General features: G+C 54.5%; 5 protein-coding genes and 2 long non-coding RNA genes across 14 annotated transcripts; 2 read left to right on the top strand and 5 right to left on the bottom strand.

The window, feature by feature from the left end:
• Positions 1-15,335: 15,335 nt before the first annotated feature.
• EPPK1 (epiplakin 1) lies at positions 15,336-67,142 on the bottom strand. Its single transcript, XM_087960101.1, is given in 24 exon segments — positions 15,336-18,116; positions 43,435-44,628; positions 44,631-45,682; positions 45,685-45,717; positions 45,720-45,774; positions 45,776-45,915; positions 45,918-45,993; positions 45,995-46,686; positions 46,689-47,099; positions 47,102-49,435; positions 49,438-49,500; positions 49,503-49,769; positions 49,772-51,835; positions 51,838-51,900; positions 51,903-52,913; positions 52,916-53,014; positions 53,017-54,357; positions 54,360-54,569; positions 54,572-55,312; positions 55,315-58,744; positions 59,309-59,364; positions 59,367-60,077; positions 60,080-60,112; positions 60,115-67,142. Coding segments are annotated over 24 exon segments (25,767 nt in total). The 5' UTR covers positions 67,076-67,142; the 3' UTR covers positions 15,336-15,386.
• A 42,168-nt stretch (positions 67,143-109,310) lies between these two features.
• On the bottom strand, positions 109,311-216,950 carry PLEC (plectin). Its single transcript, XM_087960099.1, is given in 69 exon segments — positions 109,311-109,702; positions 110,105-110,283; positions 110,378-110,495; positions 111,650-111,804; positions 111,980-112,142; positions 112,486-112,655; positions 113,105-113,222; positions 113,632-113,820; positions 113,980-114,123; positions 114,244-114,372; positions 114,931-115,090; positions 115,773-115,900; positions 116,383-116,574; positions 116,833-116,988; positions 117,072-117,242; positions 117,646-117,774; positions 117,972-118,409; positions 118,561-118,678; positions 118,810-118,940; positions 119,049-119,150; positions 119,528-119,629; positions 119,810-119,932; positions 120,502-120,731; positions 121,146-121,365; positions 121,582-121,785; positions 121,875-122,096; positions 122,204-122,333; positions 124,410-124,650; positions 125,710-125,761; positions 130,300-130,545; positions 131,311-131,751; positions 140,402-140,599; positions 141,728-148,057; positions 149,330-152,710; positions 153,756-153,854; positions 154,139-154,243; positions 154,348-154,431; positions 154,988-155,344; positions 155,456-155,594; positions 157,203-157,381; positions 157,639-157,796; positions 157,972-158,155; positions 158,978-159,104; positions 159,286-159,325; positions 159,328-159,351; positions 159,354-159,438; positions 159,529-159,681; positions 159,781-159,906; positions 160,077-160,172; positions 160,346-160,450; positions 160,542-160,703; positions 160,889-160,966; positions 161,099-161,399; positions 161,739-161,893; positions 162,006-162,099; positions 162,467-162,594; positions 162,731-162,826; positions 163,046-163,165; positions 163,263-163,369; positions 163,465-163,580; positions 164,486-164,652; positions 165,430-165,522; positions 165,618-165,695; positions 167,179-167,268; positions 168,156-168,217; positions 212,362-212,560; positions 215,225-215,320; positions 215,687-215,727; positions 216,781-216,950. Coding segments are annotated over 69 exon segments (19,857 nt in total). The 5' UTR covers positions 216,929-216,950; the 3' UTR covers positions 109,311-109,447.
• LOC148131598 (microtubule-actin cross-linking factor 1, isoforms 6/7-like) lies at positions 126,777-131,463 on the bottom strand. 2 transcript variants are annotated; one of them, XM_087962311.1, is made up of 6 exons: positions 131,037-131,463; positions 129,987-130,715; positions 128,786-128,944; positions 127,894-128,054; positions 127,267-127,426; positions 126,777-127,174 (listed from the first exon to the last, which is right to left on the bottom strand). In XM_087962311.1, the coding sequence occupies exons 2-6, from the start codon at positions 130,287-130,289 to the stop codon at positions 127,082-127,084; spliced, it is 876 nt and encodes a 291-aa protein (XP_087818437.1). In that variant the 5' UTR covers positions 130,290-130,715; positions 131,037-131,463; the 3' UTR covers positions 126,777-127,081. The 2 variants fall into 2 exon arrangements, with proteins under 2 accessions (XP_087818437.1, XP_087818436.1); XM_087962310.1 differs by lacking the exon at positions 131,037-131,463 and having other exon boundaries at positions 129,987-130,846.
• A 1,487-nt stretch (positions 216,951-218,437) lies between the features above and the next one.
• Positions 218,438-220,884, bottom strand: LOC148131597 (uncharacterized). The gene is made up of 2 exons (XR_015749079.1): positions 220,699-220,884; positions 218,438-219,005 (listed from the first exon to the last, which is right to left on the bottom strand). It is a non-coding gene; the product is annotated as an uncharacterized LOC148131597 (long non-coding RNA).
• A 3,643-nt stretch (positions 220,885-224,527) lies between these two features.
• Positions 224,528-228,282, top strand: LOC148131596 (uncharacterized). Its single transcript, XR_015749078.1, has 3 exons — positions 224,528-224,668; positions 226,751-226,844; positions 228,143-228,282. It is a non-coding gene; the product is annotated as an uncharacterized LOC148131596 (long non-coding RNA).
• Positions 228,283-228,569: 287 nt separating this feature from the next.
• On the bottom strand, positions 228,570-236,762 carry PARP10 (poly(ADP-ribose) polymerase family member 10). The gene is made up of 10 exons (XM_026687130.2): positions 236,445-236,762; positions 235,648-235,893; positions 234,826-235,062; positions 233,892-234,736; positions 233,428-233,640; positions 233,212-233,311; positions 232,132-233,049; positions 231,853-231,986; positions 230,831-231,005; positions 228,570-230,060 (listed from the first exon to the last, which is right to left on the bottom strand). The coding sequence occupies exons 1-10, from the start codon at positions 236,614-236,616 to the stop codon at positions 229,741-229,743; spliced, it is 3,360 nt and encodes a 1,119-aa protein (XP_026542915.2). The 5' UTR covers positions 236,617-236,762; the 3' UTR covers positions 228,570-229,740.
• A 2,093-nt stretch (positions 236,763-238,855) lies between these two features.
• On the top strand, positions 238,856-257,870 carry GRINA (glutamate ionotropic receptor NMDA type subunit associated protein 1). Of its 7 annotated transcripts, XM_087962307.1 has the most exons (8): positions 250,757-251,055; positions 251,103-251,136; positions 254,528-254,833; positions 255,125-255,237; positions 255,836-256,036; positions 256,191-256,319; positions 256,751-256,894; positions 257,019-257,870. In XM_087962307.1, the coding sequence occupies exons 3-8, from the start codon at positions 254,545-254,547 to the stop codon at positions 257,166-257,168; spliced, it is 1,026 nt and encodes a 341-aa protein (XP_087818433.1). In that variant the 5' UTR covers positions 250,757-251,055; positions 251,103-251,136; positions 254,528-254,544; the 3' UTR covers positions 257,169-257,870. The 7 variants fall into 7 exon arrangements, with proteins under 7 accessions (XP_026542901.1, XP_087818434.1, XP_087818432.1 ...); XM_026687116.2 differs by lacking the exons at positions 250,757-251,055; positions 251,103-251,136 and adding an exon at positions 238,856-239,274; XM_087962308.1 differs by lacking the exons at positions 250,757-251,055; positions 251,103-251,136 and adding an exon at positions 243,989-244,108.
• The last annotated feature ends 1,040 nt before the right edge of the window (positions 257,871-258,910 follow it).

Genomic DNA, 258,910 nt, shown 5'->3' with positions numbered 1-258,910 from the left:
TCAGCGTAGTGTCCAGAGCATGGAGGCACTACCAGGAGACAGGCCAGTACACCAGGAGATGTGGAGGAGGCCGTAGGAGGGCAACAACCCAGCATCAAGACCGCTACCTCCGCCTTTGCGCAAGGAGGGACAGGAGGAGCACTGCCAGAGCCCTGCAAAATGACCTCCAGCGGGCCACAAATGTGCATGTGTCTGCTCAAATGGTCAGAAACAGACTCCATGAGGGTGGTATGAGGGCCCGACGTCCACAGGTGGGGGTTGTACTTACAGCCCAACACCGTGCAGGACGTTTGGCATTTGCCAGAGACCACCAAGATTGGCAAATTCGCCACTGGCGCCCTGTGCTCTTCACAGACAAAAGCAGGTTCACACTGAGCACATGTGATAGACGTGACAGGGTCTGGAAACGCCATGGAGAACGTTCTGCTGCCTGCAACATCCTCCAGCATGACCTGTTTGGCAGTGGGTCAGTAATGGTGTGGGGTGGCATTTCTTTAGGGGGCTGCACAGCCCTCCATGTGCTCGCCAGAGGTAGCCTGACTGCCATTAGGTTCCGAGATGAGATCCTCCGACCCCTTGTGAGACCATATGCTGGTGTGTCGCGTCGAGCGACCGGTCCGTTGATTCGATTTTCCAGTCTGTTGCTGAATTCCCTTCAAGAATTAATTTAGCGGAGCCCTCGCAAGGGTGAGTGCCAAAGCACAAAGAAAAAGACACAAAACAAATAGTTTCTTTAGGTGAGGAAACACATCGCGCCTGGGGCAGATGGAATTGTCCCGGCGGCCCCGATTGCTTTGCGCTGTCCTCTTTTATTGTACTGATTTAAAGACGGGGGTGCGGGGTGAATGCAGGAAACAATGAAGTTACAGAGTTAATCATTACAACCAAGATACGTGACACAAGGAGCAAACTACATGACTGATAGTTTTCAGGTAGACATGTCTTAATACCAAATACACAGTTTCTAGCTGACACAGACTTTTGGAGTTAATCCTGTCAGTTTCAGTCCTGTCAGTGGAATTTGCCCTGAGAGGTGTACGTGCTAGGCAAGATTTGTTCTATGGCAAAATAGCTAAAGCAGGATAGCCACAATTCCTCCTTTTCTTTATTTTTGTGCTCATGATTCTAGGTAGAGTCCTTTCTCCTCCCGAGTAGTCCCATAAGGTGGCAACAAACCCTTCGGTTTGTTGATGCCTTGCAGAACCAACTCATACGAGGAAAAGTCCTCATCCCCCGAATCGTGGCTGGGCAGAGTTAACAAAACTTCTTTGGGAGAAAAGGAGTTAATAGTGTCTATTTCCTCCTCTGACTCTAGGTCAGAGGACCATTCCAGCAAAGGTTTTTTGACAAGATCCTTTGTGAGAAAGCTAACCGTTTTTTGAGTATTGTTAACTTCATTATCAAGGGTATTCAAACGATCCCTCAAAAAGGTAACTAAACGTCCTAATACACATGGACCAATAGTACAAGCAAGAAGCAATAGCACAAGAGGACCTATTAGAGCAGACAATAGAGTGGTTAACCAGGGAGAAAAATTAAACATGCCTTGATACCATGGCTGACCTTGTTGTCGTTCATTCTCTCTATCCTTCAAACGTTTACGTAATTCAGCCATAGAATCTTTGACAACTCCTGAATGATCAGCATAAAAACAACATTCTTCCTTTATTGCTACACATAATCCCCCTTTGTTTAAAAATAACAAATCTAGACCTCTTCTGTTCTGAAGAGTCACTTCAGCTAGAGATGAGAGAGAAGTTTGGAGAGCAGAAATTGAAGTCTCTATGCGTTTGAGATCTTCATCTATTTGTAAACTGAGGGTTGCTAAGTGTTGATGACCAACTGCTAGAGCCGCTACCCCAGTGGCTGCACCTGCGGCTCCAAGACCCAGCAATACAGATAGTGTTACAGTTGTTATGACTTCTCTTTTCTGACGAAGGGGGAATTGTGGAGGTTCAAGTTCATTAACAAGTTCCGACCCTGGATAAAAAGTGATCTTTGGGAGTAATTTTACCTGAATGCAAAAGGATCCCTGAGCAATAAGAACATCACCATGAGCACAGGCGGTGGCTCCAGTGGAGCAGGCCCATACAGAATTATTACCTGGGATAAAGAATTGTCCCTTGAGGCGAGCCTTGATATTGCCATTAGAGGTGGTATATAGAGGACCGTAGCCTCCAATGTTAAGGTTTGATCTTTCTTTTGGTAGATATACATTACAGTGATACCCAGATGAAACATTCTGACAATATTGGGAGTAATTAGCAGGTATGTGTCCTAGGCCACATCCTTGACCTACTATGTCAGTGATAGTGATGGAGGAAGTGTTCCATCGGCATTGTGTGTCACTGGTGGAGTTACTAATGGGTTCATTGGAAGCTACTGCATCGTAGAATGGTGGCAAATCAGATAAGCAAAGCCAACATTGATCAGTTTTGGATGAATCATTAAGTGTAGTTGCTAGCAATGTGAAAGAAGAATTGACCAACTGTACTAATGGATTCACCTGGATATTGGGTTTTTGTAGAAAGTTTGATTTCAAATTGGGATTGGGACCAACATCGTAAGTGGACATGGATATCGAGAGACGAATTGTAAAAACATTCCCTTCATCTCCTTGACCATCCCACTGACGCCCTCCCCAAGTAAACCCAACCATCCATTGTTTTTTTGCAAGTGTCTTTCCTTGTGCAGTAAAGGTGATTATGAGTGGATTCATTCTTTGTCCACAACAAGGCCATGAAGAGCAGGAATGCTGTGCTTGGGCACGGGTAATATGAATATAGTCATTTTTGGTAGGTGCTTCCCACCAGATATGACCTGTGGACACACAACTCCATTTTTACAATATCTGTCAACTACCCCACCGCAGGCAGAACGAGAAGTGCCAGTACTGTGGGCAGGGCAAAAATATAGTCTATAGTTGTCAGCAGGTGCTGGAGAGCAGGAGCCTTGCTTGTCCCATGTATCAGCTTGCAATTTTTTGTCTGCGAATTTTTTCGACTCCTGTTCCCATTTCAGCAAAATCCATGAAAAGCTGAGGAAACCATGGCCATCGAGTATAGTTAGTGGTGGTATTTAAAATTTTTCCTTGAAAGTCAAGGATAGTCCAGGTATAAGTTTGAGGTTGATGTTCATTTGTAGAGGATGGTTGTATGCTTCGAGGAGTGGGACGATAGCCAAATCGTGGAATAGCATGAGACGCAGGCTGCTTAGAGATGGAGCTGTCACCGATGAAGGCAGGATACCGAAGATGGCGAGCTCGAATGAGAGCCGTAGTCTTGCGATGGGTGTCGTCCATAGATGAGGTGGCGTCGTCGCACAACAGGTGGTTTGTAGCGATCAGGAACCCAGGAAGATGAATGATGCCATATGCAGTTGGTGACATCACAAGGTGGAAAGCAGCAACGAAGATGCCATCATAGTTTGTCTCCAGGAAAAGGTAGCTCAGAATTAGCTAGAGAGGGCAATGTAAGGAAAACGGAGGATAGTGGAGGAGATGCCACTGAAGGAGTGGAAAGCAATAGAACAGTGTGATTGAAATAGGTGTGATTGTGGAAAACCCCAAGCAAGAATAGGAACCTATAGTAAGCGAAGTGACATGTATAGTTAAAAAGATTAAACAAGGAGAATAGTAATAGTGAACAGTTATGTCAGAAGTAGGAGGAAGGAAACGACCGTTGTGTTGGAAAACATAATTACATGCAGGAAGGAGATTATCTTTAAAAACAAAGGTAACAGTGTCAGCAAGGAAAGCAAAAATAGCATCAGGAGATGCCCTAAATTGAGAAAAGACAGGAAGTATCGATATCAGAAGAAAGATTAGGATCAGAGTCAGGTTTGCCATGGTAAGGTCTGACACAGCGAGCAGGAACCCAAAGCACTCGATCAGGAAGTTGGACAGCAGCGTAACCCTTTCCCCAGGTGATGAGCTGTGCAGGACCTTTCCACGCAGGATCTGGAAGCTGTCTGAAATAGACAAGAGGACGGGAAGAGGGAACTACTGGCTTGGTGAAGTGGCGGGAAGCCGCCGTGGCAGGAGGAGAGCCAGTAAGATTGAGAAAGTTAAGAGTATAAAGACAAACATTTAAGATATTTTGCAACGTTGGGAGGTTCGGGGGCCTGAGCCTTTTTTCCCAAGTGCCGATCAAGGGCCTGTTTCAAAGTTTGGTGCGATCTCTCCACAATCGCTTGACCTTGGCTGTTGAAGGGCAAGCCAAACTTATGGATGATGGCCCATTTATGACAAAACTCAGCAAAGGGAGAACTGACATAAGCAGGACCATTATCTGTTTTGAGAATTTTTGGACATCCCAACGTTACGAATAGATCGAATACAGTGATTAATAACATTTTTGGTAGCCTCTCCTCTTTGCAATGTTGCTATAATAAACCCTGAATAAGTATCTACTGATACATGAATGTATTTCCAGGGAGCAAAGGGAGGATAATGAGTGATGTCCATTTGCCACGTATCACAGGCTTGAGTACCCCTAGGATTAACGCCTTCAGGGATACCTTTGGCCTGCAAGCTACATGTTGGACATTGTTGAATTATTGCCGTGGCTTCTTGATATGTAATTCCAAATTGTCGCACTAGGGCTTTCCTGTTTTGATGAAAATAATCATGACTCTCCCCAGGTGAAGGCTGTTGGAGAAGGGGAGAGGAGGCCATAATTTTACAAGCCTCGTCTGCCATATGATTGCCTTCTGCTAGGAATCCAGGCAATTGCTGATGACTTCTGATATGGGCTACAAATAAGGGTTTCCCTCGTTTTTTCAACAGGGTCTGAAGCTGCAAAAAAAAGTGTCATGAGAGAGGGAGGGGTAACAGGGGAGATATATGCATCGAAAATATGAGCAACCATCTGGGTAACATACATGCTATCAGATATTATATTTAAAGGTTGTTGTGAAAAAAGAGACAACGCCAATAGGAAGGCAGCTAATTCAGCTTGTTGTGCTGATGTTTGTGAAGTAGTTAAACGTTTATGCCATTGAGCATTTTCGTACCATGTACATGCTCCAATATTTTTTGAACCATCAGTAAATACAGTGAAGCCTTCCTTCAATGGCTGTTGGACAAAAGGTGATTGTAAAACAAAAGGAACTGTCCGCAACACCTGCAGTCGTGAATCAGAGGGAAGGTGGCACGACACTTGGCCACACCAATCTTCCAACGGCGTCCTGCAGTGTTGTGGAAGTCTGAAAAAGAGGTTCCCATTGAGTGATCTTAAAAGGAATATACAATGTAAAAATATCCATTCCCATCAGGGCTTTGGTTCTCTTACGCCCTTTTTCTATAAGAGAAGCCATTTGCGCTGCTCTAGTAAAAATAGATGTTTTTGGAGTGTGTGGTAGGTGTAGCCATTCCAAAATATGAAGATTTCTTGCATCTGATATTTGGACAATTATTGCAGTCAGTAGTTGATGAGTGGAAAGGATAGCAAGAGAAGGTGGTGTGTCTGTGAGTGCACGGTTTACCCATCGGGTGGCTAGGGCTGTGTTTACTTGTTTTAAAGCTTCTAGATGCTGATCTGAAAGATAGACCTTATCTGCAGGATTTTTCAATCCTACTAGTGCTTGAAGGAGTGGTGATAGCATCTGTGTGGTTAGAGCAAGATATGGTCGAGCCCAGTTAATAACCCCCAAGCACTGCTGTAATTGAACCAGCGTGGTTGGCTGGGGAAGTGTGAGTGAAGGAATATATGGAGATGCTGTGGAAGCTAAAACCTTGTGGCCTAAATATTGCATTGGGTAGTGAGACTGGATTTTTTCAGGTGCTATATGTAACCCTGCTTTTGCTAATGTGGTCAAGAGGATCGGGAAGGTTTTTTGGACCGTCCCCTTTGGCCCATCGGCAGCGATTAAGATATCATCCATGTAATGATATACAAGAAAACTAGGAAATTGAGATCTATAAGGCCGCAGAGCCTCATTGACAAAAAATTGACACATAGTTGGTGAATTTAGCATACCTTGTGGAAGAACTTTCCATTGATACCTAGAGGTGGGTTTAGAGTTGTTAAGCTCTGGTACTGTAAAGGCAAAGATGATCCTATCTTTTTGTGCCAGAGGTATGGAAAAGAAACAGTCCTTTAAATCTATTATTATGAGATCAAATCCAGCTGGGATCAAATTAGGATTAGGCAGGCCACACTGCAGTGGTCCCATGGGTTGAATAATTAAATTAATGGCTCAAAGATCATTAAGGAGGCGCCATTTGCCAGATTTCTTTTTAATTACAAAGACAGGGGTGTTGTAAGGACTGGTGGATGGTTCAATATGTCCTTCTATTAACTGTTGATGGACAAGAAGATGTAAAGCCTCCAATTTTTCTTTGGTGAGAGGCCATTGATCCACCCAAACAGGAAGAGAGGTTTTAAGAGTAAGGGATAAAGGAGAAATAGACATTTAGATAGAAAAACTATGGCAGCTGAATATAAGCCTGAAATTGAGAGAGTAAATCACGTCCCCAGAGGTTACAATGTAGAGGAAGGATATAGGGTTTAAGATAAGCAGTTAAGGTAGAATGCTTAGTAGAAGCAGAGAGCCAATGAGAGCTGACCTTAGCAGCTTGGGCCCCACCTACGCCCTGCACTGAAGAAGCTTCTGTGAGAGACCAAGAAGAGGGCCATTCAGAAGAACGAATAACAGAAACGTCTGCACCGGTGTCAATCAGACCATCAAAAATGCGACCATTGAGTGTGACAGAAAGAGTGGGTTTTGAAGCTTGGACAGGCTGCTGTAATGCAAACAAGGAGAGAGGTTCAAAAAGAGGCAAAATTATAAGCGTAGCCACTACTGTCCCTTTTTTAAAGAAAAGCAACGATCCCCTATTGCAGCCAAAGCAAGATTATTAAGAGCAGAAGAATCATATAAGTAAGGAGCAGCAACCACACCCTCTATGGTAAGGGAAGAATTGGGAATAAGTAAGACAGGTGTGGAGGGAGGCAGAGGTTTGAAAAGCGTTGTAGTTAAAGGAAGAGTAAAAACAGCACCAGGACCATCATACACAAGATCCTCTAACAGCACCACAGGAAATGTTGTGGCAGGTAATTCAGCCTTTGTGGCGGGGCTAGCTGAAGACCCCTCAATTAGTTTCCCGAAGGCTGAGAGAGAGAAGGATTAGAACGACATTGTGAAGCCCAATGATAGCCTTTCCGGCAGCGAGGACAGATGGTTTGTGGCTTAGATGAGGGAGGTGGACCTCTAGTTTGGCCACGAAGAACGGCCCCACCCCCTGGCATGCGACATTGATTTTTAAAATGTCCGGGCTTGCCACAGTTAAAACAATTGCCATTGCATGTTACAGCGAAAGCATCGGGAGGAGAAGTGGATGCGGAATTAGGATCCGATAATGAAGCAGTGATAGCAGTAGCAAGCATATTCATTTTATGAGTGGTTGTTCCTACAATTCTACAGAGTTGTAAAAACTCAGCCAATGTCACGCCTGGCTTATTAGCGACTGGCTGTAGAATTTTTTGACAGACCTGATTTGCGTTGGAAAAAGCCAATTTTATAAGTAACTCTAGTTTGGCAGTAGAATTATCTATCTGTCGATCTAGGGCTGTCTGAAGGCGACTGATGAATGAAGCATATGGCTCATCAGGATTTTGCATAATTTTCAAAAATGTTTGGGTGGACTGCGAATCTGAATCATCCACTCGCTTTAAAGCATTCATAGCACACATATGAATAATGGCAAAACTGCGACGGGGGAATTTTGTTGTTGTGCTAGAGTAGAGGATTGACCTTTTCCCATTAAATGATCTACAGTTACTCCAGCAGGCAAACCCCTACGAATTTCAGCCTCAACACCTTTTTCATATTCAGATTGCCACACAACATATTGCGCTGGAGTCATAAGCATAGAGAAAAGCATTTTCCAGTCATAAAGTAACATAACAGTATTAGCAGTGACCAAAGAATCAAGTATTCCCGAGTAAAAGGAGAGTGTAATCCATAAGTTGTAACTGCATCTTTTATATTTTTTAAAACTTTAAACTCAATGTTGCTGTGAACATTGCCTCCCGCTGCACCAGGGATAATAGTCATAGGATAAGCAGAAGGATCTTCTGTTTCTAAAGGCAGAGGTGATGACAGAAGATTAGTTATAATACCTCCCACAGGTTTTATCGAGAAAGAGTCAGAAAGAGAAGATGGAGCGGAAGGAGGAGGGAAAGAAATGTCAGGATACGGAGGTGGTAAGGAAGAAATTGTATCAAGATGAGCCGCAAGAGGCTTAGTAGTTTTTGAATGAGAAGAAGGGGAATCAGAGGAAACAGGGGAAAAAGAGGTTTCAGGAAGACTAGAAGGTGGATAAACAGTAGTTATAGCAGCCATTATCGCTCTCCAAGAAATGAGTATATCCATGGGAGCTCTAGGAATTTCGGTGTAGATATTTCCCTAATTTTTCCCATAGAGAATGGCTGAGAGTTCCAGCAGATGGATAGGCTGGACAATGTGCCTCAATGTAAATTATAAATTTATTTAAAGATTTCTTAGAAATAGGGTACACAGTGGTACCATTGATTTTTGAAAGGAATTAGCCTTCTTCACCAAATCGTAAAGTTCGTCCCTATATCCTGACGAAACCTTGGAAAGTGAGGAGCCCATTACTTACGTTCGTACGGAGCCTATGCCAGGTGCGTAGAAATGGGAGTGAAGGCGATGCACCCCTAGACAGAAGTCACACTGTGAAACCAGAAAATCGAAGGGATCCCGGACGAATCGAGAGATCCCGGACGAGCCCCCAGCTGTCGCGTCGAGCGACCGGTCCGTTGATTCGATTTTCCAGTCTGTTGCTGAATTCCCTTCAAGAATTAATTTAGCGGAGCCCTCGCAAGGGTGAGTGCCAAAGCACAAAGAAAAAGACACAAAACAAATAGTTTCTTTAGGTGAGGAAACACATCGCGCCTGGGGCAGATGGAATTGTCCCGGCGGCCCCGATTGCTTTGCGCTGTCCTCTTTATTGTGCTGATTTAAAGACGGGGGTGCGGGGTGAATGCAGGAAACAATGAAGTTACAGAGTTAATCATTACAACCAAGATACGTGACACAAGGAGCAAACTACATGACTGATAGTTTTCAGGTAGACATGTCTTAATACCAAATACACAGTTTCTAACTGACACAGACTTTTGGAGTTAATCCTGTCAGTTTCAGTCCTGTCAGTGGAATTTGCCCTGAGAGGTGTACGTGCTAGGCAAGATTTGTTCTATGGCAAAATAGCTAAAGCAGGATAGCCACACTGGTGCAGTTGGCCCTGAGTTCCTCCTAATGCAAGACAATGCTAGACCTCATGTGGCTGGAGTGTGTCAGCAGTTCCTGCAAGACGAAGGCATTGATGCTATGGACTGGCCCGCCCGTTCCCCAGACCTGAATCCAATTGAGCACATCTGGGACATCATGTCTCGCTCCATCCACCAACGCCACGTTGCACCACAGACTGTCCAGGAGTTGGGGGATGCTTTAGTCCAGGTGTGGGAGGAGATCCTTCAGGAGACCATCCACCACCTCATCAGGAGCATGGCCAGGCATTGTAGGAGGTCATAAAGGCACGTGGAGGCCACACACACTACTGAGCCTCATTTTGACTTGTTTTCAGGACATTACATCAAAGTTGGATCAGCCTGTAGTGTTTTTTTCCACTTTAATTTTGAGTGTAACTCCAAATCCAGACCTCCATGGGTTGCTAAATTTGATTTCCATTGATAATTTTTGTGTGATTTTGTTGTCAGCACATTCAACTATGTAATGAACAAAGTATTTAATAAGAATATTTCATTCATTCAGATCTAGGATGTTTTATTTTTGTGTTCCCTTTATTTTTTTGAGCAGTGTACTATAAAGCAGTAGTCTTAACATGGATTAAAGAATGAGCCAATCTGAGAAATAAAAGAATTTTAACCCTAGAAGGGCATCTAGAGGAGGGGTGGCATGCCTTCATGTGGAACCCCGGAAATAAGAGATATACACACTTTAATAGACATGTAATTCGAAGCGCATTATTAGAAGTGTGGAGAGAGATCAAACATACACATTATATGAAGAGTGCAGAATGGGTTTCCATCATGGAGGCATTGATCCACCCCAATGGCTTAGAAACTGGAAGAAAGATTAGGTATTATGATGTCCTAAATTCCCAAGGAGAATTAAAGATGAACCAAGAACTCAGTGAACAAGGGATGAAAATAGAGTGGGGGCCATATTTACAACTCGAGATATAAAAAAGATATAGAAGAATTTGGAATTGAGGTAAAACCGAACCAATTAGATAAAATATTACAAGGGATAGATGAAAAATTAATTTCTAAAATGTATAATTATCTATTAGAATTTGAAAAGGTGGAAGAAATAGTTAAAGACCCAATGATCGCATGGGCAAGGAATGTAGGGCACAACATTAATTTGGAAGATTGGGAAAAAGTCTGGAAACAAAATTATAAAATAACAAAATTGGTTGTTTATAAAGAAAACCAATACAAAATGTGTTATCGGTGGTATCTGGCACCTTCAAAGTTAGCAAATATGTACCCAAACTTAAATCCGACTTGTTGGAAATGTAAGCAAACGAGGGGCACCTTCTTTCACGCTTGGTGGCTTTGCCCAAAAAGTAAAAAGTACTGGAAAAAAATAGAATTTGGATAAAAGAAATTGCAAGTATACAAGTAGAATTTAAGGCCGAAATATTTTTGTTGGGAATGTTAAAAGAGGACTATGCAAAAGAAATGAAATACTTAATTCTCCATATAATCACGGCAGCAAGAATTGTGTTGACACAATGCTGGAAGGGTGACCAAATGCCAACAAATAATTTGATAATTCAGGGTTAGGGTTCTTGACTGCGCTGAAATGGACCTACTTACACAAAAACTTAGGGATAAAGTAGACTCAAAATATACTACAGCTTGGGGAAAATGGCACAATTGGATGAAGGAGAAGAACCAGGATATTAAAAGATAAGGATTTGAAAAATGAAGTAGTTAAACTAAGAGCATATACCAAAAATAGAAAATGAATATTAGTAAAATTGTTTTCAATAAATGATCACACGGTCTTAGCTGATAAGAAATCTGTACGTTTTATGTCAATATTTGTATATTGGTTTCATTTGTAACAAAATGTGGTATTTTATACACTGTATATATATATATTTTTTAATCTTTAATAAAGTTTATCTTTAAAAAAAAAGCCACTAGCAGGTGGGGGCCTTTCAGATCCCTGCGGTGGGGACCTCATTCCGGAGAAGAGGCAATGGGTTCAGTGAGTGAACAGGTTTTTTTGGGGGGGTGGGGGGTGGGGGGAGCAAAGGCTCAGGGTGGAAATTTAGGCAGTGGAAACCCAGCTCCCTCTGAGGCTAAATGCCTGGGAGCAGGGCCCTGGGGAGGGGGGAGTCAGCTGACCAGAGAAATCCAAGCTATTTGGATAGGTGTTGCTGCTTTCGGGCTGACCAAGATGGAGGATTGGCCAAGAGGACTGAGGAGGCTGCCTGGCTGCTGTGTGGTCAAGTATAGCAGGTGCCCTGAGCTGTCCAGGTGGTCCATCTGGGCCCAGGGCCGCTGAAGATGACGACCTATTTCTTGATCTTCTACTCGGGAGCTGAAAGAGGCGGTTCCCTACCTCCACCACAGGCTGAGTTTCTGTGGCTGAGGACAGAGTTGAACCCAGGTCTCCCTGGGCCCAGCCCTGCCCTCCAATACCTTTCTGGATAATGGATTAATCTGGTGGCTAAAACCCAAAAGGAGTTTGGTAGCTCCTTTTTGGACTCTCCCGTTTTATTTGGAATTGGCCTTCTCAAACAGCAGCCAAAAAATCCAATGCAATCCTAAGTTGCATTAACAGAGGGATACAGTCAAGGTCAAGTGAGGTACTAAGACCACTCTATAAAGCCTTAGTAAGGCCACACCTAGAGTCCTGCATCCAGTTTTGGTCACCACCCTATAAAAAAGGCGTTGGGACTCTAAGAGGAGTACAGAGAAGAGCAACCAGGATGATGAGGGAACGGGAGGCTAAAAGATACAATGAACGGTTGCAGGAACTGGGCCTGGCTGGTCTAGGGAAGAGAAGGACCAGGGGAGACAGGATAGCAGTCTTGCAATATTTGAGGGGCTGCCACGGAGAGGAGGAAGGGGTCAAGCTATTTTCCAAGGCACCCGAAGGCCAGACAAGGAACAATGGAAGGAAACTGAACAAGGAGAGATTCAACCTGGAAATAAGGAGGAACTTTCTGACAGTGAGAACAATCAACTGATGGAACAGAAGTTGCCCTCAGAAGTTGTGGGAGCTTCATCCCTGGAGGCTTTCAAGAAGAGACTGGACTGCCACCTGTCAGAAATGGTGTAGGGTCCCCTGCTTGGGCGGGGCGGGGTTGGACTAGATGACCTACAAGATCCCTTCCAACTCTGTTAATCTGTTACCTGTTCCTTGCTCTCCTCCTGCAGTCATTGGAAAAGATTCCCCTGGGATCCTCCTGAGGGAGGGGGAGGCCCCCTAATTGGATTGAGACAGGAGACCCAGAGGAATGGAAAAAACAGGTCAGTCCATAAGACGAGGGAGGGCGACGGGAGGCCTCTGCTCCCTGACCACCGTCTGGCACATTGGCATGGCTGCATGGCGGGCAGCACCCAGGCTGGGGCTGGTAGCAGTCACCTCCCCAACCCCTTACCAGGCTGCCTTCTGGGGGGGGGGAACCTTAGACAACACCAGGCAGAAAAACGTTTTCTCTGCAGTGGTGAGTGAAAACGTGTAAGGGTCTGAAGTGCTTCTGTTGGTCTTTAGACACCCGCCCCCCACCCCCACCCCTTTTGATCCTCCCCCAAAGCAGGCTCCCTTCCTAGTCTGCTTTTCCATGGAAGCCCTCCCTCCCTCATGCTTTCTTCCCTCCCCTTTCCTTCCACCCTCCCTCCCTCCTTCATATTTTCCTTCTTCCTTCCTTCCTTCCTTCCTTCCTTCCTTCCTTCTTCCTTCCTTCCTTCCTTCCCCTTCCTTCCTTCCTTCCTTCCTCCTCCTCTCCTCCCTCCCTCCTTCCTTCCTCCCTCCTCTAGCCTTCCTCTATCCTTCCTTCCATCCTCCCTCCCTCCCTCCTCTCCTCCCTCCCTCCCTCCCTCCTCCCTTCCCCATTCCAGCTCCCTTCTGCTGGAATGAGCTCACTTTGGTGGCAGGCAAAGAACAAGTCAACAAGCAATATTAAGGGGTGCTGCACCTGCAGAATAGTTGCTCTCTGGGTGTGCCACTTTTCTGGAAATATCACCTCTGCCCTGCCTGCTCCGGGGCCTTTGATGTGGGCCAGCCCCACCTGGTTCCCCATTTCCTTGTTTTGCTGCCCTAATTGCAGCTGGGTGGGGGGAATTCCTGGGCTGTGGCTGGGAAGCATCCAGGAAGCCACTGTGGCCCCCGAGCTGCAGGGAGGAGGTCACCCTCACCTGGGACATTCCGGTCCTCCTCGGCCTTCAGCAGCCAGACTGGCTTCCTGGCTGGGCTGGGCAGCGTTTGGGGCTGCTGGTCAGCTTCTCGCTGTGCCGTTCTTGAGGCTGACCTTCCAACACACACACACACACGCACACACACGCACACACACACACCATGAACCCCAAACATTTCTGGGGTGGTTCCCCCCTCAACTCCCAGCCCCTCCCCTTTCCTCTGCGTTGGGGATTTTCAGCTTAGGAGAAAAGGTAGAAACAGGCAGGAAGACGGTTAAGGTGGGTGGACTGCACGGCCCCCTCCAAGATACAACAGGTGAAGTGCCCCCCCCGCCCCATGGGGCACCCTGCAGGGAAGCCTCTTCTTGCATCAGAGGGGGAGGGGGCTTCTCAGAAGGGGAGTCAGGGAGCAGCTGCTGCCAGCCGGGGATGGCATCCAGGGTGATGGGCTCAAGGGGCGCCTCTCCCTGGGCCTCACTGGGTGAGTTGAGAGTGGCTGGAGCCCCCTCCCCCCAGGAAGATTTAGCTGAGCTCTGGGTGGCCCAGGCACATTTCCCAGGAGGGGGGTCAAAGGCTGGAGGGTGAGAGGCAGGAAGAGGCAAGCAGCCCCAGTGGAGGGGAGCTCCCCCTGCCTCCCTCCGCCTGAGAGAGACCGCCCCTCCACTCCCAGGCGGGGGGCGGGGGGGGCGGCCAGCATGCCAGATTCTTGGAAAGAGGAAGCAGCAAATCATTTATTCACATCCACTGTTTATTGGCAGAGAGCAAAACTAAACAGACGGTTTCACAAGGCAACAAGCACCTGACTCCCCCCCACCCCTGTCCCCGTCCCTGCACCTCAAGTCACAACCCCACCGCAGCGCCTGTGCTCCTCCCACCCTGGCTGCAGCTCCCCGCACCCCCCACCCCGCGCCCACTCTGGGCCGAGGTCCAAGGACTGAGCCCCTGGTCCCTGCGTGGCTTTGTCCCCAGACAGGTAGGACATAGAGCTGACCTAAGCGTGCCCCCCCACCACACGGGGCTTGGTAGGATTTTGGGCGAGTCGCCCAGAGGTTGGTTTCATTCTGGTTGCATGATTGGAAATGCCCAAAGCCCTTGCAAGTCCAGCCAATGGCCCACCCTCATTGCTCCCCCCCCCACCCCCCTCTCTGGCCAAGGGCTGTATTGTGCTTGGCAGGGCAAGTGAGCCCTGGCCATAGCTGGACGGAGAGACCGGGCGCCTCTCCACAGAGGGTGTGGCAGAAGCCCAGACTGGCCCAGGGGGTGGGGGGGCTTGCCCAGTCCCCAAAGCAGGCAGAGAAGCAGCAAGTGATGAGAGTGGGCAAAAGGTGCTGGCTGGGTGCAGGATAGGGACCTCTATTGCCCACTCCCAGCCTGCCTGTGCCGCAGTTCCTGGCCCCCAGCCACTGGCAGGACCCTCCCCATGGCATGGGACAGCAGTGCCCCCAACAGGAGCAGCCTAAGGCCTCCCCTGTCCCTTGCAGCCCCTGGCCAGAGAGTTAGCAGATGGGCAAAGATATCGGGCCCACCACCACCAGACCAGCCCCCACCTGGCCAGGCTCTTCCCCCAAACAGGTCTAGGGACAGAGAGGCACCGCACGAGGTCAGCCCAGGTCACTAATGTGTGCCTGCGTTCCCACAATGGGTGATGCCCAAACAAACACCATGGTGGCTTAACGTGATGCGCCAAGATGACGCCCCTCTTCCCTGCAGATGGGTGACCCAGCCCCTCTCAGCCTAGCTGAGGACAGGGCACCAAGCAGCCTATGGCTCAGCCTCCCCCTGGATCAGTTGCCCCTCTCTGACCCAAGAAGACCCCCCTCCCTCCCCCTCCCTCCCTCCCTCCCTCATGACCAGCAGTCCCTCCCCTCCAGGGCTGCTTGCCAGCGTCCTGCCCCACCTTCCTCCCCCCTCCCCCCAGCACTGGAAGTAAACCTCGGTGCTGCGGGATCTGCCCAGGGCTTATTCTGGCTTTGGCTCGGCCCCTTGAACCACGGTGGTGGTCATGGTCACCTCGCTGTAGGTCACCTTTCCGCTGTTCTGGGCCTCTTGTTCCTGAGGGCCCAGGAGGTCTTGCATGGAAGCCCTGGGGGCCCCAAACATCATGTACGAAGCCGCCTCCCGGGGCAGCAGGGGGAAGAGGGGCGGGATGCCCAGCATGTTCCTCTGGCTGTGGGCCTCCGTGATGAGGGCAGTGAGGGCAGCCAGCAGGTCCTGGTTGTTCAGCACTCCTGTGGTGTACTTGGTCAGGAGCTCCTGCCTCTTGGCCTCCGTGACGTAGCTGGAGAAGAGCAGGTCCCACACGGTCACCCTCCGGCCTTGGAACTCCCCAACGGGAAACTCGAAGGTCAGACTATCCACGGTTCTCTCCCTGATCCTCTCGACGGAGACCTCCGCCTCCCCGGCTTCTTTCAGGCTGTGGCGAGGAGGGCCGCTTCCGTGCCGGTGGTCCTTAGCCTTTTCTTCACAAAGTTTGGTTACGACCGCCGTGACAATGGTTTCTATTTGGTCAGCCGAGAGAATTCCGATCCTGTACAGCTTCAGGACTTCCTTCCTCTTCTTCTCTGGAAAGTACTTGGAGTGGAGCAATTTCCAGAGAGAGACCTTCTGCCCAGCGAATTCCCCCACAGGGACCTCCACCATTCTCGATTTCAAGACCTTGTCCTTCTTCTTCTGGTCCTCGTCACCACTGTCCTCATCATCATCGTCTTCCCCCTCCTCCTCCTCCTCCTCTTCCTCGTCCTCCTCTTCCTCCTCCCCTTCCCCCTCAAACGATATGGTGGGCGGGCCAAGCGAGCCCTCGGCTGAAGCTTTTGCGCCAGTTCTGGGAGCTGTTTTCTCCAGAGTAGAGAAGAGGTCATGCAGTGAAGCCAGGATGGTGAGCATGGAGGCCATCTCCTGCACGGTGAAGGTGCCTTCCCTGTACTTCCTCAGCAGCTCCTCCCCTTTGTCTCTCGTGATGTAATGAGAGGAGAGAAGGTCCCACACAGACATCTGCTGCCCCCGGAACTCTCCTGCAGGGATGGTGACCATCTTGGCCTTCAGCAAGTCATCGGCCTGCTGGGAGGCAGAAGAGCTAGAAGCTGCCGCAGCCGGCTTGCTCCCCGAGGCTTCCTGGCTCCGACACTTAATCCTTACCATGAACTTCTTCCTACTGGCCTCTACTTTCTCCAGGGTGCCCCTCACAGCTTCCACCATCTGCTTGGGGCTCAGCACCCCTGACCCGTAGAGCTCCAGCAGCTCCTGCCTCTTCTCACGGGAAAAATATTTGGAGAAGAGAAGATCCAGCACAGACATGTTTTGTCCTTTGAATTGGCCAGCGGTTACTGGGATCTGGATCAGCTTTAAGGATTGCTGCACTTGGGTGTCCTGGGACTCACCCTCACCCTTGTCCTCCTGGCCCACACCCAACATTTTGGCCTTCTCTTCCTCCACTTTGGCCACAATGGCAGTAACCACCACTTCCACCTGGTCAACTGTGAGGATGCCAGTTGCGAACAGCTTCAGGAGTTCCTTCTTCTTCCCTTTAGGGATGTACTTGGAATGGAGGAGATCCCATACGGAGATCTTGTGTCCAGAGAACTCCCCAGCCGGCATCATGACCACCCTGGACTTCAGGATCTTTTCTATGATCTCCCTCTCGGAGCTGCCCCGGCTTCGGTCTCTCTCACGCAAAAGCATGGTTTGGATGGGCTTTGACTTGCTTTTTGTCTCTGCATCATCAATGGTGGAGGTGAGCACCTGCGTCATCTCTTGAAGGGTTATGGAGCCAGATTTGAATTGCTTCAGTAGCTCCTTCCGCTTATTCTGAAGGATGTACCTGGAGAAGAGAAGGTCCCACAAAGAGACTTCCTGGCCTTGGAAAATCCCAACCTGGACCTTCACGGTGGCAGACTTTAAGGACTTTCGGGCATTCTCATCCAGGTGGACGCAGCCCTTATCCATCACCTGAAACATCAGCAGCCCAGTGTCCGAGTCAAGGATGCAGCGGGGCAGGAGCTGCAGGTAGGTGAGGTTCTCACGGGCATTGGGGTCAAAGCACCTCTTGGTGTGGTTGGCGGGGTTGGCGATCAGGTGGAAAATCTCAGCATCCAGGTACCCCCACTTGTAGGCCACTTCCACGGGGAGGCGGTGGCTGTGCATGGGGTGGATGAGTCCCCCCGTGGCCACCTGGGCTTCCAGCAGGCGGATGCCGTGGTCCTTGATCAGGAGGCCTTTCCTCATGGCCTGGAAGAGGGAGATCTTGTTCCCCGAGAAGGGATCCGTGTAGCCTGTCACGGCTTTCTCGGCAATCAGGAGCGTGTTGAAGTGGTCCCGGTCCAGCAGCCCCGCGTTCTTGGCATCTCTCACTGAGAGCAGCCGGTTCTTGGCACAGTCCACGATGTAGCCAGAGGCGGCCTGGTGCTCCAGCAGGGCCAGGCCTGTCCCGTGCGTGAGGAGGCCCCTGTGCATGGCCTGCCGGATGCTCAGCTTCTCCCGGCCAGGCTCCTTCAGGATGCCCGCAATGACCTGATCCTCCCTGGGATCCATCAGGTTAGGAAAGGGCCAGTGGGCTTCTTCACGGACTTGCACAATGGGAGCTCCCTCTGGACACCCCGTGGCAGAACGCTTGTCTCCTGGCATCACTTGGACCTGGATGCAGATGTCACGCTGTCTCTGGGGACGGGCGAGGGCAGGCGGTGGCAGGGGGCTCTGTAGGGAGAGAAAAGGCCAATGGGCTTGGTCAAAGGCAGGCCAAAGGCAGCTCAGCTCAGCCCCCTCCCCCACCGGGCCCCTGGGCAGCCTCACCAGACCGGACCGGCCGCCAGTGGGCACATCCTTCACCCAGAAGGTCAGCCAAAAGGTAATCACCCACCTGGCAGGGATTCTGGCCACATTTTTCCCCCACCACCCTTTTGTGCCCCATGTCACAAAGCCAAGGGCTCCTGGGAGCCTGGGTAGCAGGCGCAGGGCCACTCCTGGAGCATGGCCAAACAAGGCAACCCCTGGACCTGGGCAGCCACCGTGGAAATGTGCCCCCTCCCAGGCGTAATGCCTCACTCCAGCCCTTCGCTGGCTGGGCTTTCCCAGCCCCCCCCCCGCCCCGTTTGGGGGGCTCTGTGGGGTGACCCTGCCTGCCCCGCATACCTCAGCCATAGTAGGAGGATGGTACTCAGCTGCTCCTCTGTGGCAGGTTCTCCAGCAACTGGCCAACTGGGCAAAGGGCCCCTTGGCAAGAGGGCTCAGCCCAGGCGGGCAGGAAGCTGAGTGGGTGGTCAGGCATCCACCATCCCTTTTGCTCCCAGCGGGGAAGCTGTTTCCGCTGGGAGCTGTTTGTGCCGTGGCTGGCAGGGCCAGATGCTGCCAGCTCATCCCTTCTTGTCATTGCTCTAATTGCTGCCTTGTGGGCCATGACTTGCCCCATTTGGCTCCCATGGCGCTCAAATTGGCAACGGGCTGCTTTCCTTCTGAGCTCACTTCTCAAGGCAGTTAATTGGGATCCCAGCAGAGGAACAGCTGCCCTGAAAGCACTGCAGGCTACAGAGGGCCCCATAGAGGCCATTCCCAACAACTGAACTCTGCACTTGCTTGCCTGTAAGCACACACACACACACACACACACACACACAAAAGCCAAGGCTAGCACCACCAGCAAGCAGCAGCAGCAGTCCTGTGTGCTTTCTCTTCGGGGGGCATTTCCTCAGCCTTCCCCTCAACTTTTGCAGGGCCACTGAGCCTCCCTATTAGGGAGTGAAGCCCCAACGGAGGGCCCCAACTCTGCCTCTGTGGAAAGGGCACTGCCCACGGGTGGGGTGGGGGGCAACACAAGAGGGTTACAGCTACCCGGTGCTGAGGGGGAGAAGGGGGGCTCCTGGACCAGCTGCCTCGGAAGGCGAAACTGGCCCATCCAGCAGTCTGTTTTGGGCGGCCCTTGATCCATGTTCCGGGGAGGTGCGAGCTCTCCAGCCTCAGGCTGGTTCCTCCACCTGGCAACCGGCCACGAGAGGAAGGCTGAACCTCAGCCCTGTAATGACGCGGAGCGCTTCCCTGCTGGCGGCGACGGTTGTTGTGGCTGAACCCCGGACAATTATATTGGGGAAGCAAGCCGAGGAGCTGGATACTCCGGAGGGCAGTGAGGCACCCGGATTCCAGGCTGCAGCCCTAATTGCCACTCGGGGAGGGAGGCCGGCCGGGCAGGGTGCCGAGTCCCGAGGCAGAGGCGGCCTGACCCGATTGTGGGGTGGGGTGGGAGGGCTGCTGCTGCTGCAGAGGAAGTGACACAGCGGGAGTGCAGCGGGGCACAGTTCAGGTGCTTCTTGACCCCTAATTGTCGAGTGGGAGGCGGGGAGCAGGGGCTGCCGGTGCCTTCCTTCCAAGGAGACCGGGGCAGTCCCTGCAGAGCTGTCAGGAGGGGCCGGCCAGCCTGGCCGTGACTCCCCCCATGTGAAGAATCTGAAGAGACCCGGGCTCTCTCCGGCCACGGGACCTTCTCTTTGGAGCGCCGCCGCCGCCGCCGCCCGTACTTCGGAAAAGCAAGGCGCCCTCCGTGGTGCGCGTTACACTCCGTGCAGAGAGGTCCCAAGCCCGGCAAGGCGGCGTCCGGGTCTGGCCTCTGGCGGGAAGGCAACCGGGGATCATGTCCCCAACACCTCGATCTCGAGCGGCATCTCCTCTCTCGCCCCAATCGGGCCCTTCCCGTGGGGGCAGCAAGCGCGACCCCGGTAGCCGGAGCGCCTTTGCTGGCCGGGGCCGGCACTAGACAAGGGGAAGGCGGAGGTTCCCGAGCGAGCGAGCGCGCCCCCCGCCCCCAGCCTTACTTGCAAACGCTGCTACGAGGCTCCGGACGGCTGGTCTCTGCGCTGCTCCTGCTCTGCTCCTGCTCCGACGGCGGCTCGACGGCTCCCTGCCCGGCCGGCCCGGCCTCACTTTAAAAGCGCGCCCCATCCCAGCCCTGGGGTGATGCAGCGCCGGTCCGGCGGTCACGTGCCAAACCCTCCTCCCACGTTCCTCCCTCCTCGCTGGGGAGAGCGGGGTGTCGGCCCGGCCGAGGTCCGCGGCTGCTGGGAAGCTGGGAGCTTCTGGACCCGGGCTGGCAGCCCGCGAGGTCCAGGCGACCCGGAGCTCATCCCGGCCTGCCTCCCTCCCTCCGCGGGGCGAGGGGGGACGCCGCAAAGGGTCCAACCCAGCGCCTTCGGAGCGATCTGCCACAGAAAGGAGGAACGGCGGGATGCGGACGGGGTGGTGGTGGTCAGCTGTCCCCTCCGGCCAGATCTGTAAAGCCTTTGATTCAGTGGTACACGACAAACTACTCCTAAAACTAAAATCTTATGGTATCTCTGGACAACTGAATAACTGGATAGAAGCATTCCTGTCAAACAGACAACAAATGGTCAAAATCGGGAGCGTCCTATCAAATCCAGTACCTGTCAATAGTGGTGTTCCCCAAGGCAGTGTTCTAGGACCAACTCTCTTCATACTCTACATAAACGACCTCTGTGATCATATTAAGAGCAATTGCGTTCTCTTCGCTGATGATGTAAAGCTGTTCAATACCACAGACAATACTGCTACCCTACAAAAAGATCTTGACTATGTATCAGAGTGGTCAAACAAATGGCAACTTCAAATCTCAACAAATAAATGCTCTGTCCTACATATTGGCAAAAAAAATCAGAAAATAAAATACAAGATCTTGAATAGTCAAGATCTTGTTGATGACCCAAGCTCTGTAAAGGACCTTGGAATACTCACCTCTAATGATCTAAGTGCTAGAGCCCACTGCAACTACATAGCCAAAAAGGCATTAAGAGTTGTTAACCTAATCCTACGTAGCTTTTTCTCTGGTAATATCACACTACTAACCAGAGCATACAAAACATTTGCTAGACCAATACTCGAATACAGTTCATCAGTCTGGAACCCACACTACGTATCTGATATTAGCACAATTGAGAAAGTCCAGAAATATTTCACAAGAAGAGTTCTCCACTCCTCTACTCGTTGTAGAATACCTTATGCCACCAGACTTGAAATTCTAGAACTAGAAAACCTTGAATTACGCCGTCTTCGGTCTGACTTAAGCATGGTATATAAAATCATACATTGCAATGTCCTACCTGTCAGTGAATACTTCAGCTTCAACCATAACAACACAAGAGCACACAATAGATACAAACTCAAAGTAAACCGCACCAAACTTGATTGCAGGAAATACGACTTCAGCAATAGAGTGGTCAATGTCTGGAATACTCTACCCGACTCTGTAGTTTCTTCCCCAAACCCCAAAAACTTTAACCTTAGACTGTCTACTATTGACCTCACCCCTTTCCTAAGAGGCCTGTAGGGGGCGTGCATAAGCGCACCAACGTGCCTACCGTCCCTGTCCTATTGTTTCTCTTATTCTTTTATTTTTCTTATATGTACCCATTTCATGTATTCACAACTATGTATACATTTATACTTATTATCTTGTAAACAATTGGCAAATCAAATAAATAAATAAATAAATAAATAAATAAATCTCTAGACACCTGCACTACTGGATAGAAGCATTCCTGTCAAACAGACAACAAATGGTCAAAATTGGGAGCGAGCGAGCGTCCTATCAAATTCTGTACCTGTCAACAGTGGTGTCCCCCAAGGCAGTGTTCTAGGACCAACTCTCTTCATACTCTACATAAATGACCTCTGTGATCATATCAAGAGCAACTCTGTTCTGTTCGCTGATGATGTAAAGCTATTCAACACCACAGACAATACTGCCACCCTTCAAAAAGATCTTGACTGTGTATCAAAATGGTCAAACAAATGGCAACTTCAAATCTCAACAAATAAATGCTCTGTCTTACATATTGGCAAAAAAAATAAGAAAATAAAATACAGGCTGAATAGTCAAGACCTTGTTGATGATCCAAACTCTGTCAAGGATCTTGGAGTGCTCATCTCAAATGACCTAAGTGCTAGAGCCCACTGTAACTACATAGCCAAAAGGGCATTAAGAGTTGTTAACCTAATCTTACTGTAGCTTTTTCTCTGGTAATATTCCACTACTAACTAGAGCATACAAAACATTTGCTAGACCAATACTCGAATACAGCTCATCAGTCTGGAACCCGCATTACGTATCTGATAGTAACACAGTTGAGAAAGTCCAGAAATATTTCACAAGAAGAGTTCTCCACTCCTCTACTCGTTGCAGAATACCTTATGCCACCAGACTCAAAATTCTAGACATAGGAAAACTAGAATTACACCACCTTCAGTCCAATCTAAGTATAGTATATAAAATAATACATTGCGATGTCCTACCTGTCAATGAATACTTCAGGTTCAATACAAGAGCAAACAATAGATACAAACTCAAGGTAAACAGCACCAAACTTGATTGCAGGAAATACGACTTCAGCAACAGAGTGGTCAATGTCTGGAATACTCTACCTGATTCTGTGGTTTCTTCCCCAAACCCGAAAAACTTTAACCTTAGACTGTCTACTATTGACCTCACCCCTTTCCTAAGAGATCTGTAGGGAGCACGCATAAGCGCACCAATGTGCCTACCGTCCCTGTCCTATTGTTTCTTTTATTTTTTATTTTTCTTATATGTATCCATGTATTCATAACTATGTTTTTACTTATACCTATTATCTTGTAAACAATTGACAAATAAAAATAAATTTCAAATAAAAAAAAAAACTAAGCTGCGCCTTCCTCTTCGCCTCGCTGCTCCCCCGGGTGGGGGGTGGGGAGAGAAAGTAGTGGGGGGGGGGTTGGCCAATAAGCCAGGTGGTTTTTTGGATGTTCAGTCTGGGATGCCCCCAGGTACACAGATCCAAGTGCCCCCTTGATTGGGGGGGTTGTTTTTGTAGTCAGTGGGCTCCTCTCCCTCCGCCTTCCGTTCTCAAGCCAGAGGAGATGTGTGAGGGTTTGGTCTTCTTGGGAAGGTGGGGGTCAGCTCCAGATGCCCAAAGCCAGGGAGCAAAGGGAGCAGCTGGTCCTTCCTACCAACACAATCCCCCCGCCAAGTCTACCAGGCAGAGCCTAAGGGAGGGGGGTTTAGCCGTACAGGAAGGGAGCCTGCTGGCTGGAAGCCAAAAGCAGGCAGAAGCAGCATTAAAACGGGGAGGGGAGGCTGGTGTAGGTCTCCCACCACCACAAACGCTCTCTTGAGGAAAGGTCACTCATCCCCTTCCTTGGCTTAAGGCGGAGCAACACTTTCCTTTCTTAAGCTTCATTTTATATAGAATTATCAGGTGGCAATTTTATTTTATTTTGTTTTACTTGGTGTGCAGTATGCCGACTGCAGAATCCCTGGATTCGTTCTTGTTTTCATGTGACATAAACATCAGGTTTATTACTACTTTTTATTTCTGCTCTTCAGTTCTGTGGGTCTTGGCCTCGTGGTGCCATTTTATGTATCTGACACTGCCAGACTTTCTCACTCTTCTTCCGATTGAACCCCAAGATCCTCCAGCCTGCCCTGCTAAGATGCTTCCTCATGTCCCCCCACCCTCCTTGCACCCTCCTCTGAATCTGAACAGACCCTGAATCTCTCAGTGTCTTGTGGGGGATGAGAGCCGCAAGGATTTCTCTGCCTTGTTGCACTCCGAAATGGCGGCCCAGGGACCCCGTTTTTGGAGGACTGAGTTTCTCCTTGAGTTAGGAGAGATGAGGAGAAGACCCACAGGCTCTCGGGCACGTGATGCACAGCATCTCTCAGGTGAAGCCACTCACCTTGACTTCAGCTGTGCTGGGCTGTGGAGGTCCCTGGAGTGGGTCTCGCCCAATCACCTGGGCTGAATTTGAACAGGTTTCTCCTGAGGAAGCGGACAGGCTGACTGAGTGACCGTTTTCTGCCAATTCTCTGTTAGACCTTTGTCCCTCCTGCTGGTCAAGGTCTCCAGGGAGGTAGCATGTAGCCAGTTTGGGGGGGGGGGCTGCTTTTTTGTGGGGGAGGATGGTTCTGCCTGCCTTGAAGGAGATGGTGGTCCCCCCCCCCAAAAAAGAGGTCATCACTGCATCTGGCAGCGTTGGGTAATTTTGTGCAGTCCCCAAACTTCCTGGGGGGGGGGGGGCATTGGGAAGATGGTATTTCTTCAATCTTGAGTAACTCTGGGGAAAGGGCATTGTCTTGAACTTCAGGCCCAGATGTTGTACTAAGAGGGCACCGGCTGCCCTCGTGGAGGCAGGCCTGGGATGGGAAAGGACGCCCCCCCCCCCCAGCCCATCTCCTTGCCTTTCCACGCCAGGGCTTGTGGCATCCTTCTGGGCTGGCAGGGGTGTGTGAAGGCTCTTCTTTTGTGGTCCTACTCCTTCCTCAAGGGTCTGCTCTGGGGACAGAGGGGGGGGAGGTCCACCCTAGGTCCTTGCTGCCTGCTCCTCTCCGTCCATCCTGCAACCATCTCTGGGCCCTGGAAAAACACCCCAGCAGCAACGCTTGGTCAATGGGGGCCCAATCTATCATGGGCATATGAATGATCCTGGATCCGGGTCAGAGACTTCGTGGACATGTTGAGGAGGAGGGGTGAACCAGCTCCAGCCACAGGACACTTTCCTCTCCATGGTCCGTTGCGAAGGACACCGTGATCAGTGGTGTAAAAAGCCCTTGTGAACCTCACCCAGAGGTGGGATTCAGCAGGTTCTGACCAGTTCTGGAGAACTGGGAGCGGAAATTTTGAGTAGTTCAGAGAACTGGCAAATACCACCCCTAACTGGCCCCACCAACCCCATCTATCCTCTGCCTCCCATTGAGTCCCAGCTGATTGTCTGGGTCTCCTTTGGTTGCCTTGCACAGGAGAACGGAGCTGGAAAGCAGGTTAGTGGGGTGGGGAGGGAAGAGGGATGTTACAATATCTTTCCCCTGCCACGCCCACCAAGCCACGCCCACAGAACTGGATTTTTTTTTTAAAAAAATACAATTTTATTTTTAGACAAACATACACAAACACAACATAAAAACATCAAGCCATCTTCCAGTTACGTACATTTGTTTATATTGTTATTAACACCTTATCACTTTAATTATAAATTCACATCATTATTTTTGAGCAAATCTCAAATATTACATGACCTAATACTTAATAATATTCGTTTCATTATAATCAGTTATGACATATCTTTACCTTATCTTGTCATTACTATTATATTTATATTATATTTTATTTCCTTATTTTCTTATCTAGCCATTGATAAAATATATCCCAGATTTTATAATATTCTTTATCTTCTTGCCCTCTAATTGCTAATGTCAATTTACTCATTTTTGTACATTCCATTATTTTCTTAATCACCTCCTTTTCTATTGGAATTTTTTTCACTTTTCTAATTTTTGGCAAATACAATTCTAGCTGCTGTTAAAACATTTGCAAACAAATATATCAATTCTTTACTGTATCTTTCAGGTAAGATACCCCATAAAAATTATCTCTGGTTTCAAGTCTATATGCTATTTTGTCATTTTTTCTAGCCATGTATGAATTTTAGTCCAGGTATCTGATGACACTTCCAACATTTCTCCGATTTGTTCTTAAATATCCTTGCTCTTCTTGCTGGGGGAAGATGTCACCTATAAAACATCTTATACAAATTTTCTTTATATGTTGTTGACATTGTTATTTTATAGTTTCAAGACCATAGTTTCTGCCATCTTTCTAAATCTATCCCATATCCAAAAATTTTCCCCCAGGAAATCATTGTTTTTAATGCTTTGTTGTTCTTCTAATTTTACTCCAAGTAAATATCCATATAATTTTTTAATCACCTTCTCATCAGTACCTGTCAAAATTCCATCTAATTCAGTTAGTTCATTATAAAATCCTTCTGTTCTACGACCTTTATCGTATCTAGAATGTATTTGCACATATGAATACCAATTCATCTCTATTCCTTGTTCCTCTAGTTCTTGCTTAGATTGAGTTCGCCCTTTTCATTTAATATGTCGCCATATCTTGCTGTTTGTTCCATTTTATAAACAACTGGATATGCAAATGCCCCTATGGTTGAGAACCAGACTGGTATTTTCATGTAATGTTGTTTCCTTACCTTCTCCCATACTAATAATAGAGCATCATGAATATAATGTCTCCTAAAATACCCATGCATTTTACTTTCCTTATACCATAAAAAGTGTGCCATCCCAATAATAGCTCATGACCTTCTAATGTTAACAATCTAGTATTCCTTAAGACTATCCATTCTTTCACCCACATTAGTATTATCATCTGGTAATTCCCAAGTGGGAAGACCAAAACCTCCTCTTGATCTAGCATCTTGTAATAATTTTAATTCTTGCCTTCTTTCCCTGCCCTATACTTCAGTATTATTTTATTTAAATCCTTGAAATATTTTTCCCTAGTTTAAGGTGAATTATCTGAAACAAATATAAAATCCTTGATAATATATTCATCTTAATTGTAGATATTCTCCCTATTAGAGATAATTGTAGATTTCCCCATTTTTTCAAATCTGCCGCAATCTGTTGTTTGAGTTTATAATAATCATCTTTTTTTAAATAAGTTTTTTTATTTTTTTAAACAAACACAGACAAAACAATACATAAAAACATAAAACCATCTTTCAATTACATACAGTGTGTTGACTGGTTGCAATTCTTTTGTGCTACGTGTCCATAGTCCTCCTTCACAAGTCATATAAATTCTCATATTTTCCACTTTATCTATCTATCATCTATCTATCTATCTATCTATCTATCTATCTATCTATCTATCTATCTATCTATCTATCTATCATCTATCTCATATTTATTAATATCTATCTATCTATCTATCTATCTATCTATCTATCTATCTATCTATCTATCTATCTATCTATCTATCTATCTGTATTATTATCATTGTGGTTCTTTCATTTGACAATAACTATTTTTCCCCCCACTCCATATAAGATATCCAACATTTTAAACCAATATGTAATGTAACTTCCATTGCCACATAAATTCTCATATTTTCCATTTTATCTATCTATCTATATAAGTATTATTATCATTGTGGTTATCTATAAAATATATCATTTCCACACTTTTTTTCTAACCATTGATAAAATAAATCCCATATCTTATAATATTGTTTTTCTTCTTGTTCTCTAATTTCAAATGTCAATTTACTCATTTCAGCACATTCCACTATTTTCTTAATAACTTCCTCCTGTGTTGGTATTTTCTCATTTTTCCAATTCTTTGCAAATACATTTCTAGCTGCTGTTAGTACATTTACAATCAAATATATCAGTTCTCTACTGTATATCTCTGGTACAATACCCAATAAAAATATCTCTGGTTTGAGATCAATATAACTTTTTGTCATTTTTTCCAACCATGTGTGGATTGTAGTCCAATATTTTTTCGCCTCTGCGCATGTCCACCACATATAGTAAAATGAGCCAGGCATCTGATGACATTTCCAACATTTTTCAGATTTGTTCTTGAACATTCTTGCTATTCTCGTTGGGGGAAGATGCCACCTGTAAAACATCTTACACAAATTTTCTTTATATGCAGTTGACATTGTCATTTTATAACTTTGAGACCATAGTTTTTGCCATCTCTCTAGGTCAATCCCGTATCCAAAATTTCCCCCCCATGCAATCATTGTTTCTTTAACTTGTTCTTCTTCTAATTTAACCTCTAATAAATATCCGTATAATTTCTTAATCACCTTTTCATCAGTACCTGTTAACATTCTATCTAAGGCAGTCAATTTATTATAAAAACCTTCTTTTTTTAGATCTTTATCATATCTAGAATGTATTTGCGCATATGAAAACCAATCAATCCTTATACCTCGTTGCTCCAGTTCTTGCATAGATTTAAGTTCACCCTTTTCGTTCATAATTTTGCCATACCTGTTTGTTCCATTTTATATATCACTGGATATGAAAACGCTTCTATAGTTGAAAGCCAGACTGGAATTTTCAAATAGTGTTGCCTTTTAATCTTCTCCCAATTGAATAATAAAGCCTCTCATATATAGTGTCTTCTAAAATATCCGTGTGTTTTAGTTCCCTTGTACCATAGGAAAGCATGCCAACCCAACAACAAATCATGTCCTTCAAGTGTCAATAATCTAGTATTTCTCGATGTAATCCATTCCTTGACCCACATCAGAGTTGTCGCTTGATAATATAACTCACAATTTGGCAGACCGAACCCACCTCTTATTCTAGCATCTTGTAATAACTTTAATTTTATTCTTGCTTTTTTCCCCTGCCAGATATATTTCAGCACTATTTTATTCAACTCATCAAAATATTCTTTCCCTACTCTAATTGGAATTGTCTGGAACAAATATAAAATTCTTGGTAAAATATTCATTTTAATTGTTGATATTCTCCCTATTAATGATAATTGTAAGTTTTCCCATTTTGCCAAGTCTGTCACAATCTGTTGCTTGAGTTTATTATAATTATTCTCTTTAAGTGTGCCACATCTTGCTGTCAAATGTATTCCCACCCCCAACCTTATTTGTGACCTGGATTTCCAAGACTTCTGCCAATTCTTCCCTCTGTTTTACTAGCATATTCTTTGTCAGAATCTTTGTTTTATCTTTATTTATTTTTAAACCAGCTACCACTCCATATTCCTCTATCTTTTCTATCAACCTAGTCGCTGTTGCCAGTGGGTCTTCTAATATAAAAACCAGATCATCTGCAAATGCTTGCAATTTGTATTCTTCTTTCTTAATTTTCATTCCTTTTATTTCTTTCGCTTCTCTTATATCTCTAGTTAGCACTTCTAATGTTAACACAAGCAACAGAGGTGACAGCGGGCAACCTTGTCTTGTACCTTTCTTTATAGCAATAGAATCTGTTAATTCCCCATTAATCATTACCTTTGCTGTTTGATCATGATATATAGCTTCTATGGCTTGAACAAATTTCTTACCAAAGCCCATCTGTTCCAATTGTAATAACATAAATCGCCAATTTACATTATCAAAGGCTTTCTGTGCATCTAAGAATATCAAGGCCATTTGTTTTTCAGGATGTGCCTCGTAGTATTCCAATGTGTCCAGGATAGTTCTCGTAGTGTCTTTAATATGTCTCTTTGGTAGAAATCCATTTTGATCGAGGTGAATAAAATTATTTAAATATCATTTGAGTCCTCCTGCCATTATTGAAGCAAAAATTTTATAGTCTGAGTTCAATAAGGAAATGCGTCGATAGTTCTTAATTAGTTGCGGGTCTGCTTCCTCCTTTGGCACAAGTGTAATATATGCTTCTGACCATGATTTATGTGTCCTCTTTTTAAACATAACTTCATTCATAATTTCCAGAAGCAAAAGGTTCAACTGCTCCTGGAATGTCTTATAAAATTCAGCTGGCAATCCATCCGGGGCCGGTGCTTTTCCATTATTTTGTTGTTTAATTGCTTCCGTTAGTTCCATCATCGTTATGTTTCCTTCTAACATCATTTCAATATCTTTTGGTATCTGGGGCAAATTCGCTTTCTGTAGATAATGTTTAATCTTCCCTTCCTCTATTATCTCTTGTTCATATAACTTCCGATAAAAGTCCTGTACAATTTTTTTCTTCTCTGTGTTTCCATAGCAGGCTTGCCCTTGGTCATCTATCAATTGAGCTATTTTTCTTGATTCTTTCTCCTTTTTCAGTTTATATGCTAACCATCTGCCTGGTTTATTTGCATCTTCAAAATAGTTTTGCTTAGCATTTCTAATTTTCTGTGCTAGTTCCACTTTTTCCATTAGTCCCATTTTGTGTTTAACTATGTCCATTTCTATTTTCACATCTTTTTTTAATGGTGATTTTTGTAATTCTTTCTCAAGTCTCTTGTAATCATCCTCTAACATTTTCAACATTTGTCTTTTCTTTTTGTTTCTTATCTTTGTATAGTCTATTATCAAACCCGTAGAGTAAGCCTTCATTGTATCCCACAAGTTTTGTATTGATGTATCTTCCGTTCTATTCTCCTTGAAAAAGAAATCCAATTCTTTCTCCATTTTCTGTGTAAAGTCCTTTTTTTTATAATAAAGTATTATTTAAAGTCCATCTAGATCTTTTTCTTTGTCCTTTCCACTTAATTGTCATTGGATTGTGGTCTGCCCAGGTACCAGTTTCTATCTCAATTTCCTGTATGTTGGTAATCAATTCCGCTGACATCCATATCATATCTATTCTGGACCATGATGAGTGTCTCTTTGAATAAAAAGTATATTGTCTATTTTTAATATTTCTTTCTCTCCAAGCGTCCTTTAGGTTTAGTTCATCTGTCACTTTAAAAAAAGATTTTGGCAAGATCTTTCTGTTTTGTTTTATTGTTTTCTGTGTTTTATAGTTCATCTTCTCGTTAATTATTCCATTAAAGTCCCCCAACATACATATATTGTCATATTCTAAATCAATTCTTGTCCTGTGTAATTTTTTATAAAATCCTTCTTGATTGTCATTTGGAGCATAAATTGCAATTATAAGTAATTTCACATTATCGTCTGTTATCTCCACCATCAAGACTCTTCCATCATTGTCTGTGTAAATTTGTTTTGCTGGAATTGTATCTTTAATGTGTAAGACTACTCCTCTTTTCTTAACTCGTGTCAATGAAGTAAATATTTTCCCTAATTTTGGCTGCACCAGTAGTTGTTCGTATTGTTTTTTAATGTGCATTTCTTGGAGGCAAGTTATATCAAATTTCAATTTTTCTAATTTATGAAATATTTTCCTTTTTTTAATAGCAGAATTGAGTCCATTTATATTAATTGTAATCAATTTTTTCTCTTCCATGTTTTATACTTTATAGGAGGGGTTAACAGCTCTGGTTGATCTCACCTCTCGTTGTTCTTTAGGTTCCCCATTGCCTCCTACAGCTCCTTGTTCTTGTTGACTACCTCTTGTAGTTTGAGTATTGCTTCTTGTCTTTCCCTCTCATCTTCCTTGTCTCTGAAATATTCTGCATAAAATAATTCTGCTTTCTCAATGGAATCAATTCTATGTCTTTGCTCTTGCCATGTAAACTGAAGGCCTTCTGGTATCAGCCATCTGTAGTTCACACCTTTCTTCAAAAGAATTTTAGTCAGGAATTGATATTCTCTTCTCATCTCTCTTATTTTTCTAGGTACTTGTTTCAAGACCACAGTCTCCTTGCCTTTATATTTCAGTGTTTTCTCTCTTGCTATCTGTAATATTTGCATTTTAATGGCCCTCTTCATAAATCTTATATGAACTTCTCTCGGTAGTTTATTTCTCACTGCATATCTTGTAAAGACTCAAAAAAATCCATCCATCATTTTCTCTTTAGTTATTTCCAGTGCTTCTGCCAGAATTTCTATCATTATTTCTGCCAAGTTTTCTCCCTTTTCTTCCTCTATATTTTGAAATCTAAGACAGAATTCAGATCTATCTATTTCCCATCTCAGCATACTCTTGTCCTGTTCAATCACGTTCAATCTGTTATCAATATCGCCAATCTTCTTATCTCTTTGTTCCTCTCTTTCTTCAATTTTTTGCATTCTTTCTTCATACTTCATCATCATCTGGTGGATATTCTCAACTTTATCATCTGTTTTTTCTGTTCTTAACTTTATATCTTGAACTCCTTGCCAAATCATCTGTAAGGTCACCTCTTTCTCTTTTTCCTGCTGTGGCATCGCTGTTGTTGATTGTTGTCCTCCAGATGTCGAAGAAGCTGCAGTTAGTATTGAAGAACCAGTAATTGATGGTCTTCTACTCATTTTTACAAGGCAGAAGCAAAGAGAAAGAAGTGAAAGTCCCCAACACTTTTGAATGGACTTTTCCTGACAATCCTCTCCAGGCTGTGGTTATCCCTGCTGTTTGTGCACTTTTTTCTTCCACACTTTTCCCTTCCACATAACTTTCTATTAATGTGCTTTGATACAGCACTTTGGGAACATCCAACTTCTTTTGCAATTACCTTTTGAGGCTTTGCCTCCTTATGGAGGGTGTCAATGATGGTTTTCTGCACAACTGTCAGGTGAGCAGTCTTTCCCATGATTGTGATTCCTACTGAACCAGATTGAGAGACCATTTAAAGGCTCACGAACACTTTGCAGGTGTTATGGTTTAATTATCTGATTAGAGTGGGACACTAAATGCCTAGAATATTGAACCTTTTCACAATATTCTAATTTTCTGAGATTGTGGATTTGGGGTTTTCATGGGCTGTAAGCCATAATCATCTCAGTTATGACAAATCATGGCTTGGACTATCTTGCTTTGCATGTAATGAGTCTATCTCATATATTAGTTTCACCTTTTAAGTTGCGTTACTGAAATAAATGAACTTTTGCATGATATTCTAATTTTTCAAGTTTCACCTGTAACTGTTTGTTCCTTTTTATATGTTATAGGATAAGAAAATGCTTCAATAGTCAATAACCAGCCAGGAATTTTCAAATAACATTGCTTTTTAGTCTTATCCCACTTTAGTAACAAAGCCTCACCTATATAATGTCTTCTAAATACCCATGTTTTAGTTCCCTTGTACCATAGGAAGGCATGCCACCCCAACAACAAATCATGTCAACAATCTAGTATTTCTTAGTGTTATCCATTTCTTAACCCACATCAGGTTTGTAGCTTGATAGTATAACTCCCAATTAGGCAGGCCAAATCCTCCTCTTATTCTAACTTCTTGCAACAATTTTAATTTTATTCTCACTTTCTTTCCCTGCCATATATACTTCAACACTATTTTATTTAAATCTTCAAAGTAGTCTTTCCCTAGCCTAATTGGAATTGTTTGAAACAGATATAAAATTCTAGGTAATATATTCATCTTAATTGTTGATATTCTCCCTATTAATGATAATTGTAAATTTTCTCATTTTGCCAGATCTGTCGTAATCTGTTGTTTGAGTTTAATATAGTTATTCTCTTTGAGTGTGCTACATCTCGCTGTCAAATGTATCCCCAAGTACTTAACCTTATTTGTGACCTGGATTTTCAAAACATCCGCCAATTCTTCCTTTTGTCTTACTAACATATTCTTTGTCAAGATCTTCATTTTATCTTTGTTTATTTTCAGACCAGCTACTTTTCCATATGCCTCTATCTTTTCTATCAGTTTAAATGCTGTTTCTAATGGATCCTCTAAAATGAAAACCAGGTCATCTGCAAATGCTTGCAGTTTAAATTCTTCCTTTTTAATTTTCATCCCTTTTATATCTTTTTCTTCTCTAATATTTCTATTTAACACTTCTGTTAGGATATGTGCAGAGTAACCCTTGTATAAAAAGGATATGCACACAGAAAACGGTTTATGAGAACAGTTATGAAGAAATATACAGCTACACAGAGTTGAACAAGGTGTATTAATGTTTACTTGAAGAAATAGCACAGTCCAATAAACAGTCCATGTCATATACGTTTTTAACAGTCCAGAAATATCCAGTTATAAAGTCTTCTTACCGGTTCCATGTCTTTTACAGCAGACAAATATCAAACCATAATACAACAAATAACCTTCGATATCAACAGAATATCAAAATAAACAGGGTTAGTCAGTATCAGTCCGTAGTCAGTAAGTGTCAGTATTAAAAGAGATCATCAGTGGGGAAAAAAAAAGAGAAAAAGAATTAAACCATGATCTATAGCTCCCTCTTATGGCAACTTGTAACATAATTAACTAACCAGAATACAGTATAATACATTATAGTATTTTTCCTTAAAGCTACAAACATATATATTTGTAGTTTATATATTGTCAACCCAACTATGTTATTTACATATACATAACATTCTCTCCTTTGGGTTGGTCAATATATAATACATTACGTCTTTAATTCATATTTTTTTCACAATTAATAACTCATACAATTTCATAGAGATTAGAAGATTCTTTATCTAACTCTACATACAATGCTTGTTTGAACTCTGTTATATTTACGTCTCTAATTGACCTTCTAGAAAACTCAGTACATGTTGTTTGTTTATTTTCTTCCTCTACCTCCCCTATCAAATCTTTTGCAGTTATAGATAGTTCATCTTTTACTGATTCATCAATGTTCCTATCATTTTTATGATCAGTGAACAATGGAGTTTTTACAATAATACTATGTTTTTTGTTATTATATTCCCCTGACTTATACTTATACTTCCCCTGACGATCGTGGACAGAGACCGCCCTAGCCTCCTGGGATTGCAGTGGTTTGCGCCGCTCAGAATCGAAGTAACGGGCATCGACCACATCGCCGAGGTAGACTGGGAGGAACAACTCGCGAGGGACTTCCAGGAGGTTTTCGACGGCAGCCTAGGCAAGTACCGAGGGCCCCCTATTTCCTTCAGCTTAGACCCCAGCATCCCCCCGATCCGCCTTAAACCGCGACGAGTGCCTTTCGCACTCAGACCCAAGATCGACGAGCAGATAGATAAGCTCATCAAACAGGGAGTACTAGAGCCAACTGATCACGCCAGGTGGGAAACCCCTATAGTCACCCCAGTCAAGCCCGATGGGTCGGTGAGAATCTGTGGGGACTATAAGGCTACCCTCAACTGCGCCCTACAGCAAAGCGCTTACCCCGTCCCAGTAGTACAGCACCTTCTGCACTCACTGGGGGGAGGCAAGGTTTTTGCGAAGCTCGACCTGGCGCAAGCCTACCAACAACTGCCAGTCGACGCAGAAACCGCTGAAGCGCAAACCATAGTAACCCACCGGGGGGCGTTCCGCTGCAAGAGACTCCAGTTCGGAGTCAGCGTAGCGCCAGGGGTTTTCCAGAGCCTAATGGAGAGGCTCCTCCAAGGAATCAAGGGGGTAGTACCCTATTTCGATGACGTACTGGTGTCAGCGGCCAATCAAAAACAACTGGAAGGCCGCCTGAGGGAGGTACTACAAAAATTCAAAGACTCGGGGCTAAAAGTCAAAAAAGAAAAATGCCAACTATATACCGAGAGGGTCGAATTCCTAGGGTACCTCCTAGACCAACACGGGATCCACCCAATGGAAAAAAAAATCAGGGCCATCAAGGAAGCCCCCAGGCCAAGAAATAAAACAGAACTGCAGGCATTTCTGGGACTGATTAACTTCTATAATGTTTTTCTGCCTCAAAAGGCGACCTTGGTGGAACCGTTGCATAGGCTGTTGGACAAAACAGCCACCTGGAACTGGGAGAGGCGAGAGGAAATCGCATTCAACTGAACCAAGGACCTTCTCACATCGAACGCCGTCCTCATCCAATACAACGAGACCCTCCCGCTAACAGTAACGTGCGACGCATCACCTTTCGGTGTCGGGGCTATCCTCAGCCACACACTCCCGAACGGAAACGAAGCACCCATCGCCTTTTATTCAAGAACCCTATCAAAACCGGAAAGGAACTACAGTCAGCTAGACAAGGAAGCCCTTGCAATCATCGCTGCCGTAAAGAGGTTCCACGAGTACCTCTACGGCAGAACATTCACCATCATCACTGACCACAAACTGCTGTTGGGCATCCTGGCAGGGAACAAGGCCACCCCGAACATATTATCCCCAAGAATGACAAGGTGGTCCGAATTCCTTGCCGCCTACAGCTACCTGCTGACCCATCGACCCGGTAAGGAAATCGCACACGCAGACGCCTTGAGCCGCACCTCGCTACCCGACCTGGACACCGACCCGGCACCCACAATGTCCACCCTGAGCATAGAGGCCTTACCCAACCTCCCCCTAACCGCGTCAGACATTGCCTGCGAAACCAATAAAGACAAACGTCTGGCGCGGGTCCTAAATTGGGCGGAGAAAGGGTGGCCGGAAAAAGACGACGACGAGCAATTCAGGACTTTTCGAACCCGACAAACATAACTTTTTACTCAAAAAGGGTGTTTACTGTGGGGGGACAGGGTTGTTATCCCAGAAAAATTACAAAAAAGGGTTTTGGAATTATTACATGAGGGGCACCCGGGCATCGTCAGGACAAAAGCCCTGGCCAGGAGCTACACCTGGTGGCCAGGGATGGACAAGCAAATCGAAGCCTGGGTGGCAACCTGTAGACAATGCCAAGAATCCAGGCCGAGCCCTCCCGCCGCCCAAATCCTGGAATGGGAAACCCCTAGAGGGCCATGGTCCAGGATACACACAGACTTTGCTGGGCCCACGAAGGGACACACGTTCCTCATAACGGTAGATGCTTACTCCAACTGGCTGGAGGTAAGCGACATGAGAACTACCACCACAGAGGCCGTTATCAAAGAACTCAACAAACTATTCTCAACCCACGGTCTGCCAGATGTAATTGTATCAGATAATGGCCCACAGTTCACCGCGCTGGAATTCGAGAAATTCCTAGCAGAACGGGGAATACGGCATGCCCTGACAGCGCTGGCACATCCGGCGGCGAACGGGAGGGCGGAACGAATGGTCCAGTTCACCAAAAAACAATTCAAAAAATCAAAACCGGGGAAATGCAAGAAAAAATAAATAAAATGCTATTTATCCAACACATAACGCCAAACACAATGACCAACAAAAGCCCGGCAGAACTGTTAATGGGGAGAAAATTGAGATCCCCACTAGACAGGCTGCACCCCACATACAACCCCGAAAACCCCCCTGATTCATCAAGTAAGCACCGAACGTTCACACCAGGAGACGCAGTATATGCAAAAAACCTTAGAGGGGACCCACTCTGGGTACCAGCAACGATAACCCAGGTAACCGGTCCCCGCTCATACCGGCTACAAACAAACGATGGACGAGCATGGAAACGACACATCAATCAGTTAAGATCGAGAACAGCCACGGGAAATACAACCGACACGCAAGCACACAGAAACATAAACCCAGGAAGGGAGGGGGAGCACCCAAACACCAGCCAAGAGGGGAGGGAAAACCCCGAAAATCAAAACAGGCAACCCCAACAGGAAAGAAACCAAGAATACTCACCAGCCGAAGCACGGATAGACGACCAGCTCGAAGCCTCGCCTGGAGGAAGCAGCCAAGCCACCTCAATCAGCCCGGAAAGACCGGGCGGGAGCAGCAGAGCCAGCAGCTTGACCAGCCCAGGTAGACCGGGAGGGAGCTACGGCGAAAGGCCCGGCTCACCCTTCCAGGCGGTTCCATCGATGAGGCAGAGAGCTACACAGAACCCGACCGAACCGCTCGAAGACCAGGCACCAACTAACTTGCGCAGGTCCAGTAGACAGATACGGAGCCCCGCCTACTTACGGGACTACGTTATGTAGGACCATACCAAGAGGGGAGGGGTGTTCTGTATTGCACATTAGCATTCTTGTAAAACCCCGTCCTGATTGGCCAGGACGCACGGCACTCGGATTGGCTGAGCCAGCCACACGGATTGGCCCGTTGTGAATCTTCCGCGATTGGAGAAACCGATCGCGGGAGATTCGAAGCGGTGTCATTGGCCGTGGCTGGCGAGGCAAGTTCAATATAAACTGCCACCGATCCGAGGAAGCCGAGCCGATCTCGGAATGAAATAAAAAGAGCTAAAAAGTCACTAGGTCTCGCGTCTCCTTCACGATCAGCATACTTAACAGTGTTAATGTGATATGCAATGTGGGTTCCAGACAGATGAGCTGTATTCCAGAATCGGTCTAGCAAATGTTTTGTATGCTCTAGTTCAGTGATCCCCAACCTTTTTTATGCCGCGGCCCGGTACCGGCATCAGCTGGGCGCCGCGGCCCGGTACCGGCATCAGCTGGGTGCCGCCATCTTTTTTTGATGAAAAAGTGCTTCCGGTGACTTCACCGGAAGCACTTTTTCATCAAAAAGATGGCGGCTAGCGCTTCCGGTGAGCTTTTCCTCATTTCTACCCGAAAAAGCTCACGGAGCGCTGCGCCGCCATCTTTTTGATGAAAAGTGCTTCCGGTGAGCTTTCTACCCGGAAAAGCTCACCGGAAGTGCTTTTTCATCAAAAAAAGATGGCGGCGCCCAGCAAACCAGCGGCCTGGTAGGACTTGTTCCACGGACCGGTACCGGTCCGCGGACCGGTGGTTGGGGACCCCTGCTCTAGTTAGTAGTACAATATTACCGAAGAAAAAGCTACGCAGGATTAGGTTAACAACTCTTAATGCCTTTTTGGCTATGTTGTTACAGTGGGCTCTAGCACTTAGATCATTACTCCAAGGTCCTTGACCTGGCGAGAGTCGTCTACAAGATCATGTCCATTCAGCTGGTATTTTATTTTCTGATTGATTTATTTTTTTGCCAATATGTAAGACAGAGCATTTGTTTGTTGAGATTTGAAGTTGCCACTTGTCAACTTGCCTCATCCCTCAGGTGTCTGCCTCGTTCCTCTCTCAGTCGTTCTCTCGCTCCTCCACCAGCCCAGGAAGAAACTGCTTCAAAGAAGCCGGCAGGGTGGCTTCCTGTCGGCGCAGCTCCTCCGAGGCGCCCGTTCACCCCCACACAGCTGCCCGTGGTTCAATCCAGTGCTCTGTTCTGCCTGCCTGCCTGCCTGCCTTCGTTTCTGGTTGTTTCGGAGCAGCTTCGGCTGAGAAAAAGAGGCGAATAGTTATTATTCTCAGCCGAAGCTGCTCCGAAACAACCAGAAACGAAGACAGGCAGGCAGGCAGAACGGAGCACTGGATTAAACCGCGGGCGGCTGGGTGGGGGTGAACGGGCGCTTCAGAGGAGCTGCGCCGACAGGAAGCCATCCTGCTGGCTTCTTTGAAGCAGTTTCTTCCTGGGCTGGTGGAGGAGCGAGAGAGTGACTGAGAGAGGAACGAGGTGGGAGGAAACTGAAGCTGCTGAGCCGGAGAGCAGGATAGGCTTCGGTCCTCCCCTTCTCTCCTTTGTGTTCTTGATCCCTGATCCCAGCAGCATTCACCGAAGGCAAAGAAAGCCGCCATTTTTATTTTATTTTTTATTTTTATTTCTTTGCGGCCCGGTACAAAGTGATCCACGGACCGGTACCAGTCCGGGGCCCGTTGGTTGGGGACCCCTGGACTAGAGGACCCGAAGGTCCCTTCAGAACCCTGTTATTCCCCAGGGCAATGCCAAAGGGGGCTGGCATTTGTGTCAGAGGGGCTGACCGAGCCCCAGTAGCCCCGCCTCCTTCCCTGGAAGGCTGAGCTGAGCAGAGGGGTGGCTGGGATCCCCCAGCTGAGCTAAGAGAGCAGCCTGCTGGGGGCTGCCATCTCTGGTCCAGGGGAGGCTTCACCTCTGCAGCCCAGGGTGGGTGAGGGTAGCTGTGACTTCCCAGGCCTCAGTTTCCCTGGATGCAAGCAGGGCTTTAATTAGGGGACTGTGGGATCTCCTCCCTCTGCTTCCTCCCAGCCTGGTTTAATTATTTTAAGTGATTAATTAATAGGCCTGCTACAATACGGACTTTTAAAGATTTTTATACTCATTAAAGGTTATTATTATATTATTTAAAGATTATTATATACTCATGTAAAGAGTAAGTATTGCACCTTCTGCAAATAAATTTAATATTAACAGCAGTATTGGATTTGCTTGGCCAAATGTATTGGATTTGACAAAATAAGGACCGTATCCTTTGCAAATGAAGAAATACAGAGCTCCTCTGTGAAGGTGACTATTTGTCTATCCCAATATTTTTATTTTTATTTATTTCATTTATTTTGTCAAGTGATTATAAGATAACAGGTATAAGTATAAGCATGGCTATGAATACTTGAAATGGATACATATAAGAAAAATAAAAGAAACAATAGGACAGGGACTGTAGGCATGTTGGTGCACTTATGCACACCCCCTACAGACCTCTTAGGAAGGGGGTGAGGTCAATAGTAGACAGTTTAAGGTTAAAAGTTTTTGGGGTTTGGGGAAGAAACCACAGAGTCAGGTAGAGTATTCCAGACATTGACCACTCTGTTGCTGAAGTTGTATTTCCTGCAATCAAGTTTGGTGCTGTTTACCTTGAGTGTGTATCTATTGTGTGCTCTTGTGTTGTTATGGTTGAAGCTGAAGTATTCATTGACAGGTAGGACATTGCAATGTATGATTTTATATACTATACTTAGATCGGACCAAAGGTGGCGTAGTTCTAGGTTTTCTAGGTCTAGAATTTCAAGTCTGGTGGCATAAGGTATTCTGCAACGAGTAGAGGAGTGGAGAACTCTTCTTGTGAAATATTTCTGGACTTTCTCAACTGTGTTTATGTTTCATGGTTATGAATACATGAAATGGATACATATAAGAAAAATAAAAAGAAACAATAGGACAGGGACGGTAGGCACGTTGGTGCGCTTATGCAGGCCCCCTACAGGCCTCTTAGGAAAGGGGGGAGGTCAATAGTAGACAGTCTAAGGTAGGGGTAGTCAACCTTTTTATACCTACCGCCCACTTTTGTATCTCTGTTAGTAGTAAAGTTTTCTTTAACCGCCCACCAGTTCCACAGTAATGGTGATTTATAAAGTAGGTGACAAACCCCCTACCGCCCACCATGAAAGCTGGAACGCCCACTAGTGGACGGTAGGGACCAGGTTGACTACCACTGGTCTAAGGTTAAAGCTTTTGGAGTTGTAGCGTTGCTATTGCTGGTGCAAGCAGTCTTATAGATCTATACAGCAAAATATTTCAGGCGTATCACTTGAGCGGCTGGTATTCAGAGAATCTGGCTTACAACTCTCATTCCTCCAAAATCCCTTCGGTCCCACATGTGCCGAAGGGAAGAGAAAATGGCCCTTTTGAGTGTTTTGCCTCTCTGCCCAAAGTGCCCCATGGTCTTCCTGTCATCCACGTGCCCCTCCCCCAACCCATTTGGACAGGAGGTGAACTTTGGTGAGTTCCCAGGGGATTCTGTGGTGGGTTGTTAGCCAAAGGGCCCCCCCCCCGCTGCCCCTCCCACTAAACCAGGTGCTTTGTTAATGCTCAGCCTGACCCGGCTTCTGTAGTTGGGTTCCACTTGATTGCACATTGCAAATGCAAAACCTATGGTAACAAAGCAAACAAAAAATAGGAAAAGACATGCAAAACAAACAGCAAAGTCCAATCGCTCCCTCCATTCCTCCCTTCCCCTCTTTCTTAACAAACTCCCCAGCTGTTGCCTCTCCAGGGGGGTTGATAGGTTGTGTTCATTCTCTCTGCCTGGACCTTGCATTGGCTCAGAAAAAAAACCCTCTCCTCGTGCCTTAATCCTGGTGGATTGTTTTGAGAGGGATTCAGCGCATCCCTTCTTTGTAAAGAGCTTTGGGAGTTCTGATCCTGCCTTAAACCCTCAAGCCGGCTGGGTGACTTTGGCCCAGTCCCTCCCCGCCCCTCAGAGGGTTGTTGTGGTGGGGAAAGTAGAGGGGAGAAGGAGGATTTACTACATTCACCAGCTTGAGTTATTTATAAAAATAATAACAGCAGGATATAAACAGACAAACAAACGCATAGAAGGGCTTGGCTAAAATCTTGACCAAAGCCACTTATCTCCTCTGGCTGATGTAGAGCAAAAATTTCTCCAAAGCATCTCGGAGAAGGTGGGCTCCACTCGGTGGGTGGTAAACCTTTGAAGAAGCTGGGTGTAGCTCAGAGGAGGAAGAGGAAGAGGAGGAGGAGGAGGAGATGCCTGTAGCTCAGGGGAGAGCAAACTTTGCATGTAGGTCAGAACAATTTGCTAAAGAACTCACGGAGACCCCAGAGAGAGGGGCTGCTGGCATGGGAAGACATGGCCAAGCTGCTCCGTCCTTATTAAATATGCTGTGGGCGGAGTTTAACCACTGGGGGTGTTAGAAATAAGAAAATTCAAAAATAAAATGTAGGTGAAGAGAATAGTATATTATAGCATTCAGAAGACAGTTGCTCTATAGACATTTGCTATCCTGATTTAATCCTGCTGTAAATATATTTTCTAATGCATTTACAAACATTGCCCTAACTTTCTTTAATCAATTGAAGTTAGATTTTGTTCTTCAAAGCATCTGCTTAAATTTACAAGACCTTTACTTTGCATAGGTGAATATGTTAGAGATGCATATAATCTTTATGTTGTTCTAAGAAGATGTGCTGGATGTAACATTAATATGTAACAAGCGTGGTGTTAGGAATAGATATTTCTTTGTTCTCAGACCATTAGAAAGAGGCCCTGCTGAAGGGACATTCCTTAATGCCAAGAAAGATAAGAAAAAGCCATGTTCACAAAATGTGTGATGGGAGGTCATTGGGAGGTGTTGAAGGAGACGATGTGGTCTCCATAAGGCGTTTTGGATTAGCTGTGCTCGGTCACTGGGTTGATGTAGGAGGGGTGGGGGTGGGGGGTTGTCAGGATAGAAAAACTATAAAATGTAACGTATTGAAATCTTGAGGTGTGGTTCTTGGCTCAAACTTTATGTTGAGATCAGCTGAGATCCTACCGCTCTTTGCAAACAGCTTAACAAATAAAATCTCTGTGTTTTCACCAATCCAAGTTTTGTTATTTGGATTCATTTCCAACGGTGGGGGGGCTCCATTTTGTAGTCTAAGTTAGGGTTTAGGCTTTGTGTTTTAGGAGGCTGGGACTTCATGCGCCCCAGAGGCAACGATCCACCACTGAAATGCATCAACCAGATAGAAAATACCCCCATACCTCCGCTTGTCCCCCCATTTAGCCAGTCTAGGGAACCAGCCTGGATCTGGCACAAATTCCAAGGCAGTCAAAGCAACTTTAACACATTTTCTTTCTTTTTATTGCCAATAGAAACAGACCACTTCCACTAACCGAGTTTCATGTAGCTAGCCAGTTGCAGCAGAATTAGAGTCATAGCCAGATAAGCCCCCCCTTTGCCCCTCCCCAGTCCTCTACTGGAGGATAGGATCCACCCCGAACCCTCCCATCTCTGGGGCTGCCCAAGTGGTTCCCCAGCCCTGTCAGCAGTTCCGAGCAGGGGTGATCATTTTGTTCTCCTGCGCTTTCAAAGGTATCTAGGTTCTAGAAAACCAAAGTCCCAGGAACTCTCTCTCTCTGTGTGTGTGTGTGTGTGTGTGTGTGTGTGTGTGTGTGTGTGTGTGTGTGCAATGAGAGGGCTGAACAGCATTCCCTGGCAACCTCAGGAAGAAATCCCACTGCCCACCCAGGCAGATGCAGCAGCAGAGGAGGGAGAGGCCAAAGGGATGGCAGCCAGAGAGGCTGCGCTTGGCAGGGGGGGGGGGCAGAGGAGCCTAGGCTGATGCCCCCCTTGCTTACAGGTCACCCCCTGGGTCCTGCCTCTCTTTTCGGCGCCCAGTCCTTTTCTGGGTCTCTCGCTTCTCCTGCTGGCTTTCCGCCTCTTCCAGCAGGCCAGTGATTGTGCTTATCATGTCCTCGAGGGGTAAAGTCCCTGCCCGGTACAGTTCAAGGAGCTCCTGCCTGTTATCCTGAGGGACGTACTTAGAGAAGAGGAGATCCAGGACACACAGGCGCTGCCCCTTATATTCTCCCACCGTCACGGGGACCAGAGTGGTCCTCAAAGTCTTCTTCAATTGCAGATGCCGAGCCTGGGATGCACCGTCTTCTGCCACTGTGGAATCAGGGCTGCTGCTGGCTGACCAGTCCCCACTGGGACTCTCTTCCCCCCCCTCTCCTGGGTGCATGATGTGGGTCACCGCAGATGCCATCTGATCAAGGGTGAGATCACCCAACCGATAGAGGTGCAGCAGCTCCTTCCTTTTCTCCTCGGAAATGTACTGAGAATGCAGCAGATCCCACAATGAAGCTTCTCTTCCATGGAACTCAGCAAAGGGGACATTGACCAACCGAGACTTTAAAGCACTCTGTGAGGGAAATGGGCTTCCTGCCAAAGGCTCCTCCGAGGCTGAGGGAAACGAAATGCATCCCTGGGAAGACTCGCAGAAGGGAGAAGCCCCATCACTTGAGGTCCCCGTTGGTGTAAGCACAGGAGACACGACACAGGCAACCCCTGGGACCCTACCTGTCGCTCCTCGAGATTCGGGGAGACTCATTTCCTCACTGATCTTAGAGACACACCTGGAAAAGAAAGGATCCCAGACAGAGGTTTTCCGGTCCAGGATATCACGGACAATGTCATTGATATTCTCCAACTCCAAGGCGTACTGAAAAAGGTCATATTGTGAAGGATGTTGATTTACTGATTTCATTTCCTCTGTCTTATTGACAATGGCGGAGACGACGGTCTCCATCTGGTCAATGGTGAGGATGCCCGATTGGTACAGTTGTAGAAGCTCCTTCCTTTTCTCCTCAGGGATGTACTTGGAATGAAGCACGTCCCACACCGACACTTTACGCCCGTCAAACGCCGCAGCGGTGACCTCCACCATCCGGGACTTCAGAGCCTCCTCTTTGTCTCCCAGGTCGCCAGCATCATTTCCCCCCTCTTCTTTGGCCTCTTTGGCCTCGGTGCTTGAGCTGGGTGTGTGGAAGTCCATGGGAAGATGACGTTTGCTGCTTGTGGTCCTGGGAAGGCGGTCGGAGAGAATCTTTGTGAGCTCCTTAAGGGGAGGCTGCCCCTCCTGTATCTGCCCAGAAGCTCTTCCCGTTCATGCTCTGCGAAGCGCTCGGAGAACAGGATGTCCCAAGCGGAGGACTGTTGGTCAGCGGAAGGTGCTGGGAGGAGCTGAGAGCGCAGGGCGCTTTCCCAGTTTGCCGGGTCTAAGGAAGAATCCCTCAGAGGCTGGTGTTCTGCCGCCGCTGCCACCACCGCCACCGCCTGTTGATCTGGACTCCTCACCTTCACATTGAGCTTCCTGCCAGTGGCTTCCTTTTTGGCAACCAGTGTGTGGAGGATGCTGCTGAGCCGCTCCGTTGACAGGAGCCCACTTTTGTACAAGTCCAGTAACTCTGTCCTCTTTTCCTCAGGGATGTTGTTTGAGAAGAGCAGGTCCCACAGAGTGACCCTCTGCCCTTGGCAGTTGCCTGCAGGCATATCCACAGTCGTGGCCTCGAGGGTCTTCATCCAGGGCTCTCTGAGGCTTGGTTGATCTGTGCCAGCATCTGCTGTCGTGGCTGGTTGGCTGGGAGCTTCTTTGTGACCGATGGGCCTGACGCTCTTTTCCTCTGCCTCGGTGACGATGGCGATGAGGACTTGGGTGAGGCGCTCAAGTGTCATGGTGCCTGCTTTGTGCTGCCTCAGCAAGTCCTGCCTCTTGGACGGAAGGATGTATCTGGAGAAGAGGAGGTCCCACACAGAAACCTCTTGGTCCTGGAAGAGCCCTACGCTGATCTTGCTCTTGGCCGCCTGCAAAGCCTTCCTGATGTTCTCGTTGAGGTAAGAGGAGGACCAGCCCTTGTCCATGACGTGGAGCAGCAGCAAACCAGTCTCTGGATCGGGCAGGCACCGCTGCAGAAGCTGCAGGTAAGTGAGGTTTTCGTGTGTGTTTGGGTCAAAGAAGCCCTTGGTGTCGTCTGTGGGATCAGAGAGGATCCGGTTCATTTCCTCATCAAAGTAGCCCCGCTTGTACGCTACTTCCACGGGAGGCGGTGACTGTGCACAGGATCGATGATGCCCCCGTGGCAATCTGGGCTTCCAGCAGGCGGATCCCATGCTCTTTAAGATTGAGATTCTTTTGTCATTGCTTGGAAGAGGGAAATTTTTCCTGTGTTTGGATCCTTGTAACCTGTCACGGCTTTCTCTGCACAAAGTAGTTTTTCTGTATTTCCCCCTACTAGTTCAGCTTCTACTGCCTGACTTACAGAGAGCCTCTCATTTTCAGTGGGTTAATGACAAAGCCCGTGGCAGCCTGTGCCTCCAGCAACACCAGGGCCGTGCCTGGCCTCAGAATGCCTTTCCCACATGGCCTGGTAGATGGTCATCTTCTCTGACTTGGAAGGGTCTGTCCTGGAGGGCACCAGCACGCCAGCGATGCAGCTGTTGCCTTCCAGGTACCTCTTCACTGAATCCATTTCCGTGACCTCTTCCACCGTCTTGGTGCCTTGTGCGAGCTCGGAGAGTGTGGCCTGGTTGATGATGTGGGAGTCGAACAGTTCTGAGGCCGACACCTGCTTCCTGAGCCCCGAGAACTTCAGCTGGTTGCCCTTCTCTTCCATCTCTTCAATCAGGGTGGTGAGAATCTGGACCAGCTCGCCTGGGGCCACAGACCTCTCTTGGTACTTCAGCAGCAGCTCCTGGCGCTTGGCTGCAGTCACGTACTTGGAGAAGAGGAGCTCCCACGCGGATCGCCTGGAGCCTTGAAACTCACCCACAGGCACGTCTATGGTCACCTGTCGCAAGGTGCGTTCCAGTTCATTGTGCTGGGAGGGAAGAGTGGTTTCCTCTCCTGGGGAAGAAGTCCTGTCCTTGGCGTGAAGTGAGGTCAGGATGGTGATCATTTCCTGAATGGTCAAGGATCCCAATCGGTATTTCATCAGCAGCTCCTCTCTTTGGCCTTCTGGAATGCTTTGGGAGAAGAGGAGTTCCCAGACGGAGATCCTCTGTCCTTGAAACTCGCCAACTTGCAGGGTCATGGTCTGGTTACGCAAGGACCTTCCCAGGAGCCAGAAGGCAAGGGAGCGTGGGACGGTTCTTTCTTTTTCATTTCCTCTGTCTTATTGACAATGGCGGAGACCACGGTCTCCATCTGGTCAATGGTGAGGATGCCCGATTGGTACAGTTGTAGAAGCTCCTTCCTTTTCTCCTCAGGGATGTACTTGGAATGAAGCACGTCCCACACCGACACTTTACGCCCGTCAAACGCCGCAGCGGTGACCTCCACCATCCGGGACTTCAGAGCCTCCTCTTTGTCTCCCAGGTCGCCAGCATCATTTCCCGCCTCTTCTTTGGCCTCTTTGGCCTCGGTGCTTGAGCTGGGTGTGTGGAAGTCCATGGGAAGATGACGTTTGCTGCTTGTGGTCCTGGGAAGGCGGTCGGAGAGAATCTTTGTGAGCTCCTTAAGGGGAGGCTGCCCCTCCTGTATCTGCCCAGAAGCTCTTCCCGCTCATGCTCTGCGAAGCGCTCGGAGAACAGGATGTCCCAAGCGGAGGACTGTTGGTCAGCGGAAGGTGCTGGGAGGAGCTGAGAGCGCAGGGCGCTTTCCCAGTTTGCCGGGTCTAAGGAAGAATCCCTCAGAGGCTGGTGTTCTGCCGCCGCTGCCACCACCGCCACCGCCTGTTGATCTGGACTCCTCACCTTCACATTGAGCTTCCTGCCAGTGGCTTCCTTTTTGGCAACCAGTGTGTGGAGGATGCTGCTGAGCCGCTCCGTTGACAGGAGCCCACTTTTGTACAAGTCCAGTAACTCTGTCCTCTTTTCCTCAGGGATGTTGTTTGAGAAGAGCAGGTCCCACAGAGTGACCCTCTGCCCTTGGCAGTTGCCTGCAGGCATATCCACAGTCGTGGCCTCGAGGGTCTTCATCCAGGGCTCTCTGAGGCTTGGTTGATCTGTGCCAGCATCTGCTGTCGTGGCTGGTTGGCTGGGAGCTTCTTTGTGACCGATGGGCCTGACGCTCTTTTCCTCTGCCTCGGTGACGATGGCGATGAGGACTTGGGTGAGGCGCTCAAGTGTCATGGTGCCTGCTTTGTGCTGCCTCAGCAAGTCCTGCCTCTTGGACGGAAGGATGTATCTGGAGAAGAGGAGGTCCCACACAGAAACCTCTTGGTCCTGGAAGAGCCCTACGCTGATCTTGCTCTTGGCCGCCTGCAAAGCCTTCCTGATGTTCTCGTTGAGGTAAGAGGAGGACCAGCCCTTGTCCATGACGTGGAGCAGCAGCAAACCAGTCTCTGGATCGGGCAGGCACCGCTGCAGAAGCTGCAGGTAAGTGAGGTTTTCGTGTGTGTTTGGGTCAAAGAAGCCCTTGGTGTCGTCTGTGGGATCAGAGAGGATCCGGTTCATTTCCTCATCAAAGTAGCCCCGCTTGTACGCTACTTCCACGGGGAGGCGGTGACTGTGCACAGGATCGATGATGCCCCCTGTGGCAATCTGGGCTTCCAGCAGGCGGATCCCATGCTCTTTTAAGATTAATTCTTTTGTCATTGCTTGGAAGAGGGAAATACTTTTTCCTGTGTTTGGATCCGTGTAACCTGTTACGGCTTTCTCTGCACAAAGTAGTTTTTTCTGTATTTCTTCCCCTACTACACCAGCTTCTACTGCCTGACTTACAGAGAGCCTCTCATTTTTCAGTGGGTTAATGACAAAGCCCGTGGCAGCCTGTGCCTCCAGCAACACCAGGGCCGTGCCTGGCCTCAGAATGCCTTTCCGCATGGCCTGGTAGATGGTCATCTTCTCTGACTTGGAAGGGTCTGTCCTGGAGGGCACCAGCACGCCAGCGATGCAGCTGTTGCCTTCCAGGTACCTCTTCACCGAATCCATTTCCGTGACCTCTTCCACCGTCTTGGTGCCTTGTGCGAGCTCGGAGAGTGTGGCCTGGTTGATGATGTGGGAGTCGAACAGTTCTGAGGCCGACACCTGCTTCCTGAGCCCCGAGAACTTCAGCTGGTTGCCCTTCTCTTCCATCTCTTCAATCAGGGTGGTGAGAATCTGGACCAGCTCGCCTGGGGCCACAGACCTCTCTTGGTACTTCAGCAGCAGCTCCTGGCGCTTGGCTGCAGTCACGTACTTGGAGAAGAGGAGCTCCCACGCGGATCGCCTGGAGCCTTGAAACTCACCCACAGGCACGTCTATGGTCACCTGTCGCAAGGTGCGTTCCAGTTCATTGTGCTGGGAGGGAAGAGTGGTTTCCTCTCCTGGGGAAGAAGTCCTGTCCTTGGCGTGAAGTGAGGTCAGGATGGTGATCATTTCCTGAATGGTCAAGGATCCCAATCGGTATTTCATCAGCAGCTCCTCTCTTTGGCCTTCTGGAATGCTTTGGGAGAAGAGGAATTCCCAGACGGAGATCCTCTGTCCTTGAAACTCGCCAACTTGCAGGGTCATGGTCTGGTTACGCAAGGGACCTTCCCAGGAGCCAGAAGGCAAGGGAGCGTGGGACGGTTCTTTCTTTTTCATTTCCTCTGTCTTATTGACAATGGCGGAGACCACGGTCTCCATCTGGTCAATGGTGAGGATGCCCGATTGGTACAGTTGTAGAAGCTCCTTCCTTTTCTCCTCAGGGATGTACTTGGAATGAAGCACGTCCCACACCGACACTTTACGCCCGTCAAACGCCGCAGCGGTGACCTCCACCATCCGGGACTTCAGAGCCTCCTCTTTGTCTCCCAGGTCGCCAGCATCATTTTCCCCTCTTCTTTGGCCTCTTTGGCCTCGGTGCTTGAGCTGGGTGTGTGGAAGTCCATGGGAAGATGACGTTTGCTGCTTGTGGTCCTGGGAAGGCGGTCGGAGAGAATCTTTGTGAGCTCCTTAAGGGGAGGCTGCCCCTCCTGTATCTGCCCAGAAGCTCTTCCCGTTCATGCTCTGCGAAGCGCTCGGAGAACAGGATGTCCCAAGCGGAGGACTGTTGGTCAGCGGAAGGTGCTGGGAGGAGCTGAGAGCGCAGGGCGCTTTCCCAGTTTGCCGGGTCTAAGGAAGAATCCCTCAGAGGCTGGTGTTCTGCCGCCGCTGCCACCACCGCCACCGCCTGTTGATCTGGACTCCTCACCTTCACATTGAGCTTCCTGCCAGTGGCTTCCTTTTGGCAACCAGTGTGTGGAGGATGCTGCTGAGCCGCTCCGTTGACAGGAGCCCACTTTTGTACAAGTCCAGTAACTCTGTCCTCTTTTCCTCAGGGATGTTGTTTGAGAAGAGCAGGTCCCACAGAGTGACCCTCTGCCCTTGGCAGTTGCCTGCAGGCATATCCACAGTCGTGGCCTCGAGGGTCTTCATCCAGGGCTCTCTGAGGCTTGGTTGATCTGTGCCAGCATCTGCTGTCGTGGCTGGTTGGCTGGGAGCTTCTTTGTGACCGATGGGCCTGACGCTCTTTTCCTCTGCCTCGGTGACGATGGCGATGAGGACTTGGGTGAGGCGCTCAAGTGTCATGGTGCCTGCTTTGTGCTGCCTCAGCAAGTCCTGCCTCTTGGACGGAAGGATGTATCTGGAGAAGAGGAGGTCCCACACAGAAACCTCTTGGTCCTGGAAGAGCCCTACGCTGATCTTGCTCTTGGCCGCCTGCAAAGCCTTCCTGATGTTCTCGTTGAGGTAAGAGGAGGACCAGCCCTTGTCCATGACGTGGAGCAGCAGCAAACCAGTCTCTGGATCGGGCAGGCACCGCTGCAGAAGCTGCAGGTAAGTGAGGTTTTCGTGTGTGTTTGGGTCAAAGAAGCCCTTGGTGTCGTCTGTGGGATCAGAGAGGATCCGGTTCATTTCCTCATCAAAGTAGCCCCGCTTGTACGCTACTTCCACGGGGAGGCGGTGACTGTGCACAGGATCGATGATGCCCCCCGTGGCAATCTGGGCTTCCAGCAGGCGGATCCCATGCTCTTTGACTATGAGACCTTTCTTCATGGCCTGGAAGAGGGAGAGCTTGTTCCCCGTGTAGGGGTCCTTATAGCCAGTCACAGCCCTCTCTGCAGAGAGAAGCTTCTCCCGCAGCTCGGCCCCCACCAGTTCAACGGAGACGGCGTCATCGACGGAGAGTTTCTTATTGCCCAGGGGGTCGGTGACGAAGCCCGTGGCAGCCTGTGCCTCCAGCAACACCAGGGCCGTGCCTGGCCTCAGAATGCCTTTCCACATGGCCTGGTAGATGGTCATCTTCTCTGACTTGGAAGGGTCGGTCCTGGAGGGCACCAGCACGCCAGCGATGCAGCTGTTGCCTTCCAGGTACCTCTTCACTGAATCCATTTCCGTGACCTCTTCCACCGTCTTGGTGCCTTGTGCGAGCTCGGAGAGTGTGGCCTGGTTGATGATGTGGGAGTCGAACAGTTCTGAGGCCGACACCTGCTTCCTGAGCCCCGAGAACTTCATCTGGTTGCCCTTCTCTTCCATCTCTTCAATCAGGGTGGTGAGAATCTGGACCAGCTCGCCTGGGGCCACAGACCTCTCTTGGTACTTCAGCAGCAGCTCCTGGCGCTTGGCTGCAGTCACGTACTTGGAGAAGAGGAGCTCCCACGCGGATCGCCTGGAGCCTTGAAACTCACCCACAGGCACGTCTATGGTCACCTGTCGCAAGGTGCGTTCCAGTTCATTGTGCTGGGAGGGAAGAGTGGTTTCCTCTCCTGGGGAAGAAGTCCTGTCCTTGGCGTGAAGTGAGGTCAGGATGGTGATCATTTCCTGAATGGTCAAGGATCCCAATCGGTATTTCATCAGCAGCTCCTCTCTTTGGCCTTCTGGAATGCTTTGGGAGAAGAGGAGTTCCCAGACGGAGATCCTCTGTCCTTGAAACTCGCCAACTTGCAGGGTCATGGTCTGGTTACGCAAGGGACCTTCCCAGGAGCCAGAAGGCAAGGGAGCGTGGGACGGTTCTTTCTTTTTCATTTCCTCTGTCTTATTGACAATGGCGGAGACCACGGTCTCCATCTGGTCAATGGTGAGGATGCCCGATTGGTACAGTTGTAGAAGCTCCTTCCTTTTCTCCTCAGGGATGTACTTGGAATGAAGCACGTCCCACACCGACACTTTACGCCCGTCAAACGCCGCAGCGGTGACCTCCACCATCCGGGACTTCAGAGCCTCCTCTTTGTCTCCCAGGTCGCCAGCATCATTTTCCCCTCTTCTTTGGCCTCTTTGGCCTCGGTGCTTGAGCTGGGTGTGTGGAAGTCCATGGGAAGATGACGTTTGCTGCTTGTGGTCCTGGGAAGGCGGTCGGAGAGAATCTTTGTGAGCTCCTTAAGGGGAGGCTGCCCCTCCTGTATCTGCCCAGAAGCTCTTCCCGTTCATGCTCTGCGAAGCGCTCGGAGAACAGGATGTCCCAAGCGGAGGACTGTTGGTCAGCGGAAGGTGCTGGGAGGAGCTGAGAGCGCAGGGCGCTTTCCCAGTTTGCCGGGTCTAAGGAAGAATCCCTCAGAGGCTGGTGTTCTGCCGCCGCTGCCACCACCGCCACCGCCTGTTGATCTGGACTCCTCACCTTCACATTGAGCTTCCTGCCAGTGGCTTCCTTTTTGGCAACCAGTGTGTGGAGGATGCTGCTGAGCCGCTCCGTTGACAGGAGCCCACTTTTGTACAAGTCCAGTAACTCTGTCCTCTTTTCCTCAGGGATGTTGTTTGAGAAGAGCAGGTCCCACAGAGTGACCCTCTGCCCTTGGCAGTTGCCTGCAGGCATATCCACAGTCGTGGCCTCGAGGGTCTTCATCCAGGGCTCTCTGAGGCTTGGTTGATCTGTGCCAGCATCTGCTGTCGTGGCTGGTTGGCTGGGAGCTTCTTTGTGACCGATGGGCCTGACGCTCTTTTCCTCTGCCTCGGTGACGATGGCGATGAGGACTTGGGTGAGGCGCTCAAGTGTCATGGTGCCTGCTTTGTGCTGCCTCAGCAAGTCCTGCCTCTTGGACGGAAGGATGTATCTGGAGAAGAGGAGGTCCCACACAGAAACCTCTTGGTCCTGGAAGAGCCCTACGCTGATCTTGCTCTTGGCCGCCTGCAAAGCCTTCCTGATGTTCTCGTTGAGGTAAGAGGAGGACCAGCCCTTGTCCATGACGTGGAGCAGCAGCAAACCAGTCTCTGGATCGGGCAGGCACCGCTGCAGAAGCTGCAGGTAAGTGAGGTTTTCGTGTGTGTTTGGGTCAAAGAAGCCCTTGGTGTCGTCTGTGGGATCAGAGAGGATCCGGTTCATTTCCTCATCAAAGTAGCCCCGCTTGTACGCTACTTCCACGGGGAGGCGGTGACTGTGCACAGGATCGATGATGCCCCCGTGGCAATCTGGGCTTCCAGCAGGCGGATCCCATGCTCTTTTAAGATTAATTCTTTTGTCATTGCTTGGAAGAGGGAAATACTTTTTCCTGTGTTTGGATCCTGTAACCTGTTACGGCTTTCTCTGCACAAAGTAGTTTTTTCTGTATTTCTTCCCCTACTACACCAGCTTCTACTGCCTGACTTACAGAGAGCCTCTCATTTTTCAGTGGGTTAATGACAAAGCCCGTGGCAGCCTGTGCCTCCAGCAACACCAGGGCCGTGCCTGGCCTCAGAATGCCTTTCCGCATGGCCTGGTAGATGGTCATCTTCTCTGACTTGGAAGGGTCTGTCCTGGAGGGCACCAGCACGCCAGCGATGCAGCTGTTGCCTTCCAGGTACCTCTTCACCGAATCCATTTCCGTGACCTCTTCCACCGTCTTGGTGCCTTGTGCGAGCTCGGAGAGTGTGGCCTGGTTGATGATGTGGGAGTCGAACAGTTCTGAGGCCGACACCTGCTTCCTGAGCCCCGAGAACTTCAGCTGGTTGCCCTTCTCTTCCATCTCTTCAATCAGGGTGGTGAGAATCTGGACCAGCTCGCCTGGGGCCACAGACCTCTCTTGGTACTTCAGCAGCAGCTCCTGGCGCTTGGCTGCAGTCACGTACTTGGAGAAGAGGAGCTCCCACGCGGATCGCCTGGAGCCTTGAAACTCACCCACAGGCACGTCTATGGTCACCTGTCGCAAGGTGCGTTCCAGTTCATTGTGCTGGGAGGGAAGAGTGGTTTCCTCTCCTGGGGAAGAAGGCCTGTCCTTGGCGTGAAGTGAGGTCAGGATGGTGATCATTTCCTGAATGGTCAAGGATCCCAATCGGTATTTCATCAGCAGCTCCTCTCTTTGGCCTTCTGGAATGCTTTGGGAGAAGAGGAGTTCCCAGACGGAGATCCTCTGTCCTTGAAACTCGCCAACTTGCAGGGTCATGGTCTGGTTACGCAAGGGACCTTCCCAGGAGCCAGAAGGCAAGGGAGCGTGGGACGGTTCTTTCTTTTTCATTTCCTCTGTCTTATTGACAATGGCGGAGACCACGGTCTCCATCTGGTCAATGGTGAGGATGCCCGATTGGTACAGTTGTAGAAGCTCCTTCCTTTTCTCCTCAGGGATGTACTTGGAATGAAGCACGTCCCACACCGACACTTTACGCCCGTCAAACGCCGCAGCGGTGACCTCCACCATCCGGGACTTCAGAGCCTCCTCTTTGTCTCCCAGGTCGCCAGCATCATTTTCCCCCTCTTCTTTGGCCTCTTTGGCCTCGGTGCTTGAGCTGGGTGTGTGGAAGTCCATGGGAAGATGACGTTTGCTGCTTGTGGTCCTGGGAAGGCGGTCGGAGAGAATCTTTGTGAGCTCCTTAAGGGGGAGGCTGCCCCTCCTGTATCTGCCCAGAAGCTCTTCCCGTTCATGCTCTGCGAGCGCTCGGAGAACAGGATGTCCCAAGCGGAGGACTGTTGGTCAGCGGAAGGTGCTGGGAGGAGCTGAGAGCGCAGGGCGCTTTCCCAGTTTGCCGGGTCTAAGGAAGAATCCCTCAGAGGCTGGTGTTCTGCCGCCGCTGCCACCACCGCCACCGCCTGTTGATCTGGACTCCTCACCTTCACATTGAGCTTCCTGCCAGTGGCTTCCTTTTGGCAACCAGTGTGTGGAGGATGCTGCTGAGCCGCTCCGTTGACAGGAGCCCACTTTTGTACAAGTCCAGTAACTCTGTCCTCTTTTCCTCAGGGATGTTGTTTGAGAAGAGCAGGTCCCACAGAGTGACCCTCTGCCCTTGGCAGTTGCCTGCAGGCATATCCACAGTCGTGGCCTCGAGGGTCTTCATCCAGGGCTCTCTGAGGCTTGGTTGATCTGTGCCAGCATCTGCTGTCGTGGCTGGTTGGCTGGGAGCTTCTTTGTGACCGATGGGCCTGACGCTCTTTTCCTCTGCCTCGGTGACGATGGCGATGAGGACTTGGGTGAGGCGCTCAAGTGTCATGGTGCCTGCTTTGTGCTGCCTCAGCAAGTCCTGCCTCTTGGACGGAAGGATGTATCTGGAGAAGAGGAGGTCCCACACAGAAACCTCTTGGTCCTGGAAGAGCCCTACGCTGATCTTGCTCTTGGCCGCCTGCAAAGCCTTCCTGATGTTCTCGTTGAGGTAAGAGGAGGACCAGCCCTTGTCCATGACGTGGAGCAGCAGCAAACCAGTCTCTGGATCGGGCAGGCACCGCTGCAGAAGCTGCAGGTAAGTGAGGTTTTCGTGTGTGTTTGGGTCAAAGAAGCCCTTGGTGTCGTCTGTGGGATCAGAGAGGATCCGGTTCATTTCCTCATCAAAGTAGCCCCGCTTGTACGCTACTTCCACGGGGAGGCGGTGACTGTGCACAGGATCGATGATGCCCCCGTGGCAATCTGGGCTTCCAGCAGGCGGATCCCATGCTCTTTTAAGATTAATTCTTTTGTCATTGCTTGGAAGAGGGAAATACTTTTTCCTGTGTTTGGATCCGTGTAACCTGTTACGGCTCTCTGCACAAAGTAGTTTTTCTGTATTTCTTCCCCTACTACACCAGCTTCTACTGCCTGACTTACAGAGAGCCTCTCATTTTTCAGTGGGTTAATGACAAAGCCCGTGGCAGCCTGTGCCTCCAGCAACACCAGGGCCGTGCCTGGCCTCAGAATGCCTTTCCGCATGGCCTGGTAGATGGTCATCTTCTCTGACTTGGAAGGGTCTGTCCTGGAGGGCACCAGCACGCCAGCGATGCAGCTGTTGCCTTCCAGGTACCTCTTCACCGAATCCATTTCCGTGACCTCTTCCACCGTCTTGGTGCCTTGTGCGAGCTCGGAGAGTGTGGCCTGGTTGATGATGTGGGAGTCGAACAGTTCTGAGGCCGACACCTGCTTCCTGAGCCCCGAGAACTTCAGCTGGTTGCCCTTCTCTTCCATCTCTTCAATCAGGGTGGTGAGAATCTGGACCAGCTCGCCTGGGGCCACAGACCTCTCTTGGTACTTCAGCAGCAGCTCCTGGCGCTTGGCTGCAGTCACGTACTTGGAGAAGAGGAGCTCCCACGCGGATCGCCTGGAGCCTTGAAACTCACCCACAGGCACGTCTATGGTCACCTGTCGCAAGGTGCGTTCCAGTTCATTGTGCTGGGAGGGAAGAGTGGTTTCCTCTCCTGGGGAAGAAGGCCTGTCCTTGGCGTGAAGTGAGGTCAGGATGGTGATCATTTCCTGAATGGTCAAGGATCCCAATCGGTATTTCATCAGCAGCTCCTCTCTTTGGCCTTCTGGAATGCTTTGGGAGAAGAGGAGTTCCCAGACGGAGATCCTCTGTCCTTGAAACTCGCCAACTTGCAGGGTCATGGTCTGGTTACGCAAGGGACCTTCCCAGGAGCCAGAAGGCAAGGGAGCGTGGGACGGTTCTTTCTTTTTCATTTCCTCTGTCTTATTGACAATGGCGGAGACCACGGTCTCCATCTGGTCAATGGTGAGGATGCCCGATTGGTACAGTTGTAGAAGCTCCTTCCTTTTCTCCTCAGGGATGTACTTGGAATGAAGCACGTCCCACACCGACACTTTACGCCCGTCAAACGCCGCAGCGGTGACCTCCACCATCCGGGACTTCAGAGCCTCCTCTTTGTCTCCCAGGTCGCCAGCATCATTTTCCCCCTCTTCTTTGGCCTCTTTGGCCTCGGTGCTTGAGCTGGGTGTGTGGAAGTCCATGGGAAGATGACGTTTGCTGCTTGTGGTCCTGGGAAGGCGGTCGGAGAGAATCTTTGTGAGCTCCTTAAGGGGGAGGCTGCCCCTCCTGTATCTGCCCAGAAGCTCTTCCCGTTCATGCTCTGCGAAGCGCTCGGAGAACAGGATGTCCCAAGCGGAGGACTGTTGGTCAGCGGAAGGTGCTGGGAGGAGCTGAGAGCGCAGGGCGCTTTCCCAGTTTGCCGGGTCTAAGGAAGAATCCCTCAGAGGCTGGTGTTCTGCCGCCGCTGCCACCACCGCCACCGCCTGTTGATCTGGACTCCTCACCTTCACATTGAGCTTCCTGCCAGTGGCTTCCTTTTTGACAACCAGTGTGTGGAGGATGCTGCTGAGCCGCTCCGTTGACAGGAGCCCACTTTTGTACAAGTCCAGTAACTCTGTCCTCTTTTCCTCAGGGATGTTGTTTGAGAAGAGCAGGTCCCACAGAGTGACCCTCTGCCCTTGGCAGTTGCCTGCAGGCATATCCACAGTCGTGGCCTCGAGGGTCTTCATCCAGGGCTCTCTGAGGCTTGGTTGATCTGTGCCAGCATCTGCTGTCGTGGCTGGTTGGCTGGGAGCTTCTTTGTGACCGATGGGCCTGACGCTCTTTTCCTCTGCCTCGGTGACGATGGCGATGAGGACTTGGGTGAGGCGCTCAAGTGTCATGGTGCCTGCTTTGTGCTGCCTCAGCAAGTCCTGCCTCTTGGACGGAAGGATGTATCTGGAGAAGAGGAGGTCCCACACAGAAACCTCTTGGTCCTGGAAGAGCCCTACGCTGATCTTGCTCTTGGCCGCCTGCAAAGCCTTCCTGATGTTCTCGTTGAGGTAAGAGGAGGACCAGCCCTTGTCCATGACGTGGAGCAGCAGCAAACCAGTCTCTGGATCGGGCAGGCACCGCTGCAGAAGCTGCAGGTAAGTGAGGTTTTCGTGTGTGTTTGGGTCAAAGAAGCCCTTGGTGTCGTCTGTGGGATCAGAGAGGATCCGGTTCATTTCCTCATCAAAGTAGCCCCGCTTGTACGCTACTTCCACGGGGAGGCGGTGACTGTGCACAGGATCGATGATGCCCCCCGTGGCAATCTGGGCTTCCAGCAGGCGGATCCCATGCTCTTTTAAGATTAATTCTTTTGTCATTGCTTGGAAGAGGGAAATACTTTTTCCTGTGTTTGGATCCGTGTAACCTGTTACGGCTTTCTCTGCACAAAGTAGTTTTTTCTGTATTTCTTCCCCTACTACACCAGCTTCTACTGCCTGACTTACAGAGAGCCTCTCATTTTTCAGTGGGTTAATGACAAAGCCCGTGGCAGCCTGTGCCTCCAGCAACACCAGGGCCGTGCCTGGCCTCAGAATGCCTTTCCGCATGGCCTGGTAGATGGTCATCTTCTCTGACTTGGAAGGGTCTGTCCTGGAGGGCACCAGCACGCCAGCGATGCAGCTGTTGCCTTCCAGGTACCTCTTCACCGAATCCATTTCCGTGACCTCTTCCACCGTCTTGGTGCCTTGTGCGAGCTCGGAGAGTGTGGCCTGGTTGATGATGTGGGAGTCGAACAGTTCTGAGGCCGACACCTGCTTCCTGAGCCCCGAGAACTTCAGCTGGTTGCCCTTCTCTTCCATCTCTTCAATCAGGGTGGTGAGAATCTGGACCAGCTCGCCTGGGGCCACAGACCTCTCTTGGTACTTCAGCAGCAGCTCCTGGCGCTTGGCTGCAGTCACGCACTTGGAGAAGAGGAGCTCCCACGCGGATCGCCTGGAGCCTTGAAACTCACCCACAGGCACGTCTATGGTCACCTGTCGCAAGGTGCGTTCCAGTTCATTGTGCTGGGAGGGAAGAGTGGTTTCCTCTCCTGGGGAAGAAGTCCTGTCCTTGGCGTGAAGTGAGGTCAGGATGGTGATCATTTCCTGAATGGTCAAGGATCCCAATCGGTATTTCATCAGCAGCTCCTCTCTTTGGCCTTCTGGAATGCTTTGGGAGAAGAGGAGTTCCCAGACGGAGATCCTCTGTCCTTGAAACTCGCCAACTTGCAGGGTCATGGTCTGGTTACGCAAGGGACCTTCCCAGGAGCCAGAAGGCAAGGGAGCGTGGGACGGTTCTTTCTTTTTCATTTCCTCTGTCTTATTGACAATGGCGGAGACCACGGTCTCCATCTGGTCAATGGTGAGGATGCCCGATTGGTACAGTTGTAGAAGCTCCTTCCTTTTCTCCTCAGGGATGTACTTGGAATGAAGCACGTCCCACACCGACACTTTACGCCCGTCAAACGCCGCAGCGGTGACCTCCACCATCCGGGACTTCAGAGCCTCCTCTTTGTCTCCCAGGTCGCCAGCATCATTTTCCCCCTCTTCTTTGGCCTCTTTGGCCTCGGTGCTTGAGCTGGGTGTGTGGAAGTCCATGGGAAGATGACGTTTGCTGCTTGTGGTCCTGGGAAGGCGGTCGGAGAGAATCTTTGTGAGCTCCTTAAGGGGAGGCTGCCCCTCCTGTATCTGCCCAGAAGCTCTTCCCGTTCATGCTCTGCGAGCGCGCTCGGAGAACAGGATGTCCCAAGCGGAGGACTGTTGGTCAGCGGAAGGTGCTGGGAGGAGCTGAGAGCGCAGGGCGCTTTCCCAGTTTGCCGGGTCTAAGGAAGAATCCCTCAGAGGCTGGTGTTCTGCCGCCGCTGCCACCACCGCCACCGCCTGTTGATCTGGACTCCTCACCTTCACATTGAGCTTCCTGCCAGTGGCTTCCTTTTGACAACCAGTGTGTGGAGGATGCTGCTGAGCCGCTCCGTTGACAGGAGCCCACTTTTGTACAAGTCCAGTAACTCTGTCCTCTTTTCCTCAGGGATGTTGTTTGAGAAGAGCAGGTCCCACAGAGTGACCCTCTGCCCTTGGCAGTTGCCTGCAGGCATATCCACAGTCGTGGCCTCGAGGGTCTTCATCCAGGGCTCTCTGAGGCTTGGTTGATCTGTGCCAGCATCTGCTGTCGTGGCTGGTTGGCTGGGAGCTTCTTTGTGACCGATGGGCCTGACGCTCTTTTCCTCTGCCTCGGTGACGATGGCGATGAGGACTTGGGTGAGGCGCTCAAGTGTCATGGTGCCTGCTTTGTGCTGCCTCAGCAAGTCCTGCCTCTTGGACGGAAGGATGTATCTGGAGAAGAGGAGGTCCCACACAGAAACCTCTTGGTCCTGGAAGAGCCCTACGCTGATCTTGCTCTTGGCCGCCTGCAAAGCCTTCCTGATGTTCTCGTTGAGGTAAGAGGAGGACCAGCCCTTGTCCATGACGTGGAGCAGCAGCAAACCAGTCTCTGGATCGGGCAGGCACCGCTGCAGAAGCTGCAGGTAAGTGAGGTTTTCGTGTGTGTTTGGGTCAAAGAAGCCCTTGGTGTCGTCTGTGGGATCAGAGAGGATCCGGTTCATTTCCTCATCAAAGTAGCCCCGCTTGTACGCTACTTCCACGGGAGGCGGTGACTGTGCACAGGATCGATGATGCCCCCGTGGCAATCTGGGCTTCCAGCAGGCGGATCCCATGCTCTTTTAAGATTAATTCTTTTGTCATTGCTTGGAAGAGGGAAATACTTTTTCCTGTGTTTGGATCCGTGTAACCTGTTACGGCTTTCTCTGCACAAAGTAGTTTTTTCTGTATTTCTTCCCCTACTACACCAGCTTCTACTGCCTGACTTACAGAGAGCCTCTCATTTTTCAGTGGGTTAATGACAAAGCCCGTGGCAGCCTGTGCCTCCAGCAACACCAGGGCCGTGCCTGGCCTCAGAATGCCTTTCCGCATGGCCTGGTAGATGGTCATCTTCTCTGACTTGGAAGGGTCTGTCCTGGAGGGCACCAGCACGCCAGCGATGCAGCTATTGCCTTCCAGGTACCTCTTCACCAAATCCCTCTTTGCTACATCTTGTGCTTTCTCTGTTCCTGCTTCCAAATTGTGCATAACTTCTTCATTAATGATGTCTGCCTTTAGTAGCTCAGAAGCTGTGACTTGCCTCCGTAGTCCTTGGAACCAAATGTCTTTTCTGTGGTCTTCTCTTTCCTCTATGATCTTCCGTATTTGCCTTGTGATACTCTGCAGAACTGCCCAGTTCCCCTCCTTATACTTTTTTATCATTTCTTTCTGCTTCTCTTCTGTAACATAGTCTGAAGAAAGAAGTTCCCAAAGGGAAATGGGCTGTCCCCTGTATTTCCCAAGGCCTACTTTTATTTTGCAAGATGAGAGGACATGCTTAGTTTGTTCATCCACAAAGATATATTCCCTCTTCTCTCGTAACGGCAGCAGGTATGCACCTGTCTTTGCATCTTTGGTGCACCTGAGCAGGAGCTGAGTGTAGGTAATCCTTTCCTGTGTATTGGGATCTATAAATCCTTTGGGAAGAAGCCCCTCATCAGATAGTAGGAGGCAAGTTTCTTCATCCAAGTAGCCCCGTCTGCAAGCCACCTCCACAGGGAGGCGGTGTCTGTGTATAGGGTCAATGATTCCACCTGTGGCCACCTGTGCCTCCAGCAGCCGGAGGGCATAGTGTTTCTCTACCAGGTTTCTTTTCATGGCTTGGAAAAGGGAGAGTTTGTCTCCTGTGGAGGGGTCAGTATATCCAGTAATGGCTTTCTCAGCAAGGAGGAGTGCCTTGTGAAACTCTTCCCCAACCAGCCCAAGGGAGATGGCCTGGTCAACTGAGGAGGGCTTCTTCTCCAGCAGATCAGTGAGGAGGCCTGTGGCAGCCTGGGCCTCTAGGAGTAGCAGAGTATGTTCTGGGGAGAGAAAGCCTCTCTTCATGGCCTCATAGGCAAGCAGCTTCAACCCCTGTCCGGCTACCAAGACACCTGCAATGCAGCCTGTCCCCTCCAGGTAGCGCTTCACGGCGTCCCTCTGGGCAAGCTGCTGCAGAGGAAGGGTCTTCTGGTGCAGTCTGTCCAAAGTTGCCTTGTCAATGATTTCTGCATTGAAGAGCTCTGCGGCAGACACCTCTTGCCCCCTCAGCCCCTTCAGCTTGAGCTTCTGGGCTGCCTGTTCTGTTTCCTCCACAATGGCGGTGATGGTTTTGCAGAGCTGTGGCAAAGTGACCTTCTCACCCTTATACTGCCTGACCAGATCTTTCCTCTTCTGTTCATGGATATATGGGGAGCAGAGGAGGCCCCACAGAGAGACTGCCTGGCCTTTATACCGGCCTACCTGTACCTGCATAGTCTGTGCTTTCAAAAATTCTTTTGTTGCCTCGTCAATGTAGAAATAGGTTTCCCCTCTTCTGACAACCTGCAGCATGTACAGCCCAGTTTCTGAATCTTGGGTGCAGCGTTCCAGAAGCTGAAGATAAGTGAGGTTCTCATGCGTATTGGGGTCAAAAAAGCCTTTGGTATCATCTGTGGGGTCCAGAAGGATGCGGTTCAGGTCTTCATCAAAGTAGCCTCGCTTATAAGCAACCTCCACGGGGATGCGGTGGCTGTGCACAGGGTCGATGATGCCCCCTGTGGCAATTTGTGCCTCCATCAGGCGGATGCCATGGCTCCTCACAATCAGCTCCTGATTCATGGCCTCAAAGAGAGAGATCTGCCCTTTGGTGTAGGGATCTGTGTATCCAGTGACGGCTTTTTCTGCACTCAGCAGCTTCTCATAAATTTCTTTTCCAATCAGCCCTGATGCCATTGCTTCATCCACAGAGAGCTTCTTGTTCTTTACTGGGTCAATGAGGTACCCTGTAGCTGCCTGGGCCTCCAGCAAGACCAGAGCTGCCCCTGGTCTCACCAGACCTTGCCTCATGGCTTGGTAGAGGCTCATTTTTTCATGATCTGGTTCTATGAGGACCCCTGCAATGAAGTTGCACCCCTCCAGAAAGTGCTTGACGGAATCCATCTCACTGACTTCCTGGACAGTTGTCTTCCCCTGCTGGAGTTCGTCCAGGGTCATCTTGTCTATGAGCTGGGACTGGAAGAGGTCGCTGGCTGACACCTTCTTCCTTAGGCCTTTGAAAGTGAACCTCTGGCCTTGCTGCTCTGTCTCTTTGATGATCTTCTTGATGGATGATGCCATTTCATGAAGGAACTCCTCATGCGCGTCTTTGTATCTCAGCACCAGCTCCCTCCGCTTGGCCTCCGGGATGTACTCCGAGTGGAGCAAGTCCCAGAGAGAAACCTCTTGTCCTTTAAACCTCCCGATGCTGATCGAGACGGAGAAAGAGTTTAGCACTTCCACGGCTTGCTGGTCTCCATAAAAAGCTGCCTCTTCGGTCAGTGGGAGAAGCCAGAGCCCCGACTCAGGGTCCTGGATGCACCTGTCTTTCAGCTGCTGGTAGGTCAGGCTCTCCTGGGTATTCGGGTCAAAGAAAACCTGGCTCTCCTTGCTGTCCTGAGAAAGAGCCCTCTGCATTTCTTCATCAATCAAGCCATGCTTGAAGGCCACTTGGAGGGGCAGGTGATGGCAATGAACAGGGTCGATGATTCCTCCAGTGGCCAGCTGAGCCTCGAGCATGGGGATGCCCACCCTGGCAGGGAGTAATTCCTTCCTGATAGCCTGGCACACCGAGATTGGTTTCCCTGAGTAGGGGTCAGGGAAGCCGGTCACCGCCCTCTCGGCTTGCAGCAGCTCTTCCATCAGCTCTTCTCCCACAATGCCACTTTTGATGGCATCCTCAACACCAAACCGCCGATTAGACACTGGGTCCATGATGGAGCCGGTGGCTGCCTGGGTTCTGAGCAGCTGTGCTGCCATCCCTGGCAAGAGGAGCCTTTCCTGCATAGCTTGGTAAATGCCCATTTTTTCCTTGGAGGACTGAACGAAAACTCCAGCAATGCTCCCTGTGCCCTGCAAGTACAGCTTGACGCTTTCCATCTCAGACACTTCGCTGGGTGATCTTTTGCCCTGGGCTAGCTCAGTAAACACCTCTTCTGAAAGGATGCCTGCATCCAGGAGCCAGACGGCTGGCACTGCTCCTCTCAGACCTTGGAAAGTGACCTGCGTCTTAGCTTTCATTTCTATGTCATTCATAAGCTGCTGGACAAGGCTGACCAGCTGGTGAAGGGAGACTGCTCCAGAGCTGTGCTTATCCAAAAAGTCTGACTTCTGCTCCTCAGTGAAGTAGCCGGAACTCAGCAGGTCCCAGAGAGAGACCCCCTTGTCCTCAATGAAGGTCTCCTTCAAGCACTGCTGGACTTGCTCTTCAGTGGAGCAAGCAGAAGCTGTTTGTGCCAGAGGCAAGAGCCGAATGCCCGAATGTGCCTCCTTCTGACACCGGTCCATCAACTGCCCATAGCTGACCCTCTCTTTCCTGTCCAGGGTGCTGAAAGCCTTGGAATCACTACTCGGGTTGGAAAGGGTTTTCCCAAACTCCTCATCCAGGTAGCCACTTTTCTGGGCAAATTCTATGGGGACATAGTGGCCGCTGTGTGGATCAATGACCCCCCCAGTAGCCAGCTGGGCATCCATCAACTGCCTGGCTTTCCTGTCTGCCAAAAGGCCTTTCTTCATTGCTTGGAAGAGGGAGATTATCTTGCCGGTGAAGGGGTCCCTGTAGCCAGTGACAGCTTCTTCAGCCTGCTGCAACACCTCATAAAGCTCAGGGCCAACCAGGCCTTTCTTCACTGCATCATCCAGGGAAAGTCTTTGGCTGCTCACTGGATCCACAAGGAACCCAGTAGCTGCTTGGGCCTCCAGCAAGGGCAGGGCAACTCCAGGCACCACCATGTTCCTTTTCATAGCTTCATAGAGGCTCAGTTTCTCATTGGAGGGTTGCAGCAGAATTCCCCCTATGCTTCCCATGCCATAGAGGTACCTTCGGACTGAATCCAGGCGCAGCACGTCCTCTGGGCTCACCACTCCATCTAGGATCTCCTCAAAGAGCGTCCGGTCAATGATGCCTCTCTCCAGCAGGTGGTAAGCGCTGACCTTCCCTCTGAGAGCTGGGAACTGGATGCAAGCCCACTTCTTCATTTCCTCTTCAAGAGAGAGGCAGATCTGCTCCAGGGTGACCTTCTGAAGTCTGTAGTGGTTGAAGACTTCCTTTCTCTTTCCCTCACTGAAATACTCTGAGTTCAGCAGATCCCACAAGGAGACTCTCTGTCCTTGGAAGCGCCCGTGTTTGACAAAGAGCCAGGAGCTCCTGAAGGCCTGCTTGGTGGCATCATCCAGGGGTTGGTGCTTCCTGCTGTTGAGTGGCAGGAGGCAGAGGCCTGTGGTGAGCTCCACAATGCACTTCTCCTTTAACTGTAGGTAAGTTAGGTTCTCATGGGTGTTTGGATCAAAGAAGCCTTTGGTGTCATCCCTGGGATCTGACAGGATCAGGCTCATTTTCTTCTCAAAATAGCCCCGTTTGTAGGCCACTTCCACTGGGAGGCGGTGGCTATTGACAGGATCAATGATGCCTCCAGTGGCGATCTGGGCCTCCAGAAGGCGAATGGCATGTTCTGTCACGATGAGGTCTTTTTTCATTGCCTGGAAAAGGGAGATCTTGCTCCCAGTATAAGGATCCTTATAGCCAGTCACTGCTTTCTCAGCCACCAGCAACTTGCTATACACATCTGGACCTATGATGTTGCCACGCAAGGCCTCGTCCACAGAATATCTCTCATTCGCCACGGGGTCAATGATGTGTCCTGTGGCCGCCTGAGCCTCCAAGAGGATAAGTGCCGTCCCCGGGCGGAGGAAGCCCTTCCTCTTGGCTTCATAGATGCTCATTCTCTCCTGGGAGTCAGGCAGGAGCAGCCCACCAATGCTGCCAGTCCCTTCCAAGTACTTCTTCACTGTGGCCATGTTAATCACGTCTTTGACCAGGGTCTCTCCCTGCGTTAACTTCTCAAATAAGTCTCTGTTGATGATTTCAGAGCTCAGGAGCTGGGCAGGTGTCACCTTTTCCCTCAGGCCTTCAAAGGTGACCCGGGAGTCAGCAACGGTTTGTTCCACCATGAGACGGATTTTGTCAGCCAGCTGCTGAGGAGAAAGGAACCTGCAGGAGAATTGCTGCATAAGAGTTCTCCTCTGCTCTCCTGTCAGGTATTCTGAGAAGAGGAGCTTCCAGAGGGATATGGGCCTTCCCTTGAACCTACTGGAGGCCACCGACACCGTGGTGTTTTCCAGGGCCAGCTTTGTATTGTGGTCAATGAAGGTATGACTCCCCTCATGATCTCCAGCAAGAGGCAAGAGGCAGAGCCCGGTATCTGAATCAGAGACGCCCCGCAAGAGCAGCTCCCCATAGGACAACTTCTCCTTTGAGTTGGGCTCAAAGAATCCACGGGCCTCGTCCGTAGGGTTGCACAGCAGCTTGTACGTCTCTTCATCCAAGTGGCCCCTCTGCAGGGCCATCTCTGTCGGAAGTCGGTGATAGGCGTGTGGGTCAATGATGCCTCCCGTGGCGAGCTGGGCATCTAGCAGGAAAAGGCCTGGGTTCCTGGGCACCAGGTGTTTCTGCATGGCTTGAAACAAAGAGATGGTCTCCCCTGTGTAGGGGTCTTTGTATCCTGTGACTGCTCTCTCAGCTGAAGTCAATTTCCCAAACAGCTCCGGCCCAACAACTCCTGCCTGGATGGCCTCAGCCACAGTTAATTTTGTGTTCTTTACAGGGTCGATTAAATAGCCTGAGGCCACCTGAGCCTGCAGCAGAATTTCAGCTGTGCCAGGAGGGAGGAGGTGCTCTACTAATGCTTGGTAAAGGCTCTTGCGTTCATTCGTTGGCAGGATGGCTACTCCAGCAATGCTGGTGATCTCCGACGTGGACTGTTGCACTGAGTCCATCTCTGCCACTTCCTGCACTGTCATCTCCCCCTTCTGGAGGGCTTCAAATGTGGTGGAGTCAATGATTCCAGAATCCAGCAGCTCCCGGCTACACACAGCCCCTCTCAGTCCAGGGAAAGAGATCTTGAGAGGCAGCAAGAGCAGGCCTCTGGCTGGGTCTGCAACACATCTTCTCATCAGTTCTGTGTAGGTGACCCTCTGGTCAGTATTGGGATCCCTGAAGCCCTTGGCCTCCTCGTTCCCTGGATCAGAGAGGGAGTCGCTCACGTCCTCGTCCAAATAGCCCCGTGCACAGGCCTCTTGCTGAGGGATGCGATGGCCAGAAACAGGCTCAATGACCCCTCCGGTGGCTATCTGGGCTTCCAGGAGATGCAAGCCCAGCTTTCTTCCAATCAGCTCTTTTTGGATGGCTTGGTAGAGGGAGATCTTCTCCCCTGTGTAGGGGTCAGGGAAACCTGTCACTGCCCGCTCTGCGCACAGCAGCTTCTCCTTCATTTCCAGCCCTGCCAATCCCACTGCCAGGGCCTCCGCCACAGGGAGGAGACGCTCACCCTTGGGGTCAATGATGCCACCTGTGGCTGCCTGGGCTTCCAGCAGGGCCAGGGCAACATCCGGTTGGATCAGGTGGTCCTGGAGAGCTTGTGCCAGGCTCGTGGTCTTGCCAGAAGCCCCCACAAAGACTCCTGAGATGCTTCTGATGTTGGGGGTCGTTGAGCCACTTGGCTGTGAGGCTTCCATTACTGCCGCTGCCACTGCTGCCGCCAAGCCTCCTGCAATGGTCAGAGAGATCCTGCAGAGAGAGGAAAGGGAAGGCACCATGAGGGGAAACAAAGTCTCGGAGCTGTAGGCACAGTGCAAACATAGAAGGTGTGTACACTAGTTGGGACAGCCTTGCTTTTCAGGGTGCTTTCTCAAAACTTCTTCTTATTAAGACAATCTTTCTTGATAATATTAAGAGTAGAAAGCTGGGAAAGTAACTTGAGGTTTTCTGAGTATGAATATTCATTCTTACATCCTCTATCACCTATGCATATCTATGACTGTGACTTTCTCCTCCTTTCCTGGAATGTATGACTACGAGGACAATCCTTCTGCCTGAAGGAGCCTCTCTCATTATGTTCTAGAGGGAATTCCTTCAGGGCACAGTTAATTAAATACATACTGCGTTGAGCTATGATGATTAGTTTTTGGGGTCCTGCATTGGATTCCACAGAAACTGGTTTCAGAGGTGGGACTCACAGTCTTTGAGCTGTGACCAGGGACAACAGCTGGGGCGCTCATAGGGTGAGTGTGGTGAGATGGATCCCCTGCCCACTTCCACGGAAGGGCACCGCTTAGGACTGTGTGTAAGGCCACAGCCTGTTTTGTCCAGGGGGGCTTGTTGAATGCAAGTGGTCCCTTTCCAGGCTAATTCTCAGCTGCCCAGGCCCTGCTGCAAACTTGGCTGAACAATGACCTGTCCAGAAAGCAAGGGACAACTCAGCTTGGGAGGGGCGAGTTTGAGCTTTCTGTGCTGAAAAATGGAGACTGAAGAACAGAGGCTCTCTTCAAACTCCCTTTTTCCTATTGTCTCAATGAGTGACGTTGCCTAAACTGACCCTGGGCAGGAAGGGAAGAGGATGACAGGGTTCAGGCAGACTCTGATTGGTGAATGTATGTTTCCCAAATGAATAAATAAATCTGCTGTGGCCCAAGGCTGTGAGTGGGTCTGCTGCCCTGCAAAAAAGGGAGCACATGAAATTGAAAAGGATCATAAACAGCTGTTCCACCCAGGAGAGAAGAGAAACAGTCCCAGATGTGAATCCACAACAGTTGGTGCTCAGCTCTAGGCTCCAGGTAGAGACACCCATAACTGAGCAGAACTGTGGGAGATGGAGACCTGTCTCAGAGTGGTGCTTTCCCCCACCCCCCACCGGCCCCCAGGCTTTTCCCACCCTCCCTGGAACAGATCCCTCCCTGCCTCGGTGGCTGCTGCTGGAGAGGGGAGCCATGTGGCAAAGGGCCAGTTGCTTCTCTGGCCAGGCTAGCACATGGAGAGAAGGACCTGTACATTGACTACCATGCTGACTGCATCAAAAGTAAGACACGCAACCCAATACCCAACTTTTACCCTCAACCACTACCCTACCTCAACCACCTACCACCACCCACCATCACCCAAAACTACCCACCACCCACCATCACCCAAGACTAGGCACGCACGCCCCAACTACCTCAATCCCAACTGCTGCCGGACTTAAATGCAAACTACTCAATGCAAGAAGCCTCGTGAATAAAATACCTGAATTTCTCATCCTCTTAAATATGGCTAACTTTGACATTATATTTGTCTGTGAAACATGGCTCAATGCATCTCTCCCCGACTCCATTACCACAGTAAGAGACTATCATGTTTACCGATCAGATCGTGAAAATCGTCGAGGAGGTGGTGTTGCTATATTCTACAAAAATCCTTACATCTAAAAATATCCAAGTTACCCAGGAGCTTGCCCTTCCTGAAACCATCATCTGTGAACTATCCTTAAATATCACAATTCGATTCTTACTATGTTACAGAGCACCTGATTATGACATCGAACATATAAACAAGCTAAATACACTACTAACATGGGCTACATCCTGCCCATACCCTTTTATCTTTCTTGGAGATTTCAATCTACCTCATATTGACTGGACCCTAAATAATTGTACAACTGAAATCATACACACAACCTTCTTCAATGCTATTACAAATCTAGGTCTTGAACAACTAGTAACCAACAACACTAGACTGAACAACTGCCTCGATCTCATCTTCTGCAATAGTTTGAATTTAATTTACCGAATACAAACCAAAGAACCCTTTTCCAGTAGTGATCACAATATGATTGACTTTTGCCTCAACATACGTCCACGCAAAAATCACCACAACGATGTCATCCCTAGTTGTAACTTCAAAAAAGGCAATTATGATCTTATAGATAACGATCTCTCATCCCTCGATTGGCAATCTCTATTCACTGGATGCAATACTGTTGAAGATCATTACAACATATTTTTACTTGAAGTCAAAAGAGTCATCAAACTATATGTTCCAACAACAACTCCAAAAACAAAACAAAAAAGCAGATTACCCATATCAATAAGGAAACTTCAATCCAAAAAGAGATCACTCTGGCGGAAAAACAAATCTGGTCACGTTGCTAATTTCAAAAACCGATATAAAAATTTATGCCACCAGATAAAGACCGAATGCACCAATTACCACATTAAACAAGAGGAAAACCTTCTAAGCACCAATTCCACCCGTGCTTTTTACAATTTTGTAAACAACAAACTAAAAGACTCAAGGTCCATCCCTCCCTTGATAGGACCTGATGGTAAAGACTGCAGCGACGACACCATTAAAGCCAACATCTTTAACACATTCTTGGCTCAGTGTTTGTAAACAGTAATGGATCATGCCCAATGTTTCCTAGCCGTACCACAGACAACAATAATGATCTAATACATATCGATTTTACAGTAGACAACGTTGAAAAAGCACTACGCAACCTAAAACCATCTCTATCTATTGGACCGGATGGAATATGTGCCTACTTCTTAAGAAAACTATCCGCTGCCATAGCCAAACCTCTAAGCATAATCTTTGAAAGATCTTTCAGAACCAGCTCCTTGCCCAACCTATGGTTACAAGCCACAGTCATTCCCATCTTCAAAAAGGGAGACCCAAGCCTAGTTGAAAATTACAGACCAATCTCCTTATGCTGCGTCACCTGTAAAGTCATGGAATCAATTATTAACCAATCCATCATCCTCCATTTAGAGACAAACAACCTACTCTCCAATAAACAATTTGGTTTCAGAAAAACTATCCTGTAATCTGCAACTCTTACACTGCAAAAACATATGGACTACTCAACTCGACCAGGGCAAAGCAATAGACGCAATCTACATAGACTTCTGCAAAGCCTTTGATTCAGTGGTACACGACAAACTACTCCTAAAAATAAAATCTTATGGTATCTCTGGACAACTGAATAACTGGATAGAAGCATTCCTGTCAAACAGACAACAAATGGTCAAAATTGGGAACGCCCTATCAAATCCAGTACCAGTCAATAGTGGTGTTCCCCAAGGCAGTGTTCTAGGACCAACTCTCTTCATAATCTACATAAACGACCTTTGTGATCATATCAAGAGCAATTGCGTTCTCTTCGCTGATGATGTAAAGCTGTTCAATACCACAGACAATACTACTACCCTTCAAAAAGATCTAGACTATGTATCTGAATGGTCTAACATATGGCAACTCCAAATCTCAACAAATAAATGCTCTGTCTTACATATTGGTAAAAAAATCAGAAAATAAAATACAAGCTGAATAGTCAAGATCTTGTTGATGACCCAAGCTCTGTAAAGGACCTGGGAATACTCACCTCTAATGATCTAAGTGCTAGAGCTCACTGCAACTACATAGCCAAAAAGGCATTAAGAGTTGTTAACCTAATCCTACGTTGCTTTTCTCTGGTAATATCTCACTACTAACCAGAGCATACAAAACATTTGCTAGACCAATACTCGAATACAGTTCATCAGTCTGGAATCCTTATCACGTATGTGATATTAACACAATTGAGAAAGTCCAGAAGTATTTCACAAGAAGAGTTCTCCACTCTTCTACCCGTTATAGAATACCTTACGCCACCAGACTCGAAATTCTAAAACTAGAAAACCTCGAATTACGCCGTCTTCGGTCCGACTTAAGCATGGTATATAAAATCATACATTGCAATGTCCTACCTGTCAATGAATACTTCAGCTTTAACCATAACAACACAAGAGCACACAACAGATACAAACTCAAAGTAAACCGCACCAAACTTGATTGCAGGAAATACGACTTCAGCAATAGAGTGGTCAATGTCTGGAATACTCTACCCGACTCTGTAGTTTCTTCCCCAAACCCCAAAAACTTTAACCTTAGACTGTCTACTATTGACCTCACCCCTTTCCTAAGAGGTCTGTAGGGGCGTGCATAAGCGCACCAACGTGCCTACCGTCCCTGTCCTATTGTTTCTCTTATTCTTTTATTTTTCTTATATGTACCCATTCCATATATTCACAACTATGTATACACTTGTACTTATTATCTTGTAAACAATTGACAAATCAAATAAATAAATAAATAAAATAAATAAATAAATAAATAACTCCAGGGAACATCCGGGGCCAGCCGGTGATCAGCTCTCTAGGTTTCTTGCTCTGCTTCACACACAATCGTAAGGCTGGAAGGGACTGTGGAAGTCCTCTAGTCCAACCCTCTGCCCAAGGCAGGAGTGCAAAGGTTGTTCTGAGGTCTCAGCCTATTTCTCTGGGCTCTTTAGGAAATGCCAGTCTGGCAGAGGCCTTGGAGATATCCAAAGAGAAAATGATAGTTTTTACAAGATACACAAAGAGAAACAAAGTACCTAGAGAAGTCCATGTAAGACTTACTAAGAAAGCAATTAAAACACAAATACTGCAAAGTGCAAGAGATGAACCACTGAAATACAAAGGCAAGGAGATTATGATCCTAAAACAAGGAGCAAGAAAAGCGAGAGAAATGAGAAGAGAGTATCAATTCCTGACAAAAAATTTAATTAAAAAGGGAGTGAACTATAGATGGTTGTTTCCTGATGGTCTTATATTTACCTGGCAAGAGCAAAGACATAGATTAGATTCAATACAGAAAGCAGAATTATTCTACGGAGAATACTTCAGAGGAAATTTTCTGTCTTCTGCACAGTAGTGGATTTTTAAGCTGTGCAGATGCAGATAGATAAACTCAAGAAGACATCCATAACAAAGTGCATTTATTGGTTCATCAGGTATCCTCATAACTCACATTTGTGATGAAGTTCTTCTTTAATGACCCATCCTTTGCATATCTGCCTAGTAGTATAAGATGGTTATCTCCTAACCCAACTCGTAGTAATAGAAAGCAACTGCCATGAGTTAGGGAGTTCAGGCAAAAGTGAGGAAAAACTCCCCCAACCCATCAAGGGTCAATTTAGTGACCAATCAGGACTACAGATGTGGTCACATGAAATGGACTACATTTCTCAGGATACCTTAACTACATTTACCCTTAAGGGGACAGCTCACAATTGCTACCTAACTATCCAATTTCCATACACTGGCTGGACAGCACACTCCCTGCCTGGAATTGTAAATTCCACTATTAAAAGAAGGGGGAAAAAACTATAAACTAAGATAAGCAGTAAACAGTAATACTATGAATAGCAGATAACAATATAACTAATATAGCTATACTTTCTTTTTCAAGGATAATAGAATGGAAGATACATCAATACAAAACTTGTGGGATACAATGAAGGCTTACTCTAGGGGTTTGATAATAGACTATACAAAGATAAGAAACAAAAAGAAAAGACAAGTGTTGAAAATGTTAGAGGATGATTACAAGAGACTTGAGAAAGAATTACAAAAATCACCATTAAAAAAAGATGTGAAAATACAAATGGACATAGTTAAACACAAAATGGGACTAATGGAAAAAGAGGAACTAGCACAGAAAATTAGAAATGCTAAGCAAAACTATGTTGAAGATGCAAATAAACCAGGCAGATGGTTAGCGTATAAACTGAAAAAGGAGAAAGAATCAAGAAAAATAGCTCAATTGATAGATGACCAAGGGCAAGCCTACTATGGAAACACAGAGAAGAAAAAAATTGTATAGGACTTTTATCGGAAGTTATATGAACAAGAGATAATAGAGGAAGGGAAGATTAAACATTATCTATAGAAAGCGAATTTGCCCCAGATACCAAAAGATATTGAAATGATGTTAAAGGAAACATAACGATGATGGAACTAACGGAAGCAATTAAAAAACAAAATAATGGAAAAGCACCGGGCCCGGATGGATTGCCAGCTGAATTTTATAAGACATTCCAGGAGCAGTTGAACCTTTTGCTTCTGGAAGTTATGAATGAAGTTATGTTTAAAAAGAGGACACATAAATCATGGTCAGAAGCGTATATTACACTTGTGCCAAAGGAGGAAGCGGACCCGCAACTAATTAAGAACTATCGACCCATTTCCTTATTGAACTCAGACTATAAAATTTTTGCTTCAATAATGGCAGGAGGACTCAAATGATATTTAAATAATTTTATTCACCTCGATCAAAATGGATTTCTACCAAAGAGACATATTTAAGACAATACGAGAACTATCCTGGACACATTGGAATACTACGAGGCACATCCTGAAAAACAAATGGCCTTGATATTCTTAGATGCACAGAAAGCCTTTGATAATGTAAATTGGCAATTTATGTTATTACAATTGGAACAGATGGTCTTTGGTAAGAAATTTGTTCAAGCCATAGAAGCTATATATCATGATCAAACAGCAAAGGTAATGATTAATGGGGAATTAACAGATTCTATTGCTATAAAGAAAGGTACAAGACAAGGTTGCCCGCTGTCACCTCTGTTGCTTGTGTTAACATTAGAAGTGCTAACTAGAGATATAAGAGAAGTGAAAGAAATAAAAGGAATGAAAATTAAGAAAGAAGAATACAAATTGCAAGCATTTGCAGATGATCTGGTTTTTATATTAGAAGACCCACTGGCAACAGCGACTAGGTTGATAGAAAAGATAGAGGAATATGGAGTGGTAGCTGGTTTAAAAATAAATAAAAATAAAACAAAGATTCTGACAAAGAATATGCTAGTAAAACAGAGGGAAGAATTGGCAGAAGTCTTGGAAATCCAGGTCACAAATAAGGTTGGGGGTGGGGAATACATTTGACAGCAAGATGTGGCACACTTAAAGAGAATAATTATAATAAACTCAAGCAACAGATTGTGACAGACTTGGCAAAATGGGAAAACTTACAATTATCATTAATAGGGAGAATATCAACAATTAAAATGAATATTTTACCAAGAATTTTATATTTGTTCCAGACAATTCCAATTAGAGTAGGGAAAGAATATTTTGATGAGTTGAATAAAATAGTGCTGAAATATATCTGGCAGGGGAAAAAAGCAAGAATAAAATTAAAGTTATTACAAGATGCTAGAATAAGAGGTGGGTTCGGTCTGCCAAATTGTGAGTTATATTATCAAGCGACAACTCTGATGTGGGTCAAGGAATGAATTACATCGAGAAATACTAGATTATTGACACTTGAAGGACATGATTTGTTGTTGGGTTGGCATGCTTTCCTATGGTACAAGGGAACTAAAACACATGGATATTTTAGAAGACACTATATATGAGAGGCTTTATTATTCAATTGGGAGAAGATTAAAAGGAAACACTATTTGAAAATTCCAGTCTGGCTTTCAACTATAGAAGCGTTTTCATATCCAGTGATATATAAAATGGAACAAACAGGTATGGCAAAATTATGAACGAAAAGGGTGAACTTAAATCTATGCAAGAACTGGAGCAACGAGGTATAAGGATTGATTGGTTTTCATATGCGCAAATACATTCTAGATATGATAAAGATCTAAAAACAGAAGGTTTTTATGATAAATTGACTGCCTTAGATAGAATGTTAACAGGTACCGATGAAAAGGTGATTAAGAAATTATACGGATATTTATTAGAGGTTAAATTAGAAGAAGAACAAGTTAAAGAAACAATGATTGCATGGGGGAAAAATTTTGGATACGGGATTGACCTAGAGAGATGGCAAAAACTATGGTCTCAAAGTTATAAAATGACAATGTCAACTGCATATAAAGAAAATTTGTGTAAGATGTTTTACAGGTGGCATCTTCCCCCAACGAGAATAGCAAGAATGTTCAAGAACAAATCTGAAAAATGTTGGAAATGTCATCAGATACCTGGCTCATTTTACCATATGTGGTGGACATGCGCAGAGGCAAAAAAATATTGGACTACAATCCACACATGGTTGGAAAAAAATGACAAAAAGTCATATTGATCTTAAACCAGAGATATTTTTATTGGGTATTGTACTAGAGATATACAGTAGAGAACTGATATATTTGATTGTGAATGTACTAACAGCAGCTAGAAATGTATTTGCAAAGAATTGGAAAAATGAGAAAATACCAACACAGGAGGAAGTTATTAAGAAAATAGTGGAATGTGCTGAAATCAGTAAATTGACATTTGAAATTAGAGAACAAGAAGAAAAACAATATTATAAGATATGGGATTTATTTTATCAGTGGTTAGAAAAAAAGTGTGGAAATGATATATTTTATAGATAACTTTACAATATAAAAATAATAGAATTTAAGAGAAAATGATATAAGAATGTATTTTTTATTAGATGAAGTGGCAATGGAAGTTACATTACATATTGGTTTAAAATGTTGGATATCTTATATGAAGTGGTGGAACAAATAGTTATTGTCAAATGAAAGAACCACAATGATAATAATATAGATAGATAGATAGATAGATAGATAGATAGATAGATAGATAGATAGATAGATAGAGATAGATAGATAGATAGAGAGATAGAGAGATAGATAGATAGATAGATAGATAGATAGATAGATAGATAGATAGATAAATAAAGTGGAAAATATGAGAATTTATGTGACTTGTGAAGGAGGACTATGGACACGTAGCACAAAAGAATTGCAACCAGTCAACACACTGTATGTAATTGAAAGATGGTTTTATGTTTTTATGTATTGTTTTGTCTGTGTTTGTTTAAAAAAATAAAAAAACTTATTTAAAAAAAGATGATTATTATAAACTCAAACAACAGATTGCGGCAGATTTGAAAAAAATGGGGAAATCTACAATTATCTCTAATAGGGAGAATATCTACAATTAAGATGAATATATTATCAAGGATTTTATATTTGTTTCAGATAATTCACCTTAAACTAGGGAAAGAATATTTCAAGGATTTAAATAAAATAATACTGAAGTGTTGTGATTCCGGCATCTGCTACAGGTTTTTTGAATGACAGCTCCAGCGAGGAGGACTTATATGAATCAGCAAGTTCTAACGATGAGGAGGAGATGAATGCATTTGATTTGCAAGATCGGCTTGAACCTTCAAACTCCTCCACCCTTCAATTAGGTGGTCAGCCGGGAACGGGTGATAATGAGGAACAAATGTTATCTTCAGGTGAAGAAGATGATAATTTGGATGATTGCTGGGTAGATGTCAGGACAAGACGTCTCCTGACAAGGAGGAACCAACGAGGATACAGTAGGAGAGCAGACCAGCAATTAGACTAATTAGTTACTCTATAAAGGGAGAGATATGACTTTGCACTTTGTCCGGAACAAAGTGTCTATTTGCAAGAGAGAACTGAAGAGCACAGTTTGGAGGATTTTGATCTGAAATATCTTGTTGGGATTTGGATTTAATTCGTTGGAACTTCTACTTATTGGAATTATTTTGTGAAGGATTTTGATCTGAAGAATCTTGTTGAGTCTTGGATTTAGTTCGTTGGAACTTTTACTTATTGGAGCTATCTGTGAAAATTCCTGTTTGCTGCCTTTCTTTACAAGGACTGTTGCTTTCAGCCTTATCTGTTTACTTTAAAAGGTGGGACATAACATTTTCCTGTTTGCTGCCTTTCTTTACAAGGACTGCTGCTTTCAGCCTTAACTGTTTATTTTAGAAGGTGGGACATAACACTGAAGTATAGGGCAGGGAAAGAAGGCAAGAATTAAAATTATTACAAGATGCTAGATCAAGAGGAGGTTTTGGTCTTCCCACTTGGGAATTACCAGATGATAATACTAATGTGGGTGAAAGAATGGATAGTCTTAAGGAATACTAGATTGTTAACATTAGAAGGTCATGAGCTATTATTGGGATGGCACGCTTTTTTATGGTATAAGGAAAGTAAAATGCATGGGTATTTTAGGAGAAATTATATTCATGATGCTCTATTATTAGTTTGGGAGAAGGTAAGGAAACAACATTACATGAAAATACCAGTCTGGTTCTCAACCATAGGGGCATTTGCATATCCAGTTGTTTATAAAATGGAACAAACAGTAAGATATGGCGAAATATTAAATGAAAAGGGTGAACTCAAATCTAAGCAAGAACTAGAGGAACAAGGAATAGAGATGAATTGGTATTCATATGTGCAAATACATTCTAGATACGATAAAGATCGTAGGACAGAAGGATTTTATAATGAACTAACTGAATTAGATGGAATTTTGACAGGTACTGATGAGAAGGTTGTTAAGCCTGAATTCCCCAACGAGTGTTAAGGAAAACAAACTAAACAGAATGTGTAGCGTAGTCAGATAGGCAGACAGGTAAATGTGTGAGATAAGTTTGTATTTTAGTTAACACGCAGTAAAAAGCAGATACGCTTGTGCTATCAAAAATATAGTTTATTCCATTAGGAATTATAGCATAGTCAAAATAAACGGTCCATTAGTCATGTATCATTTCAGTCAGTCCAGTCAGGAATATTCAATTTGCAAAGTCCGTGTTGAATAGCCAATGTCAGTTCACTTACAATAAATCAGTCCGTATTATCTCTTCTCTCTGTTGAGAAATCAACACTCCTTTCTCTCCTCCGTTCCAGTAAGAAAAAACGCAGTCATCAATCCATCCAGTAATTAGGGATCATTAAGCCAGAGAGAGAGAGCTGCAATTGACTTGCTTCTTTTATGATGCTTTTACAACCACACCCTTAATTACATTCTTGTAGTTAAAGTTACACACACTTTAACCAACAAACCATGATAACTTATTTATTATTTTTTACCCAAACCAGTTAGGGTAAACAATGTTATCCCTAACATTCTCCCCTTTTGGGTAATAATAATAATATAATAATAATATAACCATTTACACCTTTAAATCATAATTGTTACAACTCTCTTTAAATTTTACTACACCTTGAGCTTTTGTAAACTGGTCTGCTATGTTTTCTTCCATCATGCAGTACTCTAGTTTAATTAGACCATTTTTCACAGATTCTCTAACATTTAAGTATCTTAAATCAGTATGCTTTGATCTAGTCTTTACAGCAATATTTGTAGCTAACTGTATGGCTGCCTGGTTGTCCTCGTACACAATAATGGAATCTTTAACAGTTATACCCATGTCTAATAATAACTGTTTGTACAGAATTAATTCAGTGCATAGTAATGACAGACATGAAAATTCTGCTTCCATCGTGGACAAGCTGATATGCTGTTGTCTGATTGACCTCCACCCTATTAGTGTCTTACCAAATAATATAGCCATCCCAGATGTTGATTTTCTAGTGTTTATATCAGTTGCAAAACTTGCATCTGCATAGGCACTAAGAATCAAATCACCTTTCGGCTCTAGATACAATGCATGGTGCATTGTTCCTTTAAGATATCTTAAAATTCTCTTTAATGCTTGCCAATGACATTGATGTGGATCATTATTAAATCGTGCCAGCTGATTAACACTATAAGCAATATCTGGCCTTGACCAATTGCTTATATATGATAAGCTACCAATCAAAGATTGATAGATGGTCTTATCGAATTTGGGACTTTGAGCATCAGTTTGGCAAACTTCCTGACTCATTGAAGTCTTTGCCGGCTTGCAAAGTTCCATTTTATACATTTTAATTAATTGGCAAATTTTATCTTCTTGAGATATCTTAAATCCATTTGTGGTTTTGTTAATTGTCAATCCTAGATACTTTTTAATTTCACCTAAATGCGTTAATTTTATATTTTTGGCTAATAATGAAATAATCTCTGTAGCTTCATTATTGGTCTTAGTAATCAAAGCAATATCATCTGTAAATAATAACAATAATGACACTGTTCCATTATTTTCTCTTTTAAACATACATGGATCTGCTAAACCAGATTTAAACCCTATATTGTTTAATTCTTTCACAATATATTGGTTCCATTCATAGCCAGATTGTTTCAATCCATATAGACTCTTTTTGAGTTTCCAACAATCATTGCTATTTGCTTTATTATCATTTATACCAACTAGTTTTTTCAAATATATTGTATGCTGCAATGGTGCATGTAGATAGGCAGTTTCTACGTCTAAATGGTTAACTATATAAGTCTTCTTAGCTGCCCACACTAAAGCTGCTCTTAAAGTTATAGCCTTTAAATTTGGTGCAAATACCTCATCATAATCAAATGCATTTTGATTAAATCCTTGAGCTACTAACCTAGCCTTATAAGTAACTGTCCCATTATTTCCAGTCTTTACTTTGAATATCCATTTGCACCCAATGGATTTTTCTCCTGGAGGTAATTTGGTATCTTCATATACTTTCATTTCCTTTAATGAATTTAACTCTTTTTCCATTGCCTTTTGCCAATTCTCCTGATCCTTTACAGCAGGGGTCCCCAACCACCGGTCCGCGGACCGGTACCGGTCCGCGGAACAACTCCTACCGGTCCGCGGCTTGCTGGGCACCGCCATCTTTTTCATGAAAAAGTGCTTCTGGTGAGCTTTTCCGGGTAGAAAGCTCACCGGAAGCACGTTTTCATCAAAAAAGATGGTGGCGCCAGCGCTTCGTGAGCTTTTCGTGAGCTCCGAAGCCGTTTCATGAGCTTTTTCCAGGTAGAAAGCCATTTCTACCCGGAAAAGCTCACGAGCGCTGCGCGCCATCTTTTTGATGAAAACGCGCCCGTGAGGTCACCGGAAGCACTTTTTCATCAAAAAGATGGCGGCGCCCAGATGATGCCAGTACTGGGCCGCGGCGCCCAGCTGATGCCGGTACTGGGCGCGCGTCAAAAAGGTTGGGGATCACTGCTTTACAGGATACATCCTAAGTTCATCTATATTAGTAGGAACTTTATTTACTTGGCAAATTATACTTGCCTGATACCTTTCAGGTGGTCTGGTTATACGTGTTGTGCGTCTAGGTATTACAGCAGTGATCCCCAACCTTTTTTATGCCGCGGCCCGGTACCGGCATCAGCTGGGCGCCACGGCCCGGTACCAGCATCAACTGGGCGCTGCCATCTTTTTTTGATGAAAAAGTGCTTCCGGTGAGCTTTCTACCCGGAAAAGCTCACCGGAAGCACTTTTTCATCAAAAAAAGATGGCGGCGCCCAGCAAACCAGCGGCCCGGTAGGACTTGTTCCACGGACCGGTACCGGTCCGCGGACCGGTGGTTGGGGACCCCTGCTCTAGTTAGTAGTACAATATTACCGAAGAAAAAGCTACGCAGGATTAGGTTAACAACTCTTAATGCCTTTTTGGCTATGTTGTTACAGTGGGCTCTAGCACTTAGATCATTACTCCAAGGTCCTTGACCTGGCGAGAGTCGTCTACAAGATCATGTCCATTCAGCTGGTATTTTATTTTCTGATTGATTTATTTTTTTGCCAATATGTAAGACAGAGCATTTGTTTGTTGAGATTTGAAGTTGCCACTTGTCAACTTGCCTCATCCCTCAGGTGTCTGCCTCGTTCCTCTCTCAGTCGTTCTCTCGCTCCTCCACCAGCCCAGGAAGAAACTGCTTCAAAGAAGCCGGCAGGGTGGCTTCCTGTCGGCGCAGCTCCTCCGAGGCGCCCGTTCACCCCCACACAGCTGCCCGCGGTTCAATCCAGTGCTCCGTTCTGCCTGCCTGCCTGCCTGCCTTCGTTTCTGGTTGTTTGGAGCAGCTTCGGCTGAGAAAAAGAGGCGAATAGTTATTATTCTCAGCCGAAGCTGCTCTGAAACAACCAGAAACGAAGGCAGGCAGGCAGGCAGAACGGAGCACTGGATTAAACCATGGGCAGCTGGGCGGGGGTGAATGGGCGCTTCGGAGGAGCTGCGCCGACAGGAAGCCACCCTGCCGACTTCTTTGAAGCAGTTTCTTCCTGGGCTGGTGGAGGAGCGAGAGAGTGACTGAGAGAGGAACGAGGTGGGAGGAAACTGAAGCCGCTGAGCCGGAGAGCAGGATAGGCTTCGGTCCTCCCCTTCTCTCCTTTGTGTTCTTGATCCCTGATCCCAGCAGCATTCACCGAAGGCAAAGAAAGCCGCCATTTTTATTTTATTTTTTATTTTTATTTCTTTGCGGCCCGGTACAAAGTGATCCACGGACCGGTACCGGTCCGGGGCCCGTTGGTTGGGGACCCCTGTATTACAGGACTTACAGGTGGACTTTCCTTTATTTCCTGTTCTTGATTATCTATCTCTTCTTGATCAATTATTTCCTCTTCTTCTGGTTCTATTTGCTCTTCGTGGACTTCTTCTTTAATTGGACTTTTCTTATAACTAGTCTTTTCTTTCTGCTTCTTGTAGGGTTCTATAATTACATCATTATCTGAATCTTGCTCTAATCTATTCCATCCTATATGTTCTAGGAATTGTGCACTAGCACTGCAGTATACTCTAGATGTACCTGGTTCCCAGAATCTATAAGATCTATGGTTTGATTGATATCCAACAAAAAATAATCTTTTAGCTCTATGCTGTCCTTTGTTTCTGATTTGTGTAGGGATATGCACCCATGCTGGTGCACCAAATGTGTGAATGTAACTTAAATCAGGTTTCCTACCATGCCACAGTGTGAATGGTAATTCACCTGTTGTTGAATTAACAACATTATTTAATATGTGATTACCACACATTATAGCTTCTCCCCACAAATTGTCAGGTAATCCTGAATCAGACAACATAGTCCGTCCCATTGATTGCAGTGTTTGGCCTCGTCTCTCTATAAAGGCATTATGTTGAGGCCTATATGGTGCAGACTTTTTATGTTGAATACCTGCCATCCTAAGTCTACTCTGGAATTTATTATTTGTAAATTCCGCACCATTATCTATTATAAGAGTTACTAATTTCTTTTTAGTTTTCCTCTCTGCAAATTTTAACCAATTAAAGAAATTTAGATACATTTCAGTTTTTCTCTTCATTAGAAAACAGAAACCATACCTAGAATAGTGGTCCATTATGCTTAATATGTATCTAACACCACCTACACTTGGTTTTTTAGGACCTATTATATCGGCAAATACTACCTCTAAAGGCTCTTTGGTAGTAAATCCATCAACTCTATTTGCCGGTATGACTTTGCTTTTGCTTTGATTGCAAGCAGAACATTGCAAATACTTATTACAAGGTTTCAAACTTATTCCTTTAGATAGTTGAACAGTTCTCTTAATCATTTTAAAATTTAAATGACCTAGCCGTCGGTGTAACAAGTGAATACATTCATCATGAGGTTTCTTATTATCATAAACCGTGTTAGCCACCTCTAAACCATTATCATTTAACACATACAATTCACCTCTTAAAGATGCAGTAATTTTCTTACCTTCTTTTTCAATTAAGCAAGTATCTCCCTTAAAGGTAACTACGTATCCTAATCTAACCAACATTCTAACTGAAAGCAAATTAAATTTAAGTTGAGGTACATATAACATTTTTACGTTCTCATTTATATAAGAGCAATGTGCAATACCTTCACCTTTTGCTTTTATTTTCCAGCCGTTTGCCAATGAGATTTGCTGTGAACTCATGGACATTTTTACAAGTTTTTAATTATCATTTGTTATACAGTGGGATGCTCCACTGTCAACCACCCATAAATTATTTTTTACAACTCCATTACTATACATGGCTAACTCAAAATTTATATTTTTTCTTAGATGACTTCCAGTATTCTGACTTGCATTCTGGCACTTTGCTTTCTTACAAAATCTTGCCAAATGTCCTCTTCCTCCACAATTAAAACACTTTTTAATTGCGTATGCTGTAGGTTCATTATCTTCCTTTTGAGGTTGCTCCCTCCTTAACTGATCTCTTTCAAGCCTTCTTCTGGCCTCTTCAATCAATCTGCCAGTGATATCAGTTAAAGTTAGGCTTTCTTTAGGTAAAATTTCAAGGGAAGTTACGTAGTCATCAAAACTTTCGTCTAATGAAGATAGAATTATGTAGACCTGGTGTAGTTCAGAGAAAATAAGCTCCTTCTCGTGCAGTTCTTGAAAAATTCTTTTCATAGTATTCAAATGACTCAGCATATCACCATTCTTTTGGAGATGCGTCCGGAAAAACTTCCGTGTTAGATTTATGTGAGCACCAACGTTATCTCGGACATAAATCCTCTTCAGTTTTTGCCAACACCCAACAGCTGTTTTCTCTCCGCGTATATGAATAAGTTGCTGATCAGATAGTGTTAGTCCTATGATGCAAAGAGCTTGTTCATTTTTCTGTTTAAAGTCTTCTATCTTTTGACTATCTTCCTCATTTTCAGGATCCCATTCCTCTACGTTTGGTGGGTTTTCAATTATATTCCACAGACCTTCTCTGCATAGAAGTAGACTACATTTCATAGACCATGAAACATAGTTTGTTCCATCCAGCTTGGATATAAGGGACAAACTTTGTAGACTGACTTGTGCCATGTTTCAATATATGGATATAAAACTATAATTAATAAAAACACAGCTGTGTGTTTACTGTAACGTGTAACAACACAAAATCTCACTTTTTACATAAACCTGTTTTTTATCCTAGTTAAACTGACTTTGCAGTCTCTGGGCCCATAACCAGTGTTAAGCCTGAATTCCCCAACGAGTGTTAAGGAAAACAAACTAAACAGAATGTGTAGCGTAGTCAGATAGGCAGACAGGTAAATGTGTGAGATAAGTTTGTATTTTAGTTAACACGCAGTAAAAAACAGATACGCTTGTGCTATCAAAAATATAGTTTATTCCATTAGGAATTATAGCATAGTCAAAATAAACGGTCCATTAGTCATGTATCATTTCAGTCAGTCCAGTCGGGAATACTCAATTTGCAAAGTCCGTGTTGAATAGCCAATGTCAGTTCACTTACAATAAATCAGTCCGTATTATCTCTTCTCTCCATTGAGAAATCAACACTCCTTTCTCTCCTCCGTTCCAGTAAGAAAAAACGCAGTCATCAATCCATCCAGTAATTAGGGATCATTAAGCCAGAGAGAGAGAGCTGCAATTGACTTGCTTCTTTTATGGTGCTTTTACAACCACACCCTTAATTACATTCTTGTAGTTAAAGTTACACACACTTTAACCAACAAACCATGATAACTTATTTATTATTTTTTACCCAAACCAGTTAGGGTAAACAATGTTATCCCTAACAAAGGTGATTAAAAAATTATATGGATATTTACTTGGAGTAAAATTAGAACAACAACAAAGTAAAAAAAAACCAATGATTTCCTGGGGGAAAAATTTTGGATATGGGATAGATTTAGAAAGATGGCAGAAACTATGGTCTTGAAACTATAAAATAACAATGTCAACAACATATAAAGAAAATTTGTATAAGATGTTTTATAGGTGACATCTTCCCCCAGCAAGAAGAGCAAGGATATTTAAGAACAAATCGGAGAAATGTTGGAAGTGTCATCAGATACCTGGACTAAAATTCATACATGGCTAGAAAAAATGACAAAATAGCATATAGACTTGAAACCAGAGATAATTTTTATGGGGTATCTTACCTGAAAGATACATTAAAGAATTGATATATTTGTTTGCAAATGTTTTAACAGCAGCTAGAATTGTATTTGCCAAAAATTAGAAAAGTGAAAAAAATTCCAATAGAAAAGGAGGTGATTAAGAAAATAATGGAATGTACGGAAATGAGTAAATTGACATTAGCAATTAGAGGGCAAGAAGATAAAGAATATTATAAAATCTGGGATATATTTTATCAATGGCTAGATAAGAAAATAAGGAAATAAAATATAATATAAATATAATAGTAATGACAAGATAAGGTAAAGATATGTCATAATTGATTATAATGAAACGAATATTATTAAGTATTAGGTCATGTAATATTTGAGATTTTCTCAAAAATAATGATGTGAATTTATAATTAAAGTGATAAGGTGTTAATAACAATATAATAGAAGGGGGAGGGGCTGAGGTCACGATGATACAGACGTGCGATCTTGAAGCTCCAAGATTGTTGTTGATATCTCTGCTGCTGGACAGTCCTTTTGGACTAAACCATCCCATAGAGATGGTGAGAGAGAAGGCCACATCCTTTCAATCCCAGGGACATTGCAAAGTCCCTGGTAGATCCAGGAGAAGCCCTTTTTTCCAGCGGCAGAGAGGCAGCCATTTCATGCTGAAATTGGGACAGGTCCGGAATGGAAGAAGAAAGCAGGAGATAAAAATGTCGGTTTGATGAGATACTCTTTAAATTCTATTATTTGAGAGAACACCCTAAGGGGGTAAAAGAAAAAGTTAAAATCGAAGACAGAAGAGGATAAGCTATGAGATTAAGCCTCAAATCAACTTTAGTGTCTTTTTATTTTTTTTATTGCTGGATTTTTGACAAACGCCTTTCAATTTTAAACTGGACTGGTTTTTTTTTCTTCTTTTTATATTTACTTAATAATCCTTTTCAGGTGATAGATTTTCTTCCATTTTCTTTTTAGTGTTTTATTGTATAGTTTCCAATTAATTTTATTATTTAAAGTACTTCTCAATTTTTTTTATTTTGATTTGGATACAAGGAGGGAAGTGAAAGTAGAGGATAATTAACACTGCCATGTATAGAAGAAGGTATGTACACTGCCATGTATAGAAGAAGGTATGTATCTATACACTGCCATGTATAGAAGAAGGAACCTGAAGAATTTTATTGTTGTTTTTTATTGTGACTGATCTGTCAAATTTTTCCTAACTAATTAGAATTAATTAATAGATCTTGACTATGTATCTGAATGGTCAAACAAATGGCAACTTCAAATCTCAACAAATAAATGCTCTGTCTTACATATTGGCAAAAAAAATCAGAAAATAAAATACAAGCTGAATAGTCAAGAACTTGTTGATGACTCAAGCTCTGTAAAGGACCTTGGAATACTCACCTCTAATGATCTAAGTGCTAGAGCCCACTGCAACTACATAGCCAAAAAGGCATTAAGAGTTGTTAACCTAATCCTACGTAGCTTTTTCTCTGGTAATATCACACTACTAACCAGAGCATACAAAACATTTGCTAGACCAATACTCGAATACAGTTCATCAGTCTGGAACCCTCACTACGTATCTGATATTAGCACAATTGAGAAAGTCCAGAAATATTTCACAAGAAGAGTTCTCCACTCTTCTACTCGTTATAGAATACCTTATACCACCAGACTTGAAATTCTTGAACTAGAAAACCTTGAATTACGCCGTCTTCGGTCTGACTTAAGCATGGTATATAAAATCATACATTGCAATGTCCTACCCGTCAATGAATACTTCAGCTTCAACCATAACAACACAAGAGCACACAATAGATACAAACTCAAAGTAAACCGCACCAAACTTGATTGCAGGAAATACGACTTCAGCAATAGAGTGGTCAATGTCTGGAATACTCTACCCGACTCTGTAGTCTCTTCCCCAAACCCCAAAAACTTTAACCTTAGACTGTCTACTATTGACCTCACCCCTTTCCTAAGAGGTCTGTAGAGGGGGGCGTGCATAAGCGCACCAACGTGCCTACCGTCCCTGTCCTATTGTTTCTCTTATTCTTTTATTTTTCTTATATGTACCCATTTCATGTATCCACAACTATGTATACACTTATACTTACTATCTTGTAAACAATTGGCAAATCAAATAAATAAATAAATAAAATAAAATAATTGGATTAAGGTGTACAAGAACCTGAAGAGGTTTTTTTTTTACTCCAATTTGGGGTTATATTTGGCCTTTATATAAGTGTATTAAGGTGTAGAAGAACCTGAAGACCTTGTACCTCTCAGCTATCATATAGTTTATCAATTGTTTGGAAATGAGTAGAAAGATAATGGCCGCTGGCTCTTCCTCTTCTTCACCATCTGGAGACAATGATCAATACAGATGATGTTGCAGCAGGAAAAGGAACATGAGAAAGAAAAAGAAGTGACATTGTAGATGATTATGCAAGGAATTCAAAAAATAGAAGTGAGAACAGAGAATATTGAAAAGAGAACATAGAATATTGAACAAAGAACAGAAAAAACAGATGAAAAAATTGAGAACTACCACCAAATGATGATGAAATATGCGGACAGATTTCAAAAAAATTGAAGAAAAAGATGAACAAAGAGATAAGAAAATTGGAGATATTGACAACAGATTGAGCGTGGTTGAACAAGACAAGAGTGGAATGTTGAGATGGGAGATTGATAGATCAGAATTTTATCTCAGATTTCAAAATATAAAAAAAGAAAAGGGAGAAAATTTGGCAGAAATAATGATATAAAACCTGGCAGAAGCATTGGAGATAACCAAAGAAAAGATGATGGATGGAATAGATGAAGTGTTTCGAGTTTTTACAAGATATGCAGAGAGAAATAAGCTAACTAGAGAAGTCCATATAAGATGTACCAAGAAAGCAATTAAAATGCAAATACTACAGATGGCAAGAGAGAAAACATTGAAATGTAAAGACGAGATTGTGGTCCTGAAACAAGCATCAAGAAGAGTGAGAGAAATGAGAAGAGAAAATCAATTCTTGACTAAAATACTACTTTAAAAAGGTGTTAATTACAGGTGGCTGATACCAGAAGGTCTCATGTTTACATGGCAAGAACAAAGGCACAGAATAGACTCAACTGAGAAAGCAGAATTATTCTATGCAAAATATTTCAGAGGCAAAGAGGAAGAGGTAGGAAGAGGAGATGTATTAATTAGATTCCAAGAGGAAGAAGTGACTGAAAAAGAGGAAGGTGCAGTAGGAGGCAGAGTGGAACCCAGAGAACAACGAGAACCAAGATCTACCAGAGCAATAAATCCTTCTTATAAACTATAAACATGGAAGAGAAAAAACTGATTACAATCAACATAAATGGACTTAACTCTGCTGTTAAAAGAAGGAAAACATTTCATAAACTAGAGAAATTAAAATTTGATATAATCTGCCTACAAGAAGTACATATTAAAAAGCAACATGAACAAATACTGGTACAGCCAAAACTAGGGAAAATATTTACTTCATTGACACGATGCAAGAAAAGAGGAGTAGTTTTTTTTTTAAAAAAAAATTTATTGGTTTTTAAGACAAACATAGACAAACAAAACATAAAAACATCAAGCCATCTTCCATATATATATACATACAGTGTGTTGGTTGGTTTACAAATTGTTTTGTGCTTCCATTTCATAGTCTTCAATTACAATTACATTGTATATATTCTCATGTTTTCAATCAAATATTAAATACATTAATATCATTATTAATCATTTGACCATACTTTTATTCATTCATGTTTTATGAAATAATTCATATTTTACTTAATTTGTTTTATGATAGTTCATATTATCATCTCAAGTCTATCCTACAATCATTTTGTAGATATAATAAGAAAAAAATACATCTTTATATATTTATTATTTTCTAAGAATCTACATATTTCATTACCATGTTTTATTGTCTAACCATTGATAGAATAGATCCCAAATTTTATAAAATTGTTTATCATCTTGTTCTCTGATTTCAAATGTCAATCTACTCATTTCAGCACATTCCAATATTTTCTTAATGATTTCCTCCTGCAATGGTATTTTCTCATTTTTCCAGTTTTTGGCAAATACAATCCTAGCCGCTGTTAATACATTTACAATCAGATATTTCAATTCTTTACCATATATTTCAGGTAGAATTCCCAATACAAATATCTCTGGTTTCAAGTCTATATGTTTTTTTGTCATTTTTTCCAACCACGTGTGGATTTTAGTCCAATATTTTTTGGCATCCGCACAAGTCCATCACATATGGTAATATGAGCCAGGTATCTGATGACATTTCCAACATTTTTCAGATTTGTTCTTGAACATTCTTGCTATTCTTGCTAACCTGAATTTTCAATACATCCGCCAGTTCTTCCTTTTGTCTTGACAGCATATTCTGTGTCAAAATCTTTGTTTTATCTTTATTTATTTTCAAACCAGGCACCTTTCCATATACCTCTATCTTTTCTATCAATTTTGGTGCTGTTTCTAGTGGGTCTTCTAACATGAAAACCAGATCATCTGCGAATGCTTGCAACTTAAATTCTTCCTTTTTAATTTTCATCCCTTTTATATCCTTTTCTTCTCTAATATTTCTGTTTAACACTTCCAAGGTTAACACAAACAACAAAGGTGATAATGGGCACCCTTGTCTTGTTCCTTTTCTTATATCAATAGAGTCTGTCAGTTCTCCCTCTATCATTACCTTTGCCATTTGGTTATGATATATAGCTTCTATTGCTTGAATAAATTTTTTACCAAAGCCCATCTGTTCCAGCTGTAATAACATGAATCGCCAATTCACATTATCAAATGCCTTCTGTGTATCTAAAAATATCAAAGCCATTTGTTTTTCAGGCTGTGCCTCGTAGTATTCCAAAGTGTCCAAGATTACTCTCATATTGTCTTTAATTTGTCTCTTTGACAGAAATCCATTTTGATCAGGATGAATAAAATTATTTAAGTATTTTTTAAGTCTTTCTGCCAATATTGAAGCAAAAATTTTATAATCTGCATTTAGTAAGGAAATAGGTCTATAGTTCTTGATTTGTAATGGATCGGCCTCCTCTTTTGGAACAAGTGTAATATAAGCTTCTGACAATGATTTGGGTATCTTCTTCTTTGACATAACTTCATTCATAACTTCTAGCAATGGAAGGTTCAACGATTCTTGTAGTGTTTTATAAAATTCTGCTGGAAGTCCATCTGGGCCTGGTGCCTTTCCATTGTTTTGCTTCTTAAGTGCTTCAGTTAACTCCATCATTGTTATATTGCTTTCTAACATTGTTTCAATCTCTTTAGGTATCTGGAGTAGATTAGCATTCTGTAAGTACTGTTTAACTCTTTCCTCATCAATATTCTCTTGTGTGTATAGTTTCCCATAATAGTTTCGTATAATTTTCTTCCTCTCTTTACTATCATAGCAAACTTGGCCTTGGTCATCTATTAATTGCAATATTTTCCTTGATTCTTTCTCCTTTCTCAATTTATATGCTAACCATCTACCTGGTTTATTTGCATCTTCAAAATAGTTCTGTTTCGCATCTCTGATTTTCTGTGCTAGTTCTTCTTTTTCCATTAGTCCCATTTTATGTTTAATTATATCCTTTTTTAACTTAATGTCCTTTTTCTGTGGCATTTTCTGTAGCTCTTTTTCAAGTATACTCATCCTCTAATGCCTTAGAGCAGTGATCCCCAACCTTTTTTATGCCGCGGCTCAGTATCCCCAACCTTTTTTATGGCGCGGCCCGGTACCAGCATCAGCTGGGCGCTGCCATCTTGTTTTGATGAAAAAGTGCTTCCGGTGAGCTTTCTACCCGGAAAAGCTCACCGGAAGCACTTTTTCATCAAAACAAGATGGCGGCACCCAGCAAACCAGCGGCCCGGTAGGACTTGTTCCACGGACCGGTACCGGTCCGCGGACCGGTGGTTGGGGACCCCTGCCTTAGAGGCTAGTCTTTTCATGGTATTTCTTTTCCTTGTATAGTCTATTATCAAGCCTCTGGCATATGCCTTCATTGTATACCATATGTTCTGCATTGATGTATCTTCTTTTTTATTTTCTCTAAAGAAGGAAGCCAGTTCTTTCTCCATCCTCTGTATGGTCTTTTCCCTTTAATGTAGTATTATTTAACGTCCATCTAGATCTTCTTCTTTGTCCTTTCCATTTAATTGTCATTGGATTGTGATCTGCCCAAGTATTGTTTCAATATTTATTTCTTGAATATTAGCTAACAATTCTGTTGTCATCCATATCATATCTATTCTGGACCATGATAAATGTCTGTTTGAATAGAAGGTGTATTGTTTAGTCTTAGCATTTCTTTCTCTCTATTTATCTTTTAAATTTATTTCATCTATCATTTTAAAAAAAGATTAAGGGAGAGTCTTTCTGTTTTGCTTTGTTGTTTTCTGTATTGTATAGTCCAATTTATTGTCTACAATTCCATTAAAGTCTCCCATCATAACTATATTAGCATAATCGAGTTCAATTATTTTCATATGTAATTTCCTATAAAATTCTTCTTGATTGTCATTCGGGGCATAGATTGCAATCAGGAGTGTTTTCATATTATTATCCATTATTTCCACCATTAGTAATCTTCCATTGTCATCGGTATAGATCAATTTCGCTGGGATAATATCTTTAATGTATAACACCACTCCTCTTTTCTTGCATTGTGTCAAAGAAGTAAATATTTTCCCTAATTTTGGCTGTATCAGCAATTGTTCATGTTGCTTTTTAATATGTACTTCTTGTAGGCAGATTATATCAAATTTTAATTTCTCTAATTTATGGAAAGTTTTCCTTCTTTTAACAGCTTAATTAATTATTAATTGTAATCAGTTTTTTCTCTTCCATGGTTATATTTTGTGGTTAGGTTTAGCAGCTCTCGTAGATCTTGGTTCATGTTGTTCTTTGACTTCCACCTTTCTGCCTACTGCACCTTCTTTTTCAGTCACTATTTGGCAGTCCTCTTGGAATTCAATTAGTGACATTTCTTTTTCTGCCTCCTCCTCTTTCCCTCCAAAATATTCTGTATAAAATAATTCAGCTTTCTCAATTGAGTCAATTCTATGTCTCTGTTCTGGCCGTGTGAACATTAAACCTTCTGGAATCAGCCATCTACAATTCATCTCTTTTTAAAGTAGAATTTTAGTCAGAAATTGGTATTCTCTTCTCCTCTCTCTCACTCTTCTGGGTACTTGTTTCAGGACCACAATCTCCTTGTCTTTATATTTCAATGTTTTCTCTCTTGCCACTTGCAATATTTGCGTTTTAATGGCTTTCTTTGTAAATCTGATGTTAACTTCTCTTGGTAGGCTATTTCTCATTGCATATCTTGTGAAGACTCGATAAACCTTGTCTATTCCATCCATCATCTTCTCTTTAGTTATTTCCAGAGCTTCAGCCAAAATTTCTATCATTATCTCAGCTAGGTTTTGTCCCTTTTCTTCCTCTATGTTTTGGAATCTGAGATAAAATTCTGATCTGTCCATCTCCCATCTCAGCATCCCACTTTTATCTTGTTCAACCACAGTTAATCTACTATCAATATCTCCAATCTTCTTATCTCTTTGTTTATCTTCTTCTTCAATTTTTTGGAATCTCTCATCATACTTCATCATCATTTGTTCAATGTTCTCCACCTTTTCATCAGTTTTTCCTGTTCTTTGTTCAATGGTCTCTGTTATCCTTTTGATATTCTCTGTTCTTATTTGTATATTTTGAATTCCTTGCATAATCATCTGCAGCATCACTTTTTCCTGTTCTTTTTCTTGCTGTAACATCGTCTGTATTGAGCGTTGTCCTCCAGATGGTGAAGAGGAAGAAGTAGAAGTTGAGGAACCAGGGGCTGTTAGTTTCCTACTCATTTCAGACAATTCAAAATCTTCAGGTTCTTCTAGGCCTTAATCCACTTGTGAAATAACCAACTGTAATTCCAAGTAAAAATAGTGGGGGAAAAGAAGCCAAATAACAACAATAATAATAATACCGTGTTTCTCACATAATAAGGCTGGGCCTTATTTTTTTTTGAGCCCCGAAAAAATGGCTAGGCCGTCTTTTCGGGGGGTGACTTAATTCCCCCCCTTGCATCCTCACCAACAGCCGCTCCTAACGGGTGATCATGGCGAAGCACAGAGAGCTCCCTACTCCCACCTTTGCTGCAGACACCTTTGGCACCCGCCGCTGTTGCTTTCCCTTCTGCCCATTCCGCCACCACGTTTGGAGCTGGCGCTTCCGTGTTTGGAGTGCCGCCGCCATTTGGAGCTCCAAACGCAGAAGTGGCAGCTCCAAACATGACGGCGGGCGATCTTTTATTTTGGTCCGCGAAGTTCAGAGCGAGCAAGAGAGGGAGACTGCGATGCCTCCATCTGAGATGGCAACCTCACTAGTGGATCACAACGTGGCTGGAAGCCCGAATCGGTGGGATACGATGACAATCTTTTGGAGCAAGAGGAAAGGGAGAAGAGTTGCGAGGCGTAATTTGCAGGAGGAAGTGGGTGTACCCCACGGCAGGGAGCCCAAGGAAGAAGGGCCAGTAGGCAACGGAGAGCGTCCCGTAGCTCCGGAAGCAGCCTAGAGACACGCCCAGGAAGAGGCGCAGATGCTGCCTTGTAGTCCCCAAACCAACTGTGTGCGCCGCCTTTAGTTATGTGCGCTCCGCTCTCTGGGCATCTCCGTGTGATCGTGACCCTGTCCTTTCCACCTGGCGCCCTTGCTGCTTTCTGGCTCTTTAGCGACCGGCTTCGCGTTTGGAACACGTTCGCGTTTGGAGTTGGTTTGGGGACTACAAGGCAGCATCTGCGCCTCTTCCCGGGCGCGTCTCTAGGCTGCTTCCGGAGCTACGGGACGCTCTCCGTTGCCTACCAGCCCTTCTTCCTTGGGCTCCCTGCCGTGGGGTACACCCACTTCCTCCTGCAAATTACGCCTCGCAACTCTTCTCTCCCTTTCCTCTCGCTCCAAAAAGATTGTCATCGTATCCCGCCGATTCGGGCTTCCAGCCACGTTGTGATCCACTAGTGAGGTTGCCATCTCGGATGGAGGCATCACAGTCTCCCTCTCTTGCTCGCTCTGAACTTCGCGTGGACCAAAATAAAAAGATCGCCAGCCGTCATGTTTGGAGCTGCCACTTCTGCGTTTGGAGCTCCAAATGGCGGCGGCACTCCAAACACGGAAGCACCAGCTCCAAACGTGGCGGCGGAATGGGCAGAAGGGAAAGCAACAGCGGCGGGTGCCAAAGGTGTCTGCAGCAAAGGTGTTTGGTGGGAGTAGGGAGCTCCCCGCGCTTCGCCATGATCGCCCGTTAGGAGCAGCTGGTGGCGAGGAATTCCTGCTCGCCGGGCGCTCCTAACGGCAAGTCTCCTGCCCTTCCCCCTTATTTTGCATATTTTAAGATAGGCCTAAATTTGGGGGGAGGGGCTTAATTAGATTTTATGCCCCAAAAACATGCTGGGCCTTCCTATTGGTGGAGGCCGTATTGTTGGAGAAACATGTTAATAATAATAATAATAATAACAACAACAACAACAACAACAACAACAACAACAACAACAAATTCTTCAGGTTCTTGTGTACCTTAATCCAATCGATTGGTTAGATAGCAGTAAAAACTCAAAAATGGAAGAAAAGACCATAAACACACACAAAAAAGAAAGAATTGTTAAATCCTGGAGAAGGTGGAAAAATAGAAAATAAAAACTAAAGAAGAGAAAAGAAAGGTTCTTCAGGTTCTTCAACACCTTAATCCAATTTAAAAGTCTCAAGTATAAAAGGGTGCATAAAAAAAAGAAAGCTACAAAAAAAAAAAACCAATATGGAAGGCAAATAGAAAAAAAAATACAAGGGAGGGAGAGAGAAAAAAGAAAAGATACTACTCCCTTAGAAAAAAAGGAAAAAAGAAGGAAATCATTAATACTAAAATGTTCCCTTTAAAATAAAATGTAAACGTAAAAATTAGACTTCAAAAACAAAAAGAAAGACAAAAACAAGTTCCAAAAGGCCAAAGATCCAAATAGCTATTACAAAAAGTAAGCTAGTAAGGAGGGGGTTTGTTAAAGTAAGAAATAGCCCAGCTTAAAAAAAGTAAAAAAAGCACACTGCACCTTGTTTGGTTATCCAAGGCTTTTGTTAAAATTTATAACTCTCTTCTCCAGAGTCTTATCACCTTTCTATAAACTTCAGCACCAGACTCCATCTATTGATAGAAACCCAGAAGAGCACTTGCAATAATACTCTCCCATGCTCTTCCCTCTATCTTATCAAACAGGCTCAAAGTCCTTGAAAAGAAGTCTCAGTTCTTTCTCAGCTTTGCCTGGTCAAGAAAAAAAAAAAGATAGAATATTTCCAAGCCTCTAGTTGGCAGTGTTACAAAGTTTCTTCTGCTTTCACTTTCCCCCTCCTTTTCCAAACAAGATATAATAAAAATTAATTAAAAAGGGAGAAGGATATTAAAAAAGATGACTAGAAGGGAGTCTCTAGCCTAAAATATTATAAAGTCAAAAAGGAGAGAAAGAATAGGTGGAGAAAAAAACAACCAGTCCAGTTTCAAAATATAAAATCATGTATAGAAAATCCAGCAATGAGAAAAAAAAATAAAAAAATATTACTTTGACTTCCTGTTTAAAATCACCGCTTAATCACTTCTGTCAAAACTTTTACAGATTCTTTCTTTTCCTTAGGGTGTCCTTTCAAATCTTAAAGTAAAGACAAAATTCTCACCAAACCAGCACACTTTCTCTTTCCGTTCTCTTTCATTTCGGAGCTGTCCCAACTTCAGCAGCTTTTTGCCGCTGGCAAAAAGAGCTTCTCCTGGATCTACCAGGGACTTTGCGGTATCCCTGGGATTGACAGGATGCGCTCTTTACATTCACCGTCTCTTCGGGATGGTTTAAATCCGTTTGGACCGTCCAGTAGTAAAGATATTGGCAGCGATCTCAGACCTCCAAGATCGCATGCCGTATCGTCGCGACACCAGCTCCACCCTCCAAAAGAGGAGTAGTTTTATATATTAGAGATACAATTACTGTGGAACAAATTTATGCAGATGATAATGGAAGAATCTTGATGGTGAAAATAATGGACAATAATGTGAAAGTACTACTAATAGCAATTTATGCTCCAAATGACAATAAACCATAATTTTATAGAAAAATACACAGAAAAATATTTGAATTAGAATATGATAATTATGCACAATGGGAAACTTCAATGGAATAGAAAATAAGAAATTGGACTATAAAACTCAGAAAACAATAAAGCAAAGTCGAAAGACTCTTCCAAAATCCTTCTTTAAAATAACAGATGAAATAAATTTAAAAGACACCTGGAGAGAAAGAAATGCTAAAAATAGGCAATATACTTTTTATTCAAATAGACACTGGTCTAGAATAGATATGATATGGATGTCAACGGAATTGATTTCTAATATACAGGAAATGGATATAGAAACAAGTACTTGGGCAGACCACAATCCAATGACAATTAAATGGAAAGGACAAAGGAGAAGATCTAGATGGACTTTAAATAATACTATATTAAAAGAAAAAGAATTTGTACAGAAAATGGAGAAAGAATTAGCTTTTTTCTTTAAAGAAAACAGAACAGAGGACATATCAATACAGAATCTTTGGGACACAATGAAGGCTTATGCCAGAGGTTTGATAATATATTATACAAGGAAAAGAAGAAAAGACAAGCTTTAAAAACATTAGAGGATGATTATAAAAGACTTGAAAAAGAGTTACAGAAACTTCCACAAAAAAGGACATTAAAATAAAAATGGACACAATTAAACATAAAATGGGGCTAATGGAAAAGGAGGAATTAGCACAAAAAATTAGAGGTGCTAAACAGAATTACTTTGAAGATGCAAATAAACCAGGTAGATGGTTAGCATATAAATTGAAAAAAGAGAGAGAATCAAGAAAAATAATGCAATTGATAGATGATCAAGGGCAAATTTGCCATGGAAATAGAGAGAAGAAGAAAATTATACAGGATTATTATGGAAAATTGTATGAACAAGAGAATATAGAGGAGGAAAGAATTAAACAATACCTTGAAAAAGCGAATTTACCCCAGATATCTAAAGACACTGGAATGATGCTAGAAAGGAATATAACGATGATGGAGTTAACCGAAGCATTAAAAAACAACAACAAAATAATGAAAAGGCACCAGGCCTGGATGGATTGCCAGCGGAATTTTATAAGACACTACAGGAATCATTGAATCTTCCATTGCTAGAAGTTATGAATGAAATTATGCTAAAAATGAGGACCCCTAAATCGTGGTGAGAAGCATATATTACACTTGTGCCAAAGGAGGATGCTGATCCACAACAAATTAAGAACTATTGACCTAGCTCCCTGCTAAATTCAGACTATAAAATCTTTGCTTCAATAATGGCAGAAAGACTTAAAAGATATTTGAATAACTTTATTCATTCTGATCAAAATGGGTTTCTGCCAAAGAGACAAATCAAAGACAACATGAGAATAATCCTGGACACTTTGGAATATTACGAGGCACATCTTGAAAAACAAATGGCTTTGATATTTTTAGATGCTCAGAAAGCCTTTGATAATGTGAATTGGTGATTTATGTTATTATAGTTGAAGCAGATGGGCTTTGGTAAGAAATTTATTTATGCCATAGAAGCTATACATCATAAATGGGGAATTGACAGATTGTATCGATATAAAGAAAGAGACAAGACAAGGCTGCCTGCTGTCACCTCTGTTGTTTGTGTTAACATTAGAAGTACTAAATAGAAATATTAGAGAAGAAAAAGATATAAAAGGAATGAAAATTAAAAAAGAAGAATAAGCATTTGCAGATGACCTGGTTTTTATCTTAGAGGATCCATTAGAAACAGTACCTAAATTGATAGAAAAGATAGAGGAATATGGAAAGGTAGCAGGTTTGAAAATAAAGATAAAATGAAGATTTTGACAAAGAATATGTTAGCAAAATGAAAGGAAGAATTGGCGGAAGTTTTGAATTATTATAAACTCAAACAAAAGATTGTGACAGATTTGGCAAAACCCTAACCCTAACCCATTACACAAGCCTGATGATGGCAGATGAGATTCTGCTGAAACGTCGCTACAACTTTAAAAGCACAACTATAAAGATGTGGGGAAATACCCGAACAAAGCTGAATACCATACATATAAATACACACCCACCCACACCCACACGATGGACATGAGAATTTACACAAATTATAAGTGAGGACTATGGAGATGAAGCACAAAAGACTTGTAACCAACCGACCCACTGTATGTAACTGGAAGATGGTTTTATGTTTTGTTTGTGTATGTTTGTTTAAAAATAAAAATTCTTTATAAAAAACAATATAATATAATAGACATAGTTCATATAATATGAATTATAATTTAAATGTAGAAGGGAAAGACTGTTGATATTTTGCACAGAAGATACGTACCAACCAACACACTGTACAATGGAAAGATGGTTTTATTTGTTGTTTTATGTTTGTGTTTGTTTATGTTTGTTGTTTAAAAATAAAAGATTTTTTTTGGGGGGGTGGGAATGCCAGTCTGGGTGCTCAGAGGTGTCCCTGGAAGGGATGGTGCCTCCTTCTTCCCTTTTGCTGGCAGAGCAGAGCCGGTGGGATCTGCACTGGGAAGCCACTCGGAGCCCCCTCCTTGTTTCCCAGCTCCTCCAGCAGAGGAAAGCAACTGGGGCCCCACAGCTGCCAAGGGCTTCGACCTTGCCTAGAGCTGTCCTCCCCCCCTCCCCCCCAGCTTCCTGAGACTCTTGCCTGCTGGGCGGCAGCATCAGCAAGGGCTTTTTCCTAGGTTTCATCCTATCCTGTTGGGGCCAACCTGACCGGCTGCTGCCCACCCACAAAGTCCTCCTGGAAAAGGGCAACCCCTCCCCAGAAATTCAGGAGAAGCAGGTGCAGCCCAGGTGGGGAGAGGTAGGGCTGGGCAGTCGGATGGGGACACTGGGGCTGCTTCCTAGTGTTTCCCAGCCTGGTTGGGGGCTGAAGGCAAGTAACACCCCCTCCGTCCCCTTGCTGTTTCTCCCCACATGGCTCTCCGCCCCCCCCCGCCCCCGTCCTTCTAGAAACAAAGGCGGGCAGGCAACTTTTCTGGGCTCACACAACAGAAAGCCTAGCCAAGCAAACCGCTGGGGTTCTCTGGCAACACCTGGAAACTCTGCAGGGTTGACATTCAGCCGGTTGTCTGAAGAGAGCCCAAAGGCCGGAGCTCGTCTGGGGCCGGAGCAACCCATCCGTGCTGCAACGCCGGTTTTCAGCTCTCCGCACCACGTCGTGGTTTCATGACCACTTGGCCCTAAAATGGGGTTTCAGCTCCGGCCTCCCCCTCCCGCTACCGGGCATCCAGGCCGGCGGAGACCTCGCCTCCCCTTAGGTGGTCACCAAAGCCGCGAGCCGGACGGGGACGAGCGCCCGTGGGAAAGAGCCTGGGCGGGCGGGCGGAGCGGCGCGCTCTTCCTAGAGCCCGAAGCGGCGCGACCTGTTGGGAGAAGCGCGAGGGCGCGTCCGCTCCGCCCGTCTCCTTGGTCGGCCACCCCCGCCGCGAAGGCAGCAGATGCTCCGGCCCCCCACACCGCCCTCCCGCCCTCGCTCGGCGTATCCGAGAGGGAGCCGCGAAGGCTCTCCAGGACCGGACCGGGTTCCCCAGCCCCTCACGCTGCTCCGCTTCTTTCAGTGCCGTTGTAACTTCGAACTTTCGAACTAAGTTCGAAGGTCACTAAGTGTGCTGTTTTAAGTCAAGGACTACCTGTGCCAGACGAACCTTTCCTCCTTGCCTGCCTGCCTGCCTGCCCTCCCTAACGGGCCATCGGGAGGCTGTACGGGGTGGGGGTGGGTGGGGGGGGGGCTGGGGTCGGAAAAGGGAAATGGTGGCCTGGATGAATCTCGGTGGGTATTCCAGCCACCACAGCTCCTTCCACAACCCGAGGCAGGCGGTGCTCAGCGGTGCTTCCTCATCCAGTCGGAGAGGGGCGCCAAATGGGGAGGCTGGAGGTTCAGGGCGGTGTCCGCCGGTCTTCGGGACTTGATTAAGGGCTGCGGAAACCGGTAAGGAGAACCGGCAGATTGCAGGACAAGACGGGGTGGCTAATACTCTAGAAGAGAGACACAACGCTCAAAACCACCTGGATAGACGTGCATAAGCGTACCAACGTGCCTACCGTCCCTGTCCTGTTGTTTCTTTTATTTTTCTTATATGTACCCACTTCATGTATTCATAACTATGTATATACTTATACTTATTATCTTGTAAGCAATTGACAAATCAAATAAATAAATAAATAAAATAGATAGCGGTGGATCCGGATGGGGGGAGTGGGGCTGAAGCTAGCAAAATTTTGCTACGCAGCTCCGGTGGCCTAGAGGTGGAGCTCTCGCCTCACAGAATCGAGAGGCTGTGAATTCAATCCTAGGTAGATCTGCTCGAGCAGAGGGTTGGACTAGATGACCTCCAAGATCCCTTCCAACTCTGTTATTCTATGATTCTAAAAAATATTCAAAAATAAATCAAATCGAGGGCAGACCAGGGTCTACGGAACAAAACTCAAACCCGTTTGGGGGCTGGGCGAGAAACCCCTTTTGATTCAGAAGAAACCATCCTCCGGATGGGAGCGGAGAGCGAGGCAGCAAGCAGCGGGACGCGGCTGCAAACGAGTTTAGACTGCAGAAGCCCCGTTTACAAGACGTGACTGACCCACGGATGTGTTTTGGCCCCTCGCACCTTGGGGGGCTGCGTCCAATCCTAGGCACGATCCTTAAGGACTCGGGGAAACTGTGAAAAGTCCCAGGAAGGCCAGGCTGGTGGTCAGGAAGAAGAAGAAGAAGAAGAAGAAAGACGAAGGGAACTGAGCTTGTTTGGCTTGCACCAAATCAGCCCCGCTTTCTGCAACCCTCCCCCACCCCGCCCCAGCCCCAGCCCCATCACGCCTGCCAAGAAACAGATCTCGCCCTGCCCAAAGAGGCGAGGCTCAGGTGGAGCGGGAAGCTTTCCCGGCGACGGGGTGGAGGTGGCGGAGACCGGGCGCGGAGTTGGGCGCGAGTAGACCGGAGGCCTGGATCCAGCTTGTACCGGGCAGGAAGAAAGTATCCAGATGGGAGGGAAGGGACCGGCCTTCGGGACTGCTTGCAGCCCAGTCCCAGCCCTCTGCCAGCGCTCGGAGCGGCTGCGCCGAAGGCAACCCGGAGCTGCTCCCAGCCAGGTGGGTTTGCCTGACCCCGGCATGAGCCAGATCGGGGCGAGGAGCAGCCGCCTCTGCCAAGGGCGCCAAAGCCCAGCACTCCTCCCTCCCTCCCCTCTGCCCCGGCTTACCTGAAGACCTTCAGCCAGGCAGGTGTGTCGCTGCGCCGCCGCCGCTCCAGCAAAGTGTCCCGAGAGAAGCTGCTTTTTCTCCTCCCTCTCTTGTCCCCGCCCCCTCACTTCTCCCCCCCATGACACACCGGCCCATCCCTGGCTGCGGGGAGGGGGGACGGGGGACAGCGGCTCTGACAGGTACCTGCCCAGGGTGTGCAAACCCTCCTACGCAGGGGCTTGGTACTGATGGGGGGGAGGATTCAAAGACTTCCAGGAGACAGCTCTTCCCCTCCACCCTATGCGTGGGTGTGTCCCAAAGGGCCCCTGTTCAATTGGCCCAAAGCAGTCCCAGGGGCCCAGCAGCATCCCTGCCTTCCCCTGGAGCTGAGGCCGGAGAACTCCCCTCTCCCCCAAATGGCCTGATCCCCGCTGCCTCCCACCTGCTCCCCCTTGGTCCACAGGAGTCGTGGCACATCCTGGTGGGCAAAGCGGGCTGGAGGGCAGCTTGGAGGAACTTGTGGGCCTTTCCCTCCTTATGGAAGCGAATCCTTTCTCTTCGCCAGCTGCTCCGTTTCCCCCACTGGGGGGACTGTGGGCATTCAAAGGGGGTCCCTTGAAGCTTTAAGTCAAGACGGTAAAAGGGCAGAGATGATCTCAAGGGGGCCTCTGGCTGGGTGGGGGAGGCTGCCCTGGAGCAAAGGGTCCAAAGGGAAGAGGCAGCCCAGGAGCCCAGCAGGCCAGGGAGTTTGGGTCTGTCCTGGGAGGGCATGCAAGGAGGAGGGGCGGGGTCGAGCAGCAGAGAGCCTCAGGAAAGGCGGAGGGGGACCTCCCTAGGAGCCCAGGTGGGTCCCTCAAGAGCCAGGCCACTTAACCAGGTTCCCTTCTTGCCTCGGGGGTGATGAGGGGATGCTGAGGGTGGGGTGGACCTTGAATTGAGTCGGTCAGCTTTTGCGCTGCTCTGCTGGATGAGACAGGCACAAGGACGTTGGGGGTACGTTGGTCTGGGGCACCTGGAATGGGTTAAACAGTTGTTGCGTGGAAAGCTTATTCATCAACAGTTTTGCAGCGGGTTTGGAATAAAATATTGAGGTTGGGGTTAACATATCTGTATGAGTAGCCTAGTCAATGGAAGAAAAGGGGAGGATTTCAAATTGACCAGTTGACCAAGAAAGAAGATTGGCTGACCCTAGTGGACCAAAATCACGGGTCAAAATTATTTTATCTGAGTTACATGTTGGAGCAAATCCAGCAGATGCGTCAGATCCTGGATCTGGGAAGGAAGAATCAGACCCAAAGGGTGGTCCAGGGAGACTGGAGACCCCCAGCTGGACCTGAGCAAAGCCTGGGGTGCAGAAGGGGCAAGTCAGCCTGGAGGGGGGTCTGCTTTAGAAAAACGCGGCTCTGGCGAGGAGCTCAATCGCTTCTGCTCGGCTTTGGCTAGAGCCCACCTCCAGCACGAAGGCCGGCAGGTCACCGAGGAGTTTGGGGAACAAGGAGAATAAGGAGCGCTTGGAAAGGAAGGAATGCAGAGAGAAGCGGTGGAGCAGGGGAGGGCAGGGGGGAAGAGCCGGGCCCCAGTGGGCCTCTTGGTGGCTGGGCCAGGGAAGATCTGCCCTTGGCTGAGGCTGTTGGGTCCCAAGCGCAGAAGAGCCACCCAGGCTGATTCGGCCCGCGCTGTCCCTCCACTCAGAGCTGGGAAGGGAGGGAGCTGCCTGCCTAGAATGGGCTGGGTTGCCCCTTGCAGGAGGGTTTCAAGATGGGGGGGGTCCCTCTCTGGGATGGTTTCATGGATTCCTGCACTGGGCAGAGGTCGGACTAGCTGGCCTCTTAAGATCCCACCTAACTCCTGAATCCAAAGGGTTCTCTGGAAAGAAGGCTCTGTCTTTGAATGCTGGGGGTATCTGGGGAGGCCAAGCCGGGAAGGGAAGTGCTTTTCCGCTGAGTCAGCCTGGACTGTGGACCCGGCGGCTCTCCTGGCTTGGTTTGTGTGAGGTGTAAGCCCCAGAGAGGGCCAGGCTGGCCCTGGGCAGGATGGACAGCTGGCTCTCTGGGAAGCTGAAAATCCAGAGTGGGGCTGGGCAGAGCAGGCAACAGCGGAGGAAGGGAGCCCTTCCTGGTCCCAGCTGAACCTGGCCAAGCCCCCCTCGTGGCCTTCAGACAATGCTGGGGAAAGCAACGGCTGGGCTTTTCTTGGGCCAATCGAAGGGCTGACCTTTGCGCCCACTTATGTTGCCACATCCAGCCTTGTAGCGACTTACCCACCACCGATCAGCTCTTGCAGGTGGGACCCCATGCACAAAGTGCATGAAGGGAGGCTCAGCCAATCTCATTGCACACATGTTGTACTCTGACAATAAAGGCAAGGATAATGCCAACCTCCCGGCCCCTGCGGCAGAGCAGAGATTCCCTGCATCCATCCCTGCACAGAGGACGGTCCTGGCCTGCTAATTTCACTGCTAACCTTCCCCGCCTCCCCGGTGATTCTTCCTCTTAGCACGGATCGGGGTGGGGGGTGGGGGTGGGGGGTTGTGGCTTTCTGAAACCATGCAGCCTTTGCAGAAGCAGGGATCCTCCCCTGGGCGGCCTTCAGGCCCTGCAGCTGGTAGGCAGAGAGGCCTGGGTGGTCCCAGGGCCAGGTAGGGGCCCCAGCAGGAAGGCCCCGGGCAATCCACAGGAGAGAAGGCTGCCCCAACACCCAATGCCCCGGGAGGCCAGCACTTGTGGATGTCTCAGGGGGACCTTCCCTGTCGCTTTGCCCTTCCAGGACACGAGACATGCAGCCGGTCTGGCCCCTTGAGAAGGATGCCGGACATCTGGCCTCATGCGAAGAGAGGTGTCAGTCAGTGTGGCATGTGCAATTGCACTTACTCACTTCTTCAAAGTATTTGCCACCTGCCTTAGTCTGCAATGCAACTCTGGGTGGCCTACAATTAAAAATATTAATATTAAAACCTTGCGTACAAAGACAAGGAAGGAAAGGCAAGATTGGTATGCAGGCAGCATCTTCCCTCAAAGTCTACCAGCATCCTCTGCCAGAGAGAGCCCCCCCCCCCCCCATGACCCCAGGCCAACCAGCAGAACCAGGCTAAGGCCCTTCCGGAAAGAGTCAAAGGCTGGGGGCACCAGAGGTTCCAAAGAGCTGGGGGGCAAGGGCAGAAAGGATTCTCCTTCCAGATCCTCCTGGCCCGGTGCTGCCCGGCTCCCATCCCAGACAGGAGTTGGCTGCCCGGACGGCGGGGGCGGGTGGCGGGGGCGCGTTGGCTTTCCCTCCCCCGGGCCTTGCGTGCCAGCCAAACCGGCTGTGCTCCTGCCTCCGAGTGGGCTCTCCAGAGCCGGCGCACGCCGCCGAAGGAATGAGGAGTGGTTGCGGGAAGGAATGTTGCAGCAGGCATGTCTGGCCCGCCTTCCTCGGGAGTCCCTGGGCCAGCACGGTTTTGTTCTCGCCCCCGCCCGCGCAACGCCGCATCCGGCTTTGGCAGCCGAGTCCGGCTTCCCTCCGGAGCAGCCTCTTCCCCGCCTCTGGCCGCCCCTTCGAGCCCCGCCGCTGAAGCTCGGGAGGGTGGAGCAGGTCCGCCGGCTGCCCTCCTCCCAGGCGCTGCAGCCGAGGGCCCCGGGGAAGCCTCCAGGGAGCCGGCTCGGCACCGCAGAATCGCACCTGGCCGTGAGAACAGGGGAGGCGCAGCCGGGGCTCCAGGCGAGGGTGCGGCCCGTGCATAGAGGCCGCGCTGGTTCGACAGGCTGGGAGTCGCTCCGGCGGCGGCGGCGGCGGCTCCGGCTCCCCTTGCAGCGCTCTCCCCTCTGCCCCAGAGCCACCTCCCCAAGGAGCAGCCGGGAAGGCCCTGAGCCGCCGGCCGAGCAACCCGACGCACGGCACGGGGAGCGTCCCTCCACGGTTGGGGTCGAGCTGGGGGAAGTGGGTGGGGGGATTTCCCTGGACTCCTTCCTGCCTCGGTGCTGGCGAAATCCCTCAGAGGAGGCCGGGAGAGAAGGGCGGGGGGGAGGCCAAGCGGGCCTGGCTCCACTTTCTTGTACTGGCCGCGATCCGTTCGAGTTTGCAGGAGGCAGTTTGGATCGAGGTCCTCCAGGCAGAGTCAGAAAGTTGGCATCGCGCAGCCTTATAAGCCCAACAGGCACAAGGTGCTATTTTGGGCAGGAAAACTCAGAGGCAGGATTCCACAGTGGAAGCCTCTCCAGGGAACTTGCTTGGCAACCAAAACTTGGACCATCAACTCCATGGGTCACCGCTGTGGTCACTAAGTAGGAAATAACCCGACAGGCTCACAATGTGTCTTCCCATTTGACCCTTCAAAGAGGCCTGGGCCTTCTTGCTTCCACCTTCTCCTTAACTCTGCTGGCAAGAAGCCGGCTGGCAAGCAGGCAAATAATGGCCGCATGACTCCAAATGATCCCTAAACAAGGCTGTCGGGAAGTGAGGACTTCTGCACTGAAGGGCAGAGGGAAACTGGTAATAATGAAACGGGGCTGTCTTGATGCGTCACCTGATCCAGCAGGGTGATCCCTGCTGGCGGCACCCACAGAAGTCAAGTCATCACTGCGCTCCATTCTCTATTCTGGGCAGCACAACTCAGGAGCTTACAGCCCCCCCCCCGCCCAATAAAGACTGTGAGGAACGGCTGGGGATGATGGGTTGGGTAACCTGGAGGAAAGGAGAACACAGGCAGGGGGCCCTGATCGAGACTCCTAGGCCCTGCAGAGTGGCACAGAGGAGGTGGGCGGGATTGTCCCAGGAGACAAGACAAGAACCGACAGGTTTAAGCAGAGAGGAAATAGACTCCAGGTGTCACCCAGAATGTTTTAATGCTGACAAGTTTGCTGGAGGTGCCTGAAGAGAGGCTGTCGGACACTCCTAAACTGGGCACGAGTTGGGCTAGATGACCTCCAAAGTCCTGGGAAACCCTTCCCTTTGGCCGTCCAGGCAGGAGAAGTGGGGAGGCTGGGCTCCTCTGCATCCCAACTTTGAGCCATGGGCTGCAGATCAAGAGTTCACACACACCCGCCCCCCCCTTCTGATGCAATGGGGTCAGCGGCAGCATCAGCTTGAGAGGGGAGCAGTGGGAGGGGGGCTGCGGAGGAAGGTTCCAGGCTAACTGCCCCAGCCAAAGGCCTGCTCCCATTCCTGGCACAGGGGACAGGGGGGTGTGCGGGGTGTGTACTGGCCAGCCTCCTGCTTCCAATGGCTGGAGGGCTATGAGGAGTTTTGGCCCCTTTCCCCCCTGGACAGACCAACTCCCCAAAGCGGGGCTTATTTAAAGCTCAGGCGTCTCCAGGCTGAGGTGGGAGGGGCTCTGAAGCAGGCCAGGCCACGCAGGAGCCCCTTCGGCTCTCTGCCCAGGCCCCAAAGCCCAACCCTTCCAGAGCTCTAACCCTTCGGAAGTCCGCTTGCAGCAGCGGGCAAAGGCACCCACTGCCCCACCTGCCCTCACACTGCCCCAGGCCCTCCACCTGCTGCAGGCGCCCGCCCTCCTCCCAGACACCTCCGCTGCCGTCTTTGGCCCCAGGGACCCCTCCCCCCTCCCAGGTAGCTGGCAGCCAGCCCAGAGCAGGCTCTCTTGGGACAGAGGCCAGACCATGGGTGCGCTGCCTGCAAGCGTGGAAGTTGGCCAACGGCTCGGCTGCTTCAGCCTCCTGCTACCACTCCTCTGGGCTCGATCCTTCCGTGGGCCTTTCCAGCTGTCGGGAAGAGCTGGGCTCGGTTGACCCTTCAGGACAGCTGCAGGAAGCCCAGGGGGGCAGTCTGGAAGGGGGCTGGGCGTGCAGAGGAGCTGAGGAAGAGGATTGGGGCCAGAGCAGACCGCTGCAAGCTGGGCATCCCGAGTCGCTTCTCCCTCTTCTAGGGTGCCAGTCGCCCCCCTCCATCCTGCACAGTCAGCACCCTGGAAGAGAAGAGTCCGCCTTGGCAAGGCTGCCCCCACCACGTGAATGGAGTTTGCGGGAAAAGCCTTGGCAAAGCCCAGAGGAGCAGCACGAAGGAAGGGCCAGCAAAGGGGGGAGGGGTCAGCTGGGGCCCCAAGAGGCCAGAAGGCAGAGGAGCTCTGCGGCAGCACCAGTGGAGTGCTCAACCCCAGCCCACCCCACCCAGCAGCAGCAGCAACTCGACCAGGTCTTGGGGACAATGAGTGGATAGCTCTGGGTGGACGAGGGGAAGCCGAGGGTTTGTGATTGAAAATTACAAAATCTCCCTGCCAGGATCTGTCCGGGTGATGTTCTTGGCCAATAAAAGAGGCCCCTCAATCAGTGGAGGTTATCGGGCATCAACTGAGCCCCATTTAGGGTGCCCAGGAGAAGAAGCTGGAGGCCCCAAGTGACGGCAGATGAATGGCACATGACAAAGTGCTGGCAGAGGCGCCAGGCCATGCCAGAGTTAGGAACTCCTCCAACTGCTGCCCTCTGCGCTTCCCAGGGAAAGACGCCAGCTGGGGCATATATTGCAAAGTCTGAGCAATGGAAAGCCAGCCCCTCCCTGAATCAGCCCCTCCCTTTGCTCCCAGCAAGATAAGCAGAAAAGGGGATGCAATGCATGTAAACTGAGGTGAGGTTGAACTGCAAGACCTCTGCCCAGGGGCCCTCTGTCTTTTGGGGTGGGGGAGTTTTTCCTCTGAAGTGGCCCTGCACTGCCCCGGTCAGGGGGTGGCCCAGTCTGGCCTGGGCTCTGCGGATTCCTGGCAGTGTCCCATCCAAGCGCTGACCCCCTGCTTAGCCCTTGGAGGGTGGTTGCAGCCGCCTTCTCCATGGCAACCTAGAGACCGACAAACTCAGACGAAACCAGCTGAGGTTCTGCCACCAAAGGCCGGGCTCCAAACATGTCGGCCGTTGCTCCTCCAGGCTCCCGACCTCCCTTTAGCAAGCAAACGAGGATGGGGAGCCTGCAGCCCATAAGATCCTTTCCAAGCAAGACCCCTTTCTGCAACCCCGCCCCCCCGCCCCCAAAGCCTGCTGACTGAAATCCATTCTGCCTTGAGCCGGGCAGCTGTGGTGTTTACAGTGGAACTGAAAGCGATTTAAACCTTTCCTGAAGTCCAACATACCCATTTGACCCCCCCGCCCTGCCTTGCCAAGAGGCCCAAAGGCTGGGCTTGCAAGGGCCTCTGCTTCCAACGCCTTGCCTGGGATCGGCCTTCCAGCCCTCCCGGCCAAGTGCCTCGTCCCGCCGGCCATGGGACGCAGCAGCAGCTGCTGAACAGGCGAAGACAATCCTGGGCTCCGTTCCCTCCTGCAGCAGCAAAGCCTGCCGCTCACAGGGAGGGACTGGACCCTCCAATCCACCTGGTCAGACTCCACACACACACCCCCGGCCAAGTTCTGGCCCCGGACTCAGAAAGGGCAGTGACACATCGACACGGACTCCGAGGAATGCCCTCGAGGCTCTGGACACCAGGACGTCCCTGCCAAGGCAGTGCCCACCTCCAGGGAGCCCAGGAGCTGATGAGGCGCCTTCTCCTGCCCTGCCCATCGCCCTGGGGCGGCTGCTGTCCTCTCTCCAGGCCAGGCGGGCAGCCCCCTCTCCCAATGGACCGCTCTGATGCGGGGGGAGGGGGGGCTACACTGGCTTGACAGCCAACCTCCTGGCTCTCCTGCCCACCCAGCATTTTGGGTTTTGCCCTGCAGGCTGGACCTCCTCTTGGCTCACCCCTAAGTTTCCAGGGCCCTCAACGGCCGAGCGGTCTTCCAGCCAGTTCTCTGCCGCTGCCTCCCCCCCCCCCCCCCCTGTCCAGAGCATGGAGGAAGGGGCTGAAAGGGTTTCTCCCTCCCAGCACCGCTCTCCTGGGCCCCCTCCCACACCTCTGCCCAGAGGTTCCCCAGCCGGACTCCTTTAGAAGGGAGGGGCTCCCCTTGGCCAGAGGCTCCCCCATCTCCCCTGGGAGTGAGCCCCCCTTGGGCTTCCTGAGAAAGGCGGGGCTGAGGGCCGGCCCATCTTCTGCCAGGAGCTCCCTGGCTTCCCTCCACGCTTCCCCCTCCCATTTCCCTGCCTGAATTTCCGCTTCCAGTGGCCTGAAGCCCGTTTGCTGCACACCCCATGCCCTCCCTACGTCACCTGGAGGAATTCATTGGGGGAGCGGAAACAGTGACCACCCCAGCCAGCCGCAGAGAAGGCTGAGCCCAGGAGGCCCCCCTGAGCAGTCTGAGGAGGGCAGCCGAGTGTGGCCGCTGGCTGCCTCTGTTAACGCAGCAGCGTCCCTGGGCTCCCTGCACACATGCACACACACAGAGGCAGTGAGGGTTGTAGGCAGCCTGGTCTTTATTGGTCCTGGTGCTGCGTCAGGCCCAGGATTCTCCCTGGCTGCTGCCTGCAGAGGGAGGGTGCTCAGCCAGGGCAAGAGGCCACTCATTCCAAAAACTGTCCCAGGTGCACCAGAGCTACACCTGAGCCGCTGGCTGGTGGGAGCACCAAAGGTGCCCCCCTGAAGGGTGGTCCTGCTCCAAGAGAAGCTCAGCCGCGTTGCTAGGGAGGGCTGCGGAGGGTGGCTGTGGGGGGCAGGGAGCGGGATGCTCATGGGGAAAAGGTGGGGCAGCCTGCTTAGCCTCCCAGGGTCTCTCCGCTGCTGCTCGCGGGGTGCTCCAGCGGTCAGGGTGCAGGGACATCCCTGGGAACAGCTTCTCTTCTGGGGTGACCTTGGCAGAAGCAGAGAGAACATCCCACAAAACAGGCCCAGGCCTTCAGGGGGCAACCATGGTCGAGCAGCCCGCCCGAGCAGGCTGCCAGGCTGCCAGTGCCACAGACGGTGCAAGGGCTGGCCTGCCTCTCCGCTGGGATGCCTGCAGCCCCTCTGGCCACAGAGCCCGGTCCCACCCTCTCTCTCACCTGGGGGCTCAGCGCCAGGCCCAGCTGCTCCAGCGGCAAAGGCCACCCCAGCCGCCCCAGCAGGATGGCAGGAGGGGAGGCACCGATCCCCTGAGTGTGTCCGGCGCAACACAGCCTGGAAGGAGAGGCCAGATGCAGGGTGGCCAGAGCCGCTTGGGGCCCATGTGCTGAACCAGGACTCTGCCCACCTGCTCTTCCCCCAACCGGCTCACCTTCCTCGGGACGGGGCTGCTGGGCGCAGAGGCGCTGCTGTACAGGCAGAGGCTGGAGGTGGAGCAGCTGGGGGAGAGCATCTTGGAGGCGGGGGCAGATTGGCTGCCTGTCCCCTTCCGCCCCAGAGGCCCCGGGGAGAGGTATCTTTCATTGATCTTCAGGTTGGTCCTTCCCTTGACTGCAGGAGAGAAGGCCACCGAGGTGGGGAGGCAGTCGGGTACCCCCCCTGCTTGGCCTGCCTCTGGGGTTCTGGCCCCTGCCCGGCCTCTCACCTCTGCAGGGGTCGTTCTTCACCAGGAACTCATCCAGAGCCGTCCAGCCACCTCCGACTCGCACCATCAGGGTACTTCGCAGAATTCGGACCACGCGCAGCTGCTGGCACTCCCCAAACTGGACAAGCAGCAGGAGGGGGGCATTTGACAGAGGCCATTCTTGGGGTTCCCGTATGGGGAGAAGGCTCCCTCTCAGTCCCACCATCCTCAAGGCAGAGGCAGAGCCCCGTGGCATGGCTGCCCCACTCATGGGCCCCGAGGGCAGAGCTGGTGTGAGAAATGAGCGCCGGGAGAGGCCCGGGCAGGGTAGGCCAGGCCCTCTTCTGCCCCTTGGCCACCCGGGCTCCCCTGCCAGCGTAGAGCACTCTGGTCCTGGAAGCCGAAGTAGGTCCCTGGCTAAGCAGGAAGGGCCAAGAGACACCGGGTGCAGAGGGGATAGGGGGCGGGGGCCACAGGCTCACTCTGTAACGGGTGGCGCCAATTTGCTCCACTTGGAAACACTTCACACAGTTGCACTCGGCCACTTGTCGCTTCACCTGGGTCACAAAAGAGAGGCCGGGGGAAGGAGCGCCCCCAATTTCTCCTACACATGCATGCGTTGGCTGGGGCCTAGACTCCAGCCCAGGCTGCCAGCCTCTCTTTCCGCTCCAGGGAAATTCAATTGCCACAAGCCTGGAGGCCTTGCCTGCTCTCCCTCAGCAACCGCTGGAATTCAGCCAGTGCTGAGCAGGTGCTGCTGCTGCTGCTGCTGCTGCTGCTGCTGCTGCTGAGCGGCCCTCAAGAGCCTCCCAGTGGGGCACCTGGTGGCCACTGAACTGCTGGCCTCCAATGAGAGAATCCAGCCAGGAGGCCAGCAGGAAGTAGCAAAAGGCGACCGTCTGAAGGTTCCCCAGCCACAGCCGTGCCAGAAGTGCCCTCGTGAAGAAGCGTGAGCTCTGGCTTTATGGCTGCACCCCCTTGGGCGATGGAAACCCCAGGCCCAGAGGCCCTTTCCACCTGGGACCTCCCTGCATCCCTCCCGCCATTAGTCCTCGTTCCTGGGCACCCCCCCTTCCCTCCTGCTTCTCCCCTGGCGCTCAGCTGCCTCTCCAAAGGGGTTGGCCCCAGACTCCCCCAGGGGGGCTGAAGAGCTCCAGTTCCCGTGCAGAGATCTGTGACTGCAGCCTCCTTGGGACAGAACTGGGGAGACTCTGAACCGGCAGCTTGGGGGTCAAACTGCACAAGTGTGTGTGTGTGTGCGTGTGTGTGTTGGGGGCACCCTGGTTCCCCTACCTCCTCTTGGATGTGATCCACATTGGCTGCCCTTTGCAGGACGTCCCGGCTGGGGTGCAGAGCGCGGATAAATTCATAATAATCAACGAAACCATCCCTGTTCACGTCAAAGATTTTGGCCACTGCTTTCATCTCCGGCAGGCTGGTGGGGAATTCTGGAGAGGAAAGAAAGGAGTGGAGGAGACCACCCCACCACCCTGCATCCCCAGCAGAGGCAGAGGCAGGGGGTGGCCCTTGCAAGGGGCTCGGGCAGGAAACCTGAGCCTCTTGGCCTGTCCCAGCTCACATCTGTGGCACCCTGCAGGAAGGCAGCCCCGGAGCAGCACTCACTGGAGGCCAGGACACGCCCAATAAACTCCTGCTGGGTGAGGCGCCCATCTTGGCCCCGGTCAATGCTGTGAAAGATGTCCAGGACCCGGGACTTCCTGCGCCCGATCCACTGCAGGTACCGCTTGCGCCAGGCAGCAAAGTCGAAGCTGGCCCTTTCCTCCAGCTGTGGGTGAAACAGAGAGGGCACACCCGCAGCCTCGGGGGCCAGGCGCCAGGACCCCACGAGGGCACCCGAGGAAAGGCCACAAGCAAGGCAAGAAGCCCACGCCCTCCCTTGCTCCTCATCCTCCTGGCAGGCAGAGAGCAGAGGGAGCTGTCCCAGGAGGGGACTGGCACTGTCCCACTGGAGGTAGCCAAAGGCAGCCCAGGCCTCCTGCCAGGCATCTGCGATGGTGGCACCCTGGCCTCTCAGGGCTGCCAGGGGACGCACACGGGGACTGTCCCTCCCTGCAGCTGCCCCACCACTCCAGGGCCGCTCTTCGCCCCCTGCACTTGGCCCTCCTCACCTCCTGATGGCGTTGCTGGGAACGCTGGAGCCGATGCTGCCGGTCCTGAGCTGCCAGCCAGAGGCACTGCCAGCGGTGCACCAGTTGGGCTAGGAGTGGGTTCTGGGGCTCCAGGTCTTCCAGGGGCACGAGGGGGGGCTGGGACAAAGCTCTGCTGGTGCCATGCCATCCTGCAAGGGGGCGAGGGAGGGTCCCACCTAAAACCTGGCGCTATTCAACAGCTGGCTGCCACACGTGAGGAACCAGAGCATTGCCCCCCAGGGGCCTGATTAGGGCATCCCGACCGGGGAGGGCTGCAGATGTAAGGGGAGCTGTGAGCACAGGGCTGGCCTGGCCCCACCTTTTGGGTTGTATTCGGTTTATCTTTAATTCTACCATTTGATAAAACTCTAAAGTCTTCACCCTCTTAGGCCGAGGAGGTTTTTGGAGGGTTTTGGCAGCTTAATTGCCCAAATAACGAGGTGTCAACAGGAAGCCTCCAGCCCCCCCCCTCTTTTCCTGAGCCTCCAGGTGGGACTTGCAAAGTGGCTCAGGATGACGCTGTGGCCAGTCGCCCTGAATGCCCCACTTCCAGCTCAGAGCAAGGGCTGCGGGTGAACCAGGGATTGGTGGCACTGACCAGAAGACCACTGGCAGGAAGAAGCCGTCGCCCCCAGTGGTGCCGCCCTTTCCTGCCTGCCGTTCTTGGCCGCCTTCTCCACCTCGGCCTGTTTGCGGCTCAACTCCTGCATGAAGACCTGGGGGGGGGGAGGGGGTCCCCTTCAGCCACTCAGAGCTCGGCAACCAGCGGCCGTTGCTGCAGGGCCAAGACCCCTGTTCAAGGCCACCCCCCATGCAGGCACCCACAGGCCCTGGGGCACACTCCCAGGGCCTTCCACCTTGGCTGAAATGCGCCACCAGGGCTGCAGCAATCTGGTCGCCAGGGGCTCCCTCGACTGCGTGGCACAGGGCACTGCCCAGCAAGGAGCGAAGGGGGTGGCCGCTGCAGAGGGTCAGAGGGCCAGGGACAAGCAGGGGTCACTCACGCCTCAGCCAACCCCCTGCTAAGAGGCAGGAGAGGCAGGGGGCTGGAGCCCCAGCTCCCACTGGAGGCTACGACTGGCTGGGGCTGGCACGAAGGGAAAGGGGGCAGCCTGGTCATCTTACCATGTGCTGACAATGGAGCTCCTCCAGCTGCCTGGCATCCTCCGGGAGGGGCTCCTGATCCCGCAGGCTCAAGGCCTCTTCGGCAGCTGTGATCCAGTCGCTGAGCCTCTCCAGCACCTTCCCGTCCACAGCCAGGGAGGCCGCCTGGGCCTGCAGCCGCTGCTCCTGCCGCTGGACCCGGCTGCAGAGCTGTGGGAGGAGGAGGAAGAGGGCAACGTTGGGGAGGAGAGGGGCACAGATGGTGAGGGAAGAGAAGCCCTTCCTCCCCACCCCACTGACCCAGTGGCCCCACTGGAGGCCGCCCACACAAAGCCCAGAGTGTCCACACACACCCTCCCCTCTGCTCACCTGCTGGAAGCGGCTCTTGGCAAGGTCGACCCAGGAGTGGACGGTGCCCACTGCATCAGGGTGGCAGGCGCTCAGGATCTCCTCGCCCAGAGAGCTGATGCAGTCCAGCTCCAGCTGCTGGCATTGCACCCTCTGCTGCAGCTCCTGTTGGCAGTGGGCAAAGCCATCAGCACCCCCGTGGGGCCAGCCCCCCACTCCACGGAAGGCTCTGGCATGAGAGTCTGCGAGAGGAGAGCACCAGGGTCTCCCCACCCACCCCCTGACCTCGAGCTGGCTCTGGCCCTCGGCCAGGGCCTCCTCCTCCTCCTCCAGGGGTGCCCCATCCAGGACCGACTTCTCCAGGCCAGACAGGCGGCTCAGGAAGGTGCACAGCAGGCGGTGGAACTCCTCTGCCTGCAGGAGAGAAGGACGCCTGCATCACGGGGCTGCCATTCTGGGGGGCAGAATGTGGGTCCTCTTGGCACCCAGAAACTTCAGGAGGGGACCCAGGCGAGCCTCCTGCCCGTCCCGTGTCCCAGCGCAGGTCCTGTCCTCCTCCCACCGCTGCCCTCTGGCCTGTCCACATGCCTGCCTCAGGGCCCCCTCCAGCCGGTTCTGCTGGGAGACGGAGAGCCGGCCGATGAGTTCCCAGCGCTCTTCTAGCTCCTCCATCTGGGTCTGCAGCCACCGGGTGTCCACGCTGCTCCCACCTTGTGCCAACTCCTGTGCAGAGCACCTCAGCGTCCTGACAGACACCGCCCGCTGGCCCAGCTCTGCCTGGAAGGCCTGCTGGGGCCGAGAGGAGGCCTCACTGCTGGGCACCCAGGCAGTGCAGCCGTCCCGCCCCTTCCTCTCCACCAGGGGCTTCTGTGGGCACGCCAAGCCCACCTCACCCGGACCCTCCACCAGTGGCGTTGCCAACAGCTCCTCCTGGCCCCGCCTCCTGGCTCAGGCAGTGGCGCTCTCCCCCACCTTGTGCTGCTCCATCAGCGTGCCCACCAGGTCTCTGTCCCCAGCCACAGGGGTCTCCTCGGCCAGCTGGGGCTCGACCCAACAGAGCCAGTCCAGGAGGCTCTGAAGGGCATCGCTGAAGCAGCCAGAGGACAGCAGGAGCTCCTCCAGCTTCTGTTGCCTGAAAAGGGTTGGCAGCAGTGAGGGGTTGACGAGGCCTCTGTGCCCCCTTCTCTAGGGTGAAGTGCCAGGCCCACCCCGAGTGGAAGCTCCTTGCAGCAGCCGCCACTCAGGGCGAGCGCCTGCCGGCCTGCGCCCAATTCAGCAGCAGCCGAATCCAGGCGGGAGCGGGAAGTCCGGGCCCTTCTGAGCAACTGTTCCACGGGGCGTGGATGTGGGTCCAGAGACACTTGAAGCCCAGATGGTCCCATGAGTGACCCCATCAATTACCCTCCCTGGTCCTTGCTTGCAAGATTGGGTGAGGGTGGGAGGCATCGGGGATGGACCACCGGCCCCAGGGAGCAGGTCACTCAGTCTCCCAGCATCACTCCAGAGAGGCCCAGGCCCACCCTGGCTCCTCAGCCAACCCTCTTCCCTCTGCCCCAAGCGGCCGGGCCAATGGTGGGCACCTCCCGGCTGCACTTGGCATCCTCCTCTCAGTAGCACTGCAGTGAGGCCACAAGGAAGTGGGGCTCCAACCCCGAGAACCTCCTTCACACACACACACACACACACACCCGCAAGGCCAGATCTGGCTTCCCTGGAGGGCAAGAGCGGCTTGGGCAGTCAGTGCAGACCCGGCGGGGCCCAGAGCCTGCAGAGGACAGGCAAGCAGCCCCCCCAGGGCCCTCTCTGTCCCCTACCTCTCAGCCGCCCAACTCCACAGGGCCCCCCAGCGCTCCTTCAGCTCCCTCTGCATCGCGTCCAGCTCCTGGCCGTCAGCAGGGAGGAGGGCCCTGCCGCGTAGGAGACCCCCTGCTGCAGGGCGGCCTCAAAGATGGGACGCTTGGCCCGCAGGCGCCTCTGGAATCCCTGCAGGGACAGTTGGAGAAACGGCTTTTCCTCCCCCCTCACCCATCTGCGAGGGAAGCTGTCTCCTTGATGGGGAGTTCCAAGGGGGTCCTCCAAATTCAGCTGCTGACATCCCGGGACAGAGCAACACCCCCGGACTCAGGATATAGTGCAGGAGAAGGGAGAAGCTTCCACAGACGCAGTGGGCATGACGCAGTGGGTTCCCCCCCGGCTCACCTTGTGCTGTCCCAGAAGGGCCTTGAGGTCCTCTGGCTTCACAGGGGGGCACCCGCGGGGGCTGGGCAGGCTGATTCCGCCCCATCCATCCATTTGAGGAGCAGCTGCCAGGACTCTCGGAAGTGTAAGGCCAGAGCAGCACTGCACTAAACCTCCCTGGGCACGCCTGCCCTGCCCCATCTCCCATTGCCCTTGGGTGTGTGTGTGTGTGAGAGAGAGAGATACCTGCTTGGCCTGCTGGTGGGCCTCTTCCAGCACCTCCCCCCTCTCGGTCACTTGCTGCGGGACCTTGGCCAGCCGCTCCTTGGCACTGCCCACCAGGCTGCGAGGACCTCCGTTGTCCTGGGTCAGGCAGGCAGCCCCCACCGCCAACCCTGCCAGCTTCTTGCTCTGGGCTTCCACCTCCTGTGCCAAAGCCTGCAGGGACAAACCAGGCAGAGGATGCCAGGACCAGCTCTCCTCCTCCCAGGGCCCATGCCACCCAGCCTCTCAGCGGAAGACCGGAGAGGGGCACTTGACGGGGCCCCACAAAGAGGGCTCAGCCACCCTTGCGACCCGGCCAGTCTGCCCTGGGCCAAGTGGGAATGGCAGGCAGAGCTTTCTTCCCAAATGATGCCAAGGGCACCCACGCCACCCAGGGGGCTCCCCTTCCTTTGCCAGCCGCCTGTGGCTGACCTGCTGCTGCCACCTCTGTTTGCTGACTGTGTCCAGGGTGTAGCTGGGAGGAGGCAGGGCTGCCAAGGCCTCCTCGGTCTGCTTGACCCACTTAAGGAGCTTCTGGAGGGTGGCATGGCACCTGGCGGCCGTATTCGGGCTTTGGAGGAGCTGCTCCTAGGAGAAGGACAGAGCACCGTGGGCTGACCCCATGCAGGAGGAGAGGCCCGCCCTCCGCAGCCCCCCTCCTGCCCACCCACCTTCTGCCCTTGCAGGCAGCTGGTGAGGCTGGCCCACTTCTGCTCCAAGGCCCTCAGGCTGCGCTCGGCCGTAGAAGCCCCGTTTGGGTGGCAGGAGGCCAGCAGGGGCCGGAGCTTCTCTTGGACTCGCTGGTACGTTTGCCCCTTGGATTCCATCTCTTCGCACAGTTCCTGCCCAACCACCAGACCCACCCAGGTGAGGTTCCCCAGCCACGGCCCAGGCGGAAGAGCAGCGTTTGGGAACCGGCAGGAGATCAGATCCTGCCCACCGTGCAGCCTGCTTGCTTGTTCCGCTTTAGCCCAGGGGAGAAGCTTCCTCCCACAGGCCTGGGATCAAAGCCCCCCAGCCCCTGGCCCCGGCCTAGAGGCCTTCCATGGCAGGGATCCTGCATCTGCCCCAGAGGCAGCCCCACACGGAGGGACATCTCGACCCAGGAGCCCCCCAAGCCCTCGCCCTGGGCTTTCCAACCCTTTTGGGTGGTGGTGGAGGCCCCGGACGGCTCCCATCATGCATTGCGGTGCCTCTTATCGCTGTGTCCCTGGCATGCAGTGAGCTGCTTGGGGAGGAACTCACCAAGAGTGCGGCCAGCTTGTCCCTGGTGGCTTCAGAGGGGTCCCGGGTGGGCTTGGAAGAGAAGAGCTGCAACTCCACCTGGTCCAACCACTGCACCAGCCCAGCTACCTCCAGGGAAACCTCCCGCACCTTTGGGAGCACCAGGCGGAGACAGCGGGCAGAGTGAAAAGGGTGTGGAGGACAAAAACCCCGGCTGCAGAAGACCCCCCACCCCCGGGCCTTGAGCAAAGGCCATCCAGCCGTCCCCAGGCCCAAGAGGTGCCTCCTGGCTGCTGGCCCTCCAGCCCTGGAAACGCCTGGCCGTAAGGCCTCCCGCTCGGCCTCACCTGGCTCAGCTTGTGCTCCAGGGCCAGCTGGCGGTGCTCCGTCTTGGCCAGGACCTGGCTCCACCGGTGGCTCAGCTGCCGGAGGCTGCCCTGCAGGCCCTCCGTACGGGCCCCACTGCCATCACTGGGCGGCTGCAGACGCCAGCCAGCCTCCTGCACGGCCTGCACCGTCATTGAGTGAGACAGGACGTCCTTCTGCAGCACCTGCCAAGAGACGGCGTCAGTCTTGCCAACTGCCCACCAGAGAGCAACCCTCTGCCAGGGAAGGGGGCGCCAGACCACCTGGTGCTTGGCCAGCTCGATCTCCCAACTCTGCAGGTCCAGGGAGAGCGGGAGGGGGTTCTGGAGCTGCTCCTCGGTGCTCAGCAGCCACTGCAGCAGCCAGTCCAGCTGGCTCTGGAACTGGCCCAGGCGCAGGACAGCGGCCTCCAGCCGGTGCTGCAAGGGAAGCCCAGAGGCTGTGGGGTTCTGGAGGTGGGGGAGGCAAGCGGCAGGCCTTGCAGGGGGCAGAAGGCGGGGAGAGGCTGCCCGCCAAGCTCCCCTTAAGGGCCTTACCCTCCCTACCCCCCCCCGGTCCAAGCGCCCTCACCTGCCGGGTCAGCAGCTCTTCCTCCAGCCGGGTCCAATGCTCCCGGGAAGCCCTGAAAGCGAGGGGGATCCTCCTGGTGCCAAAGTCTCTGGCGCTGGTACAGCTCTCGCTTGAAGGCCTGCCCGGGGAGTCAGGGAGGCGATGGCACAGGCCCTCCACAGGGCACCACACTTCTTTCCGCAGAGAGCCTGGCAGAGCCCCTCCCGTTGCTCCCCGGGGACTGCGCGGGACTGGCGGTCCCAGGGCCACCCTGAGCCGTGGGGCTGCGCCTGCTCAACTGTGCCGGCACCAGCACAGACCAGACCCTGCTCGGGGAAGGACTGGATGCCATTCCTCCAGAGGGTGCCACAGACCCTCTGCTGCTGGACCATGCTGGGGCCCTGCCCACATGGCAGCAGCCCCCGCTGACCTCAGCCAGGCTCTTGGGCACAGGCATCCCCCCGCTCTCCTCGGGAAGCCAAGCCTGCCGGCCCACAGCCATTCCTCACCTTCCGCTCTGAGAGCTCCTGCTCCACCCGGACCGGGTCCCCCTCACCCAGGACCTCCTGCGTCCCCCGCCGCTCGGCCTCTGCCTGCCAGGCCAAGAGCCTCTGGGGAGAAGGGAGAAGAAACCGGAGGGAAGTAGGGGGAGGGTCCGGGGGAGGCAGGACTGAGTCTGGGGAGGCTTCCTAGGGTTGCTCTTTAGATCTGAAAGGAAGAGTGGCAGATGCTCTGGGGGGACCATCAGCTGGGAAAAGGGGGGGGCTCGCAGGGGCCACCCTGGTGGGAAAGTCACCTGAATGGGGCATCTGAAGGACACAGCACTTCTGTCTGCCCCGCCTCTTCTGGGGGTCCCTGGCAAGTTTGCTGGTTGGTCACTTGATCCCCCTGCCCAGAGCAGGAGACGGCAGAAGCCCCTTCCCTTGTGCCCACAATGCGCTTCTTCCTGGCCACGTCTCCTTGTCCCCAGACGGGAAGCTCTCCTCACCTGCATTGTCGCTTGGTCGGTGACCGGGGCCTGCAGCTGGTCCTCCAGGTGCTTCTGCTGCTCTGCCCACATCCTGTTCAGGCTGTGCCAAGATGAGTACAGCTGGGGGGAGACAGAGGAGTCAGTGGGAGCTGCTGGGCGGGGGCACAATGAGGCTTCCGGGACTCCAGTCTCTGCACCCTGGTTGCTCCAGCACCGGGAGAAGGAAACGGGGAAGGTTCCCGGAGGACGCTCTGGGTGCCAGGCTGCTGCCTCCCCCACCCCTGCTCGGGCGGTGCTCACGTCGTCCAGGCTCTTGGTGACGGTGGGCTTCTCCGGGTCTCCGCACAACGACATCAGCTCCATGCCGCAAGCCCCCAAGGAGTCCAGCTCGCTCTGCAGAGCGTCCAGCTTGTCACGCAGGGCCTGCAGGGTGAAAGGCCACGGGTGCCACTAGCCGAGCCCTCCACCCCCCCAAGTAGCCATCCCCAGGGAGCCTGAACCCCGTGAGCTGTTGGAGAGTTGGAGGGGCAACCCAAAATGACAGGGAAGGCCGGGGCCTGGGCCTGTCAAACAGCAGAGGGAGAATGGGAGAACTCACCCCGGCCATCTTGCCAAGAGACAGCTGGCTGTGGGACAATTGGGCGAGGAGGCGGACGTGACAAATGTGGTCCACCACCATTTCTCCAACCTTGTTTCCATGGACAAAAATGGAAGATGGCGAGTCGTCTTAGACCCACGGCAGGCAAGGCCAAGGTGAGTGGTGAGGCTGCACTGATGGAGACAGCCCAAAGGCAGCGTGCTGTCCCACCCCATGGAACCCCCAAGGCCACCGGCACCGGCCTCCTGGGTCTTCTCTCCTCCATATTGACCAAAAAGAGGGGCCTGGCCACTGACATCTGGCTCTCCTTGGAAGACCTGGGGGTGGCAGCTGCACTACAAGGGGGGCTTCTCCTGGGGGAAAGTCCTGAAGAGTCTGGTGGTCCAGCCTGTACCTGCATGGCTGCCAGCTTGGCCGGGATATCCTTCGGATCAGAGGCCGTGGTGTCTTCCAGGTCCAGCACCGTTCGCTGGGTGTTGCCGAGAGCCCCGGCCAGCTTGACCAGGCCAGGCCAAAACTGCCTGGCCAGGGCCAGGAGTTCCTGCAGGGAGGCCTCGCGCTCTTTCTCCAGCTCCCCCAGCAGCTGCCATTGACTCCACAGGTCCTGCATGCGCTCCTGGACGGCTGCAGCAGCAGGAAGAGGGGCTGAGGCCAGGGAGTGCAGGGACCCCACTTCCGCCAACTGGGTCCACCAAGAGGCCATTGGGCCTCAAACCAGCTGGGACCAACCACGCAAGACATGCAGCCCGGAAAGCTGTGTTCCCACAACACTCTGAGTCCCAAGTAGGCCAGTTCCGTCTCAGCCTAATGTGCGGTGTTGTAAGAATCTAGCCCAGGTTTGAGCCTTGGGCCCCCTAAGAAGATGGTGGCCCAGGAACACAGCCCCTTCCTTCCTTCCTTCCTTCCCCGAGGCTATGCGCAGAGCGTTACTGGGGGCTCTCCGGGCACCAAGGCCCAGAGGAAACTGCCCTCAGGCCACAGACTGGGTGTCCTCTGGGAGTGGGAGCCCCCCCCGAAGGGGACTGGCTGGGAGGGTACCTGGGTGTGCAGTGCTCTGCAGGGTGGCTTCAAGCTCCGCCCCCTGCCCATGGAGGGTCTCAAGGGCCACGCCCAGCTTTTCCAGCTCCACCAGCCGCAGGCTGTTCTCCCAGAGCTGCTCCTGGAGCCAGACGGGCTCTCCCCGCAGAGCAAGTGGGTGCCGCGTGTGGTCCTGCATCCATGCCAGACTCCCGGCCACCAGCTCCAGCCCCTCGGATAGCTGCCAGGAGGACAGGAAGGCCAGGGTCACCCTAGGGGCTTTTCTGCAGGCAGGAGGCAAGGAGAGGGCCACACCAAGGCGGGGAGGGTGTGTGCCCTGAAGGCAGCGGTCAGAAGCCAGCTGCTCTCGAGCAAGGAGGGAGCCCCATCGTTGCCCCAACCGTGGGCCTTTGCACAGGTGGGGCACAGCCACTGGAGGGTAATGGTCCTGGCTTACCTGGCTGTATCGTGGGAGGGCCTCTTCCAGCATGGCAGTGGCCTGTTGGGCCTGCTCTCGGAGACTGCCATCCCGATCCTCGGCCACCTGCAGCCTCTGCCAGAGCGGTGTTGCCTCCCGCGGACATAGCTCGGCCAGCCACGCGGCGATGCGCTGCAGCTTCCCCATCTGCGGCTTGTGCTCGGCAACGGCCTCCCGCAGACCCTGCGCAGGGCGGCAGAGGCGGGAGCAGCTGTGGGTCATGCAGGGGTCCTTAACTCCCCCCCCCCGGTTGCCCCCGCCACTGCTCTCACCTCCAGTGCCTCCTGCTGCTCCTGGAAGGCATTGCAGCCGATGCTGCTGCCGGGCAAAAAGGCCGCCACCGCCTGCTGGGCCTCCTCCAGCCACTGGCTGAGCTCTGCCTGGACCTCGGCATGCTCAGCCAGGAGCAGCTGCCCTTGTGCCAGCTGCAGGGTGCAGGCTGGGCTCTGGCGGCCGAGGGACTCCGTGTCCTCCTGCAGGGCCGCCACCAGGGGCTGCGAGGACACAAGGGACAAAGCGGGAGGGTGAGCCACGTGCCATAAGGTGAAGTGGGCCACGTCCTGCCCCCAAGGGTGACCGCACAGCACCCGAGAGGCAGAACAGAGAAGCTGGGCAGGTCGCAGCGAATGGCACCCATGGCCGGCTGGTCTTTGCAAGTGCTGTTTAGTCTCAAAAAGGACCCCAGGGGAGGGGGGCACCAGGAGGGCCACAGCACGGAGCAAGCGAGGCAGCTGCCAGAGGGCAAGGGGGGGAAAGCTTCCTAGCGGTAACAGTTTGAAAGTGGAAATAATAACCTGAACTGGGGGGGTCCGGAGGCGTGAGGGCTGGGCTGGGAGGCCTTCAGGATTCACTCTGGCCAGGGGTTCTGAACTTGGGGCTGCCTGCTCCAAGCTGTAGCCAGAGGCCCCATTTCACTCCTGTTGCCCCCAAACTGGCTGCAAGCAACGTGGCCTCTTCCAATCGTGCTTGGGGGCATTCTGCATGTGCCTGGACTTCGCTGGACGCATTCCCCCATCCCACCAGATTTATCTCCCCCCCCCCCAGGTCAAATGGCTTGTAGGGATGTCCTGGGCTTTCCCGGCCCACTGAGGCCGGAGCAGCAGGCCCGGGGGTGGGGCTGGAGGAGACCCTTTCTCGCACTTGGGGGAGGGGCTGGGGAAGGTAACACTGTGACAGAAGCCTTGAAGGAGGAAGGGCACCCACAGGAAGCCCACAAGGGGCTCAGAAAGGGGCCCGGAGCAGAGGGAGGGCTGACCAAAAGCAACACAAGGACACCGAAGGCCTGCGATGATGAGAAAAGGAAAACCTCCTCGTCTGCCTGGCGCCACTCTTCCTCCTCCTCCCCCCCCCTTTGCCCCCACTTCACCCCATCCACCCCTTCCCAGCCGGGCTTTCCTTTTTTTTGGGGGGGGGGTCCTTCCCTGCTGCCTCTTGACTTCCTTCTCAGCCTCTTCTTCCCTCTTAGCCCCTCGTGCTGCTCGGCTGCCTGACCCCCCCTTTTCTCCCCCCTCCCCTCCCACGGAGCCCCAGTCGCTTGGCCTTCCCCCAAGCAGGCCCCTTTCCCACCTCCACCTCAATAAGCAGGGGGAGCCCACCCCGACTCCCCACCTTCACCTCCCTGCTCTACCCAAAGCGTTTGCTCCCACCAGCACCAGCCGTTGGGGCCCATCTCGGCCAGGACACTACAAGCGCCACCCAAGCCGGGCTCCTCCTCCCCCATGCCCTGCCGAAGGGGGCATTTCTGCAAGGGCCGCCTTGCAAACGTCTGGATGACCCCTGCACAGAACGGTCCCCTCAATGGCCCCCAAGGTAAAGACCGAGGACTGCAGCACCCACGGCCAAGCCGGGAGCAGCTTTGGACAGGGTGCTCTGCCAGCAGGGCAAGGCCACCTGGGCATCCTCCGCCCAGCCCAGCCCCCCCCTCTGTCTCCCTCCTCTGCAGCCCCTCCTGGAGGTCTGTGGGGCAGAGGCCGAGCAGTGGGTCGGCTGGCCCCTGGCCTTTCTAGTGAGCCCGGATGGCGAAGGGTCTCTGCCGAGGGGCACTGGGGACGCAGGGAAGCCGCAGAGGGAGAGGGAGGCCCAGGGATCCCCCTGCCCTCTTTTGGCACAGGCTGCGCGGGGATGCTCGTTCTGGGGGTGGGGCAGGCAAAGACCAGCCACCACCTGGGGATCCTCTTTTGCTCTGGCACCTTCCTGGCTGTTCTCCCTGGTGGTGCCTGACTGGCCAGTCCCTGGATTGTGGGATCTGGGCAGAGGCGTTGCCTTCTGCCTCAGCCCTCCCTGCCCTCCAAGCCCGGCCCAGCCGAGGGAGCCCAGTCGCAGCAGCAGCTGCTCTTCCTCCGCCAAACATCTCCCTCCTTTGGGGAGGCCCGGGATGCCTCTCCTGCCACCCTGGGCTGACTGAAGGGCATCTGCTCCACCCTCTGGGAGGTCACGCTCCCTCCCCAGCCTTCTGCTCTGGGCTCAGCTGAGGCCTCAACCTCTCCTCTCCAGCTGGGATGGGAGGCAGAAGACCCCACTCATCAGCCTCCCCCCGAAGGGGCCACGGGCTCCCCAGGCAGCCACTATGGAGGCGGGGAAGCCCCTGGTGCTAGGCTGGCACCCCTTAGGCCGGACCGCAAGGGGGGCGTTGGCAGAAGCAGCAGCAGCCGCTAGCCTCAGCTTTCCTGCCCTTGCCAGCCTTTGCCCCAGGAAGCAATCCTTGCTCTCCCTCAGGTGGGGTAGGGATCGGGCACACTTGGCCCTGCGCTGCCCAAAGCCTCCCCTGGGCCGGGGGGCTGAAAGGGGTGGGTTCCCCCCTGCCCTACCTTCTCTCTGCCTGCAGGGGCCAGGGGGCCAGGCCCGTCCCCTGCCTGGCCGCCTGGCAAGCGCTGCTCCGTCTCCGGGGCTGCAGCCCGAGGGCCGGGTCTTCCTGGGCCAGGCCCAGGCAGGGAGAGGCCTCCAAGGTCTGCTCCATCCGCTGCAGGGCGTCGCTGCTCCTCTGGTCCACCAGCAACAGCCTCAGTCGTAGGGAGTCCACCTTGCCCTGGACCAGCTGCCCTTCTTCCCCTGCAAGAGCAGAGCCCCACCTCAGCCCAGCAAGGGGGGGCGGGTCAAGAGACAGCGGCTGCCAGAGTCCAGCACCCACCCCAGGGGTCTCCCAGCTCCACCGGCTGCTAATGCTGAGCAGCTACTTGTAGCAGGTCAACCTGCACAGGAGGGGGCTCTCAGGACCAGAGCCCCCCTTTGCCCCCCCAGCCTGGAGGCTCAGGGCACAAGGAGGAGGGATGCAGGACATCTTTTGTTGAGAACGGGGCAGGGACAAGGGGCACCGAATGAACCTTTCTATTTGAGCTTTTGGGCTTCCTGTGAAGACAGCTGATCGCTACCCTCTTGCTGCCAATGGGTATTGTGCTGGAAACTGAGGGCTGTGGCTGCTTGGGTAGAGCTGTGGAACCACTGAAGCCCCCCCTGGAGTCAATTTAACCAAGGAAATCAGCATAAACCCTAAGGAGCTTTTCTCACACCTGCCCAGCCCCTCCCCCTCCCCCTTCCAAACCTTGGTAGCCAAAGTCAAGGCTGCAAAGGGGTGCTTAGGCCAGCCTCCCCTAACTCTTCCTTGCCTTCTTCAACTCAGCGATCAGCAGCTGGGCACCAGAGGCATCTGACCTTAAGAAAAGTTCTGTTTCCTTTGTATCTTGTGAGATTGCTTTAACTCCCCCAAAGGGTGAGCGATTAAATGAAGCTGTTTTTTTCCTAGCCACCTGCTCCTGCTTCAGTTGCTTTCCAAATATCTAAACTGAATTAAAGCAAAACAACAAAAACCCAAGAATCCCTTCTTATAGCATTTTACTACCCTATTATTATACATAATTAGAGGACAGGCCGGTCCAGCTATTTGAAGAGGGGCTGTTTATTATTTTTGCTTTGTATTATTTAATGAGACTATTTCATTCTTACTCGGAGCACAAAAGAGGGTCCTTGCTGAGAAATCCCGGCTGTGGATGACCTTATCCTGAGCTACTCTGGGGACGGTTGGGCTCCATGAAGCTTCCCAAGGACAGCTCCCCACAAAGTCCCGTCACGAGGGGACCAGGACATGAGCCCCTACTCCGGAAAGGGTCTCACGTGACACAGGAGACCTGACCGGCCCTCCTCCCCATGGCTCCACCCGGCCGGCCTAGAAGCAGGAGCCAGGAGTCCGGTGGATTAGCTCCCTTCAGGTTTGGTGCAGGAGGCCCAGCAGGTGCACCCTCCCGAAAACGGGGAGACAGCAGTAACTCCCCAACCGCTCACCAAGGCAGAAGGCGGCAGAGTTAGGGTGCAGTCTGAGGGCTCGGCTTTGCCTCTCTGGCTGCTCCACGGCAGCTTTTGTGACCAGGCCCACGGAGGCCAGAGCACGAATGGAGAAGGCTGGGGGGGGGGGGCAGGGAGGGAGCCTGAGGACTGACCGGCCTCATCCCTCTTGGCCCTCTGGGTTAAGCTCTCCCTGGCCCAGGGGCGGAGCAACTTTCAACAGCTGCATATAGTGTTTTTGGGTGGCGAAGAGTCACCGTCAGCTGGACAGAGGGGCATCAGCTGGGTCCATGGCAATGCCACCTCTCTGGGCCCCGACTTCCAGCACCTGGACCTTCCGAGGACGCGTCTGGGGCTCTTCTGCCTCAGAAGGATGGAAACTGCTGCTGGCCTGGGGCAGCCGTCCTCAGGGAAGGCCCTGGAGAAGCCCAAGGCCCCCACCGCTGTGCTAGCTGGTCTGCCAAGCGAGGGCGACGCAAAGACCTACAGAGAGCAACTCGAGGGAGGCGTGGTGCCCCTCTGCTGCCTGGATCTCGCTCAGCGCAGGCTCCGGGGTCTTTCTTGGGGGGCTTGCGTGATGCGCCCAGGGTGGGCTACACTGGGGGAATGTAAACCATGGGTCAATCAGACCCTTTCTGGAAGTGAGAAGGCCGCCAAGGCAGCTGCAGGCTTGGCAGGGAGAGGGCAAGAGGGAAGAAACGGCTCTGCCAATAAGGGCATCCTCCCCTCCTTGCCCACACAATGCTCTGGCTAAAGACGACTGAACTCTCCATGAAGGGAGAGACGAGACCCACCGCCTCCACCCGCAACACCGGTGACGCTGGGCCTCCTGCAGGCTGACTCCCACCAACACAAACGCACCGCCTCTTGGGGGGCAAGTGGGATGGGAGGGGCTCCGCCCTTCCATGGCTCTGCACTGGATGGAGCCCAACTTGGGTCACAGGCAGCAGCCCTGGGGTCCCTCAGCTCTGCAGCTCCAAGAACCGATCGCGGGAGAGCCCGAGGCCCTGGGGAAACGGATCGGGTCTCGCACCTTGGAGAGCGTGTGGCAAGGACCTTCTGGATGGGGAATGGCTCTGGACCCCGGAAGGGGCTCGGCTGCAGGGAGGCGGCTGCAACTCTCCGCCCCTCCCTCATGCTGCCAAGCCACTCCAGGTCCCCGCCCGGAAGGCTGAACTCAACCTCTTGCAGGCACCTGGCGCTCTCACTTGCCTGGCACCATCTGCAAGAGCCGCCATCCACGTTCCAGGGCCTCTTCCAGTTCTGCCGGCTTCAACTGAACTTCCTCGCGCAGATCCTGGAGGAAAGCAGGCACCCAGGTGACTCCAGGGGGCCTCGTGGCCCCTCCCCTCCCCTTTGGGCCTCCTTGAAGCTTTCCCTGCACCGTGCCTGGATCTGTTGGTGGGCATCTTGGCTTGGTGCCAGGCTCCCCGGGGCTCCCCAGAGTTGGGCCAGCTTCTGCTCCGTCAAGCTCAGCCAGTCTTGGAAAGCGTCAATCGACTCCTGGAAGACGCTGGCAGCAGGGACGATCTGCTGCAGGCAGTGGTGCCTGTGGAGGGGGAGAGGGAGATGGGGAGCAGGCAGCCCAGCAAGGAAAGCCTCCCTCCTGCCCTCCAGGACACTCGGAGCCATCCGGAGGGACACCCGTAGCAGCGACGCCCCACAAGACGTGGGCTGGTCCGAATGTTCTGGGTTTTTGTCCAGGTGGAGCAAAACGGGCCTCCTGCTCTTTGGCTTTCCAGGGCTGGGAAATGACCCTGGATGCTGGTGCTGAGTGCAGAATGGGGCAACCGGAAACGAGGGTGGGCAAAAAGGCCCCCTTGCAGGCCCTCTGCACACGCCCCACTGGATGAAAGGCCCACAGTTGGGTTTGCAGGACATCCAGTTGCTGCCTGAGGCAGAAAGAGGCCCAGCAGGTGAAGGTGTTTTGCCAGGGTGGACACAAAGACCAGCATTGGGGGCAAAGGAGCTCCTTCTTTCCCTCCCCTCCCTCCAGACAGGCTTGGCTCTCTCTACCTGGCTTCGGCCTCCTGCACCAGGGTTGCCCACGTCTCCCGAAGGCTGGCGAGGCCCCTGGGCTGCTCCTGTCCCTCGGCAGCACTGGCAGGCTCAGCAGAGAGCGGCTGGCCAAGGCGGCCGATGTGGGGGGTGCGTTCCTCCAGCAGACGTAGCAAAAGCTGGGGGGAGCAGAGCGGCTGGTGGGCCTCCCCTCTTGCAGCAGAGCCCCCTCAAGAACCGGCCACTCGGTCTTGGACTCAACGGGAGCCTCTCGGGCTCTTCAGGCGGCTTCCCAGCCTTGCCCCAACGTGGACAGCCTCCCCCTTTATCACTGCCCCCCCCAGCCCCCTTGCCAGGCCCTTCCCTCGCACGCAGGCGAGGGGCTCAGCAGTTGCAACCCAACCCCAGCCATCGGTCACTGCGTTGGAGGCCGGGACTGCCTGAGGTTGGGTCCTCCTGGGCAGCCCTGGGGCATGCGCCGAGAGCACCGGACCGCCCAGCAGTCAAGGGAGGCCAGGCTGAGGCTCTGCCCAGCCCCACCCCCTTTCCTGGAGCTGCAGGGAAGCTCCTGCCCGGGAACGGCTTCGGAACAGCCCCTTCTCCGTGGCTCTTTACAAGAGAGGCGCAAACCGTACTGGGTTATGAGTATTTTTATATTAAAATTACGTATCGTTTCAAAATGGTCAAAGGCTCCCAAGCTGCCTTGTCCCACTTCTGGGGGCCGTAGCTTTTCAAGACTTAGGTCATCGGGTGAGGTTCCGAGTCATAACCACAAGGAGGGGGATCACGGAGAGCCATTTTGGACACAACAGCTGACCTGCATTCTACTCCCCCCTCCCCAAAATCTGGAACCACCTCTGCCAAGGTGCAGCTCTTTCCAAAGCCCTGAAAGCTGCAGCTCCCTGCTCACCTTTTGCTCCTGCAGCTGCGCCTTCACGACCTTGGCTTCCCCCGAAGGAGGCCTCTGGTGGCCCATGAGCTCCTCCACTTCACTCACCCAGGCACCCAGCTTCCCTGCGGTCTCCGGGGTCAGCCCAGCGCCCTGCGTGCCTCCTGGGAGGGCAGCTGCCTGCAGGGAGAAGAGGCCTCACTCAGTGCAGCTCCCCCAAAGGAGGCTTCCAGCATCTCCTCGATGCATCTCGAAATGGGGGTTTGCACTGGTGCCGATCGACTCCCACACCCTTTTCGATTCCCAGCAGCCCCCCCTAAGGAGAAGGTGGCTTCTGCTCCTCAGCCCCACCTGCTCCAACCCCTGGTCCTATTTTCCCCTCTCCAGGTCCTGTGAATGCGGTCACTGGCTCTTTGCAGAACACCCTGAGGTGGTGGGGATGGTTGAAGCCCACAAGCCATGCTGGGGGCTATTCAGGGCTACCCTATTCTGTCCTTGACCAGCCTATGGTCCAAACACGGCCACTGACACGATCCCCACAACTAAGGGAGCATTCCAGGCCCCTAACTCCGAAGCACTTTGCAGAAGAGCGGGGGAGGCACAGAGGCAGAGCTGGGCCTCCACAATGTACCCAAGGGCTAACTACACACACACACACACAGCAGAAGGCAGGACCGGGACCAAGGCAGACAGGAGCCTCCTTCTGGAACCGCCTTACCTGTCCCCCAGCCCAGCTCCCCTTCCAGTAGCAGTTGGCAGTCCCCAGAGTCCAGCTGCCTCCTGAAAAAGCACCTTTGGGGCAACCATGAGAACCTCTATGGGCTGTAAGCCTCCCCAGAGCTCCCTCCACACAGGTGGGCAAGAGGCCCCCCCTTCTGCTCTGAAGGTGCCAGCCATTTCCATGAAGTCTGACCCACCAGGTACAGTTCTCTGTCCCCAAAGCAAACCCCTCCCTTGGCTTTGGTCTAGGTGGGGGCGGGACCCCCAAGAGGAGGGAGAGGATCTGCTTGCAATCCAGCCCTTCCTGCTTTCCTGGAAAGTCTTGGGGCTCCCGGCCCTACTTCAGAGGCCTCTCCAAGAGGATGAGCGGCCCCAGCTCTGTAAGAGCCACAGCCACCTTGGCTGCAAGGCAGCCTGGCAGTGAAGGGGAGACGGGGCACAGCACATGGCCAAAGCATTGCCTGGCAGAGTGGGAAAAGTTATGGGCACGGTGCCTATTGACCTGAGGCAGGGCTTCTCTGACGTCAGCCAGCACCATCCTGGTCCCTGGGGCCTCTTGGCTTGTGTCCCCACCGGGGAACTCAGTCACTTCCACGATCTCCGTCACTACCGTCTCCGTCACCTCCGTCACCTCCGTCACCTCCGTCACCTCCCTGGTGGTGGGCAGCTTCCAGACCCAGCTGGCCCCCAAGCTCTTGGGGGAGGCCTGGGGGCCAGGGCTCCCTCCGCCTGGGTTGGGAGGGGCAGCAATTCTGCAGCTGGACGTGCAGATTGTGTTGCTTGGGGAGGGCCGCGTTCCGGCCATTCTCCGTCACCCGGGGGCCGAGGGAAGCCTTCTCTGGGGACCCTGCGCCCTCCTCTTCTTCTTCTTCCTCCTCCTCCTCGTTCCAGGCGGCCGAGCAGGGCTCCTCCGGGAAGTCTTCGGGCCTGGGGCTTTTCTGCCCCAGGCAGCTGGGCCTGCTGACAGAGTTGCCCATGGCCAGCAGGCAGGAAGGGGCCGGGCTGCCTCTCAGACCCCCCGCGGAATCAGAGGAGCAGCCGCCGCCGCCGCCGCCGCCGGTCTCTCAGGGGCGGAACCGGGCAGGCGGGAGACCGCCGGAGCTTCCCTCGCCCCAGGCCACGGGCGCTCATGGCTGCTGCTCGACCAGGAGGGAAGAGCCCCGCGCGGCTTCCAGCTTCGCTTCTCTCCGGACGCTTCGAGTCCCAGCTGAGCGCCTGGCTGGGCCGGCACCTGCTTAGCAAAAGGCGACTTATTGACGGGGAAGCGCCGGGAGGGCCGCTGGCTTGCAGCGAAGGGCAGCCACCCCGGGCCCGTCGGCACAATAGCTGCGCGGCCTGGACACGCCCCGCTCACCGCGCGGCTTTGCTGGGCGGCGGGGGCGGCGGCAGCTCCCAGCCCAGCCGCCCCACGAGCGAAGCGGGCGGCGGGAACGAGACAATCGGCGCGCCTCCCGCCCGGCTCCGCCCGCCGCCACTTCCCGCGAACTTCCCGGGAGACGGCCGGAGCGAGGGACGGGCGGGAGCGCGCGTGGCCCGCTGGCGCTCGGCTTACCTTCCCGGCCTGAGGCGGAAACCCTCGGCACCTCCACCGGGCGGCTCGGCGTCCTTTGCTCAAGGAGCAGCTGCCCGGGCGGCCCCTCCACCGTCTCAGCGGCACCTCAGGGCATCCCCGCGGCGGGCCGAGAGACCCCCGCCCGAAGGGGCGGCGGGCGCAGAGCCCACTTGCAGCGGCCGCCCCGCCCTCGGGCGAGACTCTCGGCAGCAGCAGCAGGTTGCACGGAGCCCCCTGCCCTCCCCTCGGCTGACCTCCTTGCACGGAGACGAACCGCCGCCGCCCCCGCGCTAACGCCCCGCTGCCGTCGCTGGGGAAACACGATGGGGCTCCCAAGCACGCGGGCGGGGGCCGAGGAGGGGGGCGAGCGCCTGGACCACCAAGGCCCGCAGCCGCGACGGCTCTCCAGGCAGCGCCACTGTCCCCCGACAGCGCCGCAGTCTGAGGCCGACGGAGCTCCGTAGTGGCGCGCCCCGAGGCTGGCCAGCCCGCGGAAGTCCCGGAGCAAAGCCAGGCAGGCGAGCCGCAGGGTCGCCCCTTTCCCCTCTCCGGGACCTGCGGCAACCCGGAGCTCAGCCGCCGACGGCCGGCATCCCCGCGCCTCGCTCCCCCGACAGCCTAGCCGGAGCGCCCTGGAGCAGCGCTGGGCAGAATCGGGATCTGGGGTCGGGAGGCCGTGGGGTTCGTCTGGCTTTGCCCCTCGGCGTTGAGCGGGCTGGGCACAAAGACCCGGGAAGAAGGAAGCCCCGGGCCTTTTGCGGGCCCTGGTAGCATTGCCACAGCCCACCCAGGGCACCAGGCGGTTTGCGGTCTGAAGGGGCTGCTCCCTGAAATCCCCCCCGAGCAGCAGAGCTCCCCCAAACATTGTCAGCCTATCCTGCCACCCAGACAAGCGGGTCCTTTTTCTTATGTGGAGCCCACACAAAACGCCTGTCTGGGGACCTTGAAACATTTCCCCCCTCTTTGAGACTTTAAGTCAAAGGTCAGGAAGGAGATGCCCAGCCATGGACTCCCCAATGTGTCCCAGGATAATGCAAAAGTACAGGTCCCCCAAACTCCTTTAAAAAACCCAGTACAGACACCCCTGGGGATGTACAGCAACATAGCACTGGATGTCCCTGGGGCCTGGAGGCGAAAGCATTGGATGAATGCTTGCAAGAAGCAGGTATGACTCTAGCCTAATGAAGAGAAAGACTAGGGGGTGACATGAGAGCAGCCTTCCGGTATTTCAGGGGCTGCCCCAGAGAAGAGCCCCAGAAGGCAGGAGAAGAAGCAACGGATGGAAACTAATCAAGGAGAGTTGGCAAGCTGGAACCCAGGAGGAATTTCCCGACCTTGAGAACACTTAGCCAGTTGTCTCCAGAAGTTGTGGGCTCTCCATCCCTGGAGGTTTTCAGGAAGAGACGAGACAGCCTCCCATGGAGGGGGGTATGGACTAGATGCTCTCCAAGGTCCCTTATTCTGTAATTCTGGGGTGCTTATGCCCACAAACTAAAGCTGGCATGATCAGCCAAACCTCCCCTATGGCCTCAGCCGGGCAGAAGGAGAGGCTGGGCAAGGCCTCGGGCATAGCAGACAAAGGTGCCCTTGTGAAGAGGGTGGTGGGTGACACGGAGGGACTGAGAAGCTGCTCTCAGCACCCCATTCCTCCACCTTCCCTCCCCGGATTCCCCAGCAATGTATCGGATGCCAGGCTTAGAAAGAATGGCCTCAGGCTGCACCTGCACCAAATCTCAGCAGGTACTGACAGGTGTACATTGCCATTCTGTAAAAACAGATTTCTATAAAACTGTACGTGATAAATGACGAGTTATTTTTGTGAGTAGCAGCCCACAATCTATAAGATACACCCAAATGTGTTCAGGAAACAAAATCTTTGTTGTCACAACAAAACCTGTGGAGGGAAGGCGTGGAGTTGGGTGACATATTGGGGTGAGCAGTTAAAACCTGAGCATCACCGCAGAGGCAGCCCAGGGCAGGTGTGATCTTGACAGGCTGAGTGAGCGAGAGATTGTTCCACAGAGGCAGATTTTTTCTACAACCCTCCGTCTCTGACCTTTGAGGTCTTCCAGTGCAGCTGCGTCCCTCCCTTGGCTGCTGGTCGTCCTCTCCTTCCACCTTTGCCAGAGGTTAGAGCCTTTTTGAGAGAGAGAGAGAGAGAGAGAGAGAGAGAGAGAGAGAAATCTGTCCCAAATTGAGCCTGGTCCTTGGTGCCTCCAGTGACTGGCTTGGGTGGGGACTGATGGTCCTTGGCTGTCCACCCTCTTCTCAAGAGTCTTTTCCAACACCAATGTACAAAAACACTGGTTCCCTCTTCTCAAGCTTCTTCCGTCCGACTTTCGCTTCCCTGGAGGGTCAACAGGGAAGGCCACGGTTGCATGTTCTGATCTTCTTAGGACTAGACCTGCAATTTACCGAAAGACACAGAGCAGGTTCTAGTGCTATGAGTAGACCTGCCCAGCATCTGGAGACCTTTGTGGGAAAGGGCTCAAGGCAAGGCCAAGGCCAGGTAGAGCCGAAGCTGTCCTCGGGCAGAGCAGGAAGCCAGGGCACTGGGAGCAGAGTTTGCTCCAGCCAGTCGGGCCGCCTCTCTTCTGCGACGCCCACTCAGTGATGCAGGGTGAGCAGCTTCTCTGCCATGCCACGGCCACAACCTTCCTTCCAGCCCTACTTCCGCAGGGAAATATTGGCCGGGCAGGAGTTCCATAAGGAAAAGCAGCCTGAATCTTTGTGACAGAGCAGAAGTCCAGGGAGTGGCACAAGTGGGCAGACAGCCACAACCCAGCTTCCTCCACGGTGGGATTTTGGCTCCACGCTGTGTTGCCCACCTTTGCCCGCTCTGCCTGTGTCCCTCTGCAGGGCTGGCCACCCGTCTCAGCCTCTGCTTTGCCGCCCATAGCTGTGGCTGGCTGGGGTTGGCTCAGGATCACAGTTCCCATGTGCTGACAACTCTCTTCCTGGTGCTTCCAGGAGGAAAAAGGAAGCCATGAGATTCCTGTGGGATCAGGAGTCTGGCTCTGTCTCCTGACCTGAGGAAAGGGAGCCAGGTGTTGTCCGGCGATGGGCCTGCCCTCCAAAGCCTCCACGCAGAGCCTGGCTCGGTGGCCTTGCAAGAGCCATGTGTGTCGACCGGTGACTTCAGGGATGCCAGGGGAGGGTCTCTGCCTCCATTGCCCAGTGAAGACCTCAGATGCAGGTGGACCACATACCCCAACACTGCAGCCAGCCCAGCGGACGGAGGAAGGGGGCACAACCTGGTTGCCGGAGGTAGAACCCCTAGAGGAAAAGGGTGCTTGGCGGTGGTCTTCAAGACAGCCCTGCCTGAGAATGGGGGCTCTTCTTCCTTGGGATTTGGGGAGACCCAGGTAGACTATACCTCTTGAATCTTGAAAGGTGGGTAGCTATGCCCCCGAGGTGTGTTTTCCAAAAGGCAACGGGACTTCCTTTTTTTTTTTTTTTCAAAACATTTAATGTCTCATCCAGGAAGCTTCTTCAGTTGTAACTGATGGGTGGAGAATGGAAAGATCTATATTCCTTGCAATCATCTGGCTGCTAATGAAGGTTGGTCATTAGCTCTCGGAAAGCCATTGAGGCCACCTAGAGGTGCATCTGTACCGCCCAAAGTCACCTGAATCAGAATGCCAAAAAAGAGGGTCTGGCAGCCTCTGGGGGGCTCAGCAAGCTCCTAGCTGTAGATCCCGTCATGCCTCTCTACCTCCTGGTCTGCCTCTGGAGCCGATGCGGGCAGGGTCAAGCCCCTCAAACCAGCAGGATCCATAGGGAAAAGTCTCTGCAGGGAGGAAAACCCACAAGCCACACGTATGGACAGAGGGAAGGCCTGGCAAGCAGCAGACACCAAGCCCACCAGAGCACAGGCCAAGGAGAAAGGAGGTGGCATCTCATAATGCGAGTCCTAGAATGTCAGGCTAGCCCCAGGTTGGCTGGGGAAGTCTGGGAATTGAAGTCCACATTGCCACAGTTGAGAAGTACTGCTCTAGTCCAGCCCCCCCTCCCCTCCCCCATACAGAGGCAGAATGCCAGGGTCAGAAGGGAGAACATCCCGGTCTGCTACAGAGCCCAACTGACAACCATATCGCTCCCTTTATAAAAAATATTCAATAAAACATTGCACGCTGAATCTGCTGTATTTGAAAAAAGAGCTCCGATACATTGACAGAAGCCGGAAGAATTTCAGCTCTTGGGAATAACAGACACCGGCTGGATTTTGCTCTGCTCCGGACTGTTTTTCTTCAGATCCAACAAGACTGTAGCCAAATCCTGAAGGAAGGTTTTTCAGTGCTTTGACTGCTGCTGCCATTGCTGTTTGTAAGAGGTTGTCTGCAGCTCAGGAGCAGCATTTGCGTAGAGCACGGGTGTCAGGCTCAATTTCACTGAGGGCGGCATCAGGGTTGTGTTTGACCTTGTGGGGGCGGGGAGGGGGGTCTCTCATGTCGGGGGGCACCTGGGGTGGCCTGAGCGCTCTGCCAGTGAAAACGGGCTCCCAAGCTCCATTTTCGGCTGTGACGGCCTCCTGCAACCCTCTGCCAGCGAAGACGGAGGAGGGCTGCCCACAGCCCTCCAGAGCTCCGTTTCCTCTGTCCAAGGCACTGCGGGGCCGGTCCTTTGCAGATCTAAGCACCTGGCGGGCCGCCTCCGGCCCCCAGGCCTTGCACTTGACACCCTTGGAAACCCTTGGACTCCACTGGAAACCGGGGCCGCCTCCAGTTTGCATCACTCTTCCTGCTTGCATTCACACCTGGATGACTCTCCCATCACTGCATGTGAGAAGGAACAAGCCAGCAAGCGAAAAACCTGCAGGGCGAGGCTGCTAACCCAGCATTGCTCTGGCCACCACAGCTGGTAGCCTAGGAAAACTCCTCCTTTATGCGGACTCATTTGCAGTCCCCCCCACCATTGGCCTTCTCATTCCTTGGCAACACAAAGTATCACATGACCCATGTGCTCCAGCCGCCTCCCTTGCCGAGTAAAGAGGTGTCGTTTGGCCAGAGTTCCCGGCTGGATGGGCAAGAGCGTTCATGCCCTTGTCCTCCAAAGGTGTCTGTCACTAAAGTGGGGTGAAGATTGGCCAAGAGGCTTGATTCCCCCTCCACCCACCCACACTTCCTGCCTCTGCCTCCTCACCTGAGGAGAGGTCCTTCCTGGGTGGGGGGGAGCCTTTGCAGGGCTGCTGAGAGGAACGTTCTCGGCATCTGCTGGATAAAATTGCTCAGCTTCACTTGGATTTGGACGCTTGGAGGCGATGGGGGACCTTGTGGCTTTGAGGGAGTCTTGGGGGCCGGGCCTCCCGCCTCTCCTTCCCAACGGGAGAGCCCTGGGAGGGAAGTGTCCAGGGAGGCCTGGCACTCATGGTCTGCCATGAAGGCCAGCTTGCACAGGGGAGGCCCCGGCAGTGCTGGCTGAGGGCCTGCAGCTTGTGAGGGCCGGCTCCCACTTGGTCCTGGCGAGACAGGGTGGCTGTGGGGCTTTGGGTCTCACACACAGACACCCTGCCCAGGTGACGCTTCACCTTCGGCTCCCTGGACAGAGCTGAAGTGCAAGGGGGGGGGACTCCTGCTGAAGGGGCAGCCATGGCCGGGGAGGCCTTTGCACCGATGGTCTGTCTGGTGGGCCAGTTGAGCCCCTTCCTGGACCAGGAGGCCTCGGTCCCCTCCCGCCTGGACTCCTGCAATGATCTGCACATGGGGCTGCCCTTGAAGACCGCCTGGTCCAGAATGTGGCAGCTCATGCCTTTTCAAAAGCACCTTTGGGGCTCCCAAGACGTTCTCTGCAGAGCACTTCTCCCCTGTCGACCCTCTTCCTGGCTGAGGGAGGCCCCATGGGGTGGTTTCTGTGCCTGTCCCTGCACCCTCCTCTCAACAGCCTGCGGGGGGGGGGGCCCTTCCTTTAGGCCCCGTCTCCTTTGGACCTCTCAGCCAGGGGCAGGAGAGAAGGGTGAGCAGTGTTTCAGCCTGAAAACCCCCAAGAACTACAGTGGTGCTTATAAGCTTGTGAACGCTTTTGGATTTTCAGCAGTTCTACATAGGTACGAGGTAAAAATAGATAAAGAGAAGCAAATTAAACCAATAAATCAAAAGCATTATACTTGTTCTACTGAGAAAAATGATGCCAAGCTACCTATTAGTAGTGTATGGCGAAAGTATCTGAACCTCCAGGATGGTCAGTTCAATGGAAGGGGGAATTAGAGCCAAGTGTTCCACCAACGGAAAACTAATCGGGTTTGAGTGTAAATAAAAGAGCAACATTCTTTAAATTCCGGGTGTTCCTACCAAAAGTCTGATCCTCAGGAGGGAGGTATGTGGGCGTGGCACTAACAGGAGATTTCTGAGGACTTCCAAAAGCATTTGATGATGCTCGCCAGGGTGGAAAACGTTACCAAAGTATTTCCAAAGAGTTGGGACTTCACCAACTCGCTGTTGGGCAGATCATGTGCGAACGAGCCAATTCCTGGGAGTGCTCCACCAACCAAGCAAGCACAGTCACCCCCAGAGCAATCCTTCAGGAGATGTCAAGGAGCCTCCAAGCAAGTCAAGGTCTCTCTTGCATTGGCAAATGTCAGTGTTCACGAGACCCTCTCAGGAGCCCCCTGGACAAGAGCACAAGCAGAAAGCCACCAGTCTCCAAGTAGGACATGGCTGCCCATGTGGAGTCTTGTGAAAGAGCCTCTGGACAAGTCAGAAGGGAGGATGTTCCGAGGGTAGAGGAGCTCCACATAGGACCTTCGGGCCTGACTGGAAAGCGAGACCTTGGCAGAGGGCGAGCGCTGCATTCAGTGTACGGACCGTGTCCATCTGTGAGACGTGGCTGTGGTGGTATCTGCTTTGCCGTCCCTGGGTCAAGAGGGCTTGAAGGAACGGATTCTGAGCTGCCCCAGCAAAGCTCGGGCCTTCTGTCCACAATGTCCACAAAGGGAATTCTGCTCCAGAGACCCTGGGGGTCCTGCAGTCGGTGGCCCACAGCACCCAACTCACACAACCAAGGAGCAAAGGCTGAACTCCTGACATTCCCTCCATGGGAATGCTGTGGGAGGGAGCCCCACGCAGGGAAGGCCACCCACATCCCGGAGTTGTTCAGAGCAGAGGAGCAGGCCAAGAGCTGCCTGCTTTTATTGAGGTAGGCGGCATAAAAATTGAATAAATGCTTTTGACTTATTTAACTGGGTTCTCTTTATCTTAAGACTTGCATGGCAAACGGACCACATTTTAGGTGACCTTTTCGTAGAAATACTGAAAATTCAAAAACAGACTTTTAAGCACCACTGTAGGAATCTCCCGCTCCCAGCCATGGAGTCGGGCCTCTTCCAGGTTTTAAAAACCTTTTTCTTTGGCTTCGTTTCCAGAACTTCAGCCTTCTTAGGGCAGAGCCCGACTAACGGCCTCCGCCTGGCCGGGAGAGGCCGACTTCACGATGCATGGGCAGCAGGGCTCCTGGGAAAGAGGGGCGCCCTTCCTTTCCTAAGACCGGCTGGGTGCCACCTGGGTCAGGTCGCAGGATGGATTCTCTGGAGGTCGGCCATGAACCAACAATCTGGTTTGTCTAGCTGTTTGTTAGCCCCTCCCCGCCCACACAAAGAAACTAACACAGCCATGATGTGGCCCTGTGCTAACTTGACTAAACACGCCCAACCCCACCCAAAGCTGCTGCCACTCGCAGCCCGGGCCTTTGAGCAGGAAGTGCTTTGTCCAGGTGACAGGTAGCAGCAGCATTTCTCAGAGCACCTTCTAGCAACCAGCAAGACTCAGCGCGCCTTGGAGCTAATTAAACCCTGTCAAAGTTGTGCCAAGAATCGCCCCTCCCCCTCCGGCCTTCTGCAAAGAGATTAGCGCCCCCTCCCTTCTGCACACACAGAAGCCATTCATCCCCGTCTTTTCTCTTCCTTGGGGCTCCCCCTCCCCCCTTTGCCGCCCCTAAGAGAGGCTTCTGAAAAGCCTGAGAGCCATAAGAGGGGGCAGGGGAGGGGGGCCAGAGGGCTGGGAATTGCAGAGCACAAAGAGGCCAGGCCCTGCTTTTCCCAGCAGTGAGACCCCCAAGCGACCCTCTCCTTAGGAAGCTGTGCCCAGAGCACTTTCCAAAGAGGAGGGGGAGGGCAGAGACCTAGCATCTCATGCCAGTGTAAAATGTTCTGCCTGAAAAGCGTGCAAACACATCTGCCGTCCCAGGTCGCATTGCAGGAACTGCTCCTGTGCAACTGCAACTGTGGCTGTTCCACCCCGCGGCGCAGCTGGCTCAGGGCCAAGAGAGGGCCAGGAAGTGGGAGGGGAACAAACCACACAAAGCCGTTTCATTAAATCGCCTTTACTGCTCTCCCAGCCGAGGGGCTCTACTGCAGGTTTTTACAAACACTTCAAGCTATTTACAAGTCAGGGTGTAGTGTTTTCCTGCCCCCACCCGCTAGAGAGGAGTCTGGAAAGTCTAATCTGGAACAAGGTGAGCCCCTGGGCACAGGCCGCCCGGCAGGCGGGGGTGGGGGTGGGGAGAAATGGACAGGGGCTTCCCCAAGTAAACACAGCATGCAAAAACAAAACAGCAGCTGGCAATGAGGACGAGAGACAAATGCCAGGGATGGGATGGCTGGATCCAGACGCAAGTAAGAAGCTGCTGGAGGAGGAGGGAGGGGGGCTGATGGGGTGGGGGGAGGGGCTGCTGCAGGAATGCCTTTTCCCACCTGAATGGGGGGAGGGGTGTCTGTGCACAGAGGGCCCTGGCACTGGGTGGAAAGGCTCCCTCTCTGGCTGCAGAGACCAGGCAATGCAGGCTTCCTGAGATGGTGGGAGGGCTGGAGGCTGCTGGGGGGCGGGGAGGGCAGAGACAGGCAGAGGCTGCTCTCGGCATGGCCACCGCGGCCTTTCCAGGCCAGCCTCCTGCCGACAGCACAAGGACGGTTGCTAGCCAGGCCTGGCAGGCCTGGCCAGGACAGTCCTGGGACTCCAGGGTGAAGAATAGCCCCACCCAAGGAGTGGCTGGCTTGCTGGTGATGGGTGGAAGGGTCAGCCTTAGGGAGCGGCCCTCTCCTGGCCACTGCTAACTAGTCCACGCTGGTGGGCTGCAAAGGGAAGTGGCGGGAGGCTCAACCCGGGGCACGAGATCCACGGCAGCCGGGAAGGAGTTGGGATGACATCCAGCAACACTAAAACAAAGTCAAGAAAGAAACAGGATGGGATGAGACAGAAGGAACCACAAATGAGGTGATGCTATCAAACAAGGCGGGGTGGGGAGGATAGCTGACCCCCCCCGCTGCTGCCCTTCTCCATCTCCTCCCGAGAGGAACAGCAGGAGGGGACCTTGTAGGTGGTGGGACACCTGGGCAGGTGCGACCGCCTGTAGCAAGGCCTCCTTCCTGCTCTCACGGCCTTCAGGGCTCTCCAGAAATGGAACATGGGGGTGGGCAAGCCCAGGAGGGGCCCTGGGGCCCCAGTTACCTCTTGAGGAGCCGACCAATGCGGGTCTCCCAGGCGGCCGACAGTGGACTTGCTAGCTCCGGAGAACCTGCTGAGGAGTTCCCGCAGGGTCAAGAGGTCGTCTTTGGTGGGCCTAGAAGAAACGGTCTGAGAGAAAGAGCAGGCATTATGAACGAGCAGCCGGATGAGAGGGAGCAAAATCCCGGGGGAGGATCCATAGCCTTCATCAAGCGGCTTATCCAAAGACCCTCCCCAGATCCATGCCACACAGGAGCACACTACCCCCCCCCCCCAAAAAGCAGAGGGGGGCACAGCCCAACCTCCTGGAGACCTTACAGCCACCCCCCTGCAGGGACAGCACCCCAGAGATGTGGGTCTGAAGGCTGCCCCCAACCAAGGCTAGTCTGGCCCAGGGTGCTTCGTAGCCAAGACTGCCAGCCACATGCAGTAGCCCCCACCCTGCCAAGCGTCCCAGGAGACGGAGGAGTTGAGTGGAGCCCAGAAGAGGGCCAGGCTCTGCAGAGAGGCAGCTGGGGAGGAGAGCCAGAGGAGGAGCGGCAGCGGTGGGTAGGTGGGCTCCTCCGAGGGGCAGCAGCAGCACAGCAGAATCCCTGCACTTACGGTCCAAGCGCAGAGTCGCCCAGGTGTGGAGGGCAGCCAGCCAGGAGGTCAGTGGAGCAGCGCCCAGGAGAGTCTTGTGCCCGTCCCACGGTGGAAGGCCAGCGAAGAGAGCAGCCGAGGCCCTGGTGGAGGGAGCCGGGAGGGCAGATGTGCAGGAGATGCTCCCACCAGCCGGCCCTCGTGGAGGCACAGACTGCCTTTGCATAGGCAGGTGATCTGGAGGCACCACAGCAAGGACGAGTGAAGAAGAGGAGGAGGGCTGGAAGGCTTGGGGCCAAGCGGTGGCAGTGGGCTGGCATGGGTGAGGGCAGGGTGGGGAGGAAAGGGGCAGGTTTCAGGGGGCCTGAAGCGGCGTGGGGAGCACTTGATGCGCCCGCATTCTCTCTCTCTCTCTCTCTCAATATACAAATACTGTCAGAACCATCATATATATTAATATATTAGTGTAGTCTTTTTGGTTAAAGTTTAGGCACTGCTTTGGAAGGAAACTCCGTGTTTTAAAAAAGAGCAACAGTAGTAGTAGTAATAAAAATATTGGTAGAATTAGCTGGTAGCTCGATCACATGCAGAGCGAAAGGAAGGCCATGTTATCTCAGCTTGGGAAGGGGGGGGGGGAGGGGAGGAGGGAGAGGGTGCAGGGACGGCCCTTTAGGCCACAGGCAGCTGTTTCCCGGGCAGTTCAAGAGGGGGACAATTTCCTTTCGACCCACAGCTCCCCTCTGGATAGGCCAGGGTGCCACGGAGGTCAGCTGCATCTGCACCGCTGCTGCTGCTGCTGCTGGGGCCTGGTGCGTATCTGCGGCCATAACTTGAGGAACTGTAGGAGGAGGAAGAGAAGGAGACGGAGAAGCCGGAGCCGGTGGCATCAAAACTTCCTCGCCTGGAGCCTGATCTGGACCCTGTTCGTGAACCTGACCGGGAGCCGGAGGTGGAACCAGAGCCGCTGACGTTGTAAGGGCTGTAATAGCCTTTGCTGGATTGTGAGGAGGCTTCCAGAAGATGGAGGCCTGTCCCTTCTTCAGTCATGCTCCTGTCCATGGCATCCTTGTAGGAGATCTTCAGCTTGGTTTTGGGACAGGTCAAGTACTTGGAGTAAGTGTTGACATCCCGAAGTTTCTGGGCGGTGCGTGCATCGATGGTGTTCTTCTGCAAGGCCTCATCAAGCGAGACCCGTCCAGGCACCTCCGGCTCAATCAGCCCACCGGTCAGGTACTGGACTTCCAGGAACCGCTGGCCAGCCTCATAGTACAGCCAGCCCTTCTTTAAGGCTTGGGCAGCAGACATCTTGGTCTTGGTCCTTGGATCCTCAAAGCCGTAGAAAGCCTTTTGAGCAAGGTTGATTCTGTCTACCATGATCTTGTCCACCAGGCTCTTATTAACAGCATCGGCAACAGGGAACCTCTCCCCTGAACCCGGGTCAATGATCCCACCTGTGCAGGCCTGGGCCTCCAGCAGCCGCTGGCCTGTAATGTTATCCACCAGGTTGCGGCGCATGGCTTCCGTAATGGATACTTTTTCCAGAGTATCTGTGTCCAAGATGCCAGCAATTGGGCCAGTCTCTTCGTCGGGATCGCTCCAAGAGGTCAGCTGGGGTCTGGCATGAGCAGGACTTACGGAATAGGAAGAGGAGGAGCCCACAGAGGAAGACCTGGATCGGAATCCACTTACATTGCCAGACAACATGTCTGCAAACTCCGTAATGGACAAGGTCCCTGAGCGATATTGGTCCAGGGCGGACTGATCGATCAGGCCTTTGGCCAGGGCATCATCTATGTCGTACTGCCGTCCTGATCTCCGGTCAATGATCATGGACTTGACCACCCCATCAGAGGAGGAGATGGTGATTTCCTCCCATTCACATTCTTGTTCCGAGAGCTCCAGGTATGTCTGGTGGTCAATGAGGCCTTTGCGGTAGGCTTCATACACAGACATTTCCTTCCCGGTCTCGGGGTCCACGATCACCACCCGGCGCTTGCGGACAGAGGACTTGGAGGAGGTCTTCCTCTCCCGCTTCTTCTCTTTCAGCGGCAGCAGGCACAGCCCAGTCTCGGGGTCCGTGATGCACCTTTCCATCAGCTGCAGGTAAGTCAGGTTTTCCTCGGTGTTCGGATCAAAGAAGCCCTTGGTGTCATCACTTGGGTCCAGCAGGATTTCATTCATTTCCTCATCAAAAAGGCCTCTCTTGTACGCCACTTCAACCGGCAAGCGGTGGCTCTCCTCGGGATCAATAATGCCTCCTGTAGCAATTTGAGCTTCTAGCAAACGGATCCCATGATCTTTCAGGATCAGCCCTTTCTTCATGGCTTGGAAAAGGGATATTATCTTGCCCGAGTAAGGGTCCTTGTAACCTATCACTGCCCGCTCGGCTGAGAGCAACTTGTCTTTGAACTCGGGGCCTACAATGCCCATGCGCACTGCCTCCTCCACGGTCAGCTTGAGACCCTTGATGGGGTCAATGACATAGCCGGTGGCCGCCTGGGCCTCCAGAAGCTCAAAAGCTGTCCCTGGCCGGAGAATGCCTTTCTTCATGGCTTGATATACAGACAGCCTTTCCTTAGTTGAGTCCATGTAGACTCCAGCAATACAGCTGGTGCCCTCTAAGAACTGCTGCAACTTTTTAGAGACTTCCTCCACTGAGGTTAGGCCTTCCTGGAGTCGCTGGGCAGTGGCTTCGTCCATGACTTTGGATCGTACCAACTCCTCCACTGTGATTTGCTTCCTCAGCCCCCTGAAAGTCAGCTTCCGAGTGTCACAGAGGGATAGCAGGAGGCAGCCTGTGTTCTCATCCTTCTTACACCGTTTGAGGATCTGAGCGTAGCTGAGCTTTTCATCTGTGGAGGGGTCTATGTAGCTGCGGATCTCACTGGGCTCAGAAAGTCTGTCAAAGGTCTCCCGGTTGAAGTAGCCACGTTGGTAGGCAATCTCTAAGGGCAAGTGAAAGCCCAGGTATGGGTCTATAATCCCTCCTGTGGCCAACTGGGCATCTAGCAATCTGAGGGCTTCTTCAGATGGGATGAGGTCCTTCTTCATGGCTTGGAAGAGAGAGATTTTCTGCTCGCTGTAAGGATCTCGATAGCCTGTCACAGCTCTTTCGGCAGATAGAAGTCGATCGTGCATTTCTGGGCCCACCACCCCTTTTCTCACTGCCTCATCTACCGTAAGTCTGTCGTTCTTCATAGGATCAATAATGAAGCCGGTGGCAGCCTGGGCTTCCAGCAAGGACCGAGCAACTTCAGGGCTAATCAGTCCCTTTTTGAGGGCCTGGTAGATGCTGAGCTTCTGCTTGCTGGAGGGAATGTGGATGCCAGCAATACAGCCGGTCCCATAGAGGTATTTCCAGGTGGTCTCTATCTCTAGAATCTCCCGGATGGTCTTGGAGCCCTGCTTCAACGCATTAAATACCTCCAGAGAGATTATCCTGGCCTCGTAGAGGTCTTCGGCAGTGATGCGGCGTCTAATGTAGTCATAGGAGGTGACGTCTTGCTGGTGGACAATCTCGGTTTTTTCTATAATCTCAATGATGATGATGATCATGCGTTCCTTCGTCAGGTTACCTAAACGGAACTCTTCCATCAATTTTTTACGTTGCTCTTCAGGGAGCAGATTAGAGTTCATAATTTCCCAGAGGGACATGGAGGAGCCAGCAAGCTCTCCTGTTGGAATGTCAATTTGGGTTTCTTCAAACATCTTCTTGGTTTCTGCCTCAGTGTACACTTGAGTTCTCTCCACCACTGCTGGCCGTTCAGGCTGCTTCAAAGGTAGGAGACAAAGGCCCGTCTCGGGATCCTCAAAGCATCTCTCTTTCAGCTGCAAGTAGGTAAGATTCTCCTGGGTGTTGGGGTCAATGAAGCCCCGGGTATCATCTGATGGATTGGAGAGAGTCTGGTTGATCTCTTCATCGAAGTAGCCTCGCTTGTAGGCCACCTCCACAGGGACACGGTGGCTGTGCACGGGATCTATAATGCCCCCTGTGGCAATCTGGGCCTCCAGCAGGCGGACAGCATGCTCCCGGACAATCAGCCCCTTTTTCATAGCCTCAAAGAGGGAGATGGTATTCCCAGAATAGGGGTCTCTGTAGCCAGTGACGGCCTTCTCAGCAGAGAGCAACTTTTCATGTAGCTCTGGTCCCACAAGGCCAGCTTTCACCGCTTCATTGACGTGCAACCTCTGGTTCCTTACTGAGTCCACCATAAACCCGGTGGCTGCCTGGGCCTCCAGGAGGACAATTGCTGTGCTGGGCAGGAGCAGATTCTTCCTCAGCGCCTGGTAAATGTTCAGCTTCTCCTTGCTTTTTTCGATATAGATCCCGGCAATGCAGCCACTCCCTTTCAGGTATCTCTTCACCGCATCCACTTCGGTGATGTCCTTCACTGCCTTCTTTCCTGACTTGAGCTGTTCGTACTGCTGCTTGCTGATGACCTTGGACTCAAGCAGTTCACTAGCAGGCACTGGTGCTCGCAGGCCACTGAAGGTCAATTTTTCTTGTTTTTTGGCCTCGCTCTCTTCAACTATTGTGATAATTATCTTAATGACCTTCTCAATTGTGACTTTGCCAGTCTTGAACTGCCGTATCAGCTCTCTTCTCTGCTCTTCAGTCAGATATTCTGAGTGGATCAGCTCCCAGACCGTCACTGTCTTGCCCTTTTGGCTGCCAGCGGGCACTTCAACGGTGGCCTTATCAAAGGATTCTTTGAGGGCACTGTCTGAGTAGAGCTCCTCCTGATGACGCCGTATGGCCTCATCTGAAAGGCAGAGCAGATGGAGGCCTGTCTGCTTATCCACTTGGCACCTGTCCAGCAGCTGAGCGTAAGTGAGGTTTTCTTGGGCATTGGGGTCATAGTACAGCTTGACCTCGTCAGCCGGATCAGACAAGGCCTTGTTCATTTCTTTGCTGAAATAGCCCTGTTGGCAGGCAACTTCAAGAGGGAGGCGATGGCTGTGCACAGGATCAATGATGCCTCCAGTGGCAAGCTGAGCATCTAGGATCCGGAGCCCCGTGTCCTTAGGAATGAGATCTTTCTTCAGCGCTTGGAAAACGGAGACTACCTGCCCCATGTAGGGATCCTTATAGCCGATTACAGCCCTCTCTGCAGAGAGCAGCTTCTCGTGAAGCTCAGGGCCCACTATTCCTGCTCGGACTGCTTCATCCACAGGAAGCTTCTCATTCCTCACGGGGTCAATGACATGCCCGGTTCCAGCCTGGGCTTCCAGAAGGATCAGGGCCGCCTCGGGTTTCAGCAGGTTTCTTTTCATTGCATCTGCAAGAAGTAACTTTTGACCCGTTGACTCTACCAAGATGCCCGCAATGGTGCCAGTACCTTCCAGGTACCTTTTTATGGCATCCATATTGGCTACCTCCTTCACGGTCTTCTTCCCTTGGTGCAGCTGATCGTAGAGTTCTTTGTTGAGGATTTTGCTCTCCAGCAACTCAGCTGCCGGTACTGCTGCCCGGAGTCCTTCAAAGCAGAGTTGGCTTTTCTTCTCACTCTCTTCGACAACTGTAATTATGATCTTAATTATCTTCTCCACAGTGATCTTTCCAGTCTTGTACTGGCACAGGAGCTCCCGCTTCTGCTCCTCAGTGAAATACTCGGAGTTGATGATCTCCCAGATGGTGACGGTCTTTCCCTGGAATCTGCCAAAGGGAGGAGAGACGGTGGCTTTCCTGAACACGTCCTTGGCCTCCTGATCGGTACAGACCAGCTCCTGTCCTCTGGCTGCTTTGTCTGTCAGTGGCAGGAAGATTAGCCCGGTCTCGGGATCAGTCACGCACCTTTCCATCAGCTGCAGGTAAGTCAGGTTCTCCTGGGTATTGGGGTCAAAGAAGCCCTTGGTGTCATCTGTGGGGTCCGAGAGGACCTGTTGCATCTCCTGATCAAAATAGCCTCGCTTGAATGCGATGTCCACAGGTAGGCGGTGGCTGTTGACAGGGTCGATGATGCCGCCGGTGGCAATCTGGGCCTCCAGGAGCCGAATCCCATGGTCCTTAACGATGAGGTCTTTAGTCATTGCCTGGAAGAGGGAGATCTTTTCACCTGTGTAGGGATCCTTGTATCCAGTCACCGCCCTCTCAGCAGATAGCAACTTATTGTGCAGCTCAGGTCCAACCACGCCTTCCTTTACTGCCTCACTGACAGAGATCCTCTTGTTCCTCAGGGGGTCTATCATGAAGCCGGAAGCGGCCTGTGCTTCCAGCAGGATGAGGGCAGTGCCCGGGCTGAGGATCTGCTGCTTCATGGCCTGGTAGATGCTCATCTTCTCATTGGTGGGCTTGATCAGGAGCCCCGCGATGCTACTGCTGCTGCCTTGCAGGTACTTCCTGATCTCCTGCATCTGGGACAGCTCCTGCACAGACACTCTCCCGTGCACCAGGTTCTCCCAGGTTTCTGGGCTCAGGATGCCAGCCTCTGCCAGTTTCTTGGCAGGAACCTTCTGTCGGATGCCATCGAATGCCAACTCGGGTTCACCATTTTGAGAGACACCGTCAAGCATGTCTTGGCCGTTAGGCAGAGCCGTTACTGTGGACACGGCCACCTCCTGAGGAAAGTCATCAGTCTGGATCATGATTTCTCGGGTCTGAGCAAGAGCAGCCTGTTGCTCCTCCTGCAGCTGCCTCAGTTTCTCCCGGAGCTTTTGGTTTTCCTCAGCTAGAAGCTTCTCCTGCTGCTGACGCTGCTTCTCCAACTGCTGGAGCTCCTCCTGCTTGCGACGGACACTCTTCTCCGCTTCAGCCTGCTTCTCCCGGGCATCCCTGAGGGTGGCTTCCAGCTGCTCCTTCTCCTGCTCCATCTGCTTCTGCTGATGTTCCTGCTCAGCCTTCAGGCTTTGAGCTTTCTTGACCTCCTCCTGGAAGAGGTTCTCCAGCTTGGCCTTTTCCTCCTCCACAAATCTCTCCTTTTGCAGGAGGACGTCCTTCTCTGACAGGAAGGTCTGCTGAAGCAACTGCGTCTCCTGGCGGAGCTGCTCCTTCTGTGCAGTCTGCATCTGCATTGGGAAGAAAACAAAGTGCCAAATCAGCCAGATAGCAAAGGAGGAGAAAGGGGGGGAGAGTCATGTAAAAGGCAGGTGTCAGTGGCATCACTGGCAACCTGTCAGGCCACTACAGAAGGAAATAAATCTCCAGGGAAGAAGTACCTGTTGTACCAATGTCACGGAAGCAGAAGAAGGGAGATGGGGCCGTTTTCATATCATTTATGAAACACTGCCCTGTTCTTTGGGCATCAGAGGGACTCTCTATGGACTGAGTCCGAAAGGAGCTTTCCCAAAGGAGAAAACTGGTGAAATGAGGAGTGGGTTCGGTGACCTGTTCCCAAGTCCATGGCCAGTTCATAGAACTCCTTCTGTTTGGAGTCTCAGAGCAAGAAATCCCTCTTATGCCTTTGCACAACCACCCTTAATGGGCCGGCTGCTGCCACCTGTGTGGGGTCACCTTCCACACTTGAAAGAGAGCTTTGTCCTTTCTGCCCGGGGGGAGGCACCGCTTGCGGCAGAGATCTTTGGAAGCCCCTCCCCGAGGAACCCTCCCAACAGGTGCCATGGGAGCCTCGCCAGACCAATCCCAGGAGGGCATCACCAGTTGATGAGGCAACACTCCACCCCCTCAGCTGCCTTCCCGCCCTCCCTCTTCTCACTTGCCATTCCCACTTCTGCCAAAATTCAAGCAGACTCTGACCGAAACAGTAACAAGCAGTTGTTGAAACAGGGAGACTCCAGATTAGCCTCTGTGGTTTGCACGCTCTAGTTCAACAGTACACAAAATCAATTCACCTAACGTCCTCCTTTGCTTTCTTGATGCAAAGAGGATTCCCTTCAGAAATGATGTGCCATCTCAGCTGTGAGAGTACACAACCAGCCACTTCCTAAAGTACAACTTACCAAGACAGTCATCTAACAAGCAGAGGACACTCGGTCATTAGTACTGACCTGCGAGCAGCAGGGAACGTCTCTACCAGGGAAGCAACAACATCTCCTCCTCCTCTCCTCCCCAAGGCTATTGAGTGAGACCGGTTGATGCTCACACAAACACACAGCCTGGATCCTGCAGTAGGGCAGGTGCTTGTGGCAACAGGGGTGGGGTGGGGGTGGGGTGGTCCACTGCATCTGCACTGTTATCCATCCCGTGGAGTGGCACCCCTCCCTCCTGCCTGAAGCCTCCTCTGCCAGGAGGCTGTGGACTAATCGACTGGCTGGGGCTGATGGGCATTGCTCAACCTGGGGGTGGGGGAATATGTGGGGAGCCACAACCAGAGCAGGTACCTCTTCTGCCTTCTGCTGCAGCAGCTGGGCTTCCCGCTTCAGCTTCTCTTTCTCCATCTCCATCTCAGCTATAGCCTTTCTCAGCCTGTTGGCGTCTTGGTCGCTTTGCTGCCTCTGGATCTCCAGGGTCTGCACCAGGGTCACCTTCTCTTGAGTGGACAGCTCCATCTGGTGCAGCTTCCCGCTGATCTCCTCAGCCTGCTTCCTGAACCGCCTGGCCTCTTCCTCCGCCTTCGCCTGGGACAGGCTCAGCTCCGTGACTTGCAGCTTTAGCCGCTCGGCCTCAGCAGTGATCTGCAACTGCCGCTTGCGTTCGGCCTCCAGTGTCTTCTGGAAGCCCTCCGTCTCCTCCTCCAGCTGCAGCCGGATCTGCTCCTTGTCCTCCTGCAGTTTCCGGGCGTGCTCCTGAGCCAGGTCCTTCTGCTTCTGCAGCACCTCGGCCTCGGCCTTCAGCTGGGTGGCTTCCTGGATGGCCTGCATCTTTTCTCTCAGGATCTTTTCTGCCAGCGCCCGCTGCTGGGCCAGATCCTCCTCTGCCAGCTTGCGCATGCGGGCGGCCTCCTGGGCTTCCACGCTCAACCGGGCAGCTTCCTCTGCCACCTGCTTCATCTTCTCGGCTTCCTCAGTGAGGATCTTCTGCATGTTGTCCTTGTCCTTCATGATGAGCAACTTGTTCTCCTCCTCGATGCGGATTTTCAACTTGATCAGCTCCTCCATTTGAACCTTCACCTTGAACAGCTCCTCCTCCGCTTGGACCTTCTGCTTCATGGCTTCGGTCACCTCCTCCTTCAGCCGCTGCTGCTCCTCCTCCAAAAGGCTCTTCTGATGGTCTGTCTCCTCCAGTTGCAGCTTGACCTTGGTCAGCTCCTGCTCCACCTGGGCCTTTTGCCGCAATGTCTTCTCTGCAAACTTTTTGTGCTTCTCCATCTCCATGTCGGCCGCCTGCTTCTGCTTGAGGGCTGCCTGTTCCGCCTGGGCTCGCCTGGCTGCCTCCAGCTCTGCCTCCTTGCGGAGCTTCTCCGCATCCTCCTGGGCCCTGGCTTTGACTTGGGCCTCCTCCTCAGCTCGTTGCTTCATGCGCTCAGCCTCATCCACCAGCTGCCGGGACAAGGTGGCCTCTTGCTCTGCCTTGAGGCGGGCAAATTCTGCTTCCTCGGCTGCTCTCTTGGCTTTCTCGGCCTCCTCCTTCAGCCTGTCCAGGATGGACTGCTCCTGCTGTCTGGTCTGCAGCAACTCCTTCTCCTTCTGGTGCACGGCGGCCAGGTGAGCAGCCTCTTCAGCAGCGATCTTCTTCTGGGCCGCCTCCTGGGCCAGCAGGATCTGTTTCTTCGACTGGCTTTCCGCCAACTCCTTCTGCTTCTTGGCTTCCTCCACCTTGGCCTTCAGGCGCTCTACCTCTTCTAGAGCGGCTTTGCGCTGTCTGGCAGCTTCCTGCTCAGCAGCCAGGGTCTTCTGGAGTTTCGCTTCAGCCTCTTTGCGGCGGTTCTCCTCTTCCAGGGCCACCTGGCGCAGCTTCTCACCCTCTTGTTCCGCTAGCTCTTTGCTCCGCTGAATCTCCTCTGCACTCTGTCTGATCTTGCTGAGCTCCAGTTCCAGGTCTGTCTTGCCCACGGAGGCTTTCTCAAAGTTGATCTTGAGGATGCGAATTTCCTCCTCAATGATGCGCCGCTGCCTTAGGGTTTCGTTGACGACGGTCTTCTGCCTCTCTAGCTCACTCTCGGAGGACTTCTTCAGCTGCGCAATCTTCTCCTCTATGTTGTGCTTGTGCTGGGCTGCCTGTTCTTCCAGGACCCTCCGCTGGTAAGCCTCGTCCTCTGCTAGCCGCCTCAGGCGCTCGTTCTCAGCCTCCTTCTCCTTCAGGGAAATTTCCGCTTCTGCCTTGAGGCGTGACGCCTCATTGATGGCCGCCAGTTTCTCTTTGAGGATCCGCTCAGCCTCTGCTCTCTGCCGAACAGCCTCCTCCTCGGCCAGCTGCCGTTGCCTCTTGGCTTCCTCAGAGAGGATGCGCAGGCGGCCCGCCTCCTCTGCCAGCTCCCGCAGCTTAGAGGCTTCATCCTCCAAGATCTGCTTGGTCTTCTCGCTAGCGGAGAGTGACTCCGCCTCGGTCCTGGCCTTGCTTTTCAGCAGAAGCTCCATTTCAGCCCGCAGTTTGGCCAGCTCCTCCTCCAGCTCCTTACGCTTCTGGACGGCCTCACTGACCTCACTCTTGAGGCGGAAGAGCTCTTCTTCCAGCAGCAGCCGCTGCTGCTCCCCGTTCTCCATCTCTGACTTCAGGCGGATCAGTTCCTGCTCAGCTAGGAACTTCTGCTGGGCTGTGCCTTCGGCCAGCCTGCGCTGCTTCTCCAGCTCCTCCTCAGCCAGCTCCTTCTGGCGCAGGGCCGACTCCTCTGCCTTGGTCCGTTTCCGGGCTTCACGCTCGGCATCCTCCTTCTGCTTCTCTGCCTCCTCCTGGGCCAGGGACTTCTTGTGTGCCACCTCCTCTGCTTGCAGCCGCAGCCGGAGTGCCTCATTGGCCTTCTGCTGCCATTTTTCCAGCTCCTTCTCGGCCTCCTCCTTGGCCCGCTCAGCTTCCAACTGCTGTGTCCTCAGGCGCTCGGCCTCCTCCTGCAGGTAGGTGAGGGTGACATGCTCCTGCTTCAGGGTCAGCTCCATCTGGGCTGTCTTCTCGGCAAAGGAGAGGCGCCGGCTATGCATGTCTGCCTCAGCACTCTTCTGGGCTACCTCCCGCGCAACCTGGATCTGCCGTTCTTTCTCCAGCTCCGCCTGCTTCATCCGGCGCTCAGCCTCCTCGGCCTGTGCACGGAGCTGCTGCAGGTCTTTCATGGCCTTCTGCTTCTCCTGCGCTGCTCGCTGCTCCGCCTGCACCTTCTCCTGTAGCTGCTCCTCTGCCTCTCGCTTCTTTTGGGCCTCGTCCTTGACCTGCCTGCGCAGGCGCTCAGCCTCCTCCTGGGCGGCTTTCTTCTGGAGCTCAGCTTCCTCCGCCCGGGCCCTGAGAGCCTGCAGCTCCCCTTCCGCCCCGGCCTTCTGTTTCTGCGTGGCTTCCAGCTGCAAGCGAATGATATGGATCTCTTCTTCCACCTTCCTGTGGCTGATCTCCACCTCCTCGATCAGCTTCTGCTTGGTCAAGATCTGCCTGTCGGAGCTGAGCTTCATCTGCAGCAGCTCCTCCTGGATGTTCTGCTTCTGCTGCTCGGCGTCCACAGCTGCTAGCTGCCGCCGGCTGACCTCCTCCTGCATGCGCTGCTGCAACTCCTTGGCCTCCTCCTCAGCCTGAGCCTTGGCCTTGGCGTGGGCCTCGGCCAGCTGCCTCTGCTTCTGCAGCTGGGCCTCCACCTCCGCCAAGCGCTTCCTCTCTGCCTCCTTCAGCTGCTCCGCTGCTTTCTATGGGGAGGGGCAGAGAGGAGGGGAGGGGGAGAGAGAGAAAGATCACAAGAGCAGATGGGAGGGCTGGTCTTTGGGAAGGGGGCAAGGGGCAGCAGGCAAGGAAGCAGGCAGACCCACATACTGAGAAGCACCAACGGACGGATGGGCACCAGAGACAAGCAAACCCAAGACCAATGAGCCACAAGAGCACACCTCCACCATGCGCAATGCGCTGCCACCACGCAGCAGAACGTCCAGCAGACCGGGAGTCCGAAAGCTCAGGGGTTGGGGGTGATCCAGCCCAGGGACACGTGAGCGCAGTCACCTCACAACAAGAGCAACCGTCACAACACCCCGGTCCCCCGTCCTCAGCACACAAGACCAACCCCCTCCCTCCAAGGAGTCTGTAGGGGAGGCAGATGACCATTCACACGTATCCAGGCCAGGCAGCACACCAAGCGGGCTGGAGACCTTACAGGCGGGCAGATTGAGGTGACCCAGCAGAAGACCTCCCCCCCCCCCAGCGCCTCCTCATCCTTCCCTCTCACCCAGTGAGCCCTCCACTCCCCCCCCCCCCAAGCCGCATGATCAGTGCAGGGCCACCGGTGGGGAGGAGTGCGCAAAGATGGGAGAACATGCAGATGGAAGGAGTACCTGGTGCCAAAGGTGCGGCTGCGGCTGTTGCTGCCTCCTCTGGAGGTTAACCCTTCCTTAGAGCCCCACCAACACCAACCTGCCCCCAGCAAGCCAGGCAAAATAGCTTTTGGCTTCCAAAGGGCAGAAACCAAGAGTTAGAAAGGGGAGCACAGCAAATCCAAGGAAAAGGGGGCCGGGGGCGGGGGGGGGGGGGCAGAAGCAGCCCCAGACAGAGCAGGAGGGAGAGCAAGCACAGCAGGCAATCTTCCTGCAGGGCGGTGATGCCCATGCAGCCAGGCTCCCGTGTGGGGCCACAGACTGCCAGGGGAGGGTCAGGGAAGCGGAACAGCCTGCAAGAGGGAGCAGCCCCCCACCCAGTCCATCCAGAGGCAGCCAAGCCATGCTGGGCCCACCCCAGATCCCTTACCTCCTCTTCCTCCAGCCGCCGAAGAGTCTCTGTAATGAACCTGATATACTGGCTGGTCAGTGTGGTCAGCTCGCTATATCGAGTCCTCAGGTCAACATACTGCAAGGCCAAAGGGGTGGTGGTGGTCAGAGCAGCCTTAATGGCCTCTTCCTCCCAAGCATCCTCGGGCAAAGCTGGCAGGCAGGGGCAGCTGGCACCACCGCAGCAGCTCGGCTGCTCCCCTTCTCTGCAGCACCCCCATCTCAAGGGAAGCTGCTGCCGCCCCAGAGCAAGGCCCCCAGCTGTGACCAGGAGCTCCCCATCAGGCTACGATGGCGGGAAAATGCTTTCCTTCTAGAACCTCTGTCCCTGCTCCCAGTGCCCTCCCCAGGGCCCCCTCTCACCTCCTGGATGATGCTGTCCGAGGCAGACTGGACTTTGGGCTTCTTGGCAGGAGACGAGACGGGCTCCACCTGGGCTTTGTAGGTGACCAGCTGAAGCTCATAGTCCTTCAAAGGAAAGAGGGGTTGGGCTGCTGCTGGAACCCCCCGAGCCCAGGCGGGGGAGCCTGCAGAGCCGGCCCCTCCAGCAGGCCCGCCTCCCTGCCACACACCTTGATGGCATCGATGTACTGTTTGGCCAAGCGGTGGCTCTCCTCCACCTTCTCCCGGTTCTGCTCACACTCTTCCAGGAGTTTCTGGGGAAGGAGAGGCAGAAGGAGTAAGCGCCCCCAAGGCCCACAGCACAGGGGGGGGGCACAAGGAGGGCCTCCTCGGAGGGAAGTTCTGCACAGGGGGGTCCCGGAGGAACAGGCAACAGCTGCCCCCCCCCAAGCAGCTAGTAGGGTCGCAGGGAAGCTCTAGGGCCAGAGACAAGGCGGGGGTGGGGGTGGGGGGCCTTCACACTCTCGGCCAGAAGGAGGAGCGGCTCTCTGATCCAAGGAACCCGACTGTTGGAAAGCCCCATCGCTCCCCCTTCTCAGGTAGGTACGGCTGCAAAATTCAGGCCATTTGTTTGTTAAACGGCATAAATCCTTCAGCTACACACAATAATTGAAACCTCTTGGTAGGCTGCACTCAGGTTACCCCTCCCTTGGCAAATGCTAGCCAGGCCCAGGCCTGATGCGATGGGACCCCTCCCCCTCCCCCCTCCCCAGGTCTCCTCTCAGCCTTGCCAGCCCTCCCACAGCTGGGCCTCAAGGGGGCCTCCGACGTCCCCCCAGCCAGGCCCTGCCTCCTCTCGGCCGAGCTCACCTTCTCTTGCAGCAGCTGCTCCCGCACCTGCTGGCTGCTGGTGATGGGCACGGCCTGGAGGCCCTCCTGGCGCTGGCGGGCATCCTGGATCCATTCCATCAGCCAGCTGTAGCTATTGCGGTAGTAGCGCAGCTGGCGTCCCAGCTGGTCCAGTTCCCGCTGCCGCAGGTCAATCTGGGCCAGGATAGCCTGCCAGCGGTCGAGGAGCTGCTGCACACGATCCCGGTAGCGGTCCAAGTCCAGATCCCTCTCGCTGTGGCCTCTCACCATCCGCTCATTCACCTCGCTGGCCGTGGCCAGGTCCGCTTCCAGGGCACTGAAGACCGGCTGGTGCCCCTCGACCTGCCCACGCAGCCTCTGCAGGACAGAAATGTTGGGAGAGTGGGGGGTCAGGGTGGCACGAGCCCTTGCGAGCCACAGGCGGCCCAAAGGTCTCTCCCCCTGGCAGGTGTGGGTCCGGCCGGTCACCTTGAGCTCTGCCTTGGTGGCCTCAACAGCCTTGAGGTCAGACGGCACAGTTTGGACATCTTTGAGCTGCTCCTCGTAGCCCTGGACCAGCCCCTCGGCCCCTTGGGTGCTACGGATGACCAGGTTGATGGTCTTCAACCTGCAGGAGAGGTGGATCGACTCAGACACGGCAGCTGGACAAGGCACCCATTCAACACAACAGCGTTCAGTGTAGAGAAAAAGAAGGTTTTATACTTGGGCGAGGAAAACAGAATGCACAGGTGCAGGTTAGATGAAACCTGGCTCAACAGCACTAACTGCCAGAGGGATCTTGGAGTCCAAGTGGGCAATCACCTAAATGTGAGCCAGCAGCCCAAAGAGCCAATGCAATCCTAGGTTGCATTAACAGAGGAATACAATCAAGATCATGTTAGCAATAGCAATAGCGCTTAAGACTTATATGCTGCTTCACCGTGCTTTCCAGCCCTCTCTAAGCGGTTCTACAGAGCCAGCCTCTTGCCCCCAACAATCGGGGTCCTCATTTTACCCACCTCAGAAGGATGGAAGGCTGAGTCAACCTGGAGCCTGGCGGGATTTGAACTGCCAAATTGCAGGCAGCCGACAGTCAGCAGAAGTGGCCTGCAGTACAGCACTCTCACCACTGTGCCACCGAGGCTCTTAACCGAATGTTAGTTACTTTCTTTAAATGTTAGTTAGTTACTTTAAGTACTTAATTATTACTTAACTGAATGTTAAGTACTAATACCACTTGATAAAGCCCTAGTAAAGCCACACCTAGAGTACCACATCCCATTTTGGTCACCATATTATAAAAAAGTTGTTGAGACTCTGGAAAGCGCGCAGAGAAGAGCAACCAGGATGATGAGGGGACTGGAGGCCAAAACATATAAAGAGCGGTTGCAGGATCTGGGCCTGGCTACTCGAGGGAAGAGAAGGACATGATAGCAGTCTTCCAATATTTATGGGGCTGCCCCAAAGAAGAGGGGTCAAAGCATTGGAAGGCAGGACAAGAACAATGGAGGGAAACTAATCAAGAAGCAACCCGGAATTAAGGAGAAACTTCCTGCCAGTCAGAACAATTTAACCAGTGGAACATGTTGCCTTCAAAAGTTGTGGATGCTCCAACATTGGCGGCTTTGAGGAAGAGACTGGACAGCCACTTGTCCAGAATGGTAGGGGGTCTCCTGCCTGGACTAGAAGACCTCCAAGGTGCCTTCCAACTCTGCTATTCTGTTAACCGGGGGTGCAGTTACGCCAGGGGTCTGGAGGTGGCTATAAACCAAAGTTTGCTGAGCAACGTTTGGCCTCCAAGGCATAGAAGAATTAGCCCACTTCATCTTTAAAAAACAGTGAGGAGCAGAAACATCAAAATGGCCACTTAAAAATCTTGAGTTCGCTGGATGTCGAAAGGACGCGGAGACTCAGGAAGAGCCGCCTCTAACCTGGAGGGTGCTTACCGCAAAGGCCCTGTGCTGCGGGAGACACAGAAGGCTGAAGGGAACAAGCCGCTCACCCAAAGTGCACACCTGTCCCCTGGGGCAGAGGGCTGGGCCCCCCGATGAGAGTTACCCCAGGAGGGCGCCTCTGGGAGGTGGGTCAGGGGTCTCCAGGACTCCCCTGCTAGGCTCTCCCAGTCGCTGCTGCTGGGCCTTGGAATAGGAACACGGGTGGCCAAACCCGCCTCCCTCCCTCCCTCCCTCTGTCCCCAGGGCCGGGCAGGATTAGGCCAGTGTTAAGAACCACCTACTTCTCCAAGAAAATGCTGGAGAGGCTGTACACCTGGCCCATCTTCTGCAGCGTGATATCCAGTTCGGAGTGCAGCAGGGGGGCCGAACCGGCCTGCTCTGGCTGAGCCAGGACCTGCTCTGTCTGGGCACTCACTTTGCCCAGGTTCTTCTGGAGGTTTTCCAGCTCCAGGTGGATCTCCTGAGGGGACGGGAGGGGAGGCACGTCAGGGACCCAGGCCAGGAAGCCCCGAGGACGGGCCGCAGCCCCTTCTCCTGAGGAAAGGAGAGCGTCCCTCTCCCGTTTCAAGGTGGGAAGCAGCTCCGTGGCCACAGCAGGGCAGCCTCTGCTTCCCCCTCCCCGGACTGGGTCTGGGGCAGGACAAGAGTCTCCTCCTGTGCCCCAGGGGAGAGTCCAGAAGAGACGGGCAGCTTCTCTCAAGGCAAGAGAAGCCATACCTGCTGGTCGCTGATGCGCTGCGCACATTCCTTTACGGGGTCTTGGTCAAGCGGAGAGCGGATTTTGTGGATGGTGCGGGATTCGCAGCCTTCCAGCTGCAGGCGGATGTCCTTCAGCTGGGAGATGAAGTTCCTGCACAGCGACTCCTCCTGTTCCCCTGTCACCCCACAAACCAAGCCTGGGGTTAACGGACACCGGCAGCGCCGCTGGCTGCACCTCCGTCCAGAGGGGAGCAAGGACGGGCTGCCAAGGCCACCCAGGGGGCCCCGGGGAGAGGCCTGACCTGAAACCACAGTGCAGGCCCAAGGCTTGCCAGGGGCCCCAGGCCTTACCTTTCTCCAGCGCACGCAGCAGCATCTCGTACTTCTGGGTGCAGATGGTGTAATCGCGCTCCACCTGCAGCCGGTCGTCCGGATGGAAGTTCTGGGAGTCCTGGCTGTCGCGCAGGAAGTCCTGGTAGTGAGTCTCCAAGCTGCGCAGCGTCTGCCGGTAATCCTCGGGGGGCATCGTCCGGAACTGCGAAGGAGACGTCTTGTTGGGGGAGTCCAACAGAACGTCAGTCTCTCAAGATCTCCCCTGGGCAACCTCCGAGCTGACCAGCCTGTGGCCCCAAAGGGGAGGGGCTGCACTCCCTCCACCCCCACCGGCCGCAGGGATCGCCAAGACAGCCCTCTCTGCAAGAGGCGCCCGGGCAAAGCTGCACCCTCCTTGATGGACAGGGGAGGAGGCACCAAGCAGTGGAGCTCAGGGGGCCACAAGGGCTGGCCAGGGTGCACCTGCTGTCCCCTCTGACCTACCCTGCCTGACCTCCTGAGCTCTACCTGGGCTGCTGTGAAGAGGCAGGAGGCGCCCGGAGGGCACAAGCCCCCGAAGGCCGATGGGGCTGAGGCAGCTGGACCCTCTGCACTAACTGCGCTGTCCCCAGCATGATTCAAAGGAGCTGGTCCTCTAAGGCCCCCTTGCCTGCAACCCCCCCCCTCCCTTCCCTGAGAAGCCCCCCCACTCTGCAGGTGGCCTTGCTGGTGGGGGCTCCCTGGGTTGTGGGCCTTTAGGAGCGGCTTCCGCCCTTCCCTCTTCCTTGGACTGCTTGGGAGATCAGTAGTAAGAAGGGTCCCCCAGAAGGGCCCTGGGGCTCCCCCAGGCTCTCAGCAGCCTCTTTCCAAGAGGGGGCAGCAGCACCCCACACCTCCTGGCTCCCCCTGGGGCAACTCCAGCCAGCCCACGGGCGCCGAGCCAGTCAGGGCCAGCCAAGCCTGGGCAGGGCCAGCCCAGGGGACCCGCTGGCTTGCCAGGAAAGCTGGCCTCGGGGGGTGGGGGAGGAGGGAATCTGGGTCTCACAATGAGGAGGGACCAGGTCTGGATCTGCTGGGTCTCCCTCTGCAGGAACTGCCAGGAAAGCAAGCTCTTCATGTTGAGGTGCAGCTGGTGCCAAGTGCTGAGCAGCTTCTGGTGCCCCGTTTCCAGCCTAAAGGGACGTTGGGGGAGGGGGGAGGTCAGGGCAGGGGCTGCATCTCTCCAGGCTGGGGGGGGGAGGAGGGGCTCCCGCCTGGCCCCACACCCGGCGGGGGGAGGGGGGCACGATGGCCTGTTGAAGAAGGGAAGGGAGCCTTTCCTGCCACCCCAGAGCCCAGGGGAGAAGCACGTACCTCCCTACGGCCTCCAGGGCCTCCTTGTTGGGTGGGGGATCAGGAAACAGATGGAGGGGGCGAGGACTCCTTGCCGGCTGCGTTCAAGACCTTCCACTTGTAGGGCTGGGCGTTGCTGAGGAGGGTGCAGGGGTCCCCCTTACGCATGGTGATCTGAGGGTGGAATGGGAGGGCAGCTCACTGACGCAGCCCAGGGGCGGCCCCCCTCCCTGCACCCTCCCACGGCCCCCCCTCCTCACTCACCTCCACTTGCTTGTAGTCGCAGACGGCCTGGAGGGGCAGCCGTCCCCTAAGCGGGGGGCTTGCGCTGCGGGGCTTCAGCTGGACAATGGTCTTGGCCCGGTTGGCCAGCCCAGCCAGGTGGCTCTGGTACTGGGTCAGGTGGTCTTTCTCCTCCTGAAGTGGGGGAGGGGGAGGCAGGGGAAGCCTGGGTAAGTGAGGGGAAAGAAGGCTGCTGGGCCAGGGGAGGGGCCTCTCCCACCCACCCGCCCTCACCAGGGCGTCCTGCAGCAGGTCCTCTAAGCGAGTCACTGTGATGGAGCGGTCGCAGGTGAACTTCTTCTTCATCGCCTCCTGAGTCTTGCGCAGAAACTCCTCCGCTTCCTTTACGTCAGAAAAGAACTGGGGGGGGGGGGAGGAGGGTGCTGATCGACGCAGAGTCCTCTGGGGTTCTGTGCCCCCCACCCCTTCGCCAGAGGGAGCCAGAAGGACGAAGTCCGGCCGGTCCCGGCCAGAGTCCTGCTCTTCCGCTCGGCTGCTAGAGACTCCCCCCGCCCTTCCTGCAGGTCTACCTGGAAGTAGCTGCTGTTCTCCTTCAGGTGAGCCTCGATGCAGCAGCAGAGTTGCAGGAGCCAGCTCCACTGAGTCTGCAGGGCCGCCTGGAAGGCCTGCAGGGAGAAGCAGAGCAGATGGCCGGGAAGCTGAGCTAGCAGAGGGAGGCCAGGGAGCCCTTCCCACGCCCCCGGGTGCCCGCTTGGGGGGAGGCAGGGGGAGCGGTCATCTGACGAGGGCTCCTCGTGATGCAGCCGTGACTGCTGGCACTTCCCCCCACCGCACCCACCTCCACCGTCTGCCTGGCTGGGTGATCCTCCCGCAGCAGCCGGTCGCCCGTGCTCTGGATCTCCTTGACCCGCCGCTCCCGCAGCTCCAGGTCTCTCATCAGGCCCTAGAGGGGGGCAGAGCACAGATCCGGGGGTCAGCCGGGGCCTGGCAGCCGGGCTCCTCGCTCGGGGCCAGAGGGGGAGGGCGACTTTTACCGAGTAGCTCTCCTTCTTTGCAGCCATGTTGCTGTTGCGCTCGCTCCAGTCGTAGTTCACCTCCTCCTCCTCCTTCTCATTCAGCCACATCAGCTCTTTGGTGGCCGCAGCCACGAATGCCTGGAGGCTCTCCAGTTGCCGCAGTCGGGCCTTGGAGGAGCTCTGCAAGACATGGACCACGGCGGCTCATCCCAGCACCAAGAGCACCCCGTCCGCTGGTCGAGGGACAGTGTCCGGGGCTAAGAGCCCCAAGGTGCCCAATGCTGCTGCGTCCCCAAGGGGGCGGAGAAGCAAGGTCTCTGCCTGTGTCCCCTCTGCTGCCCCGACCGTCCCAGCCATCTGCTCACCAGCAGCTTCTCGTACTGCACGTCCAGCTTGCCAAGGTAGTCCCGGTATGAGGTCTGTGGACCAGGAGAGAGCTGGGCCTACAGTGGGCAAAGGAGAGCCATGAAACCCCCCGTGTGCAGACATGGTAGCCCTCTCCTTCAACAAGCCTTGCTGGGAGGCTGGCATTCGCGGACCCCCAGGCCTGGCACCCCCTCCCCTGCCCTGTATACCTCGTCTGCCCGGGCTCGCTCAATCTTGGGGCGGAACTCCTCGATGGAGCGGTGCAGTCCCCGGTGGCTGCCGAGCTGTGACTCCACCGTGGGCAGGTCCACACCCCATTCGGCTGCATTGAGACGGGCCTGGTTCTCTTCCACCCAGGCCAGCAGATCTTGCAGGTAGCGCAGGGTGACATCGTCCAACTCCGGCCGCAGGTGCTGCGTGACTGGCATGGACACTTGGACCGTCCCAGATTTCAGGCGCAAGTTGTACTCGGTGCGGATGGCCACAAGGCGCTCGTGCAAGCGGTAAACCCTGCAGAGGGGGGGAATGCTGTGCTACAGACAGGGGTCCGTGCAGGGAAGACAGCAGCCGGAGGTCCCCCCTTCCGGGCCCAGTGAGAGTGGCTGCTGCCACTCCTGCAGAGGTTGCAAACTGTAGTGGGCAGCTCCCACCACCAGAGGGCAGTACCTACAAAAGTTGCTGACTGTGTGCGTGCGTGCGTGTGTGTGTGTGTGTGTGTGTGTGTGTTCTGAGGGGCAGAGGCTCCCTTGCAAGTGGGTCCTAAGCCCATAACTTCGGGGCACCAGCAGCAGCGCTCTCCCATGCAAAGACTGCCCCCCCCATGTGGGGGGAGGGGAGAAGCATTACTACCTGCGATACATCTGCTCGCCCTGGGGGTGGCGCCCATCCTTGAGGGCTTGCACATCGTTGAAGAGCAAGCGGATCATGGCCTCGGCCTTGTCCAGGTCCCGCTCAATCTCCGCCAAGTGCTGGGACGCCTTACCTGCATTCAGCAGGCGGATGTCCTGCAGGAGGGAAGCAAGGACCCTGAGCCGGGCAGAGCCCCAGGCCAGACCCTCCCGCCCACTCCTGGCCCCGGGGCTCCAGCGGGAGCAGGGCAGAGCGCCTCCCTCTCACCGACTGCAGCAGGGTGTCCGCCTGGTTGAGCTGCTCCTCGCAGAGGCCGGACTCCATCTGGAGTTTGCTGACGATGCGCTGTAGCCGTTCCAACCTAGGAAGGCAGGAGGGCAGCGAGAGGGAAGAAGTGAACGAGGGTCCCGGCCAGCTCCCTCCCTGCCGGAGCCCTCCACTCCACTCCGCTGGGCCAGGGGAGGGCAGACTAGCTGTCCCAGGCTGCCTTGGCTCACTCTGCCTGCTCGCCCAGATGCTTCCTGAGGAATACAGCCGGGGGAGGCGGGTGGTGAGTCACGAGAGCCGTGTGTTTCCCATTAGGCTGGGCTGGGCCGGCTGCGGTTGGGAGGGGCTGCTGCCCTCCTGCCTGCCGGGCTCCCTCTGCCTCCCCAGGAAGAGGAAGGGCCGGGCTCCAGCCCCTGTGACCCCCCCTCCCTCTGGGTGCTCTGCTAGGCGCTTGGGCTTGCCTCTCAAACTCCGAGCGCAGCAGCTTCTCCCTCTCCAGGATGGCCACGTGCAGCCTGCCCCACTCCTTCTCCACGTCCAGCGGGTGGTAGCCCGGAGGGATCTTCAGTTGCCCACTTTGCACAGCAGCCTGGTGGAGCCGGAAGCAGATGGGAGCTGCTGAGGACAGCCCCCAGAAGGCCACCCCGCCCTCCGGGAGGCTGGCATGCCGGCTGGCCCAGGGCCTCCGGCCCCACCAGGGCACCAAGGGGGCAATTCGAGCTCACCTCCAGGGACTGGAAGATCACCTTGGAGCGGCTCTTGTCAGCCTCTTTGGCGGGCAGCTCCATCTCTTTGAACTTCAGGAACTGGTGCCACAGGATCTGCGGGAGAAGGCGGCAGGGGATGGTGGGGAGGGCCAGGGGGGTCCTGGGGGCGGCCCAGAGACTCTCCTGGGGGCAGAGCTGGCCACAGAAGGGGACTCCCTTGCCCAACAACCACGGGGTGCCTCCCCAGCCCAGGAGGGGGGACCAGGCCTGCCCTCAAGAGGCGGCGGCTGCACCCAGCCAGAGAGGGAGGCGGCCCAGGACAGAGCCCCCCACCTCGATCTCCTCGTAGCTGGCAGGGAACTTCCTCTCCTCAAAGGTCACCGTGTGGTGCTGTATCCACTGCAGAAGCAGGCTGACCACGCCGTAGTATTCCTGCCAGCGGAGCTGCAGCTCCTGGGGAGGCATGAGGGAGAAGGTGGTGGGTGCGGAGGTCGCACCCCGAGCCCACAGCCCGGCCAGGCCTCCCCACTCCATGCCCCCCAACACCCACATTGGCTTTGATCCCATCTGGCACGTCCGGCACTCGCGGCATGGCGTCGTAGAGGGAGGACACGTAGGTGATGATGGACTTCTCATCCGGCTGGGGCACATCCACGTCTGGGGAGGAGGAAGGGGGGAGGGAATGCTGTGCTGCCCTTCCCAAAGGAGCCCCCCCCCCCACGCCCTGCCCACGGGGCAGCCCATCCCGGTACCTTCCGGGTCCAGGAGCCGCGTCACGCCCAGGTCGTGTTCCGCCACCGAGAAGGCCTGCTCCAGGTTCTGCACGTTGCTCTGATGGTAGACTTTGTTCATGTCAATCAGCATTGGCCTGCAGAGGAGGGGGCTGGGGTCAGGGATGCCCCAGGAAGTGGGCTGGGCTTCTGCTGGGTCCCAATTCGGTGCCAGGCCTTCCCCTGGGGCTGGACGGGCCCTCAAACTGGTCTGTGCCCCTCCCTAAGAGGCTCCTGAGAGGCCCAGCCTCTCCTGGCACCAGCCCCTGGGCCCCCTGGGGGGTCTTCCGGAGGCCGCATCGCTGTGGCCTGGAGCCTCTGCTCCTTAAAATAGGGAGCACAGACATAGCTGGAGTAATCAGCTTCCCAACAATTAGAAAAACTCAAGGCTCCAGTCCTCAAGGCCTGCTGCAGTACTGGGTGTGTGCGTGTCCGTCCATCCCCCAAGACAGGACATCATGAGCCAAGCGGAGCATTTCCTGCTTCCTTGCCCCCCTCCGAACGATCGCTTGCAAGCCCACTCCCCGCAACCCATGCCTGGGAGGAAGAAACCCGGGCCCCCCTTCTTAGGGCACAGGACCAGATGGAGAGCCGGGTCCTGAAGGCCCCCGAGCCCAATGCTCCTTGTGTGGGAGGGGTCCCACGGCGCGTCCGCAGCCTGGAGCAGGCCTCCTCGTGACTGAGACGCTGGCCTTTCAGAAGCAGCCTGCTGGTCCTCACGGGCATCAAAAAGCTGCCCCTCTGGCCACCCCCCTGGCCTCGACTCGGAGGGGGCGCTGGGTGCCAGCAGGAGTGCCAGACCCCTGCCCTCCGCCAGCTGAGAGGGGGAGAGAGAGGCCAGGCCAGAGGGGCTCCGGCCCACCCCTGCCCTATTGCTCAAGGGACCCTTCCTCCCTTCCCAAGCAGGGCGGCCTGCGGTTGAGGCCACTGGCTCAACCCCCACGGATTCCTCCTGGGTGCAACACTGCAAACCTGCCCACTCACCCCCTGCCCCGCCCCTTACTTGTGCCTGTGGATGACGGCGTTGAAGAGACGGCCGTCGCGCCAGCTGGAGGTGAAGTTGTCGCAGCGCAAGCCCTGGTACCCCTCCACCATGCGCTGCGACCACAGCAGCAGCTTCTCTTTGGCCGTCATGTCCTCTGACTGGCCAGTCACCTGGATGTCCGAGATCTTGGAGGAAAGAGGGACCGCCTCAATCCGGGGTCTGCCGGAAGTTGCTGACCGTCTGGGATGCCCCTCCCCCCACCAATGGGCTTCAGAAGACTTTCAGTCAAGGCTGGGCCACTCTCTGCGCCCAGGCCTGGAACCGCCCACCAGCCTCCTCGGAGCGGCCATGTGCCTCTCAAGAGAGGGGTAGTTCCCTGCAGGCCCTGGTGGCCGCAATGCCCCCAAGGCCAGGCGCTGGTTCTCCACTGGCAGCCTTGGAGGGCACCTTGGCAGCCCTTAGAAAGGGCTGGCCTCCGTAGTGGCCCCTGCCCAGGCGCCCTCCTGAGCAAGACCCAGCCCTGCATCTGGGGAACGCCAAGGCCTGCCTGCCCCCCACCCGCCCAGGCCAAGCCCTCGGTGGAAAATCTCGTCTCCTGAAGCGACTGCTGGGTGAGTCAGCCCCACAAGCCGCAGCATCCTGTTCTCTCCCAGCCACAGCCCACATTCCTTCCCTCCCCCAGGACCCACTCCTGGGATGATCCTCACTTACTCCCCCTGCCACCTCCCCCCCCCCCCACACACACGCCTGCCCCTCCCACCAGTCTTCCCTCCCTGCCCAGCCTCCGAAGGGAAGGGCAACCCCAGGGCCTTGGCCCATCCGAATGCCTGCTGCTTTGGGGAGAAGAAGAGGGGCGGGGGAGGCTTACAAGAATCTGGCCCCCAAGGGAGGGAGGGGCCAAAGAGAGGCCCCGCCTGCCAGAGCAGAGCAGGGAAGAAGGTGGGGGGGGGGACTGGACTCACCTGAAAGTGGAGGATGATGGTCCAGATGAGGCCCAGCGTCAGCTTGGGGTTGCCATCAGCGATATCATCATTCCGGATGTTGACCAGTTTCACCTGTGGAGGCACGCACATGCACACACACACGGTTACTGGGGGGCCCCACGGCCTTTCCACTCTTCCCCTCCAGGCTCCCCGTCCCACATGCTCACCTGCCGGTGCTTCAGGTAGTCCAGGGCGATCTGCACATTTTGCAGCTTGTGGAAGCGCATCCGTCCCTTCTCCCGGGGCTGTGGGCAAAGGAGGAGGCTCAGGTCAGGGCCCTGGAGCGGGGTGTGTGTCCCCCTTCCCTCCCACCCTGGCTGAAAGGAGCCAGAGAAGGGCAAAGAAAGCCCAGCCTGGCGGACGGAGCGAGGAAAGACCTGCACCACCCACCTCTCCCCGCCCGCCGTCCTCGCCCAGCTGAAACATCCTAGGGCTACCTTAAGCTCGGCCGCTGCAAGAGGAGCTCGCAAGGCCACCCTCAGCACCACGCTGGATTCCCCTCCAGACAAGGAGGCACTGCCAGGAGGCGGCCACACAGCTCCCCCCCCCCGGCCTGCCTGCCATCCTGGATCCCCTCTGCAGAGCCCCGGGCTCAGGGCCAAGGGGGCAGCCACACTGCCCAAGGGCCCACTCCGAGGGATCCGCCATGCGATGCACCGGCCTCCCGTCAGCAGTTACGGGTCAAGCAAAGCTTTCGGAGGGCACGGACGGGGCAGGCGGCTTCTGCGTAAGCGAGGAGGCGGTGCGCATCAGCTGGGCTCCTCTCCAGCAGATGCCGAGAGCAGCCACAGCAGGAGTGCCATGCAGAACCGGGCAGGACACTCACCAGGCGCAAGTTCCGGATCACGTCGCGCTCTCTGGGCTGAGCAGCAGGTGACAGCCGAGCAAGAGGGAAGCAGAGGTCAGAATCCAGCAGAGAGAAGAGACAGACAAACAGCACAAGGAGCGGCAGACAGACAACCCAGAGGAAGTGAGAGAGGAGCAGAGTCCGGAGCAGCTCTTGCGTTAGAGTGTGAGGGCAGCCTTGGCCTGCTGTGGGGGAGGGAGGAGGAGGAGGAGGAGGAGGCGGCGGCAGGGGGGGCGCCGGAGGGTGGCAGCATCACAGGCGTCGCTCTAAGGCCCACGCTGGGGTGGGAGCATTTTGGTGTCCGTGCGTCTCACGCCTTCATCCTCCTTAACCCAGGAGGCCACCGAGATGGCGCTCAACCTCCGCAGATCCCCTCTGAGCGTCCCGAAGGTCGGCTGCCATTCCTCTTCCTGGACACCACCAGTGGGAGCACCGCCTGTTTTTGTATCGGCACAGGCGGCTGACATGGAGGCGGTCGAGGAGACGTCCCCCTCCAGCTGCTTCTTTGGCCAGAGCACAGCCGGGGCTGTCGTGGCATTGGGCCTAGAGGTCCAGCCCCCGGGGAACCCAGCCCCGGGCAAGAGACAGGAGCAGCTCTCTCCCCAAAGCCTCCGGCCGGCCATGCAAGGGTCGAGAAAGAGGGAAGCTGCTGCTCAGACTCCCGGCTCAGGCCAGGCGACACACGGGTGCAGGCAGCATGCAGCCGGGGAGGAGGCGCCGAGCAACCCGCAAGCAGGAGGCAAGGGCGGTAGACGCTGGTGGGCAGAGGCAGGGCACTGGGACCCCCGGTGCAGAAGGTTGAGCTGCTTCCTCCAGAGCTCGGGTGGGAAGAGCGGCATTGCCCACCAAGCCCCAAGGGGCAGGCGCAGGAGGCCACGTACCAGAGTGTCCCCCGAGAGCACTTCCAGCAGTGAGATCAGGTTGTGTCCATCTCGCAGGTCCTCGTAGAGGTCATTCACGTGGCGCTGGGCCTGTGGAGGCAAAGACAAACCGGAGGGATTGAGACGTGGACCCAGCTGGGAGGTGGCTGGGGTATGGGGGGAGGGCAGTCACGCCCATGCCAGTTCAAGGAACGTCCAGCCCCTGCCCTCCACCTGGCTTTGGCGTTGCCTCTGAGACCCACACCCCAGGTAGCCTCTGCTTCAGGCCTGGCCCGGCAGCCGTCCCCAGAGGAAAAGGCTGTGGGACTCCTAGAGATCGCAGGAAGAGAGAGAGGGAGGGAGGGAGGGAGGCAGTGGGTGAAAGCCCAGCCTGCCTTGGCACCTACCTCTGCTCTCCAGTGCTGTTGCCAAGGCAGGAGAGAAGGAAGAAAGAAGGAAAGAGAGAAGCCTCGGAGGGAGAGAGAGAGAGACAGAGAGAGAAGTCGGGATTGGTAAATGCCCCAGGAAGCACCTCACACATGGGGGTCCTGCAGCCCCCCGGCTTCTCCCATCCCCCCAGCCGGTGGCCTTTCCAACTGCTGTGCCAGGGCAGCATAGGGTGGGGCTCCCAAAGAGGAGGAAAGCAGCCCCAGAGAGACGGGGGTTCCCCAGGGCAACGCGAGCCCTTCCCCAGAAATCCCACCCCATCTGCGGGCAGAGCTCCAGGGCTTCCAGATCCATGATGTGGGGGGCCCAAAGCCTCTGTGCCCCAAGAAACTGGGTCAGGGAAAGGGAGGAGGAAGGAGGAGGAAGAGAGGTTGAGGCCAGCTGCGTCTTCCATGAAAATGGTGGGTGGGCCTCCTGCGCACCATCCACTGCTCACAGCCACGTCCCTGGGACCCCCGAGGCCCCCAGGACGGCCATCCTTTCTGCCTGGCTCAGATCCAGGCAGGGAGGCGGGCACCCGGCTGCCCCCGCCCCCAGGAAAGGGGACTTACCTTGAAGAGGTGCTTGTTGACCCATTTGGTGAAGGTTTTCTTCTGGACCCGGTCGCGCTCATCTGCAAGAGAGGACGGGAGGGTGGGTGGGTGTTAAGTGGGGCCTATGGAAGGAGGGAGAGGATGGGGAGGAAACCCACGCTGGGAACCTCCAGAGGCTGGCCAGGGATGGGAAAGCCACCCCCAGTGGGCCCACACTCTCTTGCCAACCCCCTCCTCTGGAGGTCTGGGCCAAGGAGGGCTCTGCCATAGCCCAGCCTCCCCTCCTCCACCAGGCCTTGTGGAATGGGGGAGGGGGGTCGCTCCCTTTGCACAGATCTCCAAAGGCTAAGTGGGCCCTCAGCCCCCTGCATTTGTCACTGCTTGTGGGCTGTTTGTCCAGCCCCCAGCCAGACGCTCTCCGCTAGGCAGCCCTGGGTGAAAAAGGAAGCTCAGCGGGACCCCGCCACTCCCCGCTTCTCTTGGCACAGCCCGGTGCTCCTGGAACACCCCTATTTTCACCCTCTCCGTGCCTCCGTGCCTCGCCCCCCCGCACGCATTCTTGATCCGCCCCTTCCCTCAACCGCCATGCCTGTTGTGCAATTCAGCTCTCAGCTGCTCTTATTTTGTCCTGGTCCTCGCTCACTCCGGCACTCCGCCCTTCCCCATTGCCCCCCCAGCTCCTTTGACACCCCACCCTCCCGTCACGGCTCTGGACTTTCAACCTAGGCTTGCCTGACCCACCGATTCCAGACCACACCCCAGGCAGAAACAGACTTTTCTCCCTGCTTCCACTTACCCTACATCCCTTCCAATAAAGTATCTTCTATCCCATTTTCTTTCTGCCACATTTGAACATCTTAACACATTTTCACCCAACGTCCCTGATAGGTTACTTTTCAGATTTGTACCACACAGCCCAGCCGGCTTTGGCTGTGAATGGCACTGACCGCCAGCCAGCCAGCCCGCCAGCCTCGCTTTTGGGGCATTGGGGTCCCACCCCAAGGACACATCCACCTTCACCCTCAAGGACTTCCAACGGTCAACCCGCCCAGATGCCAACATTCCAGGTGTTCTGAAGATGCTGGGCTTCCGCCAAACCTTCTTCTGACCACCATCAGCCACCATCCCCCAACTCCAGACTCCCCAGAGAATTCTCCACCTCAGCCACATCCACTAAACCAACCCAAGTCCTTCCCCCCCCCGCCCCCATTCATACCCTTCCCAAGGAGCTGCTGAGCAAAGTACACCTCCTAGGACAAAGCCCCCCCCCCCCAGCTCCGGGGGGGCCTTCCCATGGGAACCTCCCCAGTCTGCACACACAGCCTGCACTGCCGCCCCAAACCCCTCCGTGCGGGTCTCAACCTTCCTCCCCAGGAACCTGACCCGTTTTCAAAACTCTCAGAGCAACTACAGCTTCCTTTTTCATCATTTTGACTTGGATGTTGCTTTCAACTCCACCCTTTCATATTTTCCTATCGTTTCAGTGCAAACCCTAAAATTCTTTCCACCACCACTCCTCCTCTCCGGTTTTCACCCCAAATAACGTTCTTATTTATAATTCCACTCATGCTGCCGAAGCCTCCTTGTTTAGTCCTCTTCATTTAATCCCCAAACAATTAATTTCCATTAGAACCGTTCTGCATTTTCCCTGCCTCTTTCAGTCATTCTTTTGCACCTCCCCCGCGAGGTCTCTTATTTCCACATTTGTCCAGCATCCTTTTTGTATTTCCTGTTGCTGTAACTCCCGCATTTCTGTGAGCCTCTGTGAGAATCCGGCTAAGGATTTCCAAAGCAGACCCTTCTTTTCTCATATCAACTCTTCATTCTCTTGGGGAGAATCATCAGGTTTTCCGGCAGCAGCACACTCGTTTTTTCTTCTACTTTCCCTTGCAATTCTTCTCCCCCCTTTTTCCCATGATCCACTCCCCCTCCAACTCACGTACAACGCTGGGCCTACTTGCAATGACAGCAGCTCCTACTTCCTGACGTACATTTTGGTTCCCTCATTCATGACAAAGCCAACCCACCCCAGGTAAAGTTCCTCTGCTCCGGAAGATCCGCTCCCCCTTCTGGCTTGTCCTGGCGCCATGGACCTTCTGCCTTTTCCTTTCCCTGGTGATTCAGTCCGGCTCTTTTCCACTTACACCCCCACCCCCCACGCTATAAACGGCACCCTTTAATAGCCCGTCCTCCCACCAGGTGGGCTCATCTCCGCTGCGCATCATTTGGTCATGGAGGCTCTCATGGGACAGACAGACAGACAGAAGCTCTTGGTGAAACAGACCAGGCCAAAGTCCCAGCTTGCCCCCAGCTTGATTCCCTGGGAACAGGTCGGGTCTGTATCCGGCCAGGATGCCACCAGCACAAGAGACCAGGTTTTACTCAGGAGTAAACCAAACACCCCCTCATTTTTCCAGCCAAGCCTCTCCTGGGAAGGACCAAACTCTGCCTGCATCCCAACGGTTGGCAGGTCTCCGAGCAGCCCGGCTCTTGCCCAGGATCCTGCTGGCAGCTGTGCACCTTTGCTCGGCTTTATTTATCATGGGTTGCTCCGGTGTGTAGAAGAAGAAACGTCCCTCGGCGGCTGAGGCGATCTGATCGACCACCAGCCATTCCGGAAGGGCCGGGGGGGAGGGAGCGTGGCCACTGGAGGAAGAGCCAGCGCCGGGGAAAAGGGGGCTGGGAAGGGCGCAGCCGAGAGGCAGGTCGGCTCAGGCCCGGCACCAGCGCCCACCAGCCTCCCCGGCAGCCCGCCAACCCCCTGCGGGCCAGGTGGGGCCCCGGCTTCGCTGAGGGAGCGGCCTGGTGGAGCAGCGCCCTCCTGCGGCTGCGCCCCCCTCCCTGGCGCCCGGCCCAGCGATCCTCGACGGCACCTCCGGGCCGAGCGGCTGCCCTTCCTCCGGCGGGCCTTGCTCGGGATCGCCCCCCCCCCCGCCAGCAGGCTCCACGCCGGTCGCGGAAAAGTCGCTCGGCAGCGCCCGGGCCGCTCCCTCCGTCCGGCGGGCCTTTGCGCCCAATGCCGCGCACCAGGAAGTGGCCGGCGGCGGCGCAGGGAGGCTCGGCGGTGCCGGGAAGGGACCTTGGAAGGGGGCAAAGGCGGCAGGCGAAGCGGGCTCCGCGGGGCCCGAGAGGCGGGAGGAGCCGCAGCCGCCACCCCCCGCCGTACCTTTCTTGCCCTCGGAGGCGCGCAGGACCGCCTTGTACAGGTTCTCCTCCTCGGAGCTGCCGGGCTGCATCAGCCACCCCGGGGAGGGACCCTCGGCCGCCTCCCGGCTGCGCCCCTCGGCCGCGACATGGGCGCTCCTGACGCCGCTGGGACTCGCTCGCTCCCCACGGCCGCTCCCGGCCAAGGCTGCTACTGAGCGGAACAAGGTTGGCGCAAGCAGGCCAGGACGCTCGGCCCCCGCCCGCCCGCCCCTCCCTCCTCCCTCCCTCCCTGGGAGCCGCTGGGGGCTGGGCTGGGCGGGCCCTGGGCTTCCCCTGCCCCCTCCCTGCTCAGGCAGGAAACCGCTCCTGGGCCATTTAACCGCTTCCCGGCCGGCCATCCCCGCAGCGCCCGGGGGAGAACCGGGAGGGAAAGATCCAGAAGGGCCTGAGCCCCACCGGGGCCGAGGGGGAGGGACAAGCCTCGGGCGGGGTGGGTGGGGGGCTCCTGAGCAAGGGAGAGAAGCCCGGAGCGCCTCTTCCCTGGCCCAGCGAACAGCCTCGCCCCCAGAGAGCACAAAGGGGGCCTCCGGTGTCCCTTGGCTCCCTTCAGCCTTGCCCACCTCTCAGTGGGTCTCTTGGGCTGCCGCGAGAGCTGCTCCGGGCAGCTGTTGGCCCCAGGGCAGCACAGGCAAGCCAGAAAGGGGGCAGGGGGCACAGCCCACCCCTCCTCCAAGCAGCCAGAAAGCAGCCAGAGGCACTGCTGCTCTGGGGGGCTGTCTCCTCCCCCTTCAGTCTGGACACCTGGCTGAGCCAGGGCATAAAGGCAGAGCTGCCGGTGGGTCTGGCCCCTCCCAAGGGAGCAAAGGTTGCCAACAGTCAGGGCTGCACATCCCCAGGCAGCACATTCCAGGCTGGCCAGGCCCAGCCCCACCCAGCTTCGCTCAGGCAGACCTGGGCTGGGCCCAGACAGAGGAATGCACTGCAAGACAAGGGCTTCAAAGCCTCCCAGCAGCCCCCACAGCCCCCCCCGCGTCTGGGGTGCCAAAGCAGAAGGGTGGGGTTGGGCACTCATCCTGCCAGGGAAGGCGCCTGGAGCCAAACTCCCCGCCCGCCTGAGTCACATCCCATGGAGGAAGCCAGTGGCCGCAGGGCACCACTCTGGAAGCAGGAGGGGGAGGGAAGGGAGAGGGAGGGCGTGGGGGAAAGGATGGGCTCCCTCATTCTCCCCACTGCAGGAGCCTGGCAGGAGAGATGCGTGTGCCTTGTCTTCCAGCTGCAGACAATCCTAGCCTGGCCTTCAGCTCACGTAACAGCAGCCAAAGGGGCCTGCTGGGTCACAAAATAGCTGCGTCGAGCCAGGGTGCGCGCCCCTCCCCACTAGGGCCCAGCTCTAGAATCTAAGGCAGCCCCCCGCCCTGGACGGAGGAGCCCCCCTTCTGCACAGAAGCAAAGCAAAGGAGGGTTTTCCAGAAACAGGAAGTCATGAACATCAAAGGACCTCATGCTGTCCTGAATCAGCAGTGCAAACCATCTGATAAACCCCCACCCCCAATGCAATTCACAGCAGACGTGTTTTCTGAATCATAGGAAATAACTTTCCACCCGACTCCACCCATGATGGAAGAAGGGCTGCTACGCTGTCTTTGCTTTGCTCTTCGGTTCCAAGGTCTTCCTTCATTCCCTCCAAAGAGCACGGATGACACCGAGCAACATCACCCAGAGGTGGGAAGCCCCCACTGGCCGCCCAGGAGCAACCTACCCCTCCTCTGCCTCGCAGCTCAGGTGCTTCCCAAGCAAATCCTGCAACACCCCTTCTTCTCCCCCCTCCCCAGCATCAAACTTATGGCACAGTTCCCAACGGGCTTCCTGAGGGCCAGGAACAAGGTATCCCGAGGGGTGGGCACAGTAGGGGACCATTCAAATCCATGATGCACCCCCCACCTTGTGTAAGGCCAGGTCTTAAGCCCTTTCGGAAGACCTCGGAAGGCAGGTGTGGGGGAAGGACGACAAGGCATTTGCCAAAGTATGCTGGTATAGCAATAGCATTTAAGACTTATATACCGCCTCACAGGGCTTTCCAGCCCTGTCTAAAGGGTTTTACAGAGCCAGGCTCTTGCCCCCAACAATCGGGGTCCTCATTTGACCCACCTCAGAAGGATGGAAGGCTGAGTCAACCTGGAGCCTGGTGGGATTTGAACTGTCCAATTGGAGGCAGCTGGCAGTCAGCAGAAGGAGCCTGCAGTGCTGCACTCTAACCATTGTGCCACCGAGGCTCTATGAACCACAGATGGCTTTAAAGATCACAACTGGCACCCAAATAGGTGAAATGGGTGTTAGTTTTGAAAGGGCAGCCGATTCTGTAGCAGCCATACCTTTGAGGCCCCCTTCAAAGGCAGCCCCACCTAGAACACCTGGCTGCAATCCGACCCACTGCTCAAGCGGGACCCACGGGAGTCCACAGGGCCTTCCCCTGGCAGCGGAGTTTCCTCTTCAAGAGTGGCTGGAGGGTAAAGGTAGAAAGGTCTCTCTGGGCTAAAGGGAGCCACTTCCTTCTGAGGAACGAAGAGTCTTCCTTCTCGTGAGCTACACCTGGTGCTAAGGCAACGTGACCCTCGGAGGAAGACCCAGCCAGAAGATGGGGGCGAGGGGGGCTTTCTGTTTTTTTCTGGAGCCAAGGATTCACTCAGCTAACAGACTGAACTTTTCAACAGGTGAGCCTGGTTGCTTTAAGCCCTGAGCGCCAGAAGGACAGCCCAGTTGGGTCTGTACTCATGTTTTCCTAGTGGGCATCCAGAGGAACCTCCGCCACCCTTGGTCTGGATTTGGAGGTGGGTTGTCCCTACCTGAAGGTCAGGTGGAGCCTTCCAGACCAATGGCCTTGGGAGACTGGCCCTGCGTGACTGCACTGCTTGTGGGCTGTTTGTCCAGCCCCCAGCGGGGGGAGGCTGAGAACAAAATCAAAAGTCACCTGGAAGTGGCTTCTCCTCTGGATCATCACCTGTCTCAGTCCAAGCCTGACCAGCCGCCAGGAAGGACTTCTTCCTCAAGAGAGTCCTCACTAACTGCCACAACCTGAGCCCACTTGCACAACCTCTGGCTGGGACAGATGCACAACTTGTTTACATTCTGGCTGGCCGCCTGCCTAGCCAGAGAAAGGCACCTGACCCTCTGAAAGGAGGAGAGAAACGCCCCCTTGTCCACGTTTCTGTCCCTGCTGCCTTTTTCCAAGCTGAAGAGTCCCAAATGTTCCAGCCTCGCCTTCTGCTCTTTTCCTCATTGCATCCCTCCCAAAATCTGGCAAGCAGAACTTTCCAGAGGCTCCCGAATTGCCAGTTTCCAGGGCCTCCTCCCTGGGCAGGGCACAGGCGGCCAAGAGCCTTGGGGAAGGGCCGCGGCTTGCCCCCCTCCTTCCTCCGCCCCTTTGCACGGCTCTGCACCCGTGGCAGTTCCGCCTGCAGCCTAAGAAGGTGGGCAGCTCCCCCATGTCCAGAAATGCAAGTTCCCCAGACCTGCAGCCAGACTCTCTCCAGGGGAGGGAGGCGCATTTGCCACCCTCGGGCACAAGGGGCTCTTCCCCCTCCCCACACCGACCCCATCCAAGGGGATCCCCACCCGCACAGCCGCCTTGCCAACTTGGCCCACTTTGGGGTGCGGCGACGGCGCCAGCCCAACGCTGTAATTTCTGGAGGAGGCGGCGGGGTCGCTCGGGGCCGTCCCATTCTCAGCGCCGCTTCGGAGGCGGAGCTACGCGATAGACGCCCCAGCTGAGCGGGCCCCTTCCCGCCTTTTCCGGCAGGCGGCGGCCCGCCACAGCGAAAGGGCTTGCAGGGAGAAGCGGCGCCGCCAGGAACCCCGGACGGGCGAGTGCTGGGAACGGCAGTGCTGGAGGCGGCCTTCGGCCCGGCTCCCTCGGCCGCAGGCGAGAGCGGGGACGGAGGAGGGCCGGCCAAGCTCCACTCGCGGCCCACACGGCCAGCCCGGGCGCTCCCGCGAGCCCTGCTGCGCGCGTCTCGGCCACTCACCCAGGCAGCAGAGCCGGCTGCGCAGGAGGCGCTGCCGGTGTAGTTCGGGCGCGCTCAGCCACTCCGAGCCGCCCAGCAGCACCGCCCGCTTGTAGGCGAAGTACGCGGCCACCGAGGGCTCAGCCATGCGCGCCGCCGCCGCCAGCCATGGCAACCCTGCCGCCGCCGCCGCTTCCTGCCCCCGCCAAGCGTCAGCGGGGAGCTCCGCCCTGCCGACCTGCGCCCGCCCCTCGCCGCGCCCGCCCCGGGCAGCCAGCTCCGGAACCGCTCCGGCCGCGTCTGGCGCTGCACGGCAGCCCCTCGGAGCCCGTCCAGGCGTCCTTCGACGGCCAGCGCCCAGAGCCCTACGCCGCTGCCTCGGAGGCCCCGCGAGGCCCAAACCCGCCGGCGGGGTCGCTCGGGAGGCTCCTGCGGCGGAGCTACCCCCGAAGCCCGTCTCGCACCCGTGCGGAACGCTGGGCTAAGGCGCGCCAGACTTGGCAGCCGCCCCGGTGGGGAGAGCGCGGGCCCGTCCGCCGGTTCCTTCCTCGTGAAGGGTCTTTCGGCCTTCGACCCCGGAGCGGTCCAGGGAGGCCGGCTGAATTCCCACGACCAGCTGAGCACACATTGACGCAGCACACTTCAATCGCGCTGCTTGCGGGAACCGCGCTCGCCTGACCCGTCCGAAGAGGGGAACCCGCGAACAAGGCGGCCTCCGTAGTCCGAGCACGCGACCGAAGTCCCGGGAATCAAACGCAGCCTCCGCCTGCAATTACCGGCGTGGCCGATAGAGGCGCGCTGGCTGCAGGCCCTGTCAGGGGGCAGGAAGCAGGCGCCTTTACTCCGGCCACAGCGCTGTCCTGCCCCGAGTCCGGCGGCAGCTGGGAGGGAAGCCCCGTCCAATAGCTGCTCCTGCAGCTGCTGGGCTTCTCTTCCTTCCCGGCCTGGTTCTTGACAGAAGGCACAACGGAGGGGACCCACACCAGCCCAGGGGCCACATCCTGCAAGGTGGCCGCTGGCTGGCTAGGACATGGAAAGGGAGGGGTGGACACCGAGCAAGCCTGCAAGAGCCCTTCGTCACTGGGGGGGAGGAAAGGAGCCACTTGCCCAGGTGCAGAGCAGTTGGCAGCCTTGCCTGGGCACCAAACTCCAGGCCTGTTACGGGCTGCAGAGGGGGCCCTTCTCCCTAGAGCTGTAGTGGGGCAGAGGTTAGAGTGCAGTATTGCCGGCTAACCCTGCCCACAGCCTGGAGTTCGATCTTGATGGGGCTCAAGGGTCACTCAGCCTTCCATCCTTCTGAGGTCAGTAAAATGAGGAGCCAGATTGTTGGGGGCAATTGACAATCCTTTGACACCGTAACCCCTCCCCAAGTGCTTTCGGGCAGCCTAGAAGTCCAAGGGCTGTTGCTAGTGCAAGGGCTCCCTCCACACAGGGCTCCCTCCCACGTGCCAGCCTGCAGGGCAGAGATAAGGTGGGGAAGGGGAGCGAAGGCAGATATCACATCAGCCAAAGCCTTCGCCACAGAGGGGTTCTTGGAAGGTGAGCCCGCAGCCGGGTGCCCAAGAGGCTTTTCGACCCCAGCTTCCCTGAATGTCTTCCTGACCCGCGACAACCGGTGAACCAGAGCGGAGTTGCAGGCAGGTCCTCCGGGGTTTGCCCAGGGCAAGCTGAGGAACCAGGGAGCCGCCCGGCAGGTAGACCAGGGCTCCCTCCTCAGGCCAGCGGGGGCGCTAGCGAAGGAAGGAAGGACTTCCTGCTCTCCACCCCAATAGCCATTGATAGCTACCCAGCTGGGATTAAGGGCTCGGAGACCCCAAACGGGTGGTTGACCCACGGAAAGAGGGCCAATGTTTTCAGAATGTGTCCAGGGTGCCCCCTTCGTGGAGATTCACAAGCAGCTCTGGATTACACCCCCCCGGAAGGACTGAGGGATAGCCCAGAGGACCAACCCCTGAAAGTGGCCAGTGGGACTCGCGTTTTCCATAAGCAAGGAAGGGTGACTGCCCCCACTCCCTTACCCCAGGCAGGGCTGAGAGCTCTGGGGCTGCCAATCCTCAATGCTCCCACTGGGGGCACAGTGTCCCCTCCCCCCATAAGCAGAATCGAGGTCTGCAGCCAGCGGCACAGCCCCCATCCGGCATCAGCCCACCTCCAGCAGGGGGCAAGACACCCCCCCCTTTGGTACTCAGGAGGTCCAGGCACCCCGAATGACATTGGCGCTTCTTGACTGCGATGTTCTCGACTCCCTTGGCCCAGGCTCCCTCATAGGGGCTCCCTGGAGCTTCTCCCTCCAGGACAGTCTGTCTGTCTGTCTGTCTGTCTGTCTGTCTGTCTGTGTGTGTGTGCGTGCGTGTGCCTGGCCTATTATTGGGGTATTTTCCACTCCCCTCCCCCCACTTGCTGCAGACCTGAATCCCACAAACCAGCATTCCCCAGGGAGCATTTGCTGCTCCGGATTAGGGTTTCTCTAGTTCTCCCAGTGCAGGACGGAGGCTGGACCAGCACTGGAGAGGCTCAGGTTCATGTCCACCTTCCCGGGCATTAAGATGTGCTCCCTGGCACCCTGGGCAGAGCTTGGGGGAGACGGGCATATTCTGCACACAGCTCAGTCCCACGCCCTTGTGGCTGGCCCCCTCCCCACAGCGCTGCCATCTGGGTCCAGACAGGCTCCTCCCTCTGAGCCAGCACTGGGCTAAGTGGTCCAGTCCTCCCTGGATTGGCAGCACGGCGGGGTGGGCTCTGCACGGGGAGGTGTGTGGCGGGTGAATTTAATAATGAGTAAAAAAGGAAAGGACCAAGAGTGGAGTGGGGGAGGGGGGCTGAGGCCGGGGCCCAATCCGGAGGACAGAGGTGACCTCCATGCCCATGAACCAGCCGGACGTGCCCTGATGCCTCTCAGCAGGTGTGGCCTTGGAATGCAGCATCCCAGCCAGAGCTAGGCTGGCAGGCTCAGGAGCTGGCGGGGCTGCCTTCCCTGGGAACAGGCCAGGGTCCAACTGGATTAGCAGGAGGAGGACAGAGGGGCCCCGTTTGCTCTTTTCCCACCCCCAACGGCTCCCGGGTCTCTTCCTCCAACAGAGCTGCTGGGAGGCAGCAAGCAGAGCATGGCCTCCTGGCTGGAAACCTCTGGCTTTGGGGCAAGGTGGCCACAATGGTAGCTGTTACTCCAGAAGTATCGCCGGCTCCCCCTTCCCCACCCCCAACAGAAAGGGGGCCAAAGGAGGGGAATGGAGTGAGCTACCTTGGCCAGAAGGGAGACTGAGGAAAGGACCTCAGGGGCAAGAGCAGCCCAGGGGAGGGGACTCCAAGGAGAGGCGAAAGCCCATCTGGGTGACTTGCACCCTCCCCACTTCCTCTCCTGCAGCGCCATCAGAATGAGGGGAGGCGGCTTCCCCAGCGTCAGGGTGGAGGCCCAGCAGTGTCTCCCCTCAGGGGAAGCCCCAGCAGCCTGGGGTGGGGCGGGGGGTGGGGGGTGGGGGGCGGTGATTCAGAGAAACCAGCCGTGAGTTAGAGAAAGCGAAAAACCGAAAAACCGCAGGCCCAACTGCCAGGGAGCAGAAGCAGCAGGAAGGGAGCCCTCTGGACCTCAGAGCCCCCAGGGAGCTGGGCTTCAGTGCCCCTTCAGGCTGTCCTCTCTTCAGCCACCAGGACGGAGCCTCACTTGCTGGAGGAGGAGGAGGAGGAGGAAGGGGCCTTTCATGACTGGGTGCAAATTTGGGGAATTGACAGGCAGGTTGGCAGCTGCCCTCTGCCCACCCCCAGCAACTCAGCTGAAGCCCTTCTGAGCGGCCCAGTCAGAAAGCAGAGGGAACAGGCCTCAAGGCTAAACCCCCCGAAGCAGCTGGCCGGGAAAGGGGAGGGGCTCCCAAGGGGGCTCCTGCATGCCAGGTGGCTGCCACCGAGCTGGGAGAGGGGCAGCCCACGCAGTGTTCTTCTGCTGCCTTCGGCTGAGGCCTCTGCCCCAAACCATGAGGACGGCAGAGAGGCAACACCCCTCAAGCCTTAGGCCACACGCCCGCCCTCCTCCAGCTGCCTGGCACCTTGGCACCCGCACCTGAGCTTGGTACCCCCCTCACAACTAGCAGCCAGCCTCGGATGGGCCCTGCAGCTCCCAAGGCACCGTGGGCACCATTCCCGTCCCCTTTGCGGGAGGGCAGGGTGGCTTCCCAGGACTCCCCCCCCCCAGAGAGGGAAGAAACCCCCAGAGAAGGGGCTCCAGCCCAGGCAGACATCCAGAAAACCCTCCAGGAAGCAGAATTGTGTGTGTGTGTGGGGGGGCTAAGATGGTAGCCTGATCCCCAACAGCAACTTCTCTGGGGGATCATCCCAACTTCCAGGCACTGCAGACAGAAAAGTGCTCCTCCTCCACCCAGAAGGGCAAAGCCAGGCAGGAGTTCTCAATGCTGCATTATGCAGAAAAGGTCAGGGGGCAAAGGAAGGCGGCAGGATCCCTGCCCTGAAATCTGTGGGTTTTAATGCCTGCTAAGTTCAGCACTTGACCAGGAAGAACTTCTCTCTCTCCCTCCCTCCCTCCCTCTTGCTCTCTCTCTCTCCCCTCCTTCCTCCCTCCCTCCCTCTTGCTCTCTCTCTCTCTCCCTCCCTCTCTCTCTCTCTCTCTCTCTCTCTCTCTCCCTCCCTCTTGCTCTCTCTCTCTCTCTCTCCCTCCCTCCCTCCCTCTTGCTCTCTCTCTCTCACACATGCACACACACACCCCGGAGGGGGACGGGACAGGGAGAAAGCTCAAGCTTCATGGCGCCCAAAGCAGCTCCTTGGCCAGGGACCCGGGGCAGCCTCTCCAGACCACGGCCCTCCAAACAGAAAGCCCACCGTCCACTGGAATGAAAGTGGGACTTCCACGTCCACATCCGGGCTGGCCTCTTGCTCAGTCCCACAACGGGCGGCCTTTTAGCGGGGGAATCTCCAGAATCTACAAAGAACCAGGCGAGGCATGGAGGGTCTCGCCGGCCGGCGGGGCCGGGTCACTAAAGCATTTGACCGGCACTCCGGGCGAACTCGCTGGCCCGCCCCCGCCTTTAGCGAAACGAGCCGCATCCCTGCCGGGACACTCGAGCCGGGCCCGGGCGGGAGGTCGGTCCTCGGCTAAGCGGGCGGCTAGAAAGCAAAGGAGACCCCCCGCCCGCCTCGCCTGCAACCCCGAGGACAGCTGGCCGAGGGCGAGAGCCTCCGGCCAAGGTCAACGAGCAACTGGCTGCGGTTGCCTGGCGAAAGAAGGGAGCTCTGGCAAAGCCCCGAAGACCGGCAGGAGGCGGCGGGGACAGGGACCCCCTCCCGCCGCGGACCTCCCGCGGATAAGCTCCGGCCAAGCCAAGCGCGCCCCGCACGGCGTCCCGCCGCCGCCGCCCCCACGTGCCTGTGTTTGCTACAGCTCGTGCGGAGGGCGCGGAGGGAGGGAGGAGGGAGGGAGCGCCCCGCCCGCCCGCTCGCCCGCCCGCCCCGCAGGCCCCAGCGCCGCCGCTCCGCTCACTCTCACCGTCATCGGCGGCGCGGTCGGGGCTCCCGGCGCGCCGCCAGTACCAGACCAGCGCCAGCGTCAGCGCGTGGCCGGCCACCACCAGCGACGGGAAGAGGCTCCCCCTCCGGGATCCATAGCGGCCGCGGCCGGGCAGGCAGGGCGGGAGGCGCTCAGAGGACGCAGCCGCTGGGCCGAATGCCGGAGCCGAGTGAGCAGCGGCCCCTCCCGGCCGCGGCGGCCTCTTCCGCCTCCTCCCGGGCTGTCCGTAAGTCCGGCCCCCTCGGCCCGCCGCCCGCAATGCGGAGCCGTCCTGGCCCAGCCCGAAGCAACGCACCTTCCCGCAGGCTGAAGCCCCACTGACGGGCAGCGCTCAAGGTTACCCGTCCCGCGCGCGCTCCCGCCGTGGCCGAGCCTGGCAGCTCCGGACCCGCCTCCCTGCCCCCCACCCCCACCCCCTGCGCCAGGTCTGGATCTGGGGAGGCCCAAGGGCGCCGCACCAACGTCCCCTTCCCGTCGGGAACTGGCGCCCAGTGCCCCGGCCTTCCCGGGATGGGAGTGGTCGCCTACCCGGCACGATCTTCATCGTGAGGCCTCGTCCCGGAGAGCAGCCCCGACGGAGGGTCCGAAGCGTCTCTCGGCCGGACCCCGACTGCCCCCCCGTCGCGATTCCCCGTGGCAGGCAGGGGAGATGGGCTATAAATAGCTCTTTCGTCGCCGCCGGGCCGGGCTCAGCTCGTCACGGCTCCAAGTTAGAACATTACGCGGAGCGGGGGAGGGCGCCGGTCAAGCACAGCACCTGCGGGCGCCCCGCCACACCTGTTTGGGCTGCAGCTGCGTCCCTGGCACTCCGGCACCCGCGGGGCGAGGGGTCGGGATGGGGAACCAGGGCTCAGCAGCGCGACATAAATCGCCCCCCTCCCCCCCAGGCGCCATCCATGCCATGAATGAGCCTGGAGGGATGGGGGGGGGGGGGCATTTGCAATCCTTACCCTGGCGTAGGCCCAAGTGGGGAGGCGGAGCCAATCCTGCTTTCAATCTCAACCACCAGGGGAAGGAAGGAGGCTGCCCCATAACTAGACAGGGGGCGTTGCAAGGGGTGACAGAGGCCTCTATCTACCTCGGAGTCCCTTAAGTGGGGTTTAGCCCAACTAGGGGAGCCTGGTGGGCCCCACTGCTTGCACCCCCACCTGCTGCCTCTGCTCACTTCCCTGGAGGATCCTGTGCTGCCCCCTTGAGCTGCCTGCCAAGAGCCTCTGCCCCAACCAGGGATCCCTTGCGGTGTGAATGCATCCCCCCGTGACTTGCACAGAAGACAGAAATGTGGGGATACGTACACCTGCTTGGATGTACATCTGAAGGGATGTCAGGCTCCTGGTCAAGGCAGGCAGGCCCTGCCTCTGAGGTCTCTGGGAGAGAGGGGGCTCTTCGCCACAGGGACCCCCCCTCCAGGCCCAAAGGTCACGGCGGATCAGGCCCTGACCAGCAGGGGCAGTCCGAGCAGAGAAAGGAACTGGCTGGACCAGGCTGGCAGGGACGGAGGGGCCGCAGAGTCTCCCCACAAACACAGGATCATCAGCCAGCATGAAACCTGCCCCAGGTGCAGGTGGGGCCCTGGAGCAAGCTGCCCCACCATGGTGCACGCTCCAGAAAGCCCAGCCTGCCCCTCCGGCACCAGGGCCAGCCCAGGCCGGCCCTGTGGGGCTCCCAAGGAAAGCTGCAGACGGAGGGGACCCGGCCTCTCTGTGGGCCCCAACGGGCCTCTGTGCTGCCTCTGGCCCCCAGAAGTGACCTTCGTGGCTTGGTCCCTGCAGAATCAACAGGCCACAGTCTGCCCAGGACCCCTCAAACCCTCTGTGGGCCCAGGGCATCCTCCAAAGGCCTGGCGGGGGGCATCCTGAGCTTCAGGGAGAGGTAGGCAGTTAGCACATCCAGCTAGGGACTGGATTTGAGGCCAACTGGACTCCCACAGGGGGCATCTTCCCACAAGAGACGCCCAGCTGTTCCCTTGGCCTCAGCTCCTCCAGCAGGAGGGAAATCTGGGTGGGTGAGCAGAGATCCAGCTTAGCCTGAGCATCAGCCAGGCTGCCAAGGAGGTTTGCCTGGGGGAAGGGAGCAGGAGGGCAGCTATTGTGCCAAGCAAGAGGAGTTCTCCCAAAGCCCACAGAAAACAGGGGCCCTGCAACCCCGAACTTCCCGGCCAGATTGTCCCAGAAGCATCATATGGCTCAGCTGGGGGGGTGGTTCAGCGTCCCTACACCCTCCCCCCAGGCCAGAGAAGAGCCTCATTAACCTCCAGACCTGGAGCAAACTCTGGGAGACTCCCAGCCCCCACGCCAGCCTCCTGCTCAGTAAGGGGGGATCTGGGCAAGCCCCACTCCTGTGCTTCCTCTGGGGCATCTGCTGGAGGGGAAGGGAGAGGGAGGCAGGCACCTCAGAGCCACCTTTGGGGCTCAGTGTAACCGCACAGCCGGCAGCAGCTACCAATGCCTCCCCCAAACTTCATGGGGGAGGGGGGAGGGCTGGGGCTCCCAGGTTAACCCGCCCAGCATTTCCCTGGAGGGAAGAAACAAGTCTCTGCCCACCTACTGCTCTCCCCCTGCCCTGAGGAGGGAGAAGGAGCTGCCTCAGGGTGACCAGTGGGAAGGAGGCGACCAAAGAGCTGCCCTGCAAGCCTCCACCAAGCAGCGGCTGAGTGGGGACAGGACTCATGGCCTCAAGGAGCCCACCGATTCTACCTTCCCACCTCCCTTCGGCTTCCGATCTGAACCTTCAAGGGGGAAACCGAGGAGGTGTGGGACGCCGGCTGCCCTTTGCAGGGGCCAAGGGGTTGGGGTGGAGCAAGGGGAGTGCCCTGCCAAGCCCCCACCTCGCCTTCAGCTCCCACCACAACCGTTGAGCTCTGCTGGTCCCGAGAGGGCTCCCCCACCCCGCTCCGCCTCTTCCGCGGGGTCTCAGCGCCCGCTCTGTTTCCTGCCTGCCTTCCTGAGGGGAGCTCCCCCCGCCCCGCGGTACCTTGCCCCTGCTGGATGAGGTCCTCCATGAAGTAGCGGCCGTCCTCCCAGCCGGAGGCTGCAACCGCCGCCATTCTGGCCTAGCGAGCGAGGAGGTGCGTGCGGGAGAGAGCAGCCACCTTCGTCCTCTCCCGCCAGGTCGCACCCCGAGACTCCGCCAGCCAGACAAGCCCGTGCAGAGCGCGGAAGCCAGGCCCCCTCCAGCTGCTGCCGCTGCCACACCCAGAGACGGCCTCTGGGCTCCCCTCCCCCCCCCTTTCCTCCAACAACCCCAAATTCGCTCCAGCTGCCATTTGAGTGCAGACGGGACGCCCGCGGCGCTCTTCCCGCTGAAGTGCAAAAATGAGTGCGGGGGGTAGGTTTTCTCCTGTACAGCCTCCCCTTGCAGGGATGTAGGTAGGGCAGGGCTCACCGCCCCCCCCAGCCAGAAGTCAAAGATGAACACCCCCGCCCACATTGCTGTCCTGCTTGAGTCATTCGCGGGGCTCCCCTGCCAGTGCCAATTGCCAGGCTGGGTCTCAGGCCCTTTTCCCTAGAGTTCTCCAGGATCGCCTCCCCCCATCAAAGCTGCCAGATGGCAGTCAAGGCGCCCAACAGCAGCCCCACTGCAAGGCGCCCGGGAAACAGCTGCTGGGGCAGAACAGGGTGTGGCCGCCCGCTCCACCAAGGCAGCCCTCCCTCCGCGAAGAGGGGGGTCAGCCCGCTCATAGCAGGGGGAGGGGCCTTAGCTGACTCAGAGCCTGGGTCTACACACACACACACACACACACATACTCACTCACCGCTTCCTTTCTCACATGACCAGCTGCCAGAGCAACCGACCAGCCTGTCCGGCCCCTCCTGTGCCTGGCTGGCCCTCCCACGCACACAACCTCCCTGGCACTCAGAAAGAAGGCGCCCCATCGCTGGCAGCAGATAGAGAGAGCTCCACGCCACGCCAACCCGTCCCCCCCCCCAAGGGCCCCCACTCGAAGTACCCAGGAGCCACTCCTCAACGGACCGGCTTTGCACCAGCCGGGAGAAGCGCCTAAGACATCCACCGGTCTCCCTCCAACTACGGTCCACCGGCAGCCCCTCGTGCCACAGCTTCTTCACCCAGGAGAAAAGAAGTGGTTGCGAAGAATGCCCCCTCCCCAAGCCGAAGTCCCCCAAGCAAGGGGGCGGGCAACAAGCAACCCCCTCAGATACCTTCACCCAGCTGCCCCCCTTCGCCTGCGCTCCCTGCGCCGCCGCCGCCGCCTCTTCTGCACCTCTCCCCCAGAGAGAGCCGGCCCTCCAGCAGGCTCCATGGGCACCAGCTGCCTCTGATCTTGGCAGGCGGGAGAAGCGGCGGGCAAGGAGCTGCTAAGGATAGCAGCACAGCAGCTGCTGCCCACCTGTCACAGCACAGGACCTCCCCCAGCATGCCATCACCAGCACGGAGGCTCCTACAGGGCACGGAAGGCGGAGCGCAAACCCCCACCATCTGACCCTCCAGCCCCTCCCCGGGATCTTCAGGGCGCAAAGGCTGGAGCACCGACCCCCCACCCAGCGCCAGAAGGTAAACACCTTGCGAGGCACGCCCCCCCTTTGACCGAAGATGCCCCCAAGTCCAAAAGAGGCCTGGTGGGTCCTGCCCCGCCCCCCGCCAGCGCCCTCCCCAGAGGGAGGTGGTCTGACCTTCATCCGAGGAAGATGCCGGCGGGAGCACCGCCCTCCTGCTGGCCGACTCCGCAGGTCCGGCGGCATCCTTCCGGCGGTACTCCTGGCGCGAGCCCTCCTGGGGCTTGGCAGGCTGGGAGAGCGGGCCCCGCACGGCTTGCACGCCAGGGGGCGCGAGGCAGGCCGGGCCACGGGCAGGGGGCGCCGGGCACGCTGCAGGGTGGTGGGCACGATCTCCGGCGGCAAACGCAAGTACTGACGGAGGTGGGCGATGCCCTCGTCCGTCAGGTACCAGTAGCAGTGGCGCCAGGCAAAGCTCTCGCGGACCAGCCCCCGGGAGCGCAGGGAGCCCATCGCCCGCCAGACCTGCAGGTGGCTGACCCCGGGCAACTCTGGGTGGAAGCTGCGTGGGCGGGGGTCTTTCTGCCCCACCAGCACGCCGTCCCGGAACAGCCGCTCGTAGATGCTACGCAGCTGCCCCAGCGGCATCAGCATGCCGGCTACCATGTTGCCGGAGGGCAGGGTGGCCGGCCGGCTTCCGAAAGGGGGCAGAGAAACAGCAGCAGCCTTCGCCGCCGGGGAGCCGGGACAGGAAGGAAGCCTCCGCTGGGCTGGACCGCCCACCCTCCCTCTGCCCAGCCCCAAGGAGCCTCCCGCTCGAGCCCCCCTTCCCCGCCCGACAGCAGGGAGAGGGAGGGGGGGGAGGCCAGGGGAAGCACACGTTCCTCCTCCAACCCCCCTCCCTCCCCACCCGCGGCTGCTGGGCCTGAGTCAGCAGGGAGGGGAGGGGCGTCCCGCTCAGAGTTTCCTTCCACAAACTTCTGGGCAGCTGTGGGGAGGGAGGGGGAGGGCAGGACGGAGAAGTTTGTGGGGACTCACACTGGGCTGCCGGAGATCTGGTTTGAGGGCAGCCCAGCCAGAGTCCTAATGGGAAACTGAGGCACAGAAGGGGAGCCTCTGCCAGGCTCTGTAAAGGCAGGAACGGCTTTCCAGATGTGGATGGCTGCTAGAGAGGTCAGCTGGCCTTTGGCATGGCATGTTCCAGGGGCACGGAGCCTCCAGGCAGGCAGGGAGCAAGGAGAGGGAAAGCAGCTGCCTGCTTGCCTGCCCCCCCAGCCCCCTTCCAAATCCCTCAGACCCACAGGCACCCCACCACTGCCCTGCTCCAGGCTATTCCTGGGTGGGGGCTGTGCCAGGTATTCGGAGCCAGATGGGGCTGCCCACTCCCCTCCAATTATAGCACCAGCCCCAATGCCGGCAGCTGCTCTCTTGGGGGCACACCCAGGTCTGGGGGGAATGCCTGGATCCTTGCAAGCCTTCCCTGAGCTCAAAAGGGCTGCCCAGGCCGCGGGGGGGAGTTGGGTGGAAGAGAGACCAGTAGGACTGGAAGGACAAGGACAGGTGGCAAGGCTAGTATCGCCCAGCCCCGGGCAGCCTGGGGGCCTCCCTCTTTCCAGGGAGAGATGGGGAGGGGCCAGTCATTGCTGGAAAGCCCTGGCACAGACCCCACCCACCTGACAAGTCTCTGCCCAGCGGGCACCCTCCACTTCCATGGACACCGAGGGCAGCTGGTGCCCAGGGTACAGTCAGGAGCCCCAGAGGCGTCTTGCCTGGGGGTCCTTGGGCGGCCAGCCTCTCTCGCACTCAGGACTCTGCACCTGCCAGCAACCACTCCTCAGTCCCCACTGGGCACAGGGCCCACTCGGCAGGCGGAGACTCTCCAAACTGGCTGGGCCGTTTCCCCAGCTCCCGGCCAGAGTCAACAGGATTTGTGCAGGATTTGCCTTTGGTGGTTGCTCTGCTGGTCCGGCCGCACCCTAAGCACACATACCCCCCCAGCCGCATGCACAAGAGCCGCCTTCCCTAGGGGCCGACGCCCAAAGAGGAACCTCCGTCCCCCACAGAGGGAGGCATTCAGGGCCACAGGGGGTCATGCAGACAGTGGGAAGACTGGGAGGCAATGGGGGCCTAAGGGGGGCCTGTGCCTTCTGTAAAGCCAACCCATGTTGCACAGCCTCTCCTGGCCCCCAGGGAGACATGGCTGCTAGCAGACTGCCCTCCATCTCTCCCCCGTCTCCCCTCTGCAGCCGGTAAGAGCTGTGGCAACTGACCACCCTGGCAGCACCCATCAGCAGGGGCTCTGGCAGCTCGCCTTGGGCCCAGGGAGGCACCTCTGGCCGGCCCCTCCCTTTGGCCAGCACCCAGCAGGAAATGCCATTGTTCAGAGCAGCCGATCATTGGCCCGAAACCTTCGGGGCTGGTCTGGGACATACCCCGGGGGAGCAAACGAGGGGGTGAGAAGGAAGCAGGGAGGAAAGGCAACCATGCCAGCCTTCTGGGCAGGAGGCCTGGCATACCAGACAGGAGCGGCTGCACCCACAACCTGTTCTATGCCAAGCAGAAGTGATCCCCTTCTTCTTCTTTTTTTAATGTTATTTTTATTAAACATTTTTCCTCATTTTATAACGCCATTTTCATTCTTTGCAACTTTTTGGTATCGGTATACTTATGCTTTACATGCATTTTAATCACACACACGCACACACTCTCCTTTATATATATTGTTCCTCTGTAATATCTTTATATCTACTACTTCACCAATGATGCCGTGCGTTCCAAATCAAATATCTTCGGTTTCTCCTCTATCTTTTATTTCCATGGTCAGCCTATCCATCTCGGCAAACTCTAATACTTTATCACACTTTCCCCAGACGGTATAATACCATTTTTCCAGTTTTGCGCATAGACAATCCTAGCTGCAGTTATTAAATGTAGCATTAGATATTGTGGGGGGTTTTGTCACATCCTCCTGTTATTACGCCTAATAAGAATATCTCCGGTTTTAACTTTATTTGTTGTTTAGTTGTTTCCTCGATCCATTTCCTTATCCAATATTTTTTGGCTACTGGGCAGAAGTGACCCCCTTCCGGCCACTCTTTGCGAGTCACTCAGCACCAGGGCCCACGGGGGGAGCATGTCAAGGGGGTCAAGGAAACCTGCTCAACTGGCAGCAATCCCGGCACAAGCCATACAAAAGGCAGGCGCAGCCCCTCCACCTTTGGGGAGAGGGAGAGGCTTGATCCCCACCTGGAAAGCCCTGCCTGCCCCAACCTTTCTCCTCGCAGAGAAGCCCAGGCTGGCCAGGGCCGCAGCAGGGCCCTCCTTTCCTTAGGAGACTGAGCCAGCTGGGGGGGCTGCAGCTGCCCACCCCAGAACCCGGCCAGAAGGACCCTTCCGTCTGCCTGCAGGGCTGCTCCGCTTGCGGAGGGTGGCTGCTCCACAGGGAGAGAGGGACATTCGCAGCCCAGGGGGGCCTTGGGCGCAGGGGGGCTGCTGTCCCACCTGGGAACCCAGCCTCTCCCATCAGGACAGGCCGGGGGGGATGGTAGAGAGGGAGCCCCACTTCCCTCACCCACTCCAAAGAGCGCCCGGCTTCTCCTCGGATGCTTAACTGGCTCTCTGCACATCTAAGCCCCTCCCCCCCAGTCCTCCCCCAAACCTTCCTCTCCCCCAGCAAGAAGCAAGCCTGTCCCAGCCAGTGGGTGGGGGGGAGTGGAGGCACCCCTGTTGCCACCCGCGGTGGGGGTCTAGGGGTCCAGGATGCTGGCCTCAAGGCTGCGGCTGCCAGGGGTGTGTGTGTGTGAGGTCCTGTCTCCCCAAAGGCAGCCTAAGCCAGTCAGGAAGGAGCCAGGAGGCCCAGAGGGAGGTGTTCTCAAGGGGCCCACATCCATAAATGAACTGGGGCCCTTTCTCTTCACTTGGCACCTTCTGCTGACTCTCGCCATGTAAGATTTCTCCCCCCAAAAGTCTCTCTGCCCAGATCTGGCTGCGGCCTTCACCCTCCCTCCCTCCCCCTCTGGCCCATTTGCCCACAGGCGATGGCACCTCCAAATGTCCAGTTGGACAGTAGGTTGTTCACCCCTAGGAAGGCTGGAGGGGGCTGCCCTGCAGGGATTGGCAGGGAGGAAGGGGCTGCTGAGCCCCAGGCTCAAGGGTCTTGGCCAAGAAGCTCCCCTCAAGACACGCCCAGCCCTTCGCCAGCCAGGCGTATCACACGCGAGGACCGGCCACTGCAGCAGAGGCAGGGAAGTGCAGCGTCAGCGCAGCCGAGAAGCAGACTGTGACTGGCAGGCAGCCTTCCAGTCTGGGTCAGCTCTGCCAGCCGGCCAGGCGCTCGGCCTCTTTGTCAGCTGAAGATGGGGGCCCGGGTGGGCAAGAGGGGCACAGTCCCCTAACAGAGCCTGCTTACCAGGCCTGCCCTCCTTCCCCCAACAAGGCAGCTCTGCTCTCCCCCAGAACCCACTTCATAGAACCAGGTACCGGAATCCCCCAGGCAGGGAGGCAGCCCCCCGTCTTCCAAGCCCAGCTTGCCAACCGGCCAGGAGTCCCCAGGGCGTGGCAGGAGCTGTGGGGAGGGGCGGCTGGCCCCAGAGGCACAACGGTCCCCCTTTTTGGCCTGATGCAGGAGCCCCCCACCTAGGCAGCCTCCCATTTACGCCACAGCCGTGCGAGGCCTTGGCACCAACCGGGCCAGCTTCCCTTCAGCTCCAGAGAGGCCAGAGCCAGGCGGCCCTCTGGAGGCAAAAGGGCATGAGGCAGTGGGCACTCCAGCCCTGGGGGGCAGCTGCCCTAGAAGGGCCCTTTCAGCAGAAGCCAAGGCCGGGGGGGGGAAGGGAAGGGGGGGTTCTGAGGGAGAAGGCTGGCAGGGCCAATCCAGGCCGCCTGAAGCGGGCACTGCACCCAAGCCAGAGGGTGGGGGCACCAGACCAAACTTCCTCTCCTGGCAAACAGCCAGCCGCAAAAGCACGCCCGAGGGCAACACCCCCCCCCCTGTACCCACCCCACACGTGCCCTGCATCAAAGACACTGGCCCTTTGCAGGGTCTCTCCCCCCAAGGACCACCTAATCTTGCACATCTGAGGGGCTGTGAATGGGACACAGGGACACACACACACACACACACAGAGGGCATCAGGTCCCCCCATGGATTGGCAGGGTAGAAAAGCAGCCCAGGCCAACCGTGAAGCTGCCCCAGAGACGGAAAGAGGGCCAGAGGAGACCACGGGGGTGAGGGAGGGGTGGGGGGGTATTCAGACAACCAGGGACACTTCCCCCCCTTCTCAGGTGCTTTAAGTTGGATCCCTGCCAGAGAGGAGGAGTTGGGCTCCCCAGGCCCTCTTGCCCCCTGGAGCCCTCTCAGCCCCCCCACAAGGCCACAGTGCGTATCCTGGCTCCCCCGAAGCCACCAGGCTGAGAAAGGATGTCTGTGGGGATGAGCAGCCTCCCCTCCTCTCATCCTCAAAGGCACCTCCAGGAAGAAGAAGAAGGCGGCTCCACTGGAGCTGGGTAGCCAATAAAAAGGGAGGGAGGGAAATGAGGGAGGGACGTAGAGGAGGAAAGAAGGAGGGGAGGGGAGGGAGGGAGGGCTACGCACTTCAAATCCAGGCCAGGCGGGTCCAGGGAGAGCCAAGGAGCCTTTCCAGATTGAGGGGAGCAGAGAAGGTGTTTCTCCTTAGAAACCTTGGGCTGGCCGAGGCCTGTGCAGGAAGGCCCCCCTGGCCCTCCCCTCTTTTCACTCAACAGACCCCAAGAGCTGCTCAGGCATGTGGAGGCTCTCAGCCATCCCGGTCAGTCCCAAAGGGGCTTTTGACAAGAGGCAACTGGACTTTCTGGTTTAGCTTTGAAGGCGTTTCCCTTCTCCTCCAAGACGCTTCTTCAGTTCTGACTATGGATGAGAAGTGAAACGGCTTCCAAGAAAAACCAGAAAGTCCGGGTGCCTCGTGGAAAAAGCCCCTTTGGGGCAGCCGCTCAGAAAATCCTGCTGCTTGCTGCATTGCAAATAAAAGGAGCCAACTGACCAGCCATTAGGGTGGAAGGAGGGGCTGTCAGTCCCGCCAGGGTCCCTTGGTGGAGCAGGCGCCCCCCCCCCAGGCAGAACCTGCTGCCCCCCCCCCAACCCACTGCGGGTTTTCCAAGCGCCGCAGTTCCCTGGAGCAGCCGGGATGCCTCTGCACGCCTCCCCCAACGCTGCCTTTTCTCGCACCAGGACCCCTCTCCACTCAGCTCCACCTGCAGCCACCGAGCCCGCTTTCCTTCCCACCGGGAGATGCAGGTCGTTGGCGGGCCAACCGCCCCACAGACAGCCTCCTCCATCAACAGCCCTGCCCGCTCCCAGCACCAGAACCGCTTTCCTGGACCGAGCACGGGAGGAGCTGCCAGCCCCGCAGAGAGCATCATCCTGCAAGGAGTGCAGCAGCCGCCCCCCCGCCCCCTGCAACCGGACACGGAGGGTCTGCCGAGGAAGGCGGATTTGGCCAAGCACCTGCGAACCGGCTTCACCTCCGCTCCTCTCCCGCCAAGGACGGTCCCGCGCAACCAGAGCCAGGATGCGCCCAGGCTTTGCCCGCACCCGCGCCGCAGCCTCATCTCTGCCCCGCTTGCGCCGAACACAGGGTCCCTCTGCGGCCTCCCACCCACCGGGCTACCTTTCAGCGAGCTGATCTCGTGCTGGATGGAGCGCGTCAAGTCCATGGTGCGAGGATGCGGAGCAACGGCGCCGGCCCTGCGCGCTCTCCCTCCGCCGGCTGCCCGCCTCCCCTGCCCTGGAGCCCGCCGGTGGGCGGGGCGTGTGAGGGAGCTCCTCCCCGGGCAGAGCCGCAGCCAATCAGCGCCAGGGGCTCCGGCCGGCCTCCTTCCCGGCCACTGCGGCACTGCGCTTCGCCCGGGAAGGGGGCGGGCAGGGCTGCCCCGCAGACCCCACGCGAAACCCGCGGGGAGGAGGAGACGCAGCGCGGGCCTGACTAACCAGCCGGCCGTGCCCCGCGGTGGGAAACTGGCTTCTGGGCGCTCCGGGGTCGGCGAGCAGGCGGGGAGGCGGAATCGTCCAGCGGGGGTCCGCCGCGAATAGTGGCCAGCAGGGGCCAACCATTGACGCGCGACTCCCCGGCTGAGGCCAGCGCGACCCGAGGGCGGCAGGCGAGACTCAAAGCGGCAGGTCTGGCGAAGCAACGGCGGCTGCGGCGACCCCCGGAAGGGTCCCCCGTTACGAGCCGGCAAGTCAATCAGAGGAGCAGCCGGCCTGGACCTGCCTGGGAGGCCCCTGTTGCTCCGGCCTTTGGGGCGCCGCCCTCCGTAGAAAGGCGCGTCGGGGTCGCCGGCCCGCTTCCCCCCAAGGCGGGGAAAGGAGTCCCCAGCGGAGCCCTCTGGGCAGCCTGCAGTTAAAGCCTCGTCGTGGTGCTCCCCAACCGCCCCGCTTTGCCCTAAGTGGGGCTCTTGCCGCGGGAGCTCTGTGGGCGGTCGCAACAGGAGCTGCGGCCGCTTTCAGGGTGTCCCTCCGGGGTGGCTCTGGTGCCCACTGCCCCCCAAGACTGGCCCCAACAGAGCTATGCCCAGTTGGCCTCTGCCCAAGTAAGAGGAGCCCCAAAGGAGCCCCCAAGCAGAGAGGCCTGAGGGAAGGGGCTCTCCACTTCATCTGGACGCACCCCCCCAACTACTTCCTGCCCAAGAAGGCCGGCAGGGCTGCCCTCACACCCCACAGCCGGGGCCCTTCCCGTCCTTTGTCTTCCTGGGCAGAACAGCCTGCTGCACCCCAGAGGCTCCATCTCAGCCAGACTGTGGCCAACAAAAGGCCCCGCTGAGCCGGCTGCATGTCAGCAAAGAGAGGCCTGGTCCCTGCTGAGATGGCCTGTGCCAAGCCCCGGGCCTCTGGGAACATGTGCACAGGACCAGCGGTGCCCCGGATCACCAGTGCTCCTGTCCGGATGCAGAGGAACGCAAAGAAAAGGCTTCCAGACTCTGCCCCACCCCCCGTGGCAATGAAGCCCAATGAAGGGGGGCAGCCTTCCTGGGTGCTTCCGGGGCTGCCCCCTCCCAGCTGAACTGGGCTCAGGATGGAAGGCAGCCCCACAGACTTGGGGGGGGGATCCCACACTCCCAACTCTCATTTCCCAGTGCCCACCCCCACTTCACCCAGGCATTGCTCACACCCTCCTGCCTCCACCTCACAGGCAGACCTGTGCCCGCCCAGGGCAGGGCAAATGCATGTCTTGCACGGGAGGGACTGCACCTCGCCAGGCTGGCATTCGGTAGAGAATGAAAATAGAAGGTGCCAGGATCACTACCCACTGGAGCTCCCCGAAGGGAGAGGGAGGCTGTAGAGCAACGGGAGGGGAGGGATGGAAATGGGCACAGGGAGCTTGTGGGTGTCGAGGGCTTCACCTGCAAGGAGGGCTGGGGAGGAGTGCTTCTCCGGGGGTGGGGGGGCATCCATGAACAAGCCCAGGGATGGGCAAGTGGCTGCGCTATCTAACCAGGCCAGGAGTGCCCACAGAGAGCCTGGGCAGGGGGGCAACCACAATACCAACCTCTCTTCCCCAAACTCCTCTCTCCTACTGGCCACTCAGACTCCTGGCGGGCGTGTGTGTGTGTGTGTGTGTGACCTACAGTTCTCCACAGCCAGTCTTTGGAACTGTTGCACACTGGCACCCCTCCCCCTCATGCAACCAACCTAGAGGGACCCTCACTCTCTTTAGAGCCTCCAGATCAACTGCGCCCTCCTCTAGCAGCTCTGGTGGGACTCCCCCCCCCACACTGGAGAAGGGTCACTGGGCGGGGGCCACTCTGGCTGCCAGCCCCCTGGATCAAGGCAGCAACGCACCACGCCCACCTCTTGGGCCACACCAACGGCCACAGGCATTCAGTCCACAAACCACCAAGTGGGAAATGAGGCCACAAAGCTAAGCCAAATGGGAGCCAGCCCAGTGCTTGCCTCCCATCCCGGATTTCACTTCAGGCTCACAGAAGAACCAGCTCCTCCCAGTGGCGCTGGGGTCTCCCCACTGGAAGCCTTCAAGAACACCTCCAGGGTCAAAGGGTGGGATTGGACAACGCTGCTTGCGCCTCCCAACGCCGCCGCCACGTCTCTGAGAGGCTGGGAGGTGCAGCAACAGCCGCATTTACGTAAAGCAGCCCCACAATGAGCCGTTTTACCTTCAAGGTGCCCTCCGGCTCTGCCAGAGTCCTGAAGCAAATCGCATTTTCCAGCAGAGGATAATCGTCTCCCCAGCAACCCAGGAAACGATGCCAGGAAGCGCTTTGACGATGCCACCGAGGCGGCACCGCCGCCAGGCAGCCACCCGCCTTTTGCTGCCCTCTCACACACACACATTCTGGCCGTGCCCAGCCAGCTTCCTCATAGGAAGCTCTCCCGAGAGAGTCATGCCACCCGTGCCCAGCGTGCTGTGTGCCCAGGCGCTCCAGGGGTCTGAAGTCACTCCATGGCAGAGACTTCAGGCTCCAGGCCCCACTGCTTCCCCACTGGCAGCCAGGAATTCTCCAGCCTGACTCATACAGACCACCTGTCCCAGAGCCTCTGAAGGCCGCTATTCTGGTTAGTCGCTCTTTTCCCAGCACAGTGCCCAACCCAGCACCACAGAATTAGAAGAGCACCTCCCCTGAAATTGGGGAAGGGGAGAACGGCCCCCTCTGTCAGGCTGCCCCTCTCCCAGTATCTCTCTACCTGCCCACCCAGATCAGCCCCCCTCCCTCCCTCCCTCCCACCGGCCAGTGCAGGGGACCAGCCTGCAGCCCCAGCTCCACCCCAGAGACCTCCACCCCTGCCAGCCCCCCGCTAGGAAGCCGATCTTTGCTCTGCCTGCCCTTCTAAGGGCGCTGAGAGAGATCCACCGCAGGAGGCCAGGGCCCGGGCATAAGCGTGCAGGCGCCAGCAGCAATGCCCAGCTGGACAGGGCAGGCAGGGGAACCAGGCCTGGGGGAGGGCAGGGGGGGAGAGGCCGCTGATTTGCTGCCTCTTGGCATTCACAGACAAGGTGCCCCTAGACCAAGCGGCACTGAGCCTTTGGGAGCCATAAATACTCCGCCTGCACAGAGCAGCTTCCCAAAGGGGCTGCAACACATACCGCCAGATTCTGGCAGAGCAGGTGTGCCCCTACCTCCAAGGTCCCGTCTCCCCTCCCCCAAGGCCAAAGCCCACCAGCCCCTGCCCCCTCCCTGCCTTCCCGGGCTGGGCAGAGGTAGGAGCTTCTTCCCTCCAGCTCTGTGGCACCCTGGGGCGAGCACAGCAAGGGCCGAACTGAAGCCCCAAACGGACCAAGGCGGGACCAGAGCAGAAGGAACCACTAAAGACGCCATCCAGGAATCCCCCCCTGCCCCCCAAGTCAAAAGCTAGAGCAGACCAGCCTCGCCCCCCCCTCCTGTCTACGCCCTCTCCCTTCCAGGCTGGGGCGCTTCCCTGTTCCCCCTCCCAGGACCAAAAGGTCGGGCCCTCGAGATAAAAGGGGCGCCTGTGCGGGGGGGCAGGGCAGGCCAACTTTACTTCGCCCTCGCCGGGCTGGCCCTGCTTCACCTCCGGGGGCGGAAAGGCCTCCCCGGGCGCAGGGCGCTTCGTTCCGGCCGAGCTCAGGGCGGCCCCCTCGCAGCCAAACTCGAGCGAGGCTCCCGTTCCTATTAAGGGAAAGCGCGGCGGAGCAGCCCGCTCGGCGCCCGGCCGGTGCCCACCTTTGTACTTCTCGCGCACCTCCTCGTAGGCCTGCACGAAGTCCTTCTCCTCGGGGTTGGGCGGCAGCAGGCTGAGGTTGAAGGTGGCCATGGCGCGGCCCGGGCAGACTGGGCTGGGTCGGGGGCCGCGCCGGAGAAGGGGGGCGAGGCCAGGCGGCCCGGCCGGCCAAACCCTGCGGCGGCATTCCGGCGGCAGGCCTGGCCCTACCCCTTAAAGGCACCGCCGCCCAGGGTCCCCTCCCCGGGCCGGACCTCCCCCGCCAGCCTCTCCTGCGCCGCCGGTTGGAGCCGCCGGCTCCGGAGGGCGGGGAGCGCTCGCCATGGCCGGCGCAGACCGGTCGGCTGCAGCAGGTGCGCCCGGGGCTCCTCTGGCCCACAGCCGTCTCCTCCTCCGCTGGCCTGACCGGCCTCCCACCGGGCGAGCCTCCCGCGCCGCTTCCCGCCAGCCGGGCACGAGGAGCGCCGGCCGGAGATGCGCGGAAGGCAGCCGCTGCGCCCCTGGAGATTCGGCCTGGGCCCCGAGGATGCCTGGCTCCGTGCCACCCAGGGCGGCGCTGCCGCTCGCGCGGGCAAATCGGCGCCGGCCCCAACTGCAGGAGTCCGGGCTGCAGCCTCTGCTCCCAAAGCAGCCCCGAGGAAACCGAGCACGGCCTTCTGGGACCCCCTCCCTGCCCCTTCTCCCTGGGCAGGAGGAAGCAAGGGGGGCCCCAGCCCCGGGGTCTTGGCTTCCCCACCTGCCTGGAGGCCCACTGGCAGGTGCCCAGAAGCAGCCTTTTAGCCAGCACTGCTCTCTCCTTAGCTCGGGGCACAAGAGGGAGGGGTGCCAAGGCAGCAGTTGCCAGCTAGAGGTTCATTCACCTGCATTCACACAGCAGCCCTTCCGAGGCAGAGCTGGCGCTGGGGGGGGGCTGGAGGGGCTTCTTCTGCTTGCAGGGAGTTGTGCTGAGCCACACCTAAGGGATAAGCCCCCACACACACACACATACTGCTTGGTCTCCCATAGGCACCCCGGGCTGGGAGGGGGCAGCTCTTCTTGGAGGGGCGGTCCAAAAGGGACCCCCCACCTCCCCTATCCCAATCCAGCCAGCTTCTCAGACTTCTAACATGAGTGGAAGGGGGAGTGGCAGCCCTCCCCCTCCCACAAGGATGACAGAGCCCTTCCCAGGAGGCCTGGGGGATTGTGTGTGGGGGGTCACTATATCGCAATGAACAAGGAGAGCTGCATCCACACAGGACACAGGCTCTCTGGTTGGTTCGGGGGCAGGGATGGTGCAAGGGCCACGGGGCCCTAAAGCTGCCTGGTGAGGGTCCGCCAGGGTGTGGCCCCCAAGAAGTGCTCCTCCCCGTCCATCATCCTGGCCAAAGCTGTGCTGCCCCCCCTCCTTCCTCTGAAGCAGCCTCTAGCAGCCTGGCTATGCCCAGGGCTATGCCCAGGGGCCTTCCAGGTGATGCTCCAAAGGCGGAAAAGAGGGTGGGCAGGGTCAGAGGTCAGCCCCACGCAGCCGGAGCCGATGGAACTTCTCAAGGTCTTCTTGGCTATGCAAGCAGGCATGTGCTTCCTGCTGCGCCTCCCAGCCCCCCCCAAACACTCACGGCTGGCCTTTGTGTGTCCTGCTCAATGGGACTCGGAGTCCCGAACAAGTTGCTGCCAGGGACAAGCTGCGGGTGAGCCGGGAGCCCCAACAAAGGCCCGTCTCAAGCTCTCCCGCCAGACGGCGCCTTGGACTTGGCTGCCCCTTCAGGCTCCCCATTCCGGCTGCGGGAGGGACCTGGGGGGGGGCCTTAGGGGGCGGCCCAGCCCTGCCCCTCATCAAAGGATGTTCTGCGTGGGATTTGGCAAACGCTGTGTGGTTTTTGTTCTTCCACCCGGACTCCTTTGCGCAATGGGTTGGTTTTTTGAGCAGATAAAAAGCAAAGCACTGGGGCAGATCGAGCCTCTCCCCTGCTGGAAGGGAGGACTGGCGGCCAGCACGAAGGCCCCTCTTCCCTCCCCACTCGGGGAGGTGCTGTTTGGGGCTCTGGGGGGCCCCTTCCAAGGAGCCCGCCTGAGGCTGCTGCACAGCCATTCCAGGCCAGCCCCCCCCCCCACCGGCAACAGGGGCTCCCCAAGGAAGCTTCCGCCTGTCTGGACCTTCACCTGGGATTACAAGTCCCCACATTCCCAGCTAAGGCAGCCATTAGTCAATGGAAGTTGCAATCTGGCCGGTCTGGAGAGCAGTGGGGAGGGAGGGAGGGAGGGAGGGAGGGAGGGAGAAAATGCACTGAAGCTGGTCTCTACCAGGAAGGCTTGCGGAATATTGGAGAGACCAGAGAGGTCTGACAAGCATTAAAAGATAGCAGGGAAGGCAGATAACAAGACCTTGCAATGCCTGAGAGCCGGAAAGTCGAAGCGCAACTGGGACCGATTGAAGTCCGGGAGACAGAAACATAGGAAGACCAGTTGTAGGAACTGGGTGTGGTCAGTCATGAGAAAAGAAAGGCGAGCGGGGACACGATGGCGGCCTTCCAGTATTTGACAGGCGGCCATAAAGAGGGGAGGGGGGTCAACCTATTTTCCAGGCAAGACAACAAAAAATGGATGGAAAGTAACCAAGGAAAGCAGCAACCTGGAATTTAGGAGAAACTTCCTAACCGCGAGGACAATTAACCAGTGGAACCATCGGCCTCCAGAGGTTGTGGGTGCTTCAACCCTGGAGGCTTTTAACAAGAGACTGGACAGCCATTTGTCTCCAATTGCACAGGGTCGGAGTAGAAGAGCTCCAAGGTCTCTTCCAGCTCTATTCTGATTGGTTGGTTGGTTGATTGATTGGAGAGCCTTAAGAACAGATGCAAGCCAAGCCAGGACTGAGCAGACAGCAACAGACAGCATGAAATGCCACCCGTGCAAAGAACCAGTGGACCCACCAGGTTAGCTGCCGCAAGAAGAGCCACAAACTAACTACAAACAACGGCGTGTCGCAGTAGCAACAGTGGTGCATGGGCAGATCTGCAAGAAATAGCATTTGCCTGCAAGCAAGAACTGGTCCGATCACAAAATAGAGAAGATAACAGAAAACGAAGACGCTAAAGTATTCTGGGACTTTAGAATTCAAACAAACAAGCTCTGCACATAACACCCCTGACTTAACCATTGTTGAGAAGAAAGACTTGCATAGCAGACGTGGCGATAACTGTAGACAGCAGAAGGGAAGAGAAAGAACGGGAGAAGGCCACCCGATATAAAGACCTGCAAATAGAACAACGGGGGCAAAAGAAAGAAGTGGAGAGAGAACCAATGGGGATGGGGGGGGGGCTTGGCAATAGGAAGCCACCCTGACCCCTGGCAGACCAGGCACATTCCTCCACCTGGCCAAGAGATCCCAGAGCCCTCCAGCTGATCACCTAAACTCCACCGGGATCCAGCTGGGCTCTGGCTCAACCTTCAGGCTCCGCCAATCAGACCTGGAGGCTGCCCTGCCTCTTTTCCCTGGAAGAGCCAAGGAATCCGCTTCGGCGCTGCTGTTTGCAGGCTTTTGTGCTGTAGCAGCCCACCTGGCCATGCTCCAGAGCCCCCAAAGGCAGCCCGGAGGAGCCTCTTGGGAGGATGTGGCCCTGCCCCCCCCCCGCCAGATCCAGAGCGTGGAGAGACAGCAGCCTTCACACCCTGCCTCTTTGGGGGAGCCCCTCTCAAGGCCCCACTAGAGGGGGGGGGTCTCCCCAGCAGCTGGAGTGGGCTGAGGAAGGCAAAGAGGGACAGATGCCACACCAGAAAGTCCGGTGTGTGTGTGTGTGTGTGCGCGGGCTGCTCCCATTGTTTTTGCTTTAGTGCACCGGAGTCTGGGACGCTTGGGGCAAGGCAGTCTAGGAGTGGATAATACAACCGGACCTCACGGACCCCCCTTCACCACAGGGGTGGGGAACCTTGGCCCTTTTATGACTGGTGGGCGTGGCTGGCTCAGGAATTCTGGGAGTCGAAGTCCGCAAGTCAGAAAAGGGCCAAGGTTCCCCACCCCTCCTTTACCACGACAATTGCCCAAATCTCCAACAGCAAGGTCATATTATAAAAATATGACACATAAAATAAATAAATGCAATCCACAAGTTGGAACTATTGAGGAGGAAAGTGTAGTTGGACTGCAAGACCCAGGAAGCCAACATGAAGCAGGAGAACAATTTACTGGTTTCACTCCATCCAGAGGCTCCTTTACAGTGGACGTGGCCTTCCAGCCACCTCAGAGAGTAGCCCATGCAGGATGGATGGCCGAAGGAAGCCATTCCCAAGGCGGAAGACTGCGGGAACTGGGGGAATGTGGAAGTATGAAAAAGCCCAGAAGAAGAAGAAGAAGAAGAAGAAGAAGAAAGAAGAAAGAAGAAAGAAGAAGAAAGAAGAAAGAAGAAAGAAGAAAGAAGAAAGAAGAAAGAAGAAGAAGAAGAAGAAGAAGAAGAAGAAGAAGAAGAAGAAGAAGAAGAAGAAGAAGAGGAGGAGGAGGAGGAGGAGGAGGAGGAGCCTTTAAACGTTCTGAAGAAAGCATGCCATGATCCAGCCTGCAGGAGAAGGACGATGGCCATAGAAAAGAGACGCTGCCAGTTGGGGAAAGCCAGGGGCCCTGCAGGGAAAGGGAAGGGCTGGAGGTTCAAGCTGGGTTTGGAAAAGGCCAAGACAGAACAGCCTCTGAAGGAGTCCATGCCAGGAAGTGGGCAGCGGCAGCATCGTCTCCTCCTCCTCCTCCTCCTCCTCCACAGAGGCCACAGAGGCTGAGCAGCCTCCCTCCTGCCTGGGAAAGCCCCGGGAGGGGGAAGGGAGGGGAGGACTCCCATGGTCTCCTCCCTGATTCAGCAGGCAGGATAGATGGAGGGAGGGACGGAGGCGGAGGAGGCAGGCAGGGGCTCTCCACTTTCAGGAGGAAGCATCCATATGGTGACCTGCACCAGGCATGTGATGGCCCTGCTGTCCCTCGGGGGTAAGACGGGCGGCCCACCCATTTGGTGAGCAGACAAGCAGCCACCGGAAGGGAAGGAGCGCAATGAAAAATGGGGCAAAAAGAAAGAAGACCAGGTGACAGGTAGTCCTCGACTTACGATCACAATGGAGCTGAGCCTTTCTGTTGCTAAATGAGTCAGTTGGTAAGTGAGTCAATTCCCATTTTACGACCTTTCTTGCCACAGTTGTTAAGTGAATCTGGCTTCCCCAGTGACTTGGCTTGCCAGAAGGTCACAAGAAGGGATCGTTTGATCCCAGGACGCTGCGGCTGTTACCAGTGTGAGCCGGTGGCCAAGTGTCAGAATCTGAATCAAGTGATCCTGGAGATGCAGCAATGGTCGTAAGTGTGAAAAACGGGCAACAGTCGTAACTTTGGTCATTAAATGAACTGTTGTAAGTACCTGTACAGGAAGTCCTCAACTTGCAACAGTAATGGGGACTGGAATATCCATCGCTAAGCAATGCAATGGTCATAAAACGCCACATGGCCAGCCCCAACCCCCCAGCTGCCTCTTCCTCTTCCTCCGACTGGCGAGCCCCCCCTCCCCCCTCCTGCCCCACGAGAGGCAGCTGATGGGAAGGAGGAGGAGGAGGAGGAGGATGAAGAGAGCACAGAGGCCCCTGGATTTTATATCTGTCAATCCTTCCAGGATGAAGTGGGAAGAGACTTTCTCGACTGCAAAAGCTGACAGGCAGAGGGGCAGTTTTTGAGAAACGGAGGGACCGATGGTTGTCCTGGATGGCCTGAGCTGGGCTGGGGGTTGGGCCACTTCCAGCCCCGTGATTCTGCACACAAAACCCTCTCCGGCCCCACCCAGAGAGGGAGATCCTCAGCAGCTGTTTCCTGCCTGCTTTGGCCGCGGTTCCCAGCAGCTCCTCCCTGGCGACGGCTCCCTTAGAGGACGACAAAGGCGGCAGCAACAGAAGCAGCAGAACGGTGACCCTTTCCTTTATTCTCAGCCTGGCAAGGCCATCCTGCTTGGCTCCAGGCCCCTCCCTCCAGCTCCCCAAGACTCCCCCCAATAGCTCCTCAGCCACTGACCACCAACTCACCACCACCATTGGACATCAGCAAAAATGACCCACGGCAGAAGACGCTCTTCTGAAGGACCACAAGGACCCTCAGAGATGCCGTGATATTGCTGGCCGTGGCATTCGGTCCGTAGGCAGAGCATTACTGTTCGCCAAGGAGAGGACCAAAGTGGGCCATGGAAGCAGCTGGAGCTGGAGAACCAAGCCAGCCAAGTGGCTGCAGGGCACACAGCCAGACTGAAGCCTTCCAGCGCCAAGACCAGCCTCCCGCCATTGGCGCAGCCCTTGGTGACCACAGAGAAGCTGCCCAGCTGCCTCCCAGGAGCTAAAAGTCCCTGCTTGGAGAATTAGGAGTAAGAGGTGTGGAAGAAAATGGAAGGTGCCTGGAAGGAAGAGCCCCAGTGGGACCCCAGGGCTGGGGAGAAGGGCTGAGAAGGGCAAAGGGAAGCCTGGAGAATGGCAGAAAAGCCCCCGAGCGGATCCGCAGGAGACCCTCCACCGCCTGCTGGGCAGAGCAACCCTCTGCTTCCTCCCATCTGCTGGGCCGGTTAATGGTCTGAGAATCGGCTGATGGATCCAAACCCCTCTAATCCCCGGTGGCCCTTCTCTTCCCAGCTCCCGGCAATTAGAGGAGGCAAGGTGGGCTCATCAGCCACGGGGGGGGGGGAATGCTGGGGCAGAGCACGTGGCCTCTCCCAGCCCAAGGCCCCAACAGGAGGGCGACTGCTGTCTCACCTGCTGCACAGGCCCCCAGCCAAGGAGAGCTGGCCAGATGAGAAGCCCCAGTAGGCTCTGAACCATGAGAGGGCGGGGGGATCAAACGCTCTGAGCGAAGGCCCAGCTGGGCTGCAGAGGGGCCCATGGGGGATGCACACAATGCATGCAAGGTGGCAGCTCAGAATGCAAACGGGCGAATGGCCAAGAGCAGGAGGACTGAAACGTCAGCAAGGAAACCACTGAGCTCCTGCTTGGTGCTGCTCTTGGAGCTCAGTGGTTTCCTTGCTGACGTTTCAGTAGCCGACAAGGTTACGTCTTCCGTACAGGCAGGGGGTGGCCTAGTCGGACACTGAAATGCCTGCAGGGACCCCCACCCAGCTCAGAGAGCACCAGGATCCCGCATTTCAACCCTGAGCTACTAAGATTCTCCTCTGTTAATTACCAATTGGAACAGCTGCCGGCTGGGAAAATCAGTCCCCTGGATTGAAAGCCAAGCAGTTGGATTGAGCTGGGGAAGGAGGACATGACTGCAAAATGCGCACAAATGGGGGGAAACAGACGTTGGTGATTTTGTGTTCCATGTTCCAATGCACCGAAGACGGAAGCCAAGAAAGCGGAGCAGATTCTGTGCTGCTGCCAGGGAAGAAGGAGGAAAGACTGAATGCACCAATTATCACATTAAACAAGAGGAAAACTTCTACGCACCAATTCCACCCGCGCTTTCTACAATTTTGTAAACAACAAACTAAAAGACTCAAGGTCCATCCCACCCCTGAAAGGACCTAATGTAAAGACTGCAAGGAGGACACTATTAAAGCCAACCTCTTTAACACATTCTTTGGCTCAGTATTTGTAAACAGCAATGGATCAGTATTTCCTAGTCGAACCACAGACAACTACAATGATCTAATACATATCGATTTTACAGAAGACAATGTTGAAAAAGCGCTGTTTCCTAGTATGATTTGATTGTTGATTGTACCCTATGACTATCATTAAGTGTTGTACATTATGATTCTTGATTCTTAATGAATGTACCTTTTATGTATACTGAGAGTATTTACACCAAGACAAATTCCTTGTGTGTCCAATCACACTTGGCCAAAAAAGTATTCTATTCTATTCTATTCTATTCTATTCTATTCTATTCTATTCTATTCTATTCTATTCTATTCTATTCTATTCTATTCTATTCTATTCTATTCTATTCAGCGCACCAACATGCCTACCGTCCCTGTCCTATTGTTTCTTTTTTCTTATATGTATCCATGTATTCATAACTATGTTTTTACTTATACCTTTTATCTTGTAAACAATTGGCAAACCAAAATAAATAAATAAATATAAGAAAAATAAAAGAAACAATAGGACAGGGCGGTAGGCACATTGGTGCGCTTATGCACGCCCCCTTCAGACCTCTTAGGAAAGGGGTGGGGTGGAACTTGAGTCTTTTAGTTTGTTGTTTACAAAATTGCAGAAAGCGCAGGTGGAATTGGTGCGTAGAAGGTTTTCCTCTTGTTTAATGTGATAACTGGTGCATCCGGTCTTTATCTGGTGGCATAAAATTTTTTATCAGCTTTTGAAGTTGGCAGCGTGACCAGATTTCTTTTTCCGCCAAAGTGATCTCTTTTTGGATTAAAGCTTCCTTATTGTTATGGGTAATCTGTTTTTTCTGGTTTTTGGAGTTGTTATTGCTACATATAGTTTGATTACTCTTTTGACTTCAAGTAAAAATATGTTGTAATGGTCTTCAACAGTATTGCATGTATCCATTTCATGTGTGTATCCATTTCATGTATTCATAACTATGCTTATACTTATACCTATTATCTTGTAAGCGATTGACAAATCAAATAAATAAATAAAAATAAATAAACAAGAAGGCCTGGGCTCCCTGCTGGATGCTTCACTCACTGCAGAGGAGTCTCAGCAGCCCCCCTTCACACACACACCCCAAGTCAGTGTCAGGTCTGTGCCCCTTCAGCCTGGGTGGGTCCAGCTTCTCCCCTGGGACCCCCAGCAGCTTCCCACACAACTGGCTTGCTGGAGCATTTGCACTGCGGGGGTCACGCCTGGCTCTCTCCCAGGGAAGCCTCAGCAGAGGCAGCCCAAGACAGAGGCCAAAGCGGGGGGGGGGGAGAGGAGGAGGAGGAGGAGGAGGAATGCCAGTTGCCCACCTGCCCTCCCGAGATCCTCCCCCACCTTCCCAGCCCCTTAGCCCAGGAGCCGGGGAAGGATGCTGGAGACAAGATGGTGAGACGCTCCCAATAGCCGTTCCTCCCGCGTGGGTGCCTGAGCCCACCCGGGGTGCCTGGTGCCCCCCCCCACTCCTAGGCCCGCCTTTCCCAGCCAGGTGCCACTTAACGACTGCCCAGATCAGCTCTCCCGTTTGTCAGGCCTCCCCACCTTTTCGCCTCTCCCTGCAGCTGATCCTGCTCTAAAATTCTTTTGCTAGATCTCCGCCTCCTTCCAGGTTGACACCAGCCAAAGAGGGAGGGGCTGTTCTTAGCTACGGTATGTAGGAGAGGCAGCGCGAGGGCCCCATCCAGGCGGTGCCCCACCACCCTTCCTCTGGCGGGTCCCTCGGGGCTGAGCCCCCACTACCCCCCGGGGGGGGAGCAGTGAGCTCCCATGAGACCCCAACCAGCCCTTCCCCCAATGGGTTCGTCATCCTGAATGCCCAGCCAACCTTGCGGAGAAGAGCCTTGGGATGACCCGGAGTGTCTCAAAAATAACACAGAAACTAAAACATGAATCAAGGTCTTACAATGCCTCCATCTTCCCTTCGCTGTTTTATTAGTCACAGTTTAAATTCAAAAAGTAGATAATGAAGCAAAAGGAAACCAAAACCAAACCGCATTGACGAGAGTTCCAAGGCAAACCAAGATAATTAATCACACATTCCAGGAAGATAACCAGGGAGAGTCCATGGGAAGAAGCCAACCAAGATAAACCTCATCCAAAGAAAGCACTACTTGGACTCCAGCGTCTGTCAACACCCAGTGCCAAACTCTTATACAGAGCTCACAGCTGCAGCCCATGAAGAGGATCAAGGCCCTCTCCTCCCGAGGAGGAGACCTACCTCGCTTTTCCCTGATCCTCTCCTCCCTGCGTGCCCTAGGATGGGGAGGGGGTGGGCCTGGGTCCTCCTCTGATTGCCCAGCCGGCCTCTGCCCTTCCCCAGCCTCCTCCACCACCTCCGGAGCCCCACTCCCACTCCCTGTCGCCCTCAGAGCCCGTCTCCACCAGGGGCCTGACAAGCCGGGGGGTGGGTGGGGGTGTCTCTGCCTGAGAGGCTTCCGAGAGCCCGCCTGCGTCCACCCCAGGCCAGCTTCCCGGCCCTTCCTGATCCGCAGCCGTGTTGGCTGAGACGGGCGGGGGTTTCTGCTAGGAATTCCCTACGTAAAGCCCCCCACCCGCTCCAGTCGGGGCCCTGCTCAGCTGCCTGGACGGGCCTTGGACGGGCTCTCGGATGCAAGAGAGGAACCAAGTCGAGCTCAGGCAACCCCCCTCCCCCGCTTCCCGTGAGGCGCCTGCAGTCCCGGGGTTTCTGCCGGCAGAGAGGCAGGCGAGCGAGCAGCGGGACTCAGCCGTGGCCGCTTTAAGACGCCTGGACTTCCAGCTATGCTGGCCGAGGAATTCTGGGAACCGAAGTCCACGCACCTTAAAGCGGCCAAGGCGGAGCAACAGTGACGTCGTAGCGTAGAGACTGGACCCACCGTGAGAAATGCTGGGCGCAGTAAGTGAAAAGCGGAGACAGAAATGTTGCAAAACCAGCTTTCTCCCCCTCCCCCTCACAGCCTCCTTTGGTCCCAGGCAGCTGACGGCGGGCGGTCCCTTCGCTGGGGACGCTGGGCTCCCGGGCAGCCCCCTCCCCATTGGCTGCGTCCCTTCTCGGGCACTGCCACCTGCCGAGGTTTCCCTGGCAGCAAAATGTCATGTTTAACTGCGGAGTTTTGTTCTCAGGATTTCGGCTATGTGGCTTCTACGGGCCTGTAGTTTTCTTTTGTGTGCTTTGTGCTTTGCTACTTCTTTTAATCTGAGTTATTGGGGGCGGGGGAGAGAGGTGTCCCCCCCATTGCTCAGCTGGAAGAGCTGAAAGCTTTGCAAACCTTCGGCCTCTTTCCCCACCCTCTTCTTTTTAGTCCTTCCGAGGCTCCCATCTTCCTGCAGCCCCCCCCAGCGCTCCCTTCCAAGTGACCAAGTGGGCAGCAGCGCATTCTTACGCACAGCCCCCTTGGCCGCTTGCAATCATGGTCCCCATTGTTCACTGGAGCCCAAACCCACAGAAGTCGGCTCTCCTGCAGCCGCCTCTTCCTGGGTCTTCGCCAGGGTTGTTGGCTGCAGTCTCATGGACAAGCCTTCAATAATTTCCCCTCCCCTCAGTCCAAACCCTGAGCCTTTTCACAGCAGATGCTCCCGCGCCCCCACCATCCTGGGTCCCGAGGGACCCCACCTGACCCATCCCTTCCTGCTCCCTAAGAGCTGCACCCGTTAATGGCCACCCGGTATTGATTTATTACCTTCTCCCCTTGCATGGCTTGCTTTCAGAATGGGATGTAGTTTCCCCCCACCCCCATCTTCCATGGAAGGATCACTAACAATTCCTCCTCTGACCAGGATCCACAAGAGAGAGGAGAATCCTTCCAGCCCTGTCACACAAACACCACAACCTGCTTTCCACTCTGCTGCTCTATGCTCCCTGCCCAGGTCTCCCTCGGGTGCTTGGAGCCACTTCAGTCCAGCTAATCCACTTCTGTCTGCAGGAAACTCACCCTGGAGGCAGCCAGTGTGCAGGTGCCCAGTGTCACGTTTGGGCTCCATCTCGGTCTGCCCTTAAAGCCTCCAGGCTCTGGGACAAGATGCTGCCGCCACTCCTGTCTGGTCAAGGGAGAGAGTGGGGGACGAAATCCCACCACTCTCCCTCCCCATTACAGCATGATCAAGTGCCAGAGACAGGAGGGGCCTTGGAGATCAACTAACCCAACCCTCCCATCCAGGCAGCCTCCATCAGCCAAGCCCCAAGGCAGCCTCTTACCATGGGCCACAAATCCAGGTGGCCCCTCCCTGGGTCTCCTGTCACCTCTGCCGAGGAGGATCCTTGTAAAAAGAGGACTTGTTCCACACCAGTGATCCTTACTACCTTCCCTGGAAGAAGGGAGCTGGCCGGGGGGGGAGGAGGAGAAGGGATGGGGGGATATGGGAGGAGACCAGCATTGATGGGCTACAGGTGGCCAGTGGACGGTCTGCCTGGACTACTGAATCCAAGCAATTTCTTCTCTTGTTCCTGCCTCCATCCAGTCCTTAGGCTGCCCTACAGCTTGCCATGCTCCTCCGATGGGAACCTGGTAAGTACAAGTACGTACTGATAGAAGAGAGTATTTGTGGCTCAGGGCTGGAGTGTGGGGCCCCTGTTGCTCTCTGAGCATATGCTGCTTTTCTTGCAGATGTTTCATTGTTAGCACTGATGACGTTCCCTAGTTGGGTAACGAAACGCCTGCAAGAAAATTGCCACGCTCGGAGAGCACCCAGGACCCCCAACCTTCCAAGTCTGCACTGATTCAGCACAGAATGAAGAAATAGAGTCCAAGCCTCGTTCGGGGAAATAGGACAAGAATAATGTTCCTTCGGACATCAGGAAAAATCGGCCCATGGTAAGAGGTTGGCTGATGGAGGCTGCCTCCTGCCTGGACGAGGGTTGGGCTAGTTGATCTCCAAGGTCCCTCCTGACTCTGGCACTTGATCATGCTGTAATCTCCTGCCACAATGGCCTCCTGCTCCCTGCAGGCTCCAGAGGAATTTTCCAATGGAGAGGGGGAAACCCAGTTTAACAGAGAGGCATTTGTTCCCTTCTTTGGTGTAGGTGACCAGGCCGACACCTCCGGCCTTCTTCCTCCACCCTGGGCCAATTTTACACTTCATGCAAGCTTAGTATCTGCTAATAATCATGATTACAAAGGAGCATGTTGTTAAAAGAATAAAACACAAGAAGAACAAAAACTGCTATGCAAATCAGCTCACAGGCCATGCGCCAGTTTTGTGCAGCTCTCAAACCCATCCTGAGCTGACACCAAAATCTCTCTTCCCAACTGAAATGATTGTGAACAGCATTACGTGGTGCTTATAATGATGAAACCTACAAAGGAAATATGGGGACATTTAAAAAGGTTTTCCTCGTGTCTGCCCAGGGGTGGGATGCTAGCAGTTCTACCCGGCTCTATAAAACCGGTAGCTCTGAAGAGCAGCAGACACTGAACCAATTGTGTATTTGCTGCTATTTGGCCCACCTGCCCACCTGGGCTCTTACCTGTCCTTTACTTCCTGCTTTTTCAACCTCAGCTGCTTTGTGTAGCACAGCAGAGGTTGAAAAAGCAGGGAACAAGAGGCTTTTCAAACAATGCGCACTCACGCGCAGTGCTTTTCAGCTGTCCGGGTGGCACAGCTTAAGGTTTTTTACACGCGCACAGCGCACATGTGCACACAAAACATAGTCACTGAACTGGTAGTAACACCAGTTGAATCCCACCCCTGTGTCCGCTCCTCCTCTATGTCAGGGCAAAGGCTCCAGGACACCCCGGGAGAAAAGGACTAAGGGGTGCGTGCGCGTGCGCGTGTGTGTGTGTATGGTGTTCTACACTGGCGACCCTTTGCTTATTAAAATAAGTTGGTCTTTGCTTTGGTCAACCTATTTCCCCAAACCCCCGAGGGCAGGACAAGAAGCAACGGATGGAAACTCATCAAGGAGAGAAGCAACCTGGAACTAACCAGTGGAACGGCTTCCCTCCAGAAGGTGTGAATGCTCCATCACTGGAGGTTTTTAAGAAGAGCCTGGAAGTGTCGGGTCTCCTGCTAGAGCAGGGGGTCGGACTAGAAGACCTCCAGGGTCCCTTCCAGCTCTATTCTGATTATGGGGAGGTGGGAAGAAGCCTTGTGAGGGACATTTTGCACTCTTGCAGGAAGGCAAACAGAGAGGTTGACTGAAGGATTATGTCGAAGTTCTTTATTTATTTATCAATTGAAATGGCCGCCCAGCTCATATACTGTAGGTGACTGACAATTAAAAGCATAAAAATACTGTCATGAATTATAAACATAAATAACATAAAAAGAGAAACTCTTTGTGACTTTGCCTTTAGACTGCAGTGCTGGCAGAAAGCAGTCCCATTCCACTGAGGAAAAGGTCGGCTTTTAAAAGTAAATACGATTTAAGCAGCACCTGTGTTGATGTAGAAGCCCCCCCCCTCCCCCGCAGATCAGCCTGGCCAGGAGGGGAGGACCCTCCCTGTGTCCACTCTGGTCCAGGAATGAAGACATTAACCCTTGACTTCTGGGCCGGTTTGGGGAGCAAATGTCACCCTCCAGCTGTCAAATGGCAGGAATCTGCACTGCCTCTCCATGGCCAGCCCCCCCCCCCCCACAGCCCCCAGTCTTGTTTGCCCCTGACCCGGTGCGTGGCCAAGCAGCGTTCCTCCCATCTGCGGAGGGTGGAGAAGGCCCAGGCACACAGCACCAGCATCATCGATCTGGTGCGTAGACGACACACAGGCCACGGTAAAAAAGGAACAGCCAGAAAGAATCACCGGCCTTTTCCAAGGAGTGAAATTCACAAGGGAAGAAGGGAAAAGGGCCACTCCAGCCGCCTCATCAGAGGAGGGAATGGCAGCAAATTAGAAACACAAACTTTATGGAAAAGCACTCCCCCCTCCCCCCACACACACATGCGACGGGTGTGCTGCACGCCAAGGTAACCTCCCACAAGAGGAGTTTGTGGAAACAGTGCTTAGACGAGCACAAACGCGGCAACCTTCCTACCAAGGGTTATCCACGCAAGTTCATCTGAAAGAGCCTGCTGCAGCACAGCTAACCCCGACCAGTGAAAGCAATAACACAACCACACTATCACAACCTCTCAGAGTATTACAACCCTGCGGCGTCACCGTAGCACTGGAAACAACCCACGCCCTCCAAAACTCCCCACGTAAACCGAAAGACCGAGCAGGGCCAGGAGGGTAACGGCGCACCCACGAAGGCCAACCGGCAGCCAGACAGACATGAGGTGAGCTCTCCCAGCACAGGGACACAAGCGCAACCATCGCTACGGCTGGGAAGCAGGGAGCATCCTACACCAAGCCGAGCCAAACCGCCGGGGAATTCCTGGAAGCCCTCGGACAAATCAACAACCAACGGTCATACAGAGATAAACATTTCCACAACACTCAAAAGGAACAATAAAAAGGCTAAAAGGGAAACAGAAACACCCAGGCGCCTCCTCTGCAGCAGCCAACACCCAGATAAGCAGGAATTCACACCAGGATTAACACTCCACAATCCAGGGGTACACAAGAGCCTAAGCTACACCCCCAACAACACTTGAGAGATCAAACTGCTACGTATAAGCCAGAGGCCTCCAATTTTGGCCACTTTAAGACTGGTGGACTTCAACTCCCAGAATTCTCCAGCCAGCTATGTTTAAGTTTGGGGAGTCTGCGTTCACAACCAATTCACAACCTCGTGAACTCCCACGCTGGCTGAGGAATTCTGGGAGTTGAAGTCCCCACACCTTACAGCTGTGGAGGTTGAGGTCCAGGCACCAGCAGCCAGAGCAGCCCTTGGGTCAAGCCAGCAGAGGAAGCATTGAGGCCTTGGACCCCTGGGGGAGATATTCAGAGGCTGCGACCTGGACCTGCGAGGGTCAGCAGTGTGGAGGCCAGGGGTCTTTTCCTGGGAAGCCCCAAAGTTGGACTTCTGGAGAGGGCAACTAGCAGCTGGGCGGGTGGGCTCCACCCCAGCAGCGGTGGCCGCATCCCTGGGAGGCAGAGCCCCACTGGAGAGGGTCACTTGCTGCGTCTGGCAAAAGTCACCACCAATTAGCCAATCAAATTCGGAGAAGAACCTCTCCTAATCAACGCTACTAGCATGCAAGTCCTCGGACCGAAACTCTGGGACCCCAATGGCAGCCGAGAGGCCCCTGGTTGGAAACTCCTCACCTGCCCTTCGGGAAAAGGCCGCCTTACGCTCTGCTCCGGCCCTCCCGGATCAGCAGGTAAGAGAATAGCAACGGCCCCCTTTGCAAGGCGAGGGTCGCAAAGCCCACTCCTGCCCAGAGAGACCCCCCCCCAACCCTCAGGGCATCAACCAGGGCACGGCAGGGAGTCTCCCCAGAAGCTCAGAGTTCGGGGCGAGGCGGAAGAAGCCCAGAGGAGCAGCAGCAACTCAGCTGGCTGCCTGTCCAGCCCCAAGGCCTTCGCCTCAGCCTTGGGCCAATTGGATAGCAATCTGCCACGCTTTGCTTTCAGCCACGATTCCGGCTCAGGTGGGAAGCCCCCAGAACACAGGGCAGCTGAGAACCCGGGCACTGCCAAGTCCTCCGTCCCAGGCCTCTGCAGGCCAGAGCGAGCAACCAGCCAGCCAACCCTGGCAAACACCAATTTCCAGAAGCTGCTGCCCAGCAGGGCCTCCATAGGACCAGGGCAAACTAAGGCTTCCCTGGCAGACACCACCCTCATTTGTAGAGCAGGGCATTGGCCCTGCAGCCCATGGTGCCCAGTCCAATCCATGCCCACTTCGACAAAGCATGCTGGGGCGATGCAACCCAAGCCTGAGCCCAACTGGCAAGACCAATGTGGGTGCTCAGAACTGGACGCGCAAGGTGGCAAGGGCGAGAGATACCACCGGAGCCGGCACCCCGACCCCACTTTCCCGTGGGCACTTGCCGGCCCTGGCCTACCTGCGATGCGGAGGACTGCCCTCTCTGCGGGGTCCAGCACAGATCCGTTGCCGCCCGCGGCTGCCTTGGTACGCTTGGTGCGCTGGTGCTTGGGCAGGTTCCATGGCAGGGTGTCTCCCGGGGTGGGGGAGCCGCTGCTGCCGCTGGAGTTGTCTTCAGCCATTGGTGGCTTCTCCTTCCATCGGGCAGACATCACCTCCTGGGGGCAGTGTCAGAGTTGGGGGCACCCAGCCTCCCCAGGACTCCCTCCCCCATCTGCAGCAAGGGGCCTAGTCACTGCCACCCATCAGCCATCTGTTCATGCAGCAGCCGAGGCCAAAAGTGCTTCAAGGCGGAGGCAAAGCGGTCCGAGACTCCCCCAGGAAAGGCGCCCCGGAGGTGCTCCACGGGTGAGGCTGGGGCTGGGCCCAGGGCGGCAGGGCTCTCGGGGGCACAGCGGGCTCTTCTCCGTTGCCATGGGGGCCGCGTTCCCGGCGCCAGTGGGAGGAAGGGAGGCACGTGCGCGCCGACCCTCCCCACCCGGGACGAGCTCCCGCCCAGCGCGGCGACGTCTCCCGCTGCCCAGCTCCGGCGGTCTCCGCCTGGGCACCGGGCGCTGCCGGAGCAGCCAAGGCCGGAGGCGCTCGTGCCAGCCGCGCCCGTCGCTCTCGGGACGCTTCTCCTCCGCCCGCCGCCCCACGGCCGCCTCTGCCCCCGATCAGGCCGGGCGAGGGGGCGCGCAGGATAGCCGGCCCGGCCGCCTTTCCCGGCCACGCAGCGGGCCCGGAGCGCGCCCCGCGGGCAGCCTTGCCAGCCCCGCCACGGAGCCGGCGGCCTCGCCCGCCATCCACTCACCGAGGGCGGGAGCCGCGGGGCGCCGGGCCGCTCTCGCGCGCGGGCGGCATGCTGGCGGGGGTGGCGGAGCGGCGGGCGGGGGGCTCAGCCGGGCGGCATCATGGCCGAGCGGGGCAACCTGCCGCGGCGTTTGGCAGAGGCGCCGCCCCGCGCGGCTCCGGCAGGGCGTGTGCGCGAGTGCTGGAGCGCGACAGCCGCGCGGCCCTATCTCGCGGCCCCACGCGCGCGGCTCCAGGCGGCCGGCCGGCCGGATTAGGCGCCGCGCTCCGAAGGGCGGCGGGAGGGAGCCCGGAGGCGGCGGCCTGGCCCTTTCGTCTCGCCTGCCGGAGGAGGAGCTGCCCGGGGCCCCAATGGGCGCTTCGGGCGGAGGCATCCCGAGGAGCCCCGGGGCCGGCTCCGGCCGAGGGCCCGCCGGGAAGCGCCTCCCCGTCCGGCTGGAAGGAGCGCCTCGGGGCGGGAGGGCAGCCGAGGGCGTTCCGTCCAGCAGGGGCGCCGGAGTCGGTCCCCCGCCTCGCCTCGCCTGCGGAACGTCGCTGCCAGCGGAGCAAAGCCCGGGACGGTCAGGCGAGGGTCGGGACCCTTTGCTGGACTTCGGGGGGTGAGTCGCCCCCTGGGACGCGGAAGAGCCGCCGCTGCCGGGGGCTTCGGTTTTGGGGCGCAGGCGGGACGTGGCGGGTCCAGATCCACCGCCTTACCGTGCTCGCCCCCCGCCCCCGAAGACCGCGGCAGCTGCTCCTGAGGCGGGGGCGGCGGGGGAGCCTTCAACCGGTTGCTGCTCCTGCCGGACCCCGCTCGCCTCCATTCACCGCTGCCTTCCGTGCCGGCGGGGGGATGGTGAGGCTGGATTCAGCCTGCCCAGGACCTGCCCTAAAGCCCCGACCGGGCGGGACGCGGCTCGGCTCCCGCCTGCCAGCCGCTCCTCTTTCCCTCGGGCCGCCCCCGCGGTACCTGCCCTGCCCCCGGCCGGTGGAGGTGCTCACACGGGGCCTGGCCTGGGACGCCCCGCCCCGCTGGCCTCCTGCCCCGCCCCGGGTGGCCAGGCCCCGCCCCCGGACCGTGGTTCGCCATTGGCCGGCGTGCGCGGCTGCCTGACCTGCTCCGGCCGTTGCAGGTACCCGCCGGCCGCGGCCTTCCGGAGCCGAGCTACCGTCTCCCCGCCCCCCTCCGGCCGGCGAAACCTACCGGCCTCCGGAAGCAGCAGGAGCGGCAGAGCGCCAGAGCGAAGCGCCGACGGGGCGGCTGCATCGGGCAACCGGGCAAAGTCGGGGGCCGAGGGGAGCCGGCGAAGCAGGTCGATGCAGGCGGAGGAGTGGGAGGCGCGGGAGCCGGGCTGCCGGAGTCGGCGGGCAGGCGGGCGGGGCGGAGGAGGGTCCAGGCGGAGGAGAACAAGGCTCCTCTGTCCGGACCCGCGTCCCGCAGCCCCACCCCGTCCCCGAGGCAGGCACTTGGCCAGGGCTCCGGCCTAGTGCGGCTCTGCCAGGGCCGGGCAGCCTAGGCCAAAGCCTGCTGAGAGGCCCAGCCGAAGTAGCGAGGCTGGTGGGAATGGGTGGGCGGGTGGGGAGACCGCCCAGGTGAGCGTCTGCCTGAGAAGCTCCAGGTTAACCAAGGAGGCCACGGATGCAAGGAGGGGCGGACAAGGCCAAGAACAGGTGTGCAGAGGGGCGCATGAGGGTGGGGGCCCTCCGGGGGTCTCCAGCACTTTCTAGCTTTGGAGGTGCCTCTGGGCAAGGGGGCTCTCTAGCCGACCTGCAGGGATTAGCCCAGAATGGAGGGCGGGGAGGCCGAGGCAGTCCGACAGTGCCACGTGGGGGAGGGGAGGCGGGAAATGCAGGTGCTCAGAGGCCCCCAGTTGGTGCCGGCAGAATCTTCTCTCAAGGCACTGAGAAATCTTCCCTGGGTCAGCTCAAGCCCGTGCCCCCCACCCCACCCCACCCCCGCACCAGGCTGCCGGTGCAGTTGTGGCTGGGGGAAGCCTTGAGCTCATCTGGCTGAGCTGCCCAGGTTGTGCCCTCAGCTGGAGCCACCTTACCTGCTCCTTGGCAGCTGGAGAGAGCGCCCGCCCTGTGGCAGAGTTCCTGGCCTGGTCCCTGCGTGGCTTGGCTTTGGCGGCCTTTTTCCGGCGCTTCTAGAGAGGGGAAGGGTGGTGAGTCCTGAAGCCCCTCAGTGCCCAGCTCTCCTGACCCCTCCTGGCTGCCCCCCTGCCTGAGAGGTGGGAAATGCCCAGCGATGGATGGCTGTGTGCCAGTCGCTGGTGGAGGCCCTTTCCTCCACCAAGAGCCTTCTGTGCAGAACTCCCCTCCCCCCCCCATGCCAGGGGGCTGCACAATGAAGCCTTTGAGGGCGCTCGACCCACTCGCAGCAGAGAAGGGGGGAGGCGCAGTGTTGGCAGCCCCTTGCCTCGGGCATGGCATCCTGCTCCAGGGTCCTTCGAGGAAGAGCCAGTGGGCTTCTGGGCCCCTGTAGGGCACAGGGGCTTGAGGGCAAAGCTTACCTCTGAGGGGCCCAAGGACCTGGCTGCTCCCAGCTGTGACCCTGGCAGACAGAAGGGGGGAGAGTTAGGGTTGCAAGGCTGCGGGGAGGGGGAGGGGAGGCTGCTGTGGTTCAGGCTTTCCTCTCCAACCTTCCAGGGAAACTGCGAGTCCTCCCCCACGGCCGGGACCCAGGCCGGCAGGCAGAAGGGCCCACGCAAAGCCCACCTCCCCGGGGTCTTCCAGGCTCCTGCGGCTGCCCACCCAGAGAGGCTGTGGAGCTCTGCCAGGCTGCTCCCACTGCAGTGCCACCCTCAAAGGGGGCCCAAGGTGACGGCTGCCTTGAGATCCTGTCCCCCTCTGCTCCCACGGGCCCTCAGCAGGCCCAGGGTCTCTGCCTGGGCCAAAGCCAGCCGAGATGCCCGAGCAGAGGGTTGGATGTGGAGGGGCCCCAGCTGGCCTCCCCCCCCCCCGTCTCCTGTCCTGGGAGCTTCCTGAGCGAAGACTTGGAAGCTTTCCTTAGCTGTCCAGGGAGGGGGAGGGAGCGAGGGGCAGCACTCTTGGCTTCAGGCCTTCCCAGACGGCAGGAGGGGCTCCCCCCTCTCATGGCTCTCCGTCTGGGCTCCACAGAAGCACTTAGGGCTCCTTCCGCAACACTTCCCCCCTCGCCGCCTCTGGGCCTTGGATCTGCAGGCGTCAGCATGTCCAGGATGTTGGCTGGCCCACCGATGAGTGTCCCTCGGCCAAGTCCCTGTCAAGCGGCCGGTTTTGCCTCTGCAGTGGGCAGCCCCCCCTCCAGCCCTCTGAATTGGTAGAGACTCTGCAAGTCCCCTGCCAGCAAGACGGGGGCGGGGGGGGGAAGCTCTGCCCCCTTAGAAGGGAAGCGTTAGCTGGCTCTTCTCTGCTGGCCGGGCATCAATCTGGGCAAAGGGACAGCAACAGGAGAAGCGGGGGGAGATGGGATAGATGCGCTCCTCCAGCCCCCTCGGCAGCCCAGAGAGGGGGGCGGAGAGTTGCTGCTGGCTCTTCTCCCGCATCCTTGGCATGTCCAGCTGGTCTACCCAGAAAGGGCCACGCCTGGCCTGGCACCCACTGATTTACCTACCTACCTACCTACCTGACCAGAGGCTGGGGGGCGGGCGTCCCTGCCAGGAGCAGACCAGGAAGAGGGCCCACACCCCAAGAGAGCACAGCACCAGGCCGGCTACCCAAACAACACGGAGCCAGGCAGGATCGGTCGGCATCCACGGGTTCAAGGAGGCCATGCTCAGCTCCACTGTGCCACGCGAACCACGCCACGCCACTGCACCCAGCAGCAAGGGAGGGAGGGAGGGGGAGGGCAGCGGGTGTGCCGGCCTCATTAACCCTCACTGGCTTCCTTGTCTGCTGCCGGCCCAGATGGGTTCCAGATGTTCATGGCCCCTCCTTTCCCTCCTCCCCCCTCCAAGCAGGCCGCTCCCTCTGAGTCAGCCCGGCGGCCCAGGGCTTTAACCCCTCCGGCAGTGTGGCCAGAGCTGTGGGGCAGGAGAACGGGGAGAGGCGAAGAGAGGGGGCCCTCCTCTGGGGTCCCTTCCTGGCCTCGGTTGGGGATCTGGGCTTTGGGCTCCTGTTGGGGATGCCAAAGAGGTACTGAAGGACTCGCCCTTCTGGGTTTGTCTCCCCCCCCTTCTGCTCCTGCCCTCTCCGCCCCCACCCCCTCCAGATTCTTTATACAGCCTGAGCAGCCCATTTAGCTGGCTCAAAGTGGGTGGGTGGGTGGAGGAAGCCGCCTTCATCTTCCCCATCATTTGCTCTTCAGAGTTGGAGAGGAGGGGGCCGCTTCATCGGGCCTCTTCCGAAGTTCTCTCGCTTAAACGATGGGCGGGATGACCTAGTCCAATTCCTCACCTGGGGACCAAAGGACCCAACCAGAGCCGGCCTCTCAACCACCAGAACTTCAAGGCGTACAGACCTCACTCCCAGAATTCCCTAGCCAGCACCGGGATGGCTGCATGGCTGGCTGGCTGGGGAATTCTGGGAACTGAGGCCCCCACATCTTAAAGTTGCTGGAGAAGAGAAAGACTGAAGGGTGTCGAACTCCGTTTCACTGAGGGCCACATCAGGGTTGTGTTTGACCTCGGGTGGGCGTGGCCACAGCAGGCGGGACTTGGGACTTGGGACCTGTGGTGTCCAAGTACTTAGGCAGGACTTCCCTGAGACCCTCCCTCTCATTATAATCTCCCTTCCCTCTTCATTCTTCCCCTCTTTCCTTATTTTTCCTTCCTTGCTCTCTCCCCATGCACACGTGCCCTGCCTGAGGTGCATTTTGGCTGGCAGAGGCACCGTGGGCCGGTCCTTTGCCATTTCCAGGCTGGTCCCGCAGGCCAGATCTAAGCAGCCTGCGGGGCGGATCCTTGAGTTTGACACCCCTGAACTAGAAGCATCTCTGCCATGTTTGAAGTTTTCCAGTGAAAAGTGGGATTTTATTTATTTTAAAATTTCAGCTCCTGTAGCCACCACTTGGTCTTGACTCTGGGCAGCTGGCAATGTTTAAGACAGTGTGGCAAAAATGCTATTTCCCCTGACCAGGAAGCAGGACGAACTGATAGGTGAACTGACGAAGCTGAAATTGATTTTTTTTTTCCAGTCATGTTATGGTGCCGATTGCTATTCAGTTAGCACTCGGTTTCTGTTCTGCATGTTTTTCTTGGGTATCATCCAGCCATCATCCAATCTCCCATGTCTCTGAATTTAATTTCAGTTTTCTAAACAAAGCACTGGGCACTTGTCGCTGCTAAATTTCAGTCCATTTATTTTGCTTCTAAATTTTATTTGCACCTTTTAGAATTATCATGTCCAATTTGTATCACTTGGTAACCATTCCTTCTCCACTGTCATCTGCATGGGGGTGGCAAACTCATCACAGCAGCATCATGTGATGCATCACAACTTCTTCCCTCTTTGCTAAATCGGGCGTGGCAAGCGCCTGATGAGTTTGACACCCCTGATCTATACTATGAAGGGAAATATGAAAGAATTATAGAATCCAAAGCCTGAATTGAAAAAAAACATTTGTGTCCACTTAATTGTGATGTCCTCCAAGCCATATCTAAAAGGGTTATTAATTAAAATCTCATGAGTTTAATTATTTTGTCAAACATGGTACAAAACCCAAGTTATGTGTATATCACTCCCACAGTCTACTAAGGAAATTATCCAACTGAATAATAAGATCAGTAAGATTTGCTGGGGCCTCAGTTGTTTTCAATCTGTTTATAGATTTGTTGCTGAAAGGTTTTCCAAACATTCTTCTCAGGTTTATAGTTCTTGCACCTTGTCTCCTAGTCCTGAAGATCAGCATTTCTGAAAGAACCGGCAAGATTTAGCCTTGATCCTTTAGCAGCCTGCAGCCAGCTGTTACTCACCTTAATCCTCGGGATTTAAATTGATCCACACGAAAGCCGAAGCTTTAACAAACCGAAGCTTCCATTCTGACCCTTCAGGCTACTTTTCAAATTTTACTGGTGAAAAGCATTCCTTTCTGGTTTGCTTTAAATCAGGGGCCTTCAAACTTGGCAGCTTTAAGACGGGCGGACTTCAACTCCCAGAATTCCTCTTCCAGTCATGTTAATTCAGGAATTCTGGGAGTTGAAGTCCGCCCGTCTTAAAGCTGCCAAGTTTGAAGGCCCCTGATTTAAATCATGAAACTAAAATCGGAGCTGAATAGCTCTTGACTTCTTCCACTACCGTCGGCCGTCTCTCCTGAGCAGCTGCTGCGCTGCCGCTCGGGCCTCGTCGGGCCCCCCACCGAAGAGCCCCCTGGCCTTCCAGGGCTGCCTCCCTTGGCTCCCTCGGCACTTCGCCTTCCCTGGCCGGCCCTCCGGGTGCCGTCTGACCCAGGGGCTGCAGAGCAGAAAAGGCGCGAGGCGCCGGGGTTTCTCTGGCAGGGGCAGGACACCCCCCCCCCAGCCCCGTTTAGAGAAGCTCGCAAAGGGGAGGCCGAGCCCGGGGTGGGCTGGATGCTGCGGGGGCCCGGAGAAGAATCTCCCCGAGGGAGGAGCGAGGCTCGGAAGGCGCCGACTCCTCCGCTGCCAGCCGAGGGAGGCACGTGGCAGGAGGGACCAAAGGGCCGGGAAGCACCGCCGGAGCCCCGTCCTCGGAGCGCCCCCGAAACCTTTTGCGCTGCCCCTTGAGGGGTTCCGCCAGTGCCCCCGCTGCTCTCCTACCCCCGGAATGAGCTCTGCGCATGCTCTGCCTTTCCTCCAGGCGGAGGGGTGGACGGGCTGCTCCTGCCCCCTGCTGGCCGAGCCGCCTTCCGGCAGAGGAGGGGCGTCTGGGCTCGAGGGGCGGGGGTCCGAGGCTCTGGGCTCCAGGCTGTTCCAGCCCCCCACCCCCGCCCTCCGAAAAAGCGGGTATTTCCGTGGAAAGCCGCCGCCGCAGTCCGGATCCGCCCGTGGGGAGCCAGCGCCCCTTTGATCGCCCTTTGGACGGGGGGCGGCGCTGCTTGCGTTCCGTTCGCTGTCGTGGAGCGCCGGGCGTCTCCCTGGAGCAGCACCGACTTCCTGGCCAGAGACCCTTCGGCCCCCTCCCCCCACTTGCGAATGCCCGGGCTCCAGTCTCGGGGGTGGGGCAAAAAGCCCCTCGGCTCGTCTCCGCCCGTCTCCTCCAAAGCCCGGCAGGGCCTGGGCGCCCCCCGGGTCAGAGCAGCGCCCCCGCCCGCTCCCCAGAGTTGTTTTTCCGTTGCTTGGGATCCCGCCGCCAAATGTTCCGCCAGCGATGAGCAATCCGGGAAGAATGGCCCCCGGGGAGCCCGGCATTTCCTCGGCCGGCACACAAAGGCGCGGAGCTGCCAGCCTCGCCCCCGCCCGGCGCTTGGCTCGGGCCCGGGGAAGGAGCGGAGCCGCGCCCGCAGCGGCCCCTCCTGGCCGAGGATGAGGAGAGCACCCGGGGCCTCCCTGCGTGGGGCGCAGCGGCGCTTGGCCTTGGAGAGCGAGGAGGCCTGGAGGCGGCTTCCTGCCCCGAGGAAGCGGGGCCCGCAGGCTGCCGCCGTTTTTACCCCTACGAGAGAGTCGCTTTTTCTCCCAACGTCCCCGGGGCTGCTTCCACTTCGGCCGAATAATCGAAGCAGTCGGAGGAATCCATTCCACATGAATGGATCCTTGAACTTTCTCCATAGAAGCTGAGAAGTTGTGGGCTTTTCCGGGGCCTGCGAGCTGCCCCCTCCCTCCTTCCGCGAACTATGCGGGGGGAAGCGAGCGCGAGCTGCGCCCCCCGCCCTTCAAGGCTGGGCGAAGGCGGCCGCTGCTTCCCCCCTGCGCCTGCACGGGCCCTTCTCAAAGCCTCTTGCTTGAACCTGATGGGGGGGAGGAAGAGATGGGAGGCACCCAAGGGAGGGAAAAGTTGAACTTGGGGATCCTGGGGCTACGCAGGACTGCAAGGCACCTGACTTCTACTAAAACTCTCCCTTTCTCGCCAAATGGGGAGCCAAGGTGGGCTTCTCTTCAGGGGTTGCAGTTGGAGCAGGTCTGACAGGAGAACTCATTAAACCACCCTCACGACTGGCCTCTTCTTCAACCCCCAAGATGGAGAACCCCCAATGTCCTGTATCCTGTACAAATGCAGACAGATAAACTCAACAAGACGTCCATAACAAAGTACTTTTATTGGTTCATCAGGTATCCTCATAACTCACATTTGGACAAAGTTCTTCTTCAATGACCAATCCTTTGTATATCTGTCTTGTAGGTAAAAAGATGATTTATCTTCTATCCTTTTCCCTCCATGTTGTAGCGATAGAAGTAGAAGAGTTACCCACGAGTCCATGAGTTCAGCCAAGAGGGAGGAAAACCTCCCCCAACCCCTAGAGGGTCAAGTTAGTGACCAATCAGGATTACAGATGTGGTCACATGATATGGACTACATTTCCCAGGATACCTTAACTACATTTACCATGATGCATTCCCTTAAGGGGACAGCTCACAATTGCTACCTAACTATCCAATTCCCATAACACTGGCTGGACAGCACACCCAACTTCCCTAAGGAGATGGCTAAATGCAACGTATGCCCCATTTTTTCTCTATTTTTTGTGGCTGTGGAAAACGTGGCCCCGTTTAATGTGTGTGAACACTGAGTTTAGGCGTCTTCTCAATCTTCTCTTTGTCTGGCTAAACACGCATGGTGGCACAAGGCTTTTTCCAATGCAGGGATTTCCAACCTTGCCAACTCCCAGAATTCCCCAGCCAGCCCTGGGAGATTTCTGGGTGTTAAAGTTGCCAAGGTTGGGCACCCCTGTTCTATGGCAACCCAGAATGGTTGCTCTGGCTGGCTCATGTTCAGCTTGCTGTCACTGGCCATGCTCAGATTCTTCTCCGATGAAGAAGCCATGAATCCAGCATCTTGTATGTCTCCCATATATTCTTCTCAAAGGAAACCTCGTTCCTCTCGCCTCGTCTTCTTACCTGTCCAAGTTTGCTTGCAATCTCATTCCCCCACCTGGGTCTTGGCCAGACCTCCCGGTGTCTGTCAACTGCAGAGGTGAGCAGTGGCCCCTGAATCCCTCCCTCATCTGGGCATGAATAGGAGGAGGACCACCGAAGAAGACTGGCCTCCTAGCCAGATCCTTTTGAGATCGACTGGTCTCTGCTTCCAAATCAACACAGAGCCATTAATGTCAGGTCTCTGAGGGTTAGGGTTAGAGATTGCCAGCCAGTTGTGGGCCTGCGTTACTCTTGTACCCTCCAAGCCACGTTATACCAGCCTATTCATGAGAAGATCACTTGGAACCTTTTTTGAAATCAGTGTAGATCAGTGGTTGCCAACCTGTGTGCCAGGGAACATTGGTGGTCCGTGAGAAAATTTTGGTGGTCCACAGAGAAATGTCCCCCCAAAAGCACCCTCCAAAGCAATTAATCCAAGGCTGCACCGCCCACATGGCCCACCCACCCGCTGGCCCCCACCCTTCGGCCGAGTGCAAACCTTACCTTGAGTAGAGCCACATGAGCTAGAAACTGGAAGGTAAGACCAATGGTGGGGGAGGGAAATCCACCCTGGGGTGGCTTGCTGACATTGGTGGGAAAGTCGGTCCCCTATCCCAGAGCTGCAGGAGTTCCAGGACTGGCCCTTTGGTCATCCCGGAGCAGCTCCTCCAGTCCATGGCAGGCCCGTGTACCCAGGTGGAGGAGCAGCTGCTCCGGGGTGACCAAAAGGCCAGTCCTGGGACTGTCTCTGGAATAGGGGACTGATTTTCCCACCAACGTCAGCAAGCCACCGTCAGTCAAAATTCAAATTAGTGATCCATGGGATTTAAAATTATGAGTTTGGTGGTCCCTGAGATCCAAAAGATTGGTGACCCCTGGGGTAGATCAGCGGTTGCCAACCAGTGGGCCGCGAGAAAATTTTGGTGGGCCGCAGAGAAATCTCACCCCCAGAGCACCCCCACAAAGCAATCAATCCAGGCTGCGCAGAAACACAAGGCTGAGCCGCCCACATGGCCCGCGGGAACCCTCCCCACCCACTCACTCCTTACCCAGTAAACTTGCCTGCCAAATTGCTATTTTTCCTTTTTTTTTTTTCCTGACCAGCAGCTGTTCTGCTGTGCTGGGAGATTTAGATTAGCTAGGAAACAGGAAATGGTTGAATTTCTTGCTTTCCAGCTAGTCTTTAGATCTTCGGCTCTGCTTTCAAGTACAGCCGAACCTCCCTTAGGACTGAAGGTTGGCTTGCAAGCAAATTCAGTGCAGACTCACCACAAGCAAATTTGAGAGACTGAGCTAGCCGATGGCAGATAGATAGATCACTGAATGATTCTGTGAGCAACTCAATCTGCCTGCTTTGCCTGATTTTGGGTAAAAGTTGCTCTTTTTTAAAATAAAAAATTCAATATTTACATGTATGGTGTGTTGTGACTTAATTTTGTGAGTTTGCTTGCAAGCAAATTTTATGTGACAGACTGAGCTAGCCAATGGCAGATAGATAGATTTCTGAATAAATCTGTGATTCTGTGAGCAACTCAATCTGCCCACCTGCTTTTCCTGATTTTGGGTAAAAGTTGCTGTTTTTTTTAATAAAAAATTCAATACTTATATAAATATTTGTAATATTTACATACAAGCCATGCCCAGCCAGTCACATGACCACCAAGCCACACCCACAAATTAGGCCATGCCCACAGAACCGGTTAGTGGTCCCTGGGATCTAAAATTATGAGTTTGGTGGTCCCTGAGGTCCAAAAGGTTGGTGACCCCTGGTGTAGATTATATCCAGGGGCGGGATTCTACCGGCTTGGACCAGTTCGGTAGAACCGGTTATGATTTTCCATAGTTAAGAGAATTGGTAAATAGGGCCTCTGACTGGCCCTGGCCCTCTTCGCCAGCTTCTCCGCTCCCTGCCCAGTCAATCCCTATCATACATGCGCAACATCGTGCACATGGGTGACATGCCTGCAGCCCGCTTTTGCCCACCAGGCCAGCCATTGCTGCCTACCTTTCGCTGTGGCCCTGCCTGATATGATGATCTCCCTGGGTGAGTGCAAGCCCCAGTTGCTTTCCCCAATCCCCACTTGCCTTTTGTTTTGCCCCTTCTCCCACCACCACTTGCGTTTTGCTGCTGTTGCCGGTCGCCTTTCCCCACCACCACTTGCCTTCCTCTGGGGAACACGTGGAGAGGCTCCTGTTGGCTCTGGACAGGTCAGTGGTGTTTCTCTCACCTGCTGCTCCATATGGGAGAGCGAGAGAGCCTCTCCTGGCAGAGCAAAAAGCTTGCGAGTGAGTCCCCCTCTCTTTGGGAAATGGCTCCTGGGCATCAGAGAAGCAGCCCGGTTGAATCCTGTTTCTCTCTGCTGCCCAGGAGCTGTTTCCCAAAGGCAGGGGGACTTACTTGCAAGCTTTTCGCTCTCCCAGCAAGAGCAAATGAGAGAAGCAGCCGCTGACCTGGCCGGAGCCGACACAAGCCTCTCCCCTGTTCCTTCCAGCTGAGTTAGGCTAACCCTAACCCCAATTGAGCAGCCTTGATCTGCCTGCTCACAGGTAAGCCTGCGAGTCATGCTAGCCCCTCTCCCACTGTCCCCGGACCTTGCCGGGTCCCACCATCCTCGGCCTAGGCTGGCTGGCTTCCCCACCGGCATGGCCCCATCCTAGCAGCAGTGCTGGCTGGGGTCTAGCTAGCCTCCCCACCACCATCCCCGGGCTTGGCTGATTGGCTTCCCCGCCGGCAGCCGGCAGCGCTGGATGGGGCCTAGCGAGGAGCCAGCCCCATCATCCCTGGGCTCGTCTGGCTGGCTAAGCCGCCATGCGGTGCTCCGCCAGCTCTCCCTACCATGTAGCGGCTGTGGCGCAGTGAGCAGCAGTGCTCCAACCGGTAGGGCGGCGGATCCAGCTGCCTCCCATAAACAGTGCCGTCATCGCAGCGCCTCCGCCACCTGTGCTGCCTCCCCCCGCCTCTCCTGGGGGCAAAATGAAAGGAAGCGGGCAGAGGCCGCGGAGGCACTGCGGCAACAGTGCTGCTTATGGGAGGCAGCCAGGCCCATCGCCTCTGCTGCCTGTGGAGGCGCTTTGGGAGGGCTGGGGGGGGGATGCTCAAGGTCCTGCTGCTGCATGCTGCCCCCTCCCTTTCTACCTTTTCCCACCACTCGCTACTGACTGGAACTTGCCGGATCATTCAGTTCATCCCAGACCAGGTGTGTGTGTGTGTGTCTGTGTGTGTGTAAGAGAGAGAGAGAGAGAGAAGGAAAGAAAGAGCAAGAAAGGAAAAGGAAGGGAGAGAAAGAAAGAAAAAGAAAGAGGAAGGGAGGGAAAGAAAGAAATAGAAAGGAAAGGAGGGGGGAGAGAGAAAACTCTGTGCTATTATTTTTAATTGTTCCATTATTTATCATATATTAATATTTTACACTGTCCCTACACCTAGAGTGATCTTACTGCCTTTCTTTTGCCCAGGTATTTTTCAGGGTTTACATGTCTATAGTCCAGAGCATAAATACATGTGTGTTTGACAGAGTTGAAAGGGACCTTGGAGGTCTTCTAGTCCAACCCCCTGCTCAGGCAGGAAAACTCTGAGGATGCCAAACTCTGAATAGAGGTCCTGGGAAATATGTCAGAGTAACAGAAGGACACTTAGAAGGGACCTTGGGGGCAACTCTATACAATTTCAGAGAAATGGCTGTCCAGTCTTTTGATAAAACCTTCCAGTGTTGGAGCACCCAGAACTTCTGGTGGCAAGCAGTTCCACTGGTTGGTTGTTCTCACTGTCAGGACGTTTCTCCTTACTTTTAGGTTGCTTCTCTCTCTGTTCAGTTTCCATCCTTCTGGTGCTTTGGAAAATACATTGCCCCCCCCCCTCCCCCTCTTTCTGGCAGCTCCCTAAAAGCCTGTTGCCAATCACCCTCTTGGGCAAAGCATGTGAGCCATTTCCTCCTTTCAGTGGCCCATGAAAGTCCATCTGTAGTAAGCAGATGATAAAGTCAAAAAAGGTGAACAACATTTTTACACAACTATAGATAAGTTGAGGCTGGGGGTGAGAAGGAATGGCTGGGAGGGGAGGGGCCAGGCGAGGCACCCCTTGACATGAGTGACATTGAGTTGGTCACGCCCACCCAGACACATGACCAGTCACATGACCACCCAGCAAGCCATGCCCACCCAGTCACATGACCACCAAGCCACACCCACAAATTAAGCCACACCCATAGAACTGGTTAAGAAATTTGAGTCCCACACCTGATTATATCCACACAACCAGGGGTGGGATTTGAATTTAACTGGTTTGGTAGGCGTGGCCTAATTTGTGAGTGTGATTTGGTGACTGGGCATGGCTTGGTGGTCTCGTGACTGGCTGGGCGTGGCTTGTGTGTAAATATTGTAAATGTTTATGTAAATATTTAATTTTTTATTAAAAAAAGCAACTTTTACCCAAAATCAGGCAAAGCAGGCAGGCAGACTGAGTTGCTTGCAGAATCACAGATTCACTGAGAGATCTACCTTTCTGCAATCTATTGCCTGAGTCTGCACTGAAAAATAGAAGCTTCAGTCCTAAGGAAGATTCAGCTCTGCTTTTAGAAAGCAAGAAATCCAACAATTTCCTGCTTTCTAGCTAATCTTAATATCCCTTCACAGCTGATGGTCGGGGGAAAAAAAGGATGGAAAAATAGCAACTTACGAAAAATTAGGCGAAGGCACAAGGAGGCAAGTTGGATGGTGTGCATGCCAGGTAAGAAGTGAGTGGGTGGGGAAGGGCGGGGAGGGGCCAGCCAGAGGCGCAATTTGCCGGTTTTCCAAACTGCACAGAATCGTAACAACCGGTTCTATAGAACTGGTCTGACCAGGTAGAATTCCACCCTTGCAAACAGCTCCTTTCCTAACCGTTGGCCTCTGTTGGCCTCTTTATTTTACAAAGCCGCTTTTGGCAATCGTGTTTGTGTTGGAAGGGCTTGCGAATGGCCTCCTTTATTATCTGCTCTAAAACGTTGTCAGGTTTTTGAGTCACCGTCCCATCACGAGAGGGTCCTCTTTCCTGCTGGAAGAGCGGAGTCCCGCTGGCTGGCCTTCCACCCCCTGGCATCTCCCTGGGCCTGCAGGATTCTCCCAGGACACCTGGCGGAGGCCCCAAGAGCTCTTGGCCCTTCAGCCTGCTGGGGCGTATTTCATCGGGGACCGGCCACATCCGGCTTAGCTGGGGGAGGGGTCCCTTCCGCCTCCTTTCTGGCCTGCACCCTCCCCTGCTGAACTCCTCCCTAGCCTGGGCCACACAAATCGGCTTCACAAAGAGCTGTGCTGGCGCAGGAGTCAGAGTGCAGGATTGCAAGCCAATTCTGCCGGCTGCCAGTTCAATCCTGACTGGCCTGAGGTTGACTCAGCCATCCATCCTTCCGAGGTCGAAAAATGAGGACCCAGATTGCTGGGGGCCGTATGCTGACTCTGTAAACCGCTTAGAGAGGGCTGGAAAGCAGTGGGAAGTGGCATCTAAGCCTCGGTGCCTTTGCTATTCCGCTGTGTGCCGAGAGCCTTTTCCGTGATGGTTCCCCCACCAGCTCCTTTGGCCCCGGCATCTCGGCTGGCGTTTGCCCCTCTAGCTGTGGAGCTCCCCTCCACCTTTTCTCCCTGACTCACGCTGACCCTTCCCAGGTGGCTTGGAGCTCCTCCTCCAGTTTTGGCTCCTTCGTGGGAGACCTCTTCACCCTCATCGCCTCCTCAAGAGGTTCCTGCTTGTCTGCTTTCTCTTGGAATTGAACCCAGAACAGCATTGGCAGGGGCCTGGGTCTTCTAGTCCACCCCCGTCCATGGCAGGAGACCCTATGCCATTCCAGCTTTTTGCACTGGATGGGACACGTAGAAGGAGTAACAGAATAGAAAAATAGAGATGGAAGGGACCTCGGAGGTCCTCCATTCCAACCCTCCACCCAAGTAGGAGAGCCTACACCATTCTGGACAAATGGCTTCTTAAAGACCTCCCAGAACTTCTGGAGGCAAGCTGTTCCACGGGCTAATTGTCAGCAAGTCTCTCCTTAGTTCTAGGTCCAAGACTGCCAGTCCCTCAAGGGTACAACCGCCAGGGGCCTGCCAGCCTGGGACCCTGGGCAAGGACTGGCTCAGTTGCCAGAGGAATCCTGGGTCTTCTCCAGCAGCTGAGACAGACCCCCACGGGCCCCACGGGGGTAGAAACCAACCCTGGTCATAGGGCTTCCCTGGGAAACAGCCCTTTCTTTAAAGACGGAAGGAAAAAACCTGGATGGAAAATGGCAGCTACTCTTCATCAACGGAGGAGCAAACCATGTTTTTAAGAATACAGAAGAGGCATTATTGGCTATTACGACTAATATTATGGCTAGTGGACTGCTGCAGGATCTCACCCTTTCCACCCATTGGCTCTTTTTATCCATTTTAATGTGTTTTACCTCTTAAGATCTGATGTTTTAGTCTTTTAACCCTGTAATTGTTTTATTCTCTTATTTATGACGTTGTAAGCTGCCCAGGGAAGAAAGATGGGCAGTATTCAAATTGAAATAAATAAATGAGACTATTTACCAAAATCAGCTGAATAGCAGCAACATTTCTGCTTTGTCTGGATTGCCTTAGCAGCCACTGAAAAGCTCAGAAATGTTGAATACACAAACAGGATTTTCTGGAAGCAAACCAACAGCCCAGCAATATTATTTTTTCTTAAGTTATTAAAGTGCTAGAATTGAATACTACTATATCTAAGAGCCAGCTTGGTCCAGTAGTGAAGGCTAGAAACCAGGAGGTGCTGAGTTCTAGTCCTTAGCATGGAAACTGGCTGGGTGACCTTGGGCCAGTCACATTCTCTCCGCCCACAAGGCCAGGATAGGCAACAAGCTGGTTGGTCAATTCCAGTCACAAGAAGACATTGATTGGGAGGAAAAAATAACATGCTCTTAATGCTATTCAAAAATTTACAATTGAAAACAGGATTTTAAAGGTTTGGGGGAGAATTGAATGTTCAATTTTATCTCAGCAAATTGGAATTCACGTAGTTTGCAGGCTTCCAATGTATTCTGTTCAGACTGTTACAAAAGAGGGAAGGATGCAATCATGGGAGGTTTTAAGGGTTGGCTAGATGGAATTCACCAACTCTGCCCCCTTGACAATTAAAAAACTTTTTTGATTCTGGGTGGTCAAGGCTCAATTTCTTCTAACAACCGAATGTGGTCATCTGCACATCAATCGATTGTAAAATCCTGCTCTTTTGGGGTTTAGCGGTTTTATAACTAATCTTAATCAGACACACTCAAGTTCTTTATTTTTATTCACGTCTGTAGCTTTAAAGAAAAAACCAGCTATTCAAAAAAAGAACAACAAAAGGGGGGGGGAGCACTTGAAGAGCAGGACACCCCAGTGTGTGTGTCTTGGGTGACCCAAAATCATCCTTGGGGCTGCCTGGAAGGGGACCTTGGCGAGGGAGCCTTCCAGGCGCTGCCCCGGGGCCTGAGGCCCACCTTCAAGGAAGGGGGCAGGGCGAGTCTCTTGTGGGCACCGCCATGCTTTGCCCTCCGTGAACTGCTCCCACTGCCGTGCCCTGTTGCCCTTCCCAGCTCTGCCCTTGCCTGCTCAGGAGCCCACTCCCCCCACAGGAAACCAGCCGATCTTCACTAGGTGGGGGGAGGCCTCCCCTTCGGGTTCACCCACCGACAGGTGAGGAGGTATTCGGGGTAGGCCTGTGTGTCGTTGAAGATGACGAAGATGGAGGGATTCTTTGGGTTGTCTACCGTGCTGTCGTACCGCCGGAGGGTGGCATCTCCTTCCCGCAGGGGAGGGGCTCGCATGCTAGCGTTGCCCGCTGTGTAGTCCCCCACCAGCGTCCTGGTGACAAAGACATATTTGTTGCCATCGGGGCTGCGAGGCGAGTAGCGATCCTGCGCCGAGATATGCGCCTTGACTGCGAAGTAGACGCCGTGGCCGTAATGAGTGGCTGGAAACGGGTGGAGAAAGGAGCCATTCAGTCAATGGAGGCACGGAGAAAGGAAACACGTGGAAAATATGCAGAAGCATCCAGACAGACAGGAATGCGGTGAATAACCCGCAACAAATTAACGGACATTTACGGAGACTGTAAGCCCTACGAAGGTTTAAAAATGTGAACAAAGCGCAATGGGAGCCGTATTACAGCGAAGGTTGACACTGAAAAGCAAGAAAACACAGCATGCAAGGGAACACAGAATAATGTGCAGTATCTCACACGTATGAAGCTGTGGGGCGCTGCCCCTCCCGTCCCTTCAGGGCGCGAAGAGGAAGCGAGGCCCGTGCCCGGCCAGCCGGTAGCTGATGCAGCCTCCAACAGCCCCTCCGAGAGGCCAAATGCCAAAAAGCAACCTCAGCACCATCTTGCCCAGTTTCTCTCCATCTCAGAGACTGGCTGGGCACTGACTGGTGCGGGTCACCTATAAGCCGCCTCCTGGCAGCGCAGTGCCCAGAAACCCTCTCCAGCTGTGCAGCCCCTCCCCCCACCCAATTCAGCCTCTCTAGCGGCTGCCAGTCCCCTTCCTGCCCCCTCCCACCAAGGGCACCAACGTGGCTGCTGCAGCTGCTCTCACTTCTGGTGTGGCTTCTCTGCGGCGGGTGTGTTTGGGTGTGTGTGCTTCTTGGATATGGGCACACATCCCCAGGCCAACCCCTTGCCCCCCACGAGAATGCCCCCTTAGGAGCCACCAAGGAGGGGTCCCTCTGCGCACAGTCACTGACCGTTCCTGCCACAAAAGCTGCGGTTGAAGCCGTGCTGGCAGATCTCATGGCTGGACTCCTCTGTTGTGCCATGGTACAGGATCCGCTCCACCGCCCGGTGCCCGCAGGCCTTCTCCATGGCAGCCTTCTTCAGCTGGTACTGCTGGTAGAGCAGCGGGTGCATCACCTTCTCCAGCTGCAAAGCAGGCGGGCAGGCAAATCAGCCCCGCACCCAGCTCCATTCCCTCCCTGCCCCACTGGGCGCACGGGGCTTAGGGCCCGCTCGACCCCAAACCTGGGCTGTCTCCAAGCACCCCCTCCCCTTTCTCACGCAGGGACCCCAGCTCCATCTCTGCTCTGAAGCAGCCCCAAAGGGGGGCAGCTATGAGGAACCGGGGGCGGGCAGGGGAGGAATTCCCATCCCTCGTCCTTCGAGCCAGGGGTGCCAATGGCAGAGCCAGGCTGGGCCAGCTTGTGGGGAGGCTGCCCTAGCGTCCTCCGGGCCAATCCTGGACCACTGCCCTTTGCAAGGAAAGGGGGGGCTGTGCCCCAGTTGCGAGACCAGGCGGGGGCCTCTCCGCAAGGCTGAGGGGGCTCCCCCAGTTGGGGGCTTGGCAGGGGCTTGGGACAGAGGCCGGCCGACATCCCTCCCAGCAGGGCCGAACCGCCAGCACAGAAAGAGGCAGCACATCCCGGAAGGGCCCCCGCTCTCACTGCTCTTCAGCAGCCCTTCCCGGCCCGGCTTTTCCAGAGGGGACTTGTGGGTCAAAGGCAGGGTGTCCGCTGAACCCACAGCAGGGGCAGATGCCAAGGAGGGCACCTGTAGAACTGAGGCCCTCTCCAGGTTTGGCTCAAGGGAACAACCCCACATGAAAGCAAGAATCCCAAACGTGGCAGATAGAACTCCAACTGACCTGGTTAGGGGTCTTCTGCTCCTCAGAGCCCCACAACCGCCCCTCTCAACCTGGCTGAGACCCCACCAGCCAGCCTCACGGCCAGAGAGGGCTGCCCCTCCGCTGAAGGGGACAGAGACAAACAGCTACCTTGACGATGCACAGCTGGCTGTGAAGGCCGCCCAGCGTGTCGTAGAAGCCTCGGACGGTCATCTGAAACTCTGCGGAGTCCTCAGCCAGGGGGAGCAGCTTCACTTCGCCCTCAGCTGGGGGGTCTAGCAGGGCTGCAGAGAAACACAGACCATGGAGGAACAGCTGCTCTCCACCCCCAGGCCAGGGGGCCCCACTCTGCATGCCCAGGGAGGTCTGTGCTGCCACAACAGGGGCACCAGGAACCCACTGGGTGGGGCACATGTGCAGGGCATCTACCTGGAGAAGCGAGTGGAGGCTGGAGCTCGGTGCGGCCAATGGGCAGAGTGCGGCCATTGCCAACGTCGTACTCCTCCATCCGCTCAAAGTCCACAGCAAAAGGCCGCCCATCGAAGAACACCTCCATGCGCTTGTGGCCGCGGCACCATGCTTGCTCCAGCAGGGCACTGGCCTGGGCCGAATAGGGGGTGGGGAAGCCCTGCTCCGAGGGCTCCCACCGGACCCAGCGGGCATCCCCACCGCCCATGGCCACTCCCACGTGCAGCAGCCGAGCCAGCAGCAGGGCGAGGTCTCGGGTGGCGGCCACAGGATAGTCCAAGAAGCCCAACACGGTGGCTACAGGGCCAGCAAGCTTGATGCTCACCGCATGCTTCCTCTCCAGGTAGGCCAGGTAGTCAAGGCAGAGAGCGGGCAGGGACAAGAGGGCCTCATTCTGCACCGTTTCCTCCCGCACCTGCATGCCCAGGGCACGTTCCAGCTCCTGCACCACGGCCTCTGCCTCCTCCTCCAAGGCGGTGTAGACTTGCAGACTGGTTGCAGCCGCTGCCTCCAGAGAGGCTTTCATGACAGACAGGATGTCGGCATCAGGACTGGATGGCCGCTCCTGCTCAGAGCGCAGAGAGAGCTCCGTGGCACGCGCCAGCTCCTCCACTTCCTGCCGAGCGCTGTCCATGGACTGCTGGATGGCCAGGAGCAGCTGGGCCTCCTCCTCCTCCAATGCCGTGCTTGGAATGGGGCCTGGGATGGGCAAGGGCCCTTCTTCCATTACGTCGAGGTCAGCCAAGCTGGTCTGCTGCTCGAAGGCGGGGGGGACGTCCGCCAATGGCTCCACGGCTGTGGCGGTCTGCCCCTCCTGCCCTGCTGCAGGAGGGGCCATCCGGGGAGGCTGGAGGGCAGCCAGCAGGCCCTTGATCTCTTCTGCAACGGGAGGGGGACCCAGCTGAGCAGGGAAGCCGCAATGGAAGGTAGGCCTGCACAGAAAGGGGGAACCCTGAAACTACCCCAACCCCACCCCGAGCTCCAACCTTAGACCAGGAAGGGGAGGGCGGGCTGCCCTTCACCTCCAGGGACAGGCATTACCCAGGTTAGCTTCTGGGCTCTTCAGCTGCTGCTTGAGGCCACGCAGGGAATCCCGCTGGCACACGAGGGCAATGGGCTCCTGGGACGTCTCCAACGTGTGCTGGGGGGGGGAGAGGCCCTTCAGAGGCAACCCCCGCTTTCCAAGCTCTCCCCTCCCCTCCAGCCTCCGGGCCCACTGCACTTCCCAAGCCCCATCCCCTCCTCCAGGGGACGCACCTGGGTCTCTGGGGAGTACCACTGGAGATTCTCCAGCCCGAAGGCACAGCAGAAGCTCCTCTCCAGGCCCTGCAGGATGGCCTGGCCACGCTCCTCCAGCAAGAAGCGGCTCGTACCAGGCAGATGCAGCACCACAGACCGAACCCGGATGGCAAAGAGCAGACTCTGCAGGAGGTCAGCTGCGGCTCGACACGCCCAAGCATCACCGCTCAGCTGCACAGAAGAGACACCGTGCCCGTTTCCTCAGGCTCACTTGTTTTGCTTGACACAAGGTTGGCAAAAGCAGGATCTGACCCCCTCCCTCCTCTTTGGCCACGGAAGCGGGCCATTAGCCCAGTGCCCAAGGACTCGTGGCAACCAGCATGAGAGGGAACACTGAAGGAGGGCAGAGCTGGCAAGTGCCTGGCACCCCGTGTGTTGCGGGCAAGACGTGGAAGGCCCCCGCAGCAGCTGCCCCCTTTTACCCGCAAGCCCGTGACCTCGGCTCCCTCCAGGGGCAGCAGGGTGACATCAGCCAAGCCAGCCAGCAGTTCACAGCGATGGAGCTGAAGGTAGCGAAGACGGCCAGGTTCTGTGGTCACCAGCACCTCATCCGGCAGGCAGTCCTGCAGGCCTCGCGTCAGCTCAGCCACGTTCTCCTCCTCCAGGCCAGGAAGGGTGAGGCCCTCCAGGTGCTCCCCATCCTCAGCCAGACGCACCAGGCAGCAGCGCAGTCCCGCCTGCACCTGGGCCCAGTGGGGGGACGCCAAGGCCAGCAGCTGCCGCTCGGACAAGGGCAGGGAGACGGAGCTGAGAAAGGAGTCCAGGAGGGAAGCAGCCAGCTGAGCCACAGAAGGCTTCAGGGCCACGACCAGCACCTCCTCTGCGCTGGGAATGTAGCAGGCGCCCACCCCGCGCTCAGCAAGCCGTTCCACCAGGTGCTCCCGCACTTCTGCCAGCTGCAGGAACTCGAGCACCCAGGCTGAGCAGGGCAGCCGCTCCTGCACCACCGCATGCAAGGCGGCCTGGATGTGCTCCCGCAACTGCTGCCGCTGAGTTGGATCCCCACCCGAGATGTGTAGCTCAGCCTCCTCGCAGCGCAGAATGCACTCGGGAGCAGAGGCCCCCAGCTCCTGCAGGACGCCCGTGGACTGCAGCAGTCGCCTTGTAGCTGCTTCTGCGACAGGAAGGGTGGTGGGCAGGGCCACGCCAGCTCCTGCCGCCTGCAGCTCTGCCGCTGCCTCCGGGGGCTCCAGGAAGTCGTAGTGAGGGGAGACCTTCAGGTTGCCAACTGGGAGCTGGTGGGGCTGCTTCAGCACCCGATCCACCACTGCGGGAAAGGAAGGCAGCAGGATGAGAGGAGCCTTTTCGGCACCTCTCGGAAGTGGAGCCAGGAGACGCGTCTCAAACAGCCCTCACCTGTGCGGTCCTGAAAGGAGACCACGGCCAACATGCCCCCCGGGAGAAGCCGCACTGCCTGCACACGGCCCCCGCCACTCCGCCTGCTCTCAAAGTAGAGGGTCAGCACCTCTGGCTGCAGCTGGCTGTCGTGGGGACCCCGGACCAGGATGCTGTCTGTCTGCTCCACCCAGTCCAGCACCAGGCTGGCCCCGTCCAGCAGCCGGCTTTGCACACGATCCGCCAGCGCCAAGAACTCTGCCAGGGAAGCCGAGGAACCAAGTCAAGGCAGCCGACGAAGACGAGTGGCTGCCGTTCAGCTTTGCCCTAGGAGCTGCCCTCTCTTCTTTCCACCCCCCCCAAGCCAGGTTGCTGGGAAAGGATCTCCCCTTCAGCTTCTCTGGAGGTTCCAAGGGGGGAGCCAGCTAACCTTCCTCCCTCCTTTGGAAACTGATGGCACAACTGGAGGCCAGAGGCTAGTTTCCAGGCCCAGCGAAGCCAGGAATCCCTGGCAGATGATGGCTAACTCTGCCCATCATGCAGGATCCTTCCTGGTGGGCACACAGTCCCAGCTAGCCAAAAGCCGCAGCCTACGTGACGTAGCTTGGTGCAGGACTGCAACGTTTGGCAAGGCAGTGGATTTCCTGCCCTTTGGGTGCCTGCCCCTGCTGGTGTTTCTCGGGGAGGGGGGCAGAGTAAGGGAGCAGGGGCAGAGAAGAGGCCCAAGGCACCTGGTGGCAACCCCACTTGGGGGGCAGGAAGGCCCCTCAGGTGCCCACCTGGGAGGGAGCATAAGGAGGCTCAGCTGGCTGCGTTCTGAATGGAGGTGAGCTCCACAAGTACCTGGGTGGCTGAGCACCACCTGCAGCTGCACCAGCGCCTGGTCCCCGGCAGGGCTGCGGCAGATGGAGTAAGCGTCCCTCTCGCAATCCAGCAGGTGCTCCACGAACAGCTCCACCAGCTCCAGGCTGCTTTGTGGGTTCAGGCCCTGGAGGAGCACCTTCCCGTAATCCCGAGGAGCGGCGGGCTGGACCGTCAGCTGCACCCCTTGCAGGGCATGGTCACTTCTGGAGAGGACCCTCTGGGCATCTGCCAGGGAGGAGACCAGCAGGCGAGCTCCAGGAGGAAGGTCCTCACCCCAGTGGCCAGCCAAGCCGCTACCAGGGACAGGCCTAGGCAGACCCCAAGCCCTGCGGCAGGCCTCTGTGACCAGCCTCCCATCCAGGGCCTCAACCCCTCCCAAGCCAAGTCCCTGAAGGGCCCGGCCACCAGTTTGGGGCAAAGCTGGAGCACTAAAGACCCCAGCCTCATAGCCACCTGGGTCCCTTGCACAATGGACTACGCTTTCCATCACCCCCAACCTCCTCAGTCTTAGAACATACGGACTCTGTAGCCGAAGGTCACTGGCTGCTTTTGCAACGCCTGCTAAGCTCAGCTGGTGTCGACGGGTAGCCCCTGGGCCTTAGTGGGCCGCACAAGCCCACGCAGCGCACGGCCCAGGGAGGGTAAGCGGGTGGGGGGCAGGCATTGCGAAGAGGGCAGCCGCTCTGTGAAGCCCTTGGGGCTGCCGGCCTCCCCCTCGGGCAGAGCCCCAGGGCCGGAAGCGTTGCTGCCCGCCTCCCGCCGGCCGAGGCCCTCACCTTCGGGGCGCTCAAAAGTTAGCGTGGCGCGGCCGCCCCTCCGCCGCCAGCTCTGCACCGGCCCGCCGCCCGAGCGCCGACGGTTCTCAAAGTAAAACACCAGCAGCTCATCGGCCACGTCCGAGGGGACCCCGAGCACCGCCACGGCCGTCGCCGCCGCCGCCGCCGCCATGGGAAAAGCCCAAAAGTCCGCCCGAAAGAGCGAGGAAGTCCGGGAGGGCGGAGACCCCGAGGCCCGCAGCCGCAGCCTCGCGGGAAACGAAAGCGAAACGGCCCGCGAGCAAGAAGGGGCGGCGCCGCAGCTGCCTTCCTCCCTCCGGGCGGCCGCCCCGCCCCGCCCTCGGATCTCCCCAGGTGTGCCGCTGGACTCCAATCCCCACAGCCCTCTGCGACCACCGCGCTTTCCCGGGGGCGGGGGGGCGCTGCTGTCCGGCTGCTCCTTCCCCAGGCTTCGGAGCGAACTACGATCCCCAGGCAGAAAGACCCCCGCTGCCCCGCCCTCGGCCACGAAACCCCGCCCCGATGTGGAGAAGCCTTCGCATATGCCCGACTCGGCGGTCGGGGCGCTGCTGTACCCGATGCCTGGAGGCGCGGGGGGAATCCCTCAGGCGGAGGCTGGGCCGGCGAGCGAGGCACCTGCAGGGGCACGCGTGGCGTGGGGGGTCCGTGGCCCTTCAGAGCCACGCGGCACCCTCCGGCGGCGTCGCCCGGGCACAACCCCGTTGGAGGAGCCCGGGGCTTCAGGAGGATCCTGGGACGCCCCCCACCCCCCATGACCGCTTGCCCAGCCCAGCCCTGGGGAGCCGCTTCCGAGAACCCCTCAGAGCCTCCCCGGGTGCGAGGCAGGCCTGCCGGCCGGCGCCAAACGCTGGCACGGCCTGGCGGGTGGTCCTCGGCGGGAGGGGGGAGGAGCAAACTACACTCCCCAATTGGAGGTTTCCTGCTTTCTGCTGCCGTTGGGGAAGCCGGAGGGATTAGGGATGGCTGGAAGGCTGCGGGAGGCAGAGCTTCGCCTCCTCCGGTGGGAGGGAAGAGGTTTTTCAAGCCGGCCTTAGCACGTTTCCCCTCGGTACCTAAAGGGTCCTGAGAGGTTGGCAGGGCTGAACTTGTCGACGGCACATTTTATAGAGAGATTTGAGAATTTTACTCAGCACCTTTCAGTAATTCCCAGGGAGAAGAGGTGAATTTCTAGTATAAAACTTAGTATATGCCAGTCACCATGAGTGCAATCCACACTACACAACTGCAATTACACAGCAGTTGCAGTGAACATGGCTTTGTGAGTCTAATATCCTTACTTTTTAATTTGTTATTATTGTGCACTTTCCTAGGTGGACAATGGCACATTTTCTTTGTTTTTCTGTGCTGCAATTTTGATGATCTGATCTTTGATCATAAAAGATCAAACTAAACAAATCATAAAACAATCTGTAAGTACATTCAGAATTGGGCAAGGCTTACTGGAGGGGTGGCTAATAACAGGCAGAAATAGGGATGAATTCTGGAAAGGAGTCAAACAAAATGGAGCCCACAAGAGAATGCCAGGGGAAGGAAAGCGGGGCTCCTTTCATCGAAGCTGCTGTGCTCCAGGTCTGTGTTGGAGTAGTCACCAAAATAGTTCGATCGCACACTCTGTGATCAATGAAACATTTTTGAGCCATGCACTCACCATGTACAAAGGTTTATCAGGGAGGGAGGGAGGGAGGGAGGAAGCAGGGACAGCTCCCTGCAAGCACCCAGAGACCTGCCTGGCAGGGGGTGGGCTCCTCTCCTTGGGCTCAGAGGGCGGGAGAGAAGAGGGCCAGGCCAGATTCCAGAGGACTAGAGCAGAGGCAGCATTCATTTCCTGGTGTTGTAGAAAGATCCAATGGAAGAAACAAAACACAGCAACACAAAACAACAATTCTTACTTTGAGATTCAGAGGTTTATTTTGCTAATAGTTTGGGACATAAACAACCATCATAACACAACTTACTGTAATGAACCATTGCAATGAGTCCACTGTCACTGGTCCAGTAAAGACAGCTATGGGCCGGTGGCCCTGAACACACATTCCTAGGCATACTTTTTATGCTCTTCTGCGCGCATTTCACAACTGCCTTCCTTGTTCTTCCTTTCTGAGTCACTTTCCACCTTACTGATGCACATCTGAAATCTCTATCCATCTGCTACTTTCGGTTCCCTCTTTCTCACGGTTTCATCCTTCTGTGTCCAAATGTATAAAAGCTCCGTCCTTTGCAAAATCATGTTTCGCAATTAGCAACAGCTCAACAGGATTGCAAATAGTTCTGATCCATTTTCATCCTGTCTAAAACTTCGGTTCGTGTTGCTTGCAGGGGATGGCTATTTTCCACCCCCCCATTCTAACGGGGTTGTTTTTCCTCTCTCTGGGAACGCCGCTCGACAAGAGGCCTCCGCCCGGGAAGAGGGCCAGGTGCAACGGCCGGGTCCACAGCCGTCCAGGGCAAGCCAACTCTCGCCTTCTGCCGACGCTGCAGGGGCCTCCCCGGGGCGACCCTTCCCTGGACCAACGGGCGGGGCGGGGGGGGGGCAGTCCCGGGTCTGTTGCGGCTGCGCGGGGCTTCAGCCGCGGGGAGTCCAAGCTGCCCGCCCCTCGCGCCGCTCCTTCCCCGCCGGCTCAGCGCTTTTCCCTGCCGACGATCCGGAGGGAGCCCCGCGCGCGCGTTCGTGCCAGCGCCGCGGCAGTTGGGGAGCCCGGCCGCGTTCCCGGCACCGGCTGGCGGGCGAGAGGCGCGGCCGGTGCGGTCGTGGTCGCCGAGTCCGCCCCCACCAGTCGACGCGGAGCCCGGCAGCGGCCAGGCCAGGCAGGTGAGGGCGGGGGGCGGGCGAGGGACGCGGCTCGGCCTCGTCGCCTTTGCCGCAGAGCGGAGCCGCCCTCCGCCGGGAGGGAGGCCAGCTGAGCGGGCGCAGGAGGAGGAGAGGCCGCCGCCCGCCTTGCCTCCGCGCTACACCGCCGACCCCGGCCCGCCCGCGTCGGAGCCCCCGCCCGGAGCCCCGGCCGCCCCACCCCGGGGCCTCTCTCTCCGCGCCGGCTGGGAAAAAAAGCCCCGGGCTCCTCGCTCGGGCATCGGGCGGGGGCGCCTGCGCGGACCCGGCCTCTTCCTCGCCCCCTCGGTTCTCCCCCGACGCCGCTTTTGGGGGCTCCTCCACCGCCCCCGCGGCCTTGGACCGAGGGTCGCGGAGGCCTTCCGGCCATAGGCGGGCCGCCCAGCCCTTTGGGTGGGGCTCCTGGGCCTCCTTTATGGGGGCGGGAGGCCGAGGGCCGGGAAGGGGAGCCTCCTGTTTCCCGCCCCGGGTTGTGATCGCCGGTTAGCGGTGAACCTCTGCTCCTTCTCCCCGCTGGGCTGGGACTCGGGCCTCCGCAAGGCGGGTGGTTGCTTTCCCGAGAGTCCCTGGGCCCTTTGCCCGGCTGATGCCCGGCTGGCCTTCCCCGGCTCAGCGCTGGGGATGGAGTCTGGCTCCGGGTGCCCGACGTGGCCCCTGCGGTCTCTGGGCCGGGAAGCTGAGCGGAGGCCTCCCGGGGTTGGAAAGGCCTTCGCGACCCAGAGGGAGGCGCATCCTGTGGGGGAACTTCCAGCCAGACCAGGAGGAGGGGAGATGAAGCAGGCAGGGAGAACTCGGGCCCGAGAGACCCGGGACTGACACCCCCCTCCCCAGCTTCACAGAGCCTTCCCTGCCTGCTCCCAAGGAGGGCGACCCCCCCGGGAGATTCCTGGACTACAGGCAGAATTCAGGAAGTACTTCGCTTGAACTGTGGACCTGTGGGGGGCTCTCTTGCGCCTGGCCTGTCCCCCTTAGCGAAGGAAGACGTTGAGGGCTCAGACACCCCCAGCAGGGCAGGCTGTTTGCAGAAGGTCTGCCCTGGACTGGCCCTCCCCTCTCCTGCCCTCCCTCCCGTCCCCTCTGCTGCCAGGCAGCTCTCTGGGTGCTTGAAGGCAGCTGCTCCCCTCCCCCTTAGCTGCTTTGTTTCTAGGGCAGATGCACCTGGGTGGTTTTTACCTGGCCCCAAGCCCTCTCCATCCTGACCCCCTCCTCTGAACTCCTCCCATCTAGCAGGGTCTTTGGTTTAATGGGGGAGCCCCCACTGCACAGAGGACTCCAAAGGGCTCCGGCCAGTTCCTTGGCCCATTCCTCCCCACGCCCTCTTCTCTAAGCAAGGGGGCCCTGGTGCTGCCTGAGCCAGGTGGTTTTCTTGCAGACGTTTCATCACCCAAACTAGGCAACGTCATCAGGGCTAGAAGGGAGTGGGGTTTGCTCTCATTTTGTATTCTAATGACTTGCCCTGAATGCGGGTGGGGGAGATCTCAGAGGCTCTTTGGCTGGGCTGTTTACTGTTAGCTAGTTTGGTAGGTTGGGGTTTTGTTTACTTCTTGATTGTTGGTCTGAGATTAATCTTAGTGTTAATCTATGCTCATCTGGATATTGATAGGGGTGGGGAGGTGTTTGGTCATTTTGTTCCCTTTTGGGGTTTGTTGATTGTCCCTTTTATATACAGTATGTAGATGTTGTTTATGTCTACGTGTCCATTGATGGCCAATTGGTCAAGAGTGCCAGTTTTTAATTTTTTAATTTTTACACATCTCTTTATGTGGCAACATGATTCCAGATTATAACACTTGTACATAATCATACTTTCATTTCCACCAATCTTATATAATGTCATCTCATATTGTCCATTTCACTCATCTTTAAATAAGTTTCCATTTCATATTTCAATTCATTAATTCAATATCAATATCATTTCATCCACATATAGATTCCCAGTTCTTTATCCCCTATTATTTCCATTTTTAGCTTACCACCTATTTTATTTAACATTAAACATCATTCTTATCCTTAATTTTTCCTAAGCCAATTATATAATAAACAATCTAAAAAGAGCAAAAATAAGACAAAGCCAATATATTTAGGATCCACATGGTATATCTCCTCAATCTATCTAATTAAATAATTCATTCCCCACCTTTAAACATATTAACATTAAATAATCAACTGTATATTTTAAAACATATATTTTAAAGTATCCCCCCATAAAATTGCTAAAATAGTATAGTATAGTATTAGTATATCTCATTTTTTCACTTTTCTTTTAATCATTAATAATCATATTTCCCCCTTTTCTACTTAGACAAAATTTATATATTTTAATACATTTCACTTTCCTTATAATCATTAATATTTTTTCTTCCTTACCACTTATCCAAATTTTTTCTATATATTTTACTACATTTCCATTCCCCTATTTTAATCCTCTAATGTAAGGGTTCATAACAGCATAATTCATATACAGTGTGTGTGTGTGTGTGTGTGTGTGTGTGTATAATCCTAAAATAATTTTCATAAAATTTTAAACTAAGTACCAATATATATTCTCATGTGGTATCCCACTTGTACAATCCCTAACCCTTATTTCTAAATCTCATAACTTTATCATTCCTTTTAATTTTGGCTAGGTATCCCTTTTCTAAGTTTCCCCAATCTATCTTCTTTTTTCCTTCTAGTTCTATTTTTATTTCCCTCTGCCTGTCAGCCATGTTCCCCACTCACTCCTTTTCAGTTCTCTTTTTTGGGGTTTCTTCTTGCATATTTTTTTTATTTGTCAATTGCTTACAAGATAATAGGTATAAGTAAAAACATAGTTATGAATACATGGATACATATAAGAAAAATAAAAAAAATAAAAGAAACAATAGGACAGGGATGGTAGGCACGTTGGTGTGCTTATGCATACCCCCTCAGACCTCTTAGGAAAGGGGTGAGGTCAATAGTAGACAGTCTAAGGTTAAGGTTTTTGGGGTTTGGGGAAGAAACCACAGAGTCAGGTAGAGTATTCCAGACATTGACCACAATGTGGCTGAAGTCGTATTTCCTGCAATCAAGTTTGGTGTGGTTAACCTTGAGTTTGTATCGTGTGCTCTTGTGTTATGGTTGAAGCTGAAGTATTTATTGACAGGTAGGACATTGCAGTGTATGATTTTACATACTATACTTACATTGGATCGAAGGCGGCGTAGTTCTAGGTTTTCTAGGTCTAGAATTTCGAGTCTGGTGGCATAAGGTATTCTGCAACAAGTAGAGGAGTGGAGAACTCTTCTTGTGAAATATTTCTGGACTTTCTCAACTGTGTTAATATCAGATACGTAATGCGGGTTCCAGACTGATGAGCTGTATTTGAGTATTGGTCTAGCAAATGTTTTGTATGCTCTAGTTAGTAGTGTGATATTACCAGAGAAAAAGCTACATAAGACTAGGTTAACAACTCTTAACGCCTTTTTGGCTATGTAGTTACAGTGGGCTCTAGCACTTAGGTCATTTGAGATGAGTACTCCAAGATCCTTGACAGAGTTTGGATCACCAACAAGGTCTTGACTATTCAGCCTGTATTTTATTTTCTGATTTTTTTTGCCAATATGTAAGACAGAGCATTTATTTGTTGAGATTTGAAGTTGCCATTTGATTGACCATTTTGATACATAGTCAAGGTCTCTTTGAAGGGTAGCAGTATTGTTTGTGGTGTTGAATAGCTTTACATCATCAGGAAGAGAACACTTTTGCTCTTGATATGATCACTGAGGTCATATATGTACTCTATTGTATATCTAAGAAAAATTAAAGCAACACACACAGGCCCAAACACAATTATTTGAATTAAAAGAGGAAAATATGAAGAACTTCATACTCATCAAGGCTATTATTGTCCTCTTAATTCGTCCTCTCTGAAGTTCCTTTGTTCTTCTGCGAGCTGTGATGCCATTAGTTTATTCAGCATTATCTCCACCAGTGTCATTCTTTCTTTAAACATCTCTCTCACATTTTGGAGCTCCGACTTAAATTCTTTGCTTATTTCTTCCATTTCTTTGGTCTATTAAGTTATTTTTTATTTTATTAAGGATCAAGTTTTTCTGTTATAATCCTTGTCAAAAATCCCTGTTTTTCTCACTTTCTCTTTCTTCTGTTTTCTTGTCACAATCAACCTCCAACAGTCCCAAAGTGTTGCATTCTTTTATATTTTACTGTAATCCTTTTTTTTTTATAAAACTTCTGGAGATCATATTTATACAACCAATAATTTTCCATAGAAACATAAAAGAAGGAAATCTTTAACCCTTAGGTGATGCTCTATATCACTTTCTTCTTAAAATTCTTTTATTTTAAATCACTTTTCTGTAGTATTAATATTCAATTTTATCAATTCCAAATAAATCCAGCATTTTATCCAGTGCCTGATTAATGTCCAATTCCGTATATTGTTCCAAATTTAGTCTCTAATTACATATAATTCTTTTATTTCCGGTTTTTTCTTTACCTTATATTTTCCTCTTATTTCTCATTTGCTGCTACTACTCTTCCAAACGAGGGCTCCTTCTTTCTGCTTTTTTGGGGTTATCAAAAAGAATGTTCAAAGTCTTTTATCCAGTTACACGCTGCTCACCACTTTCACACTCAAGCACAAACTTGTGTCCCGGCAGCTTCCCGTCTTCAGGGCAGCCATTAAAGACTGAGGCTTCTCCCTGTCTTCTAGGGGAGCTTACCAAGCCAGGGAGAGGAGATGCGGCTCCTCTCGACCCAGCTGACTGTCTCCCCCTCTTCCCCTACGAAGTGGGTCAGATGGATCCAGTCCTTTAAGGACCCCTCCAACAGGGTAAGCACGGAACAAAGCCACGCACAATCACGGTCTCTGATCCGTTGCTGACAAGAACGCCACCGGAAGTCGAATGCGTTTTCATCATGCCTTCTGCCTGCCGGTTGATGTTCCTAGGTGGATTCTGCTGGTCTTCTAAACCTGCTTGTCCTATGGCTGCTGCGGTCTTGACACTGCATGTTGTAGATTACACCTGTCTTTCTGTCTCTTTTCTTTTGGGGCCTGCTGGGTCTTTTGGTTTACTAGGGGCGTTTTGGAGGGTCTCTCTCTCTCTCCCTCTCTCTCTCCCTCAAATGCCTCCCCACCAGGACCCCCAAGGTTCAACCCCAACCAGGAGGGGAGCCTGCCCAGTGCAGGAGACAAGGAACAGGATCTGCCTAATACGGCACCTTCTGGCTCACTTGGGGGGCTTTCAAAGGATTCCACAACCTTCTTCACAAACACGGTTACCAACCCGGGGAGCCCCTTCTATGCTCGCCCTTTTCATGTTTGTTTCCTAAGTGAAGAATTTAAAACGCCATTTTCTTACCTTCTCCAGCCTGTTTGGACTGTTTGGGTTGCATTTCTGCCTTCTAGGAAATCAGCCGTCCCATCCTATTTGACCTGCATTCCCATGACTTCTTCCTCCTGTGGTGCTAAAAGATCCACCACCACTACCACACACACAGAGAGAGAGATGAGTTGCAGTCATAGGGTCAACCTCTGAGATTCCCTCCCACCCCCACCCCCTTGCCCCTTTTAAGTGCAAAGGGGCTTGAGGTGCCCCGGACAGGAAACCTCCACAGGGAGCTGAATTGGCCCTGGCAAACCACCATTTCTATTCCCGGCCAGCCGTATCTCAGAGAGCCAGTGCGGCTGCCTGCTGACCTCGGAGGAAGGGATCGAAGGTCACCAGGTGGGCTTCTCAGGAGCAACCCCAGGCCATCGTGTGATTGCAGCCCCTTCCTCTTTGTCTTGCCTGGCCCAAGGGACACTCTGGGTTTGCTTTTGTTCAGGGCCACCTCTTTGTTGGTCTTTGGTGCACACGGTTTGTCGTTTGCACGCTTAACAACTGTGGGGTCCTGGGTGCTCTCTGGGCCAGGGTGGTTTCTAGTCGATGTTTTCATTCCCAAACTCGGCAACACCATCAGTGCCCACCGAGGTACAAATTTTACCATCTGTCAATACACTTCATAAATTTTTGTTTTATCTTCAAAACAATTTGGTTGCTTTAGGCCAGGGATCTCCAAACCTGGCAACTTTAAGACTTCTGGGCTTGACCTCCTCCTGGGAATTAAAGTCTAGAAGTCTTAAAGTTGCCAGGGTTCGAGACCCCTGCTTTAGGCAAGGAAGGTCGTGGTTACAACAACCCAAATCGGTAATGGAAAAGTTGGAGGGGGGGAGAGGAGCCTGCGGAGGAGCCCCACCCAGGGCCTCTTTCCAGCTGGATGAGGAACCAGTGAAGATGATGATGATGATGATGATGATGTAGGAGCCCCGGTGGGTGCAGTGGTTAGAACGCAGGATTGCAGGCCGACTCTGCCCACAACCAGGAGTTTGATCCCGATGGGCTCAAGCTTGTTCCATCCTTCCGAGGTTGGTAAAATGGGGCCCAGATTGTTGGGGGTTCATAGGCTGCCATGTAGGGGGCAGTATATAATAAGCCCACGTGCTATCGCTATGTATGTTTTGACTACAAGTTCCTCACCAGAGTTGAACCCACGTCGTGGCCATGCCACCCAGCCCACAGTTGTTGCTTGCTAACCAGCATGCCACGGGGGGTTGTTTGCCAAATGTTTTGCTCAAATGAAGGCAAATTCCGGCTACAGTGTTCCCACTAACTGGTAAGGAGCTCTGGTGCAGTTTATCCTTGACCGATTCATACCGGCTGAAGGGTCAGCCTCTTAAGGGGTGATCCCTTTTCGCCTTTTCACAGGTAAAATAAGAGGAGGGAGGTGTGTTGGATATTTTGCCACCCTGAGTTATTTGTAAAAATAATAAAGATGGGATACAACATTAAAAATAGGTAAGCACCCATTTTTCTTCCTCCATTTGCTTGGCCTGCCAATAATTCACTTGCTTCCAGAGAAACTGGGGGGCCGTCAGCTTATTCCCCCCCCCCCTTCCCGAGGTGGTTCCTCTGGTCTTGGAGACTTGGCTCCTGCAGAGGGAGAATCCAGGCAGAACGTGCAGGTGGCAGCTGAGCTCGGAGAAGGAGTGAAGAGCCACCGAGCAGCCTCTGGGCTCTCTTCCTTTTTTGCGGCAGGTCTCTCTTCCCAGCCGCTCTGACCACCCCTTTGGGTGACCCCCCCCTCCTTCCTCCTCCTGACTGCCGTGGGTTCCAGTGGGGCTTTGGGCAGTGGCTTCTCTAGGAACTTGCTCCCCGCCTGAGTTCCTTTCCTTGCCACGGGAGCCGCCTTTGCGGGACTCTGAACTGATTAAAGTCCAGTATCAATCGGGCGGTTTTACTTTCCCTTAAAAGCCAACAACTTCAGCCTTCTGCACTTCCGCCACCAAGTCTGCCCTGTGGGCTGCCCAGGGCTTGGCCAGAGCGTCCAGCTGTGAGGCCTTGACCCCTTGTGCCTGGCGCTTCCTGGCCTTTGGGGTTGATCTCTGTGACTGCAGGGGTGCCCGTGCTTTCCATCAGAGGGCCAACTGCCGTGATCCATGGGCGGTATTTTATTAGATTTGACAAAATTTCTCATGATGCCCTCCTTGTGAAATGATAAAATAAGGTTAGGGAGCAAAGCCCACCCTCATTAGTACTGATGATGTAACCTAGTTGGGTCATGAAATGTCTGCAAGCAAACCACCAAGCTCAGAGAGCACCAAGGACCCCACGGTTCAACACTAAGCTAGTTTTAAAATAAACAAGATAAAATAAGAGATGGATGTTGTAATTATTAGCTAGATTCATAATTTCCTGATGGCCCTCGAATAATTCCCCACCGTGACTCCAGTGCGGGCAGCAGCCTGAAGGGAGGTGCCGGGGGGCTGTGCCCTGGCCTTCACCCAAAGGCTTGGAAGTGGGAATCGAGGGGAGAGTGACCCTGCGGGCTGGTGCCATGGAGCTGGGAGGGCTGGCCAACACTTTGGAGGGCAGGGAGAAGAGCCCCGATAGCCCTCTCTTTGCAAAGCTTTAGCAGGTCCTGCGGGGGGGACTGATGACCTCTGTAGCCCCTTCCAACTCAGTGATTCTGCATCTTACACTTGCCATGGTGGCACAAAGCTTCAGGTGGCACAAAGCTCTTCCTCAGGCAGGCAGGCAGTCGTGGCTGAAGAGGTGGCTTGGTTGGCTGAGGAGTCCAGCATCCCCAGGGAATAAATGGGGGGAAGGGGATGTTGGGGCAGTTTCAGTCCGGGGCTCCGTTGAATTGAATTGGGACAAGGGGGAGCAAAGCCTGTGAGGAGAGAGAGAAGGGCCACGGCATCCGGTCTCCTCTGGGGCAGAGTTTTCAGCCCCCCAGGAACTCTGGTGCTCCAACACTGGAGATTTTAAAGGAGAGACCGGACAGCCAGGTCTCCTGCTTGAGCAAGGGGTTGAACTAGAAGACCTTCAAGGTCCCTTCCAACTCTTGTTATTCTGCTGTTCTACTCTTGTTTAAATCTCAAAGTGTCCTTTTTGGTTCTCTAGGTAGGAAATGGAGCCTGCCGATATGCAACAGGCTTGAACTGGTGGCAGAGTCTTCCCCATTTATGCTTGTTTATTTAACCAATTGACACAGCACTTTGGGTGGCTCACAGAATTATGACCAGAGCGAAGAAGAGCCACAAATCAGAATCACCACCTGGGTTTGGAAATGCAGTGAGCCTCAGCCAAGGTGGAGACTGGACGCTTAAAGCTCTGCCAGAGGTCCCGGGTTGTGGGGGGGCATCAGTGTCACTTCCAGCCCAACCGATCTGGTTAAGCTGGTTGTCAGTCGGTGCCCAAGACAAACGGGGGAGGGGGTCTTTTAAAGGGGGATGGGGGAAGAAGTTTGAGATGGATTGGGGCTCTGGCTGTTCCTTTCCAGATCAGGAGGTTATTCTGAGCAGCATATATAAATGGGTGTGTGTGTGTGTGTGTGTGTGTGTGTGTGTGTGTAAAGGGTCACGTCAGAGGAGAAGAGAATGCAGAAGAGATAAGGGCTACTACTGGGGGGGGGGGTTACCAAAACAGGCCAGGCTTATCTGGGAAGGCCTGGAGGTTTATTTTGGAGCCGCTCTAAGCCGGGAAGGCTTCTTCTGAGCGTTGCCCCTGCCCCTCCCTTGCCAGCCATGCTTGGCTCCCTCCCCCCTGTAAGCCGCTTTGCTTTGGGCGGTCACTATAATGACCTACTTACAGGGGAGCGTTTGGCTGCAATAGTCGCTCACTCCACCCCTAGGTCGGTCGGTGGTGTTTGGAGAAAGGACCCTGGGAGACTCCTGGATCGCAGCTGCTGCCCTGGCAAGTTTGGCAAGGCTCCCCTGTGGCCAGTAATGGGGGCGGGGGGGAGAGGGCTAGGGCCCCCAGTGCTCTGTCCCTTGCTGGGATTCTGGCTTCACTCACGTCCAGCCCAGAATCTGGGAAGAATTTGCTGTCCTCCTGCGCCAAGTTTGGCATCCAAGGGCTCCTGTAGGGTAGCTTGTATGGTCTCTGCCAGAACCTGTCCTGCCAAGATGCCTGAGCATCTCTGCCATTTTGAGCTGGCATTGGCCGTGGCTGACTGCTTGCAGCTTTCCCAAAGCCAGCTGGCTTCGTTCTCACGGGACCTAGCGATGCGGTGCTGAGGATCCAATGGGGAGCACACATTGGGATCTCTGCGGTAGCGGCGTCCATGATGCAGCCCCCCAGGAGCTTCGCTGAGCGGGCGCTTTGCACTTGGGCCTGCGTGGGGATGTCAGGCTTCCCCCAAAGGGCCGGGAGAGGGAACCAGATAGGGTGCATTGCTTCGGCTGTTGTGCCAACCACGCTTTGCTGTGCCAAGGAGCCGAGAGACTTGACTTCTTCCCAGGGAGATGAGCTTCCGGCCTAATGGGCCGTGATCTCATTAGCTGGCACCTTCCAAGGTGCAGAGCTCGCCGTTGGCTTTATTTCCTTTTGATTCTGTGCAGCTGCACTCCATTTGGGCCGAGGGCAACTGCTGAACGTCCATGGTCAACCCGATGACCAGTCCAGGTGGCCTCTCTGCTCCCCTTCTTCGTCACTGGTGAAATTGGCAGTCTCTTCTGCATAACAAGCAGATAGTAATGAATTGAGCCAGGCCAAATTCAGTGCCCATTTAGGAAAGAGCAAGGGGGGAGGTTCCTGGCCTACCCAGGGCAGCCTGGAAAGCCCTGGGGTTAGTGGGTGACATCCCAGCCATCATCACCTGGGCTTGGGCTGCTCGGAGCCCCTTTGAGGTGGCCAGGCACCTCGTGCTGCTTCCCCAGGAGGGCTGGGCTGGTGGCCCCCCGCCCCTTTAAGACCTCTCCCCAACCAGCCCAGCTGCTTAGAGGAGGTCTGGCTCTTCTGCACAGGAAGCAATTTGATGTTAAGGAGGAATGTAGTTTACTCCTGGTAGTAAGGAGCAGCAGATGACCCGGGAAGGGTGGGGAAATGACCTGGGACTACCACGCAAGGGCCTGCTGGGGTTGGGTTGCCCAAAGGCCAGGGAGGCTGGTTTGGGCCCTTTGGGGCCCCACTGAATTGGGCACGTGAGCAGGGCCCAGTTGCAGGGTGGGTCTTGGCTGGGGATCTGCCGTGGGTGGGCCCAGAGCCTTTGGGGCTGGAGTGGATAAAGGTGTAGTATCCCAAGTGGGGTCAATGTGGCCACTGGGGCTGTGTGGGCTGCACTACAGTGTACGGTGGTGTCTGCTGCTCTGCTGTGTGTGTGTGTGCATGTGTGGCTGGCAGTTCTGCAACCATTTTATCCAGTCTTGGCTTTGCTGCCATTTCGGGTGAGGGCAGCGGGCACCTTGGAGCTCTCCTCCCTTGGTGGGCATTCGGTTGAGGGAATCCAGGCATTTCCAGGGATGAGGCGGAGAGAGGATGGGGCGCAATGGACCGGCAGGGGATGCTTGCCTGCTCAAGACCCGGACGGGCTCTTGGGAGGGAGGCTTGTTCTTGCGGGACGGGTCTCAGGCGCACGAAGGGCGGTCAGCGCCCCCAGCCCGGACTGCCCCCACTGGGCCAAGGGGGCCCCTGGAGGGCGGCGGTGTCGACGATTCGGTGCAGCCACAACCTGGTCTCGCCCGTTACGGTCCCGCTCTCCGGCGGGAAGGGGGGGCGGGGGCCGAGCGGGCCAGCCTGGGCGAGGGGAGCCCCTCCCCCCGCGGCTCCTGCCCGACGCCGCCTCCCCGGCCGGTTGCCGTGGGGAGGGGCGTGCGGGGGAGCTGAGCCGCTGACGTCACCGCCCCGCCCCCTCGGTGCCCGGCCTGGGAAGGGAGAAGCCGCCGCCGGTCCTGCGCAGCCTGAGCGCTGCGGGCTCCGGGAGCGACGGTGAGTCAGCAGCCCCGGGAAGGGCGGCGGGAGGCGGCGCCTTCCCCGGGCAGCCGCAGGGTCCGGCTCCGTCCCCTGGAGCGGCCATCCTCTCCGGCGGCGCATCGGGCGCGAGGGTCCCGTGGGCGGCTGGCGCCCCGGCCGAGGGGAGGCTTCGCTCCGGGGGCTTCCGCGCCGCCCCCGCAGCGGCCCCGCCGCCTCAAGCGGCTCCCCTGCCGCGCACGCCCCAGTCGCCCTGCCCGGCCCGGATGGCCCCGGCCGCCGAGCCCTCCTCATCCCCGCCGACCCCGAGGAGCAGGCAGGAGGCCGGCCGAGCCTCTTCCCGGTGCCCCTCCCGGCATCTGGGCCTCCGCAGCTGGAACGGCTGCGGCTCCGTGGCCGCTGAGTGCCCCGGAGGAGCCCCGCGAGCTGCTCCGAGAGGCCTCGACCCTCCCTGGCCCGCCGGAGCGGCTCGCCCGGAGCTCGGAAGGGCGGCCGGGCGGCGGCTTCTCCGGGGGCTCCGCTGAGCCGGGAGAGCAGCGCTGGGAACGTTTCCGCAGCCGCCCACTTGAAGGGCAGCTCTCCGGAAATCAAGAGCCGCATAAATTTAAAAACTATAAAAGGCAACCAGGTAAAACTTGGAAACGTTAAAAGAAAAAACCGAAAAACTGGCCCCGACCCCGGTGAAGGAGCCGCCCTCCGCTAATCTGGCACAGCTTGAGGGCAAAGGCAGCCCTGGGACGCCCCACGGAGGGCTACGGGGCTGGGGGGTTGGAGGGGCTTCTGCCCCAGAAAAGGCTGGTTTCCTGGGCCCCCTTAGAGGACGGTTCCTCCTCTCTCTGACCGGGAGGGAGGGAGGCGTGGATCCCTGTAGGAAAAGGTGACCCTCCAGGCAATCTGGCCCTGTGCCGCGTACGGCTTTAAGGGGAGGAATTGCACCGAGAAAGAAATGGGGGACCAGAGCAGCCGGCGCAAGAGAGGGGCCACCCCTATTCTTGTGGGGGTCCTGCTGCAGTCTGCACCGACTGAAGTTTCTGGGTGGTCTTCAAGGGCAGCCCTCTCCATGGGCAGATCATTGCAGGAGTCCAGGCGGGAGGGGACCGAGGCCTCCTGGTCCAGGAAGGGGCTCAACTGGCCCACCAGACAGACCATCGGTGCAAAGGCCTCCCCGGCCATGGCTGCCCCTTCAGCAGGAGTCCCCCCTTGCGCTTCAGCTCAGTCCAGGGAGCCGAAGGTGAAGCATCGCCAGGCCTGGGTGGGTTAGGGTTGTCTGTGTGTGAGACCCAAAGCCCCACAGCCACCCTGTCTCTCCAGGACCAAGTGGGAGCCGGCCCTCACAAGCTGCAGGCCCTCAGCCAGCACTGCCGGGGCCTCCCCTGTGCAAGCTGGCCTTCATGGCAGACCATGAGTGCCAGGCCTCCCTGGACACTTCCCTCCCAGGGCTCTCCCGTTGGGAAGGAGAGGCGGGAGGCCCGGCCCCCAAGACTCCCTCCCTCGCAGGGCCCTGGGGCCTGACCCTCACCTCCTACCAACCCTGGTCACAGAGGAAGGGGGAGAACCACGGGGCCTCCCCCTCCCCACCCCGAAGCAGGCCCAGAGGGACCCCGTGCTGGATGGTAGCCAAAGCCACCCAGAGGGCAACCATCCCCGACCCTCCCGATGGTCAGCGGCCTTTCTGGGCTGTGGCCAGGCTTGAGCCCAGGCTGAGAAGGGTCCGGAGAGCTGGCCCCACCCAGGACCCTCGGGAGCCGTGCGCCACCCCCTTCCCTAAAATGGGATCAAGGGTGGAGACTGGACGAGCGTTCTCCAATACTGCGGGGTCCAAGGACGGACTCTTGAGGAGGGGGCGCACCACCCCTGTCTCCTCCAGGGCCTGCAGCCCCCTCCCCTCCTCACTGAGAGGCAGTCATTACTTCGGAGATAAAGCTGCAAAGCACCCAGAGGGGCAGAATCGGGCACCATATGCATTTAATTGGGGTGAAGAAGTAAGAGAGCCTTAAGTTTCCTGAGGGGGTAAAATTTTCGACACTCCAGTTTATTTTTTGAATCTTTGTGACCTTTGAGAGGTGCCTGATTGCGTGATCCCTCACTCCATCCAGGCTCAAAGACGGCACAGTTTCGACAGGGACGAGCCCGTCCACTTGGCCAGCTTGCCCTGCGTGGTTCAGGCTCATGGGGGCTGCAGCTCTGGACCTGGGGGGACCCCCAGAAATGGAACCCCCGGAAGATTCCTCCTCGGCCTCTGCTGAACCCCTGGTGGTGGCTTGCTCCCCCCGCTTGCTGTTCGTGGGTGGGCTCTGGATTGACAGGCGGGGGAGGCTGGGCCGCAAAGGGAAGCCCTGGCTGATTGGGTGGGGGGGGCAGGATGGCATCTGGGCACAGTGCCAGGATTGCTGCCAGGAGGGCAGCTCTTTCCAAAAAGTCAGTCCTCTCCAGGGAGAGTAACGGTTCACTGGGTGCCATGGCAATGGAGCCCATAATAGAAGCCCACAGAGGTGGTAGCCGTGGGGAGCTGCTCCTGCCAGGCAGGGGGGCCCTGGAGGTGGGTCAGGCCTTGCTGGGCCAGGCTGTCTGAAAGCATGCAAAGGGGGCTGGCGAAGGATGCCACGGGGCTGAGTGGGGCCTGCCTGCCTGCACAGTTGCAATGGGCCCGGAGGCTGGAATGGGCTGAGATTTGGGGGGCGGGGGGAATTTGTATAATGGGGGACAGCTGGGGACCTTCCAGGGATCCTCTTCCTTGGCGCTGAACCCCTCCAGCCCTTGGCAACCTCAAGTGAATGCTGTGGCTTATGGGTTAGACCACCGCAGGGTCAGAGGCCAGGTCCCCCCTCCTAATGAAGGGGTGGGGGCCCAGCCCCGCCTCTCCCGAAGGTGTCTGTCTTTCATGGCGGCTCCTTCCTTGTCCAAGTGGGTCTTTGGGGGGCCCCCAAGGGGAGGTGCCCCCTGAGCAGCCGTGGTGGGTGAGGAAACTCCCCATGAAGCAGCTCCAGCTGATCCCAAGGAAAGCCAAGCAGGGCCGGATCCGGTTAGTGCTTGGATTGGGGCCACAGAGCCCCCAAAGGGCCCACCTCTCCCCCGCAAAGGGAGGAAGGCTTCCCCATTTGGCCTCCTTGCCCGCCATAAGTGCCTCCAGGAGTCGAGCTGGGCTCTTGGGGGCTCTGCCAACAGCCAAGGCGGGAGCAGTGCTGAGCCAGCTCTGGTCACTCAGGGAGACCCACATGGTAGACCACAATCCCCGAGGGGGCTGCCTGCTGCTGGTAGGGAGGCCTTGCACCCCTCAGTCGAAAGCTCCTGCCATGCGGGAGAATCTAAACTGGGGGGACCCCAAAAGGCTCAGGCTAGAAGGCGGAGGATAAAGCCGAAGGGAGGCCCAGGGCCACTTCCGGGGAAGAGCAAGAAAATGGGCGCACACAGAGGGGGGGGAGGGAAAGAAAGAACTCCGTCTGCTCCAACCACAGCTGGAAAAAAAGTTGATGCGTTAATCTCTCTGTGACCCTCAAAACCTTTAACGCTATAATTAGAAATTTCTTGCCGAATTGCTTTGGCCACCTCAACTCCCCCGGTGGGATCCCATGGGAGGAGGGCATAAACTGTCCCCCACCCCCAGGGAAGGATGAGCTGCCCTGGAGGCCTTGGCAGGATAAGCCAGGCTCAGCCTGGGGGCCGCCTTGAAAGTGGGGGGCTGTGAACACCCTCAGAAGGGGTGGCGGAGGGTCCTCCCCATCTCTCAGGTTGCTGGGCCCTGGGGCAATGGGGGAGGGGGCATCTGGGGGCTGGTGGGATGTGCTGAATGAGGAGAGGAAATCGAACCCCCAGCAGGTGGGGAGTCTAAGGGCCACGCCTAACTGAGAAGCGAGATTCTCACCTGATCTCTTTAGGGCATCTCAGTTACTCAGGAAGGGTGGTGTTTTTTTTGGGGGGGGGCTGATCCCTGGCATTGGGGAGGGGGATTGTCAGGAGAAGGAGAGACTGTACAGATGCGGCCACGGCCTCTTCACCTGCCTCCCTCTCCTTCCCTGCAGCTCCCAGCATCACCGCCATGTCGCACGAGAAGAGCTTCCTGGTGTCGGGGGACACCTATCCAGGCCCGCAGCCTCCAGCGGCCCCTGGCTACATCCAGGCTCCGTACCCAGTGGCTCCCCACCCACAGGGTCAATTCCAGCCTGCACCGTATGGCCAGACCGGCTATCCGCCGAGCCCCTACCCGGTTTCTCCCTACCCTCAGGCCGGGCCCTACGGACCTTATCCACAAGCCGCATACCCACAAGGGCCGTACCCCCAGGACCCCTATGTGCAGCCGCACCCCGGAGCCCCTGTGAGCCCCCCTGGTAAGTTGTGCCCTGGTGGGCCAAGGGAAGGGGGCAGTTTCCTAGGCAGGGAGCCATTTGCGAAGCCTCGGGGCTCTGCCTCCCCCCCACGCCAATCCTGGGCCATCCACCAGCTGTGAGCGGCCTCTGGGGGTCCACATCTCCTGAAGTCTGACCAGGCGGAAGGGGGCACCCTCCGTGCGGCCTGGGGAGCAGACACTCACCTCCCCCCGCCCTGCTTTCTGGACGGCCGGGTGTCCAGGGGCTGCAGGGAGAGCCGCTCAGCCTGCCTGCACTGCTGCTTCTGCACAGGGCCGATGCACAACAACTACCATGAGGACGGGCCCCCTTCTTACTACGACAACGATGGCTTTACCCCCAGCAACTGGGATGACAAGAACATCCGGCAGGCTTTCATCCGCAAGGTCAGCAGGGTGGTCCCTGTAGGGCTTGACAGGCAGTGTGCTGCTCCTGGTTGGCTGAGAGGCTGCCCCTTTGGTTGCTGCCACCCTGCCCAGCCCCCCTCCCCCCCTCCCCCGGGTGTCCCTTCCATGGGAGGCTTCACCGGAGGCTCAGCTCAGCTCAGGGAACCTCTCTTGGGAAGAAGCGCTCCTTGCAAGGAGAAGGGAATGGTCCTCTGGCCGGGGGGGGGGGAGGGCGGGGGACCCTAACTGCACCCGGAAGGCCCTTCCTCCATGGACCTTCTTGCAGAAACAGGAGACAGTGTAGAGGAGAGGATCTCCACAGCTCCCCTAGGACAGGGCAAAGCAGGGTCTCCGTGCTCTCCCCTTTGGGGGAAGGGCTTCCCTCACTGCCCAAGAAGGGGCTGGGCAAGCTTTTGGGAGGACCCAAGCAGGACAGGGTCCCCCATGTGCCCTGGGAGCAGCTCAGCTGACATGGAAGAGAGTCGGGTGCCTCTTGTAGGGGAGAGCCCAGGCGGGGGGAGGAGGGGGCCCGCCGGATCCTTCCATCGCCCCAGAGGGCTGCCCTGGCCAGGCTGAGCTGCTGCCCTTGCCCTCGCAGGTTTTCCTGGTGCTGACCATCCAGCTCTCGGTGACCTTCTCCTTTGTGGCCATCTTCACCTTCGTGAAGGACGTGAAAGGCTTCGTGCGCAAGAATGTCTGGACGTACTACGTCTCCTATGCGGTGTTCTTCATCTCCCTCATCGTCCTGAGCTGCTGTGGGGATTTCCGGCGGAAGCACCCATGGAACCTGATAGCCCTGGTAGCGCAGGGCCCTGGCGGGAGGGGGAGGTTGAGGCTGCACTCCACTGGGGCTGGGCGGGCCTGGCTGGCTCTCGGGAGAAGCCCCCCAAGGCAGCAAGGAGGCCCCCGCCAAGCTCTGGTGGAGGCACTGACACCCTCGTTTCCCACTGCAGTCCATCCTGACGTTGAGTCTCTCCTACATGGTGGGCATGATCGCCAGCTTCTACAACACGGATGCCGTCATCATGGCCGTGGGCATCACAACTGCCGTGTGCTTCACCGTTGTCATTTTCTCCTTGCAGGTGGGGGCCCTCGGCTTCCTCTGGGATGGGGGAATTGGGCCATGTGGCCGCATACATGTTGGGGTCATGTTCCCAGGTGTGCACGGGGGATTGGAGAGCACCCACTCGCTTTGGACCCCAGGATTTCCCATGCCCATTGGCAGTGCTGCTCTGGGCTATCACTGGGAGTGAAGGGCCCGGGAGTGAGGTTCCTGGTGAAGCCACCGTGCCTGTGCCAGAAGGGTACAGAATCCAGGTCCTCTAGAGCAGAGCCCCTGCCTCATTGCAGCACACACCACGGCTGTCCTCCAACCTGAGAGGCAGAGCCTTTGAGAAGCAAGACCACAGCTGGAGGGGGGGGTTGTTGCATGTGAGCGGGGGTCAGTCTGGGAAAGCAGCCTGGATGTCAAATCCCTCTCTGACTTGCCCTGTGGCCCCCTCCCCTCTGGCAGACCAAGTACGACTTCACCTCCTGCCGCGGCGTGCTGATCGTCTGCCTGATGGTCCTGTTCATCTTTGCCATCCTTTGCATCTTCATCCGAAACCGCATCCTGGAGATCGTCTACGCGTCCCTCGGGGCCCTGCTCTTTACCTGCGTGAGTGACTGGGCCCCACTGGGAAGGGGGCGTCTCCTCGTGGAGCGGCAGGGGCTGCTGTGCGGGAGGCTGAGAGGAAGACCCCCACCCCCAGTTTGGGGACTAACTCCGCTGCTTCTTGCAGTTCTTGGCGGTGGACACCCAGCTGATCCTGGGGAACAAGCAGCTGGCCATCAGCCAGGAGGAATACGTCTTTGCGGCCCTCAACCTCTACACGGACATTATCAACATCTTCCTGTACATCTTGGCCATCATTGGCCGTGCCAAGGATTAGGCCGTCTCCAGCCCTGTCCTCCCTCACAACCCCCTCCCCTCCCCAGTTTTGTTCTCTTTTCCCTACGGGCCCGGTTGGAGTCCTGATGCTCCCCCGGTAGGCGGCTCCGCAAGGTGGCAGCGGTGGGCACTCTTCTTTGGTCTGCCTGTCCAGAGCGGGGAAGAGAAGGGATTTATGCCCGGCATGTCTTGGGTGAACCGGAGTTGAGGAAGGGGTGTACATAGGCTGCTGCTCTTGTCTGCTGCATTTTGCTTGAGAAATGTCTTGTTTCATTTTGGAAACTGCCCTCCTGGGCCCAGGAACCCCTGCTGGGTCCCTCTGATGCCCACCCTGGCCTGCCTTCCCCTTGCTTGCTGGGCATGGCCTTCCCCACTGGCTCCCCCTGGCCGTCCCGGGCAGAGTGTTTCACCCTGGGGGGAGGGGGGGCTGTGGGTGTTGGGCAGCCCTGAGGGTGCACAGCTCGAAGTCTCTCTTGGCACCTCCGTGTTGGGGGTCTGCCGAGACCTCTTGACCAGGATGTTGATGTTACTTGAGGGCACTTTCCTCTCTCTTCTCCCCCCCCCCACCCTCCCCCTCCACATGTGGCTGGCTTTGGGGGGCTTGAAATGCTGCATGTTGAGCCATTGCCGCTCTGCCCTCAAGGCCAGCCTCTGCACTAAGCTGTATAAATAGCAGTCTAATAAAAGTCAGAATACGCCCACAGCAAAGTCTTTGCTTGTCTGGAGGGCCCTTTCCTGGGCTGGGGGCTACCTGATCTTGTGAATGAGCTCCTTTGAATGAGTTGCACAGGAGGCTCCAAGGAGGGATGGAGAGGTGACCGTGGGCGCTGCAGGAACCTTCCAGGGCAGCTGCCTCCAACCTTCCTGGCTTTGCGGATCGACAGTTGGGGGGGGGGGGGAGATGGTTCCACATTTGTGCGAGTGACAGATGCACGCAAGCCACTTGCGCAAACGGATGGGAATGGGGAAGACAGGCTGACACCGTCACTCTCACATAAATCCAAATTACACACTCCTCTCAGCGCCACCGTTCTTTAAAGACTCCTGTGGCGATGGGCCACCCTGATTGGCACCTATGCCCCCACCAGGACCACCTTGGATAATAGAGAACCAAGATCGTGTGAAGTGTTAGTGCCACTGTATAATGCCTTGGGGAGACCACACTTGGGAATATTGCATCTGCTTTTGGTCACCACAATGTAAAAACTAACAGATAATCAGAGTTGAAAGGGACCTTGGAGGTCATCTAGTCCAACCCCCTGCCCAAGCGGGAGATCCTACACCATTCCTGACAGGTGACAGTCCAGTCTTGAAAATCTCAAGGAATGAAGCTCCCACAACTTCCGAGGGCAACTTCTCTTCTGTCTGTTGATTGTTCTCCCTGTCGGAAAATTCCTCCTTATTTCCAGGTTGAATCTCTCCTTGATCAGTTTCCTTCCATTATTGTTCCTTGTCTGGCCTTCCGGTGCTTTAGATGTTGAGACTCCAGAAAGAGTGTAGAGAAGAGGAAGATGTCCGCGATAGGCTAAACCATCTGCAGAAAGTGGGTATGTCTTGCCTAATGGAAAAAAAGGGACCAGGGGTGACGTGATAGCACTTTCCCAGGATTTGAGGGGCTGCCCCCAAAGGAGAGGGGCCGTTCTCCAAGACACCTGAAGACAAGAACATGGGTGGAAACTCACCGAGAAGCAACCTGGAACTAAGAAGAAATTTCCTGACAGAACAATCAGTGGAACAACTTGC

Source organism: Notechis scutatus, chromosome 3 (assembly GCF_049901735.1).
Source record: "Notechis scutatus isolate UNSWTSFEM ecotype Mainland chromosome 3, rNotScu1.2, whole genome shotgun sequence".
In the NCBI taxonomy this organism is placed as follows: domain Eukaryota; kingdom Metazoa; phylum Chordata; class Lepidosauria; order Squamata; family Elapidae; genus Notechis; species Notechis scutatus.
The sequence above is the reverse complement of the archived record's forward strand: the minus strand, read 5'-3'. Positions and strand labels throughout refer to the sequence as shown.

Bases quoted from the DNA above. Each gene is read 5' to 3' on its own strand.
- PARP10 (XM_026687130.2), bottom strand. From the start codon at position 236,616: ATGGCGGCGGCGGCGGCGGCGACGGCCGTGGCGGTGCTCGGGGTCCCC. The intron at 233,641-233,891 runs GTAAAAGGGGGC...TCTTCTGTGCAG, and splicing joins CCGAGGTCACGGGCTTGCGG to CTGAGCGGTGATGCTTGGGC. The intron at 231,006-231,852 runs GTAGCTGTTTGT...CCTGCTTTGCAG, and splicing joins GCCAGCTGTGCATCGTCAAG to CTGGAGAAGGTGATGCACCC.
- LOC148131598 (XM_087962311.1), bottom strand. From the start codon at position 130,289: ATGGCCGGAACGCGGCCCTCCCCAAGCAACACAATCTGCACGTCCAGC. The intron at 128,945-129,986 runs GTCAATAGGCAC...TTCTCCCTGCAG, and splicing joins TCAGAGAAGCCCTGCCTCAG to GCAGCTGCCCTCCCAGGAGG. The intron at 127,427-127,893 runs GTAGAGAGAGCC...CCCCCTCCACAG, and splicing joins GTGCAGGAGGCCGAAGCCAG to GCACCACTGCCTGCAGCAGA.
- GRINA (XM_087962305.1), top strand. From the start codon at position 248,345: ATGCTTGGCTCCCTCCCCCCTGTAAGCCGCTTTGCTTTGGGCGGTCAC. The intron at 256,037-256,190 runs GTAGCGCAGGGC...TTCCCACTGCAG, and splicing joins CATGGAACCTGATAGCCCTG to TCCATCCTGACGTTGAGTCT. The intron at 256,320-256,750 runs GTGGGGGCCCTC...CCCCTCTGGCAG, and splicing joins TTGTCATTTTCTCCTTGCAG to ACCAAGTACGACTTCACCTC.